The 224,578-nt window shown below is 40.9% G+C and overlaps 1 protein-coding gene across 6 annotated transcripts; it reads right to left on the bottom strand.

Moving 5' to 3' along the window:
• Window positions 1-34,226: 34,226 nt before the first annotated feature.
• Window positions 34,227-162,358, bottom strand: GLRA2 (glycine receptor alpha 2). 6 transcript variants are annotated; one of them, XM_074606056.1, is made up of 10 exons: window positions 161,556-162,169; window positions 159,237-159,370; window positions 141,307-141,374; window positions 141,143-141,210; window positions 133,962-134,185; window positions 120,469-120,551; window positions 119,079-119,216; window positions 116,361-116,575; window positions 63,718-63,867; window positions 34,227-35,744 (listed from the first exon to the last, which is right to left on the bottom strand). In XM_074606056.1, the coding sequence occupies exons 4-10, from the start codon at window positions 141,143-141,145 to the stop codon at window positions 35,466-35,468; spliced, it is 1,092 nt and encodes a 363-aa protein (XP_074462157.1). In that variant the 5' UTR covers window positions 141,146-141,210; window positions 141,307-141,374; window positions 159,237-159,370; window positions 161,556-162,169; the 3' UTR covers window positions 34,227-35,465. The 6 variants fall into 6 exon arrangements, with proteins under 6 accessions (XP_074462157.1, XP_074462164.1, XP_074462128.1 ...); XM_074606063.1 differs by having other exon boundaries at window positions 159,237-159,318; window positions 161,556-161,700; XM_074606027.1 differs by lacking the exon at window positions 141,143-141,210 and having other exon boundaries at window positions 161,556-162,358.
• Window positions 162,359-224,578: the final 62,220 nt, after the last annotated feature.

Here is a 224,578-nt window from a genome sequence, read left to right on the forward strand (position 1 = left end):
TCCTAGGTAGGTAGTTTAGAAAGTCCCTCGAAGAACCCCTTGCCTATTCAGGCATGTCTATGTAACCCTATAGGGTTTTTTTTTCCCCTGTATGTAGCAACCACTACCTGCTTGTACAGGATCCAAGTTAATGCAACCCATGGTTGATACTAATGTGGGTAGTGGCTTTGTACACAGACAGCAGGCTCTTGATGTTCTGTATTTATCAGTTCTGGTGGATTTAACAGGACAGCTGGTCTCCAGAGCTTATCAGTTCCTGGGAGACTGTCACACGCCGCTTCTCAGCGTGTAATCTTCTCAGCCTGCTTCTTGCTGGTAACCATTCCTCTGTCTGAAGCTGTAGAACCCCGTCACACAAACTCGCACAGAAGGGGCTTCTATCACATGTAAGCTTTTGACAACGAAGTAAAATTATGCCCAGAGTCAACTTGTCTAGACCCTAAAGGGTCAAGAAAACATAGTTTTGATTTCTGAAAATCAGCATATGTCAGTGGTTTCTGGCAGGTATCTATAGGAATGTTTCCAGTCCTCTGTCCAGGACAGTGATCGGTGTGTAGATGTGTACCTTGTCGTGGCTCTATTACCACCCCTTTCAAAAGACAGATAGAAAAGGGAAGCCTGGCGTAGGAAGTGTGAGCTGTGATGCCTAAATGCACTCTTACGTCCATCTTAGCACTTTGAAAGCCAGCATAATTTAAGGCCCTAAGAAGAGGGGTTGTGTGTCAAAGAACTGTTTTTCCAGCCAAGTTGGTATAATAAATAAATCTATTTATCATAGTCATTTTTCTCTGCCGTTCTCAGGCAGGAGAAATCTGTCTGCTCTAGAGTAGTCTCTGTTGGATAGCAGTATTTCTTTTTTAAATGTGTGTGTATGTATGTATTTCAGATCAACCAACAGGCTGCTGGCTTGTTCATGGCCGTGAGAGTTAAGCCTTCTCTCTCAGCTACTAATTTTTGTTTTCCCACAGCTTTTGGCAGTTTGGGAACTGTGACAGTCTTATGACTGCTCTCTTCTGAATCATGCTGACTCTACTAAGACAAAACAATAATGCTAGCATGTTTATCCATGAGTGAGTTATTCATTAGAGACTATTAACAAAGATGATAGGGTCAGCAAAAGGAGTATCCAAATAGTGGTGGTTTTCTTCTCCTCCCTTGTCTACTTCCTTGGGAGAGATGAAGTTTTAAACAAGTGGAAGGTAAGTGCCAATGCAAGGATTTAAAATCTTGAATAGATGTAAAGGCATAGCTTTGAGCATTTTTATTGGTGGTGGGTTTAGTTTCTTTCAGTTTTTTCTTTGGGTTTTTTTTTTCAGTGCTCTCTTCTCTGCACTCGAGGCATGCCGCTGGGCAAGGACAAGGTGAACATCTTGATCAGTACATAGTAGGAGTTTCTAGCCAAGAGAAAAGCTGTTCCAAATCCTCCCAGGGGAAAGGCAAAAGAGTAGGAGGTTTAATGCTGCTGTTTAGTCATATTAATTATTGCTTTAAGGAGGTGATACTACTTTGGTCTTTTTTGTGACCTCAGGTTTCTGGTATGTGGCAACCTTACCCCTTGAATGTATTGAGAAATTAATTTGTAGGTGCAGACAGCAGCTGCATGTTTACAAATCACTTCGTTAGAGCAAAGACTGCCAAAGCCAAAGCGTGCAGGTTTCTATCAGTCCAGTTCCTGCCTGAAGTCCTACATTCACAAACCCCTGTTGCTTAACTGTGGTATTTAGGTCAGATCCACAGGTTGGTAAAGCAGTCTCAGGTGAACTAATCCTCCTCCTTACTGGCTAAATGGAGAGGTGGTGAATCATTTGCCCGGCTGCAGTCCTTACCTGCGCAGAGAGGTATAAAGGTAAGTGCTTTGTAATGAGTCCTTCAAAACAGCCTGCGCTGCCTCTGTACCTGCCCCCTTTCCTCTCCCCCGAGCCCCAGTCACAGTTTCAAACGGAACATGTGATGTCGTCTTTTGTAATCCTGCCTTTGAAATGGTCTCGAGCGCCAGAGGAAAAGCAGAAGCTGCCAAAAACTTCCAAAATTCATGATTGGTGGGAGTCTGCTGTTTCTGTACAGCCTGTGCTATTCCCTCCGCACAGGCTCTGCCGACGGTGTATTTTGGGAGCTTCCCTCCCCATCTTGCCCCAGTGATCAAATACTGAAGACCAAAAAGACAAACCCTTCTAAAATGCAAAAAATTAACTTTGCTCACTTAATCTTGTAGGAAACAGGTATGTTTTCTTTTCCAAGGGATATAACTCTGCTAAATCAGATAATCTACAGATGAAAGTCACAACCCTGATGCAAAATGTACCTTGATGAAGCTTTCAAGCGCCTGGGGCACACGAGCTAGTAATTGTGCAACAGAGAAGAAACTTTCTCTCTACACCCCTGACACCACTTCCCAGCGGAGTACTTCGTGGCTATTTATGACAATAAGCTATTGGATTTTTTCAATTTTTTTTTTTAAAGATTTCTGCAATTAACGCTTATTCTTAATTTAGCTCTATTTATTGGCAGTAGATTTTAGTGCCACCTACAATATTTTAAACCTTTGCTTTAATTTTGCTTCTTCTCAGTCTCATTTAAGAAAATTCAGCACTCGTTGGATGTGTTAGTATACTACTACAATTTTTAGTCACTGTGAATTTTTAATACACAAGCTTTGTCGAACTCCAGAGAGGAGTGAATCCCTGGGGTTTTTGGCAGAATCTTTCTCCTTTCTTTTTCCAACGTAGTATGAAATTTCTTAATGATGAAATCGTCCAGGTGTCGCCAAATGCAGACAACCTGTACCAGCTCCTCAGTCCCCCCAAATCAGCTGCACGAGGTAGTTACATCAGAGAGAATCATGTAACATTGTAGGTGTGTGTATTTTTCAACACAACTGTAGAAGAAATGACAGGAGACAGTCAGAGCAGTTCAGCACTCTTTCCTGTTTGTCAGCTTTTTTTTTTAACTTGTCAGCATAGTCTAAAATAGTCACCGAGAATAGTTGTTGGGTTTGAAGATCCCGCGAACTTTCTTAGAATATGCAGTGTGGGTAAGAATTAAATCACGTTTGCGATCACCTCCATTAGATTATGAATTCTTACCCAGGCTGGAGAGTCAGTGTATGTCATGTCGTATGTAGGAGTGGGGTTCGTTGTCTTTCACTGTCCCATGCAAAGACTGTCCGTGAATTAATGACGGGAAGATAAATACAACCACCAGCCTATGAATAACAGTAATTGCCACCTCAGCAGCAACAGAGCTGAAATTACAGGTTCCAGCGGGAGGTAATCACCGATCGCCTAATGCTCATGGTTTCACTGGGATTATTTTTCCCTAATGACGTCCCTAAATTCCTCAAAGTACATGATTTATATTTAGTTGCTCAAACACGGCATTTCAGCTGTCATTTTACTAAAACACTGAAGAACTTATAATTTCAGTTTACTCCGTGTGGTTTCAAGTGATGTGCGCTACAGCATATTTTACCTGCCACTTGGCGAGAGGAGTGCCTGTGTAAATACGGAAATGAAAAAATATTATATTCCTGAGGTAATATCTTAGTGTTTTCATCTCACTGCAAAACTAAGTGAACTAATTCCGATGCAGAGTACCTCAGTAACGCACACCACCTTCTCAATAAATGTGGTATTTTTTGTAGCTAGAGGTGAGCTTTTAGTAATTTTTTGGAAAGAATATATTAGTTTCATTCTTTTCAAAGTAGCTCACTTTTTAAAAATGTGCTCTGAATGCATGTATTACTGATACTTTTCACCCAGTATCTGGAAAAAGCATGATACTTTATTACTGGGGTGTTTTACTTCAGAAAGAAATTGCTAATTTAAAAACTTTTCTCCTTTTTTTAGGATTGGACAATAAAATAGACTTGGCAGAAATAATCAAAGATGAAGAATAAATGATCCGTGCTTATTGCATTTTCCCCAAACATGAATATATTGTCTTCTGAAGTTATAACTAGATAATCCACTGAAATAACATAAACTGTATAATCTTCTCTGAAAAAAAAAATACTGAAAAGGCTTGGGAAAAGAATAAATCCCTACTCTATTTTCCCACCAAAGAGATAGGAATTTGTGCAAACTACTGTATTTTCTTGATAAATTGACATGTTGTAGGCAAAAAGAGGACGAAGAACTGAGGTGTCCCGTCATTTGAAACTGAGTCCTTCTACGTTAAGTACTCTTTCTTACTGGCTGTTGAAAACACTTGGAGTGAATTGGATTCTTTAAAAATCCACATTAACCTTCTAAATTAGCAGCACGTCTGAATCGTAGAACATTAACAGTATCAATGACCCAGGATTTGAATGTTTTAAGTGACTGCGGATAGCTGGAGGTTATAATAATGATTACTTTAACACCATCTGACGTGCTTTTTTTTTTCTTTTTTTAGGTTGCTGGAATTTGTGGCGTATTAGACAGCTCATACACATGTAAATCTACCCAGCAATACAGCTGGTCTGGGGAGAACTCACTTCTCATGCTGCCGTAAACAGGCCATCATCTTTCCCAGTACTATTTCTAATGCCCTCTTAACATGCGGTGTTCAACCCACCCCACGTACCTCCCATGCTAGCTTTGTAGCTGTGGAATTTAATTTTTGCCGTATCCCTAAAACCCAAGAATCTTTGCTTTTAAAAGTCCCAAAACCTTCGACATATCAGCATTTTGTTTTCATGTGGCTGGGAGGTAGCAATTCATCTGTGTACAGCTACAACTGTCCTTCCTCTCTGAATGTCAGTTTTTAAACCTCTTGAGATCACAGGCAGTGCCTCCTGCTCTCCACTGCCTGCCCTTTCCCCATCCCAAACTCCTTTTTAGACCTCGTACACTTCTTGGTTTAAATCCTGGCCTCATCCAACACAATGGCAAGGCTTTCTGAGAGCTTCCAAGGTGTGGACATCCCCGTCATGATTCAGAACCTGCTTTTCATCTCAGCAGTTTTCACATACCCAGATTCACAAGTATTCTACACTTTTGCCCAGGCTTTTATCAGGAGTCAGTAGGTACAACCTGGCTGAATTTCAAAGTTAAAGGCAAAGAACTAATAACTCATAAACACAGTAATAAATTTAGATTTGCATTTATTTTGCAGTTAGTCACTGTTTATTTGAGTCTCTGTGGTTACTTATTTTTTATTTACACTGGCAACAGATGTGATGCTTCAATTTTATTTGAGGTTGTTTGCAATAAAGCTGGCCAATAATGTGCCCATATTCCATGAGGTAACAATACAGCTTGTTGGAGTATTTCAGGTTAAATCTTCATGGCACAGAGCGCATTTTGAGGGTTGGATGAACAAATACTAAAATACATTTGGTTTGAATACCAAAGGTGTGCTGAAGAAGAAAACCAGATTTCAGTTGAAACTATGAGAAATCATTAAAGTTACATACAATTTCAGGGCAAGGAAATACCACTGCTTTTTAAAATTATAGTAGAAATACTATATGGTGTTTTTTTTCCTTTTAGGTTCAAATTCTTTTAATATCATAGCAAAGGAATAAAGATACACTTAGGAGTTCATGTTTCCAACTTGTAACATAAAGTTTTAGATGCACAAAGAGTAACTCAAAAGCTAAATTGTCCTTGCTGGTACTCAACTAAACATCTCCAGAAGGAATTATCAAATTGTTTTGAGTGTGCCAGCCAAAGCATAAGGAGTTTTCTGTCCATTACCCTCCTACTCAAAAATCATGCAACTTCCCTGTGACAGGTACTATGAAGTGAAAAAGTGCTACTGCAATAATTAATGTAGTTAAGCTATTTATCTGATGAGTTTGAAAGATGAAGAACACAAGCATTAGCCCAGCAGCGAGCTAGCTGTAGGGTACTCTGAGGTGATTTGTGAGACTGCAATTTGGGAATCAGCTTGCTTGCTTTGAGGCATTCTTTATATACTGCTTTGGTCTTCTGTAGATAGCGATGTTAGTACAGAACCTGTTATTTATCTTAAGAAGCTTCTACAAGATAGCTGATCCTGATATAATGCTTCAGAGACATCTGTTGCTGCTAAACAACATTGTTACCTAATATCGCTTACTGAAAAGAAACAGAAGCATATAAATTCCTCAGCTGTTCCTTATACATTTAAACAGGGTTTATCTTTTCCTTTATCGGTTTACAAGTCTTCTCTTTATTGCAGCTGATGTGCATTGATTTACCTCACCTTCATTCTGGAATCCCTTATCAATCTCACCTCAGTAAACTGTGCTGAGCTTCTCCACTTATAACATACTGCAATTACAAAACCATTTGCAAATTTGTGTTTTCCACAGGAAAAAAAAAAAAAATAACAGAGTTGAATTTTTATTGTCTTAAAAACATGACTGTATCACCAAAGAAAGAATAGAGAAGTTCATTTGATACCTGAGAAATGAAATATTATTTCCAAAAGAAAAAAGTTATTTTGGTATATTATTTGAAGTTGTCAAAATACAGTCCTTCAAATACGCTTGGAAGAAAAAAAGTTGTATTTAAATCTCCTTGTGACATTTACTTGAATTTAGCCTACAGCGTGTCTGCTGATTAATAATCAACAGTAGACTAAGATGCCGTTTGCTGAAAGCGCATCTGTCTGCAGTTGGCCTTTGTGGGTACGTAAAAATAGCAGATGGTGCCGTAGGTGAGGCTGTTTGTCTCTGTGTGCGGTGGATGTCTGCCGTCAAACTGCATGCAGAATTTTTAAGACGACCTTTTGTGGCTGCGTTTCTCAGCGGGGCAGGCAGGAAGTTTGCCACGACCACGAAACCGTTTTCCACCTCCCACCGTGCTGGTGCGGCCTCGCTGTCCTCTGCTGGGGAGGAGGTGGTCGCTGCTTGGAGCAGCCTTGCAGTCGCTCCCACCGGTGGGCAAGGTTGGAGGAGAACCCTCCCTGGGATCCTCGGCCACAGGGATGGTGCTTGTCTAGGGTCAAGCGTGCATCAGTGCTTCCCAGCACAGTTTTGGCCACGGATCCTCACCCATGGTCCCAGGGCACAGGTCGGGAGGACCGAGGGCCAGTCCTGTGGGGCCAGTCTGGGAGGAAGAGGGCTTAGCGATGCAGAAGCAAGAGGGAGCAGCTGTGGGCCTGTTTTGGTTAGCGTTGACGTGGTCTGTGTGGTTGGAGGTGGTTCACTCGTGCATGGCATGAAACCAAACACCAAAAGCCCTTTTGGTGACTAGCAGACCTCAGGGTGACCTCTCGTTGTGTTTCCTGTTTGCTTTGCCCAGTAAGTGTTTTGCAAGTCACCAGAGGAGCAGGCAAGATGGCTCAAAAAAACCCACACTGGCCAGCTGAGTTCTCCACCCCGAGCAAGCGGTGTTTCTGCAGTGCCTCATCGCAGGGCTTGAGCTGGAGGGTGCCACAGGGCCGGGACTGTCGGCTGCTGAGCGCTCGGTCTCTTCTCTGCACCCTTCCAGCCCTGACCCAAAAAGTCAAGGAGAGAAAAGTCATTATGGAGTGATAACAGCAGAAATCGGGCCTGGGGCTTGTTGAACTGGTGCTTTGTTAGCCCAAGCCTTGTTGCATCCTCCCTTCCCTGGGAGAGGTTCCCCATGATTTTGGAGTTGGTGGCACTGGGGATGCTCTGCATTCCCCAGCAGCTGCTATGGGATGTGCTGGCCTCGAGTGCCCCATGTCCCCAGCCCACAGGCAGGTGGCTCTCGCTGTGGCTGCGATGCCACAGCTGGAGACGGTGCTCTGGTAGATGGGGTAGCAGAAACAGTGTTCCCGCGTGTATAAATAGCTCTGTGTACTGCTAAAGTGACAGTGGCAGGGTACTATACTGCTGGTTTATTTATATCTCTGGAGCGCCCTGAGCTTGGTAACAGAGCATCAGGTTTGTCCTGTGAATTATTTTGATTCTTCTTCCTCTCAACACAATCAGATTCATAAAAATCCTTGTTTTTCTCCATCATTCTCAGTTTCTTGCCTGCAGTGATAGCTACCAAAAAAAGTTTGCCAAATTAACGAGCAGATCCCAGTTTGGGAGTTCTTTACTAGTGGCCCAGCGTAAAAGCTGTGTATTCATCTGTTTGCACGTGGAGGACCGGGAAGCAGAAGCCTAGCTAGCCCCAGCACGGTCATGCTTTTCAGCTGCTGCCGGGCTGGGAATGACCCGGCTAAGAGACTTCGTGATTCAAACCTGAAGCAAAATCATTTTTTATGAGGCAGGTGGTTAGACGTCACTTTGCAACACTGAAAAATAAACATCTCCATTTCCAGTTTGAACACGAAGTGCCACCGTCTGACTTTCTGTTCCCAGCACTAATTGACGGATCCATTTCCGAAGCTCTCTGCTGGCGGCGGGTGGATGCAGGTGGCAGACCGAAGAGCAAACGTGTTGGGAAGGGACTATTTCTGACATCGTGGCTGAAGGTTGGCAGTGTGTGTGTGATGATTAGGATGCAGGTGAGGAATCCTTTGCGGTGAGTAGGTTAATGCATTAGTCTCGTGCAGCCGTCTCACCTTTAGATGGACCTCATGTTTCAATCCCTGCTTTTTGCCAGAGAAACAGGCCAGCATGAGGGAGGTAAAGAAGCAGGTAGGAAAACACTGTAATTCTGCAACTTCGCTAACTTGACAATTAGTGTTCATGGCCCTGACTGCATGATTATGAGCCTTCGGGAAAAGGGGTGCAATGTTGAAGTGGGCAGAGGAAATAAATGGCTCAATAAAAGGCTCATGAGATGGGCTTTTTCTGAGAAACGGCCTCCTCCTCAGGTATAAATTGTGCTCCTTTGTAACGTGCATTATGGAGATAATAGTTCTGATGGAAACCAACCGGGAGGCTGCTCTCTTAAAGCATACTAATAAAATCTAGTATTTGTTCAGGTGAATTAATACACTGTGACTTACTTTGCCTACACCCAGTAGTTTACTTACTTGCTTCAGTTTTTTTTCAATTAGTAGTGAAAGGGACGTCTCAACAGTCATATATCTACAGATGACTGTATGGGGAAATAGCTGGTATGAGCTATGTACTTTTTTGTCTTTGCTCAGCAAAAAATCAAGAGGCTTCCATATTAGAGATGAAGGAGGACTTGGTGTATTTGTGTGTAGGAAAATGTTTATTTCCCTAATTTTATTTGGCCTTTTTTTTCCTACTGTTTCACAGTATTATTATAAAGCATGCTGTTTTTTTCCTGGTAAGAAGTGCCAGACCTGCTTTTAAAACAAAAAGACTTCCCAGCCCCCTGCACGTGCCCAGGCAGTAAATGTCTAGAAGTAATTCTAGAAGCAAAGTTAAGGAGTCCATTTGTAATCAGTTTTTCTTCTTTCCAAAAGGCAGACAAAACACAGTTTTGCTTTCCAAAAGATTTCTTTCCTCCTTGATTTTGTCCTTCAAATGACAAACAAACCATTGACCTCTTTCTGGATGGTCTTTTTAATCCTTTGCTGGACCTGGAAGGCAATAGCGTTAACAGGAGATTTGGAATACACGTTCTTTTCAGCTGAGAGCAAAGCTGTGGCCAAGGCACCTCTTAACACACTGAATTCATACGTCCACGGACCGTGAGGACTCAGCAACACTTACATCCGTGTCAGTACAAAGCAGTGGTTTGTATGACAGAAAGGAGGAGAGGAACTTGCTGCCTGGATGCTTCCTAAGTAGTGTGGCCTGTTTCGCTCTGATCTTGCTGGATTTGGTGAGAGAGCTGCCTTTTGGCAGCCCTCTGAGCCCAGCGAGGAGGGACCCAGATGGGTGCGCACCTACCTGGAAGGAAGGAAGGAAGAAGATCTGCACAGGAGCAGACACACAGACTGATGTGGCCCCTGCAGCTGCGGTCTGTACGTGGACGCCCTGGAGCACCCTGGGGTGCCCAAAGTCACCCCCAAGGAACTACAGTGGTTCTTTGCTTTTCTCTGTTTTACACGAGCCAAGGGGCGAGCCGAGCGATGTACCTGGATTCCACCTGACCGGCGTGGGCTGATGGCCAGGACATCACCACAAGACTAATAGTTACTATTCTCTCAATAATAAGCTTAACCAGACTTTGGCTTTAACGCTACTTATCATCAAGCACCTTACAGTAATGGCTTATTTTGTATATTGATTCTAGCATTTTTATGGACCTATATCTAGCATCCATCCACACCCTCATTTCTGTCACTGAACTGTTGCTTACGTTTCATTACTCAGTATAAAATCCAATACTCCCATTTCATTTGACGTCCAAAATCAAACTCTTCTAACACAGCCAAATGCCACCTAGTGATTAAAGTAGGAATTGCACTTAATCACTGCTGTATTGCGTGCGACAAACCCTGCTGGAATGATTTTTAAAGACAGCTAATTTATCTTTGTGCTTGGAGAAGTCTGTCATAAAATTCATGCTTGCTGTGAGTAAATCAAGTTTTTGTCTCCTAATTAGAGTACTGGAGAGTTGCGAAGCATCATCTAATTGTGACGAGATGCATTTTCCCAGAGAAAATGTTTCCCACTTCATTTTAACTATAGTTTATATACAGAATATACATAGTGAGCATTTCCCAAGATACCTCTTGGGTCGATGCATTGCCATAGACAGGATGGAGGGCCAGCTGGATAGCATGGGACGTCTGTTTTGCCTCCTACATAAGTGACATTTGGCCACTTCTGAAAATCCACCCAGAATTCTGTTACGGAATATTGTGGCATTTCTGTTTGTGTATTCCTTAGTTATTTTTGTGTTTTGCAAAGACATGTTTTCTCTAGTGTTGTGTCATTCTGCTTGCAGAGGTAATGTGAAGACAGAACCCGTTCCGTGGAGAGGAATTGCTTTGTTTTCCCTGTTATGATTTCATACCAGTAGCTCTCCTCTTGCAGGCTACTCCATTCTCAAGCTTTGAACTTTTTTTACTCAATTTTCCCCTGTTTGATGGTACCCTCATGCCAACTAGGAGCCTCTCCTCCAGGGATCAGCCTTGTGGGCTAGCCTGCCTTCACAGGGAGCAGTGTTTGTGCAGCACGAGGGCTGGCTGGATGCTCCCGCAGGGTGCTAAGCCTCCCCTTGGGACTGGTACCTATGGGCATACCATGTTGCTGTCAGCCCCAGGTGAGGAGGGACTGTGCAACCCAACGGCCAGAGCTGCTCGCCTGACAAATCATGTCCTGCCGTGTGGGGAGCGAGTCCGTGGGCCCTGGAGAGCAGGCGAGGCACCGTGTGCTTCTGCCTGTGCCCCTGGGAAGGATGCTGTGGCAGCACCCCGCTGCGCTTGCTGGTGGTTGGCACCCTCTAGCACTGCCAGGGCGGGCTGACAGTATAATGCTGCTGAGGGAGGACAGCGTGGGGCACCCGATTCCATCAGGTCTGCACAATGAGTGAGGCAGATGATGTAATTTTTCCTCCCTTACACAGCTTTCTGTGACACTTTACTAGTCATGACCTGATGCTTGCCCTGACCCAGCCTGGAATAAAAATTTCAGGTATGTACAGTGTGAGTGCTGCGATGCCGGCAAATCCAGTGCCTCTCCAGGTGTAAAATACCACCCCTGGTCCTGGCACAGCATGTGAAGTGTTTTTGAGAACTGTAGCTGGTGACATCTGACTCTTTGCTTGCTCGGTCTCTCTCGATGCAGCACAGTTCCTGATGCAATTTCCTATTGCTCTGCACTCATTTCTCTTGTGCTGACCCACAGGAAGATCTTAAGAAAGGGAATTGTTCATCTGCCTTTGTATGAAATTGAGCTCTGAGTGGTATAGGCTGTAAACAAAACTAATAGCTTCTGAAAATAAACTAGTACCCAGAATGCAACAGATAGACTCCATGCACAGAAGAAAACAATGCCTGGCCTGAAAGGTGTAAAGTCCTAAAATAAACAGCACAACTTTTAACAGAGAAATACATGAATTTTTCAAACTAATTTTTATACTTATATAATTACATTCACATAGAAAAGAGAGAAAAAAATAAGTTATATATTATTCTGGCCAAACTCTTCTCTGATGTCGGTGGAGTTACAGGAGGAGAGGGTTTGGCCTTTCATCTTGGTAGTGTGAATGTGCTAGAGCAGAAACAAAGAATTTGTCAAAGCCGACCAGTACACTGTACATCTATTTATCTATGTTTTGGCAACATTTTTTTTGCCATTTTTTTTTTTTAGGGAAGATATCTATATAGAGGACTGAAAGACAATTGTCATTAAAGTTTCCGAAATGTTGGTTTACTTTTAGTTGGCACAGTAAAAAGCCCAAGGAAAAAAAAATCCTTTTTACAGGAACCGATAGTCATTTATAAGGGAGCTGGTCTCACCCAGCAGACTTTGAAGTTGATAATTAACCAGAAACAGGAAGGTTCATCATTTGGTAATGAGCTGCCTACAAACCCATCTGATGAATAAAGGCTGTCAAACAAAATCTCTTGGCATGGCACATCCACCTGCAGGGCTTACTACAGATGGCATGGCAGCGTCTGACCATCTGATTCAGTCAAGAGACGCTGATGAAAAAGCTGCGTGTGCTCCAGACAGTATTTTCTAATTCTTCAAAGGCTGCAGGAACAAATGATAGAGTTTCTATATCCTCGACTGTGAATTTCAGGGGAGGGAGGGAAAGACAATCCCAGTCCGGTGTTAGAAGCAAAACACAGAGTAAAACAACAAAATTACATATGCATTATTTAACACCATTACTGGAGAGGATGCAGTGGTAGGGAAAAAGCTACTATGAGAAGACGAGATGGAATCCCAGAACATTTATAATATCCATCTTCCCTGTGGCACAGACTGGCATACATACAGCTAGCTGTTATTTGTTGCAGTTTGTACAATTCGAAGCTGTTTTTCACCCCTTTTTAAAAGGCTTACCCAGTAGCCTTTACTCAAAGGAAAACTGTAAATGATAGTTACTGAAGGCTGGAGCTCCATTCATCTAATAATATGCAGCTGAGTTGTACAATGAAAATTGTCAGTTCTTTAAGGCCGTGTTGCAGTGCTGTAGGCAACCGCTGATGTTAGAGCTTTATGGGGCTTATAGGCTACCATGCATGTGCATAAAAGCCAATTGGATAGAAATATATGGCGATAAACACACCTTTCCTCTCTCCAAAGCAAAACGTGTTCTGGGCTTCATTCAGTCACCGTCCTCATGGTGAAGAGCCTCATTGGCACTTAGCTCACAATTGCTGAGACCTAATCCCAAGCAAGACATAAAAATGAAAGAAAAGAGCCCACCACAGCCACGTGCAGAGGCAGCTGGTGTGCAGCCGGCTCCATGGGTTTGCAGGAGCAAATGTAGCAGTGCAGTTCCCAGGGCCAGCTTCTCCTCGCGGGAAGGGAACAGTGAGGGATTTTCTTGGTGACGAGCCCAGATCTCTCTGATCAGTCATGGTGACATGGGCTGCACCATTCAGAGGGGACAGGGCAGTTGCTCTGCATTGTCCCCCATTGCTACGACTCAGCATAATAACAGCAAAATACCTGCGAGCACCCCCAAATTCCTTTCAATACAAAGTGCTTCTCTGCATCAGCTGCCAAAGAGGATGTAGCACAAGCAAGGGTGTATGGCTTGCTGCCGTTACCAGCAGATGGTGTTGCCTGGATCATTTGGGCAAAAAAGGAGCCAGGTATACAGCTGTGCCAGCCACCTCTGTGCTTGCATCATACCCCATCTCAGGTAGGGAGTCTGCCAGGAACCTGGGAGAGCCCAAAGGATGGGGAGATTTGTAACAGGACCATGAAGACTGGCAGGAACAAAGTGCTAAGGGAAGCGAGTGTGTGTGATTGAGCACCAGCAGAAGCAGCAGATCAAAGGGTTAAATGCATGGCCTTTAACAAAGGACACACACCCCCCAAGACACCTTTTCCAGCAGTAAAACGGAGGCAAGGGTTGTTATACCAAGCCAAGACGACCTGCACTATGGGAGGATCCCAGCCCAGATGACTTTCCAGCAGACCCTGCATCCTAACAACAGGAGGGTGGCACCAACACAGCACCAGATCACACGTAGTGTATCACATATACTTTTTCCCACTAGCCCACAAGGAAGATAGATCTCTTTTCCAAACAAGTAAAAACAAGCAATGGGCAGCAACCTGGTCTAAGAATTAGACACCTGAAGTCAGCATGATGCTCAGACTCTGTAAGAGCAGATGCTTCCCAATGGATAGAAGAGATCTGTCCAAAATGTCATTTTGTGTGGCCCTCAAGAGGAACCCCAGGGACAAATGGAGGACTTGACAGCTTGTGTCTCCTGTCCTCGGTGTCATACACAAGTGATGCAAGTCCAATCTGGGCACAGACATCTTGGAGCTTGTGAGTACATGATGTGAGAGAACAGGTGAACAAATTGTATGAGGGAATGGCTGTGAACAGGTAAAACTGACTTTCTTGGAGATGTTTGTAAAGAAATAACACCTCCCCCTTCCATCATATCTTACAGTGAGTTTTGTCCCACTCATTTCCATCAAAGTAGACATGTCTGGTCAGGTTTAGTAACACTACCTGCCTCCCAGGCAAGCTGGATCAGGGTGGGTCGTCCTTGCAATTCTTCACCCAGCTGTAGGGACCGTGTGCCTGCAGACCCCAGTTGGCCCCATGTGTGGTGAGCTTAAGTTTGGCAGGTTGGGCCCAGACTTCACGCCAAGCTGAAGCAGTGTAGCTGTTTCCCAAGACAGCCTTGGAAACAACATAGTCACATTCATACCTAATAAACCTGGATCTATGTGAGCTGCCTCTGACGGAGGCAATGTGTGCATCACTGGTGCCAAGCAATGGGTAACTGGGGACGAGATAAACTGCCCTCCTTCAAGTTTTTCCAGTGGGATGATTAGCTGACCAGTGGAGGTTACTGGCATATGACAGGCAGGCACAGTGTCTGTTGTTCATAAAATCATAGAATCATAGAATCTTCATGGTTGGAAGGGACCTTTGAGATCATCGAGTCCAACCATACGCACACAAACCCCCCCCCTACAATCTCTGTCAGTAGAGCATGCCCTGAAGTGCCAAATCTACACGTTTCTTAAATACCTCTAGGCATACTCCCAGCACAAGATCTCCCTTATTTGCCTTCCCCTTCATCCTTACCCATGTTCCACATCCGTGGGATTTCCTAGAGAGGGCTGTCAGCAATGTGTTGACCTGCTGGATCCCATAATGGTCTATAATTATTGATTAATCCCTTACAGAGTCATTTGTTATATTTTGTACGTGCAAACCAAGAATAGATTGACTTTTTTTTTTTTTTGTAGATTCATTTCAAGGTAATTGAGACTAAAGTTGCAGTGAGCAGAAAAAAGATTTCCCATTCTCCCAGTCCCAGCACATACAGGACAAGTATGACTGCTGTAGTGACACCGTCTGTCTTGAATGTAATTTAATTCGTGGAGTTTCATACATGCATCAGTAAACAATGTCCTGACTGTATAATTTGACTGAACTCACAAACCTTCACTTTAATTGTATTTTAAGTTATTTTTTGACATTTGAGATAGTTTAATTATGAAGGTTAGCAGCAGCTCCACAGGCAGGGTTAAAATGAATTTTGTACTCAAAATGTTTCATTTTCTTAGTATGTGCCCTTCCCAAATGACATCAATTGCATTTTCTAAGGCTTTACAGATTAAACGTACTGATTAGAAATTAAAATTAATTCATATTAGTATGCCAGAGCACGTAACAACCAATGTACAAATTTTTTTGTGTGTGCGCCCTTTATCTCCCTAGCAAAAGCACACAGTGTTATCTCTTGCTTCGTACATGGCAGCAACATTATGAGGGAGTTGGCTCTTCCCCTTCCCTGCAGCTGAACTCAAAACGACTGTGTTTACTCGCAAAACACGAAGGCTGCGAGCTACACGAACCCTGCTGCGTTACCTGGTCTCTGAAACACTGAACCAGAGCCCCGCTGGAGGAATTATAAAGCGTTTTGAGCGCTGACCTGCTATTTGTCTGCATGGCGCAGAGGTACACCTCACACTTACGAAAGCCTTGTGCCAGTGTTAATTTCCATATGAATGCCCTTTGGAAGGAGCAGTGGTCACCTGCAGCTGCTCTTCCTCACAAGTGACTGTCCCTCAGGCACTAGAGATGGTTGGTCGCCCGTAGTTTGCTAAAACAGCTCCGCAGAGGACATTTCCCCAAATGTCTGCCTCTGTGCTCAGCAGAAATGAGGCCATGCAGCCCTAAGCAGGGTCCATTCCCAGGAGCACACCTCTGGTGCCATTCTTGGGTCATGGCTAGACAAGGGCTTTTACGTACTACCAGCCTTTAGTGTGCAACAGATAAACTCGCAAAAGAAAAGGCCATCGAGGGGGACAGGGTGAAAGCCCCCTGTGGCTGCAACCACCAGGCTGTCCCCACAGCCAAATCTGCCAGAATCCCATGGGGATGCCACCTCCAGGTCGCACTGGGGCCTTTAGTTCTCTCCAGGAGGTCGATCAATTTATTCTAACAATGCAAGGAATAAGAGGTTGCCTCTTCTGAAAAAGAACATCTTTTCGTGGAAGATAATTTTCAAATGCAGAAATAACAAGGTCAAAACCAAGTGTTGATCCAAAACTTTTTTTTGAAAATCACAAGATGCTTGCTGTATCTCCTCCAGCGAAGAAGAAAAAGGGAAAGGAAAATTAGATTGTAGAAGTATGGGATGTGTACAGGAGAAGTTGGGAGGTTGCACGGCTAAACAGAAGACTACTTGGCAGGAGTGGTACTGTAAAGGCCCACATTGTCATGAGTTGCTTCAGGAAACCAGGCGGCTGCCTATCCAGGTAGTCCTGAGGCTCCTGTCTCTTTAGCGCTGATTTGAAATGCGTGTTCTCGTTATTTATTTTTAATGTTTTCCCCTCAAGGTGTCACTGCAGGGTAGACTTAAGGCTATTTATGAGAGCCAGCTGTGTATTTTCATTCCTAAAAGTGTTTGCCTTTCTTTGAAATGCAACCTTAACTACAAACACCTTGAGTAAATAATGCATGGTTCGAAGGTAATGCGACATCTCCATATAATGTCAGCCTCCCTTAAGTTACTCTTCTTCACTTTTTCATCTTTTTTCCCTCTTTGTGTAGTTCACCTGGGAAGAGGGAGAGTTGTGAATGGCTAAGGCACTGGGTCTAAGCCCATTGAAAAGCAGCTCTTTTGCTGGTAGTGGAGAAATGCTGATCTGGGATACCACATGTCCTTCCCGTCCCTGCAGTAAGGCTGCTACCCCCACTAGCGTACTATTGACAGCCCTTTCTGGGACGCCTTTAGTTTTCTGTGCAAGTCTTGAACCCAAGAGGCTGTCAGCACCTGCTGACTCTTTATCTGGGATCTCAGGTGGTCAAAGGCTTAGGGAGAACAACACAGGCTTACATCAATGCTTGCCTCTTTTTTGAACAGGAATTGAGGCAGACTCCTTTTTTGTTATTTACTCTCAAAGTCGTGCAATTGGTAGGAGCCTTCAGTAGTTTGTGAGAGGAAAAATCAATTATTCCACTGGCAGTAGGAGAAATAGATCCTTATACTCCTAAGCCTTCCTTACTTTACAGTAATCCCACTTGCCTTGTTTAGCCCCCATGACACCTCCATCTGAGGGCAAGATACTTGCCAGTTGGACAAATGTGTTGATTGTCCGGCCAGTGGTTGTTAAAAAGAATGTGTAGCACCTGACATCTGCCTATCTTTCTGTCAAGGAGATGAAGGGATTAAAGAAGGGATTAATTTTTTTAATTTTTTTTCTCCTGAGACCTTGGTTTTCATATGTCTTGCAGTACATTTTAAAAATGTGCCTTACATTTGGTGACAGTTAGCCAGTGAGCTCAAAAGTGATGGTTCATAAACATTGTTTTCTTAGGACCCCAAGCTACTGGATAAAAAATACCCAGTAGATGACATAGGGAAGTTTCTTCTACTGTCACTTGAATCCTGCAAGATCACTCATCTGCTTGCATATGTACAGGTTGCAGAGATGCATGAGAAGATGTAACTGCTTATTTAAGTATCCTCTAGAAAGGAGTTAGCATTCTCTATAGGCATGGAAGAGAATAGGGAGTTGGTTGGAGTTGGGTTGGGTCCTGCTCTGCTCCCTGCTTATTCTGTGTCCTATATGTAATGCAACCAGCTGCTAGTGACAAGTGTCTTCATCACAGGTGCTGCTTGCAAATAATGTTCACCTTAGTCTTAGCAGGTACTGTGATAGAGCTGATAAGCCATGGAACCCAGCCCATCTTCTTAGCCTGGAGCGCTTCATGCGTGTTGAGTTCAAATGTGTCTTGGTGGGAGAAGGTAGCTCACAGTGGTGGTGCTCATTCCATTTCTATCTTGTAGACGTTTTAACTCCAGGATTTCTTGACTTTTTTCCTCTGTCCCATCTGCTTAGCCAAGTACTTGATCAAGCATCCCTAAGATGGAAAGTAAGCACACAAGGAGGGTCAGCAAGTGGAGTCTGGCTTCTAGGAAGAGGCTTCTCCTCTTCCCCCAATTGCATTTTGTCTTGTGCCCTTCATCTCCTTCTTGTGACATTTTCCTATTGCTGAAAGCAATAACATATTAACATTGCTACTTTTGCTCTCAGTAGCAGAGCATCAGAGCTACCTCTCAGAAAACTGATTGGGTCAACAGTGTGTAGTACGGTGAGAATCTGAATTAAAGCACTCCTGGCTGACATATAGAGAGATATGCAATTAGGGACCATAAAGCTGAGCATCTCTACTTGTGATGCAATTGTGATGGCATTTTAAGCCAGCATTTGCAATCTAATTACATTCACTAACTATATTAAGAGGGTGTTATGAGGGTCATAATTCAATCATCCGAGAGTTAGAAAATACCAGCATTTAGGTTATATCTGTGATCCAAAGTGCATATTATACAACAGTCTCCAAGTACTTCCTTTTAGATATATTTTGAAAATCCCCTTCAGAAAATGAAATCTGAACACAAGAGCGGGACTTGGGGGCTAGGTGTGGGCTGAAATCTTCCTTGTGGTTGCTATCCCAGCTCGCAGTGTGTATGTACATGGTTAGTGAGAATTCGCCCACGCACTCCAGTTCACACCCCTGTCAGCTTTCAGATACCTCCGGCCACCTCTCTCCTCGCCCTCTGCTGCTGCTCTCTAAAATAACATTTCTGTTTTCCAGCAGGACAGTGGTGCACTGAGCTCAGCAGCCTCTTTACTGCTGAGCTCCCACCTGCAGATTCCTGTTCTAGTGGACCCTCATCAGGATTTCTCCCTCACACCTTAATTCATGCAGGCACCACTCTGTGGCAGGTAGACCTCACAGCCATCATTTAACACTTGAGCGTTTATGAAATTTGATTGCTGCCCAGTAAAAGGATAGAAATGAAGAGTGGAAATCCCACGATGCGTGGAGCCTGGGGCCTGGGGCTTGCCCGGAGTGACAGGTCTAGAAAGGCAGTCACCAGCAGACCAAGAAGGCAGCAACATTCAGAGGAAAAACCATCACAGATTACTACCCCTGCACCCACAAAGGTTACGTACACATTGCAGCCACAGATGTAATTGCTGTATATGCTGGCATATCCGAGCGGGCTTAACCTCACTAATTCAGTAATAATAGCAAGTTCAAGCAATTCAATAACAGTACAAGCTCAATCACAGTAAAAACAGTGCTGTAGATATAACACGAACTTTATCTCCATGCCGTTTCCCAGGCAGCCAGAGTCTCAGACAACGAGGACAGCTTAAAGATACCAGGACATAGGCTTCAGTGCATTGTTATTATCATACCTGTCAACTACATTAAAGCTCGTTCATGTTTGCACTACAGTGCATACCTCGGATTTTATCACAAATGTAAGAAACAGCGTGATTTAAGAGTGGCATATACAATTTACCTGTCCCTGGCTATGATTATGACAAATCAAATGTGAACACTGCTAATCAGTTAGACAAGTTGTGATTTATTTACTTCAGGCACAGCTAAGTGCCAGGTATCAGTAAGGCACAACCATGTGAAAAATTTGAGGACTCTATACAATTACTTTATCAAGCTCATTAGAGCTAACCAGTATGAAATAGCTCTCACTGAATTAAAAAAAATAAAATTAAAAATATTCTTTCGGAAACAGGAAATACATCCTAACGCACAAAACCTCAATATTTCTCTGGAGAGAAAGAGTGTTGTTTTTTTTTAAATAAAGTATCTCAGAGCAGCCCAGACTCAGGCCACAGGGATACAAAGTAAGGATGCTTTTTCATTTCAGAACATAAAGACCGCTGAGTTACCCAGATCTGTTCAGCTCTTCAGCATTCATTAAGGTGCAAATGTTGAGGTTCAGAGAACACAGCAGTCACCTTGTAGTCTAGGATGTATAATTGCTCTATCCAATCTTATTTGCCCTGCTTAATGCAGTATGTCAATTCATGACATATTGATTCAACTTACAGAAGTAATTTTTTTTTCCAGTTCATTTAAATTATAGTTTAGGCTGAACATGCTTGAAGGAGATGTCTATAAATTATGTCAGCTTTCAGTAAGTCTACATTCAAAAATACAATTTAAATCAAAAGTGCTAACTAATTTTGTTTAATTATTGATTTAAGCCTACTCTGCTTCTGGAAAATGTAATTACCAAAGTTGAATTTGGCCAGATCCACAGAGGATTATACGGATTCAAATGGTAAAGGAAAGAATTCAGTCTCCTAGATCAATGATGGAAACGTGTTCTTTGATAGCTGCTCCAAAGAAGAAGTCGGACAGCATTTCAGAGTGTCTGGTTGTCCTTCTAGCCATTCCCCCAAGGACAGCAAGTGTCAGTGAGTTTCGGGGTTCTTTCCAACATGGTATCTCATCAAAATACTGACCAGAGTGATGCTGTTTGAATGAAAAGGAGGTCAGATAAGATATTGAGTTGAAATTAATGTCTGCTACGAATGCCTCATACAGAAATCATACCTTCCTGACTGCGTATTTATCACCTCTGGAGGCTGTTTTACTTTTCCTGTACACCCCAATAGAAACTCCAGCAGAAGGACAGGAGGAGTCTTCTCAGGAGGCTCTCAGGAGTGGATGAGCCCTGGAAGCATCTCTGCCAGCCTCAAACCTGTGGAGTAGAGAAGGACAGAGTCTCAGGCTCTGGCACGAGAAGAGGCCTTAAACAAGGATTGCAGTACAAATTGTGATTATTCAAATGATTCCTGCATGTAGCCCAAGAAGGAGGCAACCCCCTGAGGCTTTATACACCTGAGACTTTATACACCCAGGTCCTTGGGAGGTGTGTTTTGACGAGAATCCTCCCATCCATATGAGGTGATTTTGCCAGATCAGCAGGTTAAAAAGTTGTAAACCGAAAGTTTTTAACGTAAACCTTTTTAGACTACCAAAACATGAATTCAGTTGTCTTTAATGAATGCCATAGTACTCTTGAAGGTTAGGTTTATTAGTCCTAAAAGATTTCAGCAGTGATCAAATAAAAATCTTTTTCTGATACATTCCTGAAGGATAACATTGGGTTTGTAGGAGGATTTGAAAGATTATGTGAGGGATTGTGAAACAATTTCAGGGTAACCTCAAAATCATGTTTTTGAGTGACGGCAGCCTCAGTGCAGAAACCACGGCGGGATGCTTTCCTTTCATTACAAATCTACAGCTTTTTTTCTGTCAGGAAGACGGGAGTCTCTGAAGGCCTTCTCTTTCCCAAATAATTTAAGTACACTTGCGGTCCTCCCTCTGATAGAAGCTGTGTGTTTTCCACTTGTTTGCACTGCTGAGCAATTAACGGGTCAAGAAGAAAGTCGGGGCCGGCAAGGAACCCAGCTGCACTTGCTCTCCTCTGTCTGCTCAGCTCACCCAACCTTTGCCAATCTCAGCAATCTTTTTGGCATGGCAGTGAGAAGATCAGGAATCTTTGGACAAGGATTTGAAGATTCGCCAGAAGAATTAGACTGGGAGCAAATGTCAGGCTGCAGAGATTATTTGCTGCTAAAGGAAGACTCATATTTATTCAGGATTGACCGACAAACTCCGTGCTCCTTGTAAAGTCAGGAAGCTGAGATCTGGTTGTTTTTTCTTCAAGGCTGTACATTTGAGAGCCTTTCCCTCTATAAACCGTCACCTTATGTAGTATCTACAGGAAAAAGGTTCCTGTGAGGAGCTGAGATAAAGTTGATGCATCTCTGCCGGGATTTCCCTGCCAAGATAAGCAAATCTGAGCTACTGCCCATCTTGGTCGGCAGCAGGGGAAGACGTCCCTGCTCACCAGGCAGCTTGGGTTATCTCCCTCCGAGCTCTTGGCCAAGAGGAAACAGCTTGCAGCCCATGTGGCACTTCAGCGTAAGCAGTAAACATCACATTAATGTTTGTAGGGACCCAATGACCTGTCACTGCGGGTTTGGCAGCACCGCCTGAACTGCGCCGGCATCTGCGAGCCGTGTGGCCAAGGCAGCTGGGAGCGCTTAGGGACAGCTTGCCCCTGCCCCTGGGGGCTACACGGGCTTGGGGAAGAGGAGCAAGGGAGGTCACCTGTGGCCAAGCCATCTCTGCACCCACCTTGCGAAGGAAAGCCAAAACCGAAATAAGAACCAGGCCCTGTGAGCTCAGCCTTGCCCTGGCCCAGGGAAGTGTGGAGAAAAAGCAGTGGATGTTAGTGTTACCTAGCATGAGGAGGAGACAGGGCAGGTCCCACCTAGCCATGGGTTGGCAGCCCCCTCCCCAAAGCACAGCGGAGACTAAAAGCCACTCCTGGCACTCCAGAGACAGTCTCTGCAAAGCTGCCCCGGGGCTGTAGCTTTGTAAAAATACATGCTTTTACCCTCTTTTCCTTTTTATTCATTATTTCTGTTCTTTCCTTAAAACAGGGACTCACTGTCTTGCATAGGCATATGGGCTGGAAAGCTGTTGAGTTCAGCCATAGCTGGGATAAGGATATCTGTAGGGAAGGGCTGACTGGAGCAACCCCTGCTGCAGTGTTCCCTAAGGTCCCGAGGAAACCTCGGTCACTTCACAAGCGTGGTGGTGCTGTCAGGAGGTTTCTCTTTCCCCCAGGGGGAAACTCATACCCCTCCCCGCACAAAGCCCCATGGCCTGCCCTACGCTGGAACCAGTACATGGCTGTTGGAAAAAGCAGGGGCCCAAACACACTGGGGAAGTGCAGAAAATGGTGAACGTGGAGAATCATTGTACAGCACCTCATGGCTCCTGCTAGAGGATGCTGGAAGTGATGTGACAAACAGATACATATGCATAGCTCCAGCCAGAGGACATAACCGAGATCTATACTCCACTGTGTGGGAGAGTTGCTTTTTTGGATATTGACAGTCCTCCAAAAGCCTTTGCTGAAAATGAGACAGGAACAATGGGGAAGAGATGTGTTGTCTGGGAAGATTTGGATGTCCTTTTTTAATCTTCTGGTTCTGAGATACATAGGCAATGTTAACATAATGAAACAACCTTCTGGACTCGCCTTTTCGCTACGATACTCTTCCTAGAAAAATGTCTGACAGGCATCTTTTCCAGTTTTTCTTTTTCCTGTTAAGGCAGCTTCTTCAGTCCTTTAAAATTTTCCCACTGCAGAGCCACAAGGTGCAACCCATCATGTCCCTGGGGGTTTTGGGCTCCAGGGAAAAGGCCAGAGGTCTGCTCAGAAACTACTTAATGGGAGAAAAAAAAGAAGAGGAGAGTTCAAAATCAGTGACCGGGAAAAACTCCAGGTAAAAGAAGTAGCTTGACCGTAATATTTAAGGCTGAGATTTCCAAAAGCACTTAACGATTTTGAGTGCCTCACTTCTTGGGTATTCCGCCAGAGAAATCTTTGGAGGCCTTACGCTCAGAGAATAAGTGCTTGGCATTTCCTGAAAATTAAGTCTCTGTTAACATATCTCAAGTGGTGCATGAAGAAAGGGAGCTATTGAAGAATCATAAGGCCAAGATGTTCTTTAGTGACTTAAAATGGTCAGACAAAAAATATTGTCATGCTGAGACACGACTCTTCAAGGATTTTGAACATTTTTTTTTCTTTCTCTGAAAGAGAGATTAAATAATAGTATATCTGAAATCTTACACTGCACTTCAGTTGTGTCATGAAAGATAGAATTCATATTTGATATTAATGGAGCAGGTGAAACGTGAAATGATATTTCTTTAATCTTTAATGAAATTTCTGGTTTTAGCATTTAGCTCGTCTGTTCAGTGACACAGAAGAGCTAATAATATCACTGTTTTTGAAGGATTCATTCACTACAGGCAGCCTGATTTTCTGAATCTGTAGGAGACTGTTTAGGTGCTCCAATGATGCATGAAAATAATAATAATAAAAAAAATCCCGTGTCCTTGAAGCTCAGTAAGCAGAGTTGGAAAGGTATAATTAAAAAAGAAAAAAGTCTCCCGGTAAGCTACCACCCTGCAATAGATATGCAGTAGTTTAGAAAATAACAATTCTCTGGGAATTAGCAAGAGCAGCAGGGTCTCAGACAGTCTTCAACTCAGCAGGCTCTATAACTTGGATAACCACTTGTCCATTCAGCACTGAAAAGTTGAATGGTGCTTTCCGTAGCAAACCGTTTCTTTGCTGAATGATGTCATTGATTTAAAATTTAATAATTGCTTTTGCAAAATGCCCTGAGATGGGAAAGGTTGCTAATGAAGCTGCAAAGTGTTGTGGGGAGAAACCGAACTCTTCTCATGAGGAGTAGGACGTATAAATGAAAAAATACTGTGCATGACAAAAAGTTTTCTATCTGTTTGTCTGTTGATGTTTGTCTCTTAATTTCCCTCCAGGTCCTAGCTGCTTATTCTTCACTGCATGGCCTTCCCAGGGCACAGCATCAGGAAGAGCCTCTTGACTGAAAAGTGAGACAGAGCAGAAACAAGAGGAGGTCCCTGGGGAAGCATGGGGGAAGCTCCCGTGACTGTATGATCTGAGTGCTCACCATGGGCAGTGGCCAGGAAATAAGGAGTTACTGGGGCAAAGACAAACACATAACTTCTTATAGATCCCCAAAATCCCTCCCACAGACCCCTTCCAGCCTCCAAACCCACTGATATACACCCAGTGTCCCCTCTCCAGCCCAGCCTCTTTGGGGCAGAAGTAGATTATGCAATCTCTTAAGGTCGTTCCCACCTTGATTTTCCATTATTTCAGCCTTCTTTTTTGTTTTCTTTTTTTTTTTTTCTGAGGGGGCAGTGATGACCTTCTCAAAACAAAGGAACATTGGAGGAGTGTCCAGTAGACGCAGTTCTACTTCCAAAAATCAGAGATGCTCTTCAGTACCCATTAAAGATAGCCGGTAATGGAGCTAATATAAACCTTGGCCATTCTCCCAGCTGACTGTCCTAATAATAGAAATGCCCCTCTGAGGGAGTAGGTGATACTGGGGATCTGCCAGGTGATTTCCATTAAAAAGAGCAATTGGTGACAATATCCTTGGTGGAGTCCTGCTTGTCTTCCTCAGCGCAGCACTGGGATGAACAAGAGGAGGCCCTTCCTCCACTTACTGCTTTAAATTCTCCTTTTATCATTAGCACTTTTCTGAAGTCTCTGCTCTTTTTGAGGTCTCTGCAAAACCTGCTTCTCTTTGCTTTCCAGTTACACAGTTTTTGCACACATAGTGCTGCAAACAAATTCACCCTCTCACCCTTGCACCAGCTCAGAGGGAATCTCCCAAGCCTGCATGGCTGAGCTGGAGAGCAGCACTGTGTGTGGTTTGGTGTTGGTAGGTGGGGTTTTCCTCCATCTGTCTTATTTTATAGAGGACTTGGCTCACTTCTTCCATCCAGCCTGAAGGGAGAGCAGCTAGTGAAGCCAGGAGGGCAGCTAGTCAACCCATCAGGTTGCAGTGGCCAGAGACGAGATGTGCATGAGGCAGATGGAAAAGCCACCGGTGTGTAACTACACGGCCATTTATCCGCAGCTTGAAAACACCAGTGTGAACATTAGGGCTTGGGCAACCTCAAAAAGACAATTTGACCAAGTTGTGATGACGAGATTAAACTACTTCAATGTAGCCTCATCTTGGACTGCTCCAAGGACCAACATCGCTCATAGCATAATCTAGATGTCCAGCAACCTCTTGCTGCAAGGCAGGACCCCCCATGCCCTGCAGGAGGCCTGGGAGGTTGGGCTTGCATTCCTAGGCACCGGTGCCATGGGAATGCCTTCCCAGCTACAGATGGGCCTTTTGGAGTCCTTCTGCATCATTGCAGCTCTTCTGACAGCATCAGGCACAGGGAAAGGTTGAAGAGCTCTCCCCAGGCTTTTTAGTTCATGTTTCCCTTCTGACCTATTAACATCAGCTCAGATTTTAATTTGCAGGAAAGATGTACCTCAGTAGTGCCCACAATCACATTTTCTGCTAGATTCTTCAGATGTGACCCAGAAACCTTATCGGAGAGCACCGGGCAGAGTGCCTGCTTAGCAAAACTCACCGCAGGTACATCTGAGTGCTGCCATTTGCAGGATGTCTGCGCCATGCCTCAGCTCTTTCAGATGAAATCTATATATTTAATCCGTGGTAGCATATTAGCAGATCAGACTTAGATTAATCAGGCTGAAGATAACTTTTGGACCTTTTCCACAACTAGGTCAGACATAAATAAGGTAGGTATTGTTCTGTGCTATAACACCAGCAAGCACTGGGTAGCAGGTGAAATTTTCAGGGACATCAGCCAAAGAGATACAGTAATAAGATTAAAGGAAGGAAGGTGAAAGGGGTGTGTGTGTATCTGCACGTGTGTGCACAAATGAAATTCAAGCTTTTCAATTTGCAGAAACCCTTAATTTCCAGTGAAATTTTCTCTGCTGTAGCAAATATGCAAATTTTCTTTATGCTAAAGTATCCTCCTCTATTTCCTTAGTGTCATAAAAACAGCCCTGCCCACTGATATTAATACAGAGAGCTACAACTAGCATAACAACGCAGCTGTTCAAAAGCAAGGAAAACTACCGCATGTCAGGAATGGGCCTTACATTTTGAGGCTTACTGATGCCTGGAATAAGTCAGCAAACGCACGGGAATTAGTTCACTTAAAAATAGAACAGGTCACATTTAGGATGTCTAATGCAAAATGTCACTGTGGGTATTAATGGGGCACTTCTTTTCTGCAAATTAAAAACTGAGCTGATGTTAATAAATCAAAGGAAACATTAAAAAGCTCTTTAGCCTCCACCAGTGTCCCTTGGAAAGGGCCTCTGAAGCAATATTATACACACAGATTCTGATGAGAGGAAAATTTGATTGAAATTCTAAATGATGTTTCACAAATTCTTCATTTTTGTGCTCACTTACCGCACTTGCAACATCAGAAGGGTCAGTGATGAAATCTCTCATTCCCGTAATTCACGGAAACAAAGTCATTGGGCTCCAAAGTGAAAAGCAAATGTGCCATAACAGCAGACGGCTGAGACGCAGGCTGAGATCTTGCCCATATTGAAGCTTTCACCATCAACTTGTAATGGCCCGGATTACATACAAGGTCAGCATAAAAGTTTCTCTTCGTTTTCACTTGAGAAAATAAGAATTTTCTTTTCACATAAGAAAAAAAAAGATGCTCTTTTTTGCTTTGCTCCTTTCATGAGTTAGTGGAAAACTCTGATATTCTTCCAAGCAGACAACTGCTTTCAGGACCCTATTACAATGAATGTAATACATATGGAAGAGGAACACAATTTTCCTGCAGCAGGCAGCTCTTTCAGCTCTTGTTTTTCAAGCTAATGGCTCAGTAGCAGCCCTGCTCTTCACTCCTCCTCTGAAGAGCATCTTTGGCAACCCCTGTTAGGACCCTCACTGATGATGTCCCACATCTCTCCCATGGGACAGTGTTCATTATCTTATTACAGGAAAAATGTACTCACTCTCCTTTTCTAAAGGTTAATTACCTCATCATAGACATTTGCCCGTGTTCTTGCTGGTCTCCCACAAAAGCAGCCATACATACCCCACCTTTGCACTCCAAGCAACGGCTAAGAGGACATCTTTTAACCACCCAGTGGCAGGCTTCTTCATTTCCAGACTCTCATGCCTCTTCTTAATATCTCTGCCTGACAATGCAGAGAGAGGAGGAGGTAGTGTCTCCGGTGTGAAATAAATGGCTAGTGCTCTCATTTTCTCACTGAAAACCTCTGCTAAAGACTCTCTCCAGTTCTAAACACAACATTACGATTTCTTCCTGTTGGAGCACATGCCCGATCAAATGTTCTGCAGTAGGATCTTTATTTTTATTAGCAGGATCATACCCAGCAGATGAGACTGAAGATATTCTGTAAACACATATTTTAGACTTGACTTTTCTTTGATGAGTTCTTCCCCTTCCAGTTAGTCTGATCTGGGATGGGCTCTGCTCTTGGCCCCACCACTGCCATAGTCTGTGGCTATTACTGGGCCACTTCCCATCCCTGGGTAGTCCCCTTTCCCTGTTCCCCTTGGCTGGACCTGCTCAGGGGTCCTGTGCTGGGCACAGTGGGCTCTCACCTCAGGCCAGGCTTGTAGAGCAGCCCAAGACGGTGTCTGCATCCGCTGGCTCATTCACACGTCTCCCTGCTGCCAGCACCCTTGAGCTCCCTCTCTTCCTGCACTAGTCCTTGTGCTCCTCAAATCCATCGCTGCACTCTTCTGGCACCTGGCTCAGGAAAAAACAGGCAATTCCCAGGCTACTGTGGGGTCACATCCTCACACGAGGGTCTTTAGCACTGCTGCAGGTACCAATAATACATTGGACTTAGTTTCTGTTGCTTGCATTGGCACAGCACTTTTCTCTTTTTTTGAGTAAAAGGAAAACAGGGAAGATGTTTTTGAGTGCTGCAGTGTTTCTCAAACTATTTCTGCAGCCACAGATGCAACCTCATTGAACGTCTTGGCGGGTGGGGCGGGGGGGTAGATAGGCTGAATGTGCTAGTAAAGAGGTCTCTGAGCAGCACTGGAACCAGGTTCAGCAACCACAACACGGTCAGCTTCAGGATGTGCTGCAAACCTGACCTGTGAGCCTCAGAGGACCTTCTTGAATGTACATCCCGGGTTTGGGCCCTCAGGGGGGCCAGGAGAGGCAGCCTTGCGCATGTGGTCCTTCTCCCACACCAAGTGCTGGTGGTGCACCCTCTTTTCTCTGCTCTTATCTCCTTGCTTGGGAGCCAATCAAATCAGAGTAGCGTAATGAGAAATCTTAAAACACTTTCCCCCCAGCTGTCCCTTCTCCCTGGGCTCAACTTCACTCCCAATTTCTCTACCTCCTCCCCGTGGATGCGGAATGGGGGTTGTGATCAGTCCATCACACATTGTCTCTGCTGCTCCTTCCTCCTCAGGGGGAGGACTCCTCACACTCTTCCCCTGCTCCAGCATGGACTCCTCTCTCCAGAAGTCCACAGGTCTCTTCCAGGAGCCTGCTGCAATGTGGGCCTCCCCTGGGGTCACAGCCTCCTTCAGGCGCATCCACCTACTCTGGCATGGGGTGCTCCACAGGCTGCAACTGGTTGTCTGCTCCACTGTGGACTTCCATGGGCTGCAGGGGGACAGCCTGCTTCACCATGGTCTTCACCATGGGCTCCAGGGGAATCTCTGCTCCAGCGCCTGGAGCATCTCACGGAATCACAGAACGGTAGGGGTTGGAAGGGACCTCCGGAGATCATCTAGTCCTCCTCCTCCTTCTTCATTGACCTTGGTGTCTGCAGAGTTGTTTCTCTCACATATTCTCACTCCTCCCTCCTGGATGCTGTTCCACAGCAGGCTTTTTTTTTCCCCCATCTTAAATATGTTATCACTGAGGTGCTACCACCATCTCTTATGGACTCAGCCTTGGCCAGCTGTGGGTCTGTCTTGGAGCCAACTGGCATTGGCTCTATTGGACATGGGGGAAGCTTTTAGCAGCTTCTCACAAAAGCCACCCCTGTAGCCACACGAACATAATACAGCTGTTTTTCAAAGGCACATCTGGATTGCTGCTCTCCAGGGACCCTGTGTGGCTGAGAGAAGGGAATTGTCCAGGACCCACGAGTAAAGATGAGATTTCCAGCCATGCCCAGCCATGGGCCTGATCCTGCTGCTGTGGTGTCAAGGGTAACACCTTCATTCACCTTAGGGAAAATGGAGTCATGCCAAAGCAAAGGGAAGGTGGAAATCTGAGAATCCTTCAACCCATCTGGGTAAATGCATTTTCACTGAGCGCTGCTAAGGGATATATTCCCCCTGTGCACCCTCAGGGGTCTTGCTGTTTTTCCCAGGCAATGGACAGAGGAGCAATGCATCCAGCTGCCGTCTCCCTGGCACGGCACACACTGTCCTCTGGCCCCAGCAGCAGGAACCCACTCTGCTGAAAGTCCAATTTGGATCTTCCTGTAAGCTGAAAAAGCTGGTTTTGAATCAGTTATACAGCTGTTCGGATGACTAGAGAGGATTTCATATAATTTGTCCCAGTAAAATCGTAGTTTTTAGCACAAGTGAAATACTATCAGGTTCCCCAGAATTCACTGCTTTCTTATTAATATTGCCTCACAGAGTTTCTCACAGCAAAGATATTAATTTAGCATGTTTGTTTCACTGGGAACTTAAAGAACTGAGTGTATGCATTTCATAAACTCACTTTTCCTAATTATTATCTGAGATGCTTATTTTGACTCAAGTTTCTATTTCTCCTTAGAGGATACTGAAGAAAGTTAATCTACTCTGAATATTTTCCCTCCCAGATTATTTCTGCTGCTTAGCATTAGAAACTTATCCTTCATTAGGGACTGATCTAGAAGCTATTGAAGTCAATGAAACACTTTTTTTTTTTTTCCCTTCTGATTTCCGAGCACTGCATTGGAATTGGAAATAAATTGGCTAGATGTTGTCTGGAACTCGTGAAACTGCTCTTGTTTTGAAGCTTAGCCCTAAATATGATGACATTTCACATTGTCCATGCAAAAGTAGTAAAAGTATCTTCAAATGGCATAAATATCTTCTTTTCCTGTCAAACCAGAGAAGAGTAATTTTTAAAGTAAAATCTGTAAGGGGCATTTATGGAGAAAGCGTGGCTTTGCTGAGATTATTCTCCTAGGCAGAGTTCCTCTAGGCAGCCTTGGTTTTGGTTTTGGTTTTCTAGTTTTCCAAAATATTGTAAGACATGAACTTCTATGTCAAAAAGCATTAGAATAAATTACTTTGAAAGTCTGGCAGAAACTTATTTTTCACAGATACTATATTATAGATAGTGAAAATTAATAGATTCATTAAAATTATTTTTGTACTACTTTGTGTAATGCAAATCTCATCCTTTCTTTGTTCCTTGCTGTGTTATAATTTTAAAGGAACAAGGATTAGAAAACTGTGCATGCACTCTTTACGCCCACACATCAAATATATGTTTAGAAATATATTTCTAAATATAGAAATTCTAATATATTTCTAAATACAGAAATGTCAATACTACACTGGGTCAGATCTTTTGAATAAGTTCATGAAATGTGATTTCCAGGTGATGCAGAATCCTGTTGCTGAGCCAAAATGTGAGAGCCCTTTCTGGGAAATGCCTAGGCCTGCGATTTCAAAGATTAGTTCCCGATTCCTCCACAATGCTTTCAATAAGGTAAACTATGTAAGGTTGTATGTTTTGGCTGGTACCTCACCTTTGGTCAGCAGCTCCTGTGCCACTAATGTCAACGGCAGGTTTGCACAAAGACGAAGGGCTGTAGCAGTTCAGCCTGCAGTAGATGAATGTTGTCTTTCCATCAGCAATTTCCTATTGCCTTCAGCATCTCATGCTGGGAAAGAAGGGAAGCAGACGAAGAAAGTCTCAATGTGTGTGGATGAATGGGGTTGCCCCTTAGTCCTCGTCTCTGTGGCCCAAGATAAAATCTGACTCCAGAGGCATCATCTATCCTGTGGTTGCCCGCCAGCTGTTGTGAATTGCCGGTATCTCATATCAGAGACTCCAAAAGCCTCTGTTGCTATACCACCTGACACCTGTGATTCAGTACATCCAAAGTGATGTCTCTGTGGCCTGAAAAAAATAGGGAGAAAAAGAAACAGGAAAAAGGAACAAAAAGATCTCTCATCTCATACTGCACTTTTCCCCCCTTTCCTCCTCCTATTGCAACAAGGGCTTTCTTAAAGATCTGTTTTATCAATTAGGCTTTATCATAGCACATGACAGCATCTATCCAGTGAGAGATGGCTAAACCTTTCTCCTCAAGTACTGAACCACTCAGGTCCAGCCTGTAACAAGAGGATGCCAATGACCTGACCTGATGTCGCATCCTTTAAAGACATGCTTAAAGCTTTTTAAGCTTTCTTGATAAATTAGAAGTCATTATAACTGTTTTATAGCTAAATGCAAGTAGTTTAAATGCCCTAGATCTTCATTTTATCTTACCAGCTGGAATTGTGACCTGCAGGTTTTCCAATATGCCTGGAAGCTCTTCAGAATTAATCCCGGGTCTCTTTCTTTCCATCCCGCTGTGTCTCCTGCTTCACGGAGACTATTTGTCTGGGTTTTATTTTCTAAGCCATTCTTTTTCCTCCTGCAACAGTGTCTTGAAATGAAACTACTTCACCATTTAATTCTGCCACTTCTCTGAGTAAGAGGTAGCCAGTATTTGAGTCTTGTTTCTCTGATAACCTTACTAAGCATTTGTTTAAGGAAGTCACATCCTTCTGTTAGTCCTGCTACCCTTGTTATTTGACTTTGTATCTGCAGGCCGTTTCTCAGCCAGTATACATCCTCATGGTTCCAGCCATGTTCTTTGAGGAAAGGTTCTTTGATACCCACCTGGTATCAAACCATCTCCGTGAAAGATGGCCCATAGGCCACTGAGAACTCTTCTGTATCATGTGGCCATTATGAATTGCCATGCTTGGTGGCCTTTGTCCATTTGCATGTATCATTTATGTCCAAAATTTAGATACTTTCAAGACTAACAACTAATTGCCACGTATCTATAAATTATGTCTGTCTTCAAAAAGACAGATACCTGTAAGGATTTTGTGCACAGATTACTCCCATGACTGGACCTAAGTTTATATACAAGGCAACAGCGGAGCAATCTTCCCATGAATGCTGTCAGCATGCCGCAAATCTGGTCAGCAGAATATCTTTTAGCAAAGTATTTGGTCAATGCTGATAGCCAAGCACTGCAAAGTGTGCAGGTGAGTTTGTGATGTGGATGCCGGAGGCAGAGCAGCTTCACCTCAAAAAGGGACGTACAAACATCCAGCAGCTGAGAATAGCATTGCATTCCTGTTACAGTAGTCTGTGGTCATACGAGGGAACTACGAGCAGTAGGCTCTGGCACTCATTAGCAACACATCTGTGCTCTGAGGATTAATATTAATCCTGGCATTACACCTTCGTTTAAAGCAGAGTTTCTGGAACAAGGGGATGGCAAAAGTGAGCTCTGAATGTTTATGTACGAATGAAGGCTCCTAACTTTCCACGCAAACACAGCTTACAGATGGGTGTCCTCACCTTGCCGGAGCTCATGAGGCTAGAACTGCACTGAGGTTACCCTCAACTACATTATCCATTAATCAAATACTGTTCCACTGTAAAAAGGAATAAAGGCAAATCTTACACTATGAAAATAGTAAGTATAGTGTCTTGAGTTCTCACTTTAACTTCTGCTTCCCCCTTCAGGGGCTCTCAGTCACATCTGGATCCATGGTCTCAAGGAGATGAGGATGACTGTTGCCACTTCTGTCACAGGTGTAAATGACAGGGAAGTTTACAGAGGTGAGCACGGTACAAGGAGACAAAATGCACAACAGGCTTTTTACTATTAATTTATATAACTGTTTGGGAATCAGACTTATCAGGATCTCAGATGCCCTCCCCGGTAGTGGGAGAGGAACGAAGCCTGGCAGTCACAGGCAGCCATGTGAGGAGAGACAGGGACATGGACACAGACACACACACAGACAGACAAATACAGGCTCTGCCAGGCTATGGTACATGTATCCACAACCTCTCAGCAGAAGCTGGTCTGGGAGTCAAAGTGGAGAGTGGGAGATGTTGCAGGTGCAGTATGTCTCTGTACCACATCTCACCGGGGGAAGGGGGGAAAAATTGGCTCTGCCCCCAAGCCGGGGGCAGCACAAGTGAAGCTGAGGTGGGTTTCTTGCCATGCACGGATGCCGTGAGCGGGGAGCAGCATGCACCCTCCCCCAGCCCTGGCTCCGCAAATGCAAATATTCTGCAAATGCTCCTGTCATGCCCTAGCCGCATCTCTGACACAGTCCTTGACGTGCTCCCAGGGGCTGGAACAGCCCCTTTGCTGCAGGACAGATAGATAGCAAAATTTGGTGGGCTAAGCCAGGACAGCAGAAGGTTGCTTTTCACCCTCTTTCTGCTGACAGCAGTGGAAGAGCTGGGCACTGGCACAAATAGCCCTGCTGCTGCAAATGAAGGAAAGAGGGAAGAAATCTTAGTACCACATTTAACTTTATTGAAATTGAACAAATACCTTTTTTTTTTTAATAAACCCTTTTACAGCAAGTGTAAAATTTTAATGTTTGATTCATCTTATGTTACAGGTTGTCTTCTTCTGTGTAAGCAAAAATACCATCTTTTTAAATTTTTTTTTAATTTTCTACTTTAAAACATGTAGCAAGGATTTGAATAACGCAGATCTGGCACCAAAAGGTAACAGGTTCTGAAAATCACAGTACAGTTTTAAAATTCTTAGGTTAGTTAATGATATTTAAAATGATAGCCACTTTGAGTAAAGATATAAATTAGAGGTCTGTAAACAAGTTGTGTTTACCTATAGAGCTATTGATTGCAGCTACAATGAGAGCAGTAATAGAAACTCAATGCGAAACTGAGCTACACCTTTGAGGAAACAAGTTCTTACTAAGTAGTGTGGTACAGGGTAGCACAATAGGTAAAATACAGTTTGGCACCTCAAGTTGCATGTAAAATCAGCAGAAATAAAATGAAGTAAGTAAGTGCACTGTCTTCCAACAAAAATAAACCGGTCAGTTTCACTGGTTTTGGAGTGTCAACTATCAAATAAATCACATGACACACAAGTTCAACCCCAAAATTACAATTCTAGTAAAGCAAGATAATATTAAAATGCACACCCACAAGGATAGTAAAGTATAAATCTTTTTTTTTTTCTTTTTTTTTTTTTCCTCTCCCCTGTCAGTAGAAATAATTTACAACCCACAAAAGGACTCCTTGGTGAAACCACTAACTACAGACATGGTTATGGAATGTAGCTCAGTAGACTTGTTTCAAATAGAAAGGCAACATTATCCTGAAAAAGTTTGGTCCTCTTATAACTCACTGTACTGTAGCCATCACAGTCTCTTGGTAGATGTTTTAGGAGAATTGTTTGTTTTCTGATTCTCTTTTGTTTTGAAAGATAATATCTTGGTGATAAGGTCGGGTAAAATTTGGCCCCATTGACAGATGTTTCATCAATGCTGAATCTGGAAGAACAACACTGAGAGTACAAAGGGAGAATCTTTATTGACTGGTCTCACAGCATATTTTTTCATGCAATCACTTTTCTTTCTATACTTCTTTTCTTCTTTGTTCATTTTTTCAGCGTTCCTGTGGGGGGGGAAGAAACTCTTAGTCCAAATGACAGAAAGACATTTCACTGTTTATTTACATGTGGATTACTTTGGCTAAGAAGTCCTGGCAAACAAATGTAGCCTATTTCTTGTGAATGTCCTCATGCCGTATAATTTTGTATGTAATCCAGTAAAAGATGTTGAAAATGAGGAAGGCGAGTGGGAATGCAGCGCGGGATATTGTATCAATCCTTTTTGCACGGTCAACAAACTTCTTTTTGATGGAATCTGAATCCTTTGGTGGTGCCGGAGGTGGGTTGGGTGGAGTAGCCTTGACCGCTGTGCCGTCTTTGACTTGGAGACAGTGACCCATGCCATAGCCGCTGAAATTGAATCGACTGTCACGAGCAACTTCATCTTCCTGGGGGATAAAGAAGACAAATAAGATACATAATCACCTCTTTATCGAGCACACCATATACTTGAGTAGTTGAGGTGCACCCCTCCAAAGCACCTAAGCAAATTAGCTGGTTAAGCTATAATACAAAGTCCAGGTTTCAAAGACAAGCAAGCAGTTAAAACTCACATAAAAATACAAGGACGTTAGATGACTGCCAGTGTTTGTGAATCAGAGCTTTAATTTCTCTAGCTATGACTAAATCAGTTGCCCTGTGCAGCAGGCTGCATCCCAGCCCCATAGGGAAAAGACCTGACTCCACAGGTTTCTCATCGCTGTCCTTGGGCTTGCTGTGGGAAGGAAACATGGTCATGTTGGTAGAAGAGAGTCTGCCCCAGACGGGTTGAATTGAATGACCCAGAGATCCAGGGGCCCAAGCTCATGACAATGTGCATCCATGGTTCAATCTAACTGCAGCGTTGCATCTCCATCTCTGATCTACAAAACAAAGACAAATCACGGTCCCTCCTTGTGCACAGGAACACTCTGACAATCAGTACTTCAAAGTGCACTAGGCACTTGGATTTAGTGTGAACCGGGAGATAGGTGCAATAGTGCCAGTTAATATGGCACCATCTTGCAGAAATCCATTTTCTCTCTTGTCTGAGTGGGTAATATTTGTTTTTGGAGATGTGAGTAACTACCACTGAACTTTATCACCATGATAACTGTGTGATGAAAGGTTTGTGACTGTGCTGGTAAATTCTCACTGCTGTTTCTCCTGTCTGATAGCACAATAATACACAAGTTAACGGCTACTGGCAGCCCTCTATGAAGGATACAAAACCAACAAACAAGTAGCTCTATTCTTTTTCATTCCAGCAAGGATGAATTGCAGGTCCGGCAGCTTGCCCTAGTTAAAGACCCTCTCTTCGACCGACAAATACTTCATTGTTGACTTAAAATTACCGCTTCCTGGGCTCACAAGGAGCCCATTCCCTCACAGGTAACATTCCCTCATATCTCTAACTAAACCACAGAGAATCAGAGACTGCAAGAAAAAACTTCACAGCAGCAAGATATTGAATAAGGAATACATTTGCTGAACGTGGGGGTGGGGAGGGAGGATAATTTACACCTATTCAGGACGTAAATCACTGCTCCTTCACAGAAGCACCTCTTTCAGTAATTGCATTTTTCTCTCTCCCCAGCTTCAGCATTGAAATTGAATATATCACCAGACTTGCTTTCCTTACCTTGGAACTGACACAAAAACGTGAATAACCAGTTGTGTGATCCAAGGCTACCAAATGAGAAGTAGTCACTCTGACTGCTTATGACATTGAGTGCTTATGGAAGGAGGATAGGCAGTAAACAGTGCTTTGGAGCTCCCGTCACTTCAGCCTGAGGACTATTCTACAGTGTACCCATGAGCAGGTGGAAAATTGTGGTTTTGCAAGGCTGTTTGAGCACTTATCTGGGGTTTATATCCCTTTCATTTCAAAAGCTCACCATCATTAAGAAAAAGAAGCATGGTCCTCTCCTTCTTTAATTTTATTTATTTACAGTTTTCAGTCCTTCTGTGAAAACTTTGAAATTCTGCTTGTCCTAGCGATTATAAATATGTAAAGTATTTTTAAGATGAACCCACTGAGACCTGGGTTCTGGATAGTCTTACAGGCAAGACTTCTCTTGCGTGACTTAATAACACCACAAAGGCCCCCAATAATACAGGCAGCTGCCTTCCTCACAGCACATTCCCTTTTATTGAATTTAAAGGATAAAATGCATGCCCAGGACACGAGAGGTGATTAAAAAGGGTAACAGATTTTCAGCAGCTGTGTTGCCATATGTACTTCATTCATTTTTAAAAAAAAATAATTTCTGTTACTCATGAGGGATCTGTGGGAGGAAAGAAAATATACTGATCTCAACGCAGGACTTTGAGAGTCCCGACTTCCACCGTGACTTGCTGGGTCACAGCTTTGTCGCGTGGGGATGAGCAATTAGTCTTCAATGTCACAGCCCTGCTTTTGTGCTTACGCTGTTGTAACTCAAGCACAAAGCCATTTGAAATTAGGGACAGGCATGTTTAAATGTCATTCTTTCAGCACCCGGCCTTTAGCTGTAAGGAGCCACTCATTTCCCAATGGGATTTAGGGCCCTGCTTTTCCCCCCACAGACAGCTGGCTGTGCCACTTCTTTCTCACAAAACCCAGAGGGAAGTGTACCAAGTCCCCATGCTAGTTTTTTGTATAGGACTGCAGTGGATGCTGATTTACCCTGGATAAAAGAGGTACAGCATTGACCACCTGGAGTATGAGGAGCACGTGCTTGGTTTCCTTCTCTGCCTGAGCAGATTTGAATCTCCTTCTCCGCAATAAATCTCTGGATCAGTTTGTTACCTGTTCTCCCAACATGGAGCTGTTCGCTTGTTGCAAAAAAAGTGTGTGTTTATGTAGCTTTAAAAAAAAAACCAAACCACTTTATTAGAAGAACCTTTTTCAAAGACTAAATAATTAATTAAGAGAATGGCACCGTGTTTCTACCCTGCCACTTGTTTCTATGTTCGATATTACACTCTTGCAAAAACTTAGCACTGCAGACACTCAAGCTGTAGCTGTTGCAATCATCTAAGTGCCAGGGGAAGCAAGGAAAGCCACAGTCCTTACAGCCCCACCTCCAGCCCTGGAGGTGCCGCAGCTCCACAACCACCATGTCATTTTCAGCAGTAAAATCCCCCAGGAGGCAAAGGGGCTTTGCAGTCTGGCACCTGCCTGCCCTCTGAGCGCTGCCAGCATCTGCAGCCTCACAGGCAAGGCCTGACCCCACCAGAGCTTTCCCACCTGATCAGACATCACCTGAAAGACCTCACGGTGGTGAGGTCTCTGCCCTCTTCAATGAAACTGACCTACACTATTGAAAATACTATAGGAGGGTACTTTTCCCGTGAGACTGCAGTCGGGCATGTGTCCCGTTGGCCCCCTGAGCCCTTAAACTGGTTCCACCCAAAATGATAGAGCAGGGACAGAAAGACTTCCTCCCCGCTGCTGAAGCTAGCTGGAGGTTGACCCAAGTGCTGGAACTTCATTGTCCACACTGCTTGTGGGTTAGCTTACTCTGTGTGGACCACACCAACAAGCTTTCTCCGAGATGAATCTGCTCCACTGGGGACTAACACTATGTACTGTGGTCATGAGCCATGTGGTGATGGCTGGCATCAGCAACAATAAAAATCCCCAATGTGATTTGCTTTAGCAGTACAGATGTAGTTAAAAAAATTGTCTCTAAAACACCATAATCTTATGGCAAAGCTACAATTTGACATTTCAGATGATCTTCTAACAATCTGTTACACAGAAAGGATTTTGGGGAATAGTCATAGAGAAGGAAAATCAAATTTAGATTCTTTAACAAAGAGAACCCTTTTCTTTTCATGTTTCAATATGTGAGATGAAGAACTGACCTCAAGCGCCTTCTCTTGACATAGCGGATATATCTTCTTTTAACTGAGAGGCTTGGTGAATTACTGGGCCTCCTACCTAGGTAACCCTCTGATGTGGTTGTAGAGTCACTCTTCAGTCTCAAGGTCATATTCAGTTCACACCATCTGACATACTTTACCATGGAGACTCATCCAAAGGTAGTCCTCGATCTGTGCTGTTCACCAGCTTAGTCACTGGTAAAATAGTGCAAACGACTTTGCAAACATTTCTATCATTATTTTAATCAGATTACCCATAAAACTCACATTCATTTTAAACTAGCCATGATCTCACTTCCTTAAATCCCAGGCTATTTATGTTTTTACAGATTTTAAAACCAAAATCAAAGAGCAGCTGGAAGCCACTAGACATCAGCTGGAGTGGCACTACCATTGAAGTCATTGACTTTATCCTTCTAAAGGGATGTGAAGTTAGTCTTGACTAACACCTAGTCATAACTCAATCTGTCCTTGATAAAGACATGGGGAAAAGGGTCACAAGCTAGGATGAGAAACAAAAAAGAAATAACAGTAAGGTGAAAGTGTTCTTTTGATGTTTTTTGATGGCTCACACTCCCGAGTATTTAGAAGAATTATCCTTTGAAAACTAATTACGTTTCCTGAGATTTGCACAAATGCGTTCTACAGACGCTTTTTCAACAACATAGGTTTATGTGTATTATCTTATGGCGTCATACTGAACATGCTTAGGTGTTGGCTATAAACAATTTTCATCAAATGAAATACATTTTTTCCTCAATTTTTAATTTCCCTTTATGAATGTCACAATTTTCTGTGATTTACAAAGTAATGAAATTAAATTATCTTGACTTAGCTTTACAGTAGGCAACAGGTAAAGCAGGGGGGTTATATTTCTGACATGGTTTTCTTTCTTCATCTTCCATCTTTGTAAAGCTTTTATTTCTACTCCATCAGTTCTAGAATTTAATTCAGACTGCCAATTTCACACCAAAGCAATCAGGAATGGGAAAAACACTTTAGAAAACCTAGACCATTCCATGCACAGCGTTCTGTACAATGCATTCTGAAGTGCTTTGTCCTGACCACTTTTAAATGCTTATTGTCAGCATTGACTCAGTTTTAACAATGAGGAAATGAGAGAGAGGCTAGCTTCAAACAGTGTATTTCATTTACTCTCTGATGTGATTTATTCGTTTAATTTTCCTACTCTTTTTCCAACATATGGTGGGCAAACGATTTAAAAGTCTATCTGCTTTAATTAAATTTCAAGGACATAGGAGATTAATTTTAGGTATAGGGTAGAGAACATCAGGGAAATTTTCCTTTTGGCATTCATAAGCACAAAGTTAGAAAACCACAATAAATTCAGACTTGAATGCAAAATGCAATCAATAGGAATTAGATACCAAAATAGCTTTGGAGACTTCATTCCTAAATCATCTTTATGATTGAGACACCTCCCATCTCTCAGTACTTTGCAAAAGCACACTGTGAATTATGTAAAGACAGTCGTGCTCACATGGTTTCAGTTCTCAGGAGCCACTGAGGATGTGGATGGAGGTAGCTCAGCTGAGAAACATGCTTGGACTTTCAAATCCTCTTTGGTTCCCCACAGAAGGCTCTTACAAAGCTAAACCGTCAGGAGATGAGAGGGAAGGTCCTTTCATATATTAATTGTTTAAAAGGCAGTACTGGAGTAAAAATCGATTTCATAACTGAGGGATTTGCTGGAGGGGTTCCCCAAGGATCTGTGCAAGAACCCGTAACAAGGAAGAGATTTATAAATGAGCTGGGACGAAGGTTCCCAAAGGAAGGCATACAGGTGAAACAGGCTATTCAAAGCAGACAAATCTAAGGTAGGCTTTCCAGAAGGATTTCTAAATGCTGAGTGACTCAGTAACAACGTGGCAGTAAGTGAAATACAGGATTGATAAGTGCAAGGTAAAGAACATTGTAAAAGATAGCCCTAATTACACCTAGGCAGTAATGGACTCAAAATTTGTTCTTTCCCAGGTGGAGTTTGGAGAATTCCCATGTAGATGATTCCCACGTAGATGGTCATAAAATCACTGTGAATGTTAATAAATGGAAAGAAAAGGAGTAGGGTTTTTTTTTTTGTTTTGTTTTGTTTTCAAGGAAGGAAATAGGATAAAACACAATGACACTATGAGGGAGAAAGGAAGAACTAAAAGGAAGTTATCTTTCATTTGCTGATGTAAATCATTGTGCAAGAACATTTCAGAGGATGAAAATAGGACAATGGCATAGATTAATAGATTCATGTGCAGCTATTGAAATTGTAACCTAACACATGCAGAAGTGAACCCTTGGTTGATTATTTTCAGAAGATAGAAAAGTCCTTTATCATTTGTCTTGGAGCTTTTAAATACAATTTGTCTCATATCCATGCCAGACCACTGCTGGAGAAAGGATCCTGGAACAGAGGCCTTTCCCTTGCATCAAATATGGCAAGTCCTATGGGAATTCAGGTCTTCCACTTCTTGATAATATGTTGGCAGCTGGAGATAGTGTTGAAATGTCCTGCGTTTCCGCTAGGTTTTAGTACCTTGAGCGTATTTTTTTTCTCTTCACATAGTTCTGCCCTGAACCTAAATCCTGTTGATGCAGAAAGAGATGACTCTTACATAGCAAACATACACATTCCAGTTCCTTAGACGGGAGGAAAAAGTGAAGTTGGAGCAGCTCTGGTGGCCTTTGGCAATAAAAGAGTCACTAACAGACTTCTCTGATTTGTTCCACCCTGAAGATCCCTGGATCTCAGCTCATCTATGCCAGATGCCATTCCCACTCCTCCTTAATCCAGGCTTCAGAGGAGCAGAAGGTGATGTAAAATTGTTGGTTTGGGTGTAAAATTGTCAGTTTCTCACCTCAATCCTGCCCAAAGTATAGCTCAAACACTTACCAGAATTTTGCCTAAGTATTGTTTTTTCTAAATATTCACCAAGGTGTTTCGTCAAAAATATAAGTGGCCTCTGACCGATCCTACTACGTAATGTTGCTCCATCAGGAGCAACCATTCTGTGTGTGATAGTGGCATTCACCCCTTTTCTACCTCTCTTAACACCAATTTTCTTCCTCACTGAAGTTTGGTTTCTCTCTTGTTTGGACACACATGTCTTACAAAATCTAAGTGAAGCAGACCTTGGATTATAAATAGCAGCGACATTTTAATTAATGGAAGAGAAATTGGTCATTGTTGTCTTCAGTATGGGTTTCCAGTGGACAAATATAGGTTTGTTTTAGAAAGCTATGTTTAATTATACCTCCTATCTCCAATAAACAGCTGAGGAATCTCTGAAGCATGAGTGATTTACTTACTCACTCTGTAAGAACAGCAAGTGAACTGTTGCTAATACAATAATGAAATGGTAGTTAATGTGGCTTTGCCCTCTTCGAGTAGGAATTGAACATTATCCAACTGAAAGAGTAACATAATTTAAACATGTTGTGGAGCAAAAATATTTTCCTGGCTTGAAATGTCTTTAAGTGGAATCTAAATTTTTCAAGGATTACTTTAATAATAAAGATTATACAGTCAGGATGGGTGATCGGTTTGCTACCAAAAGAAAAAGATTTTCCTTTTTCTTTAGTAAAACAAGGCTTTCTTCTTTCCATTCTGCAAACTCAGTTAATGTAAATTTCTTATTCAACTTCATGTTTTATATATAATATAATTAATATTTTAATTTTATGGAAGGAGGGATAACCAGATGAACTGCTGTTTTGCACAGCATCATAAATGTTACGATAGAGTTATAGCTCCTAAATAACAGCAGATCTGTTCCTGACACAGTATCTTGGTTGCCCTTTGTTTTAAATGAAGGTAATGCCTTAAAATATCCAGACCCGGTGATCTGTGAGTGGCCTATAGACATCATCTGCCTGGATATTAAATCCTCTCAGGACAGTGAAGTCTGGAGACTTGACTGCTCTTGGATAACTCTTCTGCCAGTCTCTCTCCAATGAAAGAAGAGGTTGGCCAGTTCATCGGTGGGAGTAGCACATTAGTCTGTTTTACATCAGACAAATACAAGTTAATGACCTAGATTCGAAGGATAATCTGCTCTGACCAGAAATCTGTCGGATACAGGGCAACTAATTTCTGCTCTTGCTGTCTGCATGCAAGGCTGAGCAAACTGCAAAGCTAGTGTTTGAATATGTGACTATTTGAGCTAGAACGTGGAATAATGTTTAATGGGCACATCAAAGCAAAAATAATGTAAAGCAAGGCTATATTTGCTGAAATTTCAGAACCTCAAAAGCCTAAAACACCAAGGAAAACATTCCTAAAAGTCACCTTTCTCTCTTTCTCTTGCTCTCTGCAAAACATCTCTCCCAGGAGCGATGAGGTGGGGCACAAGCAGAATCTCTCACCTGCCTCCTGTTGGCAGTGTTCAAGCTCCAGCTTTAGAATTCAACGTTCTCCTGCCCTGAAACCTGCTGCAGGACCAACACTGCCCGGCAAGTCGCATCCTGGGACGAGGGCACATGCTGCCCCAGCTTGGGGAACCTGCCACGGCAGCACATGGGGCAGGCGAGCTCACAGCCCCCAGTCACGGATGGGGACCTCTGAGCACACACATGCCCGCCCCCCACGCCCCCCGGATTTTTCTCATCAGGTTCTCTGGTGCTTTTCTCCAAGCAGATTTAAATATTTGGGGGAAGAACATTTTTATTGTACCTTTGGGAAACATCTCACTGGTCTCTGCCTCATCTGTAATCATCTTAGATCACTTTATTAGAGCAACCCTGTGCCCTGGCTGTGGCATCTCAGAGTACCTCATTTATTAAACCATAAAAAATTTTTAAAAAAAGAAAAAAGAATAAGTGTATATGTGCATACAGGGCCCACAAATGGCACTCATGTTTTGATTTGTGCAGATTACCCTCTAGAACAGTGTATTGCTGGGCTTTTTTTCTGGCTCGTGTTTTGATTCCCTCAGGTCCCCCAGGTTTTGGGGACAATCCACAGCCTAGCCCATGGCAGGCCAGGGATAGTGGACACCATCCTCCCTACCTGGGCCAGAGCTGGGGACGAAGCGCTGGGACCTGTGGCATCCCTGCTCCTTGCTGGGCAGTGGCTGTCTCCCACTTGGTGCATGGAAAAGGAAGAGGAAGGGGAAGGGGAAGACAAAGGAGAAGAGGAAGGAACAGGCTTTTTTCCTCTCTGTTGATGGATTCTCTCCTTCAAGCCATTTGCTACAACAAACACCCAGAACAAACCCCAACAAACACAGGAGATTACCAGAGCTCTCTCATTCAGACTTCATGAATTTAATTTATGCAAATACTGCACAAAACGAATTAAATATTGCAAATTATATTAATAATTTAAATTCTGTAGCTAAAAATACTCAAGAATATCTGAATAATCTTAAAGTGTTCACATGCAAATTTTATAAGTTTTGCGTGTTTTTTTTTTTTTTCTTGAGAAGACAAGCCAACTGATAAATAAATGCCCTCCTTTTCCAGTTATCAGTTCTTAATACCAGACTTCCAATAAATAATGTTTTGGGATGGGTTTTCTTTTCTTATCTTCTATTACACAAATTATCCTTCCTGGCTTTGCATATCATTTCGTTCTTGTTGTTAGCCAAGATCTCAATCTGGATTTCTCTAGCTGTTTTTACACAGCTCTGAAGTGTGATTGGGTTAAACAAAGTATTTGCCAGCTATCTGCACTTCAAACTTGTTTCTAAAATTAAATTGTTGCATCTTAGAAACATCTTGGCTGTTTGACTGTATTAGAAATTTACTACACAAATAGACTTCTGTATTGTCATTTTGATTTGCTTCTATAAGGGTTGCTCTATAAAGCTCCGATATTATTTATTCACAGGAAAATAAACATTCATCATGAGGCAAAAATCAATGGCACTCAATGCCATAGCAACTTGATACTGTAATCTTTACACAGAATTGTTGGTTTTTTTTTTTTTCTCATCTGGTAAGTAATAAATCCACAAATCCTACAAGGTCATTGTAAGCATGCATACAACAGAAATGAAATAAGATTTTGTTTAAATGGGTTTGATAGTTTTTCTTTTACTGTATTACTTGCACACACATACTTATACACACTGACACAGTCTGTAGGCACCCACACATGTAGATATGTGTACATACATATACACGTGGGCATCTACTGAATTTAGTAATCTAATCTACTGAATTTAGTAATCTAATGCCTTTTGTATTCCCTAAAGGCATTTGTTAGTGGGAAGCCCACCTAGTGAAAATTTTTGTATTCCAGTTTAGGATTAGGAGACCTCTCCAGAGCATTTAGCAAACTGCAAACTCCATTTTTAATAACTTCTCAAAATGCTAACTTTTTTGCTAGTTTTTCCCCTTCAGATGGGAATGCAGTTCTGCGGAGCAGGGATACAGAACACATGGGCAAGGGTCATTAAACCTTCCCAATCCTCTCTGCCCATGAACAGGCTCTGTGGTGGGGTGCTGGCACCTCTCCAGGAAGACCATCTGCCCAGGCCAGTATCTAAGCAACAGATCGCCTGGTGGTGGACTTTTATTACTTGGCAAAACTGATTAAAGGATAACCTGAAACCATGGATTTAACAGTATATGTGAAAAGTCAGTCCTGAGAGGTACAGGCGGATGAAACACAGAAGCGTGGCTATAGCAGTGGAAGAGGTATTCTTGAGAGAGAATTTCAGATGGTCATTGGAACTCCGGTCTTGCTCAAGAATATCAAGGAAAATGGGAGAAGAAATGTCCAATTAATTTATCTAGAGGAGAGAGTATAAGAATAACACCAAAATAAAGAGTCACTATGCCAGCAGACTTCCTGAAATGTGCATGTTGTATGTTTCATCTTTTGTGTGCCATGGAGCAATTCTAAATCAGTGTTGGTAGTGCTGGAGCTCTGGAGAAGCCTGGCCTTTGGTATACTGAAGAGGTCAGGACTCACTTTGAGGGCCTACAACTGCCGGACCTTGAGGTACTACTTCTGTGAGGGGATAACACCTGGGGAAGGATCGTATTCAGAAAATATGCCTATTGTCAGAGAATGAAGCAGCGCAAGAGACCTCCCGAGACAAAGGGAGACCTGGCAGCACAGGTTTCTACTTCATTGGACCCCCAACAGCCTCAGGAGTACGAGGCAGGCGTGCTCTACCAGGATGAAAGAACACAATGGATTTGGGGGCAGCCTAAATAGGATAGCACAATAGGATATCACACACTCTGTGCGTTTACAATGAGTGGGCATTAACCTGATTTTTTTGTACTCTGAGGTGGAAACATGAATGGGGTCTTAAAATCACTCATGTGAAACACAAGAAAATTGATTAAGGAAATGGTATTCAATAGTCACTCTTGGCCCTTTTGCTTCCTGTTCCCCTTCCTTCTGCACCTGTCTCTTTTCTTCTTGACCCCTTTCCTACATTTTTATACCTCACGTTTTTCCTCACTAATTTCCAGTTCTGCACCTTGCCAAGACCCGCTCTGAACTAAGAGGTGTTATTCTACATTTTAAGAATAACCAGGAAGTAGTTGATTTTTTTAAAAATTAAAACCTTCCACTTTTGGATATCCACAGAGCTCCTAATTGCTCGAAGGGTTTCCAGTACCACAAAACCTTTTGAAATGTATCACTTCTCATTTGTACTACTGTTCATGACACACAGCATTCCCCATTGCTGGCATGGGAAGCAAGATGGCCAAGTGTGTTGTCCCACAAGGAGTCTGTGCCTTTGCTCTGACCCAGAGCATGCAACACGAACCATTTGGAGGCTTTGGAAAATGAACACAAAGAGTGCTGCAAAACCAGCAAGTGGCATTTTACTTTAATTCTAACTTTAAAGCTCGGCAAAAAAAAAAAAAGAAAAAAAAAAAAGAGTTGTTGTTTGTGCATAGTATACATGTTCGAGTCTACTGAAAACTGAGTAACATGGTAGTATATGCAAATAGTAATAGATTAAAGATTTGGCATGCTCTAGAATACTCCAATGACATGTGCAATCACAGCAGTACCATCTGCTTTTCCTTACACGTGCTAAATTTATAACACTGTGCTAGTTTCTATATTAGTTTACACACTACCTTGAGGAAACTATACTTAAAAGATAAGCAATATTTGGGCTTTGTGACTTATCTTTAGCAAACAGTTAGTAAATGTTTCTCCAATTACTCTCAGCTCTGTTCTTAGAGAAATGAGTTTAGAAATCAATAACATTGATTATGTACTCTTTTTATCCCTGAAGGAATAGCAGTGACTTGCAATTCAAATGTTATTTCCCTAAGTTTTTGCTCATTGAGATCTGGCTAGAATTTTGACAGATAGAAAGGTGATCAGACTTTCATAGAATCATAGAATAGTTTGGGTTGGAAGGGACCCTTACATCTAGTCCAACCCCGCTGCAATGAGCAGGGACATCTTCGACTAGATCAGGTTGTTCAGAGCTTGAATGTTTCCAGGGATGGGGCATCTACCACGTCCCTGAGCAACCTGTGCCAGTGTTTCACCACCCTCAGCACAAAAAATTTCTTCCTTATATCTAATCGAAATCTACCATCCTGTAGTTTAAAACCACTACTCATCCTATCACAACAGGCCCTACTAAAAAGTGTCCCCATCTTTCTTATAAGCCCCCTTCTCTTCTCCAGGCTGAACAACCCCGACACCCGCAGCCTGTCCTCACAGAAGAGGTGTTCAAAACCTCTCATGTTCACCTGGTTCCAACCCTCTCCTGTTCACCTGGAGCTTGGACACCAGTACAGGCTCAGTATTGTATTGTACAGCTTAATGAAAATTAACCCCTTCTGTATGGAGTGGAAATTTTACCATATTGCTAACCGTATCTTCTCTTCAGGTGGTATTCAATTTGACACTACAGGAAATACCACCTTACTGATCAAGGCCATAAATGAATCAACAAAACACATGGATATATTCTCCCTGTAATTTGGAAAGAAAAAAAAAGTAATGGAAGAAGACTCATGGAAAAAATTGGCAACGCCCCGCCCATCACGCTTGGTCACTGACACTCTGAAGCCAGGCAATGAAAGGTTCCTTTCAATGGTCGTCTGGGGTTTCTATGGGTCTCGTGCTATGTCGACTTCATGGCTGGGTGGTTTACTCGTGATCCTGGAGCTCATTTGCAGTGTATCTGCATGACGCTGCACCGAACGATTTCTCCACACAGGATGAAAGGCTGAATTATCCCTTCTTTGGGTCTGAGGGGAGCAGGTATTTCAAAGCGCAAGACCATTGAACCATCATCTGAGGGGACAGCTGTCTAGAGGATATTTTAAACATGTTTGACATGTTTAAATAGATGCTTTCAGCTTGCCAGTCTTGGAACGGTTCCTAAAATAAACGTCAATGTAAAGAATAAGGCAATTTGTTTTGGATGATTAAGAGAATCTGGCTCATATATCCAAGGTGTGACAATTCCAATCACATCTTCTTTTCAATTTACAGGAAAGAAATAAACTAGGCTTCATTATTGTTCATACTGCTGGTGCTATATATTTGACATGATAATCTACAGTATTAGTCAGTAAATTGACTCACTGGACTGCCCTTGATCATATGCTCCATTTTCCGCTCAGCAGGGCCCTCTCTAACAGCTATATATAACCAGGGAGGAAAAAAAAAAAAAGAGAAAAAAAAAAAAAGACAGTTCTCTCTTAGCTCATTATAAGATGATGTTGCATTCAGTTTTCCTGTTGCTTCAAAGGTTATAAATGATGTGATCTTTTCGCCATCACAGAGAATATATGGCTGCTGTTTGTCTGAATTGTCAACTCCTCACACAGAAATCCAATACTCCCCACTTGTCACATATTCATTTCAGATGTGTGTTCTCTTGCAGGGCCCAAAATGAACTAGTCACTGTATTCCTGCCTGCCAGTTTTCAAGCCTTGCCTTGTGTGGTTCTTCCTTGTAAAACCACCGCTGTCACGTTAGCAACCCACAAGAGTACTTGCAGTAAACGTAAAAGCTCCTGACCGTAATTAAAATTCTGCATGCTTTTCTATTAAATAAATAAAATCATCATGCATCTTAATCTGTAGCTCTGCTCTTTTGCGACTGTTTCTTAAATGTCTGATTGCTGAGCTAATTGCTCAGGCAGGTTGTTTTTAGACTGCATCATGCACTTACGGCTTTTATATCACTGTCAAAATAAGTATTGAATTAATCCTGGCTCTTCATCTATGTGTTGAAAAATTGTTTCTTCAGTCCAGACAGAAGTTAAAATTAGGAGCAACCTCTAAAAGGGGCTAGAGGGTGAAGGGCAGTTCTCAGTGCTAAGGATGAGAGCACAGGCTCAGAAAGCAGACAGCTCCGCTGGAGATTGGCATGAGTTACAAAATACAAACTTGTGTAGCTGTATTTCAGCAGCCTATCTGCAGCTGTACCCTGTGCTGTTGCAGAAAGAAGGGGGACCAAAGAGCCTTAGGATAGAAAGAGCCTATTGCTATTCCTGTTCAGAATGGTAAATAATTGTTCAGAGACTTTTTTACTGACCTTTGTTCCAGGAGTACTTGCAAGTCAAGAAGAATTACAGGGTGTAAATCAGAAATACTCAATTGCAGGTCAGCACATCCACAAAGAGATATAATTCAGCTCACGGTCTCCCTGAGGAGCAATCCCTCACAAATCTCTCTTAAACTCACTCCTGATATATTGGGCACATTACAGAAGAAACTGTTTAAGAGTACTGATTAATATTTTCAGTAACTGTAAATCTCCCAGCGTACTGCCTGGTGCCAGCTCTGCCAGCTGGCTCTCAAGGGCTCTTCTGGTCCTGTTCCCTGTCATTCTATGATGCTGTGTTTATAGTTTGAAGAACAGAATAGCAATCAATAACCACCCAGGCCAAACAGCTTTCTCTATGTTGTAACACTTTAAACATGCAAAGAGGCTAAACTCTAAGCCTCTTTGCTTTGAGGCTTTGAAAACTGCTGGCAGAAAAGATCCCCAGATTCATATGTATTTGGTACCAATTCCTAATCTTCACTTCGTTATGGAAGGCAAAGGGATGGACTTGTGGGAAAAGAAAGGTCAAAATTCACCTCCCACTATGGCACGCTGATCACCCCTTGGGCACCCCTGTACCCCCAGGATACAGTGCTTTGATACAGGCGCCTGCCTTGGGCTACGGCAGCCCACAGCTCACGCAACAGATAATGTGTGGTACGCCCCCAAATACCTTTCTATCTCCCTTCTGATGAATAAGGAGAATCAGGTTCTCCAGAACAACTAGGTTCTCTTTTCATAGCTGAAGGAGGTAAATATTTGACAGACTGACGAGGGTCATGTCAGGCAGCAAGGAATGAATAGCAGTGACAGAAAAAATGTGAGTCTCGGAGAACACTGTCTGGGATGCCACATGCAATAAAGCCATCTATTAGTCTCACGTGGGGGTTGAAAAATATTCAGGAAATAACAGCTATTAGGTTCAAACACAGCATCTGATGAAAAAAAATCCATTGTCATGATATAAGACTGTTATTCAACCCCAGCTACGCAAATACCCACAAGATAACTCACTAAAGAAAGGGAAAAGCAGTAACGGAACAAAGAAGGGTGACAAAATCATCAGTCTTCACATGTCAAAAAGCAAAATTCAAATAGATTATTTTTACAACAAAATAACACAAGATAAGCCACAAGGGAAAGTAAACAAAGATCAAAGAGCAAATAAGAGACAGACAACACAAACAGGCATCCCCGGCATCTAGAAGTAATAGCAGAACAGGAGCATACAGCACCAGAGCATCTTAAAAGAGCTGTCGTGTATTTGGGGAAAAACGTCTTTTGTGCAAACTTGAAAAAAAAGACTATTTACAGCTAGGGAGCAAGACACTTTATGTGCCTGCAAAAAGCTACCCTCTTTGGATTTGTTATTACTCTTTCCTCACACGCTTGTTTGGTCCCTATGAAAAAGTGCAGTTTGTATCTCCACTGTATGAGCATTCAGCACAGATAACAATAAGGGCAGAATAATAAAAGACCAACCCATTAGCAAAAGATACAGAACTGACTCCACTGAAGTTCATGACAGACAAATCTGGGACATCTCCAAAATAAGGAACAAAATGGCAGAGCTCAACGACATTTAAAAAAAGAACTGCGACAGCTAGCTAATCAATTGCTTTTATGCAAGATCTGAAGTTGACGTGAAAGGTGAAGATTTGGAACAGCAGCACTGACTTAGTGCTTCATGATACCTTTTTTTTTTTTTTAGTTATGGGAGCAAATACTCTTACTTTCCTCCATTGTTTTTAATTCCTTGCTTGCATAGACTAAAGACCCCCAGACACAACCTGAGAAATCTGAAATGGCAGGATGAAGTTGGCTTATGCAAAGTCCTCAAATATGCTAAATTTGTTCCTGCTCTTGTTCATGCAAATGTAAGAGAAATACCTCAGAAAGAAACCTAGTGTAACTAGCTCTCCTCTTCCTCTTTCAACCCTGCCCTCCTTCCAGCCACAGTCACTGAACTCAGTATTACGTTGTTCATGACAAATACCGACTGTACTGTGTGAATATGCATTACAATTTGCAAAACCATCAGTCATCCTGTTTGCTTTCATCTGATACATAGCTTTGGTTATTTCTGTTTCTTGATTAACCTTGTACAAGTTCTTCCTCCACTTCCAGCACCCTTCTCACTTGTGACGTGCACTCCTGGCAGCACCAGTGGCCATATGTACTCCTAGTCCCACAAATGCTGAGGAGCTAATATGAAGAACACATAGCAAGTTTAAGAAAAATGTTTTAATAATTCATAAATCATCACATTGAACTGACTGCTCTATCCATAAATAGTAAAGGCTGCTCACCACAAAAATACCACCTCTGGCTTAGAAAGTCCTTAAGCTGCAAAGTCCTGGAGCCGGAGGGTGCATCAAGGACATATCGCTGTCACAGAGAGTGTCCTGCACCAGACAGAGCCCTGGCCTAACATGGGACAGCCGCCTTTGTCATCTCCAGATGGAGCTCTCCACAGCAAAGAGATGCAGCTGGTTCCTGAATAGCTCCCCCATGAATTTCAAAGCTACACTGGCTGTTTAACTTCTAAGTTTGGATAATGACCAGAAGAAATGTTCCTACCAAGTGTCTTTGCCTTCTGACTGTAATGCAGCATGGTTAGCTTAAACAAGTGACAAGTTAATTTTGCCTAAGAAAGATGTAAATCTGAAAACAAGAATCTATTATTATAGAATTATTATATTATATTATAACTTTCTGTAGAATTATTATATTATATTATACCTTTCTGTAGGCATTACTAAAGTAATTGTTCACAAGCATATTTTTATATAATACAGATCTTTTATTTCCACCCTCTTCTCTTTCAGAAAACTGATAGGAATCCAGTTTTATGGGGTCTGTGATAAGAAATTTGGCTATAGCTAGGGAGAGAGGTTAAGCTGAAAAAAAAATGCTACAGGAAGAACACATTGACTAGGCTGAAAAGCCCAAATCCAGATTTGCAAACCGGATAGGAAGAGCAACTAAGCTTGTACTTGGTAGGGAAAGGGTTGAAAAGTAATTAAAAAAAGCTACATAGAGCAATAATTTTGAAAGTATCAAACAAATCAAGAAACAACTAATCCTCTTTAGATTTGCTGGGAAATCATTACTAGAAATATTGATGAGGCTACCTGGAGTGAGAAGCACGGTACCCAAATGTGAGAGGCTCAGAGAAAGAACTAAAATTAACACATTCAGAAAAGCTGAAGCCCAGGCATGGCAGGACATGCCCGCATAGGAGAGCCTTGGGGAAACTGGCAATTACTAGGTAGACAGGCACAAAAGAAATACAGTGACCTATGTGGCAAACACACCGAAAAGCTAATGAAGGGAGAATAATATCTAAAATACGTTATGCCTCCTCTGCTTTTTCATGTTAGACACACACACATGCATGCACAAATGTCCAAGGAGGGACCTGTCCGATGGACAATTAGCTGACATTATGGTCTAATATGGAAACTGCAGTTGAATTGCTGCATAATTTCCCACTATTCCTCTGTAAAGAATGGGACAAGAACTTGCAAAACTTGCAAGACAGGTAATTGTCTTCCACAAGAGCCACTGGAAGCCACTACATAGGAAATACCTATGCAGTCTATTGATAGGGCTGGAAAATTACTGAGCAAGAGCACAAAGTGATTTTCAGAAGACCTGAGTACCTGCTCATTGGTGTAAATATCTGCAAACACAAGAATGCCCCCCAAGTTTCACATGGGAAGTCCTGTGACAGTGTCAGGGCCACCACAACCTTTCAAAGTTAGGACAGAGTACTTACGCAGTACAAGCACCCATGTTGCACATGCAATGAAACACATGGGACCAGGCAAATACATCTTAACTCATCCAGGTATGTAACGGTGAAAAAAAAGAGTATTAGGACCTTGCAGTATGTCTACCAGACAGAAGATACCAAAGGTTCTAAAAGGGCACACTGTGATGCACAAGTTGTCTCTATTTCACCAGCCTGTAGTGGCATCACAATTGATTATACTTGCTCTAATTTCCCTTGCCTGCCATGCTCAGCACAGGAAAAAGCCTACGAGACCAAAATTGTGCAGATGGGGCAAATGTAGTGTCCAATTCTACACCGCTTTGCAAAACCTGAAGATACTGAATGTGTAAACCCCTGTGGTCTTTGCAGAAAAATCTGTTGTACAGCTTTTAACTTGACAACAGAGACAAACCATAGTACAAAAGTGAGCCCTCCATGGAAGTGAAACAGAAAGCTGGCGTAAGTTAACAAACAACAGATAAATTAATTTCTCGTGAAGTTTGTACTAGAGTAACAGGGCTGCTCCTTGCAGGTACCTGTAAGACTTTACATCCTGAAGAAGAAATGCACAACTTGCTTTCCTAGAAGGGCATGCAAGATCTCACATTTGTGCAACTCAGATGATCTCTAATGAACAGAGCTTGTGATCTCCATTCTTAATAGTTATTCTTTTGACAGATGAAGATTACAGAGCACCTGAAGGCAAGTCTCTACCACCAGCAGGCTTGGAAAGGCTTAACAGAAAAACGAGTCAGTCACAGCAGAGCACTTCCACGTGACTAGCAGAAAGAGTTATCTCAGAAAACTACATGGAGAACTGCTTGAAGGGAGTGAGGTGAAGCGTGAAAACAAAGGCCTCATGTCTCCTAGGAGTCTTATCACGATATCACGGAGAAATTAAAACCTTAGCACCTTGGCAAAATAACTTGCACTTGTGCAAGTGGATTATATATGTCTGTCTACCAACGCATGGACAGTATCTGTGTGAGAAATTACGTCCAGAGGTTAGAAGTTAAATGATTCGAAGAGCTATGATATAGCTCAGAGAGAAGTTACAGGCTCAATGCAGAAATTCACATGTAGGATTCTGGACTTCTGTTACTCCACATGTTTAGGCAACCACAGTAGCCTTTTCTGACCTTTCCAATCTGTTTATCCAAGAGCTGAAAACACTCTGGCACACTCAGTATGCCAGATATATTCAACTAGACACTGGAAAACTGAACTTTCCAAAAGTCCTTTTTGACACTGATTTTGCTGTAGTAAAGTGTTGTGTGGGAAGAGCCAGGACTGTGCCAGCTCTGAGATGCCATGAGGAGAGTCCACTCACAAAAGCAGAAGTGGGTACACTTTTAGTGACCTGTGGCTGGGCTTCGCAAGGAGTTTTCAGATGCTTCCAACTTGAAATGGGTCTTTGGGAGGACTCTGGGAAGACTCAGCAACAGGTTCTCAGAATGTGTGAAGCTTCAAGGTGTTTATTCCTTCTAGTGTAACTATCCCTAGCCCCCTCCTCCTGTTGTAGCAAAGAAAATCTCCTTCCCCACCTATCCATCTACTCCCAGTTGGCCAATCGCTTCTCTTGTAGAGGATAGATTAGTGTTATTAAAAAGAACAAAACCATCAAACAAAAAAACCCCAAACCAACCCAAAGAAACCCCCCAAAAAACAGGCAGCAAACAAAACACCCAAGTATGGATATCCATATTTACGTAAGTAACAACTTGTTCCAATAGTGGATCAAGTGAAATAAACATGTCTGATTATTAAATCACACTAAATGTATCAGAATCAGGCTCTGACTGATCAGTTCGCCATAAGCAATGGCTGCTAACTTGAACAGAAATGACTAAACAATGTTGTTTTCCCTCTGGAAAAAAAGATAGAGAAACAAAAGACTTCAACACCACTTTTTTAAAAGTGCTATAAAAACTGGCTTTTACTGGAACCCATGAAGTTTTTCAGACCTTGAGACAGCATGAGGTTTCAACAGTCTAGTTAATACAATTTGGTTTTGCACAATGTCATTTGGACAACATCATTACAGAATGCTTCACAATTAATTACATTCAAATAGCAGCTTCTATCCCCTGTGGAGAATGGGATTAATTGGGTCAGATGTAAATATGCATTTCATGGTTCCTACTGAACACTAGCCCATCTCACCAATTTACCATGTAATTTGATACAACTGGTGTACTATGCTCTGGAGATGCACAGGGCGAGCACAGTTGCAAGTCAGGATAGAAATACATGGGTATGGCAGCGCTGGTATTCTCAGCCTGTATTCTGCTTGGCTCTAACTGCGCGACCCTTTCATTCTCTTGCAGAAATACTAATCTGTATTTATTCATGCTGAAATACTCTGCTGTTGAAAAGAAAGCCTGGGACAGAACTCAGAACTGATAGAAGTGTCATGATGGACCCCTGGCAATGAGAGATCAGAAACTTTTCCCATCCTGGGTGTCTTCACCCCTCATTGGAAAGAGGACCTGGCCATCACTGCAATGAGAAACCCTGAGACCAAGGCCTTAGTGGGTCCTGACTCTGGGCAGAGAAAGAGTAAAGATACACTACCTACAAGGAAAGAAAAAAGGAGACAATGTTGGGGCGAAGTTGTTTCCTTGACCTCTTGTGCAGCCCAAGCCTAAATCTTGTGACAGCAATGGCTTTTCACTCTCTTTCTGAAGTCTTGGGTACGGGTAGTTTAAAAATACTCCTCCTGAAGTCCCCTTTCTTCTTTTTTTTATCATGAAACACATATTTAACTGGCTTTTCTTCCATGAAATAAGGTGGGCCAGAACATATCCAGCAAAAGAATCACCACTTTCTAAAACAATATGGAAAACAAAAGCTTGTGGCTGTGGCAGGTGGTTCTTGAAAAAGCTACTTCTTGTTGCTTTAAAGCATCAAAAATAAGAACACTGTTTCCTGGCTCTTTCTAGCTTCCTCTGCCCTATTTTCAGTTTGCACTCTCCCCTAGGTATAATAAAAAATGAGACATTTGCACCCAGCTGGAGAGCACCTTTCATGAGCTGGAAAACTGCACACTTCATTTCTGGCGTGTTTCCTGCTGTTCATGAGTAACTATGGGGACAAACTCACTTGAGTGAAGTGCAAACTTCAGTCCCCAAGGCTTGTCAGTTCAGAGCTCATCCTTTCAGCCACTGCGTGCTGGGTAGGTACAAGAGAGGACTCGGAGTTTCTAAAGCAAAGTAACACTACTGAGAAAGCAACAAAAAAAAATATTATTGAGTACCCTTTCTGGCTTTTCCAGTCCTTCCTGTCCCAGGTGGTGCAGCATACAGTCATTTCATTGTCCCAGATCTGAAATATTGTAATATTACTGCTCTGAAGCCCCTTTAAACTACGCTTATATCCTGTTTCTATCTTATTTAACATTGAGTAATTTGCTAAAGTATTTTCAAGCCGTCCAACATGAGTCATTATACTGTATCATGTCCTGCTTGCTGCTTTGGTGCTGTGCCTGGTGCCTCTGGTTTGATTATCTGTCCCTTGCTCCCGCAGAGTACTCTGTGTCGCACTGTTCTGATCATTTCAGGGGATATAAAGATTCACCATTCTGCAGCCTTACCAGCCTCCCCATCAGTGCCTCACTTCTCTAGTTTCCACCACCTCTAGACTAGGCATTTTTTTCCCTGTCCTCAATTTTTGGTTTGTTTGGGTTTGGTGGCTTTTTTAAATTTGTTTCCCCCCCGACCCCACCCCCCCCATCCCCCCCGGAACTATGAATTTTGTTCTGATTTTGCTCTCCTGCCTTTGCCACTGCTCCGACACCTGCATTCCATTGCTTCAGCTTGAGCACTTGTACTCTACCAGTTTAAATGAATGCTTAGATATTTGGGACTTGATATTTGGAGGTCTTTCTCAGGAACTGGTATTACATATTCCATAAATTAGTCTGCCTTTGATTACAGAATATTTAATATACCTAATTTTTTATTTGGTTTTCAGAGTTCTCTCCCTTGAACTGCAAGTACACTTTTTCTCTTCTGTTTCTTGTTCTGGGGTGAAAAGTCCACCCCATATAGTCCATCACCTTATGTTGTCTGAGGCTGTAAAACACATGAAACACAGATACTTGTTTTGCGTTTTTTACCTTCCCTCCTCTGATAAGGGAGGGAAAAGCTTCCATTTCTCTTTCGCAACACTTGTAAACAGCCCTTATAAAAAACAATTTCTCTCTTCCGCTGTTTCTTTGTATGTGGTTGCTTTTCACTGGAAAATCTGCATTTCCAATAAGCTTAGTCTGCCCACCTGGACAGATTTTGCTTGGATACCACCCCCAGGGCTGAACTGCTTCTTTTCCTGCAGGTGACTCTTTTTCTGGGGACTCCTGTGTCTCTTTAGACTTGTGCCTAGAGCTAGACTAAGGGTTTATATCCAGATGTTTTTCCTGTTTGAAATTATGCTTTTGTTTAAATGTTTAAACTTGCTGTAGTAAGTCCATTTAATAAACAATAAAGATACTTTGACTGATGTTAACTAGGGCCATTGCTAGTCTATCCGTGCTCACAACAAAAAGACAGACAAGGTCATTCAGATGAAGTCACGAGGTGATATGGCAACATGTTGAAATGTATTGTGCCTATTATTTAACTGGTCCTGTGCAGTCATCTGTGGGACTACGACTTCAAGCTAAATGATCACTTTGGTGTGTTTATCTTCTGCTGGATTTTTTCTGCGCAGTTACATTAAAGTGCTAATGCAATTGCCCTGGAGAAAGAAAAGTAACCGCAATATCTTGAGGGCGTTTATCTACAGCAGAAGCTATGTGCTCTTTAATCCGTTAAGTAAGCAAGATGTGAGAGAGAAAGCCATTCAGACTCGGATTCCTATTTTTCACAATGAAACTCGTGTGCCTGAGCTCGCTCGTTGAGTACCAAAAATATCTCAGCAAAAAGGGCTTTCCTTGAGCACTTCCATTATTCACATGATGCGGCACCTTACATAAGGCGAAGCGTGCACGTCATCCCGCCGAGCCCCGTGCACACGGGGGCTAGCAGGCAAAAATTTCCACCGGGGACAGTACTACCAAGCATTTTTAAAGGCAAAGTCAGGCTGAAGGCACTGATTTTTTCCACTGGGCAAGTCCAGAAAATCTTAGAAAATTGTTTGGGGGGGTCTGATGGAGGGATTTCAATATGATTTGATATGATTAAAATGTCAGAGATGGCCTTCGAAAATCAGCGTTGCTCAACGCATACCTCTTCTCCTTTTTAAAGATGGAAATACTATATTATCTTGACAGTCACAGTGACTTTGTTTGGGCACTTGATGTACCCGTCTCTCCACTCTCCACCAGCAGCTCCACCCAGAGACCAGCAGTTCTCTGGAGCTGCCAGGTGCTGCCATCTTTGCTTAGTGGAGTTATCCTTTGCTGCTGTAATCACTTAGTCTCAGTCCCAGCTCTTTCATTTGAAAACACCATTTGTGCCTCCCTTTGCTAATCTGCATGCATGTGAACCCCCCTGGCTGCAGCATTGTTATTTGTATTGTTCTTTGTTCCCTGCACATGGGATTAAAATCTGTCACAGCCTCCAGCTGCACAGTTTTTCTTTCAAGCTATAAAGTACTGCTTTTAACACTAGCAGTCCCAAATTTAACCCCTATTCTGGGTCACAGCGGTAACCATCACACATACAATTTAGGAATTCATCTTTGAGATGATGGTATGAATACTAGTGTACTTTGACACTTTTTGACTACTGATCATATAAAATAATAATTACTGTTTTTAAAAAGGGATGATTGAATCTGTGTAAACAGAGTTCTTCTGCCTCCCTGGAAACCCATTATTTTGAAAAATAAGCAAATCTTGTTTCAATAATACAAATCATATTTTAAAAATAAGTTCTTTTCTTTCAGGTGATCTGGCACTATGCAAATTTAGATTTTAATATAGTGAAACTGTACTACATCCTCAGCACCATCAGACTCATGGCTTCTGCAGCCTGTACTCTCTCTATGCAAAAAGTAGTATCATGATATACAATAAAGAGGCAACCATTTCTCTCAGCAGTGAAATATTGCTACACCGTGAGTGGGAAGACTACACAAATCTTTAGGACAAGCATTGAATGCTTGCTCCAACAGAAACTGCATGGGGGAGGCAGACAGGCTAAAGCACTGATTACCTGAGGATATAGGGATCTATTGTGTATGGAAGAAGGCAACAAGTCCTGATAGTGCAATCTTTTCTAACACAATCACAGGTCAATGTTTCAGCTGTAAATACAATTTCTGGACCATCAAAAATACAACCCAGACTTTCCTAGAGAAATATTAACCAGTTTGATCTTTGGCTTAAGAGATCTGATGGTCTCTTAAGGCGCCTTGTGTTTTCATGCAATGACCTGAGGGTAGCAGCACTAAGAAGAATAAGACCCAGCAGAAGCAATAATGAAAGCAGTGACAGAGATACAGGCTTACAAAACTGAGAACAGTATTTTTCTTGTTTTGTAAATCTAGCCACTAAATCCAGGAATCCTGTCCAGGTGCAATTTAGCACCTATTTTTTCTCCCCCCAGATTAGCACTGAATGATGCAGTATAAATATTCAATCACGCTTCTTTGACACTATCTCCTCTTGACTATGACTTTTAGATTTGTATTCACCATAAACCAGTGATCAATACCTCAGCAAGTCAAGTGCCCTGCTTGTGAGGATTCTTGTGGCACCACAGGCTGTGTTGCTATGTTCTCCTCTGCACACAAACCTTCTCTTGAGCAGAAAAGTACGGAGCTGCAGCTATGGTAACGTTGCTCCAGAAACCTCTGTCTTGGTAGATCTCCTCTGTTCACCTCTCCAGTGCACATCACTTCTGTGGTGGGAGCAGCGCCAGTGCAGCTCCAGCTCCTAGGGTTCTGCAGCAAAAGTACTGCAGAGACATGGCCCCTCGGTGCACTGCCCCGGCTGTGTATGTAATACACAATATTCAAAAGCAGAAGAGAGGTTTCTGCAAGCTTTCCTTAGAGAGAGGATAACCGGGCCTTACACAAACTTAGCTGGACCACTAGCCCTTTGTGAGTGGTAAGACACGCAACACTGAGTACTTACTTGGACTGGTTTTGTAGTTGTGTGGCATCAGCTTTCCAGTGGCAGCATAGTAATGTTAGTCATATCTTCTAGAGAGATCCTGAATTTTTTCTTTTTATGTTCAGTTTTGCATATATGTAAATATGATTATTTCTACAATAGAAAGTATCCAGAAATGAAGGCTCTACTGCTTGATATCGTAGCTCTGAATATGAACAATTTATTGCATTGTAAACCCTCTATCTTAATTTTGCCTGACTGCTTTTTTTTTGCTTTGATTTTGAAAGCTACTAATTCCCTTTACAGTGTACAAAATCCACTGAAATCATCTGCATCTTATAATCACATAACTTTACAGAGCTTGATCAAAGTCAGAGGCCCATTACAGCTCAAAAGCTGCTCAAGCAATGTTTTTGTTCTGGGAAATCAGGTCCTGAAAGATTTAAATCCTGGTCCCATTTTATTTAAAAGAATACATTTCATTTCTCAGCCACCAGTACTAAGCAGTGAGCTGCACACTAAGCTCATTTCTCTCTCCACCACTGATTTTATTACCTCCACAACTCACCCGTAATCTGGATCTATCAGCTGCTATCACATTGCTTCTGACCTGCTACACGTTACACTGTGTAAAAGATTTCAGCCCCATGGCTCTTCTCCAAGCAAATAAAAAGAAACCAATGAAATACATTTTTTCATTCATAGCTATTCATACTCCACTAAGCAGGGCTCAGGACATCACAAGGAGGAACACTGCAGGTTGACAGTTCAGGAATAAATACCATACCAATAAAAATGCATTTCATTATACATACCAAATTTTGTTGGAATGTTTTCATCTGAAAGATGACACAAAGTGGGATTTACTGTCTCAAGGCATTTCCTATGCTCCTGTCCCCCCCATTCACCCTGCATTTATACAGAACCAGGCTACTGAATATACATGCACTTTCCTTGGGCGGCTTGGAATGGGAGTGGCACAAGCAACCATGGGAAAAAGCAAGCATAAGGTTGGGCTACAAGAATGTACAACATGAAACTGCTGTTCATGCTGGGGACAGTTCTTTGTATTTTGCAGGGACATTCAGCAAAGAGAACACAAGAGACGACCAGTGATGCCATCAAAATCATCCATTTTGCTGATTTATGGCATCATTGCACATACTAAAACTCTCTCTTGCTTTCTCTTTCTCACTACAGTTTTACCCTCAAACTTGAATTGCCGATCTGATTCACTGTCCCGTAAGCTGATGACTCTTTGCTCCTCAAGCCATTCATGCGCCGCACGGACTCGACGCTTTCATTCGCAACAGTCATAGTCTGTGCCTGTCCCCAGAGTGTCAGCATAGATAGCAGCAGCAAGAATGAGAATAGCACAGCGGCAACACAACGACAAACATACACAACACGCAAAGAGAAGAATGGCTCAGTTAGAGAAGACCACCATGCAAAACAACGTGAATCACTTTCAAGGCAAAATAAACTGAGAAAATTGTGAGAGACGAATTCAAGTAAAGAGACGCAGAAAACATCTCCTGAAGAGATGGCCTTAGTGACATTATTTCCTATTTTGAAATTCATGCAACCAGATTCATAGGAAAAGTGAAAGCAAGCCTGTGAAACGGATAGGTGTCTCTTACTTCAGCAGAATATTGCCTTGTATTTAATTAGGCCATTACCCATTTTGCAAAGAATCTGTGTACTGACTGGCTTAGGATAAACACAGGTCTTCTGGTGATTTGCTTTGAAATAACTTTCTTTTAATAGTCACCAGAAAAATCATTCCCACAGCAGATGAATGACCACTTCCATGGACCAAAACCTCGTAATTTTTGAGTGATGCCAGTGGATACTACTAGTTACCAATGGTGGCATCTTGCCTACTTGTTCTTCTCTCAAGCAGACATTGTTTCCAAAACTGAAATTACAGACCCCATACAACAGCTTCTGCTGCTGCCACACTGGTTTTGGAAACAAAGGCTTCCAGTGGCAATGCCTCCAGCACGCATGCCTGCAGACGGGCAAGCATCTCTTCTCTCTCCTGTAATCTAATCTTAACGGGAATCTCAATTCACCTGACAATAATACTAAACCAGAGAGCAGCACTGAATTGCTTCCTAGAGCATCCATCAAATATTACATTAACTACAGGACATTTATTAGACATACCTGTCAAAACACAAATGCCCTGTACCATTGTTGTCATCCCTCTTGTAAAGGAAACCATTATTTGTGGCTTGAAGCACTCGTGCAGCTCAAGCAAATATTTACTTCACCTAGCAAATGCATATGTACAGAGTAAACCTAAATGTTTCTACTGATACCAAAAACCAGTGACATAGATACAGAAAAGACGAAGCCTTTATAATTGCGGGAATGATCGTAACTGGACTAAAATTCAATTTAATGTTTATTCTTGTCTTTCCATTTACCAAAGAAAAAAATCAGGGAAGATGGAAAGGCTTCCAAAAATTATTTCTAGAATGACATCTACGTTAAAAACAAGACTGTCTTCTATATTTCAGTCACTGGCATAAAATGACGTGATAATGATACTCACAAATAGGCCCTTTGTTAAAAATTTGAGGTTTGTATCAGTAACAAACTGTGAAATAGAATCTAGAGAGGAAATTCTCCTAATCCTTCTCTGTCCTTAAAGTGGCCATGTTTCCTGGTTTCACCTGGGAAAGACACCAGTTGCTGGTGGTTTAAAAGCGAGGGCAGAAATGCCAGTCGCTCTGCAATGGGCTACCCTAAGGAATCTTCCATTTTAGCCTGATTAGCTTAGGGTAGCACTAGAAAAGACAGGCCTCAGGCATGTGCTGATCTCAGCACATCTGGATGACGTCAAGGAAATACTTTTGGTCTTCTTATCTATGTCATTGCTTGCAGCCGTGGGTGCCACATAGCACAGTATTTGTAAAGGTACATCTGGCTCAGCAATTGCAAGAGAATAAAATTCTTGGAATCAGTGACCAATCTATTGACATTTATCGATAACTTCATAAGCTGCAAATAAACTCAGCTCTTTCTCAAGGAGTAAATCACTCAAAAGGAAACTTTAGAATGAGACTCCGCTACAAGGGCAAGAAGGACTGAGATAAGAAATCAACTGCACGTCAGCAGGCTGACAGGGTGGACTCAGTCACCCCAAGATAAGAGCAGCTGTACCTTGTTTTGTCTTCTTTGCCTTCTTCGAAGCCTCAGAAACTCCTTGTGCTGCCGTGAAACAAAGTTGACTGCTGCATATTCCAGTAATGCAGCAAAGACAAAGAGAAGGCACACGGCCATCCAGATGTCAATAGCTTTTACATAGGAGACCTAGAAAGAAATAGGACACAGCATGTTATCTTTCAAACTTCTTCGTAAGCTGAAGATATTGACATGAAGAAATAAACACAATTCTGCACAACATGAGTTCCAGTTGTTCAAAGAGATGTGGTTCTTCTTGTTTTGTGTTTTGGCTTGTTAGTTTACTGGCTTATAATAAATAAATAATCCAGCTATTAATGGAAGTGTATGCCTACAAAGAATACACAAATTATGAGCTACTGCCTTTAGAATTAATCTAACAAAATGCAAGTGCTCCTATAGTCACAATCACAGCTTGTCAGAAAGAATACGTATTTGTGACACAGGGCGTGATACAATACTTATTGAAAAACAACTCAATAAAGCTTATAATTATCACCTTTTTCATCTTTTATGAACCAATTACTGTATTAATTAATTAGCTATGTTTGGTATACATAGCCTCAAAGTAAACTCAGGCTACTGTATCCTATGGGTTGATATGACTTTACCAATTAAATATTAGATCCTAGTTGCTTGACCTTTATCCAACAACTCTATAAGAAAAACAAATCTTCATAGATATTATCTACTACAAATACCCAAATACCAGATGCCTCTGTTTGATTAAAAGCCTATTTTGATTTGAATTGACTTGTTCACAGTAAAATCAGATATATTACGGTACTGCAATTTCACAAGATTTTTATCATCTTACCCGCACTGGGCCAAACAGTAGCCAATTAATGAGCTATGCACTATGCATATCAAAGGTACATTGTTCTCCATAGCTGTATTTGGTCTCTGCCTTTCTTTGTAGTCTTGCAGTTCTTAAGCAGAGATCTTATGATTAGGCAACAGCAGGTTGTCTCATTTGTTTATCAGGTATTACATCCAGGGCGGAATTAAAATCATCTGACTTTTAGTGTCTACAACATACACATGAGCTAGTTGCCTAAAGTACTTTGATATAACAAAATCAAGGAATGAGGAACAGCAGGCATTTCTAGGATGTAATGCATCTGAATCATTTTAGACGTCTTCTCTAGGATGAGATGAATAACACCCAAATAGTGCTTCTTCATCTTCGTGTCTGTAAAGTGGAGCTTATAACCACTGAGTAAGCATAGATACATGAGGCTTTACCCAGTTGTCTAAATAAATAAAGTAAAGTACCACATACAGCCACATTAGGGACCTAGCCTCCATTTGCTAAATCATGACATCCAACAGAGCACAAATCTCCAGTATCATACAAACCAGTCCTCTGGAGATATCTCAGATACCAAAGGTCACCTCAAATGGCACCACCATACAACTGAATCAAGACAAGCAAAATGGATCATACCTAAACCCTGAAAAATTATAATCAAAGGTATTTAACATCTGAATAATGCCCTGCAGGCCAAACGTTCTGATGCGGTCAAAACATACAGTGGTCTGAAAAAAGAGTAGAAAAGGATATGTTGTGCATCTAACACTCTAATGTTTAGGAGACCCAATCTCCACCTTGGGAAGCTCCATCTCTACCCTTTGCACACACTATTTAAAATGACCTTGCTGTTATGGTCATGGCTACCTTTTCATGAGGAAAGGAAGCACACCTATTTCAGTAGATTTTGCTCCTATTTACCATGTTCTTGAATGGTATGCCTTTTCAAAATCTGTAGAACATTTTTTGTTAATGTCAAATGGAATATATTGCACTAGGTGCTCCAACAAGCAATACGAGCAGAGGAACTAGCATTTAAAGCATGGCATGAAGGATGCAGAGCTTCATCCTGCAGATCCTGAACATGAAGCAGGACATTTTAGAGGAGCCAAGTACTGTTATTCAGCCTGCATCACGGGAACACACATTTCAGTAGCTGAGCCTATAGTGCAGCTCCACTCTGCAGTGCCCACAATACAACATGCATAGGCTGAGATGGAAGAGGAGGATTTAGCAGGCTGAGGCGACACTATGAATCTGTGCCTTTCAATTAGGTACACAGCAGGTACGCCTTTCTCTCTCCCACACATAAAAAAATTTTACAAGTTACGTATTTACTGAGCAGCTGTGAAACCCAGTGAAAACTCGACAATGTCCCAGACACTCTATGCCACAGGCTGAGGCGCAGTAGGAATCAAGTCACTGTAATTTCTGTAAAATGCAGCTGAGTTTAGATTGTTTGTTACCTTCCTTGAAGGGGCAGCTTGTTTTCCTTTACAAATGCCCTTAGGAAATGTATTAGACATGCATAAACAGCTGGACTGTGCTGCCAGAGACGGCACAATGCAGGGAGATGAAGCCACAAGAATCAGCATTTCTGACGGTGCAAATCCTGTCCTAGTGGGCATAAAGCACGCAGGGCAAAATAATAAAGGAAGCCCTGAGTTAGCCTTCCTGCCACTTATACAGTGCTGCCGTAAATGGCATCCGCACAATTGCTGAGACAGCTGGATTATTTTAACTCCAGCCTGCTGGGTTGGTATCAGAGGATCACGACATACTTGGCAGGTATGTAGCTTGCTTTATTGTTTAGCCATTGCCATACTATGGCACAGCTTTAAATGAGAAAACAGAAAGCAATTGCTTCCAACAACACATTCAAATTAAATAAATGGAAAAGTCCCGTAATGAGTGAAAGCTGACCCCTTTGTTTTCAAATCACTTTATGTAATTTTATCTATGTATCTCATGATGTGCAGAATTATGCTGCTAAAAGCCTAAAAAACCATGCAATTTTCTGAAGACAGACTATTTTCTAGCCACCCCTATGAATGGAAAATGGTGTAGATCTACTACAGCAAGCCTAGGAGGGCCTCGCCTGGTACACGCTTCCAAAGAAGTCATAAAGTGAATGCCCAGATTGTACACTAAAAATTTGGTATTTATAACATGCACAGTGCAAAGTTTCGGTGGATTTTAGGGTCTCTGTCTGCTTCAGCTGACTTTAACTTGTGTCTTCCTTCAACTAGGAAATGGTCACATCTACCAGATTGCAGACTGATCTGAAGTGGAGCTCTCTCAAACACCCCTGCTGAACCTGTTCCACCTTGTATGAAAACATTTAAAAATACATTGGCTTGAGGACTGGCAACACAGTTTCCCCTTCCTAGATGTAAATCTTAAGCAGTGGAATATGAAGTCATTCTCTGTCCCTGCATCCCAAACGCATGCAGGAACCAAGAAGGCCCTAACACAAGAGTATTCCATGGTGCTTTAACAATTTCCTCAGTGAGATGAGCACAGAAAGGATGTGAATTTGATCTGCACATTCCAGGTGAGTGCTATAACCGCTTGCCTACCAGATGCTGTAGCTTCTTACCGCAGTGTCTCGTGTGTCAATTAAATGCTTTTTTCTAGGAGCTCCTCATCCATTTCTCACTAAACTCCACAGGAAACTTTCCATTCTGAGGCTCTAGTGTGTATCTCATTCCTAGGTTCTTATTTTTCCTTTGCACTGTACAAGGAACCTTTCACATCTAATTTTCAGTTAAAAATATTGCTGAATTACATGCTCATAGGAGCTGGGGTCTGCGAAACTGAGAAACTTTGTGATATCACAGGCACATCCATTGCTTTGGGAGATTCTCCCACCAAAATCAAAAACAGAGTTACCAGATATGTGGGTTTTTTTCCCAGATCATAGCATAGCATAAAACTTTTATGTTTGCTCAGCTAAAACACCTAGATCACCTGCTTTGGTAAGGACTCATCAATGAATATTGTATCCCTAGATTCCTTAACTACCACGTCCATGTTCCATGCTCCATAGTCACTACTGTCACTATACAAGTCAGTATAGGCCCAGATTTTTTTGGAGAAGGTTTCGTCTCACCTAACTTAAAACATGTTATGTGTATGTGTTTTTTTTTTAAATTAATGGTAAGAAATAAGCATTTTTAGGACAAAATGCATCTAAGTGGAAGGTAGATATCTATACTACAGTCAAACGAACCGTACCCTAAAAATAGCAGTCTCTCATTTTTGACCAAGACTGTAGTTTTTGATGGCTATTTCTGCTATATATGTCTGCTTGATATAGGCCAACTTTGGTTAGATAAAGCCTCTGTTAGCTCATATCTTGATGTAATCCTAAATAGAATAGACCAGAATAACAGAAGTTACCCCACACAAGCGTATGTAACAGAGACTGTTACCTGAGGATTTGCCACCTTTCCCACAATTTCACACACAGGGCAGAACACAAGATCTGCAGTAATACTACAAATGCAGACTTGACATTATCAAGCTACCAAGTATAAAATGAAAAATTAGTGGTGATTGTTTTTTTCAAAGGTAGACCTTGTAAAAATTCCTCTGAAAAGCCTGTAGCCCCAACATAAGTTCCAGCACTTTTATGAGCGGGTATTTGGAAACTCTGCCTCATTCAGCATCATCGTGTTCAGAAAGAACAATAAGATTTTCTTGCCCTTTTCTTTCTTTAAATAGCTGCTCCATTTTTTACTGCATGTTGCAGAGCTTCGTCTCTAACGTTGTTTGGGAGGAGGGGATTCAATGGCTCCCACCAATAAAACCATAAATTATATCAATTATTCAGATACTCTGTAAATGTTTTAGGGCCAGTTAATGAGAGAACGTTTTCAGAGTGAGACCCGTCTGCACCAAGAGCCAAGTATGATAAGGTTAACCATAGTAAATGTGATAAAGGAACTCCTTTCCTTTCATAATTTCCCTCATTTGTTATTTGGCCGTGCCCACTATGTAAATAAAAGACCAGTTTATGCTCTATACAGCACTGCTGTAGCATCAATGAAGCAAAATTCCTGGAAATGAAAGTCCAAGGAGGATTACACCATTAATGATGATTTTGTAAAGATTAAACCTTCCACTTTTACAGCTCTTTTTATTTTAGCACTGTGACCCTCTCACAGCTTCTGGGTACCTTTTGGCATATTGCCATGTGTCACCACCAGAATGAAACATGCTTTTGTGGAGACAAGCCAGGGAAAAACATGGTCATGGGTCCTGCAGCTGAGCAGCTGTCATTTGTCGACATTTGTGAATCAACCCAAATGTGGAGCTCTATTTCTGCTACAGCACCAGCCTCATGAGACTCCAGACAACTGCTTTGACTCTCTGATTCTGTTGAACAGGTGTAAAATGGAAATAAAGACACAGCCATTCTCTCCCAGACTTCTGCATTGTGAAAATAACTTCAATATGCAGTGCAAGGTGCAAGCCTGTGTTAAAAAACATATATTCACTTATTTTGGTTGATAGGATCTCATGAAAACAAAATCTTTGACTTGTGATATGAAGCCCCAAGCCTCTGCTTTTGCACAACACCACATTCTAAGCAAGACTTTTTTTAAAGAAGAAAATTTTCAGCTACTGTTACAATTTGAAATTAGTTTCTCCTATGCAGTAAAAGAATCTCTTGGGGAAAAAGGTTTCAGAGAATTTTTCAGGTTGGAAATATGAAACAGAACAAAGTAACATTTTAAATCAAAACTGAAACAAAAGTTATGTAAAACTGCCTTCCAGTACAAGGCATTGATGTTATATTAAATTTCACTTTCTTTTTTAAACCAAAGCAGTAACACGGAATTCTACCGTCATAAAACTTACTGGATTTTTTTTTTTCAGATCTTGAATTCATAAAGAAATTGATAGCTCTTTCTTATATATCAGCTTTATATAGCTGAAGCTGGTTTCATCACAATTTCCAGGCAGAAAAGTTTCTGAACGAAGAACATGTTGTCAGCTGCTATTATAGGGAAATATTTTCTTTTTGTCTCACTCTTACTCTGGAGCTTTTTTTTCACCAAAGTGTTTCACCCCATGAAATATCATCATTCTAAAACAAATTCATACCAGAAAATGCAGATTACTTTCCCAGTCCTAAAAGCTCGGTCATTTCATACTATTCTGTTGTTGCAACACTTTCCAGCTACTTATCCTTCACACCGTGCAATTTTAAAGGTTCATAGTCACTGTGCAATACCTTGATGGGTCAGGTCAACAAGACTTTTTAACTTAGTGGACATTATGGCATAAAACAGTAAGTGGTTTAGATTCCACCAAGTTTAAAATGGAATTGTTTGCCTGGTACGGAAATCTTCATGAAGTATTCAGGAGAGGTCAAGTAAAGCAACTGTCCATCACAGCTGCTTTGGGACCTGCTCTTGAAGGGGGCTGCTTCTGCAGGGTGGGGAATGAGAACAAAAGCTTTCATCTTCCACACTGTGGTAAATGTTTGTTTGCCTCTTCAAGACTTTAATGTCCCTATTCTTTCCATAATGTACTTTGCAATGAAAAAAGTTAAGCAATCAATCAGAGCTACTATTCTGTTACTGGTCAATAAGCACTTGTAATATGGGACAGATTTTGATGGGAGATCGTTCATTGATGAATGAATCCTGGGGAAGTTGTAGGTGTCCTTCATCAGCTCATTTACTGCATTGCTAGGTGGCTTGGGAAAACAACCAGCCTGGCTGGTGGCCTCCTTTCCTTTTGAGGTGAAATGGGGTTAAAATCAAGTCCCAGATGTCCCACCCAAGAACAAAGCTACTGCCCTCAGAGTAAAATGCCTGTTCTGAGATGATGACATAACTGATTTGGTTGGTGTGTTGGATGTATGAAAAAATGATAATATTTGGTGAATGTGCAACACACTTTTCCCAGTTATTTTAATAAAACAACTCGTGGGTTTTTTTTTAATCGACCAAAATACTTTGTTCAACTCTTTTTTCTTCTTTTTTTCAGGAACATCTACTTCATCTTCCATTTTTAAATGAAATGTGAGCAATTTTCAAAGTAAAACAAGAAACAAGAAGAAATATTTAATCTAAAAATGCTGAAACAAACTCTCCCACCCTCCCTCCATTATTCAGATTCCATCTGAAAGTATCCACCTAACTCAGCAGGGACTCACAAGTTGTTCCAGTCACCCAAAATTGCCTTTTTCAGTGAATAAACTATTCATACAAAATTTCTTGCTCTATTTCTATCGCTGGTTCTGCCAAGTCATGAGATGCTAAACCTCCCACCCACTGCTGATGCAGAACTAAATGCTGACTGCACTCAAGCCAGGGAAAGTATGGGAACCATTTATGGTTTGTTTTTCCTTCAAAGATGAAGGAAAATTTTCTTCAGGTCTTTGAAGACGATCAGAGAGTTAAGGTTTTTACAAAGATGCTCAGAGAGAGGACCCTGGGCAGGGGCCAGAAGGGGTGATCACAGATGTGCAACACAATTCACTAATACAGCTAGTAGCTATTTTTGTTGTGCTAACCAGGCCAAGATGCCGCAGATACAGTACTGGTTTGTGAGCGGTGACTGCTATCACTGTGCCCGTTCAATCCTACTCCCACCGGAGAGAGCGAGCAAGATGCTCCCCACCTTCAGAGTAGGGCTGGCCCCCAAGAAACTGCAGGTATTACCCAACACTTTGTGAATGTCTGCAACACATGGCTAACACCTGATTCAGATGACGAAGGACTGCGTTATAGTATGTCCTGCAGGGCGCGATAAAAGGAGCACAGAGCAGTAACTGCACACCAGAGACTGGTATTTCTTTAAATTATGTAACTGTACTCTATATGACACATTACAAAAAAAAGTAAACTTGTGTTCCAGGTAAAGGAAAGCCATTCTAGAGAACCAGTAAAATATTTCTTTTTAGCATGGGCTGTGTCTATTCATACTTTACGATCTTTCTTCTCAAACAGCATATTTCCACCCTCGAAAAATGTAATCCCATAAATACAGAATCAGTTATCAGATTGGTGAAGCCAAGACTGCTTGTTTTTCCTTCCCCAGAGCGTATGACGTATTGGCATATTCATCATGTGTCATTTTGTGCAATCATACGGTGTAGTTGCCTTGTATTTCCCATTCCTGACAATTCATTCTTTCTGTACAGGAAATTTAGACAGAATGTACCATTTCCACTTCAAAAGCCCTTGACTTCCTTGAAAATAGTGTGACTGTTTTTCAGACATAAAGAAAAAAAATAATATCTGAGCAATAGCTTAAGGCAGTTCTTCTAACCAAGCAGGTTACAGCTGAGAAGAGAGTCTTGTGCTTTGGACAGATAACAGTGCTGGTGTTCAGCTTGGGAGCAAACTGGGGCATTTTATTATGCATGGATAATGCAGGGACGGGCTGACCTTTGCTACTGGGAATGAAGTAGCACTAATTGAAATTGTAACCAGGGTCAAAAGCCCACTTTTGCAAACAGGTAGTGAACTGTGTGTTGTGTCAATTTTCACTAAGATGAGAATAAAGTGAAATGTCTCTTATATCTAGGCCAGGAGTTCAAGTCTAGCTCAGACCACTACAGAAATAGTTAACAAGAAGGTACAGAAGGGAAATGCTGAATTATTTGGAAACAGGAGCTTCTGGCGGCCCTCCCCAATGTACTCTACAGTAGTGTTGCAGACCGTGGCAGCTAACCCATCCCCCCATGTCATTGTCAGAGATGGGATGGGTTCGTCAGTTCTCAGACAACCCAGTAAGACCCACGATCTGCGCTTGAGCTGTCTCAGAAAGAAACCTGAAACACCAAGCATCGGCTTCTTGCCACTAGTATTTGGCACATCTCTGCTCTTTTACTCAGTCCCACTTTTTATGTTTTGTCATCTTCTTTATCCAAGAAATTGATCTTGAATAAGAGCTTACAACCATTTGATTAAGTGTTTTTCTTTTTTCCTTCAAAACCAAGCAGACAGAATCACAGAATCACAGAACTGTAGGGGCTGGAAGGGACCTCTGGAGATCATCTAGTCCAACTCCCCTGCCAGGGCAGGGTCACCTAGAGCAGGCTGGACAGGAACGCATCCGGGCAGATTTTGAGTATCTCCAGAGAAGGAGACTCCACCACCTCTCTGGGCAGCCTGTTACAGTGCTCTGTCACCATCAAAGTAAAGAACAGTTTTTCCTCATGTTGAGATGGAATTTCCTGTGTCCCCATTTGTGCCCATTGTCCCTTGTCCTGTCACTGGGCACCACTGAGAAGAGCCTGGACCCATCCTCTTTACACCTGCCCTTTAGATATTTACGAGCATTGATGAGCTCCCCTCTCAGTCTTCTCTTCTCCAGGCTAAACAGACCCAGGTCTCTCAGCCTTTCCTCATAAGAGAGGTGCTCCTGTCCCTTGACCATCTGGACTCTCTCCAGCAGTTCCCTGTCCTTCTTGAACTGCGAGGCCCAGAACCGGACACAGTACTCCAGATGCAGCCTCACAAGGGCAGAGTAGAGGGGGAGGATGACTTCCAATAAAGCTTTCTACAGTCAAAGGGAAAACCAATCCTCCTGCCTCCACAAGAAAACTATGACTCTGTGTGCACATAGATGCCCCACAGGTTGCTACAGCATCTCAGTGCCCCACCAATTAATCCTTCTGGTTTGACTTGTGAATAAAGCAAGCTTATGTTGGCAGAAATAAAATAAATAGTTCCAATATTTGTGACATTTCTTGTGTATGGACCAAAGAAAGTAATCAACAGATTGGTGGAGCCATGGTGATCAGTTTATGAAGGTGACAAATAAGGATTGATGTCTCTGCTACAAGGAAGCAGCTTCTTATTGTTAAGTAATTGGAAGACATTTATCACACAGAAACACCCCCATATCCAGCTGGGATCAGTGCAAATTGAGAATTATATATGGCTGCATTAAGACACAGGCAAATAAACGTACAGGCAGACTTTGTAGCTAGATGACAATGTCAGTCTCGGGTCTCATTCACAGTAGAACTTTCTGTCTCTTCCTCCCTAGTGAAATCAACAGATAAGATTTCTTTAATGCCATTAAATGCCCACTTGACTACTTGGACTCTAAGTGGTAAATTCTTCAGTGGATGAGAGCTTGGATAAAAACAATCACCAAGGAGAAAAAAACTGAGGAAGATTAAAGAGGAGCCACAAAACCATGATTGCATGATTGCTAGCAAGAACCGCTGGCAGGATTTTGAAACAATGTCATTAAATTCATAAACAGAGTAAAATGCTGATACTTACCAAAGGAGCATTTATATTTAAGATTCATTTGAAATAAGAAGCCAGTTTGGTCTGAGTACAGCCAGAGTGCCTATTTCTAAAATGCCAGCTTTTCCGCTGTGATTACAGTTTTCTGAAATTTTTTTTTTTGTTTGGGTTAGTTTTGTTGTTTTGCTTTTTTTTTTTCCAAACCGAGCATTAAGTCAGGTTCAGAAAACCTTTCCATTTCCTCTGTAGATCCAAAAGCGCCTCAGCCACCTCAGGTGAAAAGTAATCTTCATTCAGCTCAGCCTCAGCCATGCCAGATGCAGTTATTACCTCTGCTACCCAGTTAGGAAGAATTGCACCAAATTGCATTATTCTTTGACCTTTGAAGAGTTAACTGACTCAGTGAATGACTGTTATCAAATAACAAGTCAGGATTTCATTTTTGTAGCAATAGGAACAAATCTCTTCCTTTCATGTAAAGTGGGTAAGGATCGCAGAACTGACGGATGGCAGTAGTGGATAGCTACTATGGTCAATATCAAGAACATTTGCACCTATACGTACATTTTTAGGTATTATTTTTCCACTGGATAGCATGAAAATTGTGTTAAAGCTCAGGTGACTGCAGAACATTCTACAACATCCTCTCTGGGCTGTATTTCCTATTGTAGTCACAACTATGCGAACCATTAAAAGTGATCCCATTCATTGAACCAAACAAAAACCTAAAATTAGAAAAAGGATGCCTAGGGCAAAATGCTTTTTTTTTCTTTCACTCTTGGTCTCTGCTGTTTGTCAATAGAGACTTGATTTCCTAGTTCTTCCCTAAGATTATACTCCTAAATTCTGGATTGCTTAGGACTTGCAATGTAATTTGGTGGGAAAAGGCATTTGTTTGTTTGTTGTTTTTTTTTTTTTTTATGATTGCCAGTCTCTTTAGATTAGAGATGGCCAAACTAAATTAATCCTTTGGTCACAGAAAATTGCCTTACCAATACTAAATATAACATGAGAGTAAACCAACTGAGAATGGGATCGTCCATTACATTGCTCAGTATCTCCATACACCTCTTTCTTGACTATTGCTTGACCTGAGTCAGAAGAATCATTCTTAATTATTCTTTTGGCTCTGTATTCTGAATTGCTACCTTCATCTGATTAAACTGAAAGGAAAAAAATGGATTATTTGTGGATAATTTAAGCATCATGCAACTAACAATAATGGTGCAAGAAATAGATCTGTATATGTCCACCAAATTATTCTCTTTCTATCTTTGGAAAAAAAAAAAAAAAAAAAATATCCTTAGAAAAAGATCCCGAAGCTGACATCAAAGAAAACATAGGCTCAGAAGGGATAACATGGTCCAATTCCAATTGTAAGTGTGAGTCATATTTCATGTACAGTAAAGCACTTAAGGAAATGCAGAATTGAAAGAGGATGTACAATGGGAATATGGCAACGGTGAAAATGTACGTAGAAAGAAATTGATGTCTGAATGTTAATAAGCATAGAGAAAGAAAATGGTACAAAGAAGGCAGGTTAAAGGAAAGAAAATGGAATTCAAATAAAGGGGGGAGTGAACAGCAGCATCTGGCAAGATTTAATCTTTTTTTCAAAATTTCACTGAATCAATTTCCATATTCTAAAGGGATCAGAGCTTCCACATTAGTGTGAATGTACCTGTCACACACACAAATTAGCTCAAGCCCTTAGGCTTAGGACCTGGGATCAAATCTGCGCTTGGTGAAACACGGGCTGCATGCCCAGACTGCTGGTTTGTGGAAGGTCACCTCGCTCAGGACGGTGCAGAAAGCCAAGCACTTCATCCTTTCCCATGGACTGTTCCACCCAAGGACCTGTCTGACCCATTCTGTAGGTCCCACTAACCAGCTCCAGACCGTCAACCTGCACTACCTCTTTGGAAGAAAAAGGCTGGGATGAGGGCTCATATCGCACCGGGTTTCGTGATAGAAGGAGACCCACGCAGCAGGTTTGAAGCAAGGTACTGGCAAGTACCTCCTTCCCTGTTTTTCCTGTTCATGTTCTTTGAACAGATCCTTCTGTTCTCTTTTCTAAAATCAAGTAGCACTTCCTAATCAAAATCTACCTGTCCTTTCTGTCCAGAGATGTCTAACCAATTAACGTTTGCTAAATGAATTCTGGTTTCGATACACTTGTAGAAGGCCAGCAATGGAACAAAAAAGCAGGAAACAACAGCACAGGAACACATCATTGTAGGTTCCCTTTTGTGCTCATGTAGAACCACCAGGAACCCCTGCGAGGACTCACCAGATGCGTCTCAAGTCCTCACCAGGACTCACTGAAGCACAGAAGAGACAGTGTCATCTTTCACTCTCATTTTCTGCTGCAGATTCTGATTATTTGTAATAGTTTACTGGTGGTCTGCTACTAACATTGAAACTCAGAATACAATTCTCTCCTTGGCAATTCAAGAGACAAAATAATCTGTTGATTTATAGTAAAAATTGGGCCTCTCAAATTCTGAGACTTTGCTTCCAAGCAGAGTCTTGTACTAAGGTTTTGTTTGCAGCTATTGCGTTTTTCACCGAATTTCATTTTCACCTGGGCTGTAAATCCAAGTACTTTCTGAATCATACTGCAACATTAAATTGTCTCCAGGATTCTCATACTAAGAGTTTTCTTCAAAATAGTACCATTGCACAGCAAGGCTGAGTGAAGTCATTTAGGACAGTTAGGAATCAAGTGCAAATACATAAAAAAGGCAATAGCTAAGAACATCATCCCTTCTCACTGAAAGATGTTTATGCAGAAGCCTTCTAGCCATGCAGTCTTGTGTTTGGGGCATATCTATATTCCCTTCTCAGCTTAACTTTGAGCCAAAGTACTGGACATTCATAACAGGAGAATACTTTTCTGAAGGTTTTTTGATTGCTTAGCCTAAAGTCCAATGTTTATTCCTATAAACTGCTCTTTCTTCCTCATCCATTTTCTCATCCCAGAGTGGGTGCGTTTGTTCTGTACCTGTCTGCAGTTGTAGTTAAAGCATCCAGAGACTCTCCAAGGAACAGGAAATAAGAGCAACATTGAGCACTAGCAATGCCCACAGCGCTCTCAGTACCAGTGGCTGAGGCAGTCTAGAGCACGGATGGAGAGCTGTATGCAGGATCATGCGGGCACATCTCAGAAAGGCTGCTGTTGGCCCTGGAGGTTCAAAGCACCACAGCCCAAGAAAGAGGAATGGTTTTCACGTCAGTCTGATGCCACGTGCTCAAGACTTGTTGAAGACTGTTGCCCCTTGGCAAGCAAAAGCTTGCTGGCTGCTTGCAGGATGACTTCATGATACTGACAGATGCATGCTCACCTTACAAAAAAGGCTGGAGAAATCCTGGAGGGAGCTGGCAATTCTATATCTACTGAGCATATCACTGCTGCTCAGTGAATATTCCCAGTGAAGATTGCTCATCTGAGCAGGAAGCAGGGAATCAATCACTTTGGTTCTCTTAGTTCTATTTGCAATTTTATAGGCCCTGGCATATCATGTATTGGGTTATATCCTTCCTGCAAGTGTGGCATTATAATTCATGGTATAGGTCCCTTTACTTCTTTTTTTGTGTGCTCCTAGTTTGTGTCAAGTGCTGTGTCTGTCAAACAGTGAATAGGTGAGGTTGACCCTCCTACAAGGAGGGGAGACTGCTGCATCCTTGGGGAACTGCTAATCCTGCTCAAATGGAGAAGGTTGAAAAGACTTAATGGTATGGGATCTGGAGAAACTGTACTGGGGAGAAGCCAGACACACCTCACAGATGATGGACAGTATAATTTTCTAAGACTCAGAAGGGAACAAACTGAGTTTTCTGCCACTTAAAATCATTGAGATGGCTGAAATTGAGGACATGGTAGGTAGGAGGAGAGCTGTGTGAGAACCTTTGCATTTCTGCTTAGTCTTACCTACTTGCTTTGAGTTTTCTTTATTTAAAAAAAAATAATAATTCAGCTTTTCTTGTTTTATATGTGTTCTGATGAAACGTGGGTAATTTTTAAGTTCAAAAATACTTTTAATCTTTGGCAGCATCTCATTGTGAGAAGAAGATACAGAAGATACCTCAAAGCTCTGGCTGATACAGGGTCTTGACACAGGCACCAATTTGCAAAATGAAGAGACTCTGTGCCTTTCAGCCAACTGCCCAACCTTTCATGTGTCAGACACAGAGTCCGTGGGCGTTTCCTCTGATACTCCTCTCTGTTCTCCTGGGGCTTCAGAGCAAGAAGCAAAAGCCAGCTTGTTCACCAAGAGCATAATTTACGGCTGGCCTGCAATGCCCCTGGAAAGGAGCAGCCACGGAACGCACGGGGATTCTTCCTCTTTTGAAGCCACAGACCTGGGTGCCCAGGGCCTGAATTCTGCTTTCCATCGGAGTCGGGGCCACCTGGCGCAGGTGCTGCACCGGCCCGAGTTCTGCAGGTCGGGACCAGCACACATCCAAGGCGGGAGAGAAAGGGAACAGCTTTTTCGACTTTTTGGGCAATTCTGACCTGCTCAGATGATGAGTCGTGTAATGTAAAAGAAGCTGCAAAACTGAGCCAGCCTATGCAACAGAAGACAACAGCCTATATATAAATAACAACCTATATAACTTTTCCCCTGTCAGTCCATGAGTAGCTAAAGAAGAACAAAGCTTTGATGTGAGTCATGTTAACTTCCTTTCTCTCTCTCTTTTTTTTTTTCCTAACTCTGAATGTTATAAGGAAGCTCAGAAAACACATTGGTTAGAATTTTAAACTGTGAAGATCAGGGTCAAATTACAGGTCTTTCAGGAGATATTAATGAACTGCCTAAGCCAGTAATTCTATTGCATAATTGGGAATGAACATGTATCTTCCTCGCATCATTTCGTAGCCTAACTGGTTAGTCTAGGGTAGTAATAGCTCACCACCAGCTTTCTTTCCAGCACTACATATTCTTGCAACATCGATCTGTTCCTGCTACTAGCTTAAGTGCAGGAATGCACACCTACGTCTTTTATATCCACGTGGTTATTACAAGCTCCATTTCCATTATGACTCAGCAGAATTAGCATATAATACACAGGTTTGACTCCTCTTAGATCAAAAGAAGAGTCTGCTGGTCCTGTATAGAAGCCGAGATTGTGCTGCCCTGTTAACCAGTACTTGCGTTCAGCTTTAATAAATGTATCTTTTGAAAAGTCCCTACCTCTTAATAACTCTGACCCCACTAGCAAGTTGCTGAGGAGAGTGACACATGGCTAGAAATACAGAGACACACTTCATATTTAATTTAAGAGCTATCTTTATGTCTGATAAGTTATTAATAGATGTCAGAAATTTCAGTAACACTTGCTCTATCATTATTAATTAGAGCTGTGGGGAAGTACTTGCCTGGCTGGTGAACCCTGTTAAATGTTTCTCACATGAACTGACATTTACTCACTTGTCTTTATGTTGGAGATGAAAAAGAAAACAAACAAATAAAAAAAAACAGAGAACTATTCTGTATGGAACAGTACATGTTATCAGAGAGTAGATTGCATCTGATGAGACTCAAAGACTACAAAAAAGGTCTCAGTATTTCTCTGCCCCTTTCCCCTGAAAGATCTTAATGAAGACTGCTAAAGAAGCTAAGCCACTTGCTTCTCAAAGAGTATGTGCAATGCAGGAAAACATTTCTAGTTCCATTTTACAAATAGGGAAATTAAGGTGTGCATAGAATCATCATTCTATGATGATTCTATGATTCTATACAGCAAGTACATTGCCCAGGACTACGAGAGGAGCCAGTGGCAGAGCCCTGACCAAAATCTTAATCTTTTGGCTACCACATCTGTGGTTTAGAGTCCGGATCATCCTTCCCACCTGGCTGTGAGAGGGATCCACATTGCTGGCTGTTCCACAGAACTGCCTAAATCCATGAGAACTTTCCTGGGGAGACTCTGCATCACCACCACACTGCAAATGGGATTTTTTAAAAAATGAATATTTTTATCACTGTCAGACATATCAGGAAGATAATGGGAGAAAGACAGGGAAAAAGTGTGCAATAATAGTACCTACTCCTTCTTGACTGCTACTGTCAACTTGGTTTTGGACATAACAAGCAGTGAAGAGAAAAAGATTTGGGTTTTTTTCAGTGTAGGTTGTACTCATAGTTAAGTGTTGGGATTTTTTCTTTTTTCCAGCATATGCAGCTGCAAGAGAGACTTTGCTTAAGTTGTCAATACAATATTTATTTTGTAAACATATTTGTCAAGTTTGCAACACTTACTCTGCCTAAAGGGTACCTTGAACCTAATGTTATTCCAGCTGCCATGACTTTGATTGATTGCACATCAGGAAGCTTAAGTGCAGAAAACTCCCACACAAAATCACTTTAAAGTATGGAAATTAAAATTTAAAGGCTACTTCTTTAACATGCTTCGTGTGCCAGAGCAGCCACAGACCCAGTCTGACATATGGGGGCAGCAAGGAGGAAGTGGGGCACGGCCATTCAGCCCTACTCCCACAGGACATGTCACAGGCACAAACATTGCATTAAGAGGTGCTAATGTGGGAGGGGAGCAAAGGAAAAGAGCCTCCATACCCTCCTGCTTCTAAACGCACATCTGTTTAACACCCCTAGCTGCCAATTAACTGGAAAAGAGAACAGTAAAAGCTGCAAGCAGGACCTGGTTCTCCAACAAACATGCTCCCCATATCCCTTTCATGCACACCGCATCAAAATCCATCATTGCCATACGGTTGATATTAATATGTTTTTCACCAGAGGAAGGGGTGCACACAGCATCCTCAGCCAAAGGCTTCTTATCCTTAGGGAACGTTTTCAGAGCTGCCCAGCATGTTTGACAGCAGCCTTTCCCGCACAGGACGGTCTCCACAGTGGATCTGCTGAGCTCTTGTAGAGTTCTTTGCATTCTTATCTGATGGCAGTTATTTTTAGAGTACTCCTCAATATATCTTCAGGAAGGCTGCAAGTCAGTGTTCATGTTGGCACTGGTGTTGCAATGCAGCAGGTGCATTGGCATTGGTTTTCCATTGCTACAATAAACCCTCCCAATCTCATTCCTGAGGAAAATGTCACTCTCTTACAGGGCGGGTAAATTCTTATGACTGCATTAGGTCCAATGGCCTGTGAAGTCATTCGCTATATCATACTATGTTCTTTATTTCAACTCAACTCGAGCAATGTTCCTCTCTTGGCCTTTCTTAACAACCAAATTCTCTTAAGTATTTACTTTTTTCTTTTCCACCTAATGGCTGTAGAAAGGAATAACAATTCGCTGGAGGGGAGTGTTTATTTCATCTCTCCTCTCTGTCCAATATCCTTTTGATCATAGATATAGAAAAGATCTGGGCACTTAAGTCCAAACACTTTGCCCTTGTTCAGCTGCTGCTTAACTCTGGAGATAACTTAAGATCAGTAGGTCCTTCATTGTTTAACTCCAATGTTTTCTGGGCAGCTGAGTTCTGCTCATGCCCAGAATATCTCCTTCTACGTGCAGGGAGATATCTAGCTCCAGCCTCGGTGCAAACATGATTCAGGAGCTACAATGAGACCATATAAGGACTGTGCACAGGAGTTTGTTCGGAGTCCACCAAGCACACACTGACAGTCTCAGGTGCTTTTTAAAAAATGCCTTGTGGCTACCGGTATTTTAAAACAAAATCATGCCAACCTTTCCATTGGAAGCTTTGTGGTAGCGGCACTCACCAAGGAAGAGGGAAATACACCTTAAATGCCTTTCCAAGCCTGAGATGATATCAGTGCACCTCTCCTACCTCCCACAATATCTATATCAGGCCACAGCCAGGGCTGGGAAGAGAAGGGGCTTTAAAACTCAAATGGGAGCAGTTCTGCTGCACAGAAAGGAAAGCAAGATTCATTCATTTTGTAGGATGGAAGAGGAGAAAAGGAGCTATGCCTTAGATGCCTCTGGTATATTGTCAGTCACTGGATAGAATGAAGCAGCACCTTATCTCATTGGAAAGTTTTTCTCTCTCTGTCCAATTTGGTATAATGGTACTGCTGTTGTCAGAGGAACGGTCCTCAGCTATGTGAATGATAGGGGGAGGATTCAGCTCACCATCTGAACAGATAGGCAGCTCCAGGGTAGACTTCATCCCATCTACTTTAGCTGTTGTTTGGCCATAGGGATGAATTGGGTCTCTCGAAGTATTAATTTCCGTCCACTGAAGAAGGAACTAAGATAAAGAATACCTGCTAGCCAAATCAATCCGAAAAGCCTGGTCGGGCATTCAAAGGGGGGAGGAAGGGGAATCTAGAAATATAGGGGAGAAGAATCCAATGAAATTAGCTTGGGATTCAATTCAGTAACTACAAAGACGTAGGGTTCCCTGACTCACTCTGACCTCTTTCTTGCTGCAAATAGTCTCCGAATTGGAAGAGAAGGTCCCGTGTTTTATACTGGTTTGTCTATTTATCTTCAAGGCTTAACAGAGACAAACATGATTAAAACACAGTTTGGAAAAGCCCTTCAACACTGACATTTATTTTAAATATTATTGTTTAATCACCAATTTTCCTGTGGTAATTATGCTACGTTTAGGCTTTGGGGTTTTTTAATCGGTGTTTTCCTGTGGCTTGGGTGTGATTCCTGCAGAAGCCTTGTAATAACCAAATAACTAGGACAGCCTAATCTAATAATTTGTGCATGCATATGATGTTCAGGGGGATTATTAAAGTTATTTTCTCACTAAAATGTTATCAGCTTAGAAAGCCTAGCTGTTCTGGGCCGATGGCTTTTTATTGCAAAAGTGTTTAATACAGCTATATGCACCAGACTGCAGTTGCACATGCTACTGTCATTTATTCCATGGATTTTTCCTTTTGAAAAGAACCTTGCTGGTCTCTAATTTTTGCTTTAAAAAAGTCCTAACAATGAAAATATTGTTCAAATGGCAAATGTTTGCTGAAACTGAAAGCTGGAGTATTTGTCTAGATTTTTGTCTAGGGTTGGATATGCTTTAATTTGACAGGACTTGTTATTAACTTAGGGCATGGGGCCTTGAGAATTTTCTCCTACTTAAATAGCATTGTATTTCAGGCCCCCAGCACAACTAATTTCAATGGTTCCAGGGGCAGAATCTAATCAATTTTGCACAGGAGGATGGAAGTCAGTCCCTTAGTACTAATTTCCCTGCAATGTTAAAACAGTGATAACAAAGAAAGGCAAAAAAATTAAAATTAAACAGCATGAATGCAAATAGCATTACTCAGATATTTTTTTTCTGCTGGCGTAGTCTAAGTTTCAAAGCCACCTCCCACACATACACTTATATATAGCGTTTTGAAATACAATACTTCCTCAGACGTTGCATTCATTGTCATACAGTTTATTCCTAGATATGGAGTATTTTGCTACAGAAAGCAAAACTACATCAGTATTTTTCTGCTCTAATGGTTCATTCTGGACACTGAAAGAAAGACCTGATATACAATAAAACAGGAGCACAAGCAAAGGGAAAGAGATAAAGATATGGGCAGACAAAAGTCAAATATTATTCAGTATCTTGGCCCATGATATGCACAGTGTGTCATGACTCTGTACTTGTACATGCCTCGTATTTCTCATTTGAATGATAATTCTTCTTGGTGTAATTGTAGCAAATATAGCCATACTGCAATTAACACTGTATCCATTATCCTTTCAGTAAATTATCTTAGACTTTTTTAGAGTTTCAGAACCCACACTAGGAAGGCTTTGTTTAATCGGCTAGAGGGACCTTAGCACCGAACATTGACAAGCCTTTCTTAGAGACTCTAAGAAGGCAAAGGCTTAAGCTGCTTTTTGTATACCCTTTTTACTTAGCCTTCATTATTGCACAAATAATGTTTACTGCAGAAGAGTTCAAATAAAGCATTGCCTTCTAAAGTTCAGTTGCATCTGAATGTTGGCCTATTTTTTCAAGAGTGTTATGCAAAGCCTCTTGTTAAACAAGGACACTAGCACATGTGGTAGGGAAATGAAGATATTGTCACATCCCTGGGGGCTCCAGCAAGGCTTGCTTGCCCTGACCAGTCTCACCTGAGTCCCCAGCCAAGCTCCCTCTGTCCATGTACCCAGGAGTACCCTAGTTTGGGCTGTGTCCAATATAGGCTGTGCCCAGCTAGGTCTCCTGCATGGACCTTGGACCTGCATTATAGTTGTCCCGACCACCAGCCTGGCCTCCAACTATCCTCACTGGCTGCTTGGGCTTCCTGGATCAACCCTGGTTGGATCTGGGATCTCTATTCCTTGCCTACAGTCTTGTCTCTCCTCCAAGTTCCACCACAGCCCTTGTCCATCATCTCACTTCATCTGGGACTGTCGTTGTATCGCATCACTGTCACCACTCCAGCCCTGCTCACATCCTGTGGGTCAGTGCCCTGGCCTGGTCTACGCTGTAGATGTCCTTGGCCCCTGGCTTGCTCTCCCTCATGGAGCAGCTTGGCTTATCATTGGGCTATCACTGCTGCTATCATTTATGACTTACTTCATTTTTTATGGGTCTTTCCAACTGCTATGGGTTTGGACTCTGAAGACATTTCAATATATAAAGAACAAAGTGTAAAACTCTACCTGCTCTAGCACATTAATAATCAACCTGGGTTTGGAAAGCTTGCTTCGCCAGGGAAGGCAGTTGATGTGGGGTTATTTTGATTTTAGCAAAGCTTTTGATACTGTGTCTCATAGTATCCCTCTGGACAAATTGTCCAACATACAGCTAGACAAGTCCATAATACATTGGGCGAGCAATTGGCTGAGTGGTCAGGCTCAAAAAGTTATAGTGAATGGAGTTACATCAGGCTGGCAGCCAGTCACTAGCGGGGTTCCCCAGGCCTCAATTTTAGGGCCAGTGCTCTTTGATGTTTTTATAAATGATCTGTATGCAGGAATTGAACGTACAGTAAGAAAGTTTGCTAATGATACTAAACTAGGAGGAGCTGTGGACTCTCTTGAGGGTAGACAGGCCTTACAGATAGATCTGGATAGACTAGAGAGCTGGGCAATCACCAACCATATGAAATTTAACAAGACCAAGTGTCAGATTCTACACCTGGGACAGGGTAATCCTGGTTGTACATACAAATTGGAGGTCAACAGGATGGAGAGCAGCCCCACAGAAAGAGATCTGGGGATTTAGGCTGATGACGAGTTGAACATGAGTCAACAGTGGGCCCTGGCAGCCAAAAGGGACAATCTTGTCCTGAGGTGCATCAAGCACAGCACCGCTAGAAGTTCAAGAGAGGTGATTGTCCCACTCTACGCTGCACTGGTGTGGCTCCACCTTGAGTACTGTGTGCAGTTTTGGGTGCCTCAATATAAGAAAGACATCAAACTATTAGAGTGTGTCCAGAGGAGGGTGACCAAGATGGTGAAGGGCCCTGAGGGCAAGACTTATGAGAAATGGCTGAGGTCACTTAACTTGTTTGGCTTGGAGAAGAGAAGGCTGAGACTGACCTTATTGCAGTCTACATCTTCCTCAAGGAGGGCAGCAGCAGAGGGCGAAGGTGCTGATCTCCTCTCTCTGGTGACCAGTGACAGGACACAAGGAAATAGTATGAAGCTGTCTCAGGGGAAGTTCAGACTGGACACTAGGAAAAGCATCTCCACGGAGAAGGTGGTCAGTCACTGAAACAGGCTCCCCGGGGAAGTGGTCATGGTAACAAGCCTGTCAGAGTTCAAGGAGTGTCTGGACGACACTCTTTCTTAGTCATATGGTTTAGTTTTTGGTAGTCCTGCAAGAAGCAGGGAATTGGACTCGATGGTCCTTATGGGTCCCTTCCAACTTGAGATATTCTATGATTCTATGATCATACAAATCATTATTGAAAATTAAGAATAAATATTGAGAATATGTTTTTTTTCTGTAGAAAATCTGTCAAAAATCAACACTTAGTGTGGAAGAGTAGTTTTCTAGCAGAAGTATGAAAGCTACAAAACTTTCACATAACAGTCATAGTGATCCTGGGGATCCTGAATATATGATCTTGTTTTAACTTATCAAATCTGATGAGGAAAGACACAAGGTAATAAATACATAATAATTCACTACAGGATGGTTAAAAGCTGTGGATGCAAAATTATAAAGCTTCAAGACATCCTTACCACTTTAGGTCTAGCCAGAAATATCAGACTTCCCAGGACCTACAGGACAATAAATACTCTACAATAGAAACAACTCAGGCAGTATCCCCAACCTTTTGTGCTGCTGGGGCTTCTGGTAATGCATCTGTTTTTCTTGAGTTGTCTCTGGCCCTCTTCACAAATAAGAATGAGAGAGGACAGAAAGCTTCTTTGGGGAAATTTCTGACTTTCTCTCCATATGAGCCCTTGCTTTCTCTGATTGCAAAAAAATGAGTCAATGGTTCCCTGCTTACAGGAAGCATAGTCTTCTCCACTTTTAATGGGTTGGTTTTTTTGTTTTGTTTTTTTTTTTTTTTGTTATGGAACACATATTTTTTTTTTCCAGTAATCCAAAACAAACACTTGGAAAGTAAAACTTCTAGTAGTTTTGCAGTTTCGGGAATTTAATCCTAGTCTTCCAGGCCATTATAGCAAATTCTGTCTTCAAATTATGACCCATTGTCTACACAGATTCATGTATTAGGATGCTCAAAACAAGGACATCCAAACCGTCATATGCTACAATTAGTTGGTTTTGCTGGGTTCTAAGATGGACTGTAATGAAATCAGAATGAAATTCAAGAGGAGAAAAAAAAAAGATAGCCAGGATGATATGATTTTAATCCCCTAATATGAAGTATACAAGGAGGAGTGACGAACATTTATACCATGTGAAACCATTGTTTTTATTGGGCAGTTCAACTGTGTCACTAAAGAAGAATGGCAGCAATTTCTTAAGAATATGAACATTGTCTTTCTAAATGTAGTCATTGGTCATGAATCTAGGGTAGAATGTAAGAAGTCCCAAAATAGGGCTATTTTTAATACTTATTTCTGTTTTTCAGTGACCTTATGGTCACAGAAACTTCTACTGCCAGGTAAGAACTCTCTTTTTGGCTTTTTCACTGAGGTCCTGCACAGCAGAGATTTTTCCATTAGCTTCTGTGAGCCTGACACAAAATACCGGTGTGAAAAGATGCCCTAACTGCAACTTTTAAGAATCTAATGTAGCTTCTTTACCTGACCTTACATTTTCTGGCAAACAACTCACTTTTGATCAATGTCACTGTCATTTCTAGGCTCATCTTCATTCACGAGTAATGACAGAACCTCCTCTCTCCATTTCTACCCTTAGGTAATGGCAGGATACCCATGATTTGTGGGTACTGACTGTTTCATACAAGACCACAGTTGACTAAATTGAGAAATGCACTATAATATGCACATCACTTCTTTGGTCCTTCTAAGACAAGTGAAACATCATAATGCTATGTTGGCGTCTGAGGAAGCCTGATGCTATTGTAACCTGCCACTTGAAGCATCCCTCGGAAGCCCCCTTATCTGCAGCAGACAGGAATCAACCAAAGTCTCCAGCAACACACAGTCTCCACATAAACATTCACCGAAACTTTGAGTCAGTGCCCAGCTGCACTGCAGGACTTCAGCTCCGCAGTTCACATGCTCCAAAATGAAACATGTGGCTAAATTTGGACAAAGGAGGAATACTCAGCACCTGACAGGACAGACTCTAACAGAGCCAGCAAGGTGACTTCTGACAAATGGAAAGAACTGCAGTTTTCCCTACATTATTATTTTACCTGCTTTCAATAAGTAATGCCATTCTGAGAATTTTAATTCACAGTTGCATATGTGTATGCAACTTCAAACCTTTAAATTTTCCTTGTAAAACATGTAATTTCTCTGCCAAAAGGAGATATGATGAGTTTGAATCCCTTTTAATCTATATTTGGACAGCAGCAGTAAAGTCTAAAATCCCTAATCACATCTTGCTGGTTTTTTTACCAGGACCACAGGTGAAGACACGCTGTTTAACTTTTCCCAGCCCCCAGCTTGTTCCTCCCCATTCAAATGCTGCTTTTATGGATAATGACCTCCGGGACTACATGAAAGCTTTGGTCCACTTTACACTCCTTGCACTGAGATGCAGAAGGATGGGGACACAGAAACCGTCCATGTGTGTCTGGACAGTTTGGCCTTTCCTACGCTTGCCCAAGGACAGTAAAATTCCTGTGCCCATCCCTAGAGATCTTCTGCTCTCTTCCAAAATGAAGTCCAATGCTTAGCTCAGATGCACTGGAAGCACAGGTCAGCACTGCAGACTGGGCCACCGGCACCCAGGTTGTGCTGTGGGGATATGAAGAGCAGCCAGGGAGCACGGCCTGAGCAGGAGGACACCTTGTCTCTGCCCGCTTATATCAAAATCAAGCAGGAGGGCACATAGGATTCACTTCTCACAAGCAGCTACTGACAGTGAACACACAGTTCACCCTTTTCTCTGTTGCTCAGAGCTGAGGACCAGGTGTTTATAAGCAATGATTCTCTAAACTCTCCCCTGGAGGTGCAGCTGGCAAAGGCAGTGTGTTAAACTGCCTGTAAAATCCCCTTCTAGCCCCGGTCTGCATGGCGCAGCAAGCACAAGCGCTTACAAAAAGTCACAATTTCACACCAGCAAGTTTCAAGAACCTGCATTTTCCCTTGGGGCTTGCGGTTTTAAAATACTTGAAATATATTTGTATTGTGTTTATCCTCTCCATTTTCACGTCAAGGAAACCTGTCAGCAATTTGCTATGGGGACAGGTAGAAGGGATGGGAGGAGTGCGCTGGAAATACTAGAAAATCGCCTGCCATCTTCATCAGCTTGATGCACAATAACACGTCAAGCCAAGTGCAGCTCAGCGGGGCTTTCTCTCATGACAACACAGAGCTTTAGTGTAAGCACCTAAAGATACGTGCATATAGAGATAGCTGTGGCTGCACCACCTCAGCTTTCAGCTTTTCCCTTTTAGGCAGTGTCAAACCAGTCAGGCAACCTGTACAGCAATTTTGTCACACAGGAATGGGCAAACCAACTTCTCTGTGCCACAGATCTGACCCAGAGGTTTTTTCCAAGAGACTGTTCATTGCAGCTGCCAATGCTTTAGAAATAAAGCCACAATTTTTAGTGAGGTGATGGTGGAAGACAAGAAATTTCCTTGCCTGTTGTTCCTCTGTAGAGCAGGGCAAACTCAAACCTTAGTGATATCAGCCAGTTCGTTGTCTTGAGGAAAGTGTAGCAGAGGTCTTCTGGTTTAAATTTGCATTGTTCCTACCTTTAAATCACTCAGATTTTGGAAGGATTCTTCCCAAGAAGCAAGCTTCATGTTATTATGGGAGCAATTTTAAAAAGGTGCCCATGCAGTAGTGTTCAAAAAGAGTTTCATGAATTTATAGCACTTATATTAATGTACCTTTGAAATAGCAAGGTTCCTAGGCAAAATAAAAGCATTCTTTCTATTTCTTTAACAAAAGGATAATCACATTAAGATTCACAGCAGGCCTTCTATTCCTTTAGGTTTTTTACATGAATGCATGCTGAAATAAAAGATCAATGATGGTGTCATCGGCACATAATTTGCAAATGGCTTTGTGAGATGTTTATTGCATTTTGTGTAAGTATTTTTGCGTGACCCATGTATTCAATGTGGGTGAGTTGTGGGAAGAGAATGAGTATGACAACTCCATAATCTCCATATAAAAATAAGAGTAACAGGCCAACACTAGTTACTCATACCTTGAGAAGGTCAAGAAGAACAGCTTATTTACTCTTTGCATGACTGACTCATTGCTTTTTGTTCTCTGAAAAATGTCTAGCTGAAATCCTTGCTTAAATCACGACATTTTTACCCTGCTCGGGTCCTGAATTTAAAACAAAACAACATAAAAACCTGCATATGATAATGTGATGTAATTGTGCTGGATGTCACATTTACTCACTGCCTTTCTCTGCCATGAATTTTAGGCACATTGCAGATATCCAGACCCTGGAAAGGTGTATGTGCAAGGATCACAAAATGTTAGTCAAATTCCAGATGACCAAAATTGGTCACACAGTTATGTATGACATCTTTTGCCTACTTCAAACAACCACTACAATAACAAGCAAGTTTCCGGTTCTCTCTCATTAACTCTGCCCTGGCAGAAGATAGACTGCCAGCTCCACCATTTGGTGGCACCCATGTTTGTTGCGCATTCTTGCTGAAAATGGGACCTGGTTTATCGCAATTTAATGACATGACTAACTGGACACAAATGACTAGCCAGTAACATTCAACATTAACTGACAAGAGCTACCTCTCTGTCAGCTATTTAATCACAATTAGTTGACATGATACTGGAGGTTAAGTTCCTCGGAAGAGTCAGTCATGCAGAGCATCATGTTAGATAATTTTTGGTTTCCGCATTCCAAAAAAACATGATGTTTAATCAAGAAAACATGTGCAAAGTCTTCCGCTCTTTTTTCTTGTGCATGTTATAAGGTTTCAGACTGCACAATCAGAACTCTATTGACTATGTACAACATGTTTGAAAGTGAAGGAAGGCAAAAAAGTTCACTGTATATACCGCAACTTTCAAAATCCCAGTTTCTGGAGGAGTAACACCTGTAACAACTTTTTTCATATTTTTATTTTTTGATTTTTTAGCCTGATTTCTAAGGAAAAGAACTCTGTATTGCTGTGCATGTCCCTCTTGCTGATCCATGCATATCTCTCTCTGCCACTTCTTGGAAATTTGAAGAAATCATGCCATTTCAATTTAATTCGACAGCAGGGCAAAAATTCAAAGTTATCAAACTCCCAAAGCTATTGAATCAGCAGAGATTCGTATTCTAGGAAAAACATCCTAGAATCATAGACCAGGCCAGGTTGGATGGGACCTCCAAAGATCATCTGGTCCAACCTTTCATGGGAAAGGGAGCCTAGGTGAGATTACCTACCAACCTGTCCAATTGCATCTTGAAAACCTCCAATGATAGGGACTCATACCACATCCCTGGGGAGGTTTTTCCAATCAATGATTGTTCTCACTGTAAAAAAAAAATATCTTTCTTATATTGAGACTTCTCCTGATGCAACTTTTACCTATTGCCCCTTGTTTTCTCCATGTGTTTCCTTGCAAATAGACAGGGGAGGAGTTTTCTAGTCTTCCAACATTATCCTGCTAAAAAGTTGTGACTTTATTTCTAAAGCATTGGCAGCTGCAATGAACAGTCCCTTGGAAAAAACTCTGGGTCAGATCTGTGGTACGCAGAAGCCAGTTTAGCCATTCCCGACTGACAAAATTGTTCTATGTTTTTTTACAACTAGTTTGACGCTGCCTAAAAGGGAAAAGCTGAAAGCTGAGGTGGTGCAGCCACAGCTATCTCTATATGCACGTATCTTTAGGTGCTTACACTAAAGCTCTGTGTTGTCATGAGAGAAAGCCCCGCTGAGCTGCACTTGGCTTGACGTGTTATTGTGCATCAAGCTGATGAAGATGGCAGGCGATTTTCTAGTATTTCCAGCGCACTCCTCCCATCCCTTCTACCTGTCCCCATAGCAAATTGCTGACAGGTTTCCTTGACGTGAAAATGGAGAGGATAAACTCAATACAAATATATTTCAAGTATTTTAAAACTGCAAGCCCCAAGGGAAAATGCAGGTTCTTGAAACTTGCTGGTGTGAAATTGTGACTTTTTGTAAGCGCTTGTGCTTGCTGCACCATGCAGACCGGGGCTAGAAGGGGATTTTACAGGCAGTTTAACACACTGCCTTTGCCAGCTGCACCTTCAGGGGTTGATGATAGCTCCCATCGCCTCTATCTCCACTGTTACTTTCTCTCTGTGGGACTGCATGTATTAGAGCTTGCAGTGTGAAACATAAGAAGAGCAAATGTGGAAGTCCCATGTTTACAGCGTGTGTTGTGACTGTCCTGGGGAAACCTCCTCATCTCTGTTTTGAAGCTCAGAAAATTGAAGAATGCGGAGTTTGGTGACTGGAGCGGAACTATCTGGCCCACAATATGCAGAGCTGGGTAGAACTGTCTCAACCATAAGGATGTTTATTTGGCAGAGCAGTCGCTGTAGATTTTATATGGCAGGCGCAGTGAGCCCACTGTCACAAGGTGCCCTCACTCAGCTGTGTGCCGCATACGCATGAGGTCCAACGTTGACTCTATTAAGTATGGATGCCCTTGTAATCTGGCTGCTTCTGGACCTGAGCCATACCCCACAACCTCAGAGAAGTGGGGAGTCGACCCTGAATCTGAAAACGCCTGACTCAAGGAATCCTGGAATTCCTCACCTGTGGAAGTATCTGTACCTACTCTGTTTCCAGAGTATCTCACACTGAAGAGATGCCTGTAATTAGTGGCAGGATCTGAACGAAATATTACCCTGAGCCCTGAACAACAATCAGTAGAAAAATAAATTAATTGTGATAGGTATACACTGTTAGTACTCCTCTGTGGCCAGTTTACAGACTGCTAGGTTCAGAGCCATTCCTCAGGAAGCATCTGTTCCCCACTGCCTGCCCTGTGCCGAAGCACCTCTACTGAGCCTTTCTTCTCTCCCAATCAACTAATTAATTCCCACAACGGGGGGCAAATTGAAACAATCTGGGATCCATCTTGCCTTCTCCAACTAATCCCTGCACGTGTAACTAACCTCTACTGCCTGTTTCTCTGCTCCCCACAGCCAGGCACCTTCCCTGGTCTTTGCAGCCCATTTGACAATTCCCTGCCGCACACAGGCTCTGTTCAGGAGCTGAAGAGTCCATCACAAAAGCTCCTGGCTTTCCAAGGAGCAATGCAGAGTGATCAGGGATTCCTCTAAACGGCCTTTACATGCTCTCTCCTTCCAGCCTCTGCAGCTGAGAGTACACATTTGCCATTCTCATTTGGCTTCTCGTTCTACAATAACCTGCAGCAGATGTTTGATGTTTCACTTGGTACTAACTAGAGATGCATGTTGTTTTAATTTCCATTACTGAATCCCTGACACTTTGAAAGTCTTTTTTCATGTATTTTAATAGTCAGCTGATATTCAACACAATTAAAATCTCTGTCTCACAGAGGCTATTCAAAATGTGTACTGAAACATGGATTTTCTCTTTCTGAGAAAAAGTGATTAGACTGACCGTGCAGCCTACTGAAGGGTTGCCTTGGCTGAACAGTTTTTTTTAATACAAAACATGCAGAAAACAGTGATGACAGAGCTTTGGTCAGAGCCACTCCAGGATATTATTCCAGGACCATCCAGCCAGAATCCAGCCAATGCTGAGGAAGGATATAGCCATATGACTGAGTTTCCTAGCACTGTTTTTAGCAGCTGAGACTTGAAATCTGCTGCAATTCAGCAGAACACAAATAACAACAGAGGAGTTGCTGCAGCCGTGATGGGCTACAAACTTAAAAGAAACAGGGTTTGAGGAGATGAATTCCCTCTTATTAGAGCAGATGATGTTCCTGAGAAAAGCAGACTGGGGACAAGAGACCCTTCATGAGCATAATGCTGACAGGAAGCATCACAACCCAATGAAGCAACAGAAGTACAATAAAGGAGCCGGTTGAGCCCTTCTCCCTCTCCCTGAGTTGATTCTCTGCTCTCACCCCTGTCATCCTGTAAGTCTGACGAAGGGCCATGGTCCCTGTCTCAGAGACTGCGTCACCAGCTCAACTCTCAGCTGATCTGTGCTCTTGAAGGTGAAGGCAGGGTGGAGGTCCCAAGGACATACAAGAAGCAGATGGAAAGGTGTACTGAGATACAGAAGCCTGTGTTTTTCCCCAGTCTTTGTCTCTTGCAGTGCCTGTCCAACGCTATGATGGCAACAGAGTCAATGACCCTACATTCTCCCTACTCTGGCTTTGCTAAGAGGCTGCTGTAAAGAAATGGCTATGGCATGGCAAGATACGGGGGCAAGGGTGGTCCGGAGAAGCTTCTGAGGTGAAACTGAAAGAAGAGAGCTGTAAAGGCACCTTCAGTAAGGCAAAGGAGACCTCTAGATGCAGTTGCACCTTTTCTCTGACTCTTCCTCTTCCCCTGAATCCCATCTCAGCTGGAGTAAGGATGGGGAGAGGGGGAAAACTTCTGTGTCTGGACAGTGGATGACATGGCAAAGACAAGTCATGGAGGGCTTCAAAAGGCTTTTTAAGATTTTAGGCAAAATTGACTTTTTCCTGATCAGGCTTGCATAAAATTGATTTTCTTCTATTTAATAATAATAATAAAAAGCAAATATTCGATATATCCCAAAACATTAACAGCTACTTCCTTGATACGCTGAGGCATGTTAAATTTCATTAGTATCCTTTTCTTATAAAAACACCAGTTCCTTCCCCCCACCTTCTCCCCCACAATGTTTGCTTGGATTTCTATCCCAAGGAAATAATATATGTTCGGAAAATAATTTTCTTGCCAAGAGATGTGTATTTGCTTTGAATAAGGAAATGGTCATAAAAGGCTTCAGGGCAACACTCTTGCAAAGGATTAAAACACCCCAATTATATGAGTTGCTACCACTCTTCCTCCAGCAGAGTTTCAGCACAGCAGCTACCACAGCTCAGTGGTCCCCTAGCCGTTTGCAAGGCTGTCACTCCCACCACCCACCCCGCTAGACGCTTCTCCTGGACTCACACAGGTGCAACATTTGAGCTCCTTCTTCTGGAAAGTGGAACTCAGCTGAGCCCTAGGAAGCAAAATATGAACTTCAGGGTAAGGATTTATTGTGGTTCTAAGTGTGTAACCAAAAGCATGAAGAATTGCCAAAAGCATTATTTTTAGTTAGGAAGGAATACTCAGGTGTCCTTATAGGGGGTTTCCATATTTAAGCCACGAACATAGAGGCAAATCAGCAGCATTCAGTTTGAGTTATTTCTTTGAGAGGGGGCAACAGGCAACCCACTTTTACTTTTCAGTTCTTATTAGGGCTTGCGCACTTATAAAAAATTAATGTGTGCTATTGTCCTAATGGTTCTGAGGAGGCACAAATCTGTCTGACAAACAAGAAGAGATGAGTGATGCTGCTCATGATGCTTATGTAAAATCCTGTCTCTCTCATGGTGTTTTCTTCCTCAGTCCTTGCATTTGCTTCCATCAGTCTTAGACGCGGGAACTCAGCAGTTAATGTGGCTTATTTTCACACCTTTATAAAAGTCACAATCAAAAGCAGTAGGACCTCTGCCCTGAGGGCTGGCACGTAGCAAAATAGTTGTTCTTTTTCCATAAAAGGTGAAGTCACCAATTATTCTTGTCCCTTCACACAGGCCCTCATTTGCTCAGTAAGTTTTAATTACTGTAATCTAAACCTCAGTTTCTTTTTTCATCCTGGCTACCTGCAGTAGATAAGTTGCCTTCTAAAGGATTTCATGTGAGTGCACAGGACTAACTCCTTATACAGGCTAAAAATATTTGCTCTCTTAATGCCATGGTAGGTTCTGTCTGTAAGAGGATTAATTAAACCATGGCTGTGAATATACAGATATCATGACCACCAACCACAGAGCACATATGCACACACATGGAATGAAATGAATTAATGCCTCCAGAGAACTGCGTCACTTGATCTACCAGTGAACTCCATCCGGGCCCTGTTTGGCTGGCTCTGAAGTGGATACAAGGGACCTCATCCCAGTTTTGGGTCCTTTCAGGCAGGATTGAGTCCTAGCACACAGGAGACAGCAGGGAGTGCTCCAGATCTCTTCTCCTGCCTCCACACAGACCCAGAGGGTGCCAAGAGAGCCTGTCAGGGACTCCCCATACACAGCCTACTGGAGGCTGCATCTTACAGGGCAGGATTAACCCACACTTCACCAAGGAATACTGCAGATGACTTTACAAACCAGTTGTTGCAGGACTGAGGGTGACACAAGCTGTTGCCTGGGGGACAGAGTGTCTTTGTAACCTTATGATATCACAACATACTAATAGCAACAATACTTTTTTTTTTAAGATGGTTATACAATAGCAGGCTGGCCAGAGCAGAGCTGAGAGTGGAGTTGGCTCACCTACCGTATGTCAACTTGAGACTGTTATTTCACTTGGAATGGGTTTGGAGTTAGCAAGTAACCCTCTGTGATGCAGAACCTAATATGGATCTAGGGTAAGTCCAGAGCTGATCAGCCATTTTCCTAGCGAAGTTCAGGGCTCCTCACACCAGGGCAAGCCAAGGCCATCAGGTCCTAATGGTATCAGTGGTAACTACCTCAGTCATTTGAGATTCTCTTCCCTTAAAAAGATGAAGTGACAACTAGAAAAGTGGGTCACAAATAGATTGTAGGACAACACATTAAGAAATGATCTTGCACTGGCTTCATCATTGAAATGATGATACAGTGAATTTGGTGTTACGTCTCTATTGAACTTTTTGTCTTGCTCCTGAAGAAAGCATGGGCGGGGGGAGCAAGCTGTTAGTGCCTGAAGTTTCCAGGATTTGTTATAACAGGAATAGGTGCCATTCATTTGTTGGCTGATACTTCAGGTGAACCCAGGGGGCTAAGGCTCTCTTCTTACGTCCTTCCATGTCCTAGGCAAAGCCAGCCATGTAAGGAGATCATCAGAAACCAAACTGAAGTATGCCTAAGCTATTCAGGAATGAGGTGCAGAGAAAAACAAAAATGCTTGTACACATAACTGTCTGGACTTGCTATGGACACAACTGCCCTGCCTTGCATTTAGGGACTACTACTGTCACTACTACTACTTCTGCCAGCACATCATCACTGAGAGAATCTGCCAACTACCAGCAGCCAAGTAATCTCCAACTTCACCCACAGTCAGCAGTGTCACCCACAGCTACTGATGGGTTCTGCTGTTGTCCAGACTGTCAGCCAAGTAGGATACTGAACTTTTTTTATATTATTGACCAGGGGTAGGCAAAGGTAAAGAACCATAGGTGCACAGCAAGTATTCAGCAGTCATGTTCAACAGGATTCAGAGAAAAATAAGTACCAGCTGAGTGCCTTACCTCCTAGTTGCCTACTCTAGAAGACAGGAAAAGTGCCAAGAGATCAGGGGACAGAGAAAGGGAAGAGGGGGAAAGAGGTTTTTCCTCTCCTGCACAAATAACAATAGACTTTTAATTAAACATATTTGAAGAAGAAACTTCTTGTCTTTAGCTTTAGGCAGAGCAAGAAGATAATTCCAAATCTTTCATGTCCCTGAAGTGCTGCTGGCCCTAGGACATGACCATGTCTTCCCCCTGTCAGAAAATGCCTACAGCACATCTCACAGCTGGCGACACACACTGGCTCCAAGAGCTGCTTGCCAGGTCTTCATCATGAGCTTGGGTTCCTCACTTCTCGTTGGGCCAGGGGTGAGGCTGCTGGTGAAACAATATAGAGAGCCTAGACATTTAAAGGATTAAGCTTCCAGTAACGATGGGTGTGGGCCCCTAAATAGCATGAACCATTTGCATTTGATTCTCAGATATCACTATGGGGTTTAGAATATGTCTGTGTGGTATGAGACGTCTTTTCAGAAGAGTGAATTAACCCTTAGCTGATTTGCCAATATACCTTTCCCATGTCTGTTTGCTTGCTGGCACCACAAAACGCTGCATTCTCAAGCAGATTCTGTAGGAAGCTGATGGTGAAAGTCTTCTCCTACAATTCAGAGGTTGCTATGTCTGTATTGCAAGGTGTGTGTGTCTACGCCACTGGCTGTACTATCCCAGTATCCGTACAGCACAGCCCCTTCCTGTTCAGAGTGCAGCGTGAGTTCAGGCACCTGACATAACGCATCAGCCTTTCCTTCGTATGACACTGAGCTTTTTTTGGAACCTATAGGTAATTTGTCTTCTCGATGCTGAACACGTGGTATCACTACAAGAAACAACGGGGTAGGTAGAGGTGGACGCTGGCTGGGCATAATCTACCTGATTCACTCACATAACTTGCCCTGCCATAGTCCGCCGAGTTCCCATATACCACAGAGGACCATAAAGCAAGCCTGGCTTAAGCCCAGCACTTGGGAGTTTAATGCAGTTTGCCACCGGCTCTTACTGTGCCGCCCTTGACAGCATCCAAGACAGCCAGTGTCAAGGTAGTGCAGCTGAGCTTACCCGCAGCAGCATTGCTGGCACACTGGAGACAGCTAAGCAAATGGATTTTCTGTTAGTTAGTTAGATTGGGAATTTATTTTCAGTTAATCAAAGGCAAACTACAGAACAGAGAAGTGAAATTCTTGCAAAGCAATTTAGCCACCTGGATTACAGCTCTGGATCGCATTTTATGACAAATGAAAAAGGAAGGCAACTCTGAAACACGTCCTTATCATTTTTGTCAGCGCCTATGCTGTTGTTCTTTGTATAAGTGGTGAGCACCTTTATAGATTGCAGCTATCTGCATGAATCTATCAGACCATGCAGAGCTTTATCGTATAAAATGGCAGGACAATGTCAAAGCCTTTCAGCACAGAACGTGAAAACAGAGAATGCAAGGAGAGGCTGGTAATCTCAGCAAAAAAACAGATGAGAGTAAAACTGCATCCAGGACCATTACACAAATAATACAATTTTTAGTTTTATAAAGTAGGTATGAGTTATATCTTTCCTGTTCACATAACAAAGGCAATACCCAACTGTTAGACATAAAAATGCTATATGAAGAGGTAAAATCATCTTTCCACTTCTATCCACAGCTGACACACAACCCATAGACCAAGTTAGCCCCTTTTGCGTGGCATCTGTTGGCAGTTCTTTTGTAATTGCTTGTCCACCTTAGTTTCTAAAACTGGGATTTACTGCTTTCCAGAACATATTTCCTGAACTGTGAGCCATGCGTGTGTAACAGTCTGAAAACAAATATTCTGTCTTGGAAATGCTTGGAGTTTGATTTTTTTGGGGTTTTTTTCTACTATTTTAAAAAAGAATGGTTACCTGCCTATATTTTTCATAAGACACTGTGGAGGGAGAAGCTCATAAGCTAAAATAGCCAGTAAACCAGTAGTTAGCACACTAGTGGCAGATACGTATAATGGCAGGAGGAGGTCATTTCATCTAACTGCAGCATCTTTGCAACTCTGCATCTTACCTGTTATTTCTACAATAAGGGGAGAGGAACAGATATCTCTGGGGCATAATTCAGCTCATCTATTTGAGTAATTTATATTTAGTCAGTAGAGTTAGGGTTTAGTTTACTCTACTCAGAATTAAAATCAGACCTTGTTTTAATCAGACCCAGAGATTTCAATTTCCCAGTTTTATGGTTCAGTCTGCTAGTTACCCATGGATCATAAAACATCATCCTGACCCCAGAAAACTTTCACAAATCAATGTTTTCAAATAAAAAAAAATAAGATTTTGCTAAAGAAATCCCCCAATATGGCCAAAATCCCTATTCTTCAACAGCCAGCTTGGGCACTTTGATACACAGATATGAGTCCAGAACATCACTTGGACCTCTATGCACTGCTGGAGGGTAGAGTAGTTGACATCAGCACCTTTTTTGCCGCTTCTCCAAGAGACAGAAATGCCAGGTAAGCTCAGTGACGCCTAACTGAGACAAATGTGAACGACACACTGGAAGGAGAAAATCTCAAGAAGCATGTGCTCCAGTGTATTCTCATGTATTCATGTGCCTCACCCAGAGAGCACTAATAGAGGTGGCCCCATACCTCACTTCTGATGCATATCTCCTGAGCCTGCCAACACGGCATGAAAACTCTGCAAAGAGAGGCCCTCCCCAAAGCAATCACACTTCTGTACCTGGTCACAGCTGGGAGCCCTGTAAAAACAACCTTCCTCACAGTATCCTGGCAACTCCGGATGGAGCGTGCTTATGTGGGAGGGAAGAGAGGTAGGAGCGGGGAGGATGCGTGGCTGTTTGAAAACATTTGTATAAATGCATTCAATTCAAGTTCATTTCTACAAGTGACATGAATGGCACAATTACAGATTGCTTTGTACGTTTTTTGCAGTGCAGATTTGGTTCTGTATGAAACCACCAATTTGCAGATTTTCGGCCAAGATCATAGTGTCAGAAATGACAGTTAAAGGCACAAAGGATGCAAGATAATTACATTACTCCAATACCATTCTAACGCTCAAATCCCAGTTGCATTTCTCGTATCTACTGTTATATCTGTCTGTTATTACCGGGCATTGGTAGCAATGGCAAAATAGTTAAAGGCTTTTTGTGATATAATGGTAAGCAGAAGTGTTGAACATGTACAATATCCTTGATAAAATTCTCAGAGGAGGGGAATGTTCTCTGCAGTTGGAAAAGCATGTGCTTATTTGTTAGGTAAAATGGAATTGCACTTCTAGTTTAATCTCATTACAGAATTCTTGCACTTTAATCCATTTTTGAGACTGTAAACTACAAAATATTCTGCTTTTGTCACCAAATTTTTGTATAAGCAATGAAATCTGAAAATTTAAATAGTTGCATATGAGAAGTATGGTGCAATGTACAGAACACTGCTAGTTTTCGATCTAAACTGTTGCACTGAAGGTTATCTGGTAGAATAAAATAAAAGCAAACATTTATACAAGATGGGCATATTGGGAATTTGTGGTTTCACAGAAGTGTTTTCCTTAATCAGCAAAACTTACTGTTGTTTTAGGATCCTAGATTGTAGAAATGACCAAGACACAACCACTTAGGTAGATGATAAATCACATAATGTACTCAGTACTGGTGAGGCTGCACCTCAAATACTGTGTTCAGTTTTGGGCCCCTCACTACAAGACAGACATTGAGGTGCTGGAGTGTGTCCAGAGAAGGGCAATGAAGCTGGTGAGGGGTCTGGAGAACAAGTCTTGTGAGGAGCGGCTGAGGGAGCTGGGGCTGTTTAGCCTGGAGAAAAGGAGGCTGAGGGGAGACCTTATCACTCTCTACAACTACCTGGAAGGAGGCTGTAGAGAGGTGGGGATCGGTCTCTTCTCCCAAGTAACGGCGATAGGACAAGAGGAAATGGGCTCAAATTGCACCAGGGGAGGTTTAGACTGGATATTAGGAAAAAATTCTTCACTGAAAGGGTTGTCAAACATTGTAACAGGTTGCCCAGGGAAGTGGTTGAGTCACCACCCCTGGAGGTATTTAAAAGACGTGTAGATGTGGTGTTTAGGGTCATGGTTTAGTGGTGGACTTGGCAGTGTTAGGTTAATGGTTGGACTCGATGATCTTAAAGGTCTTTTCCAACATAAATGATTCTACAATTCTATGATTCTATAAGCGATTATGTGAACAGTGTTGAAATCTTAACAGCAGCTTCCCTGTAATATAGCACTGGAACTAGCAAAAGCACACACAACAGCATACATGTGTCAGCTTTCAAATTTGGAACAAAACAAAAACCGTTCAATAAAGAAGGGCTACCACATATTTCCTGGGGTATGGTTTAGCACTTTGTTCCCCTGGGATCCCTATAGGGTTTTCTTTCAGCTCAGACTACATGTCCTGTGATACATGCTCTTGGAAGGAGCTGGTAGTGCATTATAGAAGGTAATAAAGCATGTGAAATATCGGGGAAGGACATAGAAGAAAGGGGACAATGACACAAGTGATTCTCAACTTTCCTGAAGCAATTGCAATAGTGTATCCAAATGGAAACACTTCAAGCTTTTCTTGGGTGTTTTTATTTTCAGTCATCTGAAGAAAAAAAATCCCTAAATTTTCCATTAAAAGAAGATGAGATGACCTCGATGCTCATCTCATACGCATGGAGCAAGCACACACTCAGTTGTATGGTGTGTGCTTGCTCCATGCATATGAGAGATACACAGATTTGATAATACTTCAGAATTTATCCAGAAAAGCTTGGCTTTTTATTTTCTGTAAGGTTTTAGACTCTCCCCACGCAGCCTGTTGGGCACACCAGAGCAAAGGAGTCAATTAAATACTTTATATTAGATTCTGAGACACGCTTGTAACCTTATTCACTCACTGAATTCTAAATGCATTTACACAAAACAATAGCAAATAAAATATGACCCCAGCGAGTAAGAAGTTCTGACATTATATGCTAGATTCTAGACTTGGTCTTCTGCACAGAGGGAGAGATACCTCCTGAGTTGGAGACTGGCGCGTGCCTTGCCTTTGCCTCTCCCTCCTTCAAACAAGCAGAGTCACAATGACATCCACAAAGGCCTGAAAATCCCCTATGTCAATAAACGCAACGCAGAGCTCTCATAGAGTAAGAAACATTATATAAATGCTCTATGAATGGCACACCTAGGCATAAATGGAAAAATGCCACTGATATATCACTCAAAATGATGTAAGAAAACCAATGTTGCCTCCAGTCAGTATGCAATGTGACCATGTTATGTGCAGGAGGATTTGATAAGATTAGTTGATGACAATCCATTCTTGAAATGCTTAAATCATTTTTATCTAGAAATGCTTGCATTGAAGAAATGACTAACTAATATAAGCCCTTTTCTCTGATTTCCTCCTAGAATGCACAAAACCATGTGCTAGTTTATACTGAGAATTGATTTCTTTAATCCACTGTGAAGTTACATATCTACTGTTTCAATTATTTCTACTTTGTATGTATTCAATTTTCTTTTCTAATTTACAGCTCCAAAATTCAAACTGAGTCCTTGTGATCAAGCAGTTCTTTGGCTGTAAAACTGCTACTGGACACCGAATTACGCCCTGTGGGCAGCCTCACTGGCTCTGTACAGGGTCTTAGAGTCACCTCCTGTAACCTATTTGTCTTAAATATTAACACATGTGTAACAGACTGTAATCAAACAAGGGTTTGGATACCACCTCATCCACAATTCATTCGCATTATAACTGTGTTGCACTGCACACGAAGAAGAATGAGGAAAGAAATTAATTTCTTTTCCTAAATACAACAGGTTTGACCTTAATCACACACAGATAGTAGATGTAGGTAAGAAGATTCTTATATATCCACTTGTCTGGAAATAAAAAAAAAAAAGAGCTTAATGTTTTGAATATTCCTGCATTGTGATGCACATTTTACTATTTTCATATTGTGTGTTTGGGACTGGATTTGCCTCACACTACTTCAGACATCTGACTTTCAGACTGGTCGCCCTGGTTTCCCTTGTTGGCACTTGAAACAAGCAGTTCATCTGCCCGACCTTGTGTACCTGTCTGAGCGTCAGGACAATTTGGCAGAGTGGAGGTGTCTCCTCCTCTCTGTTGACTAGAAAGGCAGTCTAAAACAACTTTCAGCCACCTCAGTTTTGACAGTTGGATCTCGCTGCAGGTTTATGAGTCCAATATTTACTTTCTGATTTAAAAATGGTTGTGAAATACAGATGCATGTAATAAAGGAGCCATCATTAGTCTAAGTGGAAAGAATTGCTCTGGCTTTCTCCGGAAAACTTTAGAAATGCAAATGCAAATGGGACACAATTTCTTCCCATTATGGGCTATTTTACTCTTTCCTCAATCTGTTATTACAAACCACAGCTGAAAAATATTCCTCTATTCATATTCTTCACATACAGCTACATATGAATATTTTCAGTGCATGTACATCACTAGTTGGTTTTGAGCAACAACTATTAAGGGTCTTGTTATTTATTTCCTCCTCTCTCTTCCCTCTACCCCCATATGTTAAGCAATTTTTCTCTTTTTCCTGTGTATTTTTTATCTTGCACGGATGGAAAACTGACTCTTTACATTACTACAGTTCCTCAAATCCAACAGCAAGTCTACATTTTTTAATTTTTACTATTTTTAACATTGTCTTTATTCACTTTAATTGATACTAGAAATGATTGCCTATCCAGTTTTGCTTATGAAGAGCTTTTTCTCCTCTCAGGCTAATGTTATCACTGGAAGTCTTGTCTCACAATTAATGAAACTCACAAACTCCTCTTTTATGTGTTTCGTCTTAACCCACATTGTTCCTATTTGATGCTGCACAGACTTGACTTCTTACCAATTCTTACTTCTCCTCAACCCATGCACCCAAACTGTCAGCTGCTTGTCTGTCTGTCTGGGGACCTGGAACTGCTCTCATTCAGTCATGCCTCTCGCAGCTCCCCTAGACTCTATTGCTATTTAACTGGCTAAATGGACAAAAACTGACATTTTTCACACTGTCTGATACTCCTTGCAAGTTACTACTTAATTTAATCTAATTTTTCCCTTTTTATTTCAATTCAGTTCTCTGTATACCTTCTTATTCCACGAATGGCAAGAAAAGTGGCAGAAACTTTCGGAGTCCTCCTTTGTGTCCTTATTTACACTCTGATATGTCTTCAACTACAGCTTTCTCTCCCACTGAGAGTTTCCTCCCACTGAGAATTAACCATTTATAATCAGCTGGGTTTTCAGAAAGCAGCAACTTTTTCCTAATTTACATGGCATAAGCACAGACTGTCACAAATCTTTTTGTATTTACTAGCACTAAGTATGTTATAACTATGCAAGAGTTAAAGATTTTAATAACTGCAATTCCATAACCATCAAACAGGATAAATTTGGGTTTTAAATACCCTTAACAGCATCACAGCAGAAGCAGAAATAGCTGTTACTATTGAAAAAAACACCAACAAAACAAAACAAAACAACAACTGAAAAGGAAATACTTAAAAGACCAAGTAAAACTGGAAGAAAATGAGCACCAATGAATAGAAACAAAAAGTCCTGGAAAAATGAAGAAAAATATCAGAAGAAACAAAGGACTATAAACAATGATATAATAAGGTATACGATAAAGTATCATTAGGATTACTGGGCACGTCCAAACCAAATGTTTGTTAAAAGAGGCCAGCACCAGGTCACACTGCTGGAGTGAGGGAGGGAGCCACATCTGTAGGCAGGGTGGTACTGAAAGGGAGTGACGGTGAGCATCGGCTGTGCAAAGCTGTGGGGAAAGGGTGAATATAACCACTGAGTCTATAAACAGAACAGAGGAGGAGGAGGAAGAAAGCTGTTTTAATAGTTCCCACAGTAGCGTAGTTGTGGTTGCTATATTTAAAGATGTGATATTGGCACAGTGAGGAAGATAGAAGATTGAAGGCTGAAGAAGACATTGTACGAGTGAGAGACAAAAGAAGCTCAATCTGTTTAGTTTACCAAAAAAGAGACTAAGAGGTTGCTCGATTTCATCATAGGATTTCTTGAATGAGAAAAGACACTGGGTCTGGAAAGCATTTGTAGACCAGTCAAGAAATGCATAGAAAGGACCACTGGCTGGAGGGTAAAGCCAGAGAATCCCTAGTCTCTAAAAAGCATTTCCTTTTAAGGGTGTGCATGGGTAGCTATTGAAATAAACATCCACACTTCATGTTCAAACCAAGACTGCACACTTTTAAGCCATGCTTAAGCCAAATATAGAATATTTATAGAACACAACTGCAAGAGCAATTGGATGCAAAAAAACAGTGTTATCCTAGAAGGTCACATTGTCCCTTCTGGACTTGGAAAAAAAAAGAATATCTGTGATTTCTAGAAGTCACTAAGCCACATCAGAATAGAAACAGCTGATTAAACTATGCTCCCATGACTCGAAGCTTCAAATGCTGCCAACAATGAGCATGGCTGGAGCTCGCTATGAGGCAGTTTGATTTTATTCTCTTCTTCTCAGAGTGTTTCAGTGCCTAAGCTTGATCTTGTGGTTGTAGTAAGGTTTTAATTAGAACAATTTTTCTCTGAAGTCTTAATATTATTTAAAGTTGAAAAGTGCCTACCAGTATCTCAGTAAATGTTAAATCCGAGTGGGATGTGTTTTTTCCCTTCCCTGGGGATTTTTGACGTTTCAGAAATGTCTTCTAAATTAGAATAAAAAAAGAAATGTAAAAAAGCCACAAATCACAAATTCAATTTCTTAAAATCATGTCAATTGAGCTATTTCCATTATTTCCATTTTCATGTCAAACTTTTCAGATATTTTTAGATTGATTAACTTTTGATTTCCAAGTAACAAGACAGATTCAAAAATATAAAAAGGTGTCTTGGAGAAATCAGACAGTGGTGGCTGGAAGTCAACAGCAATTGTTTGGGAAATTTTTCCAATAAATGAAAACATTATTCTGAAGTATCCTTTGCATAGCTTCAACAAAGGGACAACAAAGAGAAAATATCTGACCCCGTTTAAAATGTATATCACTGCTGGAGGACAGATTTAACACAAGGTGTACTACACAAACAACGAGGAGTTAGGAAGAACTATGTGGTTTTTATTTTAGCTGAAAATAGTAGAATTTGGTTTTAGCTGAAAATATCATAGCTGAAAATTCATTTTAATTCTCTCTTCAGGGTGATTTTCAGTTGTCTTTCAGAAGAGCATCTCCAAAGAGTATGAATTGCAAAAAAGAAAAGATCATAATGAGGATAACGGCTAGTACTGGGAAAGATTTATTTTAGAAGCCTGTTTCACAGATGGCAGACAGAGGAGCTGGGCAAGATCCTTTTGAACTCTGTTGTGGTCAACAGCTGCTATTGAGGCTGCCTTTCCTTAACTAAGAGGGAAGTACATCTGGAGGAAATCAGCCTAATCGCAGAAATCACGAGTGAAACTCACCCGATGAACTTGTCATGAAGTGCAGTTCCCATATTCAGGCAATCCACAGTCTTTTAATTAGATATGCCTTTCAATTTGGGAAAAGCTTTTACTGAAACCTCATTAATGTAAGAAGGTAATCAACTCTTACAGCTGCACTCACTGAGAGAGTTTTACCTTGAAACAATTCACCACGAAATCATTTGCCAAGCTACAAGTCTTTCCTGGAAACATGTGTAGTGTACACTGCTTTGACTTTTTGCAAAACGTCTGTCTCCTGTTGCAGTCAGCGTAGAAAAAGTGAGAAGTCACCTCTATATGCAGTGGTGTGGTTGGCACATAGCACTTCTTGTTTGAGCAATGCAGTGTTTATCCCCATTCTAACAGAGCATTGGAAAATTGTTAAAAGAAATAGAAAAGTGCTAATTTCTTATTTACCAAAAATGACAACACTACCCAGTTTAAATCAACTCTACACCACTACTAAAGAACGACAAATGAACCAACTTCAGAGAGAATAATTAATCAGTTAAGAAAATAATTATGTCTATTCTTCCCACTCACTAGATGGGACAGATAAAGAAAACGAGATCTAAAAAAAGGCTACATTACTTCCTGGAGTACTATTTTAGCCATTTTGAGATATATAAAAGCAATGTTATTTTCGTTTTCGTATCCAGGGACAGATATATGCACAACTGAGTTGTTCTGCACTGTTATCTTCGTGGCATAACCTTGTCATCCTTGACTTTGGGGAGCCCTAGTAAAAAGTAACAGGAGTGGTAAAGCCTGAGCACCTGAATGCTTTAATTCAAGTCATTCACAGTGACAGGATTTTGTTTTCATTCCAAGCAGATTCTGCTTCTGCTAGAAGGTTCGGGAGACAGCAAAATGTAGCCAGCAAACTCATAAAATGGATCCTGTCAGACAACTACGGCTCCTTAAAAAAGCAAGCAAGTAGTTTGATTGTTTAAATAAGAAAAAGCAACAGAACACGCTGTTTAGCTGTAACAGGTTTTATTATAATCCTGGCATTTGGGCTGCTTCACCTTCTTAACTTTTCCTTTTTTCTTTGTCAAGCTCCATGCAAATTTAAACTGGTTTTAAGTCAGTTTTTGATGAGCAGAGCACACTCAAGCCTAAAGTGGTGCAGTTCAGGGAAGTGGTACTCTCATTGCTGTCTGTGATCATCTACATGGTTCCCTGGAAAATTAAGAGGTGTTTTTAAGTTGATTGTGCCCTATAAAGTGGCATTGTTCATCACATTTTAGTAGATGATTGCCATTATGCACAGAGGGAAAATACCCTTCTGCAGAAAAGAGAAAAAATGCAATCATTTATATCAATGAAATACTTTAAATTATTTTTAGCTTCTCAGTAGACCATCTTCTAATAGAAGTAGTTTCTCCTGTATGTGACAGATACTGATATGTTCTCATTATAATAGTGTCATTACTGATAATTACTTCTAACATAACCTGTACTTTCTTTTCTATGAATACATGTTCTGAGGAACATTTGTTATGTGTTCTCCCTTTTTTTGTGACTTATATTTTCTGCTGGGATTTAGTCACTTAGGTTTCCCTCCAGACACACTGAGAGTTCGGGCTCAATTCTCCAGAGCCTTAACCTTTGGTAGAATAAGGAGGGAGAACACGCTATGCCTATTTCTCACAGGAAGGGAAGCCTAACACTAGATACGAGCTACTGAGGATCAAAGCTCTTTGCCCTGTTACTCCCTTCTCTTTGAGGAAAGATATCTCAATTAACTCTAAGCTTCTAGGAAGAAGAAATAAGGAGGAAAAGAGACTATATCATCAGGGGTTTGGACTTCACTACTAAGATTTTGTGAATAATGATGCATTCTAGAGTTCATGACTATATTTCCATGCCTTGAAAACAAATTATTTTTTTTCTTGCCAATGCCTAGTTTAGAATTGATTCATTTCCAAACCTGATGTTACTACAACAAACAATAGCGTGCCCCACTACTGGCAAATTAAAGTCATAGTCATGTTATATCACAGATATTATATTTAAAGACAAAAGACCAAGTCATTTAGTTGCTCCTCTTGCAGAAGTTTGTTTGATGCATCCATGAAGAAAAGTAAATTGCCTCTCTCCATTGTCTTGGTAGGGGGAGAGGAAGCGGTTAATACATCTAGGCGTCAATATCAGCAATAATTTTTTTTCCAGAGAAATGTTTCCAAGGGAAAAAAAGAGACCTGTCATTCAAGCAACGGAGTTCATACGGTTGTACTGTAACTCGAAGACACCTTTGGGGGAGCAAGATGTCAGTGGCCCAGCTGCCTTAACAGCCATGTGCAATGTGCACTGGTGTTCAGGCTGGGAGGCGGTAGCCTTAAGGTACACTGCAAATGAAAGTGTTTTGCTCAGACTCCAGGGGGTCCCATCAACATTACTTCAAATTAAATATTTACAGAGGGTATTCATAAGTAATACTCCTAGATGATCTAATAGAGTCAAGGCTTGCAATTATTTGAAATGAATGAGCCACAACAGCCTACGTCGTTGCTTCAGAGTGGGTTTGCAGTGCGTATGTGTGTGAAAGAGCGGCACGGAGTGTTCCTCAGAGAGCCGCTAAAAGCTGCCAGAAGGTCCTGGAGGGTGTGACAACGAAGCCAGAGAGCCCCAGTACCGTGCCAGGGTTATGAAACAACCAGCAGACTGGTGTGCACAATAACTTCAACTCTTCTCTGATGCCTGAAATAGGCTCCACTGAATGCCAGCCCTCCCAGATGACTGCATTATAAAACCTGCTGAGGAAGTGCCAGGAGTACTCAAACTACATCCCAGAGGTATTCAGACACATCTTATTGCGTATTTTTAGCTGTCACGCATGGCAGCAACTACTGTTTTTGTAGTACAGTAAATACCACTGTCTTCACTATACAGAAAAGCAAACTTTAAAGTTTAGATTAGTAGAGTGAAAAAAGCGACTGATTTACTCACTGGTTGTTTTACTTTCATAGAGTAGAATTTGCTATAAACCCAAATGTATTAGTCTTTATCCGGTCACCATCTTGTCAGTCAGCTTTGCGTAGAATGAAGGACAGCAAGACTTTCACGACATAACCACTTTAAGACCCAAAGATTGACCAGGACATCTCATCGCTGAGGCCAAGCTAAAAAGAACAATGTGGCAACATCTTGCAATGGATTTACGTGCTTTGTTTAACACCTACATCCTTCTTCCTCCTGCTGTTCTCACAAGAAGCATGGATCCTGCTGTTTTTTCTCTTCTTACCCATGCAGCAGACCCAAATCTTTGAATTTACAGAACTGGAAATGGTTGTGGAATGGAAGAAAAAAATTTCTTCCTATAAAGGATGCACGAAACAGCATATGTAACTGTGCCAAAGCTCATCCAACATTGCTTTAATTGAGCTACTGCTCCCAGTGAAGTTGTAACTGCATAGGTTAGCTGTGTAAGTATCTACCTAGATTTCAAAGGAGCAAGATTTGCAAGAAGGGAAAGTCTGTTTTACAAGACCAGCTGATGTAGGTGGAAGCAGCAGAGAAGTTTCTGGGCACCACATACACTTTTCTTCAGGGCCAAGCATGGATTTTCAAACCGGTATTAACGTGGCCACGTTGCTACTGATACTTGAAGGGGCTAGAAAGTTACCTCTGATACATCACATATTATCATACCACCTCTTCCACTGCAGTTCACTCTCTTGCCCTCAAGCACAAACACAGTAACATTTTGCCTTGAAAGCATTCATAAGAAAATATAAGCAAAGGTGGAAGAAGTAAGAATAAAGAAATGGAATATGAAAAAGCTGTAGAGCAGAATCAGAAAACACCTTTTCTGAACTATAAATTACGAGCAGGTGTTTATAAAGAACTTGACAGCAATTTATTTTATAGTATTTTGTAGGAATAGTTATTTTATGCACAAAACTCTCTAATTAGTCACAATCAGTTTGTACTCAAATAATTGCTTCAATAAGTCTCAGCAAACAAACACGTGCTCACTTACTTATGACCCTTATTGTATATTGGAAATTTTTGTTGAAAAATAGGTTCAGTCTACATGATTTCCTTTGTTATGTAGTGTAGAACAGATTCAAATACTGTATGGAGTATAACAATAGATATCGAAAACATTGTCTGAATACAAGATTTAGTGTACCAAGCTTTGCCAAGCTCAAAAAACTACAGCAGGTTTCATGATTCTCTTAATCTAAGTAAAAAAAAGAATATATGTTATATATTAAAGCATTATAATGGGGAGGGAAAAGAAATTTATTTAAAAACATTGGAAATGAACAAAACAAGTGAGTGCTAAAACATTTCCCTGGAGGTACATGACTGAAGAGCAGATCTTTGTGGTTCCCTTGACAGGGCAGCCTGACTTCCCAAGAGTTTGGGCAGCATGCCCACTTTTATTATGGTCAAGAAAACTGACAACTGCTAGGATGTTTCTTTCTAAATCTATTCAAGGGCCCTGAACAAATTTTTTAAAAGTTTAAATTTGTTTGCAGTTCCCCTATCAGAATACATAAATATGTGACATAGGGCAGTCATATTAAATGACAAGGTAATGTTTTAGGACCATCAAGTCTCCAACAGGAATTTGTAAACATCTAATAAAAATAGGATTGGCTTAATTATTTAGGGAGTGTATGAAGCGCTCAAACACCCACATAGGTCAAGTGCCAATTAATATATCTCATGATTGCTGAATTACTCCTGTATTTCCTCTTCAGATCCTGAGACTAGAGTAAAAGTAATTTGCCGAAAAACTTTTTCCATCCCAAGTTACTTTATTATTGTTTTTTTTTACCATAATGCTGCACTAAAATGCGTCATCTCTTTGTTTTGTTACATTAAAGAGCAAACTGTCACCTTAGGTGCTCTACTTCCTATGAAAACCTATGAACACAGAATAATATCATCTCTTGTCACAGCATCTATTCATTTTTCTTTATTGATATTTCTCTTCACATCTTCCTTTTTTTTAACTGCTGTTATGACATTATTTTAACCATAATTCAAAATAAAAAGTGTGCTGTATTCTTGGAGCTTCTTTACTTGATAACTTTTGCCATTCAAGAAGGGAGAGGTTACTTTCTCAGACTGGTCTGCTAGAAGCCCTAGAATCTTGAAAAGTCTCCAAGAATGTTGGGGATAGCAGACAACACATAAAAGCAGCCACTTACTGCCAAAGGGGATAGACCTCATTGACTTTGGTTTTACAGGTCTCTGCACCTATTAGAATATAATGCTTTTATTGCATTGGGTAATGCATTTAGTGATCCAAAGCAAAATGGAGTGAATGGAAGGACTCCCAGAGATTTCAGTGAGCTTTGAACAAGACTTTTTTCTGCACAGATTGCTCCCTGGGGACGGAACATGCATTCATTAAGCACTGAGCATTGAAGTAACACGATATGAATGCTATGCAACTGTGTAAAATACAGTGGCTATCACTGACTTGACTTAAAGTATCCTCAAATGTTTTGCTTTATGGTATTAAAAGTAATTCATTTTCTTGGACTGTTGTTGCTAAGGCTTGGTTTATATAAGTGTTTTAAGAAGAAAGCAATCTGAAAAATACCCAATTACTAGCACAGCAGAGAACTCATTATTCTTTCAAATGCCTCTTTTGAAAATGCTTTAAAACTTCTGATTCTGTTGATTCAACAGAAAGAAAGCTATTTAAAAATAAATAGAATATCAAGTCAATAGTCATTCAATGCTCTGAAGAAAAGAACTATTTTCTAACACTTCCCAACAATTCTGAACTATTGTACCTTGATAATCTCCCCTTTACTCCCCCAGCTTATACGCAGCTGAGACCATAAAATATATAAAGGCATATTCTGTGTTTCTGTGTCCCTTACGATGCCCAGATATTCCTTAGTCCATATTTTGAGGAGTACATACTGCCGGTTTTGTCCTGTGGGTCAGATACTTCCAAAAGGCATTGGATCTAAGCATGTACTAAGTGTTGCATGGATATATGGTAGGTTACATCAGATTCCTGATTTGTGTGCCGTAGAGTTTCTCTTTGCAAGTCCGGCAAACCCTAGGTGCAAGGGAGGTCCTGGGCTCATGCAGAGGACTTGCATAGAAAGCCCAGGGTTTCCTGAGGGTTTTGTCGTGGATGTGTGGTCACACTGATCACCCAGCTGGCAACCAAGATTTCTGCTGCCTTGGCTGATTGGCAAGAGCTACTGGTGTAGCTGTGTGCACAAACATTTATCTAACCAAAGTTTCTAAGTGGAAAACAATGACACGATCAGAGGAATCTGGACATAGAGTAGCTGCTGGGGGTAAGGCTTACACACATGAACGCGTGGGAAGGGGAACTGATCATAGGAACCCTGCTATTTTGGATCACCATTCCTGGGCATCCCAGTGACGGATTAGCCAAACTGGAGGGAGGCTGTTCAACCCCAGCTTTCTGGATGAGTTCTTTACCACCCCCTAACACAGCCAGTAAGGGTAACTCTGATTACAAGGCCCCTCACTCGTCTTCTGTAACAAACACAAAATAATTTCAGCTCTATAAAAGAGGTTGACAGCATGGTGTATATTTCTCTGCAGATATTCCCTATACAGGAAAACATTATTTCATGTCCATGAAGGAAGCAGAACGTGGTGTTGCTCAGCTTATGCTACAACTGTAGAGGAAGAGAATCTGAAACAGGCACTGCAGGTCTCCCTTCCTAAAACAGTAGCTTTGTTGGGATGTAAACTCTCTTGTGGTTTATTCTTACCTTTTGCAACAAAAAAAAAAAAAAATCAACTTTCTGGAAGAATAAGGAAAAAAAACACCATATTGGTTTCTTTATCACCTTGTTGCTGATATTGGATTTTGACCATGTATTCTTAAACCATAATTTCCAAATACTTCAAAGATTATAATTCCACACAGATACTACAAAATTTACCAAAGAAATATAATTGGATTTCATTTTGAAGCGTTTTTCTAGATGCTTCTGTTATGTGCAGCAAACACAAGCCTCATTTCATTCCTTCATTAAGGAATTCCTTCAAAAAGTAATTAACTTCATTCCTTCCTTTCTTTTACTTTCTTTTTCTTTTATTTTCTTTTTAGCAGTCTCAATCTTATGTTTAATTTTCAATAACTGAATGCCTAATGTCTATGTTGCCATGATCTACCATTATGAAATCCATGTATCAAAATGAATATTACTTATTTATATGGAAAAGAGTGGTTTTAAGCAAACAGAACTCTGTCAAGCAATCTTATGCCAGGGCTGAGAACAATATGTAGTTAATTACTTCTAAACAGTACAACTTTCATCATTTAGGTAGTAACTTGGAAACTGACAAACAAACCTAACCAGGAGTCTTTTCATCACAATACTTCTTTGCCTAATAATCCCTTTGGTAAAGGAACTCCTTTGGTAAAGGAACTATTCCCTTTAAAGTTGGGGAGTTTTGATGCTTTGCTGTTGCTTGTGGTAAAGCTCTACTAAAATAAAGAATGAGCAGAAACTCTTGGCATGAAATAGTGGGTGAATTAAAGGTTATGTTAAGTTGTATAAATGTGTGTAAATAAGAATAGGACATAAAGAAGGATAGGGAAAAAAATATAACTCTTGTATTCAAATCTCGGTTGCTTTCATAAAGAAAAGTTGCATCTGTTTTTTCAGTACTCTTGCAAAAATAACCCTCCTGTCATGTCTTATTCTCTTACATATTCATGCTTGGAGCAATTTTTAAATGGATGTTTTATTGACAGCCTCACTTCCTGTGTCTTGGCAATACGTAGACAGGACTTAGAAAAACATTACTTTTAAAGAGCCATTTTGGCACTTCGGATTTAACACTGATTTGGTTCAATTTGTTTCATATTTTTATGTCTAAATACACTTCAGCTGGACAGGTTTCATTAAAAATTATAATTTTGGTATTAAGTTACAGACCAGGTTTTAAAATAGCTAGGTACCTGCAACAGCAACAGCAAGAAAAGCTTCCTTCTTCATGTAAGGAATCAGATGCTGGTGATTCTGTGTGGCTATCCATGGCTATACAGGTACACTTGCAGACAAAGCCTGTTTTGAAGCACTTTGGTTTTGGTCAGCCCCGTGTTTCTTTGGGTACCTGAGTCATCCAAGGTGGGAGTCAGCTGGCATGTATACTAGCATCTACTTCGAATCACATTTTTAAGTCAATTGGTACACCTTCAAAAGCCCCCATGAGGATTAACTCACTCGCATAGAGACCAAAGCTGTAAAGTACGGCTCAGCTGAATTACACAGTGGAATTGCGACAACCGGCTGTAGCCTGACTGAAATAAGTGTGCTGGGCTCTCTGGTGAGGTACTTTTCCTTAGTGCCTATCTTCTGGCAAAGGAACACAGCAGCAAGCACTAGGAGAGGATGGAGTACGGCCTGAGCATCACCATCCTCTGACAGCTGCTGAGATAAATCTATTTAATCCTGAGGCTGGAGAGGAACCTCTCCAATAATCAAATAGCCACAGTCAACATATTCTGGATCTTCCCATTTCTTCCACCCAGCAGAAGCCCAGAAAATTGTCCAGCAAATACTTTTCTACTCAAACAAGGCAGAATACAAAAAGGAGAAACAAAAGTGTATGATGAAAAATCTTTCTAAAGCATTAGCATTTTGGGCATGTTAACACTGCAGAGCTTCTTGGCAGGGTATCTTTGCCCAGTTGGAAATGGGGATGGAAATCTCCACTATAGTGACTGCACCATCTCTAATTCTCAAGCCAGTTAATTTGGAAGAAACTTGGAATATATCAGCATGGAATCATGTCGTACCATCTAGACACAATTTTTGGTGACTCCAAACTTGCTGTCTACAGAGCCTGTATGCTCCTTGCCAAAATTATCTCTTTGTTGACTTTCTTTTCAGAGTGTTCACTTGGTAATATTGACTGAATTGTCTGAACAAATGTTTAAGGAATTATCCATTTGAAATTCTGAATTAATATATGAAAGGCTGTCAGTTTGCACGGAAAATTATACATATCTCCAACTGAACAAGTGAAGCTGAACCAACTGTTGTAGTCATCAGATTTTTAAGTGATACTTTCTCATCACCAACAGAAGAGTAACACAATCTGTGCAGTTTTTGAGTTGCCCTATATACGCTCCATTTGAACAAATTACAGTATTTAGAATGAGACTAAATATGATACTGAGGGTAATGCAGAACAAAATACAACATGCTTTTTGGGATAGATCGCGATCCATATGGTCAAAATTCGTGCTGTCATTGGTGCTGTGATCATAACCCGTTGTTGTTTTATGATCCCGGTCCCTGTGATACTGGACTGCTGCTCCCTTCTTCAGGGAGTATATCTTGTGACTCCTTAGACTATTGTAAACTGATCTACCTCTGAGCTCTCTTCCAGAAAATTGTACAAAGTCTGAGCATGCACATGAAATTCTGCTGGGAATGCTATCAGCAGAAGCATTCACGTTGTGCCCATGCTGAAAAGAGCTGTCAGCCTGACTGAATAAAGAATCCAGCCTGTAATCTGTAAACCCATCTGCAGCATCTGGCCTGGATTAAAAAAAAACCACAAAATTTGAGTGAGAGGATTTTTTTTTTTTTGGCGTAGAGAGGATGGAGATCTGCAGACGACACTTGAATGAGAACATGGACAAATTCTGTCATGAAGCAAAGACATCGGCAGTTCCTTACTGAAAATATTCTCCAGAGAAACCTTCTAGGTGTATACATGTTCTCTCTATATATATTTTATATATACATATATATATATTTATGTATATTTATGTATCCACTGAACTAAGTGCCATATCTAGAAACATCAAGATATTTGAGAGTCTAACATTCCAGAAAGGACCAGACAGAGTTTTTGAAGTCCCCAGTCAGAGAGAATGCCCAATTTGCATGGAAGTGCCTTCAGAAATCCAGTCAGGTACCTAAATAGTTCAGAAAATTCTGGCTTTCAAATGCTGAAAACCAAGTGTCAAAACTAGTAAAAACTCATTAAAATTCCGTACCTTTGACCCCTCCAGCCATCCTGCAAACCAGCAGAAACCTGCTTTAGTCCAAGCGCGAGGGCAATGCAACAGTTTAACACCACACTGCTACCGCTTTCTCCTGTATTCTTATCAGATGCGTATTTACACAGATCTTTCAGAAACTTCAAAATTAGAACAAACATTTGCTTTTAATAACAAATAGGTGGTACAAAATTATTTCCTTACTTTTGGGAGGGAAGCTCTTGATCCTGAACTTTGCGTGGTCATTGTCAAAACTGTAGTGATACCCAGTGCAACTCTAGCTGGAGCAGCATCCATGTTGATCCAGAAAGAAACCCAGGACAAAATGACAATCAGCAGGCTAGGAATGTACATCTGGATTAAATAGTATCCCATCTGACGCTCCAAATGAAACTTGACTTCAATGCATGTAAACTTTCCTAGAACACGAAATTACTTTCATAAATTCTTTTTGCACATTTTTATCTTGTTTTCTAAACATAATTAGATGCATGTCCCTGTTTTCTAACCTAATGCTATAAGCAGTTCCTGATACACAAATGCAAGTCGGCTGTTTGTTGCACGATAGCTTGGGGAACACACAGGACCCCTGAAGCAGACTGTGCCCAGTTCTTCACATTAACTGAGAAAACGAATACTAGCACAGTTGTTTCACCTCTGGAAAATATAACGTAATGTTTCTTTTCTCAAAATTTAATAAGATTTTACTTTAGAAAAATATAGTGTTTAGCTTTAAAAGGGGACAGTATTTTGCTCTTTTAATGGCATGAGATTAAGCAAACAAGTACTTGAGCAGACAAAATTGTAAACAATCCTGTGTTCCTACAGCCCCACGGTGGAACAAACCCCTTCTCATTCTGGTCATGCCATTTGCCTGTGTCTGTGGAATACTTCTCAAGGCAGAATCAGCTCAAAACCTACTTTGAATTTTGCGAAAAATCTAACTCCAGGAAAAACACGACTATCTCTTGAGGAAGGCGAGTGATTCTTCAAACAAATAGCTGCTCCACCTGGGTAGGGGAGGGCAGAAGTTTAGGATTTCCTGACAGTGGAGCTAGTCATGCAGCAGGGGACGAAGAGTCCTGAGCTGCAACAGTTCATCAGCTGCTAATCCAATCACTCTGTGCTGCCCTCCAAATTACTGTGTATCCTGACCGCGCTTTGGGTACTGGGAAGGCTCTCACTGGAGGCAAACTAATCCAAGCACAAAAATGGCAGTTCTTCCTGGCATGCTAATGCTTTCAAAGGACCCCTTTTGTGTTGGCTGGTCAAATGCATGAAGGTGCATTGTTCCTTGTTCATCCTTTCAGGTGAAATTAGACTTTTTGCTCTTTTTTGTGATGTGTGCATACTTTTACTAGTCTAGAAAGCTGAATGGCAGGGTGCAAGAGTTGGTACAAAGGACAATGCAGAGGCTGTTTGGCAAAGAGAGGAGGGGAGAAGAACTGAATAATATCTTTTGGCAGGACAGAAGCTCATATATGAGTGGCCTGACCTGGGACCCTGAATACAGGCTCTGAGACCTGGATTGCGACTGATCCTGACCAGTCTGTCCATGCAGGAGGGGACTCGAAAAATGTGGGGTGGCCACGTGTGGCAGCAATGGCATTAGAGCAGCCCAATCTGCCACATGCTCTCCAGATTCCTGCCGTGCAACCTGGACAGGGCGCTTTGCAGTGTGGGTAGGAGGAGAAGGCTGAATAATATAACTTTTATCCACATTTCAATTTCATAGCAAGCCTGAAGGAGCATGCTACAGAGAAGACAGCAATGTGGGTGCAGTAGGCAAAGTTTTCTTTTGCTTGAATACTGCTTTTCCGTTGCCCTGGCCAGGCCACACACTTTTAACTTTTGGTAATTGGACATTCATTTTGTTTAACTACAAATGGGTAAACTCTGGCTATTGGAATTTACACTCGATTTTCCCTTTTAAGTGTGAGAAAAGATGAGAAGTCGCAGCAGTCCCCCTTTCCACGAGTCTTGGACTCTAGAATCACAAAGTTTTCCTTCCTTGGCACTTTGGGCCCCCAAATAAGAAGCTGTATTTGTAAAAATTAAAAACAGTATTTTCCTTTTCATAAGAAATGAATGTGACATTTTTGGCAGAGGCAGAATTTATCACATTGTGTTATTTCAGAGAGTGAAACAAATGTATTTGTTGCAACCAGATTGGCTCTTACGCTGAAATGATGAAAAAACTATTTCAGATGAGAGGGATTATATCTAATCCCAGCAAGTACCCAGCAAACCGTTCTCTAAATGCTGTCCGTATTAAATAAACTCCAAGCAGCTAAATCCAAATTTTAGCAGAGTTCTCTCTGCTCTGTAAAGCTAAAGATAGAAAACACAGCCTTTGAAACTTCAAATTAGCAAATATAGGAAAAAGATTACAGTATTAAGCAAACATTTAATTTACGAACATCTCATGTCTGTACACTATTCAAATCAGCAACAAAGGCATTGTCTTTTCAAATACTACATTTCATAAATCAGACCACGCATAAAAGCTATTGAAAATTTGGTATTTTTCCTCATTGTCACTTTGATATGCTGGAGGAATAAATCAAGTTCAGAAAAATCAGTACTTTAGAAGTTCTGAATCAATATTTAAGAAAAGATTCTGTTTGTTAAAAAGTGGAGTTTTTAATCAGTTTTTTTAGATTTTAAATTCCTTAGTGATTTTAAGGAATTAAAATATGTATATTAGAATATCTTTAATGAAATTAAAGGACATTTGGAAACAAAATCTTTCAAATAAACAAAAATAAAAGGGAGAAAATTTCATTTTTTCAGATTTAAAAATGCGTGGCTGAATGATATTTTAATTTCTTTTTTTTTTTCATTTTACCCATCTTTTCCCTTTAAAAATTGACAATAGATACCAGCAGAGAAATTAACAGAAAAAAATAAAATAATGCTCACCAGTGTTGTAATGTTTTGTGCAATAACCAAGTTCTTTATCTTCTTTCAAAATAAACTGTGGCAAGGTTAAACCCTCCGCAACTTGCACAGGTCCATCACTTAGCCACTCAAATATCAGATCATTCATAGTGTAGCCAACTACAATCAAGAAATCAGAGTTTGTTAGATAATAACAATGGAAAATATCAAAAGCAAATGTTATTATGTCTGAAAAGCATTTCTTTTATCGCAATATAGCTTATTGCAGTTATATTTTTAAACTGTCTGATTAACAACAGCACTATTGATATTAGTTAATAATTACTATTACTGCACTATTGGTCTATTAAGAGCAACAAGAGCACCATTATGTTCTGAAATACTCCCCTGGTTTGCCACTAAAAATAATTTTGCTGGCCCATCAAAGACACAGTTTACAGCTGAAATGACATTTCTCTGCGCCTACGTACGAGCCTGCATTTTCCTTTATTTTCATCATTCTTTGATGATGGTGGGCGCCAACAAAACAAGGATTTCTAAACTGTGGAATGCTGGCCCCTTACTGAAAAGAAAATGGCAGCTTTTGTAACCTATGAACCTACCACTGAGAGTTGCGGAGGGGAAAGTGAGGCTTCGACTCCGTGAATTACCCTTTTTTCTTAAATGGCTACACCTTTATGGGTAAATTTAACAACCTATGGCCACTCTCTGGACACAGAGGCAGGGGGCAGCCAGCAACTCATACCCACACAGCTCAACCCATTCTCCCCTCCCCACTAAAGAACCATGGTGACCTGGTACCTACTGACTATTGGAAATGATCGCCAGCACGTGCCATTATCCAAGGCACTCCTGGTTTTGTCTGGTTGTTACCTGGTAAAGGTCAACACGGTGCCACGGTGTGTGCTGACAGCTATGCGGTACGGATGGGTCTGTGCTATGGACCCAAGACCGTGCCTTGGCCGTGTTTATTTTACCAGCATAACTGTACCTATAGGACCTCTGCTCCATTGAGTATGTTGCTTCCATTTTTCAAAAGACCATAGCATGTCTTGATCAGACATAGCTAATCCCTGGCTGTGTACTAATTGCTCTTACTTCCCTGAGATTTAATTTCTGCTGCAGAATTCTCCTCTTTCTCCCTGTGGTTATCCCTGGAAGTGGCTCAGCCCTGATGGGCGAGGTGATGTGCGCCGGGACGGGGAAAGGGAAAGGAGCAGGAACAGCACAGAGACAGGGGACCCGCACGGTATGATGATGGACAGTTAAAGCACCTTTCCTCCTTGATTTTCCCTTACGAAATAGGGATATTGAGTCTCACCACACAAATATGACAATGTAGATCCTATCTAACCACTGAATGTTACGGTAAAATCTTGTTCTTCGCTCGATAAAGCAATTGGACACTCACAGCTCTCTAGCTGCATTGTACACGTCTGTACATCCATAGGAAAATTCTTCAAGTCCATGGGACAGGATAAGGTTAAAGTAAGCCTAAAATTGGAGGGGGAGAAAAAAAAAAAAAAAGAAGAAAAGAAGCTATTGTTAGAAATTGACAGGTTTTATTCAAAGCCCCATATTTAGAGTTTAAAGGATCAAGACCAAATCTTAACACCTCAGGCAGGGGTTGGATTCTTTCTCCCCTCTGAGCTTTTAAGGACGTAAGAGCTGTGAAGACAGAGCGTGTAAGCAAACCAGGCACTCTCTGGCTATGTTGGCTGAGCAGAGCAGGGACAGAGAAGACAACATCAAGACAGCAAGAAATGCTCTCCACTAATGTGCCAGTGAATGTTTTATGTATAAAACCGAACCCAAATAATGCAGAAGCTGAAATGACTGATCATGGGACACACATTTTTAGGTTTTGTTTTGGAAAAGCAAAGGAAGGAAACAAAAATCACAGGGTGTTTTTTTTTTCAACAGAGAGTGCTTTTGTTGTGTATAAGGCCCATTTCCAACCCTTCATTCTTACTGCTTAGCCATTAAAAGAAAGAAAAAACCCACCATACAGTAAAAGCTAGAATCACATAACATTAAAAGATAAAGAGTGCAGACAGTAGAAAGCAAGCCTAAAGGAACGTTATCATACAAACTAAATTTCTCTTTTAATTTTTCAGTTGTTATTGTCCCAGATAAAACATAATTTTACTTGGGTGGGAATATTCTTAATGTTTCTTTCTTTTTTTTTTTTTTTAGTCCAGCTTACTTTTTCACATTTGATTGAAATCTGTTTCAAGACTTCTCTGCTTTATTTCTTTTCTTGCTTATGCAAGGAGAAAAAAACATTTTTAACAAACCAAGATGCTAGGATGACATAATTACAAACAACAGGCTGCTTTGAAAAACAGAAGAATTGTTAAGATTTTGGGTTAAGTCTTATAAAAAGAGTACATTTTTATTTCAGATTACCTTCAGCACAAAAAGCACTTTGACACAAAGAAAGAATATAAAGACAAACATATGCCCCCATTTACCATCAAGGACGAGAACTAGATTGTCTGATTTGAAGGTACACTGAAACAACAACACAGTACAATGAGAATAATTTTTTTAATTTTGCCAGTGAAGCCATGGGCCAGCTGCTAATCTTGAAAGTATGTTTTCCCACAGACAAATGTGATTTGTATGGACAAATACTTCACTGAGCTCTGTCTCCCATGGTGATTTCTTGCTTCTCACCACATAGAGATGATTCAAGCTCTTTCAGTCTATTTCTTCATGATGTGAATATTTGGGGATGGCCTGATTGGGCCTTTGAGTCCTACTGTCCTGCCACAAAATCACTATGACAAGAAGACGATATTTAGGTAACTGAGATCATAATGGTCTCAGCCTGATCAAAAATCACATTCAACATCTCTGCTTTTGCCTACTTGTGGGCCATATAGAAAAAGTCACATTATTTTCCTCTTGACACAGGCTTCAGTGTACAAGATGATCGTATCAGGAAATTAGAGATCAGTTGTCTGTGGCAGTGAAGTGCACTGAGATGAAGAAAAGCTCCCAGTAGTCCTCTCAACACCACCATAGTAAATAAACTCTCATTTAACCTTTGGGAGCAAATAACATCAGCATTAAAAAAATATAAAAATTAGTCATCTAGAAAAAAAAGTATATCTGGTAGGCATATAAATGTCATTGAAAATCTGCCCTTTATTCATTTAAATATTTTAAGTGCCCTGCAAATGTTAACTAGTCACATTTTTACTGGTTAATTTCCTGGATTAAAGATTGAGCTATTTAAATTGCTAATCTCCAGTATTAGCAAAAGACTGCTTCTGCCTTCTTTTCAGAAATTTTGATATATCAAACTCTCCTCCTTCTTTTCTGTCATCTTCTAAATATGGCTTAGATGTTTTAAGTTCATTTCAAACATGCCTATACACAAATGCAGCCTTTCTAAATACATTATTTCTTCGTATTCATTGAAGTAGGTATGGTCTATGCACCCCTCAGATCTTATTGCGTTGCTTGCATGCTGACTATGCTTCCTTCCCCTCTTCATCCCTTTCTAGTCCCCAAAACCCTCAAATGATCTGAGGGTTTGACTACATACATGGGCAGGTGGGTGTTTTTTATTAGTCTAGTGTCAAACTCATGAGAAAGAGAATACATCCAGTTGCAGACTTCAAGACTCCCAGGGATAAACTGATCTGTCTCCATTGATGCTAGGTAGATATATCAATATTTTTTTTCTGCAGGTGAGCTGAGAAAATGTTTATTATGTTGGTTCACACAAAGGTTGACATTTCTTCTTTCTCTTCCTAACCGATGGTGTCTTTCAGGAAGACTAAATTATCCTCTGCTCACCCTGACAAATGGAAAAAAAATTCTATTCACCATATTGATGAGGCTAGCTTGAGAGATCATGCCCTTATAGCTTTACCTCTACTTCTTGTTCATCTCAGCAGAATAGCCATTCATAGTTAACATCTTTGCCTCTGTGATCCCTTTTATTAGGAATAATGCAAGTGTTGAACCCAACACTTACTGCCTGCTATTAGCCTCAGATCCATTGATTTTTAACAAGATTACTACATGCTAAATGTTCAGCTACTGGAGTCTGAAGTAGCTCCAGTGAAGTCCATGGTGGTGGGTCAATTTATAGCAGTTAACTCTTTTTCAGTAAAAATATGATCCTGCAAGTGTTTCTAATGCCAGGTGCCATGTTACTATTTGTATATTTACATTAATAAGGAAATAGGATCAGAAACAGAAAGTGCTAGGCAGATATAGCTACCCAGGTTGCCTATAATAACAGTGTCATTGACAGAAAATGTTTCAGAAAAATGAATGTCTCGCACTTAGCAAATTCAAGAATGGCCCCTGGAGATTTGGTGCAAAGTGGAAGTTTAACTGGGGACTACATTTATTTGTTAATAAAACAGAAGAAACTGCTATGGAACAATTATTTTCTTTTTCAGGCACCCAGCCACAAAGGCATTTGAGATGCATAAACAACAGATTCAGAGACGTAGCACCATAAAACACTGATGGGAACAGTTTTATGAACAATCTGTAAAGCTAAAAGGAGAAGAAGCTGACCAAGGACTCGATTGTGTCTTCAGTTACCCGAGCACCCTTTACTCCCTGTTAGCCAGGCTCAGGTCGCACAGCTCACTCAGGGGGAGCTCTGGGGTTAGGCACGTAATATTTTCCAGGTGAGCAGAAATGAGCACAATGACAGGGCCAGGGAGCTGCCCCGGAGGAGAGGCAAAGTTGCTCTCTTCTTTCTTTCCCCCCTCCCTCACCCATCTCGCAGTCAAGGAAGAATCGAACCCTGGAAAAATGCAAATCGAGTATGAACTGAACAAAATGCAGAATCAGAGCCAGAAAACCAAGAATGAACAATTAGTTGGAGCTGTGACAAAAATAATAAAAAATAAATCAATAATATTACTGAGCAATGCTGTGGTAGAGGCAGGACTGTAATCCAAGTACTCCAGGGCAGCATTGGACCCTCTTCCTCAGGATTCCCTGAGAGACTCCTAGTGTCCTGCTCAGTCCTTCAGAGTGGCACGTGCTGATTCTTTAAATGCCTCCAAAGTGCAGTGGGCACTGCCAGTATCTCTTCATTCAGCATCTCATTCAACCCCCCCCGCCCCCTTTCATCCCCTGGTTTCACCAGAATGTCCTGAGAAATCACTCAGACTTGGGCTGCGGGCCTGTCTCTCTTTCCACCCCAGCTCAACGTCTTTCATTTCTGTTCACCCCAGAAACCCCCTTACAGCATCACGGAGAGGTCTGTATCTCACACTTCTGCAGGCAGGAAGGCAGAAGTCCTGCAGGCTGTGGCCTCCTTCCTCACAGAAGCCAGAATATGGCATCCCGTGGGAAAAAATAAATATCCTGACAACATGCTATTAGTCAGAAACCCTCATGCTGGTGATCTTTAACACCTGAACACGTTGTTTTGCAACGTCAGTGTTTTCTCCAGATGGGAGCAGATGTTCCTTCAGATGGGCCAGCAGCCAGCTCAGCACAGGCACGACTGCTGCCCTAAATGTAGCTGCTGCCGCCAGCCGTCATCCTTGGAGGAAAAGCCGGAGGAGGGGGGTGACACGCATGTGCAGCTGAGGGAGCTCAGAGGTATTTACGCACAGTGCAATCAAGTTCTGAGCGCAGCAGCGGGGCTGAGACACTGTGCTTCCTCTTCATCCTTCACCCATTCCTGCCCTTGTTGTGCCCTTTCTCTGGCCCTGAACATGCTTTCCACACCTCCTCTGATGTCTGCCCGTCTGTCCTACATCTCTCCCAGAGACACCTACGTGACCCAGGGCCCAGCCTTTTTCCTCTGCATGCTAGTTCTGTCCTCGTACCCTTTCCGCATCCCTTTCTGTTGCCCAATCCCTGCCAAATCCCACCCTCACCTCTCTTCGGTGTATTAAACCTTGAGGTCTGTCCGCTCTTTGACACCTAATCCCCAAAGTAGCACCATCAATGAAGGATAACATCCTTTAATGCAAACCAAAAAAAAAAGTCAATAAATGTTTGTAAACAGATTATTCTCAAGATGATCTCCAATCTCATCCTTTCTCTTAGGGGTTTTGAATGCTGATGCTCATCACCATCACCCCACTTCTCTGATAATCTCACAAATGCTACAAAAACATTTCAGCACACTACATCTACAGACTGCCTGTGAATGATCTGCAACACAAAACTGAAATAAAGAACCACTAGTATTGTATTAAACCCTTAGGGAACTGGGCTTACACATTACATAATACAAGAATTTTTTATATAAATTTAAGAGAATATTTAATTTTAACTGGGGTTTGATGTATTGCCTAATCTGCAGCAACCATTAAACTGTATTCTAACCCACTTCTTTATAAGCAGCTATCACACCTCAGCCTGCTGTGTTGTGACTCACTCAAAACTTCCCTTCATCTCAGTGATAACTCTTGCCCCGAAGGAAGACACAGATCCCACAAGAGAAGGGCCCTGTGGATCACAATACGAGGTATCTGACGACAAGGGGAATATAATTTTCATTAATTGTACTGCAAGTGGGGCAGTTTCTGAGTAGGCTACATAACAACGGCTTCCTCATATAGTTTTTTCTAGTGAGAAATATCTAGGGTGAGTCTTAGTAAGTATCAAAGTATTTAATTTAAATAGTCCTAGAATTACAGGTACAAGTCCCTTCCAAGTCTCCAAAAAAAACCATTATTATCTCTTCATAAGCATGAATAGTAACAAATGCCTCACCATGAGTGGGCACGGTATCAAAAATAACATTTTCCTTCTATTCTTATCCCTTCATTCTTTCAACCTACACCCATCTGCAGCTCAGCTGTTGGAACAGGAGACTTCACACTTTAGGATTTTACACTGCAAATACCAGAACACAAGTAGCACGTGCATGGTCACTGCTAACATTGGCTATGCGTCACTTTTATGAAAAGTCTTATACCTGTGCAAAGCCCACAGCGTTGGGATTAGTGAGACAAATGGGATTATTTTTTTTCAGTATTGACAACTCTAAAGCTGCTATTATAAATCGCAAGATTTCTGGTATTTTTCTTAAAGCCCCAAGCTAACAATGAAGTTAAAAATATTTTTAGCCATACATTTTTCTTTGGAAGGTTAAATTCCTTGTCCTTACAGATGCTGAAATAACATTAAAATATTATCTAAGCACAAGCAGACAAAGTTCCCCATTAAACTGGCAGGGGAGATGGAGTTGCACAGCAACCATGACAGCGTCTCATGACACAGGAGCAAATGCCGTTCAGGCTAGTGGCACTGAAACAGGGAGGAGAATCTAAAATCTCATTATATTCCTCCCAGCCCCCTCTCTTACGTGGTCTGTGCCTGAAACAAGGGCACACACACTGTTCATGTATCAGAAGGCCAAAAAGAAAAAATAATTCCCAGTGACATTTTCCTTTTAAAGGGCTTTTCATTTTGTAGTCCCTCATTATTTTTTCAGGGACTTGACTCATCATTTTGAACGTCAATTCTGCTAATTTTTACAGCCTACAGGCTTTGTCCTGTTAAATGGAATAGTCAAACTGTCTGCTTTTCCCCTTATTTTTGAGGAGTCCTGGAATTCCTCTCTAATATTTGTCATGTTCTGCAGCTTCATTTCTGTCAGACAGGAATGGGCTGAAGTTGAGCTTAGAGGAGACGTGGAGCCTTCTCTGCCATGGCAAAATAGGAGATGTAGACTGGAGTTTCACATACTGCTGTTTTGGAGCGTGTTCTCGCTCCCTCCAGTGCTTTGCTTTGCTTCATGTACTGCTTAACAACACAGGAGCTGGCACGGAGCGGGGTGGTGGATTTCTCATTACAGGCATCCCACTTCTCATTGTAATGCAATCATTGTCTGTAGATACACAATGCCAGCACATGAGCTGCCAGCAAATGATCTTCCAATTATTGCTCAAGCAAATCTATGAAATTAAATTCAAGTATGATTTCATGTAACAGTTAAATTCTGTAAGCACCTGTTTCATTTCCATGAAGGACAATATTTCATCTCTCCTTTCTCCTCTGTCATTTTCTATCTTAATTTTCCTGCAGTGTGTGTTTAGTATGGTGTTGCTTTCCTCCTGGCATGATGACATCTCTAAGCCATATATTGAAATGCAATTGGCAAATGACCTTCATCCCTGGGAGCATGTTCCAGGAGACTGTGCTTTTTTGCACCATTTAGAAAGGACTCTCACACCTGCATCATTTTATACCTGACCTTTAACTTCTCCAGTGCAAGTTCAATGGGTAAATGGAGTGATTGATCACCAGTAATCAAGGACAGGCATTGCCATCACCTAAAAGGAGAGCAGGTACACAGACGTGTCCTGGCTATGCAGCTATCCCATTGGCATAGAAATAACCACCTGCCAATATTTTTTGATCCCGTCAGCCAAGAAGAACTTTATGTGTACAAATTGGTCTCCAGCAGCACTTCCTACTTTTTTACTTAGAACAAAGTCTTCCATTTTATTTGAGACACAGGAATATAGGGCTATGGAAGTGACATCTTGGGCCATCAAATCTGTTCATCTGCTGTCACACATAGTCACATCATTAATCCCTTTCAAAACCGACCAAGGTTCATTTAGTGATATCTAGTTCCATTCTCCTCCCCATTTCTGTTGGAATATTGTTCTAGGAATTCAACGTGTAGATGGCTGGAAACTTTATAACTTCCACTTTAAGCTTACTTATAACCAGTTCAGAGCCATTTGTTCTCCTGGCAGCATTGTCCTTCAGTCTAAGCAGCTCTTCTGTTGCATTTGTATTTACATCACCTCCAGTGCTCTTGTGTGCCAGCTGGAGACGTGCACGGCATTAGAGGAAGAAGTGAGGCAGTACACGTTCAGGTATAATGTTCATATCCCTACTTTTCTTTAAATGCTTTTTGAAGTGAAAAAGCAACTAATTTTGTGTCATTAAAATGTAAATTATTCTTTCCTTAAGCAGGATGATCAATAGGGTTTTGACAATAGCTGTGCTAGTTGCATAACAAAGTACCCGCATTAGGCTTTATTATTTATTTAGTAGCTTTTATTATTTGTTATGCAAAACAAGTACTTTAGATACAACAGAAAAATAAGGGTATTGGAAACCCACGGCTAAATCCTCAGTCTGGATTTGTAGATTGGGAGGGAATGAGAAAGACAAGAGTGTGTGATGGGAGGGCACAGTTAACAGAGTGTTAGTAAACCGTCCCAAAGGATGAGAAGAGTCTTTGGCCATTTAATTAAAAGACCCCAAAATGACGGGTGTTGGGGGTAGAAGGAGAGGTAGGAGTAGGGCAGGAAGAGAAAAAAAAGCACAGGAGAAAAGTGGGACTCAAGGACGCTGGGTTCAGCCATAATGAGAACAGCAGCTTGTCCCACAAAAGGCTGCAATTTTTTAGCCTCTGAAACCATTGTTACTATTGTAATCGTGCCCATGGGAAGACGAATTTGTCAAATTCGCTGTATTCACATAGCATGCAGCCACAATTTGGGAAGTCACTGTGTCCCAGCGACATTGTGCAGTTTAATAAAGTGCAGAGATTCTAGCACTATTTATATAATGTCTGTAAGACTTCTGCCTATAATATATAATAACTGTCAAACCCAAAACTTCTTTAGATATGTGCTCTATTTTAGTTAGCATTTCTTCATTGATTATTCTTCAGTGGTTTGGTTTGTTGTTTTTTTTTGTTTTGGTTTGGGTGTTTTTTATGTGAAAAAGTTGTTTTAAGGTGTATGAAGAAGTTTTATGCTTTTGGAAAGTCAGGGCAGTGAGCATGGGACAGTGTGCAGTTTTGTTAAGGGGAGAACTAAATAATTTTCTATGAAAATGTTCCTGTGCTGATTGAGATTAACTTACAAGGGAAAATCCCCACCTTGTCAGTATTGGTATTACTCTGATAGGAGCTGAGGTAATAAATATGACTGTGTGAGGTCAGAGAGAGGGGTTGCTACATAGTAAACAGCCATGTCAATCATAAAGCGCTCTCTGCTCCCCCTCTAGTAATCTGTCACGTGGAAAGACAATGCTGCTAGTAAAGTCCAAATCCTCTTAAATCCCAACATTAGATTGTAAAATAAAATTGAAGTCATCAAATTAAAGCCCACAGAGAGCTGTAGAACATAACATTTTCTACCACTCTGCTAGGCTAGACTGTGCTGTGCCATGGATGATTTACACACAACGGTGTTATGAGGTGCAAATGAAGCTTCGTCATCGTATAGCTGATAACGTCTGTACCCCAAAACTGTTTTAGAAAAACCATGCCTGATTTTACTATAACAAGGCAACATATTCCATAGCAGCCATGCTAAAGGTCTAACATCTGAAGAATAGAGGGCTTTTTTCCCTATGAATAGTTAATTGCAGAGGGACTACCGGTGTTACCTATGCGTTTCCTTAATCTGCTTTCTATTTCCTTCCCATAGAGCAAAGAAGACAGGTACAGAGGAGACTGAAAAAAATTCACTCATAAAGCTGAATTATAAAAGTGCTATAGATTACTTCTGATTATTTACGTGAGGGACAGGGTAATCCTAACTCGGAATATAACCCAAAATGGTGTGTGGAGCGCTGGGGGTGTAGGGGGAAATCAGCTCCCTGCTCTGTCACTTGGCAGTATTGCCATGCTAGGAAGAGTTGAGTTTGGAAACTCCCGAGTAGTGCAGCTGGCACGGGAGATAGCATTGCAAATAAATGTGCTGTTTTCACAGATACTCCTCTTTGGTTGCATAAGCAGGCGAGGGCTTTTGGATGTGCCAGCTCATCCTGTCAGCTACTTGTTGCCGAGAGGAGGGGATAGTAATCACTTCCAGAACAGCTGCACAAAGAGAGAGAACTCCAATAGCTTGAACTGTCTCATTTTTGTGGTGGCCTAACAGCACGGTACTGCTCTTGAGCAGACTTCGTCCGTAACCATGTTGAACAATTAAATCTAGGTCAAGCATCGAAACCACGAAGAACTAATTGCCTACATAACTGTAACATTTCTTGCACTGCGAAGATAAACAAAGACAGAAACACAGATATTTTGAAAGGCTTGAGGAAGTTCTTCCTTGATATTTCATTGCACTTTGAACAGGAATAACAAAAATGGGGGGAGAAATGTAATTTGTGAATTTGCACAAATCTCCTCCCTAGAATTCCAAGTGGCTCTCTTGTCAAATTATGCAATGCCTTCTAAAATCTTTGCACATTTTAAAAATATGAAGTAACCTGCTTTGTAACTCTTTCTGGCTAAATGCCCTGGCACTACGTTTCAGAGCACAGCTCTACAACATTATCAGATGGTTGGGAGTGTTTTCTGGAGCAGCAGGTAAAAGAAAGGAGTTACAGGCCCTTTAGCTTCCTGGCTGATATATTCTAGGTTCAATGCCATGTATCAATATTACAGTTGAGTTACATCACCTCCTGCAACAAACTCATGTGGCTGAGATGCAGTGAAAATATTAAAAGGAGAAGGAGGCAATTAATACAGAAAAAAACTCCAAACCTTAAATAAAACCATTCCACTTTCTATTACTTTGCTAAAATAAGCCTTTTGGCAGATCCTAATATTCCGAGCTGGCTGGCAGCCTGAAATGAGTTTGTGGGAATCAGGTAGCACAAATGAGTGGCTCGGAGAGAATGTGAAGCCTCCTGCAAGGTTATTTGACGTTTTCATGGTGTCCCAGGTGTCCACAATGGGCCAGAGAAGATATGATCCTTGACCCCGGAACATAAAATCAGTGCAGCGGTGTATATAATGCAAAATCCAGGTGTCATAAATAATGTGACTGCCAGGAACAGGATTCTCAGTATCATCACACAGTGCTGCCACTCTTTCCAAGTCCATAGCCCCCTACAAAATCCAGTCCATGCAGAGATCATTCAAGGGCCGGGAGTGGGTGAGTCACAGGCATCTGGAGTGTGACATTATGTGGGTTCTGTTTTTAACTTTCATTACTTTTTCAGCATAAAAAATACACACAACTTAAACTAATTTTATTGAATGCCGCTATAACAAACCCTTCTTGTTGATTGCTCTCTGCAGAGGGCTTTAAAATAAAAGTTATAGCTATTTAGCTGTTTTGCAGCTCAAAGAGTGCAACTGGGACTGATCTTGACTAAAGTGTGGTTGTTTGCTGAATATAACTTTGCTGTAACTGCTGAAATCCCAAAATACATGCACCTCTAAGAGCTGTTGTTACATCCCTACTGGCAATAGCATATATTCGCGGTACTGATTACTGCTGGGTTACCTCCACAAGTTTCTAGTTCTCTCTGCAGTACCCAAAGGTTTAGACCAGTTATCCAGATATAGAGCCTCAGGCTCTATATAGTATATATTGCATGCTATCTGAGATCAAAACAAAGGTAGTCATTTGAGCACGCAGCAAATATCTAAAAATAGGTTTGGACTCCTAAACTTATATGGTTCATAGGTGGTTACATCAACCATCAACAACCCTGGCTTCATTTTCTATAACAACTCCCAGAGAATTAAATATAGATCTAGGAGTCTGCAAGCATGAGTGTCGTAACTAATTGTTGTAAGGTAAACTATGATGGAAATCTACGTCATGCCTACCATCACCAGTAAATGCAGGATGGCTTATCCCTCACTGTGAGAAGGACGAAAAGCCTCATGCTTACCATGGTGGGGGGACACAATTCCCAGCGCCAAGCACTGCAGTGGAGGTACCACATGGGGCAGACCCTCACTGACCCTCTGTGACTTATCTGAGCACTCATACCCTACACCAAGTGTCTTGTTTTAGTAAAATATGGACTGTAAGATCTGGTTCCAGGTGACCTTCCAAATTCTTTTCTGAAAGGGCAGGATTGGCCTCTGAGAGCATTTAACAGCATAAGCCAGTTGTGCCTCCTGCGGAGCATATTTCCATGTTTTCAGAGCAGTATATAGGGAAGAGGAATACTACTGTCGTATAACACACACACCTTGCTTCTTACCCATTAAGTACTGGGAGCTGTTCTAAACTCATTTTATGCAGAGAGCTGTTTATGTGAGATTACCTTGACCTTGATTTTATTAAATTTGGAAATATGACAAAACATCCTACACCACTGCTTCTCGGACATCTTTGTGGAGTGCTTTAAACATTTACAGCACACTAAATGCTAAATGTTAAATATCATGTCAGGGGAAGTGCTGTTGGTGCAGGGGTGAAAAAGGCAGCATTATAACACTCTCAATGTACTGACACCAATTACTAAAATATTCTTGTTTGTTTCCACATTGCACAATTAAAAGTGACTAGCAACACACAGATGCATCTAGCCCAGTATCTAGAGAATAAAGACAAGTTTTTCTAATTACTTCTGACTTAAAGTTTCTGTACTCTGGGAAGTTTTCTTCTCTGTAAAGTACTATTCAAAATTATACGCCATGTTAGAGATGCCAAGCCTCTATCTCTGCTTTGTGATACAAATAAGAAACAATGAGTTTGTTTAGTACTCTGTTGGAATACCGCTTCCTCTGCTTCAGATTAATTTGCATTTAGGTGTGGGAATTTTACAAATGTGATATGACAGCTCAAAATATTACTTTTCCCGCATGGACGAATGTCAGGAAAATTATCCATCTGCATTCAGAACAGCACCCAACTGTACTGTTGCCTCCAATAAGATGGTGTCTGATGTCATTCAAACAAACAGATGCATTCATTCCTTTCCCAGGGTGAAAGAAGAAATATTTGTGACAGCATATTTATCACTCTGCTAGTGCTAGTTTCTTCTTTGTATTCTATTATTTTTCTCTAACTGTTCAGGTATGCCGGTTTTGAAACCTTGCTCAATAAACATTTGTGTTCCGTGCTGCTTAATCCATCCATATATTACTGGGGTCTTATCAGGGAATTTCCACTAGAATGAAATAAATGCAGGAATGCCATGTTATTAGTCATTTATTTAGCATCCTAAAGAACACAGATGTCCTGAACATGGATCAATAATAATTCCTTAATGAAAATGCAGGGCACAAACAGAATGCCCAGCCAGAAACAACTGCCTTCTAAACTAATATTCCTTATCGATGAGTAAATTCACTAAAAATCCCGTTAAACAAATACTATCATGTTTACTTTCCAGAATGTGAGAAAAGCAAAAGCTGAGAGGCTGTCCCGAACACAAATAAAACATATTAATTACTTTTTTAAAAACAATTGTAAGAGCAATATTACAGTGTTTTGCATCTTTGACTACCTATATTAAGCAATTAATAGTGCACAGTAAGCTGAATGTCAAATAAATACTGCAGACTATTTGCTGGTGTTTATGCCTGTGCAATGCAATTCTGATTCTATGCATATGTCCCATTCCATCAGGTCATGTCAAATCATGTTTTGTCGGTATTTATTAATTCAGCCCAAACCCATTCACATGACACACACTTCAGTGCACTTAATATTAAAAAACACTTTCCATAATTCCAGTTATTTTTAAATGTGAATAGATACATCCGATTACCCAGTGACTTGCATGTCAAGTTTATTGCATTTCAAGCATGTTTTTACTTCAGGTGTTGAACAGTCATTTAAAATACTGTTCTTCACTTTTAAACTGCAACCCACAAACTACTGAAGAGTTGATTTCCTCTCTTTGTAAGAGAGGCGATTTGAGCTAACGCTAATGGGAATTATTGAGGCGTGCCATTAAAGTTTCAGACAGGCTCAAGTTTCCAACAAGACTAAGAAGTACTGCTGTGCCACTTATAGACTATTTTGTGAAAAGTAAAAGCTTAGCAGAGGAACATAGGCAAATTTTCCTTCTACCCTGCTGTGATTAAGTCTCATTTCAGTTGTACACATGGGACAACAAAAAATTAAATATGTACATTATGTTCTGTAAGCGTAGTTACATCCAGAGAAGGAGGGAGTGAGGGGAAAGAAGGGGATGAAGAGGAAAAAAAAATAAAGTTAACTGCTTTACCTGATACTGTACAACACTTTTCCAGTTTTAGAAATCCTCAGCAACTTGTTGTCTGTCGTGACATCATGGAAGTTTGCTCCCTTCTCATTGGCAAAGAATAAATCCGGCTTCCAAATAGAGTCCAACATAGAGGGATCCAAATCCAGGGAATCATCAGGATATTCGCTGTAAGCCAGACGTGAGTCGTTCCACTGCTGTCTCAAAAAAATGTTCACTCTGTAGTCCTACAGAAATGCCATGTAAAAAGGTTACTAAGCCACTTACCAAATCTGGAAGCCTACTTTAGCTTTCTTTATGCTCTTAGACTTACTGCAGTACCAGTGTTACACCAAATATTTATATTAGCCTTTGACCAGAAGAGTTGTCATTTGAAAATAAAGCAGTCTGAATGATGTATTGAACTAAACAAACACGACTGGTACATTTTCCAAATCAAAATTACTCCAGTGATGAAAAAATATTAACTGCAACCTCCAATGCTAAATATAACCCTCTTTCAAATGCTACAGATTAACGCAGAGGTACTTAGGAAGTCAAAAAGCATTGCAGCTAGATAGACACAATTTCAACAAAGATTCTATAAAACTGCTAATTTAAATAAATTGCTTCCAATATGTAAATCAATTATTTCTAATGTACTCATGAATAGTTGCTAATTCCAGTGAAGCCAGATTTGTATAGAAGAAATTAAACCAGCACTTCTTATTTACTGTTTGTATCCTTTTTCTATCTACCATATGCTTTTCTCTGTATGTTCCTTCATTCATTCCTCCCTGTCTGCATCCCATTAAAATTATTCTAATTGCATTCTCCTGCTCAGTGGTCTGCTAGTCACAACTGGGAAAGGCAGCAATTACTTAGAGGTTCGTTTAGAACCAACATTAATGCTGTGTCAAGAACTGGCTATTAAAGGGGAGTGTGAAAAGAGCTTTTAGGGTCTAAATGCTCCGGAGGGAATGGAAAGATGCTATTGCTTATTCTCCTTATCCTGAATTTCTGAAGTCAGCAAATAAGAGCTTCATCTCCCTCGGCTTCCCCTGCTATTATAGCATATTTACCTGAAATTACATTAAACCTAACCTCCTTGTGAACGCTCTCTTAGAAATAAATCTACTCTTCATCTAAAAGGAAGTATTTAATAATATTCATATTGATTATATTATCTGAAGGAATATGTTACCAAATAATTCTGCCAACTGTACAAATCCCTGACATGTAGGATTTGCTGTATGGCAGCTGCAATACATTAAAATGTCAGCACGGTGTTTTTGACTTGGAAAATGTATGAGCTGACCTGGGTTTAGTTAGGCCACTGAACTGCGTAGTCTAAAGAATTTAGCATCCTTGAAATATAAATAAATATTCTCACTCTAATTAGGGCTGCAGAAAGCAATATGCAGACTCTGTGAACGAGCCCCTCCAAGCTTCATCATTTCCCACCCTGACAGAATATTATTTCTGACATCCGAACTGACGTAGTTTTTGAACCCAATGGGATGATGCTTTACAGTCTCACCAGGAACAAGATTTTTCTTCCTTTCTTTATCATTTTCACGTTGCTGTTGAGTAGATGTGAGTCAAAAAAGGAATGTCTACTAATCAGAGCAAAACAGACCTGAGAGAGGTCTCAAGAGTAGCACAATAATTAAAGATACTTACAAAAGCCTGTATCTGCTTTTCATAAGCCACTGTACTTTTTATGATGGTCTTGTTTCATACGGTTAAAGATCAAATAGCTACTTGCAGTTCTGAGCTTATAAAATTATGTCACATCTTGTGAGGATCCACTAACCCTAAGCATTTCCTAACCTAACCCTAAACTTTCCCTTCTTTCTTGGTCTTAGAAACTGAGTGTCTTATAAGTCTATATGGGACAGTTTTATTTATAAATCCAGGAAAGCACTTGCTTTTCATTCTGCAGAAGAGAAGGCAGGAGCTGTCATTGGCAGCCGCTGGTAGAATAAAATTGCTACAACTAGTTGTGCGACTGCCTTTAATTTTTCTTTGAAATAAAATATGTAATGAAGTCTATAGAAAGCAGAGGGATTTTTCTCCCCATGACGCAGAAATCATAAATAAGTCAAAACAGTAAATTGTTTAGAAACATCTAAAAATAAATGTACTTTCATGAACTTCAGTAGTCGGTGATTTAGATAACAAAAAGCAGTCTGACAAATCTTTATTCATAGAAGAGCTTGCATATGATGATATATATTATACCAAAAGCGTAAGTAATGCCAATAGGGTTACATTATCTTTTTTAATACGTACCTTCCTAAATATATTAGAGCCATCACACTAATAAACTTAGAAATGCTTTCTCTCTGCAAGCTTTATTGTTAAAAGCAAAATAGCACTGAAATCTTTGTTTATGTCTGATAGGTTTTGCAGATGTATATATAAATACATATATATATTTTAACAAGAAATAAAAATGGAAATGTAACATGTACATCACAAAACCGTCATTACTTTTTTATCCTATGATTGAGGTATAAGCAGTTGAAAGGGATGTGTGTTTACACAGTCAGAGCTAATCACATGCAGAAATTTTGAATTTATTTTTCCTGTGTTAATATTGTAACTATCTTCTGAAGAAAAAATTCTCCTGAGAATGGTATCACAACATGGAGCAGGCTACACTGTGTATTTTGCGAGTTCCTGAGGGTAGAAGTGGGTGGACTGTAGTAATGCACTCCTACACGACCACGAGTACACCTGCTCCACAAATTCTTTCTGACAGCACCACAGCTCTGAACGAGGAGCGCAGACCTGAAGATTTAATCTCAGTTGCAACACCGATGCCAGCGATAGCTCAAGGCAACTCAGATAAACAGATTTCCTCTGTTCTCAAGCCATAAAATCAGAGTAGTACTAAGATACTAAAGGAATATTTATCTGATTAGTTTTAGTAGATTTATCTGACGATTTAGGACTCAATCCACAGATGTACTTAGTTTGTGTTGTAGGAATCTAGATAGAAATGGTCTTTCAGCAAATCCGTGGCCACCAGATTCACTGCCCAGAGCCCCAGCAAAGCTCTGGGTCCCTTTTGTCTCAGGCCCTGCTGTGGCAGGGGGGTGCAGGGGAGACCCGCTCCCTCTTCAGTGCTACTTTCGGTCTCGGAACTGACACTTATCTTAGACCTTAGCCTCCCCCTCCTCTTCCCCTCCAACAGCATTGATCACCCAGGTGTTGAGTCGGGTGTCTGAGGCAAACAGCAGACTGAGCTGGCCTTCCATGCATAGGAAAGGCTGGCCAAAGAGACTACTCTCCCTGTCTAAATCCTAAATAGGAATGTTACCTGAAAAGTCGTGGTTTAATGACCTATTTCAAGGCCATATGACGGAAAAACACTTGATTACCTATGTACCTAAGCATGCAAGGTGTCCCCAGTGGCTTTAGTGGGAGACTCTGATGCAGTTAAAACTATACATGTGAATTAATCAGGATCTAACAAGCTGATTTGTAATTATGTTTTTTCTAGTGGGAAGATAATATCATGCAGCCAGCCACAGCCAAGCTTTCTGTCTCTTAAAATTTTAAAAGGAATGGCAAATTTTTCTACTAACATAAGTATTCAAAACACAACTGGAGTTTGATGCATTTACCCCAACAGAGAACCTGCTGCATAGTGTCAGTCATTGATTATAGGGCATAACGACAATGATAATGTCTTCACAGTTAGTCATTTCTGTAATTAACAATTAGCTCGTCAATGTACAAACTGCTCTTAGCTTCTCCTGTAGCTGATAGCTAAAAAATCCTGGTCATTAGCAACACTGAACATCTGAGTTCTTTGGGACTCTGCCCAGCCTGATGTAGATTACTCATCTGTGATACTCAGCTGCAGTCATGCTGTACAGTGAATTTTCTGCTGAATACTGCATGTGTGAATGCTTCCAAAAATAGATACAGAGCTTACTGGCATAACTGCTTTATTCAGTGAAGTTACTCAGGAATGTCTTTTTCTCTTTCTTTGCAAGTTAGGGCTTAAATGAAAGACAAGTGAATCAATGACAACAATTCCATCTTGACACAGGCCTTTTTTTTTTGGCTATTTTTATTTTGGTATAATATACATCATTATAATATGGAAGAAAAACATTTCTTTTGGAGAAAAAAAAAAAATCAATTTTGATACTGTCCCATACGTGCATTATAGTGCAGAAAGACTAATACATATGCATTTTGTTTCCCTAGATCTTCAGGAACAAAACTCATGAAGACTCTATGGAATTCATCAATTTGGAGACAACCAGCACAAAATACAGTTTTATTTCTTAGTGAAAGATTTTAGCTTTTTGAAGAATATACTAGACATAACAGTTGTGCTGGCCTTTCACACAGGGACGAATTTCGTCCTGGTGCCTGTCCTAATCAGAAAACAGAAGCTACTCCTGCTAATGTTATTGAGAACCTGGCTTACTGAATTTAGTAGGTCTGGGACCGTAATCCTGTTTGTTTGCTGTGTTCATTTCTCCTACTGAACGCTTCTCTAAAGAAGTATTCGTGTCCCAAGTTTCCAATGAGCTGCTGTAGATCATCAAGTTATACTCTGATAATGTCCCTTCAGTACATATAAATGGTTTCACTAAGAATTCCTGTCCTCTGAGACAGGAATGTCTCTATCGAATTTACAATCCAGGGTTTTAAATGAATCTCTTAGTTTTATGTCAAAACCATCAAGAGCATTTTATGGGGGAAAATGAATCCTAGGAGTCAAACAAAACTCATTATTTATCACAAGGGATGCCAACATTTTTACCACATGATAACATCTATTTCAGAAAGGCAAAGTAGAAGGAACAGTAATTGATGTCTGCCTCTCAGAGCAGTTTTAAAACATCCTAAAACTAGTCACACTAGTCATTAAAGAAGCGACAGCATTAAGAAAATCAATATCAAACCATTAAACTGCATCTAAGAGAAATCTTTCCACAATTTCGGCAGATATTATGAACAAAGCAAAATAAGAAAGCCAATAGTCCTTGTTTTCATCTACTTGAATGTTTAGCTGTTTTCAGCAGAATGTGTTAATGAACATTGGAAAGGTGCACATTAACATATTTGATAGAAGGTAAAATGCAATGAGGGGATTTAATCAAAGCAATGAAGGAGTCTAATTAATGCAATCAGCATTAGGTCGTGCAAATATTTTCATTGAATGCCATCTTGTAAAGCCAGTGACGTGCAGGATTTTTGCTACTTAACACTATGCTGATGCCTCTACATGCTAGGATCAACAGACATGACTGGTTAAAAAGGGCTACATTCATAGTTATCTTCTCAGAATCCCTTTGACACAGGAAAACAAATTAAGTTTTCCAAAATCCTGAAAATTAAGTCTGTTGATAATCATAACAAGATATGGTTTTTACCATCATTTTTAACTTGATTTTAGTTTTCTTTTAAGTTGTTTTTAAAATGTTATAGATGCATACTCTAAAACATTAACTTATCTGTTTATTTTATAGCTCTTCTTGTTATAGATTGTCACTTATAGAAGACTCTTTCCCACACTATTTAAGAAACCAACCTGCCCTAGCAATAACTCGCCCTTTATATCTAGAAAACATTAAATAACAGGGTGGGTTTTTAAATAAAGATATTTAGGAGCAGATTTGTGTTCCTACATGCCTTAGGCCCCACTTTCTAAAATGATGGCATGAATTACAATTGAGTTTAAATGAAGTATTTGAATATTTAATAAAATAATTCAGTTGGGCTAAATATCTGCTCTTCCTTCATAATGCAAGGATTGCAAGGCAGCAACTATCCCACTTTATAAAAAAAGTAGTTCTTTGGTATACCTTAAGTCCTTTTGTGGGTAACAAGTTCATTTTTAGTTACCAAGAACTCAGTCCTACAGGATGCTAAGCACCTTTATTGCCTCTGGCTTCATCAAATACAGAAAGACCTGGACACTGTGTAGGAATCCCTGGAAAACAGAGTTGTGAAACTACATTGTAGTTGCTTCAAAAGTGCCCATAGTTGTCCATAGTGTCCTGAGGCAATAAGAATAACTCTTGCAAAATTTCAATGAAGGTGAGAGCACTAATTTTTAGTTTATTTTGTGGCAACGGTGGCTTGAAGAGTTCCAAATCAAGCTGTGATTTGTCACTAGACCCTTTCTAGAATGGGTTTAGCCCACTTCTTCCATACGAGCACCTGATAATTATTATGGGTTTATCACATTAGTATTAGAAAGCCATCAAGAGGCTCTCTCTGGACTAATTCCAGTAGTCAGGGGTGTGTATGCTTGAATAAATAACTGATTTCTTTTGTTCATTGTTTGAAAAAGAAGATTAAAAACCTCAGCATCTTTTTAAATGCAATCAGAAAAAATATTTTTCATTTTTCTTAGCAATTATTGAAAAAAAGAAAATTCACTTCTAGATTTAAAAAAAGTTGGACTAAAATTTTCATTTACATCTTTTCGGTTTGACTTCATTAATCCTAAATTTTGGCAATTTTTAAAGGAAAAATCTCAGCTTGAAATGAAAAATTGATTTATTTTTATATATATCAAAATTAAAACTCTGAATTTTCACTTTGGTCTTGATTTTTTTGACTGATAACGTTCTGTACATTCAATCAGCACATTTCGGTCAGCTGGGATCCCATCACTTCCTAGTACCAATTTAACACTCGAAATGCCCAAGTCTCCTTATAGCTATGTGTTTTAGTCATTTGACTCAAGTTATGCATTCACTTCAGTTACTGGTGTGGCTGCAATTCACAGAGAATTTAAACAAGGCTGTCCTAATAGCTCTGTCAGCGCAGTCTGCGGCAGCAGATAATTCGGCATGTGGTGTAAGACCCACTCAAAATATGGAGTAGTTGGCAGGGAGCCCCACAGCTAAGCTCCAGCCATTCCTCTGCCTCTTCAGTGCTAATAAAACCTGAGCAAGCTGGTTTGCACACACTTGTATTTGCTGCCATCACAGTCACTACAGACTATGGTGCAGCCACTACATACATACGTTTAGACTTGATAGCTGAGTTTAATAATTTATATACATCTTTATATAGTTATTCTATATTTATTTTATTTTAGTTCAGCTTGTAGGTTTTTAGTAGCTTAATAACTTAGTAAATGTCTCCACGTCCTGAGCATCTCTATTCTACATCACATTCCACTCCTTCACAAGATGGCTTCAATGACCAGTCCCACTCACCATTGTAGTTTCTGCTATTGAACCAAAGCTGTTGATAAATATGTTGCAGGTAACATTTACAGGAGGACCTGCAAGTTGAACAATAAATAGAAAAATTGACAGGTTGTGTTCATGACATATGTTAAGTATTGTTGTTCTCTTGCCAATGGCATCATAGCACTTACCATTGTGGTTTCTGTGACTGATCCAAAACTGTTGATAAAAATATTGCAAGTAACGTTTACTGGAGGACCTGTGGAATGCAATAAAAATGTTGCAATATACATTGAAATAAAAGTACAGATCCCTCAGCCTCCGTACAATCTGGTACAGATGCGGCTGAAAACAAATAGAAAGTGAGTTTTCCCAAACAGATCATGTAAATCTCGATCAAAAGGAAAACATTATCGACACTAATTAACCTAGTTTCATTGGAAGTTGTTATAAATATAACTACATCCTTGTATTTAAGGATTTATGAGAGGAGTTGAGTGAGGGCATGAGTATAACAGCTTTTTCTTTACCCACAGTACCAGCCCAGAATACACTTTAGCATTGCAATCACTTCTCTCTCCCTTCTTTCTCAAACTTGAAATTAAAAGATTATCTCTCCACACCTATTCCACTCTGTATGCAATGACTTGACACCGAAATTCCCAGCAAGGGCCATTTTTCACATTGACTCCAGTCCACTGAAAAAGGACTTAGACAAGTAGCTCTTCATGCACCTGATCTGGAGATGTCTGCCTTGCCATAAAAAATATTTTAGGAATATTTATCTGTTCTGGTTTGACACAGCTTTCATTAAGCAGCTATTTGTGATCTCTTCCCTCCCACCTCCGTTCCTTTTATTTAGCAGTCACTGAAGTGTAGCAGAATGAATGGGGACTTAATATTTAATTAGTTGTCTATTAGCCTCCTAGATTTTTAGGCGTGGTGAAGTAAACAGTGGTTCTCCACTGAATCAAAAAGGATTAATGCTAAATGCCTGAAATCCAGTGACACAAAAGTTGATACAAGCATTGAGTATCAAGTACTTTCTTCTCTCTTTTCTCATTATTTTTAATCACATAATTTTCCTTATATTAAAAAAACAATGTCAGTGCACAGAATATATATACCTACATTTGGTTTCATGTTTAGATGTGAAACTGCTTGACAAAAGATGGAAACATTATTATTTTCTTTTTTGAAAAATGGCAATATGCCACAGACTGAGGCGAAGGAGGCATTGAGTACCTTGGCATGCTCTTTGTCAACTTCTCTTTAATCTCATGGGGTTGTCCTGCAAAAGCTGCCGTATATGACCACTACAGCTTTCAGTTCCTGAGTGCCAGCAGAGCCTAGTAAACATGCTTAAACATGTTAGGAAATAGACTACCGCACCACGGACTGCAGTTCAGATGTACGCTAAGTAGGCACATGCTAGAGGACTGTATCTTACGACAAAGCAAATACCTTCTTCCATTTCTCTACTCAGTTGTATAGCGTCTCACTTGCCTTTTGCTCGTAGATGTGGAACAGTATAAGAACTCAGTAAACCTAAATACTGCCAGCAAAACAGGTGACATTCTCTTTATCCTCAGAGTTTTCTGGAAGAAACTTTATTGGTGAGATATCACCAATTCATTTTTTTTCTGATCATTTATTATTGTTTATAAACATCAAAAGTGTGATGTAAGATTTGCAACCAAATGACAACAGAAGATACTTATCAGAGAATCTATTCTATGATCTTAAAAACTAACATTTGATCATATAACAGATTCATTTTCCATTAAAGTCAATCTGCTACTGATGGGGTTTCTGAACATGCATAGGAAACACGAGCTAAACGAAGTAGATAGGAAAAAGATAACTAACTGAGCACTGAAGTTTGTGATGCTTTTATTCTCTTTTTATTGATTTTTTTTCTATTGTTGATATTATTCCAGTGGGGAGGGTGTGTATAGGTGTTGTACATCTTAAGAAAGAAGTGCTCTTTAAAGAGGGCATACAACATCACTTTTTTCTATTAAATGCTTCACACACTCAATCCCACAAGATTTTTATAATCTAATAGTTCATTTAAAATGAAGTCAGTAAGCTTCTATGAAGTGTAGTCAATGTTTGAGAACATAATATAAAACTCTTCAAAGGCAATGGAAACATTCAATATGACTTTACTGCCTAAAATCTAAAAAAAGTTGACACTACCTCTAAAAAATTAAGCAAAGTATACTTTATAATTAAACCCTTTTTTCCCCCTAGTTTTTCTTTTCTCATCTCCAATGCAACAAGGTAGCAGTCCAGGTGCCTTTCAGGTACATTTGAGATAAAGTGATTTTCAAGTCATAAGGAAAATGTTTGTTCTTGAAAGGACACAGGTAAAAAAACCCAACCCCAAAACATGTAGCTAATGCTCAAATCCACCAGAAAGTGGATGACTGGTGTTCTGACAAACAGGTAAGATATCACTTCTGTTCACTTCTGCTCCCATCCCCCTGCTTCCCTAGAGGGTGTGCTGCTGCTGCTGCTGCCAGTCGAGCGGACTCTCCAATACAGAGCCTTCTTGAAAAGCCCTGACGTTATAATATGCCATACACCTCCTGTCACTTCAGGGCACTTGGCAGTTACAGAAAGTCCTCAGCACTCACCTGCTCACCTTACCTGCAAGAAATCTGAATATACAGAATATTCCCCTGAATTTACTGTGGCATATTGCCTCATAGCTCCCGTACCGAAGGTGACTGTGACCTTGCCACCATTTGGCTAGAGAGTGAATCCTTTCCTTATCAACTGCGCCAAAGCTTCCTTCATTTGGTAGGTTCTTGGGAAGATTTACTTTTACTATTGCCCTGGAGATCATCCTAACTGCAGCTAATCGTATCTGTAATCTCACGTGTAATCGCACCAACTCTGCCTTTTTGGTGTATGGTTTTCAGACTGCACCTGGAAGCTTTTTACTCTTCACATTTCAGCCTTAGAGCTAAGATTTCCTTAGTGGAATATTATAATCATACAAGACATTTAAAATAATACCTCTACACTTGACAATTTTCTTTGATATGTGTATTTATTAAGGATTTTGTAAGGCAAACTAAAATACAGTACACACACATACAGAGAACTGTGGGCAAAGCATGGAGATGGGGAAGGAAAAATGGGAGATTATGAGGCAGAACCACGTCAGGCAATGACAGTGAAAATACTGGCAAGAAATTGACAGATATGTGAAGAATCTTCTGTCTTTCTCTATAAGTAGTATTTTTTGGTCCACCTCCTGAATTTGGCCCACGTGCCAATGGAAAGAGTTTTTTACCACCCTCTTGGATGGTTTATTTTGTTCTGTATACAGGGGAGAAAGGTGAGCTGAAATGCCCTTCTCCCCTTAGCACAGAGAACAGGATAAGCATCAGGACTGTTTGAAAAAACTAAAATCAGTCCCACCCAAGTGTGGGGATAGAGCAGGGATCGAGGAACAGGACCAAGGGTCAAAGTGAGGAGGCAGTGATCCCACCAGGGATGGAGCATCCCTTTGCCTGTGGAGCAGGGATTTCACGTCTGAGCTCAAACGAGGGAGGGGATGAAAATAAGAGTGAGGGCAGGACAAAGACCCACATGCTGACCTGAGCACTGGTGACACAGATCCCAGGACAGAAGGAGAGGGTAGTAGAGCTTGTTGGAGATGGTTTATTAATTTCCAGTTCAGGAGGCAGCTGGGTCTTTAGCAACCATTTCTCCTCAAGCAAACTGAACAGCCTCCGACGTTCAGCACAGTCCTTATGAGACCTGAAACAGAGCTAACCCCTACGGAGGGCTCTGCTTTGCAGCGGCAATACTACAGGTGCCTGAATTACCACTTCAAGAGCTTACCAATGCATCTCTTCATGGCCCTGCAGGCACATCACTGTAAGTCAGACAGCAAGGCTGAACTACTGCTGGGACACCTCAGCTGGCCATGGTCATTAGACAGGAGGAAGTTGTTTATCATCCTAGCTTCCTCACAGCTTAGAGTGCGGCATGCAGGGTAAGGGCTGGAGAAGTGCCATCAAAGGCAGCTCAGTCAATCCTGTGGCTAGGGACCATGGATGTTCGGCCAGGGGAAGAAAGGCAGCTGTGATGCACTAGAAAAGTTCCTCTGAGCCATGGGGATTCTTCAGCTACTCCACGAGCAGTGCAGCTGGAATGCTTGTTTTCAAAGATCTGTATAATGCATAGTCCAACCATTGATGAGAAAATTCACATGATTTAGCAAGTTGCGTAAGGATCTGGTACGAAAGCAGGAGGTAGACCACAGGTAGTCTTTACTGCAAGTACCTAGGTAAGCCTTCTTTCTTTCCCTAACATTCTGCCTTTGGGCAAAAGCAATGTTTCCCTCCATTTAAACATCATCATCTCATTAGAGTGTTATCAGCCAGGGAAATGTATCAGTCACAGGAGGCAAAATTAGTGACACCAGGACAACATAGTTACCCTAAGGCTTACAAATCAAGGTGACATTTCTTGTCTTGTTGGGGAGTGATGCTTTTCATTTATGAGGTTGTCTTTCTATGGGATTTCCACAGAGTGCATTACCCAGACTCCCTAAATATAATCATGTCCAGCAAACAGAGAATTCCTTCTCCTTTAGAAGTATTCACCACAATGCAATGTACCACAGAAATCATTATGCTTATGTCACTTTTATTATTAATTGATGACAATTCTACCTACTAAACAAAAAAACAAACACACAAACAAACCTCAAAACTCAAAAAAAAAAAACCCAAAAAACCACCACAAGGGCAGAGATCTCAGGAACCTCCGAAATACAGTAATTGTATGGTACCTTGCACTGATGCAATTTGCTGGAAAAATCAAATAAAGACAAAATTATTGTTCTGCTTCATCAAGCTAAAACCAACATCCTCTGAAAGTTCATCTGTCATATATAATAGCTTGCTGAGAATGTTGTATCTCCTGGTGGGAATGTGGCAACAGTGTTGGGTGCTTACTGTTGCATCTGAGGCTCAGAATCATATTCTGTGATATCATGGAATGGTTCAGGTTGGAAGGGACCTTAAAGGTCATCTAGTTCCAACCCCCCTGCCATGGGCAGGGACACCTCCCACTAGGCCAGGCTGCTGAAAGCCCCATCCAGCCTGGCCTTGAACACTTCCAGGGATGGGGCATCCACAACTTCCCTGGGCAACCTGTTCCAGTGCCTCACCACCCTCAGGGTAAAATATATCAACATACATTTATAATCAACAGAACAAGGCTAAGAGCCACAGAGGCACTTACAGAGGCAGAGCAAGAGCTGCAAAGATTTAGGTGTCTGAATCCTTTTTAGGACTCTCATTCCTGCTGATATCACTGAGCCCAAATACTACCAAGTATCTGAGGAATACATGTGAGCAGCACCACTTACGGCAATGGTATTTACAGACTGGAGGAGACAACACGTGCATACCCAAAGCAGGCAAGAGATAGAGGCAACACTGAATGGAATCAGCAGGAAAGTATTACAGATAGAGGAAAGTACAATATTTCCCTAGTTCCAGCTGCCTATTTCCAGAAGTGCACATTCAGGCACACACACAAATATAATTAAACAAAATGGCATCAAACGAACTCTTCTTTTGCATCAAGATTTAAGCTGCGTCCCTTCACTTGGTTAACTTGAGAAAACATCTGAGCAAAAATTCAGCCTTATGACATGACCTGGATATAAAAAGGGCACGTCACATTCCAAAATTGGAAGATCTTCTTCATCAAAACACCACTGAGGAGTCACAAGACAAATACTCCAGTGATTGTCAGATCCAGGTGATTACAGAATGAGTCACAGAAAGAAAATGTCTGTGGAGTAAGTACAGCTAAAGCCATCTATATATACATTGACATATTCTGAGGTCAAACAGTTAGTAATCAATTTCTGAAGTGGTATGTGAGCTTTCAGCTGTGGGACTATTGCTGAATGTAACGGGAATCATGCCGGTAAAATCCTATCAGCACTTCACGGAAGGAGAATCCCTGCTAAGATCCATTCTTTTTGTGCCTTAAAGTGCTTGTGAAAATTGTTGGATTGGCATGCTTCACACTCAGCAAATGTCTTTGTCCACAGACCCAGCTCTGGAAGAGGAAAGTAAGTCTTACACTACAAAACCTCTTCAGTTCTGCATTTGGCATTACAGGATAGTCCATACGACATGTTCATTCTTCCCTGCCTCTTTTTGCTGAGGCTGATAACAGAAACATATATTACTGTCAGCTCTGGGGTGCAGTGGGATATTTCCACATAAGTTATCTAATAGACACTGCACAAGAACAATTTTCAGGCACTATTTTATTTCACTCCACAAGCCAGGAGCTCAGAAATGAAAAGCCCTTTAAAACAGTTGACATGCTCCTGATTTATCCAGCTAACCAGACCTAGCCTACAAAGAATATATAGCCATAGCAGTCACAACGGATTGTGTAAATGGACTGGAGCTGGCTTTCACGTAGGTAGTTTGAGGGCTGCTGCCGGTGTAGTCATGTCAGGCTGGAATTCACCGGAGGCCATTAACCTCAGGCATTATACCTTGTGCTGAGCTCTGTATCATCTCAGTGTGGCGCAGAGCACCTCCGAGCAAATTACTTGAAAGCTAGCTCAGATATTCCTACACAAACTGCACAAGTCACACTTGTGACTGAGTGCAGCCAGTCCCAGAGCTAAGGCCTTCCATGTGCAAACGAGTCCGTGGAAATAAATCTAAAAAACAGTGAATCAGAAATCTTACATCTGGAAACTTCCCTGTTGGAACTTGAAGCCTGTTGTGCGATGTTACTTAGCACTTATGTCAACTTTGAAAGTATTCAAATAAATTAATAAATGTTTTAATTCTTCATATATCTGTCAAAATATTATTTTTTTCCTCTGAGCTTTTTACTCTTCTTTCAAATATTTCCATTCCAAGTCATAACAGGCACCTCACTGCAAGGCATCTCTTTCTGAAGTCTTCCTTCCTCCAGTGCAATAGACCAATGGGTAGTATCTGGGGAAAAGGAATTGCTTGCTTTTCTTATGACATGAAAAGATCCAGGCACCTACTTCTTGTCTTATCACAAAACAGTGCTCACTGAAATGAGCAAATGGAAAGGCAGAGGCACTCGGCCTCACTGGGAGCAGGTAGCAGAGATGCTCCTCAGACCTGATTCTGAGAAACTGCTTGGTTGCTTTGCATTAACGAAGACAGAGCTCTTTGCTGCTAATCAGCATGTGAACCCCATAATGCGTGCAGAGGCCTGGGGCACTCCCAGATGTGGTGAAATAAAAGAGGGTATTACATCTGTAGTCATGAAATCTGCACTCCAGCATAGGGTCAGTCAAACACCTCCTGGGTAATCTTATTTTTAATAATCATTTACGAAGTCATTGTAGCCAACTCATCTAAGAGACCACATGGAACCACATGATAAAAATGTTCACTAAGAAGAGAAGGCAAGAGGGAAGATCTACTTAATGAAAAAAAAGCATTATATAATAATATTGAAATGTTGTCAACCAGTCTAGGCTTCTATTTTCAGTCAGAATGAACTGCTTCATTCTGCTCGGCATACTCACCTTGAAACATTTATTTAAAAAAATAAATTGGTACTTTGTTCCCTTCTCTCTAAATATTTCTTACTTTGATCTTTCTCCGTTATTCTAATCTCGCGCTGCAGAAATTAATGGATGCTCAGTTATAAGAGTCAATAGATACAGTCTCAAATGCAGGGCTTGGTCAATACCTCTCTCTGTGGCCACACAGAGGTCTCAGAATTTATTTTAATTCCTTTTTTTTGTTCCTCTGAGCTTGGACATTTGCTTTATTTCACAATTCTGACGGCTTTCTCTTTAATGTCTACATAATGTTCCTTGCTTTACTGTCAGAAGGCATATGCAGGACTTGAAGAAAAAGAGCAGTGTGGGTGGCTAACATTATCAAGCAGACATTGATTTATGGCTGCTAGGGAATTATACACCAAATGATACACGGGACACAGATGAACAATGGGATTTAGAGAAATGGGATGGCTCAGGCATAGGGACAAGTGACAACAGGAATGGTCAGGAGCTGGTACAGATGGCAATCTGCAACTAGTCAGAGACACACAGACCAATATACTCACCACATCTAGCACTAATAAAATAACTTTTTCCTTCTGTTTTCAAACCTTTCAGCTATTGGGAATGTCCCATTTTTTGCCTCCTTATAGTTCAACTCATTGCCATACAATCTGCACAGAATATTACTTTGAAATTAATTCCTCCCTCCTGACTCTCAACTTCAATTCTGCCATCAGCTGATCTCTTGTTATGTTTAGCTCAGTCGCCTGTTCCCTCCCCTTCACTCATCCCCTCTCCCTTTGGGAACCTCATATGTGATGTCTCACATCCTGAATACCAAAAAGGATCTGTCTTTTAACTCCAAGACATCCTTAAAGCACTTCTTGGGTGCCTTTCCCCAGCAATTATTTCAGTCATCAGTTCTTCCTATGTAAAAAAAATGGATGGAAGAACGGGAGAATGAATGAGAACTCTTCACCTGCCTAGAAAATAAGCATCTTATAAACTGGCTTACTCTTTTATCAATACCAAACCACCTGTTGTAAGGAAATTATCAGCTCTTTGATGCAGGATGCTCACTGCATTGCTGAGAGGAGCATCATATGCCTTTCACATAGGTTCAGAACTCCGCTGACATAAAGTGTGTTGCAGGGTCAGGGCGTATGTTCTTTTTCTGGTTTCTACCAATTGTCATGCTGAGTAGGAGTCTTCTACAAAGTCATCCAAATCAGACTATATTCACACTGAGGAAATTATTAGCCTGAATTGAATCTGTCCCTAATTATATATAAATTTTATAAGTCAAAGTTTTATTTTATTAAAAAAAAAAGTTAAAATCTTTTTTAACAGATTGTGCTTTACCTCACACAAAACACGCCTCAGAAGTGTGACAAAACCAAAATTCTCAGGGGTATGGCGACAAAGACCTGTGAAATTATTCTCAGGAGTATAGAGACAACGAGCTGCAAAATTCTCCCAGATGCTTCTTTTTTGGATGACTCCTATAACCAGACTGACCAAAAGGATTTTAATACCTCAGACTGCTCCATCTGATGGGATGTCACTATCTAGAAAGGGAAATTGCTGCAGCCTGAAACCTTTATGTGGAATAGCCACATCTGCATTTTAATTAGCCTGGGGAAGAATATGTGCATGTGTTTATGCATAGGCAACAGGCTACTTTCACATCTAGTAGAAAATAAGTTTTTACATGCGCTTATGGTTTGGCCCTATGCGCGTAATCTGCATGCATCTCTTCAACAACTGCTTTAAATTGCAGTGTGAGAGTTTATAGCAGCATTCTGCTCTCACATTCTCACTTCTGCCAAAGTGTTACTGATTATTTAGGACTAAATCTTTGTTGGACAGAACAAACAGCACAAGAAGAAAGAGCAGTCCTGATAAGAGAGTTTTATAGCCTAAGATGAAGACATTAAAGACAGCACACATTGGGAATGTAGTCATTAGAGGCAGCCTAAGATAATGAGTATTGATCTGGTAAATTTTAATCCTAGGTTTTCCCAAACTAACTATGCTGGTTTAAGGAAAGCATTTAGCTTCTTCTCATCTATATTTCTCCAAGTACAAAAGTGAGGGAGATAACCCGTAGACGTGTTCCCAGGACAGAGGAAGAATGAGTTTGTTCATGTCATGTGTATCAACTGAATATCAGTTACTATTCTTTAAGAGAATGTGCCCAAAATTCAGCTAGTCACAGATGTGTCCAGTTGCTTCCATGCAGTCCTGGGCTTTGGAGACATAGAAACACACAGGTAGGGGTTATTAGCTTTTGGAGGAGAACATCATACTACTACTGTGCTTCCCTGGACAGTCCACTGCTTGCTATAGCCAAAAAAATATCCGCCACGTGACAGGTAGAAGCAGTTGCAGTGTCTGATGCTTTTGTGCATAACACCCAGGCCCTTGTGGAGGAACCCTAAGGACCTTGTACAGTCCATGGGCAGTGCATGATGCTTCAGCACAGTGGGGCACCATTTGCAGAGAGCAAATAATTCACAATTGGCTTTTTAGGGCCCTCCTGAAAACCTGATTCTTAGCAAGGTTGAGGTACCTTACTCAGGATCTGCAGCTCAGAGGATTTTCCACCAAGTCAACACATACAACCTTCCTTTGAGAAAGTGTTCAAAAATTTCAGTCTTTCCTCTTAAAACACAGCCAGTTTTGCAGCTCATAACAAAATGTTGAGAGATTTCATGCAGAAAGAGTCCTTTCTAGGATCTTCTACGCCTGCCTCAGATTGAAAGGATGCAGACTTGCACCTCCTAGGCTACAAGGCTGTGGAAACTGGGGTGGTATATCTCTCACTGTCTCCTATTCAGAGGGGATGGCATTCAGCCTAAAGTGCGGCTATGGCCACTTTTAAAAATATTTAACAGGGGTGGATAGCCTACTGAACCCAGCAAGATGTGCAGCAAAGCACTTGGGATACAACATTTGGAAAGAGAGGGAAAGTGCACTCACGCACGTCTGTATCTTAGTTGTCGGGGCAATTACCAGGAAGAGTGAGAGAAGTGCTAGCTTCCAGTCCCTGTCCTTACAACTTTTTCTGTAACAGTTACATCAACTGCCCCTAAGGTGTAATGGCTACAGCAATCTCTTCTGTGCATCACATCAAGAGTAAAAGGCTCTCCTTTTTTTAAGATGAAGAGTAAAGGCTCTCCCCTCTGACAAGTAGCTACATTGCAAAGTTGAAAAGCCATGTTCCCCTTGTATTTTCTTCCTGGCTTAGTGAAGTTTGAAATCCTTTGTTGCAAAAAGGGCCACTCAGAATCATTTATAGTCCTTTGGATCAGATACTGAATCATTCAAGCTGTATATTGTACAATCTTCTGTATATTGTAGAGAGAGTCAGGCCACCCACAGACACTGTTTTGTGTTTGTAGGGGTTTTAAAGTGATCACAGATCCACCCTGAGAGTAATCCTTTTCCTGTGGAGTTTAAGGCAGGCTCTGAGATACCTGGTCCCCAGAGGGAGATGGAGGCAGAGCAGTGCCACATCAGAGAGCCTGGATTTGGTTTAGGAGTGAGGCGGGTGCTAAGCGAGAGGCTGGGGCAGTTCTGGGCAGACTCAGGAGCAGAACTGAGAGAATCTGAGGAACTTTAAAACAAAACAGTAATGCACTGACAGCATCATACAGCAGGTGTATCAGGGCTTTCCAGGGGGGTTTGTTTCATTGTTTGTGGACTTATTCCTTCTAAGTCCTTTTTTAAAAGCTTACTTCTCTTATTGACTCTTGAAGCCTTTGTGCTTCCACCCTTCCCAGCTGCTGATGTAGCTGAGGCATAAGGAGTAATCAATGTGCCTTCATGCCCTTGCAGTACTGGAGGATTGCTGGTAGCTGGCACAGTTCAGATAAGCTGCTAGGCTGCTCCGTTTTATTCCTTATAAGTAACTGAATACCTGGTGAACGGCACTTCTCTCATGAACAGTACTGCTCTGATCTTGCGTGGTTTCCCGAATCAGAGCCTTTATATTTCTGTAAATTTTGAATTTTAACCATGGAGTTGGTGTTTATGACATTGGCGGGTCACTATTTATGCCAGACATTGTGCACCCTTCATCTTAGAGCTGTGTCAGACCCTGTATGACCCTGTCTGCATCATTTGGGAGGCTCTTCTCTGCAGAATGTTAAAATCACTCATTTCTGTGAAAGACTGTGAAACGCATATTTGGAAGCTGAACCATCAAACATACATTTTCTGATGACTTAATCAGAGATTTATATTCATATTTCCAGAGGGGGAAAAAAAAAGATAACGAATCTGCCTAATAAAACTACATATTTCTGCTTTATGTATACATAGTCCTAGTTACTATATCACTGTATGTAATAGATTTGTAGTTTATAAATGTGTATATTTACAGTAAATTAAGTGTGCATGTTTTTATATATCCTGTATACAAATTGCATGTTTTCTAAGACAGCCAAAACACAACAAGATGCTTAATGAGTGACCCAAGGGCATTGGCTTCAACCGTATAGAAAATTTAAATCTAAACAGGACACTGGATGTGATAAAAGCAATACAATTAAATTAGAACATGATCAAAACAATAGTGTCTCCTGATTTGATGTCGAAGGTCTTTGTCTCTTCTTTGACACTTGTTTTTCATAAATTCTCTTGGCAGTTTATGCAGCAGCAGACCAATATTCCATGACAACAGTCAAATCTACTGATATCTCTTAATTAAATCATTGGTTCTGAATAAAGGCAACACACCAATATGATACAGATCACTGTGGCTAACCTTTAAAAATAAAAGAAGACAAGGGACCGATCCTCAGCTTGGACTCCAAGCAGCATTGGTTAGCTGGTGCTTTACACTGCTGCGTGCTCACAGCCTTTCTTCTGACTTGCTTTGGAGGGAGCTGGCTGCAGGAATCTCTGACAGAGATCAGGAAATGAGCAAACAGCTAAGCAGCGTAGATAATCAGGAGGGCTGCTGGAGCTTGCTGTCTGGCCCCGTTTGTCTAGAAGCCTAGACATAACCTAACTAGCTATGCATCTCCCCCAGCCTACTCACGTTCTGGAAAGAACATGAAATTAAAGAAAGAGGGGAAGAAGGACAAGTTCCGTAACCCTCTTTACCAGCAGTTTTAAAAGAAACACAATTAAAGGGATCCTTGCATAATTGTGGCAAAAAAAGGTTTCTGCATGACAACATGCATACCTAGGGCAGGGGCTGAATATAATTTCCTTAGCTACATTTTCGTAGTTGAAGAAAAATTAAAAAAAGCCCAAACAAACCCGATATCCTGTGGGCAAGGATCCTCATGCAACATCTAGCTGTGCAGTGGGATGTGTGTACACAGCTTCACCTGAAAGCAGCATAAAGTTGTAGATGTGTTTTAAGGCAGAAGCATACCTCTCATAACAGATGCGTGCAGATCCCAGGCAAGCTGTATTTAGGGAGTGCAATGGCCTGGCCACATCCAAAAACTGGCCACATAGCCTTCCTCCTCCTACAGTGAATCTTCAGCCCATGCCCTACAATGGGAATGCACCGATAGTGTGCACTTCCTTATTACACGCCATCGTGCCTGAATGGGATTTGAGTCTCCATTGGACATTGCCCTTTGAGGCTCAAACTGTGTGGAAAGTTGCCCAGGACAAGATACTCACTGCACCTGACTTCATGGCCAGTAGTGGTCAGCAACTGAAGTCTGGCTTTGGGAAGGTTGTTAACTACTGCAGAACAAATCACTGCAGCCCTCCAGCTTACCTTAGGTATACTTTTCAACGTTTATATGTATTTACAGCTTGTTTTTCCAACAGGTATTTATGGTGAAGTGTCATGTCTAGATTAAGGTTGTCTACTGCAGACAATTCCTCTTCTTAGCATGTACATAGAAGCTGCTTTTATTTACTCAGCCTGATGCCATTAATTTCACCCTTAAATGTCATTCAGTGTTTTCCATTCATGCCTTTTTAAGAATTCCATTAGTGGTCAACTCAGGGGCCAAATAAGTAAGCAAAGGGCTTGAACATATGGGAAAAACTGACCTTTGTTGCCAAGGAGTTAAAGTATTAAAGTGCATAAGCCATTTCCTGTAACAGTTGTCAAGCTAATTTTCAGTAAATTACTTAGTCCATGTGTTTATTATTCAGATATAAACCCACTGACTCGGCATGAAAATGACATTACACCACTGTAATCACAGACTAATCTTTTACAACTACAATCACTACACCCCCAAACTGCATCCCTCTAACAAGACTTCTCTGAGTTCATAAACTGCAGCTTCTGAGCAAGTTAATTCACACCGCATTGTACCGTCCAGCAAGGAGGGTAACATTAATGGGCGCTGTTGCTGCATGCTTCCATGTAACTCCATAAAAATAAGAATATTCTTTAGCAAATAATGGCTTAATGGGAAAGAATGCACTTGAAACATAGAATGAAATTCAATACAAGAGAAAAAAAATATCATCTTCATTGCAGGCATTTTCCATGCCAAAAGATAACACTCTTCTGGAGCTCTTGGTGACATACTCCCCTTCTCTCCACCAGTGCATGACAGCCAGTCTACTACTTAAAGAATTTGGCATAAAGGGCATAGTAGTGCCTATAGATAAATAGTTTTCTGTATGTGATCATTTCTAGCTTATGTGTAGGTTTTAAGTGCTTCTAGAAGACGAACGTGTTAAAAAAGTGGAAATAATTCAGTAACCTCTGCAGGTCAACACCTGCTAGGAAATTTTAAATTCAAGCTGACTTTCCATTAGCCCCACGTCTCATGTTGTGATTAAGTCGTAGATTGATCCCTTGTATCATGGCATTGCACACAGTGCTCTTGAGGGAATCTGAGCTAAATATACACTAATCTAAGATACCACTTCACCATCCCTGGTTTCTACCAGTGCAAAAGCACATTCTTGGCTAGTTTTATAACACCAGTGCCCTACACTGCTATTTCTAGTGTTGTTGAGGAAAGCAAAGGGAGCAGTGGAGAAAGTACAAGGCATCACTCTGATTTGTTGTTGATGGTTTTTACCACTAAAACATGTAACATTAATATAAATCAGGTAAAAAGTACATCATGCAGGTTTCACTTTTTATTATTTTACAGAAACCATGCTCAACTGACATTACAATTGAGGAAAAAACAGCATGTCAACTCATAGGACCACAAGTGTGTGTTTGCTGTCAACAGAAAGACTCTCAGGGACTTCAATTAGTATTAGATTGCAGTCTTCATATTTACATTTAAAAGTATTCCCCTATGTGTCCTTATACAAATTATTAGCCTATTCAAATTCAATAATAGCTAAGTGTAAGATAAAAAAGTATGCATTAAGTATCTGACAGACAATGATTAAAGAAAGGAAATTTTGAGAGCTGTCACTCTGGCATTTCTCTCTGGCTGTTCATCAGAGGGACAGTCCCTCTCGGTGCCTGGTCATTTTCTATACTATCAGTTGGTGTGTCAAGAAGAATCAGAAATGTGCTCCTCTGCTTTCAAATGATTGTGTAAGACAGAAAGGTACAAAAAAAGGAAGGACTTTTCAGTACACAGTACTTCTGAAAAAAAAACCAACACCGAACTGTTTTTGATGTCTAAACATTTCTATATTCACATGTTTCTCTCCCACTATCTTCCTGAATTTTCTAATTTGCAAGAGCAAGTTAGGGAAAAACAGTAACTAATGATGAAATGTTTTATCTGGATAAAACACCTTGTTCCCATAAGTAGCATTTTTCTCTCTCTTTAGAATGTGCAGCCTTTATTCCACAAATTAATCAAATAGCTCCTGTTTTCCAATAATTCAGACTAGTCATAAAAGTATATTTAATTATTGAATAACCAGTGGTGTAAGATAAAAGGGTTCTACTCAGTTGCCTTTCCATGAAAGGCAGACTTTTCTGACACTTTAAAATGCCCACAGTGGACTTGGAGAAAGCTATGTAACTGGTCTAAAGCAGAAAAAACTAGACAAATGCATGAGCAGTGGCACAACTATCTTGATCCACAATGTCTTTTGTGAAACATAGGAATCAAATATTAATCCCAGACTACATGTAAGGCCGGATAACAGATCCCCAGTTTAAACCATTGTCCCTGCAGACCTCTTTTATGCTTAAAAGTTCTTGCCCTAAAATACAAAAACTGTTACAAATTAGGTGATCATTCAACATTTCATACATCCATCCATTTATATGATTTAGAATATTAGTATTGTACAATAGCCCATTTCCCCAAAAAGATCTCAGATTATTAGAAACTGAAAAAATTTCTATGATGATCACAATAAAGACTCAGTGCAAAAAATACCTTTATAATACTTAACTCTACGAAAGGTAAATTTATTTTGACCTCTTTGCAGCTGTACTTCTTATTCTTTAAAAGGAAAAAAAATGCAATATAGAAAAATAAGTATTTTCAATTTTTTTTAAAAGTTAGGACTTGGTCAACTAGAACATGGGTGTGCATCATATTGACTAATAAAAATGGTTGTCAGCTGACAAGGTTTTGACTGGTGGTTTGACGTTCAAAACTGCATGACTTAACTCTCTAGTTCTGAACTCTGAGATACAAAATACCCTTCAAAGGAACATAGCAAAGAACAAAAAAACCTTTCAGAGCCCTCAGCAGAAGACTGATAGCTACGGGAGAGCTCAGAGATGTGAAGTTATGAAAAAATGCTGAAGATCTGTTTATCAGTTCAAACAGCTGCAAAGTACCATCCTGCTCTGGAAAGTGACTTAATAAAACAAATCAAAGATAAGAAATGGCAGATTCCTTGCCATTAAGGGTTCATAGGTGCCATCAGACAGGAGCTTCGATTTGGGAACATAAACAAACCACGGGACTCGGAGGGTAGCAGTGTGTCAAACAGCTCAGCATGCACCATACAGCGTCCTGCACACCATACCTGCTCTACCCGCTTAAACATCAGGTGAGCGAAGCTGTGAATTTGTCTCCTCCTGGTTTTTTCATTTGATGGTTTTAGACACGTACAGAGGGTCAATAAAGAGCTGTCTTTAAGCTGTCCTCTGTACAGGGACTGCTACTATGCCTGGTTTTATCTGAGCTTCAAGAGGTGAAGCAGAAGTCTTCTTTTAGTGTCCCTCCCATACAAAGGGGAAGAAAAAGTCCTCAGTGATTGCTGCCTTACTCAGTTCAGGCAATTTCTGCCTTCATGTGGATTCTCTAAAACTTCACTGATACTCACGCAAATGCACAAAATGAATGTGAAAGCCTAATGCAGTATCACTGACAACAAACTAATATGGACCCCAGTTCAGGAACTCAATAAGCACTTTGAAAACTACTCTGAAAACAGAACTCAAGACTTCGCTGACTAGAGATTTTTTAACTTGTCATTTTCCAAACCTTTGTATCTGAAAGCCATACTAGGTTCCTCCTCACTCAGGCATAGGAAGCAGTCAAAAAAGGCACTTTGTTCCACATCTTGTAATTTGCTCATGTGGTACAGGGAGAAGAAATTGATCTTTGATCTAAATTTAATTAAACACTTTTCTCATTGACATACAAGCTTCTTCTTTCCAAACAGTTAATTCACTGGCTAAGAAGTGATTATCTTTTCCAGTCATTATCAACTTTCACAGCACTGCTAATAAGGCTCAATACAGGAAAACATGCATTTTGGTGACAAAAGCTGATAGATATGAATGCAAATGCACGTTGGCATCAAATTTGTTAAGGAAGCATTTTATCAGTTTTCAAAGTAAAACCACATTCTAAGCTGTAAATTAGTATAGAAGAGCCAGTTAGGGTGGCATTATAGGGCTCTCCAGAAATGCTAAATATTTGCAATGAAAACTTCTCTCTCAACTCCTTTCATTCAAAGCCACAAGACATTCTGTGCTCACTTCCATAGAGATTTACAGGACGACAGCACGGAAAACTTGTTGTGAACAGTAATGGTTGCAAAAGAAGCCTCCAGTCCACAGCCTCTTTGTGCTGGCGTGGCGGTGGTGATTCTCCACAGCTCAGGCCAAGTTTTGGAAAAGGAGGGAGTCATGGAAGTGACAAACAGCATGTGGCTTCTATGTTTTGTAGGGATTCTGAGAAATTGCCACTTATCATTCAGTCAATGTTCACAGGATAAAATCTGCTGTGTGCATAGCTTGAGTCCTATCTCCCTACTTTGGGGAAGAAGATTCTTTAAGTAGAACAAAAGTATAGACCATAAAGAAGATAATAGCTCAGCATGGAAATGTTGAAGATATTGTCTTCATGGCTGAAAAAATTCAGGAATAAGTCATCTTGATTGCTTTTAGTGAGGAACCTGGAACCCTATTTACTATGTGGAATTAGTAAGGTCTTCAGAAGCAATCTCTGACAGCTAAACATTATTGTGACATGAAAAGAGTGTTTTCAAGCTCTGGAGCCTTATCACCTACACTGTTCTCCTAGTCCTCTCCATGCATCAACTATTCTCCATGACACTATCACACTGGAAAACTCAAGTTGTTGAAAAGAGAATAAGAACCCAGATGTAAAACCCTCAAACCTATAATTTGTCCAAAACATAATTGATTAATCAATGAGAAGTCTTAAAAAAACTTACCTTTAAAATTTGGTCTGATCCTAGCATCATACCCCGATGTCCTTCCCATCAATTTGTCCAAAAAATCTGAAGGAGACAGGGTCTGTGAGGGGGATTTTCCAGATCTTGAATCATGTTCTTTACAGAAAGTCGTCCTAAATAAATTATTAGCCACCATTAGCTAATATTTAGCTTGTATTCTCTTCAAATCATGGAGAAATTATAGCACTAAATAAAATTGTTTCAATTCAGTGCATGTAGCAATTAATATTTTTATAGAACAACCTAGTCTATTTTTCATCTGAAATCTCTATTCTAGAAATAAAAATGAGTTTAAGGTAGTATGCATGGATACAATTTGCTATTCAGAAAAAAAGTTCTGCTTTAAAAAGAAATTTATTACAGCTTTAAGACTTCAGAAGATTCAATTTGCTCTTCATCTTAATGAGTAGAGCAATCTTACAGGGTCTTTGATATCCTGTTTCATACCATTGCTTTGATTACATGTATGCAGTTAGAACTATATGTTAACACTGGTTTGCGGTGGTCTTAAACTTCCAAAAAATAGCTGGCAGTACTCACCAAGCAACACTGAAAAATACTGGGTTTGTTAATATTGGGAAGGATATAGATGCAAAGAAAATGTTCTTTACAGATGCTACCCAACAAATATTTGAGTGATGCTAGTGAAGGTCTGGTTTCTTACCCAACATAGCAAAAAAAGGGTTCCAGAGCCAGTCACAACTGATCTTGCAGGTTTTTTTTACCAATGAACATCGAGTAATAAAATTTATCAGTAATATTACCAGCTGGCACTGGAACATAGCAAGCTCTTGGAACACATGTCTGTTTTCAGGATTTAAGAACAAACTTCTGGTACCATATCATGCATGCAAAACACTGTGGACATAGCATATTACGTGTTGCAAGCACATTAAATATTGCAGAGAAAGATAATTTAAGAGTCCCTCATGGCTGTTCCCTAGGGGGTAAAAAAGAAACCCTAGAATGAAGTGGTCATATTTGGTGTGTAGAGATACAGATTTCATCATAAAGCATTATCTGGATGCTTAAACAACCAGTTTCATTGTATCTATGTTTCGACATAATCTCTGAGCTTTATTAAAAGTACTTCTATGACTGTGACTTCTATACCACTCTCTGTTTAAATATTTGCCCCAAGGGAACCACTCAGTTTCAGGAGTGTTTCAGGATGGGGGGATGGAGGGGGACTGTGCATCTATATGCAAATATAAATAAATTAGATATACGTGTGAGCATCTGAAATGAGAAGCAAATATCATGTCCTTTATCCCTTTACGAAAGCACCAGAATTGTTAAAAGGCAAGTGATAGTAAATTCTTGTGGTGTGATTCCCCGCGCTTTTTAAGGTTCCATTTACAGGGGGTGGTTGCTTCTTTTTGCTTTTGTCAATGACAGGGTACCATTAAAAAATATCTTTAATTTTTAATACATAGTAGATGATATTCCCCACCTAAGTGATAAAAACAATCAATCAAGATAATAAAAACTGTAAATTTAATCCAGTGCACTTATTTGGGATGTTCCTGTACAAATTACTTGTTTTCATTCAGAGCCCACCAGTTATGAGTTACGTCGTGATCGCAGGCTCACGAATATAAATACTATTTCACTCTGTCACTGTATATATACCTCATTACTCACCTAAAAACACTTTATATGTGTACATGTAGATACACAGCAGTGTACAGTATAATAATGAATCTCAGCTAAAATAGTGTTTTGGTTGGTAAGACTGACCTGTTTGCTTTGTAGTGCAAAAGTCAATAGCCAAAGCAAAAGCTTGTGAAATGTTAAAAAAATAGTTAGAAACAACAATCATATGTACTGGTACCTTAAGTGAACACAATACTGTCTGATCCAGGGTTTTCCCAAAATCAGAGGATAGCTTCTCTAATTGCAAATAACTACATCTCTGACAAAACTGGTTCACTCGTTTCCAAAGCTTGAAGAGGAGGAATCAAAGCAACTTCCTAAACAACCTCCAGTGGGAGCAGAGAATCTGCGTTTTGGAAGAAAAACTGAACGAAATGGTTTTAGCTGTATTGATATTCAGTGAAAAAACATGTCTTTGAATCAGAGAAATGGAAAATAGATCACCCAAACTTGAGATTATTATTTTTCGTGTTTGTTACCAAGCAACGAGTCTCCGAGCGTAAAAGGGATAGCCTACATAGAATGAACATGAAATACTCTCAAATATAGCAAACAAAGTAGGTTAATGTGACGTAGTATCTTTATAGTTACAATTTCCACAACCTTTTGACAAAAATCATCACATAGAGTCGTATCACCTACCTGAAGTGGTTTGTCTCTAAGAAAAATGCAAACAAGGTTGTCAAAATTTTCACTAGCTGCCGGTTCATTCCTCCTGCTTTCTGTGATGATTTGGAAAATATCCCAGAAACAATTCCAGAGAGATGCAGGTAAAAAGTAAGCTGGTGCTGCCTAGATTCCCAAATTCAGCAATGATTTAATTTTCTTGACAATCAGGAAGAGAAGGTCTGGATCTCTACAAACTGGGGGTAGAAAAGAAGTGCCAGTCCTTGGAATCATGGTCAGGTCAAGCCTAGGCTCATCTCCAGCAGCCAGCACAAAAGAGACAAAGCATCAGACCTGCTCGTTCCCCCGCCTCGCTTTTGGTGATTGGGGGTGGGGTGGGGGGGTGGGGGTGGGGAGAGAGGGGGGGAAAGAAGGGGGAAAAAAAAAAAGAAAAAAAGGAAAAGAAAAAGAAATAAAAAGGAAAGGAAAAGAACAGGAAACCCAACTACCCGAGGAGCATCACACAAAAGGGAATAGCGCTGAGAGCGCTGCTGTTGCTGGTATGTTTTATTCCCCTTTCGCCTTTGAAAATTAGTATTTATGAACGGTGGTGGGGCTACTGGGTCGGTCTGCTTTCCCCCTCTTTGGGCAGGGAGGCGTCGGCGCTGGCGGGAGGGGAGGGCTGGAGGGAAGGAGGGCTGGAGGGAGGGCTGGAGGGCGGGATGGATGGAAGGCTGGAGCGGGCGGGGGCCGCGGGGAAGCCCAGCGCCTGTGCTGGAATGAGGCGGGCGGGAGCGCACGGCGCCGGGAATTCAGCACTCGGACAGCTCCGCGCCCTCCGACGCGCATGCGCCCGGCCGTGACTTCGCCACGGGTTGGGGGGGGCGCCCGTTGCGGGCGTGTGTGTCCGCATGTGGGCGCCCGGGGGGGCGTCTGTGGGGTAGGGGGGGTGTCCCTGTGGGGTGTGTTTGCGGGGTAGAGGGGGGTCGTGTTTCTGCGTGGACGGTGTGCGGTGTGTTTCTGCGAGTGGGGATGCGTGGCGTGGGGGGGGCTTCGGGGAAGGGGTGTATCTGCGTGGCGTGGAGGTGTACCTGCGTGGTGTGTGTGGGGGGGGGAGTCGCGGGGGGTGTGGGGTGGTGGGAGTGGGTGTCTGCGTGTGCGACGTCTCTGCCGGTGGGATCGCGTGTGTGGCTGCGGGAGGTGGGTGCGTGGGTCCCCCGGCGGGCGACCCGGAAGGCACCATGTCGCGCCCCTCTGGAAGGTGCCGCCTCCCCGCTGGTGTCTGTGGCGAGGCGAGGGGTAGGGAAAGGCCTCCCCTCCCTTCCGTGGTGGGGAGGGGGAGGAAGGAGCCCCCGCTGCCCCGTGGCTGAGGGAGGAGCGCGGAGAGGGATGGGCCCCGCCACGGGACCAGGCCCCTCTCTTGAGAGCTTCTCCATGAAGACCTGAATGGGTGTGGGGAGGAAGAAAGAGCAGTCCATGGGAAGTTTGTGGAGAAGGCAAAAGCGGGATGTGTGTGGGTGTGTACCTTTTCTTCAACTCCCCAGTGATGTCAAAAGTGACAATGTTCAGTGTATTCCCAGAGGCAAAAGGGACAGGGTGACCTGCAGACGCTATGAATAGTGCTTTCTGGAGCTGGGATTCCCACCTTCTGTCCTGGCCATGCATGGTCCTCAGCAGGGGCCATGAGCCGGCTGTGAATCTGGGTTGTACCATCAACCTTATGGCAGATCTTCCTGATGCTGGCCAAGCTGCAAGCCCCAGACGTTTTAAGACTCCTGACTCAACTCCTTCAATTGTTACTTTGTTTTATTTCTCTTCTCCATGTCATAGAGAAGGAGATAATGACAGGCAGCTTACTAGAGGATGTTTCCATCTCCAGGCCCCGGCATGCTGGAAGGAGATACTTCTCTTTTTATACATGGGGAGTTGAAACAGGGGATGCAGTTACTTGAGATCCTACTGATGGCCAGATCAGAGGTGAGGCCCAGTACTGCCATTCTCCAAAGCCCCGGTCCCGTGTCCTTTCCTCAACACTTCCCACCTTTTAATTGCTCAGTCACAGGTCCTCATGTTGAACACAAGCAACCACTGAGGAGTCACAATGTTGAAGAGGAGGAAGAGAATAACCTGCCCCTCTGAAGCATGTATGGTGTCTAATGGAAGCTCTGCTCAACACACTACAACCCTTAAAGCATTTTGGTAACAAGGGCAGCTGCGGAAACACATATAGTGATGCTCAGGGAATATAAAATGCTTATTCCTCTGCTACCACCATGGTTTTCCCTCCTCCCCTTCCCACCACCAGTTACTCTCTGGTTCTGTGTATTCTGCAAAACACTGGGAAGACAGTAGATACTTCCTCACCGGTTTAATTGGTTCCTGTTGGAAATTCCTAAACTTTGTATTAATCAAATCTGTTTCAACAGTCTGGAAACCAATTGTCTTTTTTCTACCCATCCTACACTTCCAAAACAAACAAATCTCTGTTCTTCCTTCAATTTTAGGTCCAGCTGTATTCTCCTGCCACAGAACCAGTCCACCTGAACACTGCTTCTCTTCCACAAAGGTATTTTCACACACACCCACTTCTCATATCTCCAAGTAAAATACCTACCACCTCATGACAGGCACTCTTACCATGTTTGTATTCATCTTCAAAAATTGCTTCTGCAAAATAGTTTTTCTGTTCCCACATTAGCAAGAGATCAAAGCCACTTACTGTTCATTAAATGAAGCTCAGTTTTTGAAATTTGTTTGCTTATTTTAATTTAATAGTGTAGGACATGTCTGAGAAAAATCTACCTTACTAGTTATTCATAGGTAAAATGCTAGATAATACATCTTAAGCACAAAAGATTGAAATAACTGGAAAAAGCAGTCCCAACTCACAAACTTAAGTTAAATCCGTTATCACCTTGCCTGCCGAGTCTGTTTCAGTAGCATAAATGAAGGTCCAGTAGGAGAAAGGCCACAGAATTTGTTTTTATTAAAACTATCAATGTTTAACAGTAAACACTGAGTGTTGGTGCTGAATCACTGCACTGTAACATCCTCTAACCTCTTCAGAAGATAGGTCCTCCTGCTGACATATTAAAGAAGAGAGGTTGTGTTACATCTCTTACTGCAGTGTCTTGTTCTGAGAAACAGAACTCACAAAGCTGCATCTGAAAATAACGGAATAGTTTTGAGTCAACAAAGAAATACTTTTCAAAATTTGTGCCTGCTCCCATCTAGATAGGAACCCAATAACACTGGTAATATTGTTACCTTGGGTTAAGATAAATGGAGAAATTGGAAAGCGACAATTTCTATCAGCTGCAGAAAAAATCTATGTCTCTCTAACCTACACTGCCACCTGCTTAAAAGTGTGGGGAATCTCAGGGCTGCTTGCAGAGTTTCTAATGCAGAAATCACTGAATACAGCAGGTATTTTTACGATAAGGCTGTTCACATGGGTTTTGTGACATGACATGCTTTTAAAGCCCTATAAATGTTCCTTTTTTTTGGGGGGGGCGGGGGAGGGAAGTAACTGAATGTTTATGTAAGTTTTCTAACTGGAGAAAACCTAATTGAAAGTCTGCTTTCTAAGATTTAGCTGCTAGTGGCCATTTTCTGCACTCCATGGCTATTTGAAATGCCAAATAACTATACCCCTAAGTGAAATCAAAGTTGCGGGAAGTTCTTTAAAAGAACCCGACCATTTAATTGTGTTTTACCGATACTAACTTAAGTAATAGCAGCAATCACTGGAATAGCTCTCTTCTCAAAACTCCGAAGGCTCAAACCTGGAGGATGGCAGGTCATGCTGGGTGTATATAGAGCGGGGGAAGGTAGATTTCAGTGCATCCTTCACCTCTTTTCCATGAATTAGAACGTGTGGAAAAGTTCTTGCAACACAGTCTCTCCTCACCCTCTTCCCATTTAAAAAAAAATAAATAAAAAATGGTTTGTAGTTGTTTTGAGTACTGTAAGTCTCTAAGTCGTCATTCAGCCACAGTTAAATAGTGTCTATAAAATGCACAGCTGATGGTGAGGGATGATTCACAGCTCTGCAGACCAGGAGGACCCATTTGGAAGCACTGTGCCTGGGTGTACACAGGCTCTGCCCGGTGTGCCCTTCCTGTGCAGGAGCAGAGCTGCGAGCAGTTCAGCCATCGATCTGCAGCAATTTCTGGATGAGCTGTGTACATCGAGTTGCACTGATGTGATTCTTTCCAGTGTCACTCGTCTCTTATCTCTCACAGGACACTTCTGACAGCAGAAGTGTGGCAGATGAATGGGAGTCAAGGACTCCCATCCAGGATGGGACGAGGGGCTTGTAGTAAAATGGTGCGGGGAGGTGAAGAAAGATGAGAGGGAAATGCTGTTCTTCTAGTGAAGAGGCTAAATAACACATCCCTGTGGTTCCCCAGGCATACACCAAAGCTTAATAATCATACTAAATATAATAAATTACATCAAATATGAACTAATTCAGTCATTTCTCTATTCCACCTGAGTTTCTTAAGCACTAACTACTGTGTAGAAAATAGGACAGAATCACCCTGTTTCCATGTAAATGGTTCTATAGCAGTTAGTTGATGGCATGTGATTTATGTTTGCTTGCTCTGTGTATGCGTTTTTGGAAACCTAAGAAATGGAAGAAATAAGGCCATACCACTTTCTCAAATTATGATAAGTGATCCAGAAGCACGCTTCTGAGAAACAAAATCCATCACTTCAAATATGCAATTAGTGTCTATAAGAAGAGAAAATTCAATATAACTTTCAAAATAGTATGTCAGATTATCATAATTGTTGGATGTTTGTTAACAATGCCAAGTGTATTTCAATATACTGCCAAATATAAATGACTAAAGAGTACAGTCTCTGTAAAAGGTCCAATTATAGTGAAGGTAAAAATGCCAAAACAAAAACCTGAAGGTAATAATGGAATCATAGAACAGAATCATACAATAGTTTGGGTTGGAAGGGACCATAGAGGCCATCTAGTTCCAACCCCCCTGCCATGGCCAGGAACACCTTCCACTAGACTAGGTTGCTCTAAGCCCCATGCAACGTGGTCTTGAATACTTTCAAGGATGGGGCAACCATAACTTCTCTGGGCAACCAGTTCCAGTGCCTCACCACCCTCACAGTAAAGAATTTCTTCCTAATATCTAATCTGAATCTCCCCTCTTTCAGTTTAAAACAATTACGTCTCATTCTATCTCTACACTCCCTCATAAGGAGGACCTCTATCTTTCCTGTAGGCCCCCTTTAGGTACTGGAAGGCTGTTATAAGGTCTCCCCGGAGCCTTCTCTTCTCCAGGCTGAACAACCCCAACTCTCTCAGCCTGTCTTCATAGGAGAGGTGCTCCAGCCCTCTGATCATCTTCGTGGCCTTCCGCTGGACCCGCTCCAACAGGTCCATGTCCTTCTTTTGTTGGGGGCCCCAGAGATGGATGCAGTACTCCAGGTGGGGTCTCACCAGAGCAGAGTAGAGGGGTAGAATCACCTCCCTCAACATGCTGACCAAGCTTCTTTTGATGCATCCCAGGACGCAGTTGGCCTTCTGGGCTGCAAGTGCACATTACCTGCTCACGTTGAGCTTCCATCAGCCAACACCCCAAGTCTTTCTGCTCTCAAGCCATTCTCCGTCCAACCTGTATTTGTGCCTGGGATTGCCATGACTCAGGTGCAGGACCTTGCACTTGGCCTTGTTGAACTTCATGAGGTTTGCATGGGCCCACCACTCAAGCCTGTCCAGGTCCCTCTGGATGGCATCCCTTCCCTCCAGTGAGTCAACCACATCACACAGCTTGGTGAGGGTGCACTCAATCCTGCCAACCGTGTTGCCAACAAAGATGATAAACAGCACAGGTCCGAGTACCACACCCTGAGGAAAGCCACTCGTCACTGCTTGCCACCTGGCCTCTGAGTGTGGCCATCCAGCCTTATCCACCGAGTGGTTCGTGTCAAATCTATGTCTCTTGAATTTGGTAGCCAACTTCAAAGTCTGACCAACATTAACTCAGCTTTAGTATTTCAAATGTTTTAAGTTCTGACAGAAACAGCAGCAAGAAAAAACTATACAAAAGATTTATCTAATGTATATCTGATAGGATGACTAACAAAGAATTCTGTTATAATAAGATGACTTATCTAGCGAACATTTGCTTCCGATATATATATACACACACATGAAAATTCTGTCACACTTCTTGATTTCATTTGCAGTAATTATTTTGTTCCAGATGTTATATATTAACACGATGAACAAAATATCTTACTTCTACTGTAGATTAGAGACTTTAGCAGACAGCAGAATTGTGTAGTAACGATGACTAATGCTGCGCATCATAATTAGTTTAATCATGTCTTCCCTTAATACTTGTAGGTTGAACTTGCTTCTGTTCTGCTGGTATTATTTTGTAAATTTTGGTCTTTGATATTTAATGAAGTATGCATTCTTCCTGGCTTGCAATAAAACAGTTTTTTACCCCATTTAATGCTTATCAAGCTTATTCAAAATAACATTTTTAAATAGACTTGACAATATGGCATCTGATCTAGCCATAAGGGTGCTGAGATCCAGAGCGGTGTAATCATGTATGCAGACTAAAAAAAAGACGTAAAGCTTAATTTATTAAAAACAAATTACAAGAGTTTCTTTAAACTGATCTTTTAATTTTATATGCCTGGTGAAGAGCGTGTTGAAAACAATCATAGTACAAAATGTAGATGATTTAGATAATTATGTGTGTCCTGCTTGTGCTGCTTCTACCTTACCAGGATTAGCCATCCCCTAGCAAATCCAAAATGCAGGCACATACTCATTTTCAGTACTGTTAACTGTAAAAAAAACAAAACAAACCAGAATAGAAAGGGCAAAATACTTTGTTCCAGGTGATATTTGAACACTTACCTGTGGCATTTGGACTGCAAAGTTCTTTAGTCACAGAGCAACATGCTGTTACTATGGCATAGAGTATGCAATAAGGTATCAACATCACCAAACAAATACTGATGTGTGCTCTGAAAAGTTCGTTTTGTGGTTTTTCACACCACGAAACTGTCTCTCACTTCTGTTTTTTTCTCTAGCATTCACTAGAGAGGAGTATCAAGAGGAAACGTGTGAATGTGTGGGTGCATAAGCGCTTTCCCCCTCTCTTTTCCACAGTTCTAGCTACTGGGAGGGAAAGTGCTTTTTGTACCACATCTGAGAACATCTTCGGTTTCTGTCGTGCAGCATAGAGAGGGAGAGATCTCAGTCTCTTCATTCCAGTAACTCACTGCTAGCTCTGCAGCCACCTAGGCAGGCAGAATATGGGTATTCCTCTGATAAGGAGTCTATTAAACTTCAAAAGCAGAGGAAAGATCCAAAGATGGGTTGACTCCAGGCACACAGGCTACATGTTATTGGTATGCACATTCATAATCAGTTTTCTCTGTGAATAGAGGTATCTGCAAGGTATCCTCTAAGTCATTCGCAATATTACATCTATGATTGAGGTGTCCTCTAAGTCATTAGCAATATTAGAGCTACGATTGTTTCTTAATGTTAGAGCAGCTCTTTGCCTGTGACAGTAATACATCCTGTCACGGGGTCATGTGCTCAGGACCTAGAGGAATTAAAATGCCACCGAGTTATGTCTCAGACACCTGTAAGGCTGTCTGAGATGCAAAGATGAACTGTTCCAGAAAGGGTGATTTACTTGTAAATTTATTGAGCCACATTAGCATGCTATGTGATTTTATATAAAAGACTTTCTTGCATTCTTTCTAGCATACACAGAATAATAGATAGCACTAGAAAAATTGCATAAACCAGTATATTTAAAACGTGTTGAAGAAAATTGTGTTATTCAAGAAGTGGTATACGATCATATAATTAATGGCTGTAACATAATGCATTAATCACTATGGGGTAAAATGAAGCTTACCCATACATTTCCTGACTGGAATGCTTAACCATGCAAGTTTGTATTCTCTCACTTTGCTTTTTGTATGAAACTTTTGTTAATCCAATGGTTAAATGATCTTCCCACATCTGGTGGTATTCACTGACAAAACCATTACTGAATGATAGAGACGTAATATAAAGAAAAAATTATTACAAAACACATCTTCTAGCTAAACTCTTTTCACTTTGGAAAGTAATTAAGCAACAAGTTTCTATTAAACATATTACCTGTATTATTGCTACTGCCCCAACAGGAATTTGACTAATGCTTATTAACTCACTGCATTGAACAGTGGCCTAAAAAACAGTTGTAAGGAGATATTATGAAGAGTTATCAATTTAAAATTTCCATTCCCTCCAAGAGCATGAACATAATTACTATCGACACCAATGTGAGTTACACATTCATTACACAGTATGTGCTGAGAGGAGAAAAAGGCTCCTACAGAGAATGTGGATCTGTTCATATCTATCTCTCAATTGTTTACACTCTAGGGAATAAGCAAAGGTCATTCTCCCAGGCTTTTCTCCTTTCCTGCCAAAGTATGAGCCAAATTAAAGTCAATTGGAGTTTCATTGGAGCTTTCAGACATTATAAGTATTCGGCTTGTTAAACAGGTTTGCGTCAAAGCTCTTATACACAAAAAAAACCCCTGCTTTGTTTTTAAGTAAATTCAGTAAAGGTTGCTTATGCCAAGGTTTCAGTCATCTCCACAGTTTTATTTTATAGTTAGGTAGTCACTGCCTCTTCCAAAATCTTCTGGGTGGTAGGTAGTGTACCCTAACAACATCCTAGAATCATAAAAGAGTATATTTTGCTAAAATTGGAGTGTTCAGCATTTGCTGCTTCAGTAATCATTAGTGCACAACAGGAGACAAAAAGAAAAAAAAAATCAACAAACCCAAAGGCTTCCTAACAACATAACCTTAAAATACTAAGATCGTCTTGCAGCTCTTGGTATCTGTATTAAAAAAGACAAGAACAGTACCGATTTTTTGAAAGAAAGATGTTAACCACCCAGTAATTAATGTTGTAGTGTTGTGGGATTATTCGTGATAGCAAGCTAAAGACTGACACCAATATAGAAAGACAACCTTCAAGTTTATTTAAGCAAATATAGACCAGGAGTAATAAGCACCTAAAGCATAGCTACAGACCCTTAGTGATACACTTAGACTGTTTCCATGGTCCAGTTAGAGACACAAGGAACCTGGACTGCCAGCATCCTGAGTTTTTGTCTTTTCTCTTAAACTTGAGGTCCTCCAAGCTAAAAAATACACATTTCTGTCTAATTTTCTATGGCTTAGAAATGGAAAAACATTTATAGAATAAAACAAAACAAACCCTATAAATTACAGTTAATGGCACTGAGAAGAAGGCATCATAAAAAAAATTACCCAGCCTGGATCATTTCCTTTTTTTTTTTAGGAAAATCCTCCCTATAGCATGAATAAAAGTTCCTGTACAGTGCAGGATGCCCTCCAAATTTGATCTGGCAAAACAGGATGGAGAAAAACTTTGAAGCCTGTGAAGCTTTCACTGAGACTCAGAAAGGTCCTCTAACCTCTGTCTGTTGGTATAAGCCAAGGCAGCTCTTATGCCTGGCTGCCAGATCTGATATTTCAAAATTCATTGTCACTTCTAGCTCTACTCTCTTGGATGCCAACCAAAAATTAGGTAGGAAGAAAAAAAAATTGGTCAAGGAAAGTATTTTTACTACACATGCAGAGGAAATGCCACCACCACAGCAAATATGTAGCTCTTACATAGCATCTCCTTGAACAGATCTTGAAGGAGATGACAATGGATGTGTCAATTTTCACGGTATTTAAGCTCAGAATTGCAATTCACTTGTGTGGGAACCTTTTTGGGCACCTGAAGGCAGCCTTCTAGAAAACCTTCAGATAGCTCCAGTTCAGATAAACCTTCAGATAGCTCCAGCATCAGCCTGCCTTACCCTCTCCCACCTAAGCCATTACATACAGTGAATTCCAGCTGCGTCACATGAATCAAACCTCATGCTCTCCAAGATGGAGAAAGCTCAACTGAAAGTGTATGTATGCTACGGACAGGTACTGTCTGAGTAGTACAGGTCTGACAGGTACGTCTGACAGGTATTGAGAAAGCAATTCATGTCTTTTAATTAAACCCAAAGATCATGTGTTTCAGTTAACTATCTATTTCTTCTTTCTCTTTTACGAAAATTTTGCTAGGTTGCTGAGGTCTTCCTTGTGTCAGTATGGCTATTTGAGTCTTTTAATGTGGGGCTATCCTCTGGTATCCGTTGTGGGGATAACACAAAGTAACTGGAACATGAAACAAATAAGAATCACCAAGTTAAGATGAATGGTAATCAGTGCATAATTAATGAATCATCTTCCCTATTGCGCTTAACCTAGGAGGATAATCAAATGTACTTCAGACTAAACTAAATTGTGATATACTCTTACAAGTCCTGCTAACAAGTAAGTTGCTTGCAGACTTTTAAAAAATTAGATTTATTTACCTAGTGGACCTAACTGGTCCCTTTGGAGTACTACTGAAGATGTTTCTATGAATTATTCATACAACTTGGTTTTAGTATTTGAAGGGTTATAGTATATCATTGATGGTACTTTTTGTAAACAAGCAGTGCAGAAAATTTAAAAGATTTATTTTATGTATACTCTGACCACATCCTTCTGTTACGTTGCTACCTAATTTCAATGCTGGAAATAGAAACTACCCTCAGTTCACAAGGGAAGCTTTACATACTTAAATTCACTTACATATTCTATATTCAGCTCATGAATGTTGGCCTATATCAATGTTGATTTTCTTTTTATTTTTTATTTTACAGAAACACTGCCAGGAATATATTTTATATTTTCTATTTACTTATTTTGTTTTTTAAATCTAAATTCTCTTCCCTGATCTGCACCACTGATTTCTACATCTTCATACAGAACTCATATTGATGTCAAGAGGAATTGTGACTATTTAAGATTTGATTTACCTCATAATGCAATCAAAACAAGTCTGTGTTCTGACTTGAATTAAAACTCATGTTCATTGGGAAAAGATGAATAACTATGCAGAGAGAGGAAAGGGAGAGTTCAGACCTTTGCTTACTTTTTTGTTATAATTGCTTTTGAAGCAACTTTTTAGAAATGTAAAAAAGATATCTCTGAATAAAAATGCTCGTCTTTTCCATTTAGCAAACATCGATCTTTTTCTCCTGTATTTTCTTTTGAACAGTCTTCCTTCATTTAATTTCCTTTCTTGTGATGGAACATTATTCATGATGTCTCTGATCCTTCACAACAAATTCACAGAGCAGTATAGTCTCTTCCATATTGTTTATTTGCCATCAGTTTTTAACACATGTCCTCAAAATAACTTCCCACTTAGTCATATGCTAAACACTGGTTCAGTCCCACAAAAGCACTGCTCCCTAAAATATCCTTCACAGGAAAGATTGCCCAGTTCTTGCATGGCTGTGAACTTCTCTAGGGCTTCCTGCCCCATTATGAAATTTAGGACATTACTGGAACCCTGTCTGAGTCACTACATGATCTCAACATGTGGCAAACATCTGTAATATGAAATGCACCTTTTCCCAACAAAGAGCTACAAAACACTTTTCAGGATGACTTGCCATGGAAACAAACCTAGACTTATTCTACAAGAAAAATAACTTAACGTGAAGGACATGGACCTGTTTGAGCTGGCCCAGAGGAGGGCCACAAAGATGATGAGAGGGCTGGAGCACCTCTCCTATGAAGACAGGCTGAGAGAGCTGGCGTTGCTCAACCTGGAGAAGAGAAGGCTCCAGGGAGACCTTATAGCGGCCTTCCAGTATTTAAAGAGGGACCTAGAGGGAAGATGGGGAGGGACTCTTTATCAGGGAGTGTAGTGATAGGACAAGGGTGTAATGGTTTTAAACTGAAAGAGGGAAGATTTAGATTAGGTATTAGGAAGAAATTCTAAGGGTGAGGGTGGTGAGACACTGGAACAGGTTGCCCAGGGAGGTTGTGGATGTCCCATCCCTGGAAGTGTTCAAGGCCAGGCTGGATGGGGCTTTGAACAGCCTGGTGTAGTGGGAGGTGTCCCTGCCCAGGGCAGGGGGGTTGGAACTAGGTGATCTCTAAGGTCCCTTCCAACTCCAACAATTCTATGATTCTATGAAGATGCTATTAAAGCTACAAGGCAGAAATCCTATTTGGATAAACAAGGTAATATAATTTATATGTGGGATGCTGTGTCGATCTGGCTAAAGATCTGTAAGTATTACTCTGATTATGTCATCACTAAATCTGATGAACACAATCTGACTGAAGACTAGTGCTTCTGGGTCATCACTGCAATACTTCTCTGACAGAAATCTTGTTTCAGGACAGCTGCCAGGGAACACTGAGAAATCCAAATCTCCTAGGTCCAAACCACTTTGAGAGTCACTGAGAACTCTTCAGATGTAGTACTAAATCTGAACTTTGAAAATTCGGCAAGTTGTTTCAGAATAATATCATTTCCCAATTAGCCATTTCTTCCAGAGGAAATCCAAAACTTGTATGATATAAGCAGTATTTCCCTTTAAAAACCACATTTCACCCACAAGACCAAATGAGTGTCTGTTCTTTCTTCCCCGCTTTCCTGCATTCAGACCTTCAGATTCCAAAATGCACAAGGTGGTAAATAATATTGCTGGGAACACTTACTGCTGTGCAGCTGAGCAGCTCACAAGCTCCAAGTCCATCAGCTTTGTTAAAACGCATGAAGAAGAGGAGAAGCTCTCAACCCCATCTCCATTTATTGGCCAGATTCAGAAGGTCCCAGATGCACTCAGTAGATGAAGACCATCAGTCCTGGAAAGAGAGTGTGTCTGACTCTCCAATAATAATAATGGTGGATCTTCACTGTTGATTCACATTTGTGAATCTCTTTTCTAGCACCTTTTTGCAAAGTCAAATATAATCTGATACCACATATGTGGGAAACAAAACCAGGCATAAGAAAAAGAATACCTTTTCTGTCATTCCAGATATTCAAAAACATCAAGAAAATCCAGGCATTCGCATCACATATGCATGACACAAACCCTTCATACAGGACCTGAAAATGTTAGAATATTATAGCCATTCTTAACAGAAGCAGCTGATCCCCACAGTGGGACGGCCTCAAAGTCTGCTCTGACTGCTCTGGCAACGCCAGGGCACTCCATTATCAGCTAGTCAGAGCCCACACCAGCCTGCCCAGCGCTGGAGCATTGTCACCTACACAGAGTTTTCAGGACCTTGAAGGATCCCCAGCCTTTAGCCTCACTTGATTCCGTGAGGATCCATCTTAAAATTTAGCCTGTATGGCTAAAGAGAAAGTAAAAGAAACTTTTACAATTTAGAGATGACTAGTTTTATTTCACTTTGCAGATGCCTTCTGGGTTTTCTTGATTCCACTCATCATTTTAAACTTAGCCACAGCAGTAATACACTGCTTTCTTCACCTGGAGGAAATGATGAAATATCTCTCCTTTATCTCCATATCAAAAGGTTACATGTAGTCTTGACTGACTGATGGTCCAGCTACAGAAATTTCTGTTTTACTTCCTCTCTCACCTGGAAGATACCTGAGTCACCGGGGACATGTGAAGCACAATGGTCACCTGAGTGAATTACCTGACTCAGTCACCCAGACTAACAATGAAATATGGGTCTACGTTTCCATGGAAATAATACAAAAGAGGTGAAAAATTATATATACCAACAAGTGAATTCTAGATTTTTTGAATCTTCTGTAGAGTTATAAAAATAAAATGAGCTTAATCAAATTTTCATTCATACCTTTTTTACAGAATCTGACATTTGCTGCAAATATTTTGGAGGTATTTGCCTGTTCTAATTTTTTCAGTTCCACATCATCTAATAAAATGTCTCTGAGAATTGGAGGCGGGGGGGTTAATACCACTTTCGGAGCAGGAGGTGGATTCCTTATGAATCATTGGAGCTAACGAAATAAGTTTTAGATGAGTGATTATTAAGGACAACGTTATTTTTTCCTAACAGATAAAACCTCATTTTCATTCTTAAAGATTAGCCCACATTAATCTAAATCAAAGCAGCAAGAAAACTTCTAAAATTTCTTGTGTAGACTGCCTATTTCCAGCTAGACATCTCAGTGACGCTTGCAGTGCTTTTAAAAAGGGGAGGGCTGTATAATCACTAACAGTACAGCTTGTCAAGAACTGTGCAATCCATCAAATCAATTTTTTTTTTGGCTCCTCATCTTATCTCTAGAACAATGAAGTGAGCCTCAGGTCATTTACACCTGTTTTTCATTAAAACGTAGCATGAAACACAGATGCAGCAGGAAGAATTTAACTGTAAACATCTGACTTTATATAAGATAGATAAAATTAGTAGCCTCATATTATGTATGGTGGAAGATGCTCATGGAATTTCCACACTCAGAACCAATGAAGGTTTTCATCTGGTGTTTAAAAAATTGCACACATATTTACATATTTATGATATTTATGTATTAAAGTTTTTGTTTTTCAAATAATATTGAACTTTTTAAAATTAGAAGACCAGATATATTGCTTTTTTATTTGTTTTTTTTTTCTGCTATGCCATGCACACTATTAGATGCATCCACATATCTACTCAGCTTATGACTTTGCCAGACTCTTGTTTTCAAAACACTAACTTCCAGAACAAATACCGCTTTCCATCAATAAGTGGAATCAAGCAGTGAAATCATAATGGAGAAAATGACTGGCTCGCTGAGATGTTTCAGAGTGTTTCCTGCCTGCAGACCGGTGCCCTGCGATGCCCCCTCTAAGGTCTTCCTTGCATTAGGTGAGTGGCTTCACCTCCTGGCTCCTGGGCTCTCTGCTGCCCTGTCTTTTCTCTCCTGCCTCTCAGTTGCAGCTGTCAGTACTCTCCCCAGCAGCAACCCCTGGCTTGCTCTGCCTGTGCATATATCTCAGAGTCAGGTCTCTTCTGGTCTTCCTTTTACCTAGACTCTGACGAACGCTAGTGATGGGATGCTTAATATTGCAGGAAGAATGAATGAATGGGTGAAGGACTCCCGCGGATCATACGAAAGGATTGAAACAGCCAACAACCAACAGTCAAAAAAAAGAGGGGAAAAAAAGTCTGCACCCGATTTTGGATCAAACAGTTTGAAATTATCAGCAAATTTATACCTTTGTGCAAATAAAATAAATCTCTGTAACATATATTGAATTATAGCTGTAAATACTAAGAATTTTCTTATTTGCTATTAAGTCCTGGAAGTTATCTTACCCATATTGTTTATATAGGTATTTAAAAATGCCAACATTACGAAACATTTGTTTGGACCCAAATTTTAGTTTGCCTTCTATACCCACAGGAGACAGCAGGAGCTTTTTAATCTACATCTCTTTGTATTAACAACTTCACGACTATAATCCACAGCCACTGGTGTCTGTGAAAATGTAAAAAAATGTGTTTTCAGTTAAAAGTTCAAGACAAAGGATGCCCAGTGCTCCAGGAAAAGTTGTGAAAGTTGGTAGTAATATAAACCAGGACTCTGGGGGTCACTGTTATAGACAATTTATGAGATGAATGGGAGGCTTTTCTTTTGCCTCACAGTTCAGTATGATGTCCGCAATATCGGCACTCCCGCTATTTGATGGCTTTCCTACTCTCCTTGACACACCTTCCTTCATCTGAACACCTTAGAAACAGCATGTACCTAAACGTAGTATTGTGTGGCCTGTCTCATTTAGCTTTATAGCCACCTTTTGTCCTTCAGCTCTTTAACTGAACAATAGCTCTGCATCTTTCAGACCAGGATTCATTAGACATGCTCCATTCTGCCATAGATCTCTTGCAGACTGGCCTCGCAATTCCCCCTGGTCTCAGTTTTCCTCATGGAGGAAAGCATCCAATGACTACTAATGGATTTGAAGGCAAATATTTCACTGTTTTTTTACCACAGTTTGAGCTAGAAAGAGCTAAAAAAGGTTTCTATGAGGCATCATTATTTTAACTAATCTGAAGTGATCTATCCTGTGCATAGTACTCCTGAGGCATTCCTAGAAGCATTCATTTAAGTGATAGTGTTTTGTTGGTAGGGAAGGCAGCATTTCAAGGCTTCTTCATTATTTCTAGATGTCCCTCAGAATATGACTGTTAACAATTGCATTTGGTTGCAGAGAACACAGAATAAAAATTACAACATAAAAAGTACTGTAGCTAATAAGGAAATCCAACCAGGTACAACAACTGTGCTGGTTTTTTTAATCCTTTGCAATGAGCAGAAAATTTAATGTAGCCTGCTGTTCTTCCTGATAACAGATGACAAAACAACACCCAGTATTTGCAATAATTAACTGAAAATACATGCTAAGATATTACTACTCAGCTGTAAGTACCCATTGCTCCCCTTTCAGAAGAGGTCATATATTTCCCTAGGACAGGGAGGCGTATAGGAAAGTCCATGATCACATTTTCCTTTGAAATACAGCCCTTCTGAGTACCACAGCATTGCAGCCAATGGTCTCCTATAATTTCTGTTTGCTGCTGCAGAGAGCTGTGTCTCACCAAAGGATGTAATAATAGCAATGTGATAATTCAAAAATGTTTGTGAACTTTGGAAGTGTGGGTAACGTTTTAACATGCTTACAGTTGAAGTTGAGTCAGTGATATTAAGCAGTTTTTTAAATGGTAAAATTGTATCGTGATCTACAAAGAGGAGCATTATTGTTTAAACTGTTCAAATAATCTCCATTCTGCTCAGCACTGGGAGAGGCTCACCTGTGAGACTGGGTCCAGGCCGGGGCTTTGTTTTCCTGAGATACATTGACTAATTAGAGAAGGTTCAAAGGAAACAAGAAGGATGATCAGAAGTCTAGATGTCCTGTAGACTGAAGAAATCTGGGTTGCTTAGTCTAGGGAAAAGGAGCCCAAGGTGATGTACAGCTGTACAGATGTACAGAAAAGGTAGCTGCAAAATGAAAGATTAATTAAACAAGCTTTGTTAGCATTGGGTTTAGGGCAAAATACAATGGGCTTACATTATTTCAAGGAAGATTCAGATTTGATGCCAAGAAAAAAATCTTAATAATAAGAATACTTGGACACTGGAACAGATTTCTGCGAGGCTGTAAAAATGCCCAGGCACTGAGAATATTCCCAGTACTTCAGTTCTGAGAAACAGGAACAGGTGACATATTGCACTGGGAGAGGAGGGACTAAATGGCCTTCTAAGGCCTTGTGCAGTGCAATTTTCGAGGCTTTTTATGTTATAAAAATACACCTATGGACTCAAAGAGTAATTTACTTTGTAAGAGATCTCTGGAGGTCATCTGGTCCTATTCACCTGCTCAAACAATGCCAATTTATGTTGCAATTGCCCTGTTTGGTCAGGTTGCTCAGGTCCTTCAGGACCCCATTTTTTTCCTATTGCTTGAACAGGAAAGTACCCATCATGGCTTGTTGTTCTATCTCCTCTTGTGTTCATCCTAAATTCTTAATAGCTCGAAACTTTGTGTATCCTTGTATGCCTTCCCATCAAAAGGACGGGCATCTTTCACAATCCATGCACATGGATACTAATGTAACTGCATCTTCGGATTCCAGTGTCTGGAGAAACAGCAATGAACACTATTGCACTTGGAGGCAGAAAATTTACCAAAGTGCTATCAAGAGGGTAGTATGAATCAAATGATCTGTGTAAGCGGTGTTTGGAATCAGTGCACTTCTGCATAATTATTTTCCTGCATACGTCTCACAATGGTTGTATCTTTAAACCTCTTGGTTTACGAACATTGTGAAATGTATTCAGAAACCAAAAGGTTTAAAGACCAGAACTCCACAGAGCAACTCCAGTGACCAGTGACCTGCTTTTCCCAGAAGCATCAATTGCTTGATTAACAGGAATGGCTTAGGAGATACCCATCCTGCTGAGTTTCAAACACTGCTCAGCTCTACAAACAGCAGACAGAAAGCATCCCATGAACACCTCTCCTACTTTCCCCTATTCAAAGTGTTAAATGTCATTACAGCCAATCGAGATAATACGGGTTTCATTTTAGCTGCATAACTTTCCTCCACAACTGCAAAAACCGTAACTAATAATTTCACCAACCTAAATGGTCAACTAGATTGGAGCCTGGAATTTAGGAGCACAATAATATGCACAGCTGCCATCCAGCAACCCAAAAGTTTCCTTAGAGCCTTCTTGTTCTTTTTCAATAATGTCTGTAATGTAAATATTAAGTACACCACGGAAAGTAAATGTTCAGCTATTGGGATTTTCAAATTTGCAATGAGAGCATGAAGTGTATGAGAATTATTTCTAGTTGGATAGCATCTTTGTGTGTTAAAGATTAGCTGGGTTAGGAATTGAAACTTGTCATCTTACCTCTCACCTTGAGAAGTAAAATGTCCTGATTTTTGTGTAAAAGCAAAAGTCACCATTGCCTTCATTGAAATTTCTAGGCACATAGCACTTTTGGGACCCAGTTTAAACCAAGTAAGTTCAGCAACTTGTTAGTCTTAGATGGATCCCAGGAAATAGCCACCATTCTTAAAAGAGATCTGGAGGTAAACACTGCTACGGATTGCTTTGAAATCTTCATTATTAGATTTGGGTGTAGGCAAGATAAATGTCAGTTAGGAATGATGAAAGTTGAAAACTTTCTTCCTGTTCTTTGGGAGAGGGATTGGACTTTCTGCCCTTCGAGTCTCTGATGATATTCTCAATGCATACAGATTTGTTTAATGAGGCTTCCTTTGCCTCATAGAAATCAATGAAATACTGAAATATTAGGTTGTTCGGGAATTGTCAGCTTCTTAATTTGATGTGTATTCTTGGAGCAGCTCTTCAAAGTAGTCTACCGCTAATATTGTACCTTTTGCAGAATTACAGTCTAGTCCCAAAGAGACAGAATAAATCTGTGAAGAACAGTTTTGGTATTTTTAAGGAACTGGAGGTATGCCAACACTACTGCTACTAAGATTTTTTTTCCTAATTACAATGTTAACATGGTTAATTTCATAGCAGTCATGAGATTTTACAATAGGTTGTAATATACTGTGAACCTACACTTCCACATTATATCAGAATCAGAAGTGATAATTGCATTGTATCATCCTACAATAATGGTCCAATTAACCTATCATGCTCTGCTCTAGTAGATCCCATTTTGATGCAGTAGCTTTGTATGGTTAAAAAAAAAAAAAAAAGATTCAGTTCACTTTAAGCATTAAAGAAGTAGATAATTCCCAACTTCTTATGCCAGAGATAGCATTAAATGAAATGACTATTTTTCTCCTACAATCTGGGTTGTCCAAGGAAGAGTACCTTGGGTTATTCTGGAATATTGCCAACAAAGGTCTATCTGTGATGAGGAAGAAGTAATTAAACAGAAAAGTTTTGCTGACAGCCTTCCTCTATTAGTCTAAGGTTCACACTGAAGAAAACATGATGGGTTTCAACAGCTGCTACAAACATCTTGATTTTGGGTCCCAGTTCCTCCCACTGAAGGCTGATTTCCATAGACCCATTTCTTGGCATTTTCCTATTTTCTTGCAGTATATTTCCCTTTTGGGATTTCTGAAGTGTACTCACATTTCAAATGAACTTACACTAAAATGAAGTTCCCACAATCTGCCAGAAACTCACTGTGAATCACGTGCAACGTGTCTACCATGAGGGCAGCCTTTGGTCAGTGATCCCACATTCATTTAGGGCTACACCTAAAAGAGTGTTTGTTGAACACGTCTCTTACCTAAAATTGTCTTGACTTTACACTCAGAAACATGGTCCTACCACCGTTAGAGCTGCCATAGGTAAAAAGAAGAGGAAGGACTTTGGCACACCTTTTCTATTGGATAAACGTATAATGAGAGAACCAGAACAATTCAGTTCATAAGGGAAAAGGGATCTTAATTTATGTAAAGCCATTTCATATTGAGAAAATCAGGATAGACAACCATCCATACAGTGTGGCAAAAACATAGTAGGGAGGAGTGGTGACCTGCGTGTCCTCTCTTTGATTTTCCCTCCTGAGTTCAATTCAAGGTTGAACTTAAAGTTATCCTGCTTTATTTGGTTTATTACAATTATTGTAACTGTTACATTCATAACCCATCCCTATCTCCATGAGTGGATGGGTTCAAAAGCATTTGCTCTTTTTCCTAAAAGGACCTGTGGGAAGGAGTTCATCCTTCTGCTGGTGGGAAGCTGTGGATGTCTTTCACTGAAACCATCTTTTTTAATGGTTCTTGATATCAATGTAGATCTTCTGGACCTATTGGAGGATGATGGTGGGGTTTTTTTCTGTCCTGAAACTTAGTGGAACTGTAGGAACTGAAACTTAGACATAATTGCCATAAAAAGGGCGAGAAATCATTAGAGGAAGATGAGGACTTCTATAGAGATCGAATAATGAAAAATGAAACTGGCACACATTGGAGCTCTTTTGGGGAAGAGTTAACAGATAAGACAGAAATAAAAGGGGAAATATTTAAGAATTAAGGGTGCCTCAAAAGTAGGCAAATTAAGCTGTTCTACTAAAAAAGAGAATTAAAGGAAAAAATGGTATAATTTATGCTTTACAAATGCATACTGACCTGAAACGTGGAAAAATGTTTTCTACAAAATAATAAACTTGTTTTTCTTATTACTGTCAGTAAATAATATCTAAACTCAAGTTTGCAGAGTATAATTGGCAGATTTCCATTTATGCCAGTTTCTTGTTTCTTTCACATTTCTGTTCCTGGTAACAGCAAAAAGAAGTGTTAATTAACCTTAGCAGTAAAGCTATCTAAGACCATGCTCTGAATTCCGAGTATCTTCTGACAGGAGACAGCAGTCTGCAGCAAATTGTAAGTAATGCTGGCCTGTCAATTAAACAGGACAAGATAGGGAAAGAGGGCAGAAGATCTTCATATTGTTTTCTTGAACTGCAAAGATCAACAACTCAGTCAGTCAGAAATAATTGTCTGCATTACTGCCTGCAATTACTTCTAATGGGACTGTGATAATATCTGCATGCTGTGCCGACACGGTGCTTGCGAGCCAGAGAGATGAAACAGTGTTTGTTCAGCTTTTTGAAAGACAGGAATCAAGGAGAGATGTTTCACTGCAAAATTGTAGGTGTGTTTCAGAAAGAAATGTTCAGAACAATGATGTTCTGTACGTTACCTGGAAATAAGCACAACAAACTTCTGAAATGGGCCAGAATTATTCAAGGCTTGGATAGGAACAGCAATGCTGTGCATGGGCTGGCCAAATAAAACTAACGTAATTGAAGACACTTCTGTATAACTGCTTTTTTGGATTTTTGTAATCATAACCATTCTTATGCTCTTGAGCACCTACCTGAATTCTAGGAAAGAAGGCACCATGCGTAAGAAGCGCTGCCTTTCCATGGAAGGGAAAATTCAGTTCCAGTGAAAAGCTTCTGATAAGGTGGATGAAAATTGACAAAGACCTGTGTGTTTCTTACCTGTTGTTTACTTAGTAGAAATGATTTGTATTTTGATTTTTTTTTCTAGGAAAACAGACTTTTCTTGAGCCCCTTATAAAGTTTTTTCATATCTTATTAGGTTTTTAAGTGTTATTCATAAGCAGACGATGTTTGCTTGTTTGTCACCTGCCCTTACAAAGTTCATACCAATCAGAAAACGGAAAAATAACTTTTCTAGAAATATGGTCCCAAAATTCCAGTGATATTTTCAATATGTGGAGCCAAGAATGACGGGGGCATGTGAGGGTTTTCTGTTTGTTTGTCTGGAGTAAATAAGCCTTTAATTATAAGTTTGTTAATTTATCAAATTAAATACACATTAATTAAAACTTAACAGCAAGCTAGAAGAGATGATAAACACCATCAGCCTCTTCAGTTTTCTAATAATAAAAATTTCATACACACAAACAAAAGTTTATTAAAAAACTCATGCACTAAAGGGGACAATTATAGATGGCATACTTTCTGGGAATTAAATAAAAATACCATCATGAATTTCAATGAATTTGTAATTTTTTTGCTGTGGCATTTTCTTCTTTATTCTGCTGAGGTCTCTTTGCCTGAAGAATCTACTGCTCATTGTCCAAATCATCTCATGGTTTTGCTAATTAATAATAAAAGTATCTCTTTGTGCCAGTAATGGGAAGAATTTCAGTTCTGAAGCTGGAAATTATTAGTTTCGGTTCTATAGAGACATGTTACCCCAAGAAATTAAAAAAATTACAGTTTACTGACCAATGATGTGCTCTGTTGTCTCAAGGGTTTTCTCCACTTACTGTCAGAATCAAGTTCTTCCACCTTCTACTACTCTTTAAGGAACATATTTCATTCCTGTGAGAAGGATATTCAGTGTAAACAAAGTCTGCATAACATCCATGCACTCAGTTTAAGATTTCTACTAAGAAAAAAGATCCAAGACTCCTTGTACTGTTTGACTACTGCCAAAAACAAACTCTGCTTTTCATTATCAAGCCCTACCTCTGGGTTCATATTAGAGGCATGAAGAGAAATTCTTTGCCATACATTACCTGCAAATAAATGCCTTCTGGCATTCATATGACCACCCCAATATCTTACCTTTCAGAAACAATTTGCTCACGAGTTTTGCAAGAGCAAGGAAGCATGAAATGACTTGTCCCTAGCATCATAGCAACGTCAGGAGAGTTCCCAGCTTGTGCTTGATCTATCATTTGTATTTCTAATTGAAGCAGCTGAATTCCAACATCATCAACTCTTCCCCTGAAATTATTTGCAATCACCTGCAAACACTTGTGGGTTTTTCTCATTCTTAACACAAAGGTGGACATTCGGCTTAATATAATTTCCAAGTTGAAAGTACTGCTCTGTTTCTCCAGTCACTAGGATGCCATCCAAATAATACTGTGTAGCAGCTGCTCTACAGTGATTTGAAAAATTACGCTGCTGTACTCCGGCATCCAGGGCAACAAGCCACACTGGAATTATGCTTTTAATAACTGATGGCAAGGCAGGGTGACCAGCCAGCACCACCTCCTGGTAAGCAGGGACTGAGCTCGGTGAGCCCCTGTGCTCCCATGACGCACCGAGTGAAGGAGGCATTGATCCACGTCTGAGGAAAGATTAATTGCTACTTTATAATCCTCATAAACTGGTACGCCGCCATCTGTTTTCACTACAGTACACATATAGCAGGGAAGATTATCCCTTCATTTTCTACCTCCCTGCACTGCTGTTTCACAGACACTCTTCTTGTGGAAGCTTTTGGGGGGGTGCGTTTTTATGGATTGTGAAACTGCTCTGCTTTTGGACTTAACTTTTAGACTCGACTTTTGGACTTAACTTTTAGACTCAACTTTTGGATTCCTGACTGTTAACAGAGCCTGCTCCTAAACTCATTTACTCAATGAGCAGATCCCTACTGACCGAGCATGCTGCCCAATGCCTGACCTCTCTCAGGTTCTGAGTCCAGTTTATGTAGCAGGCTCCCATAAAACTCCAGACTCCCACACACCTACTGCGTCTACTGTATCAGCTGTCAGTCGCCAGCAGCAGGCACACTGGTACAGGAGGGTATCTGAAGGCCCCGGTCCAACACAGCCCTGTATGTCCACGCAGCTTTGCACAGGTATATGGCTCCGCTGAAGCACAAGGGGTTGTACTGGCTGCAGCGGTAGCACAAAAGCTCACTGAAGGTGAATATTTTTATCCAATACCTGCATTGTCTGACCACCCCTATTGCTACTAATTGAACCAGGATGACCAATTTTTGAAATGAAGAGCACGGATAACACATTTCTTTAGAGAACTGAAAAGCAGCAGTCACCTCAAAGGACAGAGTATCACAAATACTGAGATTTTCTTAAACTAAAAAAACCCAGATGGTGTGGTAAACTCTTTGGCAGTTACGCCTTTGCTCTGGCTAACTGAGAAACTGATGAAATGGCACATGTTTAATGATATTCCTATTGTCAAACCACAGTTCTAATGCTTTGCAGGGTTGTAACAGACTGTGCTAGTCTTTTTGGCTACAACAGTAAGCAAGGAGATGTTTGTTTTGCTATACCTAGAGGTCTCATGAGCTCTATTAATAAAAAACACCTCTTGCATTGAAATAAAAGCAGCAAACTTTCATAGTGTCTCGTCATGTGCAGTTTTTTTATTCAATGCACAAAAATCAGAAAACAAGCCTATAATCAGCCCATGGCAGGGAGGTATGTCCTTCCTTCCAATCCCGTTTTCCCAACCAGCACTATTCTGGCTTCTGGGCTCCAACATAACTCTGGCATCCAAATCTCTTTCTTCCACCATCTTTGAGGTCTGTCTGTGAGTCTGCTCCTTGCAGAAAGCAGCCACTTGCTTCTCTCTTGTAGTCTGTCCCCGTGCCACAGGCTCCCTGCCTGCTCTGCCTCCTCCTCCAGCCCCACCTGCCACATCTTGGCTCCAAAAGTTTCTCCTGACGGAGTTAGCCCAGCAGCACTCAGGGTAGAGGGAACCTCCTCTTCTCTAAATCAACTTTCTCAGCCAGGATGGGACATCTAAGCAGTCTTCCACTCTGCTGCTCAGTCACGTGCTCTTTAAGAAAATGAACAATATAAGCACTAACAGAATAAGCAACTATAGCCTCTGTTGCATACTGCTGTGCCTCTTCTGCAAGGCTGCTCCAGAATCTCACTGCTTTCCTAATTAATGGAGTTCTACTGACCAGCCTAAGGTTAATTCTTGGTCCATTCTCATCCACTTGTTTTTGTGCCAGTAATATGTACCGGGTGGCACAAAAGGGCCAGACACTGGACAAAACTAATTTCCTGGAGTCTCATAGTGCCATGAAAATATCTGGATGCTGAGGAACAGTTGCAATAGTTCCTGGCCATTTTCCAATCAATCTCTTTATTGAAACGGATCTCATCTTTTGGTGAGGTCTTCCAAACCTGTCTCTGTTAGAGTTACTTCAAGGCCTGCATTAGCAGTCAGCTGCCAGACATCAGCTTGCAAGGTATGGCAAAGCCCACTGCAGAGGGACACCGATGGAGGAAAGGCCAATAACCTGGACTGGGATCTCCACAGTGTGTATCCACACAGATTTAGCAGCTTGGACCTGGTTTTGCATAATTCAGTACCCAGTTAATGCAATCTTTCCTGGGTTATTAGACGGGGGAAGAAGTGGGGAACATGCCCTCCACTTCCAGAGCTGAGCTGTTTCCACGCTGAGCTGCCCACTGACTCTGCTGTGCCCTAGGTGGCTGCAAGCAGCAGCAAGGACCACCTTGCTTCTTCTCCAAGACCAAGCAAGAACAGGACACCAGGCCAAATGATTCATCCCTCTGTCTCTTCAGACTATCTGGACAACTGACTCTTGACCAGCTAAGACAGTAAGCGTTGATGCTATTTAGCAAAGGTGGTGAAAGCTGCAGGGAAAGAGTTGAAGAATTTCAGCATGAAATTGAAAAAGATCTGTCTCTAATGGTCTGCTGGAAGAAGAAATGGCATTGAAAGACTTTTCTCATGTCTCTGTGCGCTGTCATAAACCAATGCACAATGAAAGGCATTCAGAGTCAGTTTATAAATTATTTTAAGCTTTATTGCAAATTGCCCTAAAGATACCTTAGTATGACATGGCATAAGTTTGTTGCCCATGACATTTATTTTAATTCCTCCAACATGACAGCTTGCCACGGAGTCTGCAGTGTGATTCAAGAATGGAACAAAGTGCAAACAAATGTTAATGTGCCATATGCAAACAACATTTAAATTTGCTGTTGGCAGCATAATTCAAAGCATTATTCAGGGAACTTCCAGCCATGACCCTTATTAAAAATGTCAGTCTGCAGCAAAGCACTTGCATGCATATGAAACGAAATAAATCTGCAGGCTTTTTAAAATTAGCTTTGATTGGGATATGCTTAAACTTCTTTACTTATTGCTACTGACACCAGCATACACCTTCTAATCTTTATTAGAAAGGTACCTACCTTTATTAATAAAGTATTGAATCATATAGTTTTTACTGTGAACAAGATGGACTTCATCCATTACAATAGTTTAAGGACTAAAATGTCAATTTTGCTTTTAATTTCAGAATTTTACATCAAAACCGAGAAAAGTTATCTCAAAAAGAGGGAGACCTACAGTAAGTTTAGCCACAATCCATGTAATCACTTCATGTTAAAAGGACTTTTTGTCCAGGAAATATCACCTAAACCAGTAGACTGCTGTAAGATGTATGGTTTCTGATGAAAGTGCATTCTTGGAGAAAACTTGTTGCAGCTGCAAAATACGTCAGGAAATAGAAGACCAGATATGTTAGTACAGCCAGCAGAATATATGCTCTTAAATGCTTTCAAATAAGACTGAAGCAATTAATTCCAATAACCTCAAATAACAATATTAATCAAGGTCCACAGTGTTCAATGTACTTAATGCTAAACTAATAAGGCAGGCTCCTGGCAAAAATGTGGGGGAGGATGATCCATCAGCTGTAGCCCTTTTCTTCACATCAAGCAGCAATGGAGAGGTCCCCGAAATGCTCAGCCCTGTCTCTCCTCTGTCAGTGAGGGTATCACTGCACCCCTAATACATATTTTGCTAACTGTAACTGTTGTAATACACTGCATTGGTCAAATAGATACCTACCTTCTGATGTCATCTTGACCTATCTTGTCAAGATAGAAGGTAAACATTAACATTTTTCCCAATGACTTTTGATAACACTGTACCTTATATAATGTCAGCACTAGGTGTATGTGTATGTGCGTCCTGTGAGCTTCTATATATGTCTGAGTGTGTCTGGCCAGAAAACTCTTTCATCCAAGGTTTTCAGTTCTCAATAACAGGACATAATTATGTTTCTTCAGTCAGATTCTTCTAATGTTGTTTTGTTCTATCCAAAAGCAAATGCGGCCAGCACACTTAGTCCCATGAATATTTGTCACAGATGTCTGTATAGTGTTTATTCCTTACTGGCTGTGCTTGGTAGAGGAGTACTTACTTATGTGTTTTGTATTCATGAGTGTCATGGCATTACAAATTTGTCTTTAAAATCTGGCAAGTTTTGAATAGTTCAGGAAGGTTTTGTTCATCCTATGATGGATCTGTAAAAACATTTTAATGTTTTTCCTATGGTTTCACTAATGTGGTTTTTGGTTTAGGAAAAAGAAGGTGTATCAGTGTTCAGTATTATCATTCCAGGTAAAAGCACAACATCCTAACAAACCCTGTATCTATGGCTGATAAACCCATTTGCATGAATCAGGTCAGCAGAGATGGATACAAGACCTGCATTTATTGATCAAGGAATCTCATCCGAGAGAGGTCTTCATAGATTGCTGAATTTGAGATTCTAAACGTTACCACCAAGTAATATTAATTTTGCTTTTTTGCTGCCCAGAGAGTGCAGATCTAAGCACCGTGGAGCCGTAGGTATGAGAACAGCAATGGGGCTTAGACCCTGATTCGATTCCAACACTTGGTGGAAGGAGAAGCTGGGAAGCTGCACAGGCAGCTAACATTGCTGTCTTCCCACTGACAATGAGCCCAGTCAACTCCATCAGGCTGAGAAAAGTCTCGAAAAAAATAAACCCTCAGGTCATTCAAGTGAAATTCTTTCAGTCCTTGGAGACAAAAAGTGGTGAAATTAAGATTGTCATATGACTTAAGGATTCATATTACTAGGAAGGTTTTGGGGCATTCAGTTGCTGAAAAGCACTCTGTCTGGGAGAGAGGAGGTAGACAGCCTCTGGGAGCTGAGGCTGGCATGAGTGGAGGAGCTCTAAATTCAGGAATGAGAAAAAGAGTTGGCAGGCAATTGTGTAATCACCATACTTGGTCCTAATATGCAGCAAAGCAAAATGCAATTCAAGTGATGGCAATAAAAGCATCAAATCCTAGAGGCTGTACTTCCTGAAGAAAGAAGCTAGTAAGGGTGGTTAGAACTATAGTCAAATGTACAATCTACCCAGACAGCTGTATGTAAAATCTTGTACAGCATCCACACAGATACTGGGGTAAAATCAGTAAGAAATACTTCATAAGCGTAGCTGGTCTTTGGCTTACGCCTATTCCTATTCACAGCAAGATCACTTTATGGAATACACAGGGTTGCCTTCCTTGAAACGCACAGTAACTCTGGGAGTGTTTTCCTATTAGTTTCTCAGGGATTTCATTCTTGCATTTACAACAGCACCACTGCAACACCTTTTTGCTCACAGAATCACAGAATGGTAGGGGTTGGAAGGGACCTCTGGAGATCATCTAGTCCAACCCCCCTGCCAGAGCAGGGTCACCCACAGCAGGTTGCACAGGAACGCGTCCAGGCGGGTTTGGAATGTCTCCAGAGACGGAGACTCCACCCCCTGTCTGGGCAGCCTGTGCCAGTGCTCTGCCACCCTCAAAGTAAAGAAGTTCCTCCTCACGTTTAGGTGGAACTTCCTATGCTCAAGTTTGTGCCCATTATCTCTTGTCCTGTTCCTGGGCACCACTGAAAAGATCCTGGCCCCATCCTCCTGACACCCACCCTTTAAGTATTTATAAGTGTTGATAAGGTCCCCCCTCAGTCATCTTTTTTCCAGACTGAAGAGACCCAAATCCCTCAGCCTTTCTTCATAAGAGAGGTGCTCCAGTCCCTTCGGCTTAGTAGTCTCTGCCCTTGGGGTCCCCCATGCACCCAGGCCTGCCCCTAGCTATCAGTGCAGGAGTGCAGCCCTGCCCCATCCCTTCTGTGATCAGCTGCACATCACTTGCTTTCAGACCTCCGAGCCAGGGCTTGAACAAGCCTTAGATATAGTAGCCTTTGAAGCCTTGTGCAGGAACAGGAGGGAGTGTCCGTGGAAAGAAAGAGGTGTGACCTCTTTCAGTCTCTCTCACCCTGTGGGCATTAGACCAGAAGATGCATTAGCCTTACAACCTATTGAATTGATTTGTCCAATTGTGGCTTATAATGATCGCATGATGCTTTAGGTACATTGTTCTTGAGATGCCCTAAAGCAACACACGTGTTCTGGCATGATCTGTGCTTTTAAAAACAGTTTCAAGAGCCTGTGGTGTATCGGCTCTCTATGGTTCTGGTTAGACTGTTAGGAACAGATAGCTGAAGCTTGCAGTTGTCGTCTATTGTCTTTCACCCATATACATTTATCAGATGTCACCATTTATATTCTAGCAACAAACTGTCACAAGGCACAAATGCCTTTGATGCCTGTAAATCCCAAGTTTATTAAAACAGGTGAAGAATAAAAAATTATTATCCCAATCACAGCTCAGATATCTGACAGCTGTGACAGATCTCATATCTCATGATATATCATTTTCCTAAGTCATCTGAGATCCATGCAGACACGAGACATCCTGTGATCCCCAGTCTTTGGGAAGGCTGTTCAAGCAATCCTTTGGACTTTGATTTGCGTGGTGTGGTAAGCATCTCCCATCATGCAAAGAGAGTAGATCTTACCTATTCAGTGGGTAAAAACATGCTTTCCATTCATCTCTCGCAAAGCTCACCCTGAGACCTGTGGGACCTGAAGTTGTGGGAGGCTGTTCCACTCACCACAGGTAGGTGAGCAGGTAAGTCCCTTCACCTCTTCAGATGTGGCATGCATGGACTGGAAGACAAGTGACCTGAATCCCATTCTCGCTGGCCATATTTGTCTTTTGTTCAGACCTTGTACACCTGGCAGTTGCTGTTTCTTTGTTTTTAACACAGCCCATTGATATTTTCAGGTTCCATTAAACTTCACATTGAACCAACTCTTTGTGCACACACTTTTATCTTCAATTTCTTCCCACAGGATGTATGAATTGGTGAATCGATCAAGGATCAAAGTGGCACCTGATTTTTCTGATTGGAGACAGAAAAAGACCCTTGAAAGACTCACCTTTTTACCAGAAAAGAAAAAGCATGAAATATCCTTTGGTTAATGAAGGTGGGGAAAGGATTAATAGAATTGATGAAAGCAGTGGAAAACTATTTCCACAGACAACTGTCTCTTCACACCACTTCTCATGAAACATTTTAATACACTTATTTTTGTGCCCATGAAGGAAAAGGTGGTGGTCCCAAGCTTTCTTCTCATGTTAGAGAATTTGTTGTAGAAAGGAAAACGATCTCTCTGCTTCAAGTCAACTGTTTTGAAAAGCCTATTTTTGGATTTCTGATTAAAGTTTCCCTAAAGTTCTTAATCAATCTGAATCTTTCTTTCTTCTTGAGTTGCAATTACTGTTCCTATTTAAAGGAAATGCATTTAAAATTACTCCACCATTTCAGAAAAAAAGAATCTGAAGTTTTGGAGATCAAATATCTGAAGTGAAACCCTGCTGGTCTGCAAGTCAGTGGGAATTCTCCTGAGGTACTAAAGTTACCATAAACAGGAGAATGAACAGGGTTTGTTTGAAACTCATACCTCAGAGACATCCAGAGAAGCCCTCTTCCAGGCCTGCTTTTCATCCTTCAACTTCAGAAACAGAGACTGACACCTTCAGACGCAGAATATCTCAAGTCTCTTCACATGAACATGGTGGGAAGAGAGATTACCTTCTGAATGCTGTGTCTGAATTTATGTAGATATTTGTTATTCCTGTTCTAGGTATTCTGGGTTTACAGATTGCACACTTGGTTCAATTTTTATTACTTAAACCAAAGTTGCTGCCAAAATAACCTACCAGAAAAATTCCTTTGTCCTATTTCTGCACCTCATTATTGCTGGTTTTTATGTCTGATCCCTTCTGAGGAAGACAATGTGTTTTATCTCCATTAAATCTGAACAATGACTCATCCTGCAATGGCAACACAAAGACAGAAAATTTCTGAACCCCATCCTCAGTAACATGCAATGGAGAGGTCTCTAGTGGCTGTAAGAAGACATGAACACAGAGCAGATGATTCACCTGGCAGTCAGAGGAACAGGCTGCCACTGTTTCCAATTTGATTCCTATTTAACTACAAAATGCTTTCTAAACAAGAAATTCTACCAAAATTAATTAATAGAAACTTTAACACAAAGCTAAAACCAGTCTGCTTACGGCATTTCTTCCATTTCCCTTACAGCATGCCCTGGGGCTTTGGCGCTTGGTTTCACAGTGCTGTTGGGCTGCTTGAATTCATTTTCAGTCTTCAAAGGAGAAAGTTTGTCATCAGTGTCCATCAAAAGGTAATTCAAGCTGTTGTGTTCTGCCTCTTTAAAGTACATCCAATCAAACATATGCAATCTAGCACCATTTTTTCTTATAATTTTCCTGAATTTCCTCTACCACCCATGAACATTTTTAAATATCTCAAATTATCTTACATTTGGTAATGACTATGAGCTTCCCCTTTTGTAGATACTCCAACAACAGGATCCTAAATTTAATTTGGGTTTCTTGCCTCATCCAACAATCTTGTAAACAATCAGTTTCTTCTCATGGGAAATCCGTTTAAAAGGAGCAACTGCAGAGAAGTTCTTTTTGGACATGTAGGAAGGGTTCCACAGAAAGAAAACAGTAACCTCACTTTTCACTTAGCTGGAAGGTAGTGGATTTTGCAGTGCATGAATGAAGTGCTTGTGAAGGCTCAGCCAACCGAACTCGTATTCTCTCCTTCACAGTTATAGCTGTGTCTGAGGGAAACAAGGTCAGCTCCCTCAGTTCCTCTGGCAGCTGAACAACTTGTTCCCTCCTTTTTCTATTGTTTGTTTGGAAATCAAAAGGAATGATTTTCAGAGAGAAAGCTGGTCTTGTACGAATTAATCAGCTGTTTGTGGGGGAATCTCCTCTGAGGCCATACATGGAAAGGAAAAGCCAGTACTTGCTTCAGGAAGCAAGTCCTTAGTGGGGTACTGCAAAGACAAATCAAGGCAACCAATTGCCTTGCTGGTGAGAGTAGGCTGAGGAAGACCTTGCTGTAAGGCACACCAGCAGTGGCATGCGGAAGAAGCTGTGTACGGCAAGACTTTTAAGAATATTTCAGTACATAAGGACGCAATCAGGGGCCACTGGGATTTTCCAAAGCATTGGAGCAACTCAGGTGCTTTACACCCCCTTACTGGAAATCCCTATCTGGTTCTTCCAGTGCTTAAGGGCTTGCAAATCTGGATGATCATCTGAGCATTACCCACAAATGGCCAGAGCTAAGCGGGAAAGATATGGTCCTAGAAACCTTCCTTGTACGTATAGCCAAAGTTAACAGGCCAAATTGCAGCAGCAGCAAGGCAGCCCCCTCAGCCAGTCACCTCTTCTAAGCCCACTGCTACAAGCTTTGTATGTGGTGGCAGGTGAGAGGACAGATTGAGAGAATTTGGAGAAGCGCTCTCAGTCCCTGCGGGGAGTGAGGGGAGAACACAGCACCAGAAGAAAGGTAGGTCTTGAGTAGGTATCAGCAACTTACAAGTTAGTTGAAGGTAAATTAAAATGGAAATCTTAATATGCGTCTCTAGCTTAAGAGGTCTGGGTATCCTGCTCTTTCACACATAACACACAAGCGTAGTCTTGTACTTTCTAACATCGAGCAGAGCGTGCCTAGTGGTAACAGCTTCGTTTTTGATCACCTCCACATAATTTTTTCCATTCACTCTTCCATATTCCTACTATATCACTCTTGCTCACCTTTGTTTCACCCTTTAGCTTTCAACCATGTTTCTGCCGGTACCATAAAACAGCCAGAAGACCCTGAGCTTAGAATAATATTGTGAATAGTATTAATGTTGGGGGCTGGTAAAATGATTGTTCAAAATACGTTCTCTGGGCGCAGGAAGAGGTATATTGTCTGCCATTGTCATAACTGACAACTACTCTCACCACAAAACTCCTGAGAGGGACTACTGAGAGGAATGCCATCACCTTATGCTCTGTGGAGTCCCCTTCCCACCACCCTGCGCCGACTGCAACGGAGCATCCTGCAGCACTGCTGCCAAACCACACAGATCTAGCTTTCACTTGGATTTCAAAACACCTTTAATCCATCACAATTGCAGCCTGGAACTCAGAGCAAGTCTAGAAATGTCCCAGGAACTCCCACTTTTAAGATAATTTCATATTGCTCCTTTTTCTTTTATTTTTTTGGGTTGTTTTTTTTTTTAAGATACGTGTTTGAAAGTGCCCTTGTAATTGTGTGTGGTCACATATAACCACTGTTGCAAGATTGCTGTGGTTTCATATTACCATTAATCAATGCAACGCATATTAACTAAGTACTTCATTCTGCTCTTGCATGATTTATTAGGTCTTCCTTCATTAATGTGTTTGATCAGAAAACTAATTAAACAATGAACTGTGGCAGCAACACATATTTTGCATCAATTATTAAAAGCAGGTTTCTTGGAATAAAAATGTGGTAATGAATACTTGAGTTACCATGGGTTACACTTTATGTCAAATTATCTGAACTGTTAGTAGCACTAATCTTTGCCTTTCCCATTTATGAACAAACTAGATATGACAGTGTTAAAGACACGCATACTAAGTTTGTTTCCAACACTGATACTTTAAATATCGGCAACTAAGGAGTGAGTTCCTGGACTTGAATCACTGTACAGGTATGTACTATATATTAACATCTGCTTTTTTGAAATAAGGTAAGGCCTCGTTTATCTTCATTACCAGTCACTGAGTATACTCATATCGTATCTGGAATTTGCTATGTTGAACACTGAAGATATTAGTAATGTCTCCATGAATAAAGCAAGACTTAGTTTCCCTATGTAGAATTTTAATGTAACAAATTTCAAAGCAATTTACTCACTCGTTCTTCAAAATGCATTCTTCCTGCACCATTGTGCAGGTTCATTTTCCCATGGTTTATTCAGCCTGGTTTATGCCAGTCAGATTACCCATGCTGTTAGTTATTCACATCTTACAGACAGCAGAGCCGCTTACCTGCCTGAGCCCCATTCCATTCACATTCCACCTTCATATGCAGAGAATTATGATCACGGGACATAGTCCATATTTGTTTCCTTCACAGTTGTTTCTGAGGAGGGTCTCTCATACATTTGTGTAGTGGAAGAATAATATATATAAATAAAAAAAAGGAATAAAAAAGAGTAACCATCCCATACCCCTAAAGAAGCACTTGGTTCCACTTTTCATTAAATGCCACACTGCTATTTAAAGCTCCCTCTCCCTGTCATAGTTGGGGATTGAGACAATAATCCAGCAAGCACTTTATTTCAAAAGCTTGATGGATTCCTCAAACCTGGGACCCAAATTGTTTCAAGAAATACTGCATCCCTAGAACCATGCATTCATACTGGCCTTATTAAAATGTACAATTTTGAGAAGCAGTTTCCCCTTTAGTTCCTGCTCACCACACTCTAGCGTCAATCTCCTGCACCGTCATGAAGTATTTGGAGTGAATTTCCTCAGTGATAGTTCCAGATATTGCTCAGATCATCTCCCAGATGTGGCCGGCCATGAGCTGATTAGCTTCTCGACCAGCAGGATATTTGGAGGAATACATTTCTGTAATGGGTTTTAGCTTGTGCCAGGGGAAGGGAATATTTCTGTGAGTGGGAGTTTACTGCCTTTCCTGAAATCGGCTTACAGCATACCATTGCCATCTGACTTACAAAAGGCACGCTCGCTGCCATCTGGATGAGTTAGTAAGTTATCTGCCTGCACCTATCCTTCACTTTTAGCTGACAACCACACATTATTCAAATCCCTGCGCTCTGATGGAGAACAAAGATGAGCAATAAAAAATCAGAAGTTTTCATAATCAGTGTACATTTCTTACAAGTTCTGTGCTCCCGAACAGACCTCCACCTTCTCCGCTGCAGTCAGCTGAGCACAGTAATGATCCTCCTCTAACTAACTACTTACTGCCTTACTCTTACCAGCTCCTACTTTCCTTTCTTTAATTGGTATCTCACTAACAGAAAGGTGCATCTGTCTTCTTTCTGCCTTATGCAGCAGCCGCAGCACACATACCCGACATGTGCAAGTACAGAAGAGCGCATGCCTGCTTCTATATGGGCTAAAAGAAATGGGATGTCATTTTGAATAAGGGAAAGATTTTGAACTGAAATTGTTTTGAAATTCATTGATTCATTTCAGTGCTTACTCCCATAACTGTTAACCTTTTTCCCCACTATGAATTTACAAATATGTATATTCTACACGTAGTTACAGTATCACACGAAAATTTTAACAAGGTACAATCAATAACACAGCTCAGCCCAATTTTCATTACACTAGAAACAGTCTCTTATGCAGGATTCTCTAACAGATTTCACTGCATTAGACTACAGAGTGCAAGTATCAGCATGTTTTAGAGCATTCTAATGTTATACTATGCTTAACATTTATGTTATATAGTGACAGATAAAAGCACTGTTTCAGATAGAAAGATTCACTTTAATCAACTTAACTCAGAGAATCCTCAACCTGCAGTAGGTAACTATATTATACAAGCTTTGCAGGCTGACCAGAGCTTGATACAGCCTCACAGGTCCCTGTTTTTGCATATTCTAGGAGTTATCATTAATTGTGAGGCAGATAAAAGGACGCCATTATCTGTAGGAGGAAAAAAAACAAATTCAACCAAAAAATGCCCTGACCTTTCTGCATGCAAAACACACAATCCTTTTACATGAGCAAAGATAACTTATGGACAGCATCAGCCTTTACCTGAGATAAAGACTTAAACAGCAAGCTGCTATGAAAAATTAACTCTGATAAGTAGGCAGACCAGCTTCTACCTGACCCCCAGCACTCTCACTGGTTTCACCTTCCCCGCGATTTGCTGTGACTCTAGCCCCCTTGTGCTGTGTTATCATCTCCCAACCTCGGGCTGAGCTTTCAGGCTCTCGTGCCGTTTGAACACCGTTGGCGTCATACTTCAAAAAGTTGCCTTCTGTTACCTCAGGCGTTTTGTGAAAGTCCGATTGTGGATGTTTTTCCCAGGTGGGTGCTGCAAGCTGAATGCTTTTTGTTATCATGTGCCAGCTTAGCTACAGCACGCACGCTCTCTGCAGCTCTCAGGAAGGGATTTTTGCTTGTTATACACTTGAGAGCTCATTCAGAGCTCAGAGGCCACAGATCCGCTCACTGTTCTACAGACTGTGTTTCTGTTAGGGGCCATGCTGGACTTCAGGTGACATTTATGTATTTATGGTTTTACTGCAATGCCCATATTGCCTTTACTGCAATCCAAGGCATGGTCCTTCAGAGCCAAAGCAATTTCACGTTGTTCTGACGTTGTCCAACCTTACTGAACTGTTAAAGCTCACAAAGTACTTCTAGCTGCCTTGGGATATGGTAGAACAAGGTGAAGAGTGTTTCAAGGGAAATTCCTAATGCTGAATGTTTAGTGCTCTTTTTAGGATTTGGCAAAAAATTCCCAAGCTGCAGATAGGATGAAGAATGAAATTTTATGGAAAAAAACAGTCACTTCAAAGAGGACCAAACATAGAGGTTAGGGAGTGGCAGAGTGTTTCTGCCGTGCCAGTTGTCCCAGGAGAACATCTGCTTCAGAATCTTGTCTCCATGTGAGCGTTTTCCTCTTCAAGCTCTTTTAACTCAGTAGGTTTTTGTCCTAAATTTTGTATCTCTGCCAGTACCCAAGCTGACCACGCAAGAGCTGAGCACCCAAAGCCACTAGAACAGGTGATTTATCCTTCCATTGTCCCAAAGAAAAGTCTCCAATTTGCTGATAGAACGCCACAAACGGAATGTGGTTTACATTTCTAATTGCATTTTGCTAATTACTGCAGCAAAATGAAGCTGTATGGACGGTGAAACAGAGGAAAGAGGAGTTTTAAGTCTCATTCACTATGAAGAGTGGTTGGAGAGAGAACTCTTAAAATCAAAGAGCAGAAGCTGCTTGATAAGTCCTTTTCCCCCCCATAGCGTTTGCCAAGGAGGTTTCAAACTATGGTGCTTCTGCCAGTGATAACTCATCTCCACCCACGGGTGAGGCTACTTGGTGTCTCTCTAGGTATGTGATATTCCTCCAGGGGGGCAAATTATCTGTGCAGCTGAAGATCGATGGATCTTAAAGATCTCCCATACCCTTCCTCTGCTATATGTAGCGAGAAGAAAGTGAAGTGTCTGCACACTGTTTACTGCTTACCTGTCGGGCTAATTCCTTGCCTCTGAAGACAGGTGACTCAAAACTACTGTGGACTTGCTGCTTCTCAGAGTTACTCGTGTAGCAGTCTGGCCCTCAGTTTGCATCCGTGCTTTTTTTCCCTCTGATACAAAGTACTGCTTGTGCACAAAGACAGCCAGCCTTCTGTCACTATACAGAAGACATCCAGGCTCACTTAAAAACAAAAAAAAAAGCCCAATTTTACATGGCAAAGAGTTATTTGCAGGAACATGAAGATCCCATAGATATAACCCAGCTGCTGTACATTGATATTTCAGCCTTCAAAGAGCTCTTCTTCCTTCTATATTGAGCTCCTGTTATTGTGAAATCCCATGCTGGGAAGCTTTAGATGGATTACTTACGCTTTCCAATGTCTCTTTAGTTCCCACACCGTCATGTTCTACAGGAAGGAAAAATTTTGCCAGTTTCGGGGCTTGATTAGATTTTTTTTTAAAGGATTGAAAAACTAATGTTCTCCAAGAGCAGCATTTTCTCACACACTGAATTATCCTGAAGCATTTGTACTGCAAACATGACTCTAATTAGACTTCGTACTTTTCAAGTCATTACCTCTCTATCAGCTACTCCAGCATCTTAGAAGACAAAAGGCAGATGTTGCTGGATAGTGCCTGCATTCTTGAACCCAGATTTGATCCCATCCTTCTTACCATTGTAAAATCAAGAGTAACGTATGCTTTTGTCTCTCAAGTAAAAGCTCCAGCTTTTATCCCAGTGAACAGTGTCAACACTCAAGCAAGTTTTTTTCATGCAGACCATGTTATCAGCCATTTTTCAAAATGGAAAACAAACAGTGAAAACAAAGCCTAGCACTCAAAACTGAGTGTTGTAGAAAGACCTATTAGACTAGAAGTAAACTCGGAAATGCAGAAGAGTTTCTACAGCCAAACGTACTTTATTTGACCCAAACCAACCAAACCCCCTTTCCCTGTCATTTCTGTGCATTTCTGTAACATGCTCAGAGGGGTCTTGTATCCTAAAACACATATAAGTAAAATAAATATGTATAATGCCATCACAGAGTTGTTGGAATTATTTAGAGAACAGAGAATGAAAGGCCAAACTAAAGAGGACATGTTTTAGGCTGTGGAAACTGAAGTGTGAAGAATTTTAGGTAGACATCCACCACAGGAAGAAACCTGGTCCCTGAGAAGTGGTCTTTCGCTCTGCTCTTAATTTCTGAGGCTGACAACACCAAAAAGATACTTGTGTTATTTTCTGGACCCGGTAGGTCTGACTGGAGTACGGTCTCTCCTGCCCGGTCCTGGACATGGTGATCACATTTCTATCCAGATTTATTGGCTACACATGAAAAAACAAAGAGGATCAATGAACTGCACTTATTACCACCAGCAGCTGAGAAGAAGAGTGCCATAAGGCAGACAGAGATATTTTGCCAAGAGGCATTTTATGTCTGGGTAAGATAAACATGTGAACACAGAGTGTCTGCGACTTAAAGCAACACAGAAGCCTTCCAGCCAGCTGCCTGACACAGCGTGCAAGGGCAGGTCCAGTGCTCATCATCATCAGCAGCAGCAGCCGGCCGTACGCTTCTGCAGCCCTACACGCACCTGTGGCACATCGGATGTGCGCAGGCTGCTCACCCAGAAGACTGTGATGCAAAAGTCAAAAATGAACCTGCAAGTCGCACACAGCAAAAATATGTCTTTCATGTTATCATCAGATGGGCTTTGCTGAGTAACAGTTGAAAGTACAAGCCTGCTGAAATAGGCAACTGATCCCAATCTTGCTGCTCGAAACGTTTTAACGTGTGCCTCCTTTTAGATTCTTTCCCTTCATCTTGGAAGAATTTTTATCACGCAAAAGCCCAATATTTTCTGAGTGTAGTGTAATTTTTTCTTATATATATGGGAGGGTATAGTTTTGTCTCTGCTACTGTATTTCCCTGAGTTTGAACGACTAAAAAAATTCAAAGCTTATCTAAAGAGTCTGAAAGTATTTGGCCAAATTATAGGGGGTTTATGTATGTTTTTCTCATACTTTAAGGAAAAATATTGCTTATCTAAAATTTGCTCAGACAATTAACTTCAGTTATCCTCACCAGGTACTTCTAATAGGTCATCAGGTTCTTCTAATATGTACTTCAAATTTTCTTTAAAATCACAAACTCAGAGAATTAATTGTAAACATTCCATGAATCTCTTGACATTTAATGTTCAGGAAATGTGTATTTCCTCTGAATGTTGTCCCGCAGATATACCCCTTAAAGGAAGAAAGTAGTCCTTACACTTCTGCAGGTACTTACAGCACTGTCAGCTCTACAAGGTTAAGTGCTGAAGTCTGAACATAAGCAGTAACAGGAAGAAAGAGAAAAATTGAATATTTTCCTCACTACTCTCTTTGTTTGTACCTCTACAATTTTCACAGACCCTCATCAATTATTCTTTTTGGCTTTCTGTCCATTCCTTTTGTAACTATACTACAGTTACTATAACTACTTTTATAACTCACCAAAGAGCAATGCAAACACAAATTAAGAATAAAAGTTTCCAATGAAATGCAGCATCAAGAATTTCTCATGCAGGCTACTGCCAAAGGTAATTCTGTAGGCTCTTTTTGTCAGTAAATGCTTCACAGCATAATAAAATGAAATCGTTTAAGGCAGGCAGTCACAGGCTGTAAAGGATATCACATATAACACAATGACATTTAAAGAGGCTTCAGAAGTTCTGTAAGTGCAACCTGTATCTAAGTCAAGGCATTATGTCTCAAACTTGCAGCTGTACACTTTAATATTTTGCTTCAGTGTGACATTAAATCCCTTTGGCATCTTTCGAAATCATAAATCCATACAAATCAAAAGTTTAAATATTGTCAAGATAAATAAAAGTGTAGTGATGTGCCTGGAGGGATTCTTAAGGTCTTTGATTCCTTTTAGAAACTCTGTCACCAAGCTGAGGAGAGGCTGGCATGACTTTCCTGCTTCTGATGGAGATATTTCAGTGCTGAATACTGCCAGATCTGAAGCTGCAGGAATGGGAAATGCTCTGCTGAGCTTACTGCCCTGGTTAGCTCAGTGTGTGTCATTCTTCCACCCTACTCATCTCAGTTGCTTTGTATTATTTGAATACGAGCAATTCCGCACAAAAGAACAGGAAAAGGAATGAAAACCTAAGGAGGATATCTCCATATTGTCCCCATAGTCTTGATTTCCTCTGTACCGAGTAACTACCTTCTAACACTCAACAGACTCAGACTTTTCTGCCTTGTTACCCTTTAGCAACGAGGTGGAGGAGGTTGCTGCAAACACGGCCTACTGCTCAGCCTACTGCTAGGCCTACATGATTTCCCCATCAATGGATCAAAAATCTAGATTCAGAATTGCAACAGTTCCTTCACTAAAATGCCTTCTTTGATGTTGTTGTTGTTTCAATTCTTTTCTATGGAAAGGTGGGACATCTAAAGAAAACATCTTCATAAAGAGAAAAAAAAAAAAAAAGAGGGAGGAGAGTTTACTAATCAGCTCCAAAGTCTGGCTTTTGCCCTAAGTTTGATGTGCTGTGGGAAAAAAAGTTGTATTCTTAAGTATCTGTAAAACACTTCATAAAGTTTTTATGCTATTTTGACAATTAATCAATGCAATTAATAATGAAACACTGACAAGTCTACTGCTTTTAAAATGTCTTAAAGGGTTTGCAGCTTCATTCGTGTGCCATTGTACTCAAGGGACACTAAACAGATTTGTATCAGGCCACTAAATATTGTTGATTTTAAATGCACATCAAATAGAACTAAGTCCTGCTTTGAGATAAAAAGTTCTAGGGCCCTGAAGGACACACACAATTTTCTCTCTTGTATGAATCCTGTCACGGTATTAAAAAGGATGGGGAAGAACACAGGTGTACACACATGCTCATACATCCATATACAACTGCATGCATATTTTCTTCTGAATGTGAGAACTGAACTAAAAGAGAGGGAACTGTGAGTGAGAGTGAAAGCAAGTGAGAGCCTCCATCCTTGCAGACAGTCAAAAGCCATCTGGAAAAAGCCATCCGGACATGGGTCTGGGCTGTAGGTGACTCCACCTGAGAAGGGGGATTGGACAAGATGACCTCCAGAGGTCCCTTCCAACCTCAGCCATCCTGTGACTCTGTGATTCTGTGAATTCTACAACTAAGAATAACAATATTAAAAAAATAACAACAAAAAAAACTCAGACCCTATTCTGCTGAAATATGAGGTAAAAATCTAATTTTTTTTCCTCCTTAATGGTATTATTAATTCAGGAGCTTTAAGAAGAGTAAATGAGACACAGAAAAAGTGTGTCTCTCCATCCATCCATCCATCCATCCATCCATCCATCCATCCATCCATCCATCCATAAACTTCTCCGACAGCCCTTGTCTCAGGGCACTGTGGAGGATGTCGAGATGTTGAGAACATTTCTGGTTTTTGTATTGTCTTTTCTGCTCCCTGCTCCCAACCCTGATTTAGGACCTATCCCCAACTACAATTTAGTGCCTTGGTTTTCTTTCTGTTCTACTTTCGTGTAAGTACGAGCTGAGTCCTTTTGTCCCAAGCTGAAATGTCAGCCTTTCCATAGCTGCTGTGCACATCAGAGGAGTCTGCTGACTGACAGTCACTGCCTTCAGTTATGCTCTATTTTGATGCCCTAATTGTCTTATGAAATGCAGAATTAAAACTATTATTTTTGAAGAGCATCTACATTTCTTCAAGTGAGTTTAAAATCTACTCAGTATCTGTCCACACCTTCAATAACCAGAAGTTCAATTGGCACCTTACCAACTCCAGGAAGGATCTTAAACTGAAATGGGAAGATCCTCTGAGAGTGTCCTTGCAAATATCATTAAGTTTGTGGCACACAGCCATTAGACCTGAAGTCTGTGCAAACTTTAAGTGAACTCACCTGTAAACTAGGACTTTGTTAGCATGTCTCTTGGGCATGAATACTAAATATTCATGCTTTACCACCCCACAAAAGGAAAGGAAAAAAAGCATCTGCAGGAAAAGCAGATGAGCAAAAATAAGCAAAGGGCAGAATGGTGCACCAGTGATGCAGACAGCTGTTGATGTTAAAGCATCACAGAGAAAAAGGTCATGAGTGAGAATGAAGTCCCTCAGCCCAGGATTTCAGAAATAAGATGTTTGCTTTAGGTTGCTTACAGTACCTAAAGGTTGGAGGATAATCAAGACTGTGCAGCAGTAGTGTCTGGGTGAATACAGTGTATAAGGATGTCCAAGCTTACCGCAGCTGGGATTTATCAACTTCATTACCCTATTTCTAAGATCAGTGAGTGCCACATGTCTCAGAGAACTCTACAAAAACAGTCTGTCATGGACAATTAAGGATATTACTTCTTTTTGAAGGGAATCATCTTTCAGGCCCTTGGTCTTATTCAACAGAACTGAGGACTGACCAGTGGATCCAGTTCCCTGCTATTTTAAGCAACCACATCTTGTAATGCCCTTCAGAAACTGATCAAAAAGAATTGGTTAAGCCCTGAAGTGTGAAAGTTTATCTCATTACTCTAGGTGGACCTGTCTCCAATGTAACTATGATACATCTACACATCCCTTTTTCAGCCTTAAATTCCTCACATCACTAACTTTTTATGACAAAATGCTGCATAGGCTAATATCTCATATTTGTTGGCAGGCTTTAATTTTACAGCCTTTCAAAGCAGCAGGAGTGGAGTTCAGCTCAGGTTCAAACACCTAAGCTTATATGACCAAATTTAGATGCCGTAGATGCCTCAAATTTGGCGGCTGAGCTCCTACTGACCCGAATAGTGAAGTTAAATATGAGAAAAATACCATGTAAAGTAATGGGAAGGACAGAAGCTGTATTTGAAGGACCCATTTTGAACCTGGTCTAAGCCATGACATTTGTCTTCAGAACTGAGAAAGGCCAAATCCACCCACACAATGAAGCCACCTCAGTTGGGCTGAGAGGGGATAACTTGTAAAGCCACTGCAACTGGTTTTCTTCTGATTTTTCTCAAATGCTGTATATTGGGTTTGCATGGCAAGGTTTTGGTAGTGGGGGAGGTACAGGGGTGGCTTCTGTGAAAAGCTGCTAGAAGCTTCCTGCACGTCCAATAAAGCCAATGCCAGCAAGCTCCAAGATGGACCTCCTGCTGGGCAACACTGAGCCCATTAGTGATGGTGGTAGCACCTTTGTGATAACGTATTTAAGAAACGGGGGGTGAGTGGGTGTGAAGACCTGCTGCAGAACAACAGCCAGACAGAGAAGTGAGAATATGTGAGAGAAACAACTCTGCAGACACCAAGGCCAGTAAAGAAGGAGGGGGAGGAGGTGTTCCAGGCGCTGGAGCAGAGACTCCCCTGCAGCCCGTGGTGAAGACCATGGTGAGGCAGGCTGTTCCTCTGCAGCCCATGGAGATGCACAGTGGAGCAGATATCCACCTGCAGCCCATGGAGAACCCCATACTGGAGCAGTTTGTGAAGAATTGCAGCCTGTGGGAAGGATTCACGTTGAGGAATTTTTCATGGGGGATTGTGTCCCATGGGAGAGAGCTCACGGTGGAGCAGGGGAACAATGTGAGGAGTCCTCCCCCTGAGGAGGAAGGAGTGGCAGAGACAACACATGATGAACTGACCACAATCTCCATTCCCTATCCCCCTGTGCTGCTCAGGGGGAGGCGGCAGAGAAATCGGGAGTGAAGTTGAGCCTGGAAAGAAGGGATGGGGGTGGGGAAGGTGTTTTAAGATTGGGTTTTATTTCTCATTACCCTACTGTCATGGTTTAACCACAGCTGACAACTAGGACCATGCAGCCACTCACTCACTGCCCCTGGGTTGGTATGCAGAAGAGAATCAGAAGAGTAAAAGTGAGAGAACTCGTGGGTTGACATAAAGACAGTTTAATAATTAAAGCAAAAGCTGCACATGCAAACAAAGAAAAATGAGGAATTCATTCACTGCTTCCCATGGGCAGGCAGGTGTTCAGCCATCTCCAGGAAAGCAGGGCTCCATCATGCGTAATGGTTACTTGGGAAGATAAACGCCGTCACTCCAAAAGTGCTCCCTTTCCTTCTTCTTCACCCAGCTTTATATGCTGAGCATGATGTTATATGACATGGAATATCTCTTTCGTCAGTTGGGGTCAGCTGTCCGAGCTGTATCTCCTCCTAACTTCTTGTCCCCTCCCAGCGTGTGCACTGGCAGGTGTGAGGAGCAGAAAAAGCCTTGACTGCTTAGCAGCAACCAAAAACACCAGTGCGCTATCACACTATTCCCATCCCAAATCCAAAACTTAGCACTATACCTGCTGCTATTAAGAAAGTTAACTCTATCCCAACTGAAACCATGACACCTACTCTGATTTCCTTGACAATAAATTACATTAGTTTCCCCAAGTCAAGTCTGTTTTGCCCGTGACGGTAACTGCTGAGTGATTTCTCTGTCCTTATCTTGACCCACAAGCCTTTTGTTATATTTTCTCTCCCATGTCCAGTTAAGGAGAGGCAGTGACAGAGCGGCTTGGTGGGCACTTGGCATCTAGCCAGCGTCAACCCACCACACACTAACCAGTTGCCTCAACCACCTCTCAGTGTGCTTTTTTCATATTGGCATTTTGGAATAGAGTAAAGTGTTTCTTGACTTATTGTGGCATTGTTTTATATGCCACAATGTTTTCTATGCATTACCTACAGATGCGAACATGCTGTTGGTGTGCCTAAGCCCAGCACTTGGAGGACCTGGAAGATGTTTAAGCTGTGAGTGGTTCCTTACTGAGTAGCTGCTGCTCATGCAAAATTCAGCAACATTTCTGTTAGCAACTCAGATGGCCAAAGAAGAGATATTTAGCTTCTAGGGCAAGCTTCGCTTATAGGAAACACTTAGAAGTCTAAAATTAGGAAAGTATAGCTAATTTCTAATGCATGTGCTTGATGTGGGCTATTTTATATTAGATTTTTGACAGCTTTAAGGCTGAAAACAATATTCATTGAATTTTTCTTGATTTATAAGGCTCAGTTATGAAAATAATGATTACTGGTGCCTGAAATGCTTATTTTTAGGGTTTTTTTTATTTATTCGGACACAACCACTAGTCTTACAAACACTCAGAGAACTCATTTGATTACACTCAGTTTATTTTAGAAATCTTTTGCACTGAGCAGTCTGAAAGTGATAAATCACTAAAAAAAAAGAAAGTTTAGAGAAGGTGGAATCTATAACTAAATCTGAGTGTAAATTGATATATTCCATAGTGTGTATGTGTGCCCTATACAACCCCATAATTTTCCTGAGAAGGGAATCCCTCGAATAGTACATAATAATTATAGAAGAGGTTTTAAAAGGTGAGTGGATGAAGGGACTGATGAGAATAAGAGAGTAACAAGCTGTGTTGTGAGTCTGGAGTTTAAAAATGTGATGAGCGTATCTATCTGCACAAGTGTGTGGGGTTGAAAATTTCTGATTAACCTGTTTTCACCGTACAATGGGATTTTGACAAAATGTATGTTTTCCACTTAATAGAGAAATAATAGCAGTACTGAACGGACTTGGAAATACCATCCTTCCTGTTCAGAGAAGTTGTACTTCAGTTGTGTCCTGTCCTAGTTCTCTACAACTGATTGCTTTCACTAGTTCAACTTATTCTTCAGACCGTTGACATCCATGATGAAAAAGGCCCTTCTCTGCCCAGAAAGGTGACTTGCTTCTGGTTATATGTAGTTTAACCAGAGGAGTCCCCTACAGAGGAATGCAGATCTAATGTAACTGAACTACAGCCTCCATGAGACATCGTGGAATTACTTTCAGTTTGAGGATCTAGAAGCTCTTAGCCTGAAATATAGCTTTGGCCAAAATATTTAATTTTTTTCTTAAGAAAACATTAGCACTTTAAAATCCCTTTTATTTTGCCAAGAGCTGGAAATTTGTATCAACAGTAACAGAAGCAATAGGTGTAGTCCAACATCAGAGAAGTGCAGCAGCCACCCAGCTTTCTAAGTCCACCTTTTCTACACAAGATGTGGTTCTAAATAACTAAAAGTAGTAATTAATGACCAGTCATCCAAAGAATAGAGCTACAGCTATTACAGCTATATGCTATATTGTGTTGTAATAACACATAGCTCTAATATCCCTGCCTCTAAGTAGCATCAAACGAACCAAGAAGAAACAAACTTTTCTGGCGTTCACACTCAGTCACCATGGGCACACATACATCCAGGGATCCAGACGGATTTAGTCAAAGGGCTGAAGAGAGCATCCTCACAACCAGCAGACAGACATTACACAGCTAGGAGTGGAATTTGTCTGTAAGGTCGCACTTCTTTCACAGCTACAATGTGCTACAGTCACTCAGCTCTGCTGAGTTTACACTCCTCCAGAAGCACAAAGCAGCCATCATCTGTGCTTAACTAGACAGGCTTGCAGTTGTTTGGCGTCGCCAGAATGATCTGAAGACATAGACTGAACATGGGAATCAACCACAGCAAGTTACCTTTCTCACATAGTAGCAAAGAGTTTAGTCAGTTTATTCATATTCACTTACAAAAGGTCACATTTCTCTCCCTTCATTGAAGAAAAGCATCGTGAAGAAACGCACAGGCCCAGCTGGGGCCCCAGGAGCACCACCATGCGAAACTGATGAGATGCACCTGGTTGCTATGGCAAGTGTCTGAGGGCTTCTTAAACATGGAGCAAAGCAAGAGCCAACAGAGAGACTGAACTCTCTAAAGGAAGGCTCTTCTATTCCTATACATTACATACAAAGTTGAAGTGGAGGAGTGGTACAAGATTTTTTTCCCTCTCAGTCAAGGTCCAGTCCCGAATTGACACAGCAGAGTTTTAAAGCCATTTCTCCTTACGAGCCCTGAACACCTGGAGCCTACAGCAATGGAAAGCACATACATAATAAAAGTAACGAGGGCGTCACAGCCATGATTTCTGTTCCTCTGGAAGACGGTCAGTTTTCTCAGCGCAGAAACATCAAACTTGCAACCTCAGTTCACTGCAACCTTATGATCTCTTGGTTCATAAACCTGCCACTATAGCTTACTTCCATAAACTCGGATTGAAATTTCTTTAGTGCAATCATGTCTGGTCTATTAACTCACAATTTGTCTTGATCCTTTGAAGATGTCAGGAATTGCATGTCCTCAACATAGAACAGTAAAATAAAATAAAAAACACCCTCTTTCTTCTTGCACACAAAATCTGTTAACCTACTGCACTGTACCTGATGTGAACTCTGCAGCAGAGGGAAGGAAAGATGTGTTTGGTCTGTTTGGTAAATAAACCCAGAATTCAGAGCTGAGCCACAGGGACAGGTTTATAAGTCAACAGATTGTAATGTTTCAGAGAACAGAGGTGTCAAGTCTGATGGTTATCTGGTGAGAAAATTGCTTATGGAGAAAGAATTTAAATTTGCTTTAAGTGAATGTGTGAGCAAGTAAGTTTCAAGTTCATTTTTCATAAATGTTTACGACAGAAATAAATTAACCACATATATCTACAGAAAGAGAAAACCAAAAAGATTATGTGAGGTTTTATCTGAAATTACAAGTTAAGAACCAAAAGCTCTTTCAGTAAATACTGTTATAAGTTTATTTTCTTTTATAGTTACTCAGGACCTACTTGGAGGCCCACAGTATGCACATAGGACAAATAAAGGAGTTTATATACACCTACATAGACCATTCAGCCACCATAACACAGAAGAAGCCAAGCTATTATTCTCTTTTTCTTTATTTTTAAATGCAAGTGCAATATTCACAATAACAAAGAGCAAGAAAGAACAATGACAAGTACAACATGGAAAATGAGACAAAAAGATTCCCCACAGGAAATACAAGAATACCAGGAGAATCTTAAAAAGCTTTTCCTTCCCACAATTTGCAGAGGAGAAAGAAAACTGGCCTATACACCCTCCTCCAGGCTGATTCCTGTTGCTTGCTCCTGATAAAACTTCTTTCCTGTGTTTACCATGCATAAAGAGAAATAAATCCTCCCTCTTGCTCCACAGGCCTGCAGGCATTTTTAGTCAGTTCAACACGGAGGGGAAACAGGAGGTTTTTCTGCTGTGACCATGCTAGCTTGCCTCCCTGCCTCTTTCCTCCCAGAAGGTGACCGAAGCCGGGCTGCTCCTCTCTCACGCAGGACAGCACACAAACACCAACACACAAACACCAACACACAAAACCTCCTCTGCACCCTCCCACAAAAAACTCTCTCACCCACTCTTTGAGAGCGGTCGCTTGGGTGGCTCCAGGCTTGTGAGGATGCCTGCCGCCTGGGGTCTGTGGACGTACAAGCAGAAAGACAACTCCCAAAGCACCACCATGGAATAAGCCTTACCAGGGCAGCTTGTCCAGCAAGCAGGCTAGGGATTTCAAATGGTAAGAAATGACAAAGCTGTTTGCTGGAAGATGAACATTAAAAAGCTACACACAGACATTAAAAGGTTAGACACATCCCTTTGTGGACCATTCTGCGTGTCTTTTAAGAATACTATCATGTGTTTGCAGCTTTTCACAAATGGGAAATATGACTTGTCAGAAGTTCACTCATTCTTTTTTCCATGGTTGCTGTGTGTTTTCTTGACTGAGAATCTGACAATGGTTTCTGACATATGTCCTTCCTCATATATCTCGGAGATTGATTTTTTTTTTAACTAAAAAATATTTAAAAAAAACCCAACTTGTAAACAATTTTTTTGTTTGTTTCTTCAGTTAAAATTCCCCCAAAATGTGGGGCTTCAAGTTACGCTGCAATCAAACTCAAAAAAGACATCATGGATAATGTCACTACACCTTTAGTACACTGAAGGTGTAGTGTACTAGATGTACACTACATCTATTGGCACAGCAGCCACTTAACTTTATCAGTTGAAGACAGAAGTGATAAACTTTGTAGCTGCTAACTTAAACTGAAATATCTTTGTCATTGTATAGAATAAGAAATAACTTTTTTGGTTGTTTGAGTTCTCTTCTTTACTCATAATTTCTTCTCTCCCAAAGCTTTTTCCAAAACACACGTCAAAGACCACTGTGATAGCACGTACCTGGCATGATTCTTCTCAGCACTCGCTAGGGTTTTCCTAGCATCTCCCAGTTGCTTCTTCCTGACTGTATTCATTAGCTGCCTTCAAAGCATTTCCACAGACCTCCCTTCTCAGCAGGATCTAAGAATTCTTACACAGCCTCCACTTCTGTGTGAGCAGCTTTGCTTTATATATTTCTTCGATAGTTTTGAAACTTAAACAGTAACTTTGGTTTATTCAGCATTCACTCATAATTAGTTCCCTCCTGGTTCTTTTTAACGTCTCATTTCCAAGTGGAAAATAGTCACTTGGAGACAGTCTTTGTTTTAATTCTTCCAGGGTCTTCCAAATCACATGGAGGAGTCGCACTGAATCCGGATGAGCCTGCCTTGAAGGAGAAGGTCTTCCAGTTTTCTTTTAACTCCTTGACAACTTTATTCCGCACTCTTGATTGTTTAGATTGTTTAAATGTAAATATTGACTGATTAGCACCACTGTGTCAGGGCTGAGTTCCCAGTTCGTCAGCAAGATGCATGATCTCCATGTGACACCCCATACTTTTCTAGACAGTCAGCCTTCCAGCATGTGGTCAGACCACCCATCCCCACAAAGAAGAAGGCTCATGCAACTGCACTGCTGCTCACATCAGTTTGTACCTGTAAATCTGCTTGCCCAGCTGTGGAAACCTAACACTAAACTTCTCTCTGGAGGCATTTACTTATGCAAGTATGAGATGGGTTGCAGAGCAACGTGCCTAGCTGCAGAACCAGGGCTGCCATCTCACTTGTGATGGGAAAGGACGTTGGTATGAGATTTTGCATGATGGAAGTGTGTACAGTGCAGCAAAGCTCTTGGAATAAAATATTTTGAAGAATTAATCAGCTTGTTTTGAGGCATGTTGATGGCAAAGGATTTGACTCGAGGCTACTCATGTCTGACATTGTCTTTGCTTGCACTGAAACTATTCACACGGAAAGCAGCATTTTGCCCACTGTAAGTAACTCACAGAGACAACCAAGACCAGGGTATCTCAGGCTGCATTCCCCTCAGTCCTCCCGCCTCCTTTGAATAAATGAACTTCTTTACACGCTGACAGGCTAGGGAGATTAATTCAGGATGCGTGTGCACAGTACACCTGGCAGACACGATAAAGCCTGGCTCACAGAGCTGAGATGAAACAAAGGCATAAATAATACCGGAGAAGGATTTACAAAAGGACAAAATATGGGCAGCCATTTAGAGGTGACAGTAATTACTTAAGTAAATGTCAAAACTCTTCAAAGAAACAAGGGGGAAAATATTCATGAATATTTAAGGCTGAAACATGTAAGCATGTTGATTTGCCATTTGGAAGGTTATGTTCCTGTCTTATCTTCCCTGTGATAGCTACAGGAATGGGTATTAAAATCTGTTGCAGGACAAACACTTACTGTTTGAGGGAATATTGATTCTAGATGTACTGAAACCAATGGTCTTTTAATTCACTCAGCATCTAAGAAAGGTTTATACTGTTCCTGAGCCTAGCCATGAGAACAAAACCAAGAAAATAACAGACTGGACTACAGACACCTGTAAACATGCAGAGGCACTTTCCCTGCTATAGCCAGTGTCTCCTGGACACAGTGGGACAAAAGAAGTTCACTGGACCTCATTATAATCTTTTTCTCTCAGCTCCACCCCAGCTTCCACCATGAGAGGCAGAGGAACTGGCAGGTGATTGCACAGCTAGCAATGGTGCCCAAAGCCAAAGATGGGGAGAATTGCAGTGCTGCTCTGCCACACGCTTTCCTCCACCATTAAATGCCTTTTCTGCAGAGCTCCCTGCTACCCGACTGTCACTGCCTGACCATGCATGTGGGCACACATCCAGAACACACTACACAGCTGCAACAAAAAGAGTTTACAAAGTCTGAACAGCATCTCCAAAGATATGCATTTTCTGTCAAGATTGGCAGAACCTTATAAAGTCAAGTGATGGCAAATAAAAAGGCAGATGAAATTTGGTATATTGAATTCTATATTCAAGGGATACATGTGGAACAAACCCCACCTATTATGACTCTGTGCTTAAAATGATGGGCTCTGGGATGTCTGTTACAACACAGGAGAAGAATCTTGAATTTATCATAGACAATTCCATGACAAGTACACTTCACTTACAAAACAACAAGTCAGTGTTAGAACTAATTAGAAAGGAATAGAAAACAGGGGGGGAGGGGGGAGAACAAAACAAAAAACAATCCAACAACATTATTATGTAAATCCATAGTTTGCTTTGGTCCTTGTCTTGGTCCTTGTATCTCAAAAGTTAAAGAATATAACTAGAGAAGAGCTGAAGAAGAGAAAGAGGGGTGATCAAAAATAAGCAATGGTTTCTACATGAAGAATGACTTTGTAAGTTAGATCCCTTTAGAATAGTAAAGGAATGGCTGAGGGGAATATGCTGGAGATCTATACAATCATGGCAGGGGAATAAGGGGCAAAGTGTTAGATGCACCCATTTTCCTGCTCACTCCACTAGACACCTGCTTTTGACAGATGTTGGAAACAGTTTATGGACTAGGAAGCTTGGATCTGATTTAATTCAGTTACTCTTTAGTTTTTACCTAACATTTTACATAAAATGTAGCAGCTATAGAAGCTACAGAGCTTAGTGCTGCACAACAGAATTATCCAGTGTTTAAATTTTGTTTTTTCTGACCAGTTGATTCATTCATATTTAAGCCGTAAACAAGTCCACCCTATCTGAACCCAGGGAGCCACATGTAGAAGAAAAAAGGAAAGGCATCTTATGTTGCAGCTAACCCAATCTCTGAGGCCATCCTTGACCAGTATAAATGACATAATCCTCATTATTTTCTCATTTGTGCTATCGACAAAAGCAGCAGTCTTACAGATCCACGGTTAGAATATAATTTTATCTCTCTGCTTCTTGTCGAATTGTGCCAAGCACATACATACCTACAATATGTCATGTCTCAGGTAAAGGCCATCAGGAGATGACCTTTAAATCCAAAAGTGTTTTAGACTCCTTTATATTGCAGACATTTTTTAAGTATGATATAGACAATGCTGACCACAGAGTTATCCAGCTAGTTTCATTTAATGAAATGATTTGTGTCAATTGCCACTTTTACCAAGACTAAAATTAGGCAATGAGCTAGTACTCACTCACTAGACATATTTTTAATGTTCCTGGTAAATGCTGAACAGCAGGACATAAGGTACTTGCAATTAGCCAGAAGGTCTCTTATTTGTTCTCACATCTGACTAATCTGGGTTTGATATCAAGGGAAATCATTTAAGTTATTCCATCTTGGAGAAAGAGAGCCTGTTTTAAGTAAAGGTAAGTGGGAGAATTCAATCTGATGACAATTGAATACTGTTAAATCCTATAAGATGCAACACAGGGCTGTATGAAGAATGTTTCACTTTGAAAAACAATGACAAATTTTTATTCTAAATTATCACCAGTGATGAAGGAAACCGTGGTTAATTAACATCAGTAAACGTGATGCTAGCTTAGTCAAATCCACCAAGAATTTACATTTTTTATATAAAATGGAAGTAGGAATTCTTCTACAGAAAGAAAAGGAATGGTATAGAGAAACCTTTATAATAGGCACTAAAATATTTGTCTGTACAAGTTATTTGCTCTAACGTAATGAGCAATACCCCAGTAACACTCTTAGGAACTCAGCACAGGAAGGCATGACCTGATCACCAATGACAAGGACAGTTTTCTGTAGGTGTCAACAACCATTAAGTACAAAAAGGATCACAGAACATCTGCTGCCCTTAATGTCCTTATTGACACAATGCCCCCACCAGCTTGTATTAATCTGAAAGCCTTCTCACTCCTTTCCTATCTTCTAAATTGTCATTATAAGGAAGAGACATTATTCTTTAAAACTGTAACAGGCTAGTAAAAAGCATAGGAATAGGGGCAGTCTGAGTGCAGAAGAAAGAAACCAGTAACTTTGAGAAGAAAATGTTCTGCATTTTAAAAAGTCCAAATTTGCAACTGAGATGGCAAATACCTTTGGGAATGAGAATTAAACTCCAGCTCACATCCATCACAGAAGGACCAGAGGTCCAACTGCCAGCTCTGTGCATGGCACTGTCTGCTGCTTCCACCTCCAATATAATTCACGACGCTTTATGGCAGTCTGGCAAGATCAAGCAGAAGGTGGATTATCCCAGTGATGTTGGGTGAATGGTGGCTTTGATCTCAGATATCCATAGTCCCAGGTTTTTCCTCCTTCTGTTCCTTGTGTCTTTATTGCCAGAAAAGAATAATCTATTAAGTTCGTGGTCAGTTAAGAATACTTATTTTCTCGCATAGGTAAAAGTTGCTTAGTAGCTTTCAGACAGGAGCATTCCTTATTTCCTTAAACTAATACAAAATCTGACCTCTGTACCATATGATTACAGTCTGGATCTTAGGGCTGCTTGTATCACTAGTTATTTTATCTTCCATTTGCATTGAGAAAAATTGCCATTCAGAATCCTCAATCACAGTGTGCGTGTGGGGAAATATTATACACCACACCACCCCACCACCACCCCAGTCCAGTGCAAAGGACTCCAAGGAAACATGCCGGTGTCATCACTGAATTGCTTCTTTGCATGCCCGGGCTCTTTTAACCCTATAAGCTAAGCTTTTTCCCCAAAAAAGAAAACAAACCCTAAAACAGAAGAGGACTATTCACTCAGTGCATTAAGTGTGCTGACGCTAAGCACAACTCTCAAAGAAACTGGAGTTCCCAGGAGACAGGTTTCCATGGAGGTGCTAGGGCTATTAGGGGCTTGCTTAGTCCTGTAAGTCCTTCCAGACTCCTTCTCTAGCAACAAAGCCAAGTATTGCTCCACAACAACACGAAATTTTCCGCTCACCTAGAGCCAAACTGAGCTAAACCAGTGTCCTCTTTCCCAGCCAAGGTCTCACACGCCTTCTGTTAACAGCTATAATTATTGTAAGTACAAGCATGCATTTGTGTTTTTAACTAAGTACCCAGCCATTCTATCATTCTATGATTTTGTTCCAAGGAAATGAATTACTTTTACCTTGTCTTCTCTGCCATGAGCTGTAGCCTCCACCATGCTCTTCATATATGTGTTTGGATGTGGGTAGTTTTTGTCCATATTTATCATATTCAATGAAAGATGTTACTAGTATTCTACATATATGGTGACAGCTCCTTTCTCCGTAGATCCTTAGAAGGACTGAGTACTTCTACACTGCTTCTACTGGCTACTGTAAAGATACTACCTGCAGTAGTAGTTTATCAGTCTTTTGGATTAGAGCAAACTACTAAAATTAGAGTATTGACACCTAGTTATTCCATAACACATCATTTTACATTGTCAGTATAGGGCAGAATTAGGACCTTTCAGGCTGGAAAGCAACACATAGGTCCAACTATCACTATTTAGAGTAATAGCACTGTGATCATGTTTGAAAGGAATTTAATTCCTCAACTACGTGAGATTACCATTCCTTTCACTCACCGTCTCAGGCTGTACAGTCACCTCTGAAGAACACATTCAGCTTCTTTTGATGAGAACTCCTTGTGCCTTTTCCTCTGTATGCAAAGCCATGCTCCAAGATATCCAGTTCTGTAGGTCCCAAGAGCAATTGGTCTGAGGAAACATCAACCTCAACTTCCTTAATTCCTGGTGCTAACAAGAATTATAGTGCTTTTTACTTTTTACCTTTCATCTCACAATCACTTTCAAATAGCAAATTTCTGATAACTTATTTGTTCCATAGAACATATTACAGACTTGCAATAGATGATCTATTTCACATTAATATACATTTATTTATTTTGCTTCTCTCTCAAAAAGTGAAACACAGTATGTTAACAAGATTCAAAACATTTACATTTAAAATCATGTTCACTCATCAGAATTTAATGAGCTTTTCTACTCTCTGATCTATGTATCGATTGCACCAACTCCTACAGCTTTGTTCACTTCCACATCTTCTCCCCCATTTTTCATAGTAGCAATTAAAAATGTATAAATCAGGCTGTGTCTGAAATGGGAATATATTAAATTCTTTTTTTTCTTTATCATATGATAAAGCGGAAGAAAGTCTATGCTTGCCATAACAAGCTGTCTTGTGATTTACACCATTCTTGAGAAGCTCTTGTAGTGCAAATACTATTCATATATTTGCATAATACCTACCACAGTCTAGACATGGACTTGACACATGCTGTGAGTAAAGAAGACACTCACTTCTTCCACACTGGCTATGAAGGTACAGGGTAGAAAGATATGTTGCTATTTTTTGCATTAGGAATTAATCTACGTTGCGAAAAGCTCACATTCAGGTTCTTCCCATCCAGGTTAAAAACTCTGTGCTCATTTGCAAGGACTGGTGAAGCCTGGGCCTGCTGGATCTGCTTGGCTTCCAGGTTTGCAGACACTTCAGCTGCTACCCATCTTGATGTCTGTGTGGAGCTGTGAACTGCAGAGTGCCAGTATGGACCATCTCCAGTGGCCACCCAGCCAACAGCATGCACTGAAATGGCAGGTCATGGTCACTGACCGCATGTTTAGGTAGGGTCCCCAATTTCCCTAGGCTCTCACGACTCAGAGCTGTTATGATGTGTAGGTGCAGTTTCAGACTATTTCATTCATGTGTTCTGGCTCCAGAAGGATGAGGCAAGCTCCTTGCACAGGTTCCTCAGAGGAATCCAATTCCTCTGAGAGAAGTTTACAGACAGGGTAAAAGAGTGTCAGCCTCTCCCAGGGTCTGTGATCCTCTTCAGCCAGAAACACTGGGTCTCAAATGGAGATCTGTATTGATCACAGCAAAAGACACCTCAAGAAAGCCAAGTGGGATATTTTACTTGCCTTCTGTGGTCTAACGCATCCTTCTCAGTCCTAATAATAGGCATGTTGCACTCACAAGGATGAACTCATGTGGTCAGTGAAGGGCAGAATCACATGGATTTTAATGGGAGGAGGTGCTTCCCAAAACAGCCGTCCCACCTCTGGGACAGTTCAGTTCTGAGTCTCAAGGTTGATGGACAGTTGAGCCCCAAAGGATGAAACTGGAACCTTGGCTCAGCATTCCAGTGGATACTTAAAATCACAGACATAAAAAGACTATTTTGGCATACTACTATTTACCCCTACCCTCACCTTTGGTAACCTCTCACTTCCACTAGTGATAAATAACTGCCTTTCTTTCCATGTCACAGTGACTAAAAACTGTAACTTTCCTTCCCTTGCTAACATCCGTCTCTGCTCCAAAGGTGCCAATCATCCTTTTCTCTCAAATTTTATATGGATTAACATAATTAACTAAACTCAATTGTTCCCTGTTTGCTCTTAGCTTAAAGTGTGATGCTGCTCCTCCTTCAGAGTTCAAGAAGGGCTGTTGTATTCAAAAGCCTGGGTGTTTTTGCAAATTCTGTCATCTGGAAAAAAAAATACTACCTGTGTCTTCAAACTTTCCCTCCATTAAGCCCTAAAAGTATTTCAGTAACATGATATATACACCTCTGACCCTTCACCTGACTGTTCTAGCTCGGTCTCTGAGCACCTTCTCTTCTTGGCTATTTCATCTTTCTACAAGCATATCAAAATACAGTGCAGGAAGCTTGTGTTGACAAAAGCAATGACAGGGGCTAAAGCATCTTCTAAGATGGGTATTCTAAGGTGGGAGCTGCTTAAGAAAGAAAAAAAAATGGGAATTTAAGAATTTGAAGAATTTGTCCCACAGCACCCCACAGAAAAATTCCCAGAAAGACTCAGCTGTGTGTATCACTCGGGAATTGGGGATACAACCCACAGGCACCAATTCTGCACAACAGTGTGCCAGGTACTGCGTGAGTGCAGATAGGCTGTCCCCAACACATTGCAAGCAGCAATGGGGACAGGCAGGCAATAAGTTATATGGCATAAAGTTTAACGCTTGTCAACAGAGGAATAGATCTATAACTATACAAGTACAGCCTAAGAAATGGTTACCCAAGCACTCCAGAAAATGGCAAGACTTTATGTTTTGTTTCAGGTCAAGGGAACATAGAAGGGTGTGTAGTTGTTGGTAATAGCGGCACTCATTATTATGGGACTGACTTGTCTTTCAGTAGCTGTGAGAAAATAGTGTAATAAGGAAAAGATGTTAAACTGTGGACGCAGGTGTTAAAACCAATAATGTAATTAAAAATTATTATAGGTATGTATTTAATACAAATTTGTAGTGACAGGCAGAGTACTGTTATCTGCCCCTAAGGTTCGTCCTGGTGTCTGTGGCATGTGTGAAGGCACAAGCAGAAGTGAGGAAAAAAGAAACTTTTTCACTGTAGTTAAGGTTGCTTCATTCTGCATTGGGTCTGCAGAACATCATCAAATGTCTTAGTGGGGGATGAATGGGGATACATTTGCAAAACCACTACATTTGGCAAACTGTTTGAAAAGCTAAGTTTACACAATCAAAGCTGCCTGAAGCATAGTAGCAGATGGCATTGCAGACAGATGCTAGGAAAAAAATGTTATTTTCTGCAAACATACATAAGCACTGAAAAGCTGTTTAGATGAAAAGGTTACTCCCTTGTGCACTAGTTGCTAGCTGCTTTTTCAAAAACAGAGGTACAAATTTAAACTTTTCTATTTCCTTGACAAATGGATAAGACAAAATAAAGCCACGTTTTAATTTATGCACTCAAAGGAGGTTATAAGAGAGAAAAATTAACAACTTGGTTTTGAGTTCCATCTTAGTTTCTCTCTCTCTTTTTTTTTTAACCTTAAAACATTGTATTAAGAAGAAACACTGCCTTCCCAAATTTATCAGTGCCAGTTTATGCCTTTGTTGAAGACTGCCAAGTATGTGAACACAAACAGATTAGAATTCTAACGTTGCAGAATATTTCTCATTCTAGGAAACAACCCCATCTGCTACAGAACTTTATTTACATGTAGAGCTGTTCATTGCTTCTCTCCTTGAAACAATCTTGCAATTAAAATCATACTCAAATGAGAGTAAAAATTTTCCACAGAATGAAATTCAGAATGCTCTCATCCCAAAGTACCAAATTTATTTTTTAAAAGTTGAAACATTTTAATAATGGCATATTATACATATATAATTATGTTAATGTGGTGTGTATTTCAAGTTTACTATTAACATACAGCATAAAAACTATATAATTTTTTCATTGAAAATGAAGTTGAAATGAATTTATTTTCAAAATTTTCTTATTGAAGTCCCTGTGAAATACTCCTGATTTAACAATCTCAATTTTCTGATGGAAGGTTGTTCCATAGAGTTGTTGGCTGGACAAGATGAATACTTCACTGCATTAATTTCATGGTTATCTTTCACAGCCTTATGTAAAGACATCTACTTTTGTCCTCAGGTCCCCTCCACCCCAAAATCAGACAAAAAAACCACACACACACAAAAAAAAGAGAGTGTATAGACCGAAATTGAATTAACATCAAGCTATGCAGCTATCCAGCCTCCGTTCAGGCAGCAAAAGTTTTTAAAAAGTAATTTCTCCCATAAAATATATCTCTGACCTTCAGAAGAAATCACTGCTGTGTTTAATGGGTCTGTCTTTAAATATAACTTTGTAACTGGAGAGTACAATATTTTAGAGGAAACACATGAAAACCTGGCCCCCTCACTTTCAGGGTCTTGAGGGAACAAGCTTTACCCCGTTGCTAACTGCTACTCTGTGTAAGCAATCAGTTATTGGCTAAAGGCTGTTTAGTGACAAAAAGCCACCGTGCATGTTTTAATTTGTTTTTCAAGCTTGCGATTTTAAAAGAGAATGATGAAAATACTACGCCAAGTTTTTTCAGTGGGTTGCTGATTTTAATGCAAGCTGAAGGAATACAGTTCAGTTTTCCACAAAGTGACTAGGCAATTTAATTATAATATGTATTGATTGTATTTTCTAGTCACAGCAAGTAGGTGAGAGAAAGTAAAAACTTCACGCAAGCTTAATACACAATTAGGAAAGACGGATGATAATAGTGCTTCTTATGAGTAAAAGGTATCACCATTTAGGGAATTAAGCTTTTTGTACAGCAGAAAAATCAGTCTGACGTTCACATTCGTCTATTCTATTGGTATATTTTAGTATTTTTCTTGTAAATACCACTGCAAAAAGAAAATTTAAGGCAGTTTCAACATATGTGGGGAGCTTTAAATGGTCATTCCATCAATCAGTGCCTCTCACTCTCTTAGAAATTGACAGAAGGTAAACTGGTCTTAAATCTTTCAGGGGTAAACATCTCTAAGCAATGGTCAAGAGGAATCAATCCCGGTACAATTAAGCAGAGAAACGCATGAGATCTACTCATACTGGGAGAGAAGCAAGTCTTCTGGTTAATATGTGAAAGATGATTCAGAAACATAAAAGACATTTTTAGAGCAAGTTACTTATGCATGTCAAAAGTACGGTTCTTGAGAAGAGCTATGAGTTAAACGACAAACAACCATAAATTCAGTGTTAAAATCTCCATACACTTTTTTGTTAATTTACCTTAAGACATGTAGCAACATATCAGAAGCAGGTATTTAAGGTACATATTTTAGCAATTCTATGGCAGAGGTTTGGTTTTAATAAACCAAGCATATGGCTTACATTTAAAATAAAGCAGGTGTGCCTCGTGCACAGACTAATTATACTGCAAAGCAAAACCAGCATGTTCCTCTACACAGAATTACCAAAGCCATCATCCTTGAACTAGATCTGGCTACTTAATAGTGTTCATTGGTTGGGAACAGTTCCCAGAGCAGTCTATTAAGGCCTTTTCCAAACCACCTTGCCCTAGATTTGGAAGGAAAATTAGCACATGTCCAAACAAAAACTGCAACAACTTTTTCTGTTCCCAGAAGAAAAATGAAATGAACAGACCTGAATTTTCTCCTACATGACATGAGAACACAATACAAATATAATAAGCAAGCAAATAAGAAAACAACAGCTTCAGTGACCATGAACTGTAATGAACAGTTCCATCTTTTGGTTCTATCAAATAGAGAACCTCAGCATAACCAGTGTGTCACTGACAGTGCTAGTGTGAGGATTAGAAGGAACAGTAGAGAAAAATGTGTTTAAATGTATTTTTATGAATAAAGGTGATTAAGTCACTTCATCAGTTTTGGTAACACCGTTTACCTGCTTTCAGGGAACATCTCTATGAGCAATCTCCACTTGGAGCAATCCTTCTGAAGTGCGAAAGAACACCTTTCAGTTTCTAAGGCCAACATATATCTACATGAGTGCTCACTCACAAAGCATCTATGCCTTGATGCACTAAAGCTTCCCCTCCTTCAGGCCACGAGTCACGTAGGGCAAGGAGCAAGTTTTCAGAGCAAATGTGGTAAGAATAACTCACGTGCTGAAAGTCACGCTCATAAAATACTATGTAAAACATGAAGAGTTTTCATATTAGCACCTATGACAGAGATACGGGACATCTTCTCTAACCTACTGATTGCATTCTATGAATACATATACACGAACCTCCCTTCTCTCCTCTCTGCCCTGTCCTTTCAAGCACAGGGCACTCACCTGACAGACAATTTAGATGGGAATCTTCCAAAGAGATGTAGGACTGCTGGTGCCAATGTAGTCTCCCCAGCTTCCCACTTGGCCTGCAACTTTCTATCTAAAAGGGTACAGGTCTCCTGTAGGATCCATGACTTATCTGCAGCCTTAGGAATGTCTCAGGTGCCCCAAGGCACCTCGAAAAATATACTAGACACTGATGCAAAGTACCTGAATACTACCACATAACTTGCAAGGTAAAAATCTCATGAGTAACATGAGAATGCTTTCTTGCAGTAACATCATCTTCAGGTTTTGGTTCCTCTCCAATTTTTTCCTACTTTCACCTATATCAGTATTCCTTGGATAGGAGGGAAAAAAAAAAGGTGATACACATCCTCCATTTCTAAGCCCTTTGATAACTGAATTTCTAGCACAGACTGGAGAATTCTCAGTGCAGCTCTTTCCATTTGACACCCAGCTGCAATTTGTGCCAAAGGACTGCCATCATCCACCCAAGCATTGTCAGAATACAGAAACACACTAGATGGACTTCCTTTGTTTTAAGTCAAAAGAGCAGTATTTCACATATTATGATGCTGGTTGTGACCAGAAACTGCACTGACAGCTTCCAGAAGGAGCCAAGCCAAATAACAGCAGTTTGAAGTATGGAACAAAAATTAAAAGAGAGGGAAAGCGTAACTGATGGTTCCCTGATACTCTTAATGGAACCTAGAAACAGGAACAAAACGGTGCTTGTAGTAATGTTGGGAGTAGCACAAGGAAAACTGCATTAAAATAAGTGTCCCAGAATTTACTCCTGTAACCTTGCTCTTTGCAAAATTACTGCTTGCTGATGGGCTCTTGTGCTGGATCCTCTTTTCTGTAGATTCATCTGTTAAAGAGAGAATTAATTTATTTAGGAATTGTAATTGATGGTAAGTAGAAGTATGAATAAATGATAGCCTAGAGTTCACAAAACAGGATAGAATTTTTTCAGATGAAAACCCTACTCAACAGAACAGTAAAACATTTTTTTAAAAACTTGAATAGACATTTAAGCTGCATTTATATAAAATATGTGCTCTAGTGATAATTGTAACTTACAAGCTTGCCTGTATACCCCAATGAGCCAAACTGTTGGAAAAGTGATGGATTGTGTTTACTGTAGGACTAATTTTCCAGGTCGCATTTGCACTGTATCCTTCCTGCAACAGTGAATTATGAAAGTATTTAGCTCGATATTTTGAAATTCATTTTCTCATGCCAAGTAGCACTGTGAATACAGATAATATTAATCAAGTATCCATTCAAGCGGCAGCCTGTCAAGACAGATTCAGTTCATCGCTATATTTTTTTGCTGAATGTGCATACATACGCCTATGATTTCATCAGAGCTGTCAGATTACGTCAGCTTTAAAATTTGGAGTATTTCCTGGCTTCAAGTTGCCAGCATCAGAGCTTTCTTCCTCCTTTATGCTGCTTTGTCAATTTTATTACCTCATCTGCTTCAGATTTGTTTGGTAGCAGTAGGAAGAGATTGTCATATCTTTGTTCCATTCCTTCTTTAATGGTTCATCCAAAAGAGAAATGGAATGTACACAGACATATAAATGTGACTGCTGATTACTTTCTAAATTTCTCTGGAAATATGATGCTTGCTTAAGCTTTGTCTGGGAAAAAAAAAAAAACACATTCGCTTATAGTATTATAGTTTTCTCCTTTAACTTCCCTGTCAATAAGCCAAACTCTCATTTAAAAAAATTGTTTGGAAGGTTCATGTATGTATAGGTTTGAAGCCAATTCCATATTAGACTTTCTTGCCAACACTAGACGGAAGATAACTTCTTGACTGTTAATTGAAATGATGACTTAGATTTTTGACATTTTTTCTCCAAGAGTAGGGTGTGTACGACAATAATCACAGTAACCAGACACTTCAGTGAGCAGTACAAAAAAAAAGTAATTTAGAGTAAAATCCTGGCCCAACTCATACACCCATGTTGTGAGTGCAAGTGCCTCATTCTAAACAGTCTGAAGGTAGCTGCTTAAAAACATGAATGAGAGGTCCTTTTTCTTTCTGGTATCAGGCCATCAGAAAATACAGCAACACTCGTCTCTGACTGGGAATTGGGCCTGGTGTAGCCTGACCCTTCACACTGTGACTTTGCAAAGCAGGCATGAAACAAACTGCACATGCTACATGGCAAAGCAAGCTCACTGCAGCAATGAAATGATGAGTAGTTAAAACGTTAGTACTAATGGAAATTTGCTGAATGTGAGTGTTCGCTCTCAAAGCTTTAGCAGAAGGAATATTTTCATATGTTGCAAATGTTCAGCCCAAATAAGGCAACACGAATCAGTCTAGAAGACAGAAAGGCTCAAAAAAGTGATTTTAACAAAGCCAAAGATGTTGGAGAAAGCAATTGGTTGTAAATTATTTCTTAGTGGTCATCCTCTATTAATATTCACACACCGTATTCCATTGGAACAACTACTTTCCCATTTACACTTAAATTATACTCCATATTTCTACCTACAA

The sequence above is a fragment of the Larus michahellis genome, chromosome 1, assembly GCF_964199755.1.
Source record: "Larus michahellis chromosome 1, bLarMic1.1, whole genome shotgun sequence".
Taxonomy (NCBI): Eukaryota; Metazoa; Chordata; class Aves; order Charadriiformes; family Laridae; genus Larus; species Larus michahellis.

Coding starts and splice junctions, on each gene's coding strand:
- GLRA2 (XM_074606027.1), bottom strand. CDS start 161,623: ATGAACCGGCAGCTAGTGAAAATTTTGACAACCTTGTTTGCATTTTTC. Junction 116,576..119,078: donor CACAAAACATTACAACACTG/GTGAGCATTATT, acceptor TTCGTGTTCTAG/GAAAGTTTACATGCATTGAA. Junction 63,868..116,360: donor CAAGAGCTTCCCTCCCAAAA/GTAAGGAAATAA, acceptor ATTTCTTTCTAG/GTCTCCTATGTAAAAGCTAT.